Source organism: Canis lupus, chromosome 1 (genome assembly GCF_003254725.2).
Source record: "Canis lupus dingo isolate Sandy chromosome 1, ASM325472v2, whole genome shotgun sequence".
In the NCBI taxonomy this organism is placed as follows: Eukaryota; Metazoa; Chordata; class Mammalia; order Carnivora; family Canidae; genus Canis; species Canis lupus.
In genome coordinates, this window is record NC_064243.1 from 101,474,405 (window position 1) to 101,762,762 (window position 288,358).

General features: G+C 43.8%; 11 protein-coding genes, 4 long non-coding RNA genes and 2 pseudogenes across 41 annotated transcripts in view; 6 read left to right on the plus strand and 11 right to left on the minus strand.

Annotated features, from left to right (window-relative positions):
* Positions 1-15,128: 15,128 nt before the first annotated feature.
* Positions 15,129-16,105, plus strand: LOC112644952 (olfactory receptor 5-like). The gene has a single exon (XM_025423804.2). The coding sequence runs from the start codon at positions 15,129-15,131 to the stop codon at positions 16,071-16,073; it is 945 nt and encodes a 314-aa protein (XP_025279589.1). The 3' UTR covers positions 16,074-16,105.
* A 7,874-nt stretch (positions 16,106-23,979) lies between these two features.
* Positions 23,980-25,227, minus strand: LOC112644951 (olfactory receptor 5-like). The gene has a single exon (XM_025423803.2). It carries the CDS (start codon positions 25,225-25,227, stop codon positions 24,253-24,255), a length of 975 nt encoding a protein of 324 aa, XP_025279588.1. The 3' UTR covers positions 23,980-24,252.
* Positions 25,228-46,581: 21,354 nt separating this feature from the next.
* Positions 46,582-84,237, minus strand: LOC112644961 (olfactory receptor 5-like). Of its 2 annotated transcripts, none has more exons than XM_049100257.1 (2): positions 84,054-84,237; positions 46,582-48,101 (listed from the first exon to the last, which is right to left on the minus strand). In XM_049100257.1, the coding sequence occupies exon 2, from the start codon at positions 48,099-48,101 to the stop codon at positions 47,163-47,165; it is 939 nt and encodes a 312-aa protein (XP_048956214.1). In that variant the 5' UTR covers positions 84,054-84,237; the 3' UTR covers positions 46,582-47,162. The 2 variants fall into 2 exon arrangements, 1 of the variants encoding a protein (XP_048956214.1); XR_003126907.3 differs by lacking the exon at positions 46,582-48,101 and adding an exon at positions 83,224-83,624.
* LOC112643668 (olfactory receptor 10A7-like) lies at positions 57,341-62,458 on the minus strand. The gene is made up of 2 exons (XM_025421825.3): positions 62,362-62,458; positions 57,341-59,362 (listed from the first exon to the last, which is right to left on the minus strand). Exons 1-2 carry the CDS (start codon positions 62,456-62,458, stop codon positions 58,341-58,343), a joined length of 1,119 nt encoding a protein of 372 aa, XP_025277610.2. The 3' UTR covers positions 57,341-58,340.
* LOC125752116 (olfactory receptor 13H1-like) lies at positions 74,067-74,833 on the minus strand (annotated as a pseudogene).
* A 4,575-nt stretch (positions 84,238-88,812) lies between the features above and the next one.
* LOC112645672 (U6 spliceosomal RNA) lies at positions 88,813-88,926 on the plus strand (annotated as a pseudogene).
* Positions 88,927-92,288: 3,362 nt separating this feature from the next.
* Positions 92,289-97,939, plus strand: ZNF835 (zinc finger protein 835). Of its 3 annotated transcripts, none has more exons than XM_025423762.3 (3): positions 92,289-92,526; positions 93,635-93,725; positions 95,914-97,939. In XM_025423762.3, the coding sequence occupies exon 3, from the start codon at positions 95,961-95,963 to the stop codon at positions 97,596-97,598; it is 1,638 nt and encodes a 545-aa protein (XP_025279547.1). In that variant the 5' UTR covers positions 92,289-92,526; positions 93,635-93,725; positions 95,914-95,960; the 3' UTR covers positions 97,599-97,939. The 3 variants fall into 3 exon arrangements, with proteins under 3 accessions (XP_025279547.1, XP_025279549.1, XP_025279548.1); XM_025423764.3 differs by having other exon boundaries at positions 92,290-92,549; XM_025423763.3 differs by lacking the exon at positions 92,289-92,526 and adding an exon at positions 92,542-92,675.
* A 4,580-nt stretch (positions 97,940-102,519) lies between these two features.
* On the minus strand, positions 102,520-115,672 carry SMIM17 (small integral membrane protein 17). Of its 2 annotated transcripts, none has more exons than XM_025423810.3 (4): positions 115,605-115,672; positions 109,052-109,292; positions 107,853-107,929; positions 102,520-104,270 (listed from the first exon to the last, which is right to left on the minus strand). In XM_025423810.3, the coding sequence occupies exons 2-4, from the start codon at positions 109,212-109,214 to the stop codon at positions 104,160-104,162; spliced, it is 351 nt and encodes a 116-aa protein (XP_025279595.1). In that variant the 5' UTR covers positions 109,215-109,292; positions 115,605-115,672; the 3' UTR covers positions 102,520-104,159. The 2 variants fall into 2 exon arrangements, with proteins under 2 accessions (XP_025279595.1, XP_025279594.1); XM_025423809.3 differs by having other exon boundaries at positions 109,052-109,299; positions 115,605-115,659.
* LOC125753549 (uncharacterized) lies at positions 114,824-120,222 on the plus strand. Its single transcript, XR_007405643.1, has 2 exons — positions 114,824-115,172; positions 119,507-120,222. It is a non-coding gene; the product is annotated as an uncharacterized LOC125753549 (long non-coding RNA).
* An 8,769-nt stretch (positions 120,223-128,991) lies between these two features.
* Positions 128,992-134,564, plus strand: LOC112644956 (zinc finger protein 26-like). Its single transcript, XM_025423807.3, has 5 exons — positions 128,992-129,184; positions 131,977-132,077; positions 133,069-133,148; positions 133,524-133,650; positions 134,008-134,564. Exons 2-5 carry the CDS (start codon positions 132,056-132,058, stop codon positions 134,412-134,414), a joined length of 636 nt encoding a protein of 211 aa, XP_025279592.3. The 5' UTR covers positions 128,992-129,184; positions 131,977-132,055; the 3' UTR covers positions 134,415-134,564.
* Positions 134,565-142,394: 7,830 nt separating this feature from the next.
* Positions 142,395-184,932, minus strand: ZNF470 (zinc finger protein 470). Of its 18 annotated transcripts, none has more exons than XM_049098963.1 (7): positions 184,357-184,509; positions 183,562-183,691; positions 182,528-182,618; positions 177,066-177,192; positions 176,613-176,708; positions 172,442-174,263; positions 142,395-144,178 (listed from the first exon to the last, which is right to left on the minus strand). In XM_049098963.1, the coding sequence occupies exons 3-7, from the start codon at positions 182,585-182,587 to the stop codon at positions 143,062-143,064; spliced, it is 3,222 nt and encodes a 1,073-aa protein (XP_048954920.1). In that variant the 5' UTR covers positions 182,588-182,618; positions 183,562-183,691; positions 184,357-184,509; the 3' UTR covers positions 142,395-143,061. The 18 variants fall into 18 exon arrangements, 17 of the variants coding, with proteins under 17 accessions (XP_048954920.1, XP_048954686.1, XP_048954615.1 ...); XR_007404441.1 differs by lacking the exon at positions 142,395-144,178 and adding an exon at positions 168,880-169,267 and having other exon boundaries at positions 170,078-174,263; XM_049098644.1 differs by lacking the exons at positions 142,395-144,178; positions 184,357-184,509 and adding an exon at positions 184,787-184,932 and having other exon boundaries at positions 168,880-174,263.
* Positions 184,933-191,334: 6,402 nt separating this feature from the next.
* On the minus strand, positions 191,335-211,965 carry ZFP28 (ZFP28 zinc finger protein). 2 transcript variants are annotated; one of them, XM_049098560.1, is made up of 9 exons: positions 211,732-211,746; positions 211,167-211,255; positions 211,033-211,086; positions 202,648-202,774; positions 202,375-202,470; positions 200,638-200,801; positions 199,941-200,055; positions 199,056-199,151; positions 191,335-195,319 (listed from the first exon to the last, which is right to left on the minus strand). In XM_049098560.1, exons 4-9 carry the CDS (start codon positions 202,679-202,681, stop codon positions 193,620-193,622), a joined length of 2,205 nt encoding a protein of 734 aa, XP_048954517.1. In that variant the 5' UTR covers positions 202,682-202,774; positions 211,033-211,086; positions 211,167-211,255; positions 211,732-211,746; the 3' UTR covers positions 191,335-193,619. The 2 variants fall into 2 exon arrangements, with proteins under 2 accessions (XP_048954517.1, XP_025279517.1); XM_025423732.3 differs by lacking the exon at positions 211,033-211,086 and having other exon boundaries at positions 211,732-211,965.
* Positions 211,966-212,473: 508 nt separating this feature from the next.
* Positions 212,474-217,949, plus strand: LOC112644963 (uncharacterized). Its single transcript, XR_003126909.3, has 2 exons — positions 212,474-213,128; positions 217,765-217,949. It is a non-coding gene; the product is annotated as an uncharacterized LOC112644963 (long non-coding RNA).
* Positions 217,950-221,920: 3,971 nt separating this feature from the next.
* Positions 221,921-235,417, minus strand: ZNF471 (zinc finger protein 471). Its single transcript, XM_035712614.2, is given in 6 exon segments — positions 221,921-222,172; positions 222,174-223,954; positions 226,513-226,608; positions 229,591-229,717; positions 232,288-232,365; positions 235,154-235,417. Coding segments are annotated over 6 exon segments (2,394 nt in total). The 5' UTR covers positions 235,382-235,417; the 3' UTR covers positions 221,921-222,088.
* Positions 235,418-252,064: 16,647 nt separating this feature from the next.
* LOC112644962 (uncharacterized) lies at positions 252,065-256,306 on the minus strand. Its single transcript, XR_003126908.3, has 3 exons — positions 256,082-256,306; positions 255,356-255,509; positions 252,065-253,031 (listed from the first exon to the last, which is right to left on the minus strand). It is a non-coding gene; the product is annotated as an uncharacterized LOC112644962 (long non-coding RNA).
* A 1,517-nt stretch (positions 256,307-257,823) lies between these two features.
* LOC125753555 (uncharacterized) lies at positions 257,824-268,491 on the minus strand. The gene is made up of 4 exons (XR_007405676.1): positions 267,645-268,491; positions 267,066-267,139; positions 266,172-266,266; positions 257,824-265,681 (listed from the first exon to the last, which is right to left on the minus strand). It is a non-coding gene; the product is annotated as an uncharacterized LOC125753555 (long non-coding RNA).
* Positions 268,492-271,470: 2,979 nt separating this feature from the next.
* The window catches only part of ZNF582 (zinc finger protein 582), a 17,068-nt gene continuing 180 nt past the window's right edge, over positions 271,471-288,358 (minus strand). The window contains exons 2-7 of one of the 5 annotated variants that reach the window (XM_049099403.1): positions 285,816-286,298; positions 285,594-285,682; positions 284,221-284,347; positions 283,867-283,962; positions 278,678-278,731; positions 271,471-274,525 (exon numbers count right to left, since the gene is read on the minus strand). In XM_049099403.1, the coding sequence (XP_048955360.1) occupies positions 273,204-274,525; positions 278,678-278,731; positions 283,867-283,962; positions 284,221-284,347; positions 285,594-285,602 (1,608 nt within the window). In that variant the 5' untranslated portion in view covers positions 285,603-285,682; positions 285,816-286,298 and the 3' untranslated portion in view covers positions 271,471-273,203. Of the gene's footprint in view, positions 274,526-278,677; positions 278,732-283,866; positions 283,963-284,220; positions 284,348-285,593; positions 285,683-285,815; positions 286,299-288,156; positions 288,345-288,358 lie in introns of those variants that run through there. The other 4 variants (XM_035712624.2, XM_035712625.2, XM_025423758.3 and 1 more) reach the window with 4 other exon arrangements.

Here is a 288,358-nt window from a genome sequence, read left to right on the forward strand (position 1 = left end):
ACTAAATAAAAGGAAATAGATTTATGTCTTTGACATGGCAATATGGCATATATATAATTAAGATAGGGCTTTTATCTCAATCTTTTCCCCATTCGTTTGTACTAGCTATTACCCATCTATACTATTTTTAAGGTTTTAATTAATTAATTAATTAATTAATTAATTAATTAATTAATTTGAGAGAGGGAGAAGGCACATGTGTGCATGAGCAGGCGGAGGGACAGAGGGAAAGAGAGAGAATCTCGAACAGACTCTGTGCTGATCATGGAACTGAGCCTCGGGACCTTGAGATCATGACCTGAGTGGAAATCAAGAGTTGGATACTTAACCAAATTAGCCACCCAGGCACCTGCCCTACCTATATTCATTTTTTAAAAGATTTTATTTATTTGATAGAGAAATAGTGAGAGAGAGCATGAGCAGTGGGTAGGTGGAGAGGGAGAAGTAGACTCCCCACTGAGCAGGAAGCCCAATGCAGGGCTCGATCCCAGGCTCCTGGGATCATGATCTGAGCTGAAGGCTGATGCTTGACCGACTGAGCCACCCAGGCACCCCAATAGTGCCTTTTCATAAATAGAAGCTTCCAATTTTGGTGAAATATAAATTATCAGTACTTAAATTTATACCTCTTACTTTTTTTAAGATTTTATTTATTTATTCATAAGAGACAGAGACAGAGACAGAGACAGAGAGAGAGAGAGAGAGAGAGGCAGAGACACAGGCAGAGAGAGAAAGAGGCTCCATGCAGGAAGCCTGATGCGGGACTTGATCTCGGGTATCCAGGATCACACCCTGGGCTGAAGGCGGCGCTAAACCTCTGAGACGCCTGGGCTGCCCTATAGTTATTACTTTTGACAGCTTAATAAAATTTACCTATTTCCCTGTCACATAAAACCATTTCCTACATGGTTTATAACTTTAGCTTTCTAATTTGTGTGTATAATGCCACTCAAAAAATGTGTGTGTGCATGTGCATGTGTGAGGTGTGAGTTGAACTTTACTTTTTCCGCACATAATCCAGTTTTACGAAAATGGTTGTTGGAAAGACTCTCCCATTAAATTGCATTGCATCTTTGTCAAAAATCAGATTGAGTAGGGACGCCTGGGTGGCTCAGTGGTTGAGCGTCTGCCTGTGGTTCAGGTCGTGATCCCAGGGTCCTGGGATCGAGTCCTGCATCGGGCTTCTTGCAGGGAGCCTGCTCCTCCCTCTTCCTGTGCCTCTGCCTCTGTCCGCATCTCTCATGCATAAATAAATAAAATCTTTTTAAAAAAATCAGATTGAGTATAAGAATGTGGCTCTATTTCAAGACTCTGTTTTATTCTCTATCAATCTATTTTTCTGTTAGCTCACCAATATGAGCTTGTCTGGATTACTGGGATGTAATTGTATGAATTAACATCAGGAATTCTAAGTCCTCCCACTTTGTTCTTTTTCAAGATAGCGGTGGCTTTTCTAGGCTCTTTACATTACCATATAAATTTTAGATTCAGCTATGCATTTTTATAAAAATTACCTTTGAGATCATAATTATGATTGCACTGAATCTAGAGATAATTTTTGGGGGAATTGATATTTTCCACAATGCTGAGTCTTTCAAATCATAAATACAGTATACTTTTCCCTTTATTTGGCACTTAAAATCTTTTGGGGTGTAGTTGACCCATGTTACACTAGTTTCAGGTGCATAACACAGTGAATCCACAAATTCAAACATTTTGCTGTGCTCACCACAAGTGTAGCTGCCATCTGTCACTATGCAACATATTCCAATACCATTGGCCATATTCCCTGTGCTGTACCTTTCATCCCCATGACTTATCCATCCATAACTGGAAGCCTGCGCCTCCTGCACCCCTTCACCAATTTACCCCACCCCACCCCCACCTCCCCTCTGGTAACCATCCATTTGTTCTCTGTGTTTGCAGGTCTGATTCTGCTTTTTGTTTGTTTATTCCTTTTCATTTTTTAGATTCCTCACAGGGGTGAAATCGAGTGGTATTTTGTCTTCCTCTGTCTGACTCATTTCACTGAGCATAATCCCCTCCAGGTCCATCTATGTTGCCTCAAATAACATGATCTCATCTTCTTTTTCTTTTAATGTCTGCATAATATTCGAGTGAGTATGTATGTGTGCACACCCAGGTGTGTATACTTACACACCACACCTATCCTTACTCATTCACGTATGGATGGACTCTTAGAGTGCTCCAGTAGTTAGCACTTTAATCTTTAACCTTCCTGCCAGCAGTGTTTCAGACCATTTACTGTGGAGGGCGTGTGTATCGTTTGTTAAATTTATTTCCATGTATTTAGTGTTTTCAATACTTTTGTATGTTTAATTGTAAATTTTACTTTCCAATTGCCACATGTAGTATTCAGAAACAAAATTGGTTTCTGTGCATTTGTCCTGTATCCTACAATCTTCACAATCTCATATATTAGCTACAAATCCTTTGTACTGGATTTTCAGTATAAATACTCAGTATAGGATTTTCAGTATAAATACTCATGCTATCTGCAAATAACAATAATTTTTCTTCTTTTCTTTTTCCAACCTGTGTCCCTTTTATTTCTCTCTTCCAGCATCATGTGTATTTTATTCACTCAGCCCTATGAGCTGCAGATCCATGAGTGCTGAGTGGGTTCCTGTGGGTCTTCTGCCGGTCCTGTTGAAACAAACACTGGGCATAGACTGGACATGGTGTACTCTCCAGTTACCTTCTGTATAGCTCATCTATAAAGCCTGTAACAGTGGCTGGAGTAAGGGGTGAGTCTAAGAGGATTGTAAAGGACAGCACAATGCAATCTGCTGCTGTTACAGACGCCCCAAATCTCTGCACCTCAACATGCTGAGATTTATTTCTCACCAGCGCCTTAATTTGGTGCAGCTTGCCAAGGGGTGCTCTCCTTCCTGCAGTTGCCCAGGGACCTAGGGTCTTTCCTGATAACACCTGTTATCCTCCAGAGCCTTGGGGCTCACCACTTAAAATTTTATTTGTAGACAAGCAGGGAAAGAGAGAAGGAGAGGAAGTGAGAACCATCATCCAAGGTTTGAAGGGCCAGGTCTGGCATTTATATGCATCACTGCTGTCCACATGTCACGATTTAGTCAGATGGTCATACCAAGATTTAGTCACATGGTCATACCAGGGTGCAAAGGATGCTGGGAGATGTAGTTTAGCAGCATGCTCCTGATTCAGCCGCATCACTGATAAGCACACAAATATGCATGGTAACTGTAGTGTCACTTTTCAGCTATGGGCTCTTAAAAAAAGGAGACAATTTAAGCAAATGAGTATAATTAAAGGGGTATAAAACAAGCATTCTCAGATATCTTTGATGGGAATGTAAATCCATGCAATATTTTTAGATGGTAGTTTTGTAATATGTATAAAAATTTTAAATGTATGTTGACCGATAATTCTACTTCCTTACATGTGTCGTATGGATATATTTCTATACATGGGCAAAAATAAGCATGCCAGTATATCTATGGAAGCAATGTTTGCACTAGCAAAAACTGGACAACTATAAAAATATCCATCAATAAAGGGCTTATAAATCACATTATGGTCCATTACAGGCCAACCCCATCCCAGACTTTTCTTCCTTCCTCTACCACTTCCCTCTTACCAGTTATCCTTATATAGTCCACGATCAAGTATTCCAAAGTTAAAACAATTTGCATTAAAGAAAACCTTTGTCCAGGTCAGAGTCCAGGTATTAATTAGGCTTTTCCTCACAAAATCAACGAACATTTCATTGCAAAGAATACAGACATAAATGACAGAGTACCATCTCTGAATGAAGTCCCAGTTTAGTGGTGCAAGAAAAAAGTAAAGAGGGACTCATAATAAAGTTAATAAGAACTATATTAGTGTCAGAGCTAAGCAGTTTTTACTCTCAAGGGAAAGAATTGACATTCATTGATTGCTGTGTGTCCACTACTATGCTAGATCTGTACACATCTCTGTTAATTTATATTTACATCAGCTCCGAGAAGTGTATTTGGTCTCCATTTCACAGGTTTCAATAATAGCGATCAATAGCTACCACTTACTGAGCTCCTAGTAAGTACCGGGGATTGGAGTAAGTGCTTTACATGCATTGATTAGCATGTAGTCTTCATGAGAACTCGTGTGGGTGAGTATGATCGTCACCATTTTGCCTATGGGCAATCCGTAGCCTAGAGGCGAAAAGACGTGTTTTATGCATAGGATGCTTAATGTTAAATGCTAAATCAGAGGGGGCGGGGCAATATGGCGGAGGAGTAGGGCCCCCAAGTCACCTGTCCCCACCAACTTACCTAGATAACTTTCAAGTCATCCTGAACACCTGCGAATTCGACGTGAGCTCTAAAGAGAGAACAGCTGGAACGCTGCAGAGAGAAGAGTTTGCGCTTCTAACAAGGTAGGAAGATGGAAAAACAAATAAATAAAAAAGAATCAAGTGGGGGAGGGGCCCCGCGAGGAGCCGGGCTAAGGCCCCGCACGGCAAAAGCCCCCTGGGACAGGAAAGCCCGTCCCGGAGAAGCAGGAACTTTAAAAATCCGCACCGGATTCTACCCGGACAGAAAGGCGCTTAGCAGGGAACTTGGGCAGAACCGCAGGAGGGGCAGTGGAGCCTCCAGGTTCCCGGGGTCACTACCAGAGGAAGTGCGCCCGGGGGAGAGCGCGCCACAGACCGCGGGCCGAGCTCGGTAAAGGGCTGGAGCGCGCGTCCGGCGGGGCCTCGGGAAAAGCTCAGCTGGCGGCTCCGGACAGGGGGGGCTGCGCCCTGCTGCCTTCGGGAGCCACGGCCGCGGGAGCACGATTCCAGCAGCACAGGCCCTGATCCCAGGGCGCCAGGGGACACAGCCCAGGATCCTGCGTTTGCTCGGGACAGATGGAAGCGGGGAGGGCACCGGACAAGCAAGGAGGCTCCAGCCGCCGGGCATCCCCCGCCCCCCGGGAGCATCCAGGCCAGTGCGGACTGGGAGACTGCGGTAGTTACTGCGGGAGCTGACTCCAGAGCTGGAGAGCTGGCCGAGGCCAGTGTTGTTGTCCCTCCTGGTGTCACCCTGTGCCTGGGGCGGAGCGGGGCCGCCAGGGAACAGGGACCTCACAGGATAAACAGCTCCCACTGAGCCGTGCACCTGGCAGGGGGTGGGGCAACGCCCCCAGGTGCACACACCTGAGAATCAGCACAGCAGGTCCCTCCCCCAGAAGACCAGGTGGAAGGACAGGGGAAGAGCACGTTCTTGACCAAGCAGCACTGGAAAGCTCCAGGGGAAGTCGAGGGATTTACAGTATGTAGAACGAGAGGATTCCCCTCCTTATTTTGTCTTTGTTTTTTCTTCCTTTTTCCAGTACAACTTGTTTTTAGTCACTCTGCACTGAGCAAAATGACTAGAAAGAAGAACTCACCACAAAGAAAGATTCAGAAACGGTATTCTCTGCCACGGAGTTTCAGAATTTGGATTACAATTTGATGTCAGAAAGCCAATTCAGAAGCACAATTATAAAGCTACTGGTGGCTCTGGAGAAAAGCATATAAAGGATTCAAGAGACTTCATGACTGCAGACTTTAGATCTAATCAGGCCGAAATTAAAAATCAACTAAATGAGATGCAATCCAAACTGGAGGTCCTAACGGTGAGGGTTAAAGAGGTAGAAGAAAGAGTGAGTGACATAGAAGACAAGTTGATGGCAAGGAAGGAAGCTGAGGAAAAAAAGAGAAAAACAATTAAAAGACCACAAGGAAAGGCTAAGGGAATTAAATGACAGCCTCAGAAGGAAAAATCTAATTTTCCTTTAATTGGGGTTCCAGAGAGCACCAAAAGGGACAGAGGACCAGAAAGCATATTTGAACAAATCATAGCTGAGAACTTCCCTAACTTGGGGAGGGAAATAGGCATTCGGATCCAGGAGATAGAGAGATCCCCCCCCCAAAAAAAATCAATAAAAACCACTCAACCCCTTGACATTTAATAGTGAAACTTGCAAATTCCAAAGATAAAGAGAAGATCCTTAAAGCAGCAAGAAACAAGAGATCCCTAAACTTTATGGGGAGAAATATTAGGTTAACAGCAGACCTCTCCACAGGGACCTGGCAGGCCAGAAAGGGCTGGCAGGATATATTCAGGGTCCTAAATGAGAAGAACCTGCAGCCAAGAATACTCTATCCAGCAAGGCTCTCATTCAGAATAGAAGGAGAGATAAAGAGCTTCCAAGATAGGCAGAAGCTGAAAGAATATATGACCACCAAGCCGGTTCTGCAAGAAATATTAAGGGGGACTCTGTAAAAGAAAGAGGAAGTCCAAGGAAACAATCCACAAAAACAGGGACTGAATAGGTATCATGATGACACTAAATTCATATCTTTCAATAGTAACTCTGAACGTGAATGGGCTTAATGACCCCATCAAAAGGTGCAGGGTTTCAGACTGGATAAAAAAGAAAGACCCATCTATTTGCTGTCTACAAGAGACTCATTTTAGACCTAAGGACACCTACAGCCTGAAAATAAAAGGTTGGAGAACCATGTACCATTCAAATGGTCCTCAAAAGAAAGCAGGGGTAGCCATCCTCATATCAGATTAATTAAGTTTATCCCAAAGACTGTAGTAAGAGATGAAGAGGGACACTATATCATACTTAAAGGATCTATCCAACAAGAGGACCTAACAATCATGAATATTTATGCCCCTCATGCGGGAGCTGCCAAGTATATCAATCAGTTAATAACCAAAGTAAAGACATACTTAGATAATAATACACTTATACTGGGAGACTTCAACACGGTGCTTTCTGCAAATGACAGATCTTCTAAGCACACATCTCCAAAGAAACAAGGGCTTTAGATGATACACTGGACCAGATGGATTTCACAGATATTTACAGAACTTTACATCGAAACGCACTGAATACACATTCTTCTCAAGTGCGCATGGAACTTTCTCCAGAATAGACCACATACTGGGTCACAGATCAGGCCTTGACGGATACCAAAAGATTGGGATTGTCCCCTGCGTATTTTCAGACCATAATGCTTTGAAACTTGAACTCAATCACAAGAAGAAATTTGGAAGAAATTCAAACACGTGGAGGTTAAAGACCATCCTGCTAAAAGATGAAAGGGTCAACCAGGAAATTAGACAAGACTTAAAAAGATTCATGGAGACTAATGAGAATGAAGATACAACCGTTCAAAATCTTTGGGATACAGCAAAAGCAGTCCTGAGAGGGGAAATACATCGCAATATTCGCATCCCTAAAAAAACTGGAAAAAAGTCTTGGTGTCCATCGAAAGATGAATGGATAAAGAAGATGTGATTTATGTATACAATGGAATATTACTCAGCCATTAGAAATGACAAATACCCACCATTTGCTTCCACGTGGATGGAACTGGAGGGTATTATGCTGAGTGAAATAAGTCAATCGGAGAAGGACAAACATTATATGGTCTCATTCATTTGAGGAATAAAAAAAATAGTGAAAGGGAATAAAGGGGAAAGGAAAAAAAAAAGAGTGGGAAATATCAGAAAGGGAGACAGAACATGAGAGACTCCTAACTCTGGGAAACGAACTAGGGGTGGTGGAAGGGGAGGTGGGGGTGGTGGGGGTGACTGGGTGAAGGGCACTGAGGGGGGCACTTGATGGGATGAGCACTGGGTGTTATTCTATATGTTGGCAAATTGTACACCAATAAAATATAAATTTATAAAAAATAAATCGAAAAAAATAAAATTATGTCATATGTTACACAAGTTACCTATCAATAAAAACTACATTTTGCCTGGTTCAAAAAAAAAAAAAACTGGAAAAAACTCAAATACACAAGCTAGCCTTGCACCTAAAGGAACTGGAGAAAGAACAACAATTAAAACCTACACCCAGCAGATGAAGAGAGTTAATAAAGGTTTGAGCAGAACTCAATGAAATAGAGACCGGAAGAACTGTAGAACAGATCAACAAAACCAGGAGTTGGTTCTTTGAAAGAATTAATAAGATAGATTAAACCATTAGCCAGCTTTATTAAAAACAAAAGAGAAAAGACTCCAATTAATAAAATCATGAATGAAAAAGGAGAGATCACAACCAATACCAAGGAAATACAAATGATTTTAAAAACATTATGAGCAGCTATATGCCAATAAATTAGGCAATCTAGAAGAAACGGATGCATTTCTGGAAAACCACAAACTACCAAAACTGGAACAGGAAGAAATAGAAAACCTGAACAGGCCAATAACCAGGGAGGAAATTGAAGCAGTCATCAAAAATCTCCCAAAACACAAAAGTCCAGGGCTAGATGGCTTCCCACGGGAATTCTATCAGACGTTTAAAGAAGAAACAATACCTATTCTACTAACACTGTTCAGAAAGATAGAAAGGGATGAAATACTTCCAAACTCGTTTTATGAGGCCAGCATCACCTTAATTCCAAAACCAGACAAAGGCCCCACCCAAAAGGAGAATTATAGACCAATATCCGTGATGAACACAGATGCAAAAATTCTCAACAAGATAGTAGCTAATAGGATCCAACAGTACATGAAGAAGATTATTCACCATGACCAAGTGGGATTTATTCCCGGGATGCAAGGCTGGTTCAACACTCATAAAGCAATCAACGTGATAGATCATATCAACAAGAGAATAAAACAAGAACCATATGACTCTCTCAGCAGATGCAGAGAAAGCATTTGACAAAATACAGCATCCATTCCTGATCAAAACTCTTCAGAGCGTAGGGATAGAGGAAACATTCCCCAGCATCTTAAAAGCCACCTACAGAAAGCCCACAGCAAATATCATTCTCAATGGGGAAACACCGGGAGCCTTTCCCCTAAGATCAGGAACACCACAGGGATGTCCACTCTCACCACTGCTATTCAACATAGTACTAGAAGTCCTAGCCTCAGCAATCAGGCAACACAAAGAAATAAAAGGCATTCAAATTGGCAAAGAAGAAGCCAAACTCTCCCTCTTTGCAGGTGACATGATACTGTAGATAGAAAACTCAAAAGACTCCACCCCAAGATTGCTAGAACTCATACAGCAATTTGGCAGTGTGGCAGGATACAAAATCAATGCCCAGAAATCAGTGGCATTTCTATACACTGACAAAGAGGCTGAAGAAAGAGAAATTAAGGAGTCAATGCCATTTACAATTGCACCCAAAAGCATAAGACACCTAGGAATAAAGAACTTTTGAAACTCAACAGCAAAGAAACAAACAATCCAATCATGAAATGGGCAAAAGACTTGAACAGAAATCTCACAGAGGAAGACATAGACATGGCCAACAGGCACATGAGAAAATGCTCCGCATCACTGACCATCAGAGAAATACAAATCAAAACCACAATGAGATACCACCTCACACCAGTGAGAATGGGGAAAATTAACAAGACAGGAACCAAGAAATGTTGGAGAGGATGTGGAGAAAGGGGAGCCCTCTTGCACCGTTGGTGGGAATGTGAACTGGTGCAGCCACTCTGGAAAACTGTGAAGGTTCCTCAAAGAGTTAAAAATAGAGCTACCCTATGAGCAATTGGGTAGCAATTGCACTGCTGGGGATTTACCCCAAAGATACAGATGCAGTGAAATGCCAGGATACCTTCACCCTGATGTTTAAAGCAGCAACATCGACAATAGCCACACTGTGGGAGGAGCCTCGGTGTCCATCGAAAGATGAATGGATAAAGAAGATGTGGTATATGTACACAATGGAGTATTCCTCAGCCATTAGAAATGACAAATACCCACCATTTGCTTCGACGTGGATAGAACTGGAGGGTATTATACGGAGTGAAGTAAGTCAATCTGAGAAGGACAAACATGTGGTCTCATTCATTCGGGGAATATAAAAAATAGTGAAAGGGAATAAAGGGGAAAGGAGAGAACATGAGTGGGAAATATCAGAGAGGGTGACAGAACATGAGAGACACCTAACTCTGAGAAACAAACAAGGGGTAGTGGAAAGGGAGGCGGGCGGGGGGTTGGGGTGACTGGGTGATGGGCACTGAGGGGGGCACTTGACGGGATGAGCACTGGGTGTTATACTATATGTTGGCAAATTGAACTCCGATAAGAAATATACCAAAAAAAAAAAAAAAGAAAAGAAAAAAGAAAAAAGCTAAATCAGGCAGCTTACATATCCAGCAGGCAGCAGGGAAAGGATATTTACATTTTATCTATGCCCTGGAATGATGTTATATCTACCTGTTTCTTGTCTCATTTCAAGTAGAGGTGATCTTGTAACACTTATGAGATACCCAGCTCAGACATCCCTCGTGCAATGTATTCTCAAATCTCCCCTTCTCTGAACACCCACGGGTTGCTCATCTCTCACCATAATATGTGTAAATGTCTATTTCAGGGTCAATGTCCCTAAGACTCCTGGGAGCAACTTGAGAGCAGGAATTATGTGTCCTTCACTGTTGCAATGCCAACGTCCCACACCAATCCTCACAGCTATTATGGCTCCAAACTGCATAAGAATGGAACCATAGCATCGAGTCGCTTTCCAAGCCCCAGTACAATTCATGAAAAAATTTTTTAAGATTCATTTATTTATTCATCACACACACACACACACACACACACAGGCAGAGACACAGGCAGAGGGAAAAGCAGGCTCCCCACAGGGAGCCAGATGTGGGACTGATCCCGGATCCTGGGATCTCACCCCGAGCCAAAGGCAGATGCTCAAATGCTGAGCCACCCAGGCATCCCAATGAAAAGTTTTTACTTCAACCCTTCCTCTAAATCCACAGAGATTGGGACAGCCCCCTAAGGTCCATCTCTTGGATTTAAGCAGCACCTCTCTTGGCAGCTCCGGGAACACAGTGGTGCTGAAATGAAGAGAGGCAGGTGAACCCACTGCTCAGGACAAAGACAGCTTCTTCCAAACATCTGTGACATCCTTGAATTGACTGTCAAACTATCCCAGTCACTGGCATCTTCAGTCGTGTCCAGGAGCAGAAGCTGAATATTTTTGGCCCCCAGAGTCTCCCTTAGAAAAGCAAAGCAGGACCTGCATCACTTTCGCTGAGAGGTAAGAAAACAAGATCATTTGATTTGGGAAGGGTAGAAAGAGAAGACCAAAACGTTCTTTCTCCTACAAGTCACCTGTGGGATGCCAGACACTACCTGGGTGCCATGGAGACTACATGGGATTTAATCCCCATGGCAGGCTGAGAGCATGAGGGCTCATCTCCCTACTGTAGGTGAAGACATGAGGGTCAGAAAACCAGAGCCCTGGTCTGGGTCAGGGGCAGAGCCTGGGCTAGAACCAGTTTCTGTTTGATTACAAAGCCCTTCTTCTCTTAACCTGAATGACAGTATATTTTAAATTGAAGCTTATAAAATAAATGTACTAGATCAATACTAGCATTAAAATTCCCACGTCATAGGGGCAGGTGGCTGGCTCAGTCAGTCCAGGGTGAACTCCTGGTTTCAGAGATATGAGTTCAAGCCCCATGATGGGTGCAGAGATGCCTTGAAAAAAAGAATATCTTTAAAAAAACCCATGGCACAGAACATGAGAGAAGATATCAAAGGGAATCCCATAGAATAAAAGTAAGTGTTTTTTGTTAGATTTCTGTTTTATTTGTGTATGTGCTCTGTGTGTGTGTGTGTGTGCGTGTGTGTGTTCTATTGTGTTGGGTAATAGTGTGAATGTATTTCTTACTTGGGGCAATGGTAAAAATGCTTAAGAGCTACTGCACTCTATATTCCTGCATCTAGATTGTCTGTACATAGAAAGCAGGCAAAAAATGAAAGCCACCTTACCAAATATCCCCTTCATTCTTGATGGAAATATTGATACCATCTTCCTTAATAATTAACTCAAGTTTTTAGAGATAAAGAATCTTGCTCATGGGGACACTTGGATGGCTCAGCGGTTGAGTGTCTGCCTTCCGCTCAGTGATCCTGTGGTCTGGGATCGAGTCCTGCATTGGGCTCCTTGTGAGGAGCCTGCTTCTGTCTCTGCCTATGTGTCCGCCTCTCTCATGAATAAATAAATAAAATCGCTAAAAGAAAAAGAATCGGGCAGCCCGAGTGGCTCAGCGGTTTAGCGCCGCCTTCAGCCCAGGGCCTGATCCTGGAGACCCGGGATCGAGTCCCGCGTCGGGCTCCTTGCATGGAGCCTGCTTCTCCCTCTGCCTGTGTGTGTGTGTGTGTGTGTGTGTGTGTGTGTGTGATGAATAAATAAATAAAATCTTTTAAAAGTTAAAAAAAAACAAGAATCTTGCTCATGGTTACAGAGCGAGCAAGTTGCTGGTCATAACCGTCTCTGCAGGGGTGAAAAACAAGTCAACTATAACGGCATCTCAAGCTCTTGGTGCAATTGAGGTGTGAGAATTGTTTGTGCAATGGGCTTGAGATGTCTGAATCATCCCCAGAGAGTCCTGTACCTTTTCAGGTACACTTCTGAGTTCTTCAGCAGATTAAAGAAGGACATTCTGGAGCACCTAACGTTATCATAGAGGCAAGATCACCTCAAGAAGCCTTCATGAAGAAGTGAAGACAAGAAGAGGGGCAGCTAGAAGGGAGAGGAGGTGAAATGCAGGACCAGGGGTAGATGAGAGCAGAGACAGAAAGAAGTCCATCTGAAAAGAGGATGTGCATGGCAAGAGGTTGTGGCAGCAATTCATTTTTAGAACCAAGGACAGGACCCTGCCAGCCCTATTAGCAGCTGAGCCCTCGTTCAGGACCAAGAACAGCCCAACAGGCCAGTTGGCTTTGTTCAGAGCTAAGAACATCACTCCATCAGAAGTTGGCATGGAAAGAGTGTCAAGCACCAACTTCGAGCCTCCTTGTGCTCATCTGAAAAAAGAGGTTTATGCCAAAATACCAAGTGGAATTTTCCACCAAAAGCGTATCTGCCTTCCTGTGCAAAACTGTGTCCCCATAATTATAAAATAACATCAACAGTGACAACAGATAATTTATTGCGTTCATATTATTCAACAGTTTTTCTTCTGTTACTCTAAGGGAAATATCTTAGTGATCTCATCTATCTTTGCCTAAACCAACAGTTTTGGAAGGAATTCTCCTTTTTCCTTAATTCGGACATGTTAAGAATTAAGCATTTTCAGGGGGGAAATTTTTACTAAAATTGAGGGAGAAGCCATTTAAAGAATTGGAGTAAGAATATGATATTTAGGTTCAAAGGAAGATTAGTACTCACACTTGATGTGCGATGTTGGTCCTGTTTTAAAGTGGGGGGAGAGTGCATTTGTACATTAAGTGCAAGAATATGCCATCAATATTTCTGAAAGGACCCTCAAGAAACTGGTGACTGTTGTTTCCTCAGAGAACGAAATGGAAGCACAAAATTTTATTTTTTTATTAAAATTTTACTTAAAAAATTCACATACATAAAATTGACTTTTTGGTGTGCATTTATATTAATTTTTAACACATGTAGAAGCTATTTCTATAAATGGCTTTTATAAATACTGAGCAGATGCAAAAAAAAAAGCAACCCAGAAATATGTATAAAAATAATGATGCATTTGTCTTTCTCTGACAGACTTATTTCACATACCATTATGCCCTCTAGCTCCATCCATGTCATTGCAAATGGCAAGATTTCATTCTTTTTATGGCTGCATAATATTATATTGTGCTGGATAATATTTTATACCACATCTCCCTTATCCCATTCATCTGTTGATGGACACTGGGCTGCTTCCATAAATCACTGCATTGGACACCTGAAAGTAATATAACACTGTATGTTAACTATACTGGAATGAACACAAAAGATAAAATAACAAAGTAAGATAAAGATGCAATGAGTCTCTTATATTCATTAGCTATTTTAAAAACTTGATTATCTTTGAAGTCCCTGTATACTCTTCTTATACAACTCTTCACTGGTAAGAAGTATCCTTGAATTTGGGGCTCATTATTATCCTATTTTGCCACATAACTTTGTATCCCTAAACAATGTATTTCTTCAAACTTTTTGCACAGTGTGACTTTTAGATAAATGGAATTATAACTGCACACATACGTAACTTTTCTCTTTTGTTCAATATAACGTTTCTGAGGTTGATTTATTCAGAACGTTAGATGTGGTCCTGATTCATTCATTTATTTGAAGAATAGTATTCCACTATATAAAGAGATCACAATTTATTTATCAGTTCTACGACTGGACACTTGGGATGTTTGCAGGGTTTTTTTTTTTTTTTCCTTTTTTTGCTAGTAAAACAGTGCCGCTTTGAACAGTACTTAATCCGGATATATACTTACACATAGAATTTCTGGGGCATAGTGACATCTTAAAACTTAGTACATAATGCCAAATTGTTTTCTGAAGTCAGCATACAATTCAGACTCCCAGCAACTGTGTATAAAAGTTCTTATTATTAGACTTAATATTTTCAGACATTTATACTTGCCAATTCCATGCGTGTGAAATGGTATCTAATTTTGGTTTTAATTTCCATCTCCTTGGTTCCCAATATCTCCCAAAATAGCAAATTTCCTATGTTTCAAGTGATGTATTATTCTTTGGTGAGGTATACTTTCAGGCCTCCTCTGCAATTTTCTATGGAAAAAATTATTTTTCATATTAATTGGACAATTTCTTTGTATAGCCTACATAGGCTGCCCTTGTCACTCATATGTTTTGCAGGAATATTTTTCATTTGTGACTTTTAAATTTTTTTGTGGTGATCAGATTTCCTTTTGATGATTATAGTTTTTACATTTTATTTTTTAAAGTTTTTAAAAGTTTATTTATTTATTGAAGTAATCTCTATACCCATAATGGGGCTCAAAAGAAAGGAATCCAACCTAGGTATGACCACTTAAAGTCAACAAAAGAAAAGAAAGTACAATCATAGCTCTTACTTCCATTCTACAGGCAAGATAACAGGCTTGTAAAGGCTGTCTTGCCAAAGATCACAGATTTGCTAACTACCGGTGGAAGCTTCTTGTTTCCAGGTTTGTGACTTTCTGGCTCACTGGTCCTCCTGACAGTAGTCAATCTATAGCACTTACGGTGGCTCTCAGGGCCCTGATGCTCTTCCTCTTTTTTTTTTTTTTTTCTCTTCCTCTTTTACCGTTTTACTCCTGCCTGGATCATGGTCTCCACTAACATTTCTTTCTTCACTCAGATGGAGAGGTCCCTGGAGTTGGGCAACATGACCAGAGTCCAGGAGTTTGTCTTGCTGGGTTTGTCCACCAGGCCGGGCATAAGGAATGCCCTGTTTGCTGTCTTCCTGACCCTCTACCTGCTGACCCTCCTGGAAAACACCCTCATCATCTACCTCATCTGCAGTCACAGCGAGCTCCACAAGCCCATGTACTTCTTCTTGGGTAACCTGAGCTGCCTAGAGATGTGCTATGTGTCAGTGACCATGCCCAGCCTGCTCCTGGGGCTTTGGACTGGACCCTGCCATGTACCCTTCACAGCCTGCATGACCCAGCTCTTCTTCTTCATCTCTCTCATCTGCATGGAGTGCACTCTCCTGGCCTCCATGGCTTATGATCGCTATGTGGCCATCTGCCACCCACTCCACTACCCACTGCTTATGAGGCCCCAGGTCTGCCTGGGCTTGGCTTTGTCCTCATGGCTTGGGGGGCTGCTGGTCTCAGTGGTAAAGACATCTTGCATTGCCAGCCTGTCCTACTGTGGCCCCAATGTCCTCAACCACTTCTTCTGTGACGTCTCCCCTCTGCTTAACCTGTCTTGCACCCACGTGGCTCTGACAGAGCTGGTGGACTTCATCTCTGCCATCATCATTCTCTGGGGTTCTCTCCTTGTGGCTATAGCGTCCTATGTAGCCATCGGGAGGGCTGTGCTCTGCATGTCATCAGCTGTTGCCCGTCGCAAAGCTCTCTCCACCTGTGCCTCACACCTGGTGGTGGTCGGCATCTTCTATGCAGCCACTCTCTTCATCTACGCCCGTCCCAGCCGCATAGAAGCCATGGACCTCAACAAGGTGCTGTCAGTCATCTATACAGTGGTCACTCCCATGTGCAACCCCATCATCTACTGCCTGCGTAACAGGGAGGTCCAGGCAGCATTCCACAGAACCCTACACTGTTCCCGAAGCTGACCACTTTAGTACAGCATTGAGGGGACCTCAAGATATTAACAGTTTTCAATTTTACTGAGATATAAATCACATGCCGTACACTTTGCCCTTTAAAATTTGCAATTCAGGGATCCCTGGGTGGCGCAGCGGTTTAGCGCCTGCCTATGGCCCAGGTCGCGATCCTGGAGACTCGGGATTGAATCCCACGTCGGGCTCCTGGTGCATGGAGCCTGCTTCTCCCTCTGCCTGTGTCTCTGCCTCTCTCTCTCTCTCTCTCTCTCTCTCTCTGTGACTATCATAAATAAAAATTAAAATTAAAAAAATTAAAATTTGCAATTCAGTGGATTTTCGTATATTCACAAAGCTGTGCATCCATTACCACCATCTTCTTCCAGAATGTTTTCATCACTACCAAGAAAACTCCATGCACATTAGAAGTCACTCCCCAAACCCGTCCTGCCAGCCCTAAAAAACTGTAAATCTTCTTTGTCTCTATAGATTTGCCTGTTGTGGGCATTTTGTATAAATGAAATCATGTAATATGTGGCCTTTTGTACGACTTATTTCACTTAGTGTAGTATTTTTGAGGCTTATATATGATGTAGCATATATTAGTACTTCATTCATTTTTATAGCCAAATAATATTCCATTTGTAGATATATCATTTATTATTTACCCATTAATCAATTGATGGATATCTAGGTTGTTTTCATCTTTTGATTATTAAGAATAATGTTGCTGTAAACATTTGTGTACAACTTTTTGTGTGGACATATGTTTTTATTTTTCTTGAGTGTTTGGGGGTGGGGGACTGCTGAGTCATATGGTAACTCTTTGTTTAACTTTAGTCATACGTGTATGCCAGGGCAGGGATAGCAATTGTAAAGGCAATTTATATGTGAGATAAGGCAAATGATGAATGAATCTAAAAACATCCTTGGTATTCAACAAAAATGCTGATTGCAATAAACTATAACATCACTATATCCAGTCAGGAAAAATTTACATGATTTGTTACACCTAGAGCTGAGGTAGTCTTGGGGAGGTAGGTATTCTCTGTCACATATTGCTGGTGGTGACATAAATTGTTAGAACCTTCTTGAAGAGAAACCTGGTATTATCTATTAAAATTTTAATTGTGCCTGCACTTTGACTCAGCATTTCCACTTTTATAAATACCTCATAGGTAAATCAAAGGTTTATAACAATAAATAAATAAGGGGGCACTGAGTGGCTCAGTGATTGAGTGTCTGTCTTTGGCTCAGGGCATGATCCCAGGATCCTGGGATGGAGCCCCACATCAAGCTCACCACAGGGAGGCTGCTTCTCTCTCTGCCTATGTCTCTGCCTCTCTGTTAGCCTTTCATGAATAAATAAATAAAATCTTTACAAAGTACATGAATAATGATTTTTAAAAGATTTTTATTTATTTATTTATTCACAAGAGACACAGAGAGAGAGAGAGAGGCAGAGACATAGGCAGAGGGAGAAGCAGGCTCCATGCAGGGATCCTGATGTGGGACTCCATCCCAGGACTCCAGGATCATGCCCTGAACCAAAGGCAGATGCTCAACACCTGAGCCACCCAGGCATCCCAATAAGGATGTTTATTGTATTCTTGTTTTATGTGACCCAACTGGAAAGAATGTGAATATTCATCAATAAGATAAAGACTGAATATGTCATAGTGACTGCATATTATGAAATCTTATGAAACAATTTTTTTAAACAGAATTAATTATATCTCTTTACATTGACATGGAGCCCTGACATATTTGTATATAAAGGGTAAAATTTTGGAGTAAACTTTTAAATAAATCTTTACATTTTTAAAAAAAAATTTTTTTTATTTATTTATGATAGTCACAGAGAGAGAGAGAGAGAGAGAGAGAGAGGCAGAGACACAGGCAGAGGAAGAAGCAAGCTCCATGCACCGGAAGCCGACGTGGGATTCGATCCCGGGCCTCCAGGATCGCGCCCTGGGCCAAAGGCAGGCGCTAAACCGCTGTGCCACCCAGGGATCCCTACATTTTTTTAAGTATTTTTTTTTTTATTAGTAGGCTCTACTACACCCAACGTGGGGCTTGAACTCAAAACCAATCAATCAAGAGTTGCACGCTCTGCTGATGAGCCAGCCAGGTGCCCCAATAAATATTTAAATTTTTAAAATTTAAAAACAAAAATTCTGGAAGAGTAAAAACATTTTTTTTGCAAACTTCAAGATTAATAAAAGTTATTAACTGAAATTGGTACAATGCTTCTGGAGGGCAATTTGGCAATATGTGTAAAAAAACCCTGAATGTATGTGGGCTTTGGCAGCATACCAGTTACAATCTTTTGCCAAGAAAATAAGTTAGGATGTTTTCAGCAATAAATTTTGTGCTTTTATTTTTCATTTTATTTTATTTTTAAGTAGGCTTCATGCCTAGCGTGGAGCCTGTGAGACTCACGACCCTGAGATCAAGACCTGAGCTGAGATCAAGAGTCAGATCAGACGCTCAACTGACTGAGCCACCAAAGCACCCCTTCTGTTTGTAATTGATAAATATTGGGATAAAATTATATTTGACAAGGCAGGAGTAGTCAAAATAAACTCCAGCACAGCCACACAATGGAATCCTAAGGTGTCGTGAAAAATAACTCCTATAAGTCCATTTATTGCCATGAGAGATGTCAATTGTACATTGTGATGTGGAAAATGTGTTATAAAATGACATGTACAGCATAACTACATCTTAATGTTCAAATGCAGCATAGTGCAGTGTGTATATATATGTATATAGGAAAGAATTGAAAATCACTTTTATAAAATGTTTCTGGTAATTGCCATTATATGGAAGATCTTGGGAGGTCTTTGCTTTCATTTTCATTTTGTTGTATTTTGTCTTTTTTGTTGTTGTAAGTGTGCATTGCCTTTGTAATAAATATGTATTTTTCAGTTAAAAAAATCACTTTAATCTGTCTTTTGTGTCCTTGAGACAGAACTGAATCTTCTTAACTAGGAATTCACGATTCCGTTCTGTTCTGATTTTGGCCACACTACACCCAACATTACGGAGATATGTCAGGTCCATTACATCTGGTGTCTTTGCAAAAGCTGGTCTGTCTGAATGCTGGTATGTTCCCTGTCATCTCTGCACATGCAGACACCTTCAAGGTCTGGCTTCTGGGTCCCTTTGTTATGGAGCTTTCCCTAATTGCCCTGATACGAAGGCTTAACACAGCACCCCTCTTTCCATTTCTTCTGTGGCTTCCATTTCACACAAGTGAGACTATACAGACCGAAGCAGTAGAGCTGCAGAAGCATGGACTCCATCACTCTTAGGCAGTGATGCCACTGCTCAGGACAACACCTGGTACATGTTAGCTGCTCAGTGAATTTGGTTGAATAAACAAGTGAACAATCCATTGAAGAAAGGTAAAGTCTTAACGATCTCCATATTTCCAAAGATTCATGACTCTTATAAGACCTGCTGCCTATAGAGAATTTGCTGAATTCCAGACCCTATGCAAAGCACTTTATATGGATTTTTTGCACTTTTTTGCTTTAAAATTCCATTGTTTATTCAAAGAACCTTCCTAGAAAGGTTAATGAGGATTTTATTTATTTTTTAGTTTCCTGTTGGCTATTTATTTTATTTTATTTTTTATTGGTGTTCAATTTCCCAACATGTAGCATAACACCCAGTGCTCACCCCATCAAGTGCCCCCCTCAGTGCCTGTCCATCGAAAGATGAATGGATAAAGAAGATGAATGGATAAATATTTGTCACATTTTAAGCCTTACAGCCACCCTGTGAGGGAGATGCATGTAACAACGAGTGTTGTCCTTCCTTCTTCCTTTAGTAATAGATCCACCAGATTTCAGCTGGAAACATAGCCACCCAGAAAAAAAATGTTTGTCAGCTCTTCTCTTTCCCCTGCATAGGGCCATATGACACTCAGAAAACAATATTTGGAACTCTTCTCTTGTCCCTACATAGGGTCATATGAGTATGTGCTGGACAGACGTCAATGGCAAAGTTTCAGGTTATGCTTTTTAGGGGAAAGACACTTTCCTGTACATCCTTTGCTACTCTTCCATCTCTTATGGTTGGAATAAAGACATGATGGCTAGAACTGGAGCAGCTATCTTGGACTCTGATCTGGAAGCTTCATGTTGAGAATGGTGGAACAAGATAGGGGCTTGGGTCCTTTGACACTTTGGATTGTCTTGTCAACCCCAAATCAATGATGCTACATTGGTGGGAAATTATTTCCATCCTGTTTAAGCAACTATTTTTGGCTGAACCCATAACCTAATCATTATGATGCTATATGTAGCTATTGCTACACTACTGCTATGTAACAAGTAATCAAAAATTGTTTTCAGTGACTTCAATAGCACAAATTTCCCCCCTGCCTGGTGGATCTATGGCTGAGTGGTGGTGTTCTGCTTCTGGCTGCAGATCAGGTTTAGGTCTGTTCCCCTTGTTTCTTATCCCAGAACCAGGATATGCTCTTATCAAGCCAAATAGCAAGAGGGCAGTAGAAAAAGTTAGTGCTTCTTTTTCTTTTTAATATATTTTTCAAAAAAATTATTTATTTATCTTAGAGAGTGAGCATGAGAGAGAGCATGAGAGCAGGGGGAGGGGCAGAGCAAGAGGGAGAGGGAGAATCCACAAACAGACCCCTTGCCAAATTCAGAGCCCCATGCAGGGCTGGATCCCAGGACCCTGAGATCATGACCCGAGCAGAAACCAAGAGTCAGCCACTTAACTGACTGAACTACCCAGGTGCTCCTAGTTAGTGCTTCTTTTGGCATCAGCTCAGAACTCTCAATCTGATCCATATTCCACTAGCCACAGTGAATTATATGGTCAATCAAAAGTCAGTGGGCACAGCAAAGTGTATTTTATCCAAATTAAAGTCATAAGGACAGTGAGTAGAGGAATTGTGAGCAAATAATACAATATACCTGAAATAATTCTTTTTATTTTATATAAGTAAACTAGGGTCAAGAGATTTTCAAAACCATTTTATTGAGGTATAATTGATATATGAAAAGCTGTACCCATTTAATGTACACAACTTTAATCTAGGATCTTGAAGAGAAATCTCCATTCCCCTGTTCATTGCAGCATTATTCGCAGTAGCCAAATATAGAAACAACTAAATGTCCATTAACAGATGAACTATAAAGAAAATGTGACATATATATTTCACAAATATATGTCAGACAAAACAAGACAAGACAAATGTCAGACAGACACAGAAAGACACCAAATGGTATCCTTTTAGGGAGCAGAGATCTGGTGCCCATCTCTAGCTAAGGAGGCTCAAATGAGCATCCAGGAGCACAACATACCTAAGTCAGATGGCCGCAAAAGAAGTTGTGGTATTAGAGCTGCTGCCTGTGTGACCTTGAGCAACTTACCATACTTCTCTGAATGTCAACTTCCTCATCTCTAATTTGGAATAGTCATCTACCTAACCCTACACTGACTGATTTATCATCTGACGTAAAATTTACAGGGTGGTTTGCACATAGCTAAAGGGAGGGAGGGAGATGTATCAACTGATGGACATATTTTTCCAAACTATTTGAACTAAATCGCTCATTTCTCCGATCATATGACTTGATGCACTACTGTCATTTAGCAATGCCTGTGTGAAACTGGCATATAGAGAATTTCTATGGCCATCGTAAAGGTTCATAAAGGCATAGTACTCATAACAGATTCATCCATTTATCTATGGATAAATATAGATAATTTTTAGTTTATGATTATTGCAAGAAATATTACAATAAACTCTTTGGTTAGCTACTTTTTGTCCACGTGTCCAAATAGTTTTGTATTTTGCTAGGAAGGCTGGTTACTGCTATAACAATAATAACCCTGAAATCTTAGTGACTTCGTTTAGTAAATGTTTGTCAATTGCTCCTGTTCTGTGTCCACTGAAGGTTGGCAGGTAAGGATCTGCTAACCATGGTCCAGACCTCAAGTGGGAGAAGCAGCCACTACTTTGAACCTTGCCAGTCACCATGCAAGACAGAAGAGATGAGGGGGTCCCACACCAGGAATTCAATGCTTTGGCCTGTAAGTGACATAATTGCTTGTAGGCCAGAACCATTCATAGGACTTCACCCACCCATGTAACTCTACTCACCCACAAAGAGCCCAGAAAATGCAATCCTACATGTGCCTAGCAGGTAGGGGTCTGGAATCATTGATGAAGAATATAAATGATTATCTCAACATCTATAACACAAAGATAAAATGGCAGTTGCTGTATCAAAGTAATATGTAAACTTTGATTAATATCAGCAGATGGTTTTACAAAAACACTGCCTCAACCCGCATTCCCACAGCATCTGAGAGTGCCTCTTCCCACCCCACTCCTTGCCACATCAACACTGGGTATTCTCAAATAATTTCTTTTTTTAAAAAAATTTGCTCTGTGAGAGGCACCTGGGGGCTCAGTGGTTGAGCATCTGCCTTTGACTCAGGTTGTGATCCCAGGGTCCTGCGATTGAGTCCCGCATCAGGCTCCCCACAGGGAGCCTGCTCTCTCTCTGTCTATGTCTCTGCCTCTCTCTGTCTCTTATGAGTAACTAAATAAAATCTTTTAAAAAATAAAAAATAAATAAAATTTGCTATGTGGAAGTGCATCCTATTACTTTGGTTTTCATGTCTCTAGTAGTGGTGAAGGCTGAGCATCATTCCATAGGTTTATTGGCCATTCCTATTACTTAAAAAAATAAACTCTTAGATTACTTGTCCTTGTGAAAATAGTCCTGAGTGGGTATCTTTGTAGCTCAGCTTTTGCTCATTTCTTTCATTTTTAGCTTCAAGTTAAATTCTCAAAGTAGAATTGCTGGATGTAAAGGCATTCAGATTCTCAAGACTTTTTGTATTAACAAACTTCCCTCCTAAAATGCACCAGTCTATAATGTAACAAAAAACACCTGAACATGCTCATTACCCTTGAGTTATTGTCAACATGAATTTTATTTTATTAATTAAAATAAAAATTAAAAGTATGCACAATATATAAATGAATCAAATCAACACATCGTACACCTTAAATTTACACAATGTTATATGCCAATTATATCTCATTAAAGCTGGAAAAAATTTAAAAAATAAATTTAAAATGTGCTAGTGTGATAAGTAAATCATCCCATAGAAGGTCATTCTTTGAATTTGCTTTCTCCTATAATACATTTATTTATTCATTTATGAAGGTCAAATAACCTTATTGCTAAATATTCAAACATATAAAATGGAAAATATGAGTTTCCAAGTTGAGTTGTCTTTTGGCAAGACAGCCTGTGGTCTCACACCTAAAAACTGTTCAATATATATCCTTTCTGATTCATTTCTAGGTGTGAACAAACATGAATAATTATTGCAATTAGCATCTTTATCATTACTGTTTCACAAAACGTTGACATATTCATGTACTGTTTCTTTCATCTTTAACTCAACAACAGACCACATCCCCACAACAGTATCTAGTAGATACCAGTGGTCTAGTTTAATCTCTTCAATGGATGGATATTATTTCATAGTATGGATACAATACAATATATTTAAATAATATGTTTTCAATGGGCATTTGAGTTATTTCCAATAATTACCAATAAAATAACGTTTATTCCAAATTTCACAATTTTGCAATAAACATTCTTGTTTGATAGTATTCTTCAAAATATCTTTCAGGAGGCATGGAGTAAATTGCTATCTTCAGATTCAACTTATATATCTTGGGTTACTAGAGAGGTTGCACATTTTTTTGGTAGGCCATCAGCCATATATTTTCCCTTCATTAACCTGCCTGTCCATGATCATTTTTCTTTGCTTTTGTCTTAGAGTATTCCTATTTCTCTCATTTATTTTAAGAATGTCTTTATACATTATGTTGCTAATATTTTCCTCCTAGTTTCCACTTACCTTTGATCCTGTGTGTGTGTGTGTGTGTGTGTGTGTGTGCGCGCGCACGCGCGTTTGGCCATGATAGTTTTACTTTATTATTTTTTAGGTTTTTATTTAATTTTCACTTAGCTAACATGCAGTGTAATATTATTTTCAGGTGTATAATATAGTGATTCAACACTTCCATACATCACCTGGTGCTGATCGCGACAAGTGCACTCCTTCATTCCATTCACCTCACTCATCTATCCATGGTGACCATCAGTTTGTTCTCTTAAATTCAAGAGTGGGCAAGGTCAGTTCTAACTGAAGAGACCCAGCACAAGTGGAGAGTTTTCTGCAGCGCGACGTGGACCTCTCTGTTCCGCAGGCAGTAGATGATAGGGCTGCACATGGGTGTGACCATCGTATAGATGACTGACAGCACCTTGCTGAGCCCTGTAGAATTGATGTGTCTGGGGTGGGAATATATGAAGAGGACTGCTGCGTAGAACATGCCCACCACCAACAGGTGTGAGGCACAGGTGGAGAGGGCTTTGCGACGGGTGGCTGCCGATGGCATGTGGAGCACAGTGTTCCCAATGGCTACATAGGAGGCCAAAGCAACTAGTAATGACCCACAGAAGATAATGATGGCAGAGATGAAGTCCACCAGCTCCGTCAGGGCCACATGGGTGCAAGACAGGTTGAGCAGAGGGGAGACGTCACAGAAGAAGTGGTTGAGGACATTGGGGCCACAGTAGGACAGGCTGGCAATGCAAGATGTCTTTACCACTGAGACCAGCAGCCCCCCAAGCCATGAGGACAAAGCCAAGCCCAGGCAGACCTGGGGCCTCATAAGCAGTGGGTAGTGGAGTGGGTGGCAGATGGCCACATAGCGATCATAAGCCATGGAGGCCAGGAGGGTGCACTTGGTACTAATGAAAGCTATGAATAAAAAAAGCTGAATTATGCAGGCTGTGAAGGGTACATGGCAGGGTCCAGTCCAAAGCCCCAGGAGCAGGCTGGGCATGGTCACTGACACATAGCACATCTCTAGGCAGCTCAGGTTACCCAAGAAGAAGTACATGGGCTTGTGGAGCTCGCTGTGACTGCAGATGAGGTAGATGATGAGGGTGTTTTCCAGGAGGGTCAGCAGGTAGAGGGTCAGGAAGACAGCAAACAGGGCATTCCTTATGCCCGGCCTGGTGGACAAACCCAGCAAGACAAACTCCTGGACTCTGGTCATGTTGCCCAACTCCAGGGACCTCTCCATCTGAGTGAAGAAAGAAATGTTAGTGGAGACCATGATCCAGGCAGGAGTAAAACGGTAAAAGAGGAAGAGAAAAAAAAAAAAAAAAAAGAGGAAGAGCATCAGGGCCCTGAGAGCCACCGTAAGTGCTATAGATTGACTACTGTCAGGAGGACCAGTGAGCCAGAAAGTCACAAACCTGGAAACAAGAAGCTTCCACCGGTAGTTAGCAAATCTGTGATCTTTGGCAAGACAGCCTTTACAAGCCTGTTATCTTGCCTGTAGAATGGAAGTAAGAGCTATGATTGTACTTTCTTTTCTTTTGTTGACTTTAAGTGGTCATACCTAGGTTGGATTCCTTTCTTTTGAGCCCCATTATGGGTATAGAGATTACTTCAATAAATAAATAAACTTTTAAAAACTTTAAAAAATAAAATGTAAAAACTATAATCATCAAAAGGAAATCTGATCACCACAAAAAAATTTAAAAGTCACAAATGAAAAATATTCCTGCAAAACATGTGAGTGACAAGGGCAGCCTATGTAGGCTATACAAAGAAATTGTCCAATTAATATGAAAAATAATTTTTTCCATAGAAAATTGCAGAGGAGGCCTGAAAGTATACCTCACCAAAGAATAATACATCACTTGAAACATAGGAAATTTGCTATTTTGGGAGATATTGGGAACCAAGGAGATGGAAATTAAAACCAAAATTAGATACCATTTCACACGCATGGAATTGGCAAGTATAAATGTCTGAAAATATTAAGTCTAATAATAAGAACTTTTATACACAGTTGCTGGGAGTCTGAATTGTATGCTGACTTCAGAAAACAATTTGGCATTATGTACTAAGTTTTAAGATGTCACTATGCCCCAGAAATTCTATGTGTAAGTATATATCCGGATTAAGTACTGTTCAAAGCGGCACTGTTTTACTAGCAAAAAAAGGAAAAAAAAAAAAAAAACCCTGCAAACATCCCAAGTGTCCAGTCGTAGAACTGATAAATAAATTGTGATCTCTTTATATAGTGGAATACTATTCTTCAAATAAATGAATGAATCAGGACCACATCTAACGTTCTGAATAAATCAACCTCAGAAACGTTATATTGAACAAAAGAGAAAAGTTACGTATGTGTGCAGTTATAATTCCATTTATCTAAAAGTCACACTGTGCAAAAAGTTTGAAGAAATACATTGTTTAGGGATACAAAGTTATGTGGCAAAATAGGATAATAATGAGCCCCAAATTCAAGGATACTTCTTACCAGTGAAGAGTGGTATAAGAAGAGTATACAGGGACTTCAAAGATAATCAAGTTTTTAAAATAGCTAATGAATATAAGAGACTCATTGCATCTTTATCTTACTTTGTTATTTTATCTTTTGTGTTCATTCCAGTATAGTTAACATACAGTGTTATATTACTTTCAGGTGTCCAATGCAGTGATTTATGGAAGCAGCCCAGTGTCCATCAACAGATGAATGGGATAAGGGAGATGTGGTATAAAATATTATCCAGCACAATATAATATTATGCAGCCATAAAAAGAATGAAATCTTGCCATTTGCAATGACATGGATGGAGCTAGAGGGCATAATGGTATGTGAAATAAGTCTGTCAGAGAAAGACAAATGCATCATTATTTTTATACATATTTCTGGGTTGCTTTTTTTTTTGCATCTGCTCAGTATTTATAAAAGCCATTTATAGAAATAGCTTCTACATGTGTTAAAAATTAATATAAATGCACACCAAAAAGTCAATTTTATGTATGTGAATTTTTTAAGTAAAATTTTAATAAAAAAATAAAATTTTGTGCTTCCATTTCGTTCTCTGAGGAAACAACAGTCACCAGTTTCTTGAGGGTCCTTTCAGAAATATTGATGGCATATTCTTGCACTTAATGTACAAATGCACTCTCCCCCCACTTTAAAACAGGACCAACATCGCACATCAAGTGTGAGTACTAATCTTCCTTTGAACCTAAATATCATATTCTTACTCCAATTCTTTAAATGGCTTCTCCCTCAATTTTAGTAAAAATTTCCCCCCTGAAAATGCTTAATTCTTAACATGTCCGAATTAAGGAAAAAGGAGAATTCCTTCCAAAACTGTTGGTTTAGGCAAAGATAGATGAGATCACTAAGATATTTCCCTTAGAGTAACAGAAGAAAAACTGTTGAATAATATGAACGCAATAAATTATCTGTTGTCACTGTTGATGTTATTTTATAATTATGGGGACACAGTTTTGCACAGGAAGGCAGATACGCTTTTGGTGGAAAATTCCACTTGGTATTTTGGCATAAACCTCTTTTTTCAGATGAGCACAAGGAGGCTCGAAGTTGGTGCTTGACACTCTTTCCATGCCAACTTCTGATGGAGTGATGTTCTTAGCTCTGAACAAAGCCAACTGGCCTGTTGGGCTGTTCTTGGTCCTGAACGAGGGCTCAGCTGCTAATAGGGCTGGCAGGGTCCTGTCCTTGGTTCTAAAAATGAATTGCTGCCACAACCTCTTGCCATGCACATCCTCTTTTCAGATGGACTTCTTTCTGTCTCTGCTCTCATCTACCCCTGGTCCTGCATTTCACCTCCTCTCCCTTCTAGCTGCCCCTCTTCTTGTCTTCACTTCTTCATGAAGGCTTCTTGAGGTGATCTTGCCTCTATGATAACGTTAGGTGCTCCAGAATGTCCTTCTTTAATCTGCTGAAGAACTCAGAAGTGTACCTGAAAAGGTACAGGACTCTCTGGGGATGATTCAGACATCTCAAGCCCATTGCACAAACAATTCTCACACCTCAATTGCACCAAGAGCTTGAGATGTCGTTATAGTTGACTTGTTTTTCACCCCTGCAGAGACGGTTATGACCAGCAACTTGCTCGCTCTGTAACCATGAGCAAGATTCTTGTTTTTTTTTAACTTTTAAAAGATTTTATTTATTTATTCATCACACACACACACACACACACACACACACACACACACAGGCAGAGGGAGAAGCAGGCTCCATGCAAGGAGCCCGACGCGGGACTCGATCCCGGGTCTCCAGGATCAGGCCCTGGGCTGAAGGCGGCGCTAAACCGCTGAGCCACTCGGGCTGCCCGATTCTTTTTCTTTTAGCGATTTTATTTATTTATTCATGAGAGAGGCGGACACATAGGCAGAGACAGAAGCAGGCTCCTCACCAGGAGCCCAATGCAGGACTCGATCCCAGACCACAGGATCACTGAGCGGAAGGCAGACACTCAACCGCTGAGCCACCCAAGTGTCCACATGAGCAAGATTCTTTATCTCTAAAAACTTGAGTTAATTATTAAGGAAGATGGTATCAATATTTCCATCAAGAATGAAGGGGATATTTGGTAAGGTGGCTTTCATTTTTTGCCTGCTTTCTATGTACAGACAATCTAGATGCAGGAATATAGAGTGCAGTAGCTCTTAAGCATTTTTACCATTGCCCCAAGTAAGAAATACATTCACACTATTATCCAACACAATAGAACACACACACGCACACACACACACACACAGAGCACATACACAAATAAAACAGAAATCTAACAAAAAACACTTACTTTTATTCTATGGGATTCCCTTTGATATCTCCTCTCATGTTCTGTGCCATGGGTTTTTTTAAAGATATTCTTTTTTTCAAGGCATCTCTGCACCCATCATGGGGCTTGAACTCATATCTCTGAAACCAGGAGTTCACCCTGGACTGACTGAGCCAGCCACCTGCCCCTATGACGTGGGAATTTTAATGCTAGTATTGATCTAGTACATTTATTTTATAAGCTTCAATTTAAAATATACTGTCATTCAGGTTAAGAGAAGAAGGGCTTTGTAATCAAACAGAAACTGGTTCTAGCCCAGGCTCTGCCCCTGACCCAGACCAGGGCTCTGGTTTTCTGACCCTCATGTCTTCACCTACAGTAGGGAGATGAGCCCTCATGCTCTCAGCCTGCCATGGGGATTAAATCCCATGTAGTCTCCATGGCACCCAGGTAGTGTCTGGCATCCCACAGGTGACTTGTAGGAGAAAGAACGTTTTGGTCTTCTCTTTCTACCCTTCCCAAATCAAATGATCTTGTTTTCTTACCTCTCAGCGAAAGTGATGCAGGTCCTGCTTTGCTTTTCTAAGGGAGACTCTGGGGGCCAAAAATATTCAGCTTCTGCTCCTGGACACGACTGAAGATGCCAGTGACTGGGATAGTTTGACAGTCAATTCAAGGATGTCACAGATGTTTGGAAGAAGCTGTCTTTGTCCTGAGCAGTGGGTTCACCTGCCTCTCTTCATTTCAGCACCACTGTGTTCCCGGAGCTGCCAAGAGAGGTGCTGCTTAAATCCAAGAGATGGACCTTAGGGGGCTGTCCCAATCTCTGTGGATTTAGAGGAAGGGTTGAAGTAAAAACTTTTCATTGGGATGCCTGGGTGGCTCAGCATTTGAGCATCTGCCTTTGGCTCGGGGTGAGATCCCAGGATCCGGGATCAGTCCCACATCTGGCTCCCTGTGGGGAGCCTGCTTTTCCCTCTGCCTGTGTCTCTGCCTGTGTGTGTGTGTGTGTGTGTGTGTGATGAATAAATAAATGAATCTTAAAAAATTTTTTCATGAATTGTACTGGGGCTTGGAAAGCGACTCGATGCTATGGTTCCATTCTTATGCAGTTTGGAGCCATAATAGCTGTGAGGATTGGTGTGGGACGTTGGCATTGCAACAGTGAAGGACACATAATTCCTGCTCTCAAGTTGCTCCCAGGAGTCTTAGGGACATTGACCCTGAAATAGACATTTACACATATTATGGTGAGAGATGAGCAACCCGTGGGTGTTCAGAGAAGGGGAGATTTGAGAATACATTGCACGAGGGATGTCTGAGCTGGGTATCTCATAAGTGTTACAAGATCACCTCTACTTGAAATGAGACAAGAAACAGGTAGATATAACATCATTCCAGGGCATAGATAAAATGTAAATATCCTTTCCCTGCTGCCTGCTGGATATGTAAGCTGCCTGATTTAGCTTTTTTCTTTTTTCTTTTCTTTTTTTTTTTTTTTTGGTATATTTCTTATCGGAGTTCAATTTGCCAACATATAGTATAACACCCAGTGCTCATCCCGTCAAGTGCCCCCCTCAGTGCCCATCACCCAGTCACCCCAACCCCCCGCCCGCCTCCCTTTCCACTACCCCTTGTTTGTTTCTCAGAGTTAGGTGTCTCTCATGTTCTGTCACCCTCTCTGATATTTCCCACTCATGTTCTCTCCTTTCCCCTTTATTCCCTTTCACTATTTTTTATATTCCCCGAATGAATGAGACCACATGTTTGTCCTTCTCAGATTGACTTACTTCACTCCGTATAATACCCTCCAGTTCTATCCACGTCGAAGCAAATGGTGGGTATTTGTCATTTCTAATGGCTGAGGAATACTCCATTGTGTACATATACCACATCTTCTTTATCCATTCATCTTTCGATGGACACCGAGGCTCCTCCCACAGTGTGGCTATTGTCGATGTTGCTGCTTTAAACATCAGGGTGAAGGTATCCTGGCATTTCACTGCATCTGTATCTTTGGGGTAAATCCCCAGCAGTGCAATTGCTACCCAATTGCTCATAGGGTAGCTCTATTTTTAACTCTTTGAGGAACCTTCACAGTTTTCCAGAGTGGCTGCACCAGTTCACATTCCCACCAACGGTGCAAGAGGGCTCCCCTTTCTCCACATCCTCTCCAACATTTCTTGGTTCCTGTCTTGTTAATTTTCCCCATTCTCACTGGTGTGAGGTGGTATCTCATTGTGGTTTTGATTTGTATTTCTCTGATGGTCAGTGATGCGGAGCATTTTCTCATGTGCCTGTTGGCCATGTCTATGTCTTCCTCTGTGAGATTTCTGTTCAAGTCTTTTGCCCATTTCATGATTGGATTGTTTGTTTCTTTGCTGTTGAGTTTCAAAAGTTCTTTATTCCTAGGTGTCTTATGCTTTTGGGTGCAATTGTAAATGGCATTGACTCCTTAATTTCTCTTTCTTCAGCCTCTTTGTCAGTGTATAGAAATGCCACTGATTTCTGGGCATTGATTTTGTATCCTGCCACACTGCCAAATTGCTGTATGAGTTCTAGCAATCTTGGGGTGGAGTCTTTTGAGTTTTCTATCTACAGTATCATGTCACCTGCAAAGAGGGAGAGTTTGGCTTCTTCTTTGCCAATTTGAATGCCTTTTATTTCTTTGTGTTGCCTGATTGCTGAGGCTAGGACTTCTAGTACTATGTTGAATAGCAGTGGTGAGAGTGGACATCCCTGTGGTGTTCCTGATCTTAGGGGAAAGGCTCCCGGTGTTTCCCCATTGAGAATGATATTTGCTGTGGGCTTTCTGTAGGTGGCTTTTAAGATGCTGGGGAATGTTTCCTCTATCCCTACGCTCTGAAGAGTTTTGATCAGGAATGGATGCTGTATTTTGTCAAATGCTTTCTCTGCATCTGCTGAGAGAGTCATATGGTTCTTGTTTTATTCTCTTGTTGATATGATCTATCACGTTGATTGCTTTATGAGTGTTGAACCAGCCTTGCATCCCGGGAATAAATCCCACTTGGTCATGGTGAATAATCTTCTTCATGTACTGTTGGATCCTATTAGCTACTATCTTGTTGAGAATTTTTGCATCTGTGTTCATCACGGATATTGGTCTATAATTCTCCTTTTGGGTGGGGCCTTTGTCTGGTTTTGGAATTAAGGTGATGCTGGCCTCATAAAACGAGTTTGGAAGTATTTCATCCCTTTCTATCTTTCTGAACAGTGTTAGTAGAATAGGTATTGTTTCTTCTTTAAACGTCTGATAGAATTCCCGTGGGAAGCCATCTAGCCCTGGACTTTTGTGTTTTGGGAGATTTTTGATGACTGCTTCAATTTCCTCCCTGGTTATTGGCCTGTTCAGGTTTTCTATTTCTTCCTGTTCCAGTTTTGGTAGTTTGTGGTTTTCCAGAAATGCATCCGTTTCTTCTAGATTGCCTAATTTATTGGCATATAGCTGCTCATAATGTTTTTAAAATCATTTGTATTTCCTTGGTATTGGTTGTGATCTCTCCTTTTTCATTCGTTATTTTATTAATTGGAGTCTTTTCTCTTTTGTTTTTAATAAAGCTGGCTAATGGTTTAATCTATCTTATTAATTCTTTCAAAGAACCAACTCCTGGTTTTGTTGATCTGTTCTACAGTTCTTCCGGTCTCTATTTCATTGAGTTCTGCTCAAACCTTTATTAACTCTCTTCATCTGCTGGGTGTAGGTTTTAATTGTTGTTCTTTCTCCAGTTCCTTTAGGTGCAAGGCTAGCTTGTGTATTTGAGTTTTTTCCAGTTTTTTTTTTTTGAACCAGGCAAAATGTAGTTTTTATTGATAGGTAACTTGTGTAACATATGACATAATTTTATTTTTTTCGATTTATTTTTTATAAATTTATATTTTATTGGTGTACAATTTGCCAACATATAGAATAACACCCAGTGCTCATCCCATCAAGTGCCCCCCTCAGTGCCCTTCACCCAGTCACCCCCACCACCCCCACCTCCCCTTCCACCACCCCTAGTTCGTTTCCCAGAGTTAGGAGTCTCTCATGTTCTGTCTCCCTTTCTGATATTTCCCACTCTTTTTTTTTTTCCTTTCCCCTTTATTCCCTTTCACTATTTTTTTTTATTCCTCAAATGAATGAGACCATATAATGTTTGTCCTTCTCCGATTGACTTATTTCACTCAGCATAATACCCTCCAGTTCCATCCACGTGGAAGCAAATGGTGGGTATTTGTCATTTCTAATGGCTGAGTAATATTCCATTGTATACATAAATCACATCTTCTTTATCCATTCATCTTTCGATGGACACCAAGGCTTTTTTCCAGTTTTTTTAGGGATGCGTGTATTGCGATGTATTTCCCCTCTCAGGACTGCTTTTGCTGTATCCCAAAGATTTTGAACGGTTGTATCTTCATTCTCATTAGTCTCCATGAATCTTTTTAAGTCTTGTCTAATTTCCTGGTTGACCCTTTCATCTTTTAGCAGGATGGTCTTTAACCTCCACGTGTTTGAATTTCTTCCAAATTTCTTCTTGTGATTGAGTTCAAGTTTCAAAGCATTATGGTCTGAAAATACGCAGGGGACAATCCCAATCTTTTGGTATCCGTCAAGGCCTGATCTGTGACCCAGTATGTGGTCTATTCTGGAGAAAGTTCCATGCGCACTTGAGAAGAATGTGTATTCAGTGCGTTTCGATGTAAAGTTCTGTAAATATCTGTGAAATCCATCTGGTCCAGTGTATCATCTAAAGCCCTTGTTTCTTTGGAGATGTGTGCTTAGAAGATCTGTCATTTGCAGAAAGCACCGTGTTGAAGTCTCCCAGTATAAGTGTATTATTATCTAAGTATGTCTTTACTTTGGTTATTAACTGATTGATATACTTGGCAGCTCCCGCATGAGGGGCATAAATATTCATGATTGTTAGGTCCTCTTGTTGGATAGATCCTTTAAGTATGATATAGTGTCCCTCTTCATCTCTTACTACAGTCTTTGGGATAAACTTAATTAATCTGATATGAGGATGGCTACCCCTGCTTTCTTTTGAGGACCATTTGAATGGTACATGGTTCTCCAACCTTTTATTTTCAGGCTGTAGGTGTCCTTAGGTCTAAAATGAGTCTCTTGTAGACAGCAAATAGATGGGTCTTTCTTTTTTATCCAGTCTGAAACCCTGCACCTTTTGATGGGGTCATTAAGCCCATTCACGTTCAGAGTTACTATTGAAAGATATGAATTTAGTGTCATCATGATACCTATTCAGTCCCTGTTTTTGTGGATTGTTTCCTTGGACTTCCTCTTTCTTTTACAGAGTCCCCCTTAATATTTCTTGCAGAACCGGCTTGGTGGTCATATATTCTTTCAGCTTCTGCCTATCTTGGAAGCTCTTTATCTCTCCTTCTATTCTGAATGAGAGCCTTGCTGGATAGAGTATTCTTGGCTGCAGGTTCTTCTCATTTAGGACCCTGAATATATCCTGCCAGCCCTTTCTGGCCTGCCAGGTCCCTGTGGAGAGGTCTGCTGTTAACCTAATATTTCTCCCCATAAAGTTTAGGGATCTCTTGTTTCTTGCTGCTTTAAGGATCTTCTCTTTATCTTTGGAATTTGCAAGTTTCACTATTAAATGTCAAGGGGTTGAGTGGTTTTTATTGATTTTTTTTGGGGGGGGGATCTCTCTATCTCCTGGATCCGAATGCCTATTTCCCTCCCCAAGTTAGGGAAGTTCTCAGCTATGATTTGTTCAAATATGCTTTCTGGTCCTCTGTCCCTTTTGGTGCTCTCTGGAACCCCAATTAAAGGAAAATTAGATTTTTCCTTCTGAGGCTGTCATTTAATTCCCTTAGCCTTTCCTTGTGGTCTTTTAATTGTTTTTCTCTTTTTTTCCTCAGCTTCCTTCCTTGCCATCAACTTGTCTTCTATGTCACTCACTCTTTCTTCTACCTCTTTAACCCTCACCGTTAGGACCTCCAGTTTGGATTGCATCTCATTTAGTTGATTTTTAATTTCGGCCTGATTAGATCTAAAGTCTGCAGTCATGAAGTCTCTTGAATCCTTTATATGCTTTTCTCCAGAGCCACCAGTAGCTTTATAATTGTGCTTCTGAATTGGCTTTCTGACATCAAATTGTAATCCAAATTCTGAAACTCCGTGGCAGAGAATACCGTTTCTGAATCTTTCTTTGTGGTGAGTTCTTCTTTCTAGTCATTTTGCTCAGTGCAGAGTGACTAAAAACAAGTTGTACTGGAAAAAGGAAGAAAAAACAAAGACAAAATAAGGAGGGGAATCCTCTCGTTCTACATACTGTAAATCCCTCGACTTCCCCTGGAGCTTTCCAGTGCTGCTTGGTCAAGAACGTGCTCTTCCCCTGTCCTTCCACCTGGTCTTCTGGGGGAGGGACCTGCTGTGCTGATTCTCAGGTGTGTGCACCTGGGGGCGTTGCCCCACCCCCTGCCAGGTGCACGGCTCAGTGGGAGCTGTTTATCCTGTGAGGTCCCTGTTCCCTGGCGGCCCCGCTCCGCCCCAGGCACAGGGTGACACCAGGAGGGACAACAACACTGGCCTCGGCCAGCTCTCCAGCTCTGGAGTCAGCTCCCGCAGTAACTACCGCAGTCTCCCAGTCCGCACTGGCCTGGATGCTCCCGGGGGGCGGGGGATGCCCGGCGGCTGGAGCCTCCTTGCTTGTCCGGTGCCCTCCCCGCTTCCATCTGTCCCGAGCAAACGCAGGATCCTGGGCTGTGTCCCCTGGCGCCCTGGGATCAGGGCCTGTGCTGCTGGAATCGTGCTCCCGCGGCCGTGGCTCCCGAAGGCAGCAGGGCGCAGCCCCCCCTGTCCGGAGCCGCCAGCTGAGCTTTTCCCGAGGCCCCGCCGGACGCGCGCTCCAGCCCTTTACCGAGCTCGGCCCGCGGTCTGTGGCGCGCTCTCCCCCGGGCGCACTTCCTCTGGTAGTGACCCCGGGAACCTGGAGGCTCCACTGCCCCTCCTGCGGTTCTGCCCAAGTTCCCTGCTAAGCGCCTTTCTGTCCGGGTAGAATCCGGTGCGGATTTTTAAAGTTCCTGCTTCTCCGGGACGGGCTTTCCTGTCCCAGGGGGCTTTTGCCGTGCGGGGCCTTAGCCCGGCTCCTCGCGGGGCCCCTCCCCCACTTGATTCTTTTTTATTTATTTGTTTTTCCATCTTCCTACCTTGTTAGAAGCGCAAACTCTTCTCTCTGCAGCGTTCCAGCTGTTCTCTCTTTAGAGCTCACGTCGAATTCGCAGGTGTTCAGGATGACTTGAAAGTTATCTAGGTAAGTTGGTGGGGACAGGTGACTTGGGGGCCCTACTCCTCCGCCATATTGCCCCGCCCCCTCTGATTTAGCATTTAACATTAAGCATCCTATGCATAAAACACGTCTTGACAGGAGGAGCAAGATGGCGGAAGAGTAGGGTCTCCAAATCACCTGTCTCCACCAAACTACCTAGAAAACCTTCAAATTATCCTGAAAATCTATGAATTCGGCCTGAGATTTAAAGAGAGAACACCTGGAATGCTACAGTGAGAAGAGTTCGCGCATCTATCAAGGTAGGAAGACGGGGAAAAAGAAATAAAGGAACAAAGGCCTCCAAGGGGGAGGGGCCCCGCGAGGAGCCGGGCTGAGGCCGGGGCGAGTGTCCCCAGGACAGGAGAGCCCCGTCCCGGAGGAGCAGGAGCTGCACCGACCTTCCCGGGGGAAAGGGGCTCGCGGGGAGGTGGAGCAGGACCCAGGAGGGAGGGGATGCCCTCGGGCTCCCGGGGACAGTAACAGCAACTGCGCACCCAGGAGAGTGCGCCGAGGGCCCTAAGGGCTGCAGCGCGCACGGCGGGACCCGGCGGGACCCGGAGCAGCTGAAGGGGCTCGGGCGGCGGCTCCGCGGAGGGGGCTGCGCGGCCCCGGGAGCAGCTCGGAGGGGCTTGGGCAGAGGAAGAGGCTCCGTGCAGAGGGGGCTGCGCGGTTCCAGGAGCAGCTCGGAGGGGCTTGGGCGGCAGCTCCGCGGAGGGGGCTGCGCGGCCCGGGAGCGCGAATCCAACAGCGCAGGCTCCGGAGCACAGGGCGCCGGGACACAGCCCAGGATCCGGCCTCCCCCGGGACAGACAGAGGCCGGGAGGGCCCAGGACAGCAAGGACGCTCCTGCCCCAGCTGAGCAGATCAGCGGCCCCGCCCCGGAGCCTCCAGGCCCTGCAGACGGAGTTCCTGCCGGAGCTGAATCCAGGTTTCCAGAGCTGCCCGGCCACTGGGGCTGTTCCTCCTGCGGCCTCACGGGGTAAACAACCCCCACTGAGCCCTGCACCAGGCAGGGGCACAGCAGCTCCCCCAACTGCTAACACCTGAAAATCAGCACAACAGGCCCCTCCCCCAGAACACCAGCTAGACGGACAACTTCCAGGAGAAGCCAAGGGACTTAAAGAACACAGAATCAGAAGATACTCCCCGGTGATTCTTTTTTTTGTTTGTTTGTTTTTGTTTTTGTTTTTGTTTTTGTTTTGTTCTGCTTTTTGATTTGTTTCCTTCCCCCACCCCCTTTTTTTCTCCTTTCTTTTTCTTTCTCTTTTTCTTCTTTTTTTTTTTTCTTTTTCTTCCCTTTTTTTTCTCTTTCTCTTTTCTTTCCTTCTTTCTCTCCTCTCTTTTTCTCTTTTTCCCAATACAACTTGCTTTTGGCCACTCTGCACTGAGCAAAATGACTAGAAGGAAAACCTCACCTCAAAAGAAAGAATCAGAAACAGTCCTCTCTCCCACAGAGTTACAAAATCTGGATTACAATTCAATGTCAGAAAGCCAATTCAGAAGCACTATTATACAGCTACTGGTGGCTCTAGAAAAAAGTATAAAGGACTCAAGAGACTTCATGACTGCAGAATTTAGAGATAATCAGGCAGAAATTAAAAATCAATTGAATGAGATGCAATCCAAACTAGAAGTCCTAACGACGAGGGTTAACGAGGTGGAAGAACGAGTGAGTGACCTAGAAGACAAGTTGATAGCAAAGAGGGAAACTGAGGAAAAAAGAGACAAACAATTAAAAGACCATGAAGATAGATTAAGGGAAATAAACGACAGCCTGAGGAAGAAAAACCTACGTTTAATTGGGGTTCCCGAGGGCGCCGAAAGGGACAGAGGGCCAGAATATGTATTTGAACAAATTCTAGCTGAAAACTTTCCTAATCTGGGAAGGGAAACAGGCATTCAGATCCAGGAAATAGAGAGATCCCCCCCTAAAATCAATAAAAACCGTTCAACACCTCGACATTTAATTGTGAAGCTTGCAAATTCCAAAGATAAGGAGAAGATCCTTAAAGCAGCAAGAGACAAGAAATCCCTGACTTTTATGGGGAGGAGTATTAGGGTAACAGCAGACCTCTCCACAGAGACCTGGCAGGCCAGAAAGGGCTGGCAGGATATATTCAGGGTCCTAAATGAGAAGAACATGCAACCAAGAATACTTTATCCAGCAAGGCTCTCATTCAAAATGGAAGGAGAGATAAAGAGCTTCCAAGACAGGCAGGAACTGAAAGAATATGTGACCTCCAAACCAGCTCTGCAAGAAATTTTAAGGGGGCCTCTTAAAATTCCCCTTTAAGAAGAAGTTCAGTGGAACAGTCCACAAAAACAAAGACTGAATAGATATCATGATGACACTAAACTCATATCTCTCAATAGTAACTCTGAATGTGAACGGGCTTAATGACCCCATCAAAAGGCGCAGGGTCTCAGACTGGATAAAAAAGCAGGACCCATCTATTTGCTGTCTACAAGAGACTCATTTTAGACAGAAGGACACCTACAGCCTGAAAATAAAAGGTTGGAGAACCATTTACCATTCGAATGGTCCTCAAAAGAAAGCAGGGGTAGCCATCCTTATATCAGATAAACTAAAATTTACCCCAAAGACTGTAGTGAGAGATGAAGAGGGACACTATATCATACTTAAAGGATCTATTCAACAAGAGGACTTAACAATCCTCAATATATATGCTCCGAATGTGGGAGCTGCCAAATATATAAATCAATTATTAACCAAAGTGAAGAAATACTTAGATAATAATACACTTATACTTGGTGACTTCAATCTAGCTCTTTCTATACTCGATAGGTCTTCTAAGCAAAACATCTCCAAAGAAACGAGAGCTTTAAATGATACACTGGACCAGATGGATTTCACAGATATCTGCAGAACTTTACATCCAAACTCAACTGAATACACATTCTTCTCAAGCGCACATGGAACTTTCTCCAGAATAGACCACATATTGGGTCACAAATCGGGTCTGAACCGATACCAAAAGATTCGGATTGTCCCCTGCATATTCTCGGACCATAATGCCTTGAAATTAGAACTAAATCACAACAAGAAGTTTGGAAGGGCCTCAAACACATGGAGGTTAAGGACCATCCTGCTAAAAGATAAAAGGGTCAACCAGGAAATTAAGGAAGAATTAAAAAGATTCATGGAAACTAATGAGAATGAAGATACAACCGTTCAAAATCTTTGGGATGCAGCAAAAGCAGTCCTAAGGGGGAAATACATCGCAATACAAGCATCCATTCAAAAACTGGAAAGAACTCAAATACAAAAGCTAACCTTACACATAAAGGAGCTAGAGAAAAAACAGCAAATAGATCCTACACCCAAGAGAAGAAGGGAGTTAATAAAGATTCGAGCAGAACTCAACGAAATCGAGACCAGAAGAACTGTGGAACAGATCAACAGAACCAGGAGTTGGTTCTTTGAAAGAATTAATAAGATAGATAAACCATTAGCCAGCCTTATTAAAAAGAAGAGAGAGAAGACTCAAATTAATAAAATCATGAATGAGAAAGGAGAGATCACTACCAACACCAAGGAAATACAAACGATTTTAAAAACATATTATGAACAGCTATACGCCAATAAATTAGGCAATCTAGAAGAAATGGACGCATTCCTGGAAAGCCACAAACTACCAAAACTGGAACAGGAAGAAATAGAAAACCTGAACAGGCCAATAACCAGGGAGGAAATTGAAGCAGTCATCAAAAACCTCCCAAGACACAAGAGTCCAGGGCCAGATGGCTTCCCAGGAGAATTTTATCAAACGTTTAAAGAAGAAATCATACCTATTCTCCTAAAGCTGTTTGGAAAGATAGAAAGAGATGGAGTACTTCCAAATTCGTTCTATGAAGCCAGCATCACCTTAATTCCAAAGCCAGACAAAGACCCCGCCAAAAAGGAGAATTACAGACCAATATCCCTGATGAACATGGATGCAAAAATTCTCAACAAGATACTGGCCAATAGGATCCAACAGTACATTAAGAAAATTATTCACCATGACCAAGTAGGATTTATCCCTGGGACACAAGGCTGGTTCAACACCCGTAAAACAATCAATGTGATTCATCATATCAACAAGAGAAAAACCAAGAACCATATGATCCTCTCATTGGATGCAGAGAAAGCATTTGACAAAATACAGCATCCATTCCTGATCAAAACTCTTCAGAGTGTAGGGATAGAGGGAACATTCCTCGACATCTTAAAAGCCATCTATGAAAAGCCCACAGCAAATATCATTCTCAATGGGGAAGCACTGGGAGCCTTTCCCCTAAGATCAGGAACAAGACAGGGATGTCCACTCTCACCACTGCTATTCAACATAGTACTGGAAGTCCTAGCCTCAGCAATCAGACAACAAAAAGACATTAAAGGCATTCAAATTGGCAAAGAAGAAGTCAAACTCTCCCTCTTCGCCGATGACATGATACTCTACATAGAAAACCCAAAAGTCTCCACCCCAAGATTGCTAGAACTCATACAGCAATTTGGTAGCGTGGCAGGATACAAAATCAATGCCCAGAAGTCAGTGGCATTTCTATACACAAACAATGAGACTGAAGAAAGAGAAATTAAGGAGTCAATCCCATTTACAATTGCACCCAAAAGCATAAGATACCTAGGAATAAACCTCACCAAAGATGTAAAGGATCTATACCCTCAAAACTATAGAACACTTCTGAAAGAAATTGAGGAAGACACAAAGAGATGGAAAAATATTCCATGCTCATGGATTGGCAGAATTAATATTGTGAAAATGTCAATGTTACCCAGGGCAATATACACGTTTAATGCAATCCCTATCAAAATACCATGGACTTTCTTCAGAGAGTTAGAACAAATTATTTTAAGATTTGTGTGGAATCAGAAAAGACCCCGAATAGCCAGGGGAATTTTAAAAAAGAAAACCATATCTGGGGGCATCACAATGCCAGATTTCAGGTTGTACTACAAAGCTGTGGTCATCAAGACAGTGTGGTACTGGCACAAAAACAGACACATAGATCAGTGGAACAGAATAGAGAATCCAGAAGTGGACCCTGAACTTTATGGGCAACTAATATTCGATAAAGGAGGAAAGACTATCCATTGGAAGAAAGACAGTCTCTTCAATAAATGGTGCTGGGAAAATTGGACATCCACATGCAGAAGAATGAAACTAGACCACTCTCTTTCACCATACACAAAGATAAACTCAAAATGGATGAAAGATCTAAATGTGAGACAAGATTCCATCAAAATCCTAGAGAAGAACACAGGCAACACCCTTTTTGAACTCGGCCATAGTAACTTCTTGCAAGATACATCCACGAAGGCAAAAGAAACAAAAGCAAAAATGAACTATTGGGACTTCATCAAGATAAGAAGCTTTTGCACAGCAAAGGATACAGTCAACAAAACTCAAAGACAACCTACAGAATGGGAGAAGATATTTGCAAATGACATATCAGATAAAGGGCTAGTTTCCAAGATCTATAAAGAACTTATTAAACTCAACACCAAAGAAACAAACAATCCAATCATGAAATGGGCAAAAGACATGAACAGAAATCTCACAGAGGAAGACATAGACATGGCCAACATGCATATGAGAAAATGCTCTGCATCACTTGCCATCAGGGAAATACAAATCAAAACTACAATGAGATACCACCTCACACCAGTGAGAATGGGGAAAATTAACAAGGCAGGAAACAACAAATGTTGGAGAGGATGCGGAGAAAAGGGAACCCTCTTACACTGTTGGTGGGAATGTGAACTGGTGCAGCCACTCTGGAAAACTGTGTGGAGGTTCCTCAAACAGTTAAAAATATACCTGCCCTACGACCCAGCAATTGCACTGTTGGGGATTTACCCCAAAGATACAAATGCAATGAAACGCCGGGACACCTGCACCCCGATGTTTCTAGCAGCAATGGCCACTATAGCCAAACTGTGGAAGGAGCCTCGGTGTCCAACGAAAGATGAATGGATAAAGAAGATGTGGTTTATGTATACAATGGAATATTACTCAGCTATTAGAAATGACAAATACCCACCATTTGCTTCAACGTGGATGGAACTGGAGGGTATTATGCTGAGTGAAGTAAGTCAGTCGGAGAAGGACAAACATTATATGTTCTCATTCATTTGGGGAATATAAATAATAGTGAAAGGGAAAATAAGGGAAGGGAGAAGAAATGTGTGGGAAATATCAGAAAGGGAGACAGAATGTAAAGACTGCTAACTCTGGGAAACGAACTAGGGGTGGTAGAAGGGGAGGAGGGCGGGGGGTGGGAGTGAATGGGTGACGGGCACTGGGTGTTATTCTGTATGTTAGTAAATTGAACACCAATAAAAATAAATAAATAAATAAATAAAAAAAATAAATAAATAAATAAATAAATAAAACACGTCTTTTCGCCTCTAGGCTACGGATTGCCCATAGGCAAAATGGTGACGATCATACTCACCCACACGAGTTCTCATGAAGACTACATGCTAATCAATGCATGTAAAGCACTTACTCCAATCCCCGGTACTTACTAGGAGCTCAGTAAGTGGTAGCTATTGATCGCTATTATTGAAACCTGTGAAATGGAGACCAAATACACTTCTCGGAGCTGATGTAAATATAAATTAACAGAGATGTGTACAGATCTAGCATAGTAGTGGACACACAGCAATCAATGAATGTCAATTCTTTCCCTTGAGAGTAAAAACTGCTTAGTTCTGACACTAATATAGTTCTTATTAACTTTATTATGAGTCCCTCTTTACTTTTTTCTTGCACCACTAAACTGGGACTTCATTCAGAGATGGTACTCTGTCATTTATGTCTGTATTCTTTGCAATGAAATGTTCGTTGATTTTGTGAGGAAAAGCCTAATTAATACCTGGACTCTGACCTGGACAAAGGTTTTCTTTAATGCAAATTGTTTTAACTTTGGAATACTTGATCGTGGACTATATAAGGATAACTGGTAAGAGGGAAGTGGTAGAGGAAGGAAGAAAAGTCTGGGATGGGGTTGGCCTGTAATGGACCATAATGTGATTTATAAGCCCTTTATTGATGGATATTTTTATAGTTGTCCAGTTTTTGCTAGTGCAAACATTGCTTCCATAGATATACTGGCATGCTTATTTTTGCCCATGTATAGAAATATATCCATACGACACATGTAAGGAAGTAGAATTATCGGTCAACATACATTTAAAATTTTTATACATATTACAAAACTACCATCTAAAAATATTGCATGGATTTACATTCCCATCAAAGATATCTGAGAATGCTTGTTTTATACCCCTTTAATTATACTCATTTGCTTAAATTGTCTCCTTTTTTTAAGAGCCCATAGCTGAAAAGTGACACTACAGTTACCATGCATATTTGTGTGCTTATCAGTGATGCGGCTGAATCAGGAGCATGCTGCTAAACTACATCTCCCAGCATCCTTTGCACCCTGGTATGACCATGTGACTAAATCTTGGTATGACCATCTGACTAAATCGTGACATGTGGACAGCAGTGATGCATATAAATGCCAGACCTGGCCCTTCAAACCTTGGATGATGGTTCTCACTTCCTCTCCTTCTCTCTTTCCCTGCTTGTCTACAAATAAAATTTTAAGTGGTGAGCCCCAAGGCTCTGGAGGATAACAGGTGTTATCAGGAAAGACCCTAGGTCCCTGGGCAACTGCAGGAAGGAGAGCACCCCTTGGCAAGCTGCACCAAATTAAGGCGCTGGTGAGAAATAAATCTCAGCATGTTGAGGTGCAGAGATTTGGGGCGTCTGTAACAGCAGCAGATTGCATTGTGCTGTCCTTTACAATCCTCTTAGACTCACCCCTTACTCCAGCCACTGTTACAGGCTTTATAGATGAGCTATACAGAAGGTAACTGGAGAGTACACCATGTCCAGTCTATGCCCAGTGTTTGTTTCAACAGGACCGGCAGAAGACCCACAGGAACCCACTCAGCACTCATGGATCTGCAGCTCATAGGGCTGAGTGAATAAAATACACATGATGCTGGAAGAGAGAAATAAAAGGGACACAGGTTGGAAAAAGAAAAGAAGAAAAATTATTGTTATTTGCAGATAGCATGAGTATTTATACTGAAAATCCTATACTGAGTATTTATACTGAAAATCCAGTACAAAGGATTTGTAGCTAATATATGAGATTGTGAAGATTGTAGGATACAGGACAAATGCACAGAAACCAATTTTGTTTCTGAATACTACATGTGGCAATTGGAAAGTAAAATTTACAATTAAACATACAAAAGTATTGAAAACACTAAATACATGGAAATAAATTTAACAAACGATACACACGCCCTCCACAGTAAATGGTCTGAAACACTGCTGGCAGGAAGGTTAAAGATTAAAGTGCTAACTACTGGAGCACTCTAAGAGTCCATCCATACGTGAATGAGTAAGGATAGGTGTGGTGTGTAAGTATACACACCTGGGTGTGCACACATACATACTCACTCGAATATTATGCAGACATTAAAAGAAAAAGAAGATGAGATCATGTTATTTGAGGCAACATAGATGGACCTGGAGGGGATTATGCTCAGTGAAATGAGTCAGACAGAGGAAGACAAAATACCACTCGATTTCACCCCTGTGAGGAATCTAAAAAATGAAAAGGAATAAACAAACAAAAAGCAGAATCAGACCTGCAAACACAGAGAACAAATGGATGGTTACCAGAGGGGAGGTGGGGGTGGGGTGGGGTAAATTGGTGAAGGGGTGCAGGAGGCGCAGGCTTCCAGTTATGGATGGATAAGTCATGGGGATGAAAGGTACAGCACAGGGAATATGGCCAATGGTATTGGAATATGTTGCATAGTGACAGATGGCAGCTACACTTGTGGTGAGCACAGCAAAATGTTTGAATTTGTGGATTCACTGTGTTATGCACCTGAAACTAGTGTAACATGGGTCAACTACACCCCAAAAGATTTTAAGTGCCAAATAAAGGGAAAAGTATACTGTATTTATGATTTGAAAGACTCAGCATTGTGGAAAATATCAATTCCCCCAAAAATTATCTCTAGATTCAGTGCAATCATAATTATGATCTCAAAGGTAATTTTTATAAAAATGCATAGCTGAATCTAAAATTTATATGGTAATGTAAAGAGCCTAGAAAAGCCACCGCTATCTTGAAAAAGAACAAAGTGGGAGGACTTAGAATTCCTGATGTTAATTCATACAATTACATCCCAGTAATCCAGACAAGCTCATATTGGTGAGCTAACAGAAAAATAGATTGATAGAGAATAAAACAGAGTCTTGAAATAGAGCCACATTCTTATACTCAATCTGATTTTTTAAAAAAGATTTTATTTATTTATGCATGAGAGACACGGACAGAGGCAGAGGCACAGGAAGAGGGAGGAGCAGGCTCCCTGCAAGAAGCCCGATGCAGGACTCGATCCCAGGACCCTGGGATCACGACCTGAACCACAGGCAGACGCTCAACCACTGAGCCACCCAGGCGTCCCTACTCAATCTGATTTTTGACAAAGATGCAATGCAATTTAATGGGAGAGTCTTTCCAACAACCATTTTCGTAAAACTGGATTATGTGCGGAAAAAGTAAAGTTCAACTCACACCTCACACATGCACATGCACACACACATTTTTTGAGTGGCATTATACACACAAATTAGAAAGCTAAAGTTATAAACCATGTAGGAAATGGTTTTATGTGACAGGGAAATAGGTAAATTTTATTAAGCTGTCAAAAGTAATAACTATAGGGCAGCCCAGGCGTCTCAGAGGTTTAGCGCCGCCTTCAGCCCAGGGTGTGATCCTGGATACCCGAGATCAAGTCCCGCATCAGGCTTCCTGCGTGGAGCCTCTTTCTCTCTCTGCCTGTGTCTCTGCCTCTCTCTCTCTCTCTCTCTCTCTCTGTCTCTGTCTCTGTCTCTGTCTCTTATGAATAAATAAATAAAATCTTAAAAAAAGTAAGAGGTATAAATTTAAGTACTGATAATTTATATTTCACCAAAATTGGAAGCTTCTATTTATGAAAAGGCACTATTGGGGTGCCTGGGTGGCTCAGTCGGTCAAGCATCAGCCTTCAGCTCAGATCATGATCCCAGGAGCCTGGGATCGAGCCCTGCATTGGGCTTCCTGCTCAGTGGGGAGTCTACTTCTCCCTCTCCACCTACCCACTGCTCATGCTCTCTCTCACTATTTCTCTATCAAATAAATAAAATCTTTTAAAAAATGAATATAGGTAGGGCAGGTGCCTGGGTGGCTCATTTGGTTAAGTATCCAACTCTTGATTTCCACTCAGGTCATGATCTCAAGGTCCCGAGGCTCAGTTCCATGATCAGCACAGAGTCTGTTCGAGATTCTCTCTCTTTCCCTCTGTCCCTCCGCCTGCTCATGCACACATGTGCCTTCTCCCTCTCTCAAATTAATTAATTAATTAATTAATTAATTAAAACCTTAAAAATAGTATAGATGGGTAATAGCTAGTACAAACGAATGGGGAAAAGATTGAGATAAAAGCCCTATCTTAATTATATATATGCCATATTGCCATGTCAAAGACATAAATCTATTTCCTTTTATTTAGTCACCCCAGTGTTTACCTCAGAATGAATAAAATGTACCTAATCCATCCACTTGGTGGATATTAGGTTGTTTCTGATTTTTTTCAATACAAAGATGCTGTGAAGATCCTCCTATATATCATCTATCTCTACTTGTGGGAACCATATAGAAACATTTGTTAAGTATTTGTCATTCTAAGAATAAAATGATGGGGTTGTTAAATTTGGATTTCTAGGTTTACTAATAAAGTTGACCATCTTGTCATGTGAGTTACCAGTCACTCATCATTCATCAGCGATGACTTGCTTTCTCATAGACATTGTTCACTTCTTCCATGGGTAATTCAGATTTTATTACTGATTGAAATGAACTCATTGTTTGTGAGATGGGAAACATATTCCTGCAGTTTTTCTTTGGCCTGTCAGTATTATGTTTGGAATTGCGTGGCCATAGAAGTTTTTCAATCAGGAGATGAGAGGTCCAATTATTCAAGACCATGTTCAAGGCCAGTGGAGAGTTTTCCGAAGCACCACATGGACCTCTTTGTTCCTCAGGCAGTAGATGATGGGGTTGCACATGGGCGTGACTACCGTGTAGATGACTGACAGCACCTTGTTGAGGTCCATGGATTTGATACGGCTGGGACGGCAGTAGATGAAGAGGGCTGCTGAGTAGAAGATGCCCACCACAATCAGGTGGGAGGCACAGGTGGAAAAGGCCTTGCGTCGGGCAGCGGCTGATGGCATGAGGAGCACAGCCACCACGATGGCTGAGTAGGAGGCTAATGCTGCCAACAGTGTTCCACAGAAGATGACGATGGCAGAGATGAAGTCCACCAGCTCCGTCAGGGCCACGTGGGTGCAAGACAGGTTGAGCAGAGGGGAGACATCACAGAAAAATTGGTTGAGGACATTGGGGCCACAGCAGGACAGGCTGGCAATGCAAGATGTCTTGACCACTGAGACCAGCAGCCCCCCAATCCATGAAGACAAGGCCAAGCCCAGGCAGACCTGGGGCCTCATGAGCAGTGGGTAGTGGAGTGGGCGGCAGATGGCCACGTAGCGGTCATAGGCCATGGAGGCCAGGAGGGTGCACTCCGTGCAGATGAGGACTATAAAGAAGAATAGCTGGGTCATGCAGGCTGTGAAGGGTACATGGCAGGGTCCAGTCCAAAGCCCCAGGAGCAGACTGGGCATGGTCACTGACACATAGCACATCTCTAGGCAGCTCAGGTTACCCAAGAAGAAGTACATGGGCTTGTGGAGCTCGCTGTGACTGCAGATGAGGTAGATGATGAGGGTGTTTTCCAGGAGGGTCAGCAGGTAGAGGGTCAGGAAGACAGCAAACAGGGCATTCCTTATGCCCGGCCTGGTGGACAAACCCAGCAAGACAAACTCCTGGACTCTGGTCATGTTGCCCAACTCCAGAGAACTCTCCATCTGCAGAGAGACAAATAAAGTGTATTGACGTTCTGGTCTCTTCAAAGACACTTAGTTAGAAAAAAAAATAGGGAGTATGTTCACAGTGAGTGAAACCCTAGGACTGGGCTAGCCCAGCTTCTGTTGGAAATTGACTTTTACAGACAAACGCTGAATAGACTTTGGAGAATAGACAAACTCTGAGCATGAGATCACCGTCATTACTCTGATTGGTCTTCCTAAGTCTGAATCTTTATATAATCAGACTGCCTGAAAATTGGGAGAAAATCACTGGCCTCCGATAAGGTTGTTACAATAAATAAGGCAGTAGATGAGAATTGGTATAGCAAATAAGAAATTAGGATTGTTATTTCTGTTCCAAAAAAAGTTCTTTTTTCCCCTCTTTGTATACTTTGCATAGGAATTTGGGAGTATTTTTAAAAATCTGGAGTAGAGCAAGACTGCCAGCTCCCTTGTTTGAAAAGGTTCCTCTTCTCAATGTAAACTTATTTTGATAATTGTATTGTAGGTCACCAATGATGGTGTTCAAGAAGAGCACAGAGGGAGGAATCCCCCAAAAGACTGACATGTCTTTCAGCAGAAGGTCGCAAATAACACTCATTGTATCAATGTGAGGGACTGCAAATACACATAGGTGTTATTTTCACACTGATACATTTCAGAAAATCGAAGCTGACAGGAAAAAAAATTGTTAAGACACAAGAGGATATATGATCTCATAATTGATACTTCCACAACTCATTGAGTGCCTTGTATGCATTATTTACTTGCCATCAATCCTACTTATATACATTGGTTTTATGCCATAAGACAGGTATGGAGCCCAAACAGATACATTCACTTGCCCAAGACCACACTGCCAGGACATAACACAAAGAAGGTAACACAGCTGGGCAGACATTTATGCTGTCTAGTCCCATTCCATTTCATCTTTACAGTCAAGCCTGAAAAGTCTGCACCTGGGACATGGGAAGTAAAGAGCCGACAAGTGATCCAGCTGGAGAATTCTGACTATAAGGCTATCTATCATTCACAGAATTCATTCAATGGCATTCAATGAACCTCCCTTTGTATGCTAGCTATTGGGAATGCATGGGTAAAGAAGATAGTCCAGGTCTATGGCCACTGACTTCCTTTGAGAAAGAGTCGATGAACACACAAACCACCACCACCACCACCACCACCAAAAACAATTCCAAGTTACAGGGGGCCCTTAGATAGCAGTTCACGGCTACATAAGCAGAAATAATTGAGGATAAACTAATGACAGAGGTCAGTATCTGCCAAATGTTCATAAGAAAGATGTTTACCCTGCACAGCAACGTTAGGGATGGAAGGTGACCTGAGAGCCTCTCAAATTATGTTAGCAGAGACCTGTAAGACTCAGAGCATCAGAGCCTTCCAAGAGGCCGGATTTGTAGATCCTAAGGTTCTGTGCAAAGGCATGAGGATCATAGGATAATTTCGCCCTGAGGACATACATGTGTATATTACTGCATGAATGTAGGTGGGCAGCCAAGGATCAGGGGTGTGACTCCACCGACTCGCTTTAGAGCTGTCAAGCAGAACTTGCACCCCAGTAAACACTTCCTGGATTGGAGTCCACTCACCTTTCATTTCCCATTCCATCCCAGTCCTTCCCCCCAACTGAGATTTCTTGCTCCCCCTCTTTTTGGCTCTGCGTCTGATCTTCATTATCCTCTTATCCGTATCCACTCAATACATACCTCCTCCAAAGATCCTTTTCTGAGTTGCCTTTCCTAACTTAGGACTTCAGATGAACTAAGAGATCCCTGGATAACCTGCAGCAAAACCAGTGAGTGCACCCCTGAAGGCACATTAGCATCCCAAATCCCAAAACTAGATATTCAAAAATATCTAGATATACCATCTCAAAGATAGTTGTTATCCAGGAATTCTTTGCTAAGACTGTGTGTGCTAGGTTCGAAGGAGATATGGTGGTCAGTAAGAGAACATTCCTGGTCCCCACAGCAATCTGGGCCATGGAGCTTTCTCTATCTGGCTCCTTGAGCGTTCTACTTAATTTCTGTTGTGTGTTACTTAAAAATATAGATAACCATCTCCCTCCTGAGCTATTTAATTTCCTCACTGTCAAAAGAGAGACAACATAATGTTGTGGCTGAAGCTTGAGCTCAAAGTTATACAGAAGTGGGTTTCAATCTGTTGTTCTAAATGAAACTCAGAATTCCTCTCATGAGAAGACAGACCCTTGGCTGGTAAAGTGTTTAACGGTAGTTATTTATTAAGTAAGGGGCTTTGTGCAAAGAAGCAATACACCAAAAGTGATGGCTATATGGGCATGAACCAACCTGGTATTAGCCTCAAAGTGTTCAAGAACTTCCAAGCAAGAAAGTCACTCAATCTGTTTAAATCTGCCTCATAAATTAATACACAATTATGGATAAGTACTAATTGGGGGTTACATCAGTTAAAAGTAACTGAATACTTTTCTAAAGCATTCAAAGTCAGTGCCTGGTATACTTTGGATATTCTATAAAAGAAAGTTTCTTTCTGCTGTTCCTTGTCCTCACCGCCAAAGAATAACATTTGGTCTCCCCATATGATGGTCAAAGGACAGCAGCTTCAGATCCGTTCTTGCTGATGCTGCCCCTGGAAGAGGCTCAGATGCTCAGGTGCATTCAGCTCCTACCTGGAGGAGGAGATGTTGAAGAATAGAGTCACTTTTCAGTCCACATTGGAAAGCTGTTGTTGGTCCTGAATGAGGCATCCACTTCCCCACCCTTGTTTCACCTTCTTCGTAGTTCTGAATGCTCTAAGTTGCTGAGTTGACTCTCCTCATGGTGAAAAGGAAGCAGGGATGCCAGCTTAAATTGGAGCTCTGGACCTCAGAGACCTCCTCTGGTCTCTGCAGACTTGGAGAATAGTTGATGGGAAAAGCACTTATGGGCAGCCCGGGTGGCTCAGTGGTTTGACGCCTGCCTTTGGCCCAGGGCATGATCCTGGAGACCCGGGGTTGAGTCCCACGTAAGGCTCCCTGCATGGAGCCTGCTTCTCCCTCTGCCTGTGTCTCTGCCTCTCTCTCTCTCTCTGTGTGTGTGTGTGTGTGTGTGTCTTTCATGAATGGATGAATAAAATCTTTAAAAAGAAGAAGAAGAAAAACACTTCTACTGACACTCTTTGGAGGCTTAAGGGGAGGAGGAGCCTCAGAGCCACTCTCAGTTCAGGCCATCATACATTGATTTCTTCCCAAATGCCCTGTCTTGTGTTTTGGTCCTGGGGCATAAAGATAAGTGGTAAATTGTTCCTGCCTTTGGTTGATAAGTTTGGTTATGGAAACACATGTTCATAACTTGTTCTGAGAAGAGCTAATGCATCTGAGGACTACAGGAGAAGACTTTCCAGTAGAAATTGGAGGCTAAGACAATGCTGCCCATTGAAAGTAATGGCAGGAATGGGTATCTGCATCTCTGTGTTCATAGCAGTATACTCACAATAGCCAAAAGATGGAAACAATCCAAGTGTACATGGATGGAGGCAATGATAAGCAAAATGTAATATATACAGAGAATGGAATTCAACTATCCATAAAAAGGAAGGAAATTCTGACACATGCTGCTACTACACAGATGAATCTTGAAGACTATGCTAAGTGAAATAAGCCAGTCACAAAAGGACAGATGTTGTGTGATGTCACTTATATGAGGTGCCTAGAGGAGTCAAATTCCTAGAAAAAGAGAGTAGAATGGTGGATTCCAGGGGCCAGAGGAGAGAGAAATGGGGAGTTAGTGTACAATGGCTACAGAGCTCCCATTTTCCCAGATGAAGTGTTCTGGAGATGGGTTGCAGTGATGGTTGCACAAGAGGTGAATGTGCTTAATGCCAGAGAACTGTACACCTAAAGATGGTTAACAAGGTCAAATTTTATGTTATATACATCTTTCCACAATTAGAATCACTATAACCTTTATATCCACCCTTAAGATATTTGTGTGACTCTTTCCACACCTTTATCCTTGCTCACACAAATATCCAGAGATCCAAAGTACATTGACTCCTGAGGAACTTTGCCCAAACTATTCTTTCTGACAAGAGATTACCTTTTCTCACAATGAAATTCAATTCAACCCTTTAAATTTCACATGAAACTTCAGTCTTTGAAAAATATTAACCTTCTCTCGTCTCTAGCCACATAGAATTAGTTCCCTTCTCTGATAAAACAGGATGGTGTGATGTAATCACTTCTGGGACCACGTGGGTGATCGGTCAGTGTTGGTTAAACACCCTCCAAATGAGGTTGTGGAAATGTTCTGTAGAGTTGAAGCCTGACAGATGATATTTAGTTCTTGACTCAAATCTCATAGCTGCAGGACTTTCATGATTTACTCCCATTCTGAATCTCCCTATAAGATAACCCTTCCTTCTTCCCAGGGTCATTGAGAGGATAAAATTATTTAAGGCATATAAGTCTCTGAGCTCAGTGCAAATTAAATACCCCACATTTGGAAGCAATATTATTATTATTGCCACGAGACAGGTATTTTTTTTATTTTTTATTTTTTATAAATTTATTTTTTATTGGTGTTCAATTTGCCAACATATAGAATAACACCCGGTGCTCATACCATGAGACAGGTATTAAACCAAAACATCTTTTGGAAAATTATATTAGCAAATATGCATCACATGTCCAGTGTGGTGATTGACACTTAGTAGATATTCAATACATACTAGTTCATCTCCATCCCAATGCTCAAAATAATGACTTAGTGCATTGCTACTACAACGTCCTTCACACTAAATTGTGACTTTTTTATCTTATGTGTCCTCAAGGAGTTATTTCAAAAGAAGAAATTTGCCTTTTCTTTCTGTGTCCACAGAGGCAAGCACAGGTCTTAACTCAGTGCATACTCCAGGGATGTTTGATGATGGGGAGGGGGTAGGATAAAACTAGAGGTCTGCTTTCCACTTCCTAGAAAGTTCTGGGTCTCATTCTTGACTTCAGAAGGCTTTCTCATGATACATCCAGGGATGGAGGAAACAGGAGGTAAGAGGAGGGATCTGGGAGAATGGTGGCCTGGAACCAAGTGTCCCAAAAGTTTTTTGTGCTCTTTGGTTGTTGGAGGGTCTTAGTTGGAGACTAGAACTCAAAAGTCAGGGTTTATGAAGCCATGAGGTTCTTAAATCTAGTACCAATTGGGTCATGTTTTCTTTTCTTTTTTAATTTTTTATTTATTATTTATGATAGTCACACACACAGAGAGAGAGAGAGAGAGAGAGAGAGAGAGGCAGAGACACAGGCAGAGGGAGAAGCAGGCTCCATGCACTGGGAGCCCGACATGGGATTTGATCCCGGGTCTCCAGGATCGCGCCCTGGGCCAAAGGCAGGCGCCACCCAGGGATCCCTGGGTCATGTTTTCTTTCTTTAAGATTTTATTTATTTATTTGAAAGAAAGAAAGAAAGAGCATGAGCAGAGGGGCATTGGGAGAGGGAGAAGCAGACTCCCCGCTGAGCAGGAAGCCCAATGTGGGGCTTGATCCCAAGACCCTGAGATCATGACCTGAGCTGAAGGCAGATGCCCAACCAACTCAACTATGCAATTGCCCCTGGGTCATGTTTTCAGGAAGAACCTGAAACATTGGTGAGAAGGACAAAAAACCCAAGAACATCTTGAGAAGAGTGGGGGGGGGGTTGTATATATTTTTTTATTGGAGTTCGATTTGCCTACATATAATGTAACACTCAGTGCTCATCCCGTCAAGTGCCCCCCTCAGTGCCCTTCACCCAGTCACTCCATCATCCCACCCACCTCCCCTTCCACTACCTCTTGTTCGTTTCCCAGATTTAGGAGTCTCTCATGTTCTGTCACCCTCTCTGATATTTCCCACTCATTTTCTCTCCTTTCCCCTTTATTCCCTTTCACTATTTTTTATATTCCCCGAATGAATGAGACCATATAATGTTTGTCCTTCTCCGATTGACTTACTTCACTCCGTATAATACCCTCCAGTTCTATCCACGTTGAAACAAATGGTGGGTATTTGTCGTTTCTAATGGCTGACTAATATTCCATTGTATACATAGACCACATCTTCTTTATCCATTCATCTTTCAATGGACACCGAGGCTTCTTCCACAGTGTGGCTATTGTGGACATTTCTGCTATAAACATCGGGGTGCAGGTGCTCCGGCATTTCACTGCATCTGTATCTTTGGGGTAAATCCCCAGCAGTGCAATTGCTGGGTCATAGGGGAGCTCTATTTTTAACTCTTTGAGGAACTTCCACACAGTTTTCCAGAGTGGCTGCACCAGTTCACATTCCCCACCAACAGTGCAAGAGGGTTCCCCTTTCTCCACATCCTTGAGAAGAATGTTTTAAAGATTTGTAAAAATTTATTCATGAGAGACACAGAGAGAGGCAGAGACATAGGCAGAGGGAGAAGCAAGCTCCCTTTGGGGAGCTCGATGCGGAACTCGATCCTAGGACCCCAGGATCATAACCTGAGCAGAAGGCAGATGCTCACCACTGAGCCACCCAGGCATCCCTTGAGAAGAGCTTTTTAAAGTGACTTTGGCAACCATTGGGTCCAGGCCAAACCCAGAACTGCAGTGTCAGGCAGGGAAACAGCCCGATGCTGTATCATTTTAAGTCCTTTGGTTGCTAAAAAGAGAAGCTAACTGGATCACTTAAGCCAAGAAAGTGGTTGGATACTGCAGGGTTGATGAAGAACCATATTTTTCCAGGATCATGGACCAGGAGAGTTTTGGTAAACCAGATAAGAAGTACTAGGCCACCATAGAGAAAAGTCAGTTCCATATTCTGTGCTTGTTTCACTCAGTAATCCAATTCCAGGGAGAAAGTGCTGGAATGGTTTAGTTTAGGGATACCAAATCAACACCCTGTATACGGTGAGGGCAGAGGGAAGCACTTTGGGTCTTTGTTGTTGTTGTTGTTGTTGTTGTTGAGGGAAGTACTTTGATCAAACTGCCAAAGACAAAAGACTGTAGGGAATATGGTCCATATAGTTTCCCAAAGACAAATCCACATACAGTTATCAGGAAGGGGGAATGAGTACACAGCAGGAGAATCAACGGATCTCATGAGAGATGCCCTATGGCTGAGGAAAGTGGTGGCTTATCGGATGCCAGGAGGCTCAGCCTTTTACCTCTTCCTCTCCACAACTGCACTGGGGACGGGGTTGATGGTTCAATGACTGTGGAGGCCGAGAAAATTTTAAGGCCATTCCACTTTAAGTTCAGCGTTAGCACAAGTACAGCCATCCCAGGCCCCTGTGAATAAGAGCTGAAATTTACATTACCTCAGTTCCAGGAAGAAAACAGCTTATGCTGAGTGAAGTAAGTCAGTCGGAGAAGGACAAACATTATATGTTCTCATTCATTTGGGGAATATAAATAATAGGAAAGGGAAAATAAGGGAAGGGAGAAGAAATGTGTGGGAAATATCAGAAAGGGAGACAGAACGTAAAGACTGCTAACTCTGGGAAACGAACTAGGGGTGGTAGAAGGGGAGGAGGGCGGGGGGTGGGAGTGAATGGGTGACGGGCACTGGGTGTTATTCTGTATGTTAGTAAATTGAACACCAATAAAAAAAAATAAAAATAAAAATAAAAAATAAAAAAAAAGAAAACAGCTTACAGCTTAACGCCCTAGAAAGCCTCATATTAGAATAAGAACAGAGCCCAAGCCAAGGGCAAGAAGCCCCATATTATAATGAGAACAGAGCCCAATGCCCTGGAAGGCCCCATATCAGAATGTAAACAGAACTTGAGAAATTCCTCCACCCCTTCTGGAGGTCCCCTAGACCAGCCCTTAAAACTAAGCTGAAACCCACCTTGGGGTCCAAGTCCCTGCTCCGCTGTGTCGGGTATACTTGGACCCAAGCTCGAGCTTGTAAATAAACCCTCGTGTGTTTGCATCGGTGTCAGCTCCTTGGTGGTTTCCCGGATTCGCAATCTTGGGCACAACATGACCACTTCTATATTTCAAAGGATAGTAGTACTGAAGTTCCTAGTCTTGGTCACAATTGTCCAAAGAAGTAGGTCAAGCAGATTTCAGCGGTGAAGACTCAGAGTTTCAAAGTAGGAAAAAGAGTTTGGTTAGATTGTAGACCACTTTCCCTTTAGTATTTGCATTGGGGTTGATGTGTTGGCCTTCTTTGCCCTCTCCCTTCTAATAGGGATCTGCTAAACTAGTAGATCCATATCCTTATATTGGAATCACCCAGGACTTATGTTTGCATGAATACATATTCCTGGACTGTGAGCACAAAGTTTCTGATTTGATAGATTGGGTGGGGCCCAGCCTGGGTTTGACATCTCCATGCTGAACGACCACCCCAGGTGTTTCTGAACCACATCTTTAAAAAATGCTGTGCATTCCTGAAAGGTCATGAGGGCACAGACTATATTACATTATTCACCACAGTGTCCTGAGAGCCTCGAGAAGTGCCTGACTTGTTTGTTGTTTGATGCCAAATTAAGGAGAAGACACCTGGGAAGATGAAAGCATTGGCAGAACTGGTCTGATGACAAAGAACAGAAACTCATTCAGTCTGGTGCAGTAGTTGTATTTTTATACTGTTTGTCATATTAGATTACCACCGTAATCCTGAGTGGTGGCAGGGCAGGGGTTATTCCTCACACCCTTTCCTGTTTATACAGGGTGAAACTGAGCCTCAGAGAGACTAGTCCAACAACCCACATTGAAGGGTTTTAGTCCATCCAACTCCAAGTCCCTTAACACCAAATCCAGCATCCTGGGAGTACTATAGTACATTACCTTCCAAGGGTGGAGCTTCTGGGTTTCTAATCTATGAGGATAGCTATGTGAATAATGAATGGAGACCATTAACTGAGCACCAACTGTGTTCCAAGCACTGTGCTAGATGCTTCCATACATCTCTTTGTTTAATGGTAACAACTCAGTGTAGGAAGTATGGCTACTATTCCCGCTTCACAGATGAGAAGACTGAGGCTCAGGAAAGTCAAATCCTAGTTTGTACAACCAAGAAAATAAAGAGAGACAATTCAGATCCAGGTTTGTCTTCTAGAAAAACTAGATCCCTTCAAAAGTAGCCCATAAACTGAAGGGAAGAAACTTCTCCTCTGATGTATTTACCCATATTCAAAAAAATATTCTTACTGAGCTTTAGAGAAGAAATAACGTAATTCGTGTACCAGGCTAGTTATTAGAGATCAGTAAATCAGGGCACTGAGAAGGATAGGACATCAACCCAAATTGGCTTAAATAAAAGACAAATTTACTCGTTCACCTAAGAGGAATTCCTAAGGGCAAGACACACTTTGGGCATGGCTGGATCCAGAAACTCGACAAAATCAGAACCACATCTTTCCCCCCACCCACCACCATTGGTTCTGATTTTCTTTGCAATGACTCCATTATCAAGCAGGAACTCCTCTGTTAAAGACCAGAAGACCAGATAGCTGATTGCCTCTACAAGCTTACATCCTTAACAGCTATGAACAAAGAGAAGTTTGAACAAAAATCTCAGTGTCTGGCTCTCCAAAGTTAAGATCTAAAGCCCCTAACTACTTAGTCCTCCCTTTATCGATAGCGTTTGTCTTATAATCTTAGAGTTCCTCCCACAAAGACACAGAGTGTATTTCCTTACCCCATGACTTTGGATATGGCCATGTGACTTGCATTGACTAATGGTATCTTATTGGGTGGCACATGACCATAGCTTTGAAAATCATTTGAACAAGGGAGCCTTCTCATTCAGCTATTGTAATGAGAAAAACCATGCCAGAGCTCTGTTCCCAGGAGAAAAATGGGAAATGTGTGGACCAGAGGGTCTTCTAGCTAAACCAAGCCTATGATGGTGAGCACTCATGGGCATGAGCCAAGATCAGAAGAACCACCCAGATGACACCAACCCAAATTAGCTAACCCTCAGCTGATTGACGATTAACAGCAATATGTGACATGTTTTAATACAGTACATTCTAGGATGGTTTTCCATGCAGTACTCTTGTGGCACTTACTAATAATACACTCTAGTTGGCCCAATTAGGTTCATTTATCCACCACTACCAAATAATAGTAATCAGGGATTGAATGCTCTGCCACGAGCCTTTTCTTGGACAGGAAGGTGGAACCAGCACCACCATGACCGGAAGAGGAAAACAATAGAGTTTTCCAGAAAAAAGTCAGAGCACTGTATGATATATTTGCACATAGATCCGTGTCAAACATCCATCAACAATTCCTGAAGAAGTCATTCATGGGGTCCAGATTCCTGGCCATGGCAACACACGCGTCCCAGGGCAGCCCTCACCTCCTTGTTTCGAAGGCTGTAGATGAGGGGGTTGAGCATGGGGGTTACCAGGGTGTAGGACAAGGACACCACCTGCTTGCTCTCCGGGGAGTAGCTGGCCTTGGGTCGCAAGTGGATGACCCCCGTGGTGCCATAAAACAGAAGCACCACGACGAAGTGAGAGGCGCACGTGGACAGGGCCTTGTGGCGCCCCCTGGCAGATGGCATCCGCAGCACGGTGGCCAGAATCTTGGTGTAGGACGCGGCTATCAGACAGAAGGGAACCATGATAACCAGCACCGTGGCCGCCAACACGTTGGCCTCGAAGACTCTGGTGTCTGCACACACCAGGCTCAGCAGAGGCGCGATGTCACAGAAGAAGTGGCGGATGCCTCGGGGCCCGCAGAAGGGGAAGCGGAACAGCCAGATGGTGAAGACCAGAGACACAGGGACGCCAGCCAGCCAGCACGTGGCGGCCAGCAGGTGGCAGAGCCGCGGGCTCACGATGGCGCCATAGCGCAGAGGCCTGCAGATGGCCACGTAGCGGTCCCAGGCCATGGTCGTCAGGAGGAAGCACTCGGACGTGACGCAGGACAACACCAGCAGCAGCTGCAGGGCGCAGCCGGCGGGAGACACGCCCCGCCCGGGCCGCAGCAGGGTCAGAAGCAGCTGCGGCACGATGTCCAGCGAGAAGCACATCTCCACCAGGGCCAGGTGGCGCAGGAACAGGTACATGGGCGCGCGCAGGGCCGGGTCCAGGGCGGTCAGCAGCACGATGAGCGCGTTGCCCAGCAGCGTGAGCAGGAACATGGCCAGGAAGAGCGTGGCGAGCAGCGGCCGCAGCGCGGGCACGTGCGCGAAGCCCAGCAGGACCAGCTCCCTGGGGACGCAGCTCTGGTTGGCGCAGGGGGGGGCTTCGGGGGCGCCCGGGGGGGCCCAGGCGGTCGGCATGGCCCCGGGCGGGGGCGTGGCGGGCAGGAAGCCTGCGGGAGGGGACGGGTTGAGCTGAGGCTATGGAGAGCAGAGCTGCACCTGCCGGGGCTCTGTCTCCTCAGTGGGTGCTGCCCAGAGCAGATAAGCTCATGCCATGTGCAGGGCCCTCCCTGAGGGCCCCCATGAGCCTGGTAGGAGATCCCGGGGCTTACAAGGCTCACAAAGCCCTGACTGGCCTGGCCCACCCACCTTCTGACCTCTCCTCCATGGAGTTGCATCCACCATGCCTGATCCTGCCTCAGGGCCTTTGCACTTGCTGTTCCCTCTGCTTGAGATATTTTTCTCTTGAATGTTTGTGCTCCTGTTTACTTCTCTTCTTAAAAATATGAACTAAGGTGCCCCTCCTTCACAGAGATCTCTTCCTCTATGACCTGGTTTCAAGTATCTTCTCCACAACATGTACGCACACTAGCCCCTCTCTATGACTTCATTTCATTTCTAAAACACATCTGAAGTAACTTGGTTTATTTGCTTACTTTTCTGTCGTCTGTCTGCCCCACTTAGAGGGTCACATCTGTCAGTACTTTTCTGCCTGCTTTGGAGTGGTGTCTGGCATGGGAAAGAGTGGCTAAAACATAGTAGGTGCTCCATAATATTCAGTCCATTTAATGATTGAGTCTCTTTTCTGTAGATGACAGATAAAAGAATGTACTTTCTCCACACAAAATATTTTTTGTTCTGTTTGTCCTGAGCCTATTTTATCTCATTTTTTTTAAATGTTGGTTTTGACAACCAAATCAGTGGTTCTCCACTGGAGATGATTTAGCACCTCCATCCCCCACTGGGGGACTGTGTATGGTAACATTTTGAGTTGTTATATTTGAGGTTCTATTGGCATCTACTTGGTAGAAGACAAGGGCACTGTTAAACATCATACAGTGGTGCCTGGATGGCCCAGTGGTTGAGCATCCACCATTGGCTCAGGTCGTGATCCGGGGTCCTGGGATTGAGTCCCCCATCGGGCTCCCTGCAGAGAGTGTGCTTCTCCCTCTGCCTATGTCTCTGCCTCTCTCTCTGTGTCTCTCATGAATAAATAAAATCTTTTTTTAAGAACTTTATTTAAAAAAGAACATTACGAAAAGTAACAAAACTCTGGCAGGTGCACAAAATCTCTGGCAGCCCCTAATTGTATCAGTCTGTATAAGAGACTCAGGAGTTTACCAGATTCCTGTCTGAGGAGTTACTTTTTCTGGTCTATGGAAAGCTCCTAGAGGAACAGAAGGGCAATGCCATTGGTTCCTCATCCTGCCCGTGTGGGCTTCTGATTTTTTTTTTTTGTAATTTTTTTTTATGATAGTCACAGAGAGAGAGAGAGAGAGAGAGAGGCAGAGACACAGGCAGAGGGAGAAGCAGGCTCCATGCACCGGGAGTCCGACGTGGGATTCGATCCCGGGTCTCCAGGATCGTGCCCTGGGCCAAAGGCAGGCGCTAAACCGCTGCGCCACCCAGGGATCCCTGATTTTATTTTTAATACAGTCTTGTCTGACAGTTTTGGTTTCACCTTCACACAGTTTTTGGGAGATTCTCTTCCTCATGCAATCACGTGGACCATGGCCACAGCCTCATCAGTCTTCCCATCTCCCCTCACTCCTCAACATTCATGGTATCCACACTCAGCAAAATCTACTCCCTCTCCTGTGGAATTTTTATCATTTCCTTTGCCCTCCTGGGAAAGACATAGATACACCTTCAGGTCAGCAGTTATGCCCAAGGAGGGAAAGAGAGAGACTAATCATGTACATGCCAAGCATTCACACAGGACTCACTGTGTACTGAGTCTCAAGCACATTACTAGTGCATGCACACAACAGTCCTATACACTAGGTACTGTCATGCCCAAATAACCATGAACTAACAGCCTATGTCCCCACAACTCATAGAGGGAACATAGCAGCCAGTGTCTGAGCTTGGCCAGAATGATTCACCCTGGCTTCCCCAGGAGAGTGTCCACACTCATCAGGGGAGGAGGTCTCACTTGCAAACAATGGCTACCAGTCATAATGTGTTAAACACAGCAAGACAGACAGAAACAGAGACAGAGAGAGACACACAGAGAGAGAAATCAGTAAAAACCTGGTGAATCTTGGAGAATGTCTGGGGGTTTTTTAGGCCACACAGAGGATTTTGACCATTGGTCTCTTACAACAATAAGAATGCTTTTAATCCTGTAAAGGGCTCTCAAATTCTCCAGCGAAGTCCACAGAATAAGCAAAGTTCACACAAAACCTCTTGATGACCCTCTTGGAGGGCAGGGACCTTCTCTGGCATGGTCCCTGATGAACCCCCAGTGACTGACCCAGTACCTGGCACACGAAGGTGAGTCCTCTATGTGAGGACACCCTCTCTGGATAATTCCTCCTGCGATACAATTCCCAGTCAATGGCTGTTAATGTCCCTCAGAAGCCCGCCAACCCCCACCACTGGCCACATCCAGGATGATCCACGCAGAGGGTGCAGAATGACAATTGCCTCCTTCCATGCAGCTTCAGGTCACCTAGTATGCTCACCTCTAGATAGGAAAGGAACCATCGGCCATGAAAAAATTCCCTTAAATGATAGGTTTCATGCAAACAGCACTACTGGTGCTAACAGCACTAGCTTGCTATAGGAGACTAAGGTTAGAGCTGAGCTACCCCACCAAATACAAAGGTGAAAGCAGCCTTGAGTGAGAGCTCGGGGCAATAGCTTAGCTGGGATGAGTGGAGGAGACTCCCTCATCTATAAAGGGAGGTGATGGTACCTCTGGCTCAGGGATGGTGGGAGGAAAAAGGCCCAGTAAGCACTTCCAACTGTTTCAGGGAACTGACTCTAAAGCCAGCTAGATGGAGACTTAAACCCAAGTTCTGCCATTTGCTAGCTGTGAGTTCCAAAATCTCTCTGAGCCTGTTTCCTTGCCTGCAGACTGATGGTGTCTACCCCCATAAGACTGCTGAGAATTCGCTGAGATCATGCAGAAGGCTTAGGACACAATGAGCATTCAATAACTGACAGAAGTGATCATCTGCCTCATCACCACCATTATTATCATCATCCTCTTCATCGCCAACTTTCATTGCCATCATCAACATCACCATCATCATCACCATCACCATCATCATGATCACCATCACCATTATCATCATCATCATTGTCATCATCACCATCAATATCATCATCATCATCACCATTACCATCGTCATATCATCATCACCATGACCACCACCATCATCATCACCATCGCCATCAAAGAATGATGGTCATGGGGAACCCCAGCCCTTTCTTCCCCTTGCAGCCTGGAGCCCTTACCTTCACGGAGGACCCACTTACCTTCTGCTTCTTGGTCTGTCTGAAAGTGAGGACAAAGTTCTGACTGTCCCCCTTGATCCAGGAGTTTCCAGGGCTGACTGAGATTACAGGAGCCAGAGATTTCAATCTTTGGCTCTGGCCACACAATGAGAGCCCTAAGGACCTAACCCACAGAGAATTCTGCTCATTACCAAATTGGTGCTTGTGTGTTCCATGTGAAGGCAGAGGGAATTGGGGAGTGAGGAGCCTCTGCTTCTCTGAAGACTCTAGTCTCCACTACATTCCCTCCTCCTGGGCTTCTCCATCTTGTGTTCCTACTGACCTCTTGCTTCCAGAATGTTGCAGAAGGGCTGTATACTGTCTGCTCCTATCACCCATATAAGAAATCCATTCTTTTCATCTTGGCATTCAAGGTCCCCAGAAATCTGCCCCTGCCCACCTCCCCATCTTTATGTCTTAACATGTCCTTGCTATGATTCCCCCACTGCCCCATAACTCTTGGTTACATCAAGGGAGCTGAGATAATCACTGTGCTTATGATTTATGTTTTTTCATGTGTGTCTGCCATGCTTCAATAGCAGAAGTAAAAATAGCCATTTGAAGGACTTATTTTAGGCAGTGGCAGTAGTAGCTATTGAGGGATTGGGTGTTGGGCTTTGCAATCAGAATTCCACCCCTGAGTGCTTGGGTGAAGGGTGTGAGCCCTGTGACCCACAGTTTCCCCTTCTGGAAAAGCACCTGCCTTCCAATATTTCATGCATATGTGATGACCAAGGATCAACATAAATCCTGCTTCTAAGTAACTAGCACAGTGCCTTGTTCTTCCTGTGCCATCAATAGCCGAGCTCTGGTGCTAGCATCACTTCACGCCTAACCACATCACTGCACCTCCAGGGCCCGCATTACATTCGAATCACATTGTGAGCACTTAATAAGTGTTTGGAGAGTGAGTGAGTGAGTGATTGAGTGATGACTGCTGTCATCTGCTGAATGCTTACTTTGCTGTGAGTCAGTTTAGTAAGTCACAGACAGCATTAAGAATGGGATAGAGTGGAGAATATTGGCATCTCTGGATGTAAGGATTAGGGAAGTTCCAGATATATTTCTGTCTATGTCCCTTTCTACTTCAATACGTCCATTTCCATAGACATATCTATGTCACGTCTGTGTTGGAATCAATGTTGCTGTATCTGCATGTCTATCTCTTTGTCCATATTTGTGTCTATATTAATTTTAGATGCTACAGATAGGTGATATCATAAAGCATTTGTCTTTGTTTGGCTTATCTGATTTATCACAATGGCCTCTAGGTCCACCCATGTTGTCACAAATGGCTTAGGTCTGACCACCTGTGTGTGACTGCCATGCATTTCCTACTGGCTGTCTGTAACCTGTTTGTGCCTCCATTTTGTGATTGTAATGTGTAGAGTAAGGATCACAGTACCATCTGCCTGATAAGGATATTCTGCAGCTTGAGTTTCAACATGTAAAGCCCTTCTGAAAATGCTTGGCACATAATAAACTCTATATAAAAGTGTTAGCTATTGTATCTGGCTGACAATGAATGTTTTACACCGATTGGAATTCAAAACCAAACCCAAAAAACAAAACATGAAAGTCCATGCCTGACATACCTATCTTAACAATGATTGTATTGGATTAGCCTTTTGCCCTGTATCAGAGGTTAGTGGCCAACTATGGCTCTGTGCCCATTGTCTACAGCCAGAAAGAAAGAAAAGGAAAGAAAGAAAGAAAGAAAGAAAGAAAGAAAGAAAGAAAGAAAGAAAGAAAGAAAGAAACAGAGGAGGTTTTTACATGATTAAATAAATGGTTGGGAAGAACTGTTATTCAAAATAGTACTAGAAGTCCTAGCCTCATCAATCAGACAAAAAAAAAAAAAAGAAAGAAAGAAAAGGTATTCAAATTGGCAAAGAAGTCAAACTCTCTCTCTTCACAGATGACATAATACTATATATATAAGACCCAAAAGATTCAACCCCAAGATTGCTAGAACTCACACAGCAATTTAGCAATGTGGCAGGATACAAAATCAATGCACAGAAATCAGTGGCATTACTGTACACTAACAATGAGATGAAAGAAAGATAAATTAAGGAGTCAATCCCATTTACAATTGCACCCAAAACCATAAGATACCTAGGAAAAAACCTAACTGAAGAAGTAAAGGATCTATACTCTAAAAACTACAGAACCCTTAGAAAAGAGATCAAGGAAGACACAAAAGAGATGGAAAAACATTCCATGCTCATGGACTGAAAGAATAAATATTGTGAAAATGTCTGTGCTGCCCAGAGCAATTTACACATTCAGGCAATCTCTATCAAAATACCATGGACTTTCTTCACAGAGTTGGAACAAATAATCTTAAGCTTGTATGGAACCAGAAAAGGGCCTGAATAGCCAGAGAAATGTTGAAAAAATAAAACCAAAGCTGGGGGGATCACAATGCCAGATTTCAAGCTGTATTTCAAAGCTGTTATCATCAAGACAGATACATAGATCAATGGAACAGAATAGATAACCCAGAAATTTACCCTCAATTCTATGGCCAACTCATCTTCGACAAAGCAGGAAAGAATATCCAATGGAAAGAAAGATCATCTCTTCAATAAATAGTGTTGGGAAAACTGGAAAGCCATGGCAGAATAATGAAACTGGACCATTCTCTTACACCATACACAAAGATAAACTCAAAATGGTTGAAAGATTTAAAGTGAGACAAGAATCTATCAAAATCCAAGAAGAGTATACAAGCAACAACCTTTTTGAACTTGGCCACAGCAACTTCTTGCTAGACACATCTATGAAGGCAAGGGAAACAAAAGCAAAAATGAACTATTGGGACCCCTTCAAGATAAAAAGCTTCTGCACAGCAAAGGAAACAGTCAACAAAACTAAAAGACAACCTACAGAATGGGAGAAGATATTTGCAAATGACATATCAGATAAAGGGCTACTATCCAAGATTTATAAAGAATTTATCGGGATCCCTGGGTGGCGCAGCGGTTTAGCACCTGCCTTTGGCCCAGGGCGCAATCCTGGAGACCCGGGATCGAATCCCACGTCAGGCTCCCGGTGCATGGAGCCTGCTTCTCCTTCTGCCTGTGTCTCTGCCTCTCTCTCTCTCTCTCTCTCTCTCTCTCTCTCTGTGACTATCATAAATTAAAAAAAAAAAAGAATTTATCACACTCAACACCCAAGCAACAAACAATCCAGTCATGAAGTGGGCATAAGACATGAACAGACATCTCTCCAAAGAAGACATACACATGGCCAACAGGCAAAAGAAAAAATGCTCCACATCACTTGCCATCAAGTAAATACAAATCAAAACCACAATGAGATACCACTTTACACCAATGAGAATGGCTAAAGTTAACAAGACAGGAAACAACAAATATTGGAGAGGATGTGAAGAAAGGGGAACCCTCTTGCTCTATTGGTGGGAATGCAAACTGGTACAGCCACTCTGGAAAACAGTGTGGACGTTCCTCAAGAAGCTAAAAATAGAGTGACCCTATGACCCATCAATTGCACTACTGGGTATTTACCCCAAAGATACTGATGTAGTGAAACGACAGGACACCTGCACCCCAATGTTTATAGCAGCAATGTCCACAATAGCCAAACTGTGGAAGGAGCCACATGTCCTTTGACAGATGAATGGATAAGGAAGATGTGGTCTATGTATACAAAGGAATGTTATTCAGGCATCAGAAGAGACAAATACCCACCATTTGTTTCAACGTGGATGGAACTGGAGGGTATTATACTGAGTGAAATAAGTCAATTGGAGAAGGATAATCATCATAGGGTTCCAATCATATGTGGAATATAAGAAATAGTGAAAGGGATTATAAGGGAAAGGAGGGAAACTGAGTGGGGAAAAATTAGAGAGGAAGACAAACCATGAGAGACTCCTAACTCTGGGAAACAAAAAAAGGGTTGAAGAAGGGAAGGTAGGCGGAGGGATGGGGTAACTGGGTGGTGGGCACTAAGGAGGGCACTTGATGGGATGAGCACTGGGTGTTACACTATATGTTGCAAATTGAACTCCAATAAAAAATAAATAAATAAATAAATAAATAAATAAATAAATAAATAAATAAAATCTATTTAAAACTCTATTATTCTCTGTTCTTTTAAATAAAAAGAAAAACAAAAATGGTTGGAAAGAAAATCAAAAGAATAATACTTTGGGATACATGAGCATTATATATAATTCAAATCTCAGTGTCTCTAAAAAAGGATGTTTGGGGACACAGCCTGGCTCCCTCATTTGTGCACTGTCTCTGGCTGCCATCAGGCTACAATGGCAAACCTGAGAGGTTACAACAGAAAGTACAGAGCTGGCAAAGCTGAGAATATTTACTATCTGGCCCTTTGCAGAAAATGTGGTAGGACCTCTGACCTATGCACAGAAATTCATAGAGACAGAATGCACCTAAGGTGCATGGAAGGTCAGAGAGAGGGAGCCACATGTGCAAGATCGCAGAGCTAGGTGTCCAGCCCTGTGTTTCCAGCCCCTCTGGGTCAGCCCAGTGCAGAGCCCGACCCCTAGAGCCAAGCGAGGGCCCAGCAGGCTGCGGGGCACACCTGGGGATTTTGCAGGCTATACATGAGTGGGTTCAGGACCAAAGTGATGATGAATAGCTTGTGGTGTTCGGTGGGGAGGCGCTAGAGTCTCAGGGGCGCAGGTACCTGGTGGCCACGCCACCATCTAAAAGAGCCGATCCAGCCAGCCAGGTGGGAGCTGCAGGTGGGCTGGACTGAGAGGGGGCTCTTAGCTGGCCCTGGCCACCAGAATCCAGGTGTGGGATGTGAGAATGAAGGCCAAAGGCACAGAGAGAATGGTGTGCCCAAGCCAGAGACCACAGTTGGCTGCGGTGTGGACACACGCTGTCCTCAGCACCTCAGCTGCTGGCACAAGTGGTCACTGCCCTCCAACCTCACCCCCACCAGAAGGTGCATCGTGCACCTGGGGCAGCAGGCCCCATGCCAGGGGCCACCAGGAGCCAAGTGATGCCAGGTAGATCCAGGCCCCGTGGAGGTCAGGGCTATGCCAGGTGCAACCAGGACCCCATGGACGTCGGGGCGATGCTGGGTGGAGCCAGGTCCCAGTGGAGGTTGGGGCAATGTCAGGTGCAGCCAGGACCCCACGGAGGCCGAGATGATGCCAGGTGGAGCCAGGTCCCCGCGGAGGTCAGGGTGATGCCGGGTGGAGCCGGGTCCTGGCGGATGTGGGAATGATGCCAAGTAGTCAGTCAGAGTCATGTGAGGTGGAGCCAGGCTCGCACAGAGGTCAGGGGGGCCAGTGCAGCCAGGTCCCCTCAGAAGTCAGCGCGATGCCAGGTGAGCAGGCAGGGCATCCCAGGGAGGGTGGTGGGCAGCCGGCCTGTGAGCCAGTGCTGCAGGAGCCTAGTTGTCTCTACATGTTTTCTTCCTTCTTTTCCCTCTGCCTAAAGCTTATTTTCATGCACTTGATTTCCTTTCTTCTCCCTTGTCTCTCCCTCCATCCCTACAACTCCTGGCTCCTCACAGTTCTGACCTCCTCTCTCCCTGCAGACTTCTCTGCCCAGACCCTCGCCACCTTCCGTCTGCTGGATTCTTTCCCTCATGGGCCTTTTCTTCTGTTGCCTCATCTTTCATCAACCCTCCCCTCCTTCTCCCTCCTCAGTTCCAGCCCTTGTGTGGGGGCAGGGGACAGTGGGGCAGTGGGGCAGTGTGGTAGCCATCCCACCTCCGCCCTGGAATGGGCAAACACAGGGCAGGCCCAGACAGATGAGAAATCTGACATGTTCCTCCCAAGGGAAGATCCTCCCCAGGAAGTCTCTGCAGGACACCCACCCTCCAACAGTCCCAGAACTTTCCTGGCCTTGCTCCCAGCCAGCCACACCCCTAGAGTTGACCCCAGAGCCCAGCACTGAAGAGGTGCCTGTATGTATTTGTTGGAAGAATGGAGGCTAGTCGCTGAGGGTGAAGGTGTCCCCAATGCATTGGTTCTGTAAAAAGTCTGCCTGTGTCATAGAATAAGGATATGGAATGTGCCTCAGTTTCGTCATTTGTAAGATGCAGACAATTACTATATCTAACCTACAAATTATTTGAAGAGTATAAGAGTTAAGTAAACAGTGTTTTATTTATTTTTTTAAAGATTTTATTTATGTACTCATGAGAGACACAGAGAGAGAGGCAGAGACATAGGCAGAGAGAGAAGCAGGAAGTTAGCTCATCATTGTATCTGCAGCAGCTAACCCCAAATCTATCCCATGCAGTGTACACAAAATGTATTTTTGAATAAAGAGAAAAACACACATGAGTACAGACATGCACATCGACTTCATATGATTCTAATTCCTCTCTTTTTTTTTAAGATTTTATTTTTAAGTAATTTCTACGCCCACCATGGGGCTTGAAGTCATGACCCTGAGATCAAGAGCCTCATGCTCCACCTATCAAGGCAGCCAGACACCCCATAATTCTCTTTCTACAAAGTTGTAGCAAGCACCTCCCACTGGCCTCTACATTATTTTCAGCAGATCTGACCATGCTTCCATTTAGATTCTAAATGTCTCATTGGTCCTCACCCAGCAATTTCGACTTTCACAGTAGAGACAACTCAACAGACCCGTCCCCAATAGGAATGGGAACTCATTATCCATAGATCAATAATCATGTCTGGGAGTATAATGCTGTTATAATAGTGTTTACTGGGATGCCTGGGTGGCTCAGTGGTTAAGTTTGGGGGTGACTGGATGGCTCAGTTGAGCGAATCACTCTGGATCTCAGGGTGGTGAGTGAGTTCAAGCCCCACATTGGGTGTAGAAACTACTTTTAAAAAATCCTAGGGCACCTGGGTGGCTCAGTGGTTGAGCGTCTGCTTTTGGCTCAGGCTGTGATTCCAAGGTCCTCGGATCGAGTCCCACATCAGGCTCCCCTCAGGGAGCCTGCTTCTCCCTTTGCCTATATCTTGCCTCTCTCTCTGTGTCTCTGATGAATAAAAAAATAAAATCTTTTTTAAAAATAAAATTAAATAATTTTAATTCCAGTACAGCTAACCCAGTGTTATTTAGTTTCAAGTGTACTATATAGTGATTAGAAAACAAATTTGTTTAAAAACTTAATTACTGTAAAGATTTATTTTTTTTTAATTTTTTATTTATTTATGATAGTCACACAGAGAGAGAGAGAGGCAGAGACATAGGCAGAGGGAGAAGCAGGCTCCATGCACCGGGAGCCCGACATGGGATTCGATCCCAGGTCTCCAGGATCACGCCCTGGGCCAAAGGCAGGCGCTAAACCACTGCGCCACCCAGGGATCCCTGTAAAGATTTATTAATACAGTATTTGGCAAAGTTAAAGAAGAAATTTCAAAAAATTAAAAAGGAGATTTTTTTGAAACCAGTATTACACTACATGCTAACTGACTAGAATTTAAATTAAAACTTTTTAAAATGCACATAAATAAAGGCATACCTTGAAAATAGAAAAATAAATAAACAAAAAGGATATTTTTTTAAAAGATTTTATTTATTTATTCATGAGAGACACACAGAGAGAAGCAGACACATAAGCAGAGGGAGAAGCAGGCTCCCTGCAGGGGAGCCCAATGTGGGACTCGATCCCAGGACCTCGAGATCACAACCTGAGCCAAAGGCAGATGCTCAACCACTGAGACACCCAGGTGTCCCTTACTTAGGATCTCTTATTGGGCTCTATCTTGGCATGTGATTGAGAGCCAACCCTCAGGCAGCAGCTTTTCAATTATGCAAGTATGTACAGTCCAGGGGGTTCATAAGCATTTGTGCCAGGTGATCTAGAGGTACCTGGGTGGCAGAACTCGGGTCCCCAGACGGGTGTGTGAGCTCCTGTCTGGGAGATGCTGGCCAGCTGTCCTGAGGCAGAGGGACAGTGTCAACACTGCCAGGCACCTGCCCCCAACCCCAGAGAGTGCAGGGTAGGATGCTAGGGGCAAGGCAAGCCAGAAGCCTGCCCCTCCAGCCAAAGCTCTGGGAAAAGCAAACAGGCCTTTTTCACTGAAAAACCAGGGCTGTGTTTCCATCTGCTGTGTGTGCCGTGCCCTGGGGGTGACAGCCTGCTAAGAACTGTCTCTCTGATTGTTACAGTCTCATGGGATCCAGGAAGGATCCCCCAGGACAGCAAGCAAGGGGTGACTCCCCTGGGCAGCTGCCACAAAGTAACATCAGTATCTTCAAGTCTGTGAGATGGTGGGTTTTAGTGTGGAGGAGTTCTCTTAGGGGAGACCTGGGTGGCTCAGTTGGTGAAGCACCTGCCTTTGGCTCAGGTCATAATCTCAGGGTCCTGGGATCGAGTCCCAGGTTGGGCTCCCTGCTCAGTGGGGAGGCTGCTTCTCCCTCTGCCTGCAGCTCCTCCTACTTGTGTTCATGCTCTCTCTCTGTCAAATAAATAAAGTCGAAAAAAATATTGGAGTTCTCTTAGTACAATGTTCTTGAAAGTCAATAAAATCCCTGAAAATCAGTAAGTCTGTTGGATTAAAAAAGAAAGAAAGAAATCCTTTTTACAATATTTTTATTTATAAGTTAAAAAAATTTCCCTGAAATATGTTAATGCACATCATTCTCTGAGAAAATGGCCTGTGGCAGAGAAAGTGCCCTGTAAGCATACAGCTGTGATAACCCTTGCTGTGATTATTACTAGCATCATCTGTGGCTATAATCCATATTGTTATCTCCCTCTATCCCAAGCTCCAGCCACCATAGTTCATTGTTCTTAAGCCCTTTTGTATCAGGGCTCATTTTTTTTTTTTAAACTTTATTTACTTACATCATCTTTATAACCCTGTGGGGCTTGAACTCATGACCCTGAGATCAAGAGTCGCCTTCAGAGAAAAGTTGTAGATAGTGGTCTCAGAGTGAACACAAGTCTTGCGCAGGCAGCATGTGCACAGCTGTGCCGACAATGTGGTGAATGTAATGAACCTGATGTTAAGAATCCTTGCTTTCCAAATACTCCCACATTTTGGAAAGGAATTTGATTTCTTGGACTTAAGGTTTTTTAGGGATTTGAGAGGTCAAAAAACTCCAATGAGCAAGTGTGTACATGACTCGGGCTCAGGAGAGGAAGGATGGCTGGCGGCAGATGTTTGAGACAATTGAACACCCTCAGCCACGAAGCGTCTGAGAGCCTACTGAAGTCCTGGGGGCAGGTGAGGACATGCAGGAGAGGTGACAGCAGAAGCAGCGTGAACCTTGTGGGCCATGACTGTTCTTGACAAGGGGGAATGGTTTCCCAGGAAATTGCTCTCAGAAACATGCTCATGCACAAATAGTTTGCACAGTGGGGTCTCTGAGGTACAAACACCTTGCTGGTGTGGGTCCCCTGGGAATCCACAGAAATCTGCTCCCTCCTTTATGATGAGGCTGCTTGGCAATTCCACATCCTCAGAGCAGGGTGGTCAGATGGTTCCCCAATACCATCTGGGGGGCAGTGTGTCCAAGATCCCTGGGCCTGGGGCTCAGAGGCTGGGATGGGGGTAGGATCCACCCTGGCCTCATCATAGGCAGAGTTCAAGCCTTCTAAACTGGTCCTCGGGGAACCTCATCACAAGCTACCACCAGACACCCCGCCCAACCATGTGCCCCAGGTCGGGCACTGGGTACCAGAATGGGCCCCACTGGGAACCCAGAGGGGCAGTCACTAGGAAGGCTTTGGTGGGGAGCCCTTGACACAGAAGCACAGACTCCCCTGCCTTCCTCTCTGCATGTGGGGATTGAGGGCAGACTGCCAAGAAAGCTTCACTTGCCCCTTTGTCTTTGTCATTCCATTGTCTGTCTGTCCCCTGTCCGTCTGTTGCTATGTTTTTTCTCCAGGTCTCTCCAAGTAATGCTCTCTCTCTCAAGTCTCCCTGACCCCCTTCCCAGGAGCCTATCCCTCCCTATCACCATATTTCTGCCTTTTACACTTGCTTTCCTGTTCCCAGAGTCCTTCTGGACACCTCTGTCTGTCCCCTGGCACCGCATTTCTGATTCGTTTCTCACTGCCTCTCTGGCTCCCTTGGTCAGCATCTGCACATCCGCAGCCTCCTGCTTCCCAAATCCTTTGGGCTTCCTCTGTGTGACCTTCCATTCCTTCCCGAGAATCTGCCTCCACTGGAAGGTCTTGATCTCGGTCTCCTACCCCATGTCCTTTTTTTTCTTTCCTCCTACCCAGCCTGGCTCCTGTCACACGGCAGGTACCACGTGACCTGAGTGACGAAAGAAACACACAAGCCGACTTGATATGCGGCTGTAGGCACATCCCACCCCACAGTTGGGGCTTCTCTTCTTCTTTATAAAACAATGGGGCTCCTCGACCTCACCTCATTCTGTACATATGCCTGAGGTCACCCCTGTGTGTATGAGCATCACCTGCCTCCCTTAGCTGTCGCTGAACCCATAATCTGTGACTCTAGGTGCTTCTGTGCTCCCTTTTGCCCAACAGGACCACACTGGAGCATTCCACATGCCTGCTGGATATGCCAGCAGTGCAAACCTGACTACTCCACCCCACCCAGCCACTTGTCAGGGCTGTGTTTGCTGTGCGAAACCTTGCAGTGTGAGAGGTATCTCCTACACAAAGAGCAGACACTTCCACCAACCATACAAGAGTAAACCCTGCAAACCCAGGGTCCCTGTCCTGCAGCACAACCCATGCACAGGCAGCTCTCCACCACAAGCCCTTTGCTCTTGCCCCTGGGGGACACAGAGGATGTGGAGAACCAAAGCAAATGAACATAAATCGTTGGCACCTACAATTTCAGCCATGAGTCCTATCATTCTCTGTCTCTGATCCCAAAGCCCCACGTCTTTTCCAGCATCTATTTAATCCATGAGGTTGTAAGTAGGTATAATCCCAGCCCTTTCACAATGCTGGCCAGAAAGACACAGCCCAGGCTAGAAAGTATAGTGGCAGGGCCCCAAGGCAGTAGCACTGCACCCCTGGAACAAGCCCATGGTGTGCAGCTTCCTGGAGGAGCTCCTAAGGCCACAGAAGCTGCTAGACGCAGCTCTTGTTGGAGGCTGGCCATCGTGTCCTGAACCAGCCCCAAGAGTCAGACAACAGCCACCCATCCCTCTTCCCCTTCAGCTATTGAGAATTTATGGGACAATCTCTTTTGTGTCCACATCTATCTATCTCTCTCTCTCTCTCTCTCTCTCTCTCACACACACACACACACACACACACTCATTCACACTCACACACACACACTGATCCTAATTGGCTCTTCCTTCACTTCCTCAGATGAAATATTTTTTTAAAATATGAGTTCGTGTGTGTGTTTGTGTGTGTGTGTGTGTGTGTAGTACACACAGAATGATTGCAAAGAAGTAACTCAAAGTTTACAGCCCCAACAAGGCAATCCAGAATACCAATTTATTTCTTCCCTCCTCAGCCCCACATCTTAGAAGTCAGCCTTTTCCCCCAAGAGCCTCCTGAAGGCACCTTCCATGTCCTTGTTACACAGGCTGTAGAGGAGGTGGTTCATCATGGGGGGTGAGGACGCCATAGGACATGGAGATTATCTTATCTCAGTCATGGATGATCTTGTCCTGAGGCATCATATACATGAAGATGGCCGTGCCATAGAAGAGGGCCACCACTGTGAGGTGAGACCCACATGTGGAAAAGGCCTTGGCATGGCCCCCTGCAGACCGCAGCCGCAGCACAGACACTAAGATCCTTCTGTAGGAGGCCACGATGAAGGCAAAAGGAGCCAGCAGGGTCAGGGCACTGGTGCCCACCATGAGTGACTCATAGAACTGCAGGTGAGAGCAGGCAAGCTTGAGCAGGGCCAGGAGCTCGCACGATAAGTGATTGATGACCTGGTGAACACAGAACTCCAAGGGCATGGTCAGCACAGGGACCGTGGTCAGCAGGAACACCACAGACCATGAGGTCCCAGCCAACAGACTGCAAAGCCAGGGCCCCATATGCCTGGAATAGCACAGGGGGTCAACAATGGCCACACAGTGATCATAGGCCACGGTGGCCATCAGGAGACACTCCACTACACCCAGATAAAGTCCCACAGCCATCCGGGCCAAGCATCAACCTAGCGAGATGATGTGAATGGTCACCAGGCATTTGATGAGGATCTGGGGCATGCTGGATATGGTGTAGCACACGTCCAGGAAGGAAGTACATGGAAGAGGAAGAAGTTGAAGAGGAAGAAGTACATGGGCGTGTGGAGCCGGGGATCAATCATAGCAGATCAGGAGCAGGATGAGGCTGTTCCCGAAAAGATTGATGATATAGGACAGGAAGATCAGGCAGAGGAAGATGGTTTGAGCCCATGGGTACTGGGAGAGCCCAAGCAGAATGAAGTAGACCTCCTCTGTGCTGTTTTGGCTGCCCATGCCCTTCCGAAACTCCAGCTGGGTGGGAAAATATGGATAATCTTGAGAGGTTGTTGAGAAACTGGCAGCTTTTTATAAATAATGTTGGACTCTTTCAAGGCACCAACACTCCTGTGTTCCTGGGCACTGCTGCACAAACTCTTACCCCTTCATCCCTGTATCTCTATGGCCCTTGCTGAAGAATGGTTGCTTGATGCATGGTACCATTCAGAAGCACTCATGGACCCATCCAGATAGAATAGCCATCCATTTGTTATATTTGCGGATTGATGGATCAGGGAAAGGATTGGGTCTTTCATTCACTGATTCTCTACCTTTGTTTATTAGGTTCTTTCATTCGTTCATTTATAACTGAGTCATTGACTCATGAATCCACTTATGAATGGGTTCACTCGTTGTTTCTTTAATGCATCTGTTCATCAGTTCAACAAACACATCAGAGCAGCTTCTAACTGGTCCAGACTCTATCCCAGGCAATGAAATTACAGTGGGGAATGAAAATACAACAACAACAAAAAACAATGCCCATGCTCAAGGAGTTGGTAGACTAAAGAAAAATTTGAAAAGTAACACTAGTACACTAAATGCTAACACCCTGTTCCCACTGTGCTCCTGTCCCTGAAATTATATCTGCCTGTACCCTTTTCCAAGATCTGCAACTTCTGGGAGTTTATTGTGCCAGTGGGTCACATGTGCAAACTGAGATCAAAAGGATTATTTTCCAACACATTAATTTTTTTTAATTTATTCATTTATTTACTTAAGCCATCTGTACACCCAACATGGGGCTCAAACTCACAACCCTGAAATCAAGAATCACAGGCTCCTCTGACTGAGCCAGGCAGGTGCCCCTCAAACATTTTTTAAAGATTTTATTTATTTATTCATGAAAGACAGAGAGGCAGAAACATAAGCAGCGAGAGAAGCAGGCTCCCCACAAGGAGCCCAGTGTGAGACTCGATCTCAGACCCAGGGATCACACCCTGAGCTGAAGGCAGATGCTCAATGCTGAGCCACCCAGGTGTCCCCCTCAAATGCATTTTTAAAAACATAAATGCTGGGTTGTATTCCAGAAGATGGAAAACTATCTCCAGATCTAAAAATACGGGACCAGGGATCCCTGGGTGGCGCAGCGGTTTGGCGCCTGCCTTTGGCCCAGGGCGCGATCCTGGAGACCCGGGATCGAATCCCACGTCGGGCTCCCGGTGCATGGAGCCTGCTTCTCCCTCTGCCTGTGTCTCTGCCTCTCTCTCTCTCTCTCTGTGACTATCATAAATAAATAAACATTTAAAAAAAATAAAAATAAAAATACGGGACCAGGTAAAGAAATTGTGGCCCATCCATGACAAGAACACTCTGCAGAAGCAAAAAGAATAAGGAAACTATACTGATATACATATATATACACATATTTCTAATATATTGTTAGACTAGAAGTGTGGAAGTGAGTTTGATTGAGGTAGTAATTATATGGGAATATTTAGGTATGTGTCCGTGAAGGAGAGAACAGTGGCTACCATTTTTTTTTAATGGGGAAGAAAATATGTTGTATACCTTCATCTCCTTCTTCAACCTGACACCCAAATTGAACACTGCCATTTGAAGGCATGAGAGAGGACATGTCTGAAACTAGGATAAAGCACAGTAGGAATGATATAGTATCTGCCTAGCACTTGTAGGAATTTGAGTTTCTGACATGAGGAGATTAAAATGCTTCCTAAGGAAATGAGGGAAGAGCGTTGGGAGGAAAAGTGACCTGATTAGCATGGCCAAGAGGAAGAGGGAAGAGCATGCCAGGCAGAGGTAATAGGATGGATGGATGGATGGATGGATGGATGGACAGATGGATGGGTGGATAGATGGAAGGAAGGAAGGAAGGAAGGAAGGGTAGATGGAAGGGTGGATAGGTAGATGAAGCTGTATCAGGTTACACATCCTCTTCTCCCATATCCAGCCACACACCAGGTTCCAGCAGAGTCTGATCCAGGAACTCCACCCCTTCTTTCCATGAAGAGACCACACACAGGCAGGAATCCAGCTGCCCTCACACTTTGGGGAGAACAAAAAAAATCATTCCAAGGAGCCCATGTACCACATCTTGGTCCCTAGCACCTACCCAAGCAGTTTCCCTGAGAATACACACATCTTGTCTCCCTCTGTCTGTATCTTTTTCTTCAGTCTCCCACAGAGTTTCTGGAAAGCTCGGTGGGGATCAGTGGAGCCAAGGCAGGGGGAGAACTGAAGAAGCAGAGAAAGGTGAGTAATTGGGAGCTCCTTCCCCCGTGGTCTCTGGAGGCTACTGGGCACCACCTGGGGATGCTCATTAGCAAAGGTTGGACTGCAATTCTGGAAAAACAAACTTTACAGATCTCTCAGAGCCATTAGAGGAAAAGTTTGGTGTAAAGGGATGGCTCCCTCCCCCTAGAATCTGGGCTGCTCAGGGCAGGCAGATTATTGCAGGTGGAGATTCAGGGTCTGGGTGTGTGAAGATGGTCCAACTACATGATGGACCAGCTCTGGAGCCTTCCTGAGAATCATGTTTCCCGTTTGTGGAGTGGACAGAGGAGTCCCAGCTGTGGTGGTCCAGAAAGAGCTCAAGGATGTGAAGGAGGAAGCCCACAGTGACTGGACAGGCTTGATACTCTCCCGTGGGACACCTGCAATTTCCTGGAGTGGGGACCTCAGATAAGGCCATTCTGCGACCATGAAATGGTGAGGCAGAAATAAAACCACCCTGTAATCATGCGTGAACACAGACAAAAATAAGCATTGGCCACACAAAGACAGGGCCCCTCCAAGTTGTCAGTGACCAGCCCATCCCAGCTTTCCCAAGACTGTCCCGATTTTAGGACTGGAAATCCTGCATCCCAGAAACTTATCAGTGCCAGGCAGACCAGGAGAGTTAGTCAGGCCTGCTTTTGACCTTGAGACATATGACCTTGAGACAGCACATGGTTACCCTTTGGCCTTCGGTCTGTCCAAAGACAATGAGGGGAGTGGAGTCTATCAGTGATGTTCAAAAGCCCTTTCTATAGAAAGTACCTTTTTTGATTGGTGAGTTGGCCCCAAAGAAATGAAGGCAAAGCTTTCTCAAAAAAGATTGTGTAATCTCAGTCCAGTACTTAGAAGCAGAGAGTGGAACGGTGATTGCCAGGGGTGGGGATGGGGAGAGGCTGGTCAGCGGGGACAAAGCTGCACTTATATGAGGTAGAAAAGTCTGGAGATCTCCTGAAGAGTGGGCTACACTTGTAATACTGTATCCAGTGCTGGAAGTTTGCTTAAATATATACATTTTTATTAAAAATTAAATGAAAAAGAAGCATGAAAGAAGAATGACACAGACAGGAGCATGGTATAAATTTGAGTGGTCAATAATTTTAAGTTTCCCTTTTTTAAAAAAAGATTGTATTTATTTATTTGAGAGAGAGAGAGAGCATGAGCAAGGTGAGGAGCAGAGGGAGAAGCAGACTCCACTTAGAGCAGGGAGCCTGATGTGGGACTCAATCCCAGGACCCCGGGATCATGATCTGAGCCCAAGGCAGATGCTTCACCAACAGAGCACCAAGGCATATACACGTTTGTTTAACTTATAGGGAAAAAAGGACATTGGCAGAAAAATGAAGAAAGAATAGTGTTTTCAGTAAATGGCTCTAGTCCAATTCACAACGATGAAGAGGGAAAAAAAAGAATTTTTCTCAGTCCCACACTATTCCTTTTTTTAATATATGAAATTCATTTACTTTTTTAAGTAAACTGACTAACATACTTTTCTTCCTGAAAACAAAAAACATTTTCCTTGAAGAAAACTGGAAAAATACAATCACAAAGCAAAAAACAAAAATGACATTTACTTCAAATGTGCTGCAATCTCCCCTATTTGCAGTCTGGCATGTTTTCCTCGAGTCTTTTTCTTTTTTAGTTGAAGTGTAGTTAACACACAATATTATATTACTTTCAGGTGTACAATGTAGTGTTTCAACAGTTCTGTACATTATGCAGTGCTCACCAAGGTAAGTGTAGTCACCATCCATCAGCACACGTTATTACATTATTAACCTTTATTCTCTTCTCTATGCCGTATTTCTAATCCTTGAGACTTATATCTTTTATAACTGTACCTCTTAATCCCCTTCACCTATTTCACGCTCACCACCCGCCTTTCCTCTGGTAACCACCACTTTATTCTGTTTAAGTGTGTTTGCTTTTTATTTTTTGTTTTTTTTTCAGATTCCACATATAAGTGAAATCATATGGTATTTGTTTTTCTCTATATGACTTATTTCACCAACATAATGCCCCCTAGTTCCATCCATGTTTTCACAAATGGCAAGAAATTCCTTTTTATGGCCAAAGAATATTTCATTGTGTACACACACCACATCTTCTTTATTATCTACCAATAGACCTCAGTTCCATATATTGGCTACTGTAAATAATGCTGCAATAAACAAAGGGGTGTGTGTGTCTTTTTGAATTAGTGTTTTCATTTTCTTCCAGTCAATACCCAACAAAGGAATTACCAGGTCATATGGTAGCTCTGTTTTTAACTTTTTGAGGAATCTCCATACTGTTTTCCACAGTGGCTGCACCAGCTTGCATTCCCACCAACACTGCGCAAATGTTCCTATTTCTCCATCTGTTGTTTCTTGTCTTTTTTTTTAAGGATTTTATTTATTTATTCATGAGAGACACAGAGAGAGGCAGAGACATAGGCAGAGGGAGAAGCAGGTTCCCTGTGGGGATCTCGATATGGGACTCAATCCCAGGACCCCGGGATCATGACCTGAGCCAAAGGCGGATGCTCAACCATTGAGCTATCCAGGTGCCCCTGTCTCTTGCCTTTGGATTAAACCATTCTGACAGGGGTGAGGTGACATCTCATTGTGGTCTCAAACTTAAGTTTCCTCTAAAGGAAAGAGTAAAGGTGAGGTAATAACAAAAAAACAACTCTTGGAGGACCATACAAGATCCATGCTCTGGGCTATATGTAAACCTCTAACCCAGTGCAATTGGTAAATTTTGCCACATTAACACTAAGTACTCTAACCAAAAAGGAGAAATGAAAATTTAAGGTATGGCATGGGAAATTATTTGCAATGCATACATTTGAAAAATAGCTCCTATCCTGAGTACAGAAGTAATTTGTATAAAGCAAGGAGAGGAAAAAAATTTTTCAGTAGAAAACACTAGGAAAGAAATTGAAACTAGCACATCAGAAAAGGGATATTGAGCAGACATTCCATATATGAAAAACCCAAATTTGTTAACACTCAGGAAAATGCAAAAGAAAAATCATGAGAAATTACCACAAACCCTCACTTGCAGTGAACATCAAAATGACACTTCCAGCCACATTTTGGAATGAAGGATATATGGCAATGTTCATTCACTGATGCAGGGAATGTAAATTAGTCACCCATAGCAATAAATTTGGCAGGATCTACGTTTAACTTATACAGATGCTATGACAAAGCACTTCTACTCCTATGTGTGTTTAGTGGTAACACGTGGATGTGAACTCCGTGACACACATCAGGCTCACAGCAGCGACAAAACATAAACCACACAGATGTCCTTTAACATAGGAATACAAGAAAAATTCACCCAAAAAAAGCAGTAAAAATGACCATGTGACACTTGCATACAACACAATTAAATCTCACAAATTTGGTGAATAAGACATCCAAGAACATCTAATGTATGAATCCATGTATAGAAAGTCCAAAAACGGGGGTGCCTGGGTGGCTCAGTCAGTGAAACATCTGTCTTCTGCTCAGGTCATGATCTCAGGGTCCTGGGATCAAGCCCCAAATCGGGCTCCTGCACAGCGAAGAGTGGCCTTCTCCCTCTGCCTCTGCTCCTCCACCCCTTCCATGCTCTCTCTTTCTCTCAAATAAATAAATTAAATATTTAAAAAGAAAGAAAGTCCAGAAACAGTAAAACAAAATTCTATGGGAAGGTTGGGTGGCTTGGGGTTGACTTTCTGCCTTCCGCTCAGGGTGTGATCCCCTGTCCCAGATCGAGTCCCACATCAGGCTTCCTGCAAGGGGCCTGCTTCTCCTTCTGCCTGTGTCTCTCTGCCTCTCTCTCCTGTGTGTCTCTCATGAGTAAATAAATAAAATCTTTTAAAAAAAATTCTACTGTTGGACGCCTGGATTATGTCTATCTTCTGGGGGAAGAGAGAGGGTGGTGGTTGAAAGCATGAACGTGTCTTTGGAGATACCAAAATATGTTAATGTACTAGACTTGGGTATGGTTATACGTGACAACTGTTGAATAATTCATTGCATTGTTAAATTTTGCCCTGTGTACTTTCTCTATATTCTGTTTCACAATGAAAAAGTTTGGGGGTGCCTGGTTGGCTCAGTTGGAGGAATGAGCCACTCTGGATCTCAGCATTGTTGTGTTCAAGCCCCACCATGAGTGTAGATTGCTTAAAAAATAAAATCCTGGGACGCCTGGTTGGCTCAATCAGTTGAGCATCTGCCTTTGGCTCAGGTCATGATCCTAGGGTCCTGGGATCAAGTCCCGCATCGGGCTCCCCACAGGGAGCCTGCTTGTGTCTCTGCCTCTCTCTCTCTGTGTCTTTCATGAATAAATAAATAAAATCTTTTTAAAAATTAATTTTAAGGGATCCCTGGGTGGCGCAGCGGTTTGGCGCCTGCCTTTGGCCCAGGGCGCGATCCTGGAGACCTGGGATCGAATCCCACATCAGGCTCCTGGTGCATGGAGCCTGCTTCTCCCTCTGCCTATGTCTCTGCCTCTCTCTCTCTCTCTCTCTGTGACTATCATAAATAAATAAATAAATTTTAAAAAATTAATTTTAAAAAGATCCTAAAGGGGTGCCTAAGTGGCTCAGTTGGTTCAGCCAGGGACTTAGATTTCAGCTCCGTTCCTGATCTCAGGGTCAGAGGATAGAGACCCAGCCTCATCTACCTGCCCCCACCACCCCTCCCTCACCCTGCCTCCCCTGGGCCTCAGGCTCCCTCCTCCACCTCCCTCCCCCACTTTCCACCCTGCCTCCCTCTGCCCTGCTGCCTGCTTCTGTGCTGAGCCTGGAGTCTGATCTTCCATCTCTCCCTTTGTCCCTCTGCCACTCCTACACCCCATCACTCTCTCTCAAATAAATAAAACCCTAAGAAAATCTTTTCTGTGACTCAAGAGTGCCATCTACTGACTGCGTGGGTACTCGATGAACTCTGAAGCATTCCACCACAATAAAGCAGAGAAAATAAATGAGATCCTTTTATAACAAACAGGTTTATATCTATTTGGGGTTTTGCTGTAGTTTAATAAGGCTGTTTCCTGAGTGACAATGATGGAGCACATTCAGGGTTCGGGCCCGTCACAGGGCTCAGGTAGGATTCCTGCAGCCCCAGGTGGACTGAGCTGGGTGAATCCATGCACACTGGACCTCACACTCACTCATCTCCTGGGCCGTTCGCCTACAGGCAGAGCCAGGCCAGGAACCCTGGCTGGAGCGAGGGCCTAGGAGGATCTGCATCTGACAGATGGCAATGCCAGGCTCAGAGAGCAGTTCTCTGGCCTGCATGGCCCTGATCATAGGTCTCCCACATCCACATCCCATCCTGTCTGAGCATCCAGGACTGGGCATTCCAGACTTGGCGAGGCGGGTAAGGAAGGGGTGAGGCAGAGTGAGCAGGCCTAGGATTGGCCGCTCTGAATCATTTCTGGGGGTTCACGAGCCTCGGGACTGCCCTGAGGTGCCCCGTTCCCGCCCTGGAGGGTGAGGGCCATGGATATCAGCCCACCCAGGACAGCCTGACAGAGCACGTGGTGGGTGTGGGCTCTGCACTGGCTCATACGCATGCAGACATGCTCCCTGCCAGCTGTTCACTATCCGTAGGCCTGGGTTGGCCCTGGGAGGGATCCTCCCCAGGTGAAAACACATCAGAAATACAGAAACATACACCATCAGGAAATCCCTCTCTTCCTCGTAGGTGTGGGGGGTGGGGGATCACCCTCACCAACACCACTTCCCCCCTGAATTCCAGCTGATTTAAATATTCACGTAGATGAATAAAAAAGCCACGCACTCCTATTCTCCTATTCTCAAACCTCTGACAGTCTCCCTCTCATCAGTCCCCATGATTCCCATTTCCCTGACAAAAAGAGAAAAACAAACAGAATATGCTATTGTGGTTTTTTTTGACAAGAAATCACTTATGGCTATTTTTGTTCTCTGGGCCTTCACACTCCCTGGTGACAAGCCTGGTACCAGCAGAAAACCAGAACTTTAGCTCCGTTCTTTCTACCACAGGCCAAGGAATTTCCATTCCAGTGGTGGGAGAAGCAATAAACAAGTGTGGGAATGAAGGAAGCATCAGCATCATAATGGGAATAAGGCGGGTGTGTGGTGTGAGGTGTGTGGAGGTTCTCTGGGGATGGTAATGGGGAGTGGGATTTTCCTTGAGGAGGACCTCTTATCTGAGCCCTGAATGGAGACATGATGGAGCCCCATGAAGACCCAGGTGAGGAGAGGTAGAAGGAACAGCAGGTGGAAAGGTCCTGTGGTTGGAGGCTCAGGCAGAGGCCAGTGTGGCTGCAACTGAGGAGGAGATAAAATCAGTAGGACCATGAGGATCCCAGCAGGGCCAAGTAGGCCATGGAAAAATTTGGCTTTCATTCTGAGGGAACAGTGAACCCCTGGGGGGACTATTTGGGGAGTGCTGTCACTAATTCACTCTTCTGGTTGCCCAGCAGAAATTCAAAGGGGAATAAAGGGTAGTGGAGGGGCAGGAGACTAGGGGAGAGGGTCTGTGGCCATGCAGGTGGGGGTGGAAGCACCTGGATGAGGTGACATTGGAAAGGGAAGTCCCCATCTGAGGACACCTGTAGCCTCTAAGCCCTGCTTCAGGTGTCTGTGCAGAGAGATTATGGATGTAGAGAGAGCTTAGTCTGTGGAGTCTCAGGCAGCAGCAGCTACCCTGGGAGTCAGTGAGGAGGGGGCCTAGGAGCTGTCTGCGGGGGAGCTCACCTCACACTCTCCGATGCCAGTCTCTGATGAAGAGTCAGGAATCCATGCCAGGAGCCCCGGGGATGGGGGTCTACCTCTACTCAAGAAATCACCCTGAAGCTTCCTTTTCTCAAATACTGAATTCCATTTTCAGCCAGAGTCAGGCTTTCTGCTGCAGGTCTCCATGACAACGGGCCCTCCCCTTCCTGACACTCCATCCTGATTTTCTGCAAAAGGAGAAGCTGCAGGCATGGCAACCAGACTGGTGGCAGATTGCGAAAGTAGTGGGGTGAAGCCTGTGACCCTGTTAACATTTGGAGGGCTATGCAAGACAAAGCCAGTGTTTTCATAAAGCTCCATTTCTTTCAGCATCAGCCAGTCACTGAATACTGTGGTAGGAAACTTAATGACAAAAACAAATGGTCCTTTGGATATTTTACACGTGAGGGATGCACAGCAATTATCAATATCTTTCTGAAACCCCATGAACTGCCACTCCGGTGGTTCACATTTTCAACATTTGGTCTCTCTACATTCCTTCCTCTGATGGCAGATCTTCTCCAGCTGGCTTGTCAGTGGTGGCTGATTAAAATGTAAAGTAATCATGAGTGAAAGTTAAGGTAGAACAGGAGATGATAGTGGAATTGTCCTAATTCCCATGTTGGAGAAGTTGCGTGGTGCCTAAGCACACACATGCTGTTATTAGGTAGTTGTCATTGTTTAAGATTGAAAGAAAATCATCATAAGTGATGCCTCAAATACCCTGATTTTCCTGAGTCTTGACTTCCTCCTTCCAGTAACCTTTTCCTGTAAACTACCTCAGTGGCTCCTTCCCAGGTCGCTGCCTACACTGAGGTGAGCTCCCCTCTCTACAACTTGATCTCAGTAATGCCTTAACCCCACTGGTGCCTAAAATGCCTTGGTACTTCTGCTCTTTCATCATTCCTCATTGCCCTCATCTCTCACTTCCTCTCGCCATTGGTGTAAATCCACCACCAAGCAACACAACACATTCCCAGGGCCTATCCCTTCATACCTTCTCTCTCTTCTCCTGGAAAGTCCACCCATGCCTGAGCAGCTGCCTGCCTTCCCTGTGCTCACATTCCCGCAGCTGAACGTGGCTGGGTGAAGCCCTTCCTCACTGCTCTGGGTTGACTCGTGTCCACCTCTCCCACATGTTGAAATGCTAATTCACAGTCCCTATATAGGTGACCCTATGTAAGTGTAGAGTCTTTTCAGGTTGTCAAATTAAGGTGAGAACGTGGGGCGCCTGGTGGTACAGTAGGTTGAGCCACCAGCTTAGGCTCGAGTCATAATTCCAGGGTCCTGGGATGGAGTCCTTGTCAGGCTCCCTGCTCAGCGGGGAGCCAGCTTCTCTGTCTCCCTCTCCCACTCCCCCTACTTGTGCTTTCTCTCTCTCTCCTGTCAAATGAATAAATAAAACCGTTTATAAATATTTTTTAAAGATTTTATTTATCCATTCATGAGAGACACAGAAAGAGAGAGAGAGAGAGGCAGAGACATAGGCAGAGGGAGAAGCAGACTCCACGCAGGAAACCTGATGCAGGACTCCATCCCAGGACCCCTGGATCATGCCCTGAGTCAAAGAAGGACACTCAACCACTGAGCCACCCAGGTGACCCTAAAATTTTTTTAAAAAATAAGATGAGAACATTAGGGTATGCTTTGAGCACTAATGGTATCCTCACAAAAAGAGAAAATTTGTACACACATGCACATGAAGATGAGCCACAAGTCCAGGGAGCACCAGAAGCTAGAACAGAGGCCTCCCCATGCACCTGCAGAGGGAGCACGGCCCTCCCACACCAGCCTCCCCAACTGTGGGACAACACATTTCTGTTTTGTAAGCCACTCAGTTTATGAGACCTGGAATGACAGTCCTAGGAAATGAATAGTTTCAAAAATACATATGTTCCTGAGCCCCTTTCTCTGCTCTTCCCTATTTCTATCTTTAAAGTGAAATGTTCTTTTAAAAATGGCTTTGACCTCTTTTAAAAAGAGAAATTAAACATTTTTAAAGATTTTATTTATTAATTGAGAGAGAGAAAGAGCGAGTACCGAAGGAGAGGGAAAAGCAGACTCCCCACTGAGCAGAGAGCCCCCAACTCGGGACTTGATCCCAGGACCCTGAGATCATCACCTGAGCAAAAGGCAGATGCTTAACTGACTGAGCCACCCAGGCTCCCCAAAAAAGCAAGATCAAAATTAATGAACATTTAGTCAAAGGTCTACAGAATATAGCATTATACCAGCTAGATAATTTCAACTCAATTCGATAAATTTTGAAGTGGAATCCGATGCATTTTAACGGGAGACAGGGGCATCTTCCAGGAGGTGTGTCTGGGGCCTGAGGATTCGTTTTACCATTTCCTATTGTTTCAGATTCTCTACTGTGAGCATGTACTGTAAGAAGAAGAAAAAAATTCAGGGAATATTTGAAGAAGCATATTAGTAAAAAATATTAGTAAAGATCTGGAATGAAAAATGAAGGCTTGTGGCCTGTCTATAAAAATTTAATTTTTAAAAAGTGAAAGTTTTCTATACAACTAGAATTGGTAGATGAACACTGTTCTTACCATGGTCTTAAGCAAACTGTAGACCCCTGGGGAAATCATGCAGATGCCTCACCTTCCATCTAAATACTTCTTGTTTTTCAGAACACTGCATTCCTCAAGTCACAGCTATTGCAATCCTCCCCCATGAAGCTGACTCCCTCATTTAACCACCTTCTGGGATGTGGTTTATGTATACAATGGAATATTACTCAGCCATTAGAAACGACAAATACCCACCATTTGCTTCCACATGGATGGAACTGGAGGGTATTATGCTGAGTGAAATAAGTCAATCAGAGAAGGACAAACATTATATGGTCTCATTCATTTGGGGAATATAAAAAATAGTGAAAGGGAATAAAGGGGAAAGGAGAGAAAATGAGTGGGAAACATCAGAAAGGGAGACAGAACATGAGAGACTCCTAACTCTGGGAAACGAACTAGGGGTGGTGGAAGAGGAGGTGGGTGGGGGGTGGGGATGACTGGGTGAAGGGCACTGAGGGGGGCACTTGATGGGATGAGCACTGGGTGTTATTCTATATGTTGGCAAATTGAACACCAATAAAAAATAAATTTATTAAGAAAAAAAAAAACACCTTCTGGAAGCTTCCAGCTAATGCCTGAAAGAGAACTGAAGAGAGCCATTGTAGAGATCCTAAGGAGAGCCACCCTACCTGCTTCTACCACAATTTCCAGCATTTCAATTAATAGTAACTTGGTGGTTTGTTACTTGATATTGAAAACTTTGGTGTCATGCTTACCATAGTTTTGTATGTATAAATTATAAGCCAATCCTGTTGGTTTTCTCTTCCAATATGGTGGACATCAGAACACCTCTTACGATCCCCATCACTGTCTTCCTTGTCTAAATCGCCATCATCCATACAAGGTTTACTCTCCCCTCCCCCATGCTTGTCACTTGCTACTCTTATACCATTACTGTCATCTCAACAAAGTCATTCTATTAAAAGGTCAATCGTATAATGGCTACTCTTCTGCTTAAAATCCTCTACTGGCTCCACATCACACTCAGGATGAAAGCCAAGATTTTAGAGTGATCTGGGAAGCCCTACATGGCCCAGATCCCGTTATATCTCCTATAAGACACCCTGTCCACTCCACCTGGAGCACATTGTAGACTCTGTGCCAGTGCTCCAAGGATTGGATGTTCCCAGCTCACCTATTTTGCCCCTGCCATACCTTCTCTCAAAAACATGTTTCTCCTTCACCTCCCTGTATCTTTGCCTAATTAACACCTCCTCAGTGTGGCAGTCCCTGAAGAAAGTGTTAACCAAAATATATAACCAAAATATCCTTCCAATGTCATTCCCTCCTACTGCTGGGCTCTATTTTCATTCACAACATTTTTTTTAAAGATTTTTTTATTCATTCATGAAAGACACACAGAGAGAGAGGCAGAGACATAGGCAGAGGGAGAACCAGGCTCCTCTCAGGGAGCCCGATGTAGGACTCGGTCTCAGATCCCGGGATCGCACCCTGAGCCGAAGGCAGGTACTCAACCACTGAGCCACCCAGGTGCCTCTCGTTCACGGCATTTATCAATTTCTAGAATACTAGATAATTAACTTATTCACTGGATAAGAGTCTTTCTTCTTCCAGCAGAATGGAAGACCCAGGAGGGACAGGCATTTAAAAAAAAGAAAAGATTTTTTTTAAATTTATTCATGAGACACATAGAGAGAAAGAGGCAGAGACAAGGCAGAGGGAGAAGCAGGCTCCATGCAGGGAGCCCAATGGGGGACTCAACCCCAGGTCTCCAGAATCACACCCTGAGCCAAAGGCAGACATTCAACCGCTGAGCAACCCAAGCATCCCAAACAGGCATTTTAATTTTGTTAGTAGGTGTATCACCGAGATTAGAGCAGTTCTGGCACACAGTAGATACTAAAAAAAAAAAAAAAAAGGTGATAGAAAGATAGATATGTGGATGGATGGCTGAGTGGATGGGTGTGTGTGGGTGAGTGGATGGATGGATGGAGGGTTGAGTGGATGGGTGTGTGGATGTGTGTGTAGATAGATGGATAGGTAGATGAAAAATAGATTTGTTGAATGATTGGATCATCTCCATAATTCTCACCATACCCTTATGAAGGAAGTACATTTTTTTTGTCTTCACTTCGCCAATGAAGAAATTGAGTCCTAAGGCATCAGTAGTTTTTAAACATTAAATATTGTATTCCTGGGTACTCGCTTTGGCAGCACATATACTAAAATTGGAATGATACAGAGAAGATTAGCATGGCCCTTGTGCAAGGATGTGCACTTCACTTCAAATTCGTGAAGTGTTCCATATTTTTTCTCCCTCTGCCTATATCTCTGCCTCCCTCTGTGTCTCTCATGAATAAGTAAATAAAATCTTTAAGAAATAAATAAAAGTAAATAAATATTGTATTCCTTGGTATCAAAACTGATCTGGCCAATCTGGTTAGGTACCATCATCCTCATCATCATACTTCTGAGTCTTTTAAGGGAATTATCGTGGGTCAGACACTATTCTGTATACTTTCAACTGCACCACGCAGAAGAGGTGGGTGCCATTCCCAGTATCATCCCCATTTTACATGTAGGAAGAACTAAGAGCTGACATGCCTTCACCAAAGTCACACCACTGTTATGGCTTAGCCAGGGACCAAGGTATAAAAGTCTAGCTCCTGTATGGGTGTTTTTAACAGCAGAGTTTTTCAGCTGTCTCCAGAGGAGGTGGTCTATATGAGGGATGGTGTAATCAATCCCATTTATCATGCATGACCAGCATATTTTTAATGAAATAAAATAGGATAGACTGGAATTTTTTAAAACAGTTGTGTGAATTGCTATGGAGGACTTCATCCCTGGGGCACCACCCTGGGGTTAGGAGCAGGGGAAGCAAATCACTGGCTGGGCTGGGGGCACCCAGCAGAAGCTGGGACCTGGAGTCTGCACAGAGCAAGCCAGGGAGCCCTGGGGCTTTCTGATTGCCTCTCACATCAGTGCTGCTAGGGTCAAAGACAAAGTCACACCAGTGACACTCATAAACCTCACCTGCACTGCCATGGTGATATCTTTGTGTCACCGACCCTCCTGCCCACCAACCCAGGCCCTAGAGAGGTGAGGGGGCAGGAACATACCACACCTCTTCTTGCTCTAACAAAATTACATTCAAGAAAACGTGTCCATTTCAAGTGCATTCCTTGCACTTCTAGGAGCATGTGTGCAAGGAGTTTTTCTGGGGAAAGGTACCTAAAAGTGTCTTTCCTGGGCAGAATGGACAGAGGACCCCCACCCGGCTTGAGGGACCTTTTGGCCTCCCCCTGGCACTCAGCAACCCCCATGGAATCCTATTTTCCCCTATTTTTTGAGGGAAAGTCTTTGTTTGAGCAGATTTTATCCTTCCTTCTGTGGGGCAACAGTGCCCCCAAGTGATCAGCACACTAGTTTAAGGAAAGAGTAGGGGTCTTTGGAGGTAACTGAAGAGCATAATTATAAGCACTGTGGTGTACATTCTTATGGCCTCTTTTATCTTTTTGGAAATAAGACTTATTGGTGATTTCTCTAATTACACTTAGAGCTAACATTTATCTCTGTCCCCTCTCTGCACACCGCTGTCCGACCTATGTCCCCTTGAGACTCCTATGATGCTGTGTCACGAGTGGGCTTGGCCAGTCTCCCCTGATTGAATCAGATGTGATGAGGGAACAGAAGGCTAGCTGAGATTTGCTCATTTCACTTAACATAATACAAAATTAGAGAGGAAGACAGACCATGAGAGAGACTCCTAACTCTGAGAAACAGAGGGTTGCAGAAGGGGAGGAGAGTGAGGGGATGGGGTGACTGGATGACTGGCACTAAAGAGGGCACATGATGAGATAAGCACTGGGAGCTATACTGTATATCAGAAAATTGAATTTAAATGAGATGTTTTTTAAAAGAAGGCTAGCTGAGGACAAACCACAAGCTGACACCCCGCAGAGGAGCCGCCCCCACCAGGTGGGATACCTGTGACCTTCCTCAGCACTCCTGGCTGCCCTAAAGCTAAGGGAAAGGAAAAACAGTTAACCGATAAAGATCACAATCCTGCAAGACATGAATTTCCCTTGGTTTACAAATGTCTTACTAATTTACAAGAACAAAACATTTTTGACAATAACCTAACTTCCAGAAGGAAACTCCCTACTAAAAAAAAAAAAAAAGAAACTCCCTACTATCTTTTTTTTTTAAGATTTTATTTATAAAATATGTGAGACATGAGACACAGACACAGGCAAAGACACAGGCAGAGAGAGAAGCAGGCTCCCTGCAGGGAGCCCGATGCGGGGACTTGATCCCAGGAACCCAGGATCCCAACCTGAGGCGAAGGCTGGTGCTCAACCACTGAGCCACCCAGGTACCCCAAAAACTCCCAACCATCTTAGTGTTAATGCTTTACTAGATGGAAAAACAATCTTAACTTGATAATGGCAAAGCCTCCAGTATCTCGTAGGTCCTCTTTAGCATACAAAAATTCTTTTGAACACCTTCCTTTTTTCCTTACCTCCCCCAACTCCCAAGTATATAATCAGTTACCCCTCACAACCCCAGGGGCAGCAGCTCTTTCTGTCCATGGGTCCTGTCCCCGTGCATTAAGAAAACCACTATTTTGCACTAAAGACATCTCACAAATTCTTTCTTGGTAGTCGGCTCTAGACCTCACCCCAGCAAAGTTCACCTACATTCCAAAACTACATAGAGATGCTGATTCAGGTCTTTCTGTGCAGGCATCAGGTGTATGTGGCTCACCCCTGCAATGTGTACCTCTTCTGTGTGTCTGCCTCTGTATTAGGGGACACCAGTCATGTTGCATTAGGACCCGCCCTAAGGACTTCATTTTAACTTGATTACCTCTGTAAAGACCCCGTGTCCAAATAAGATCACATCCTGAGATACTGGGGGTTCAGATTCATGTGCATCTTCCTTTTCTTGGAGGATGGGGCACAATTCAGCCCATAGCAGTTAAATATAGCTTTCTAAAGAAAACGGCTTTAAAAATCGTATTTTAAGGAAAAGAATGTTTGAGCTGTCTCCATGGTCCATTCTTTGAAGATGTTCCCTTTCGGAGCACCTGGTGGCTCAGTGGTTGAGCACCTGCCTTGGGCTCAGGTCATGATCCCAGGGTCCTGGGATCGAGTCCTGCATCAGGCTCTACGCAGGGAGAATGCTTCTCCCTCTGCCTATGTCTGCCTCTCTCTTTCTCATGAATGAATAAATAAAATCTTTTAAAAATTAAATTAAAAAATAAATAAAAGACTGGCTGGCCAGGAGTCCCGTAGATGTACATGTTTGCTATTACAACCATTGGCCCACATCTATGGATTTGCCACCAGCTCTGCTGTGGAAGGGAATTAGAGCAAACGCTGAGACAAATGCTTTCCACGACTTCACCTCGAGCTGTGGGTTGGAACCGCCAGCTCCTGCCGGCTGTGCGGCGCCGCCTGCGGTAAGTGCCTTAGCAGCTCTGATCCAGTTCTAAGCCTGTCGACTCCGCCCCTCCCCTCCTCTGAGGAAGAAGAGTCCCGCCCCCTATTACTGGCCCCGCCCACCACTCGGAGCCCTCCTGCGGCCCCCCTGCGCGCACGGGGCCGAGAACTTCCGGGCCCCCAGGGCGGCGGCGCAATGCCTTCCGGGAGTCGTAGTTCTCGGGAGCTGTCCGCGGGCTCTCGCTGTCCCGGCACGCACGCGCAGTCCGCACCGGCCTGGCGCTCAGGCCCACCCGGGTGGTCGTAGCGGTGACCGGTGCTGCCGGCTCGTCCGCGCCCCCGCGGGACCAGGGGCTTCTGGGGTCCGCACCGGCCGGGCAGGGCCAGAGACCCAGGAGAACCTGACCGACCTCGGGGGATGCTGCCCGAGGCCTTCAGAGCTGGTGTCGGGAAGCGAAGGCAGCGGTGTGTGGTGTGCGCGTGCGCGAGTGAGTGTGCGCGGGGGTGCGTGTCGGTGTACGTCCGTGACTCGGGCGCCGTGTGCGTGTGAACCCCGCCCCGCGTGTCTTCGTGTGTCTGCACGTGCGCGATTGCACAACTTTGCTCCCATGCAGGTGTGTGACCATGTGCGTGTCCCCGTGCGTTTGTGTCCCACCCGCCTGTCTCCATGTGTCTGCACGTGTGTGACTGCACAACTTTGTGCCGGTGTAGCTATGCCTGTAACACCATCCGTCCCCGCATGTCATCGTGTGTTTGCACCTGTGTGCCCATGCAGGTGTGAGCCATGCATGTGATTCTGTCCCTGTGTGTTTGCGTGAAGGTGGCTACCTCAGTTTGTGCCCTGTGTGTGCAACTCTGCATGTGAGGCCATCCCTCCTAAGTCACTGTGTGTTTACACATGACTGACATACAGGCATGTACCTGTAAAGGGGAAGCAGCATGCAGAATTGAGCAGATGTCTGCACTTGGAGACCTGTGCCACGTGTGCTGGTGTGTGGAACATGTTCTCTTGGGTGTGGAGTGTGGGACTCTGTATGTCTGGGTGTGCCACTGAACACAGTGTTTTGATGGGTGTGTCTGCTATCCTGGAGCTGGTCAGCCTGAGCATGCCTGTGTCATTCTGCGTGTCTGAACACAACCGCTTGTGGAGATCTCGTCAGATGTCACAGGATGTGTATGAGACCCTGTGCAAACCTGGGGTTGCTGTATTTCCACACTTAGGGGAGACCCTGTGTGTGTGTGACTTTGTGCACATGTGAAGCTCTGCCTGCTGCATAGGACTGTGCACGTGTCTGGGTGTGTCCCTGTGGGTGCTGTCTGTGTGGGGCGGGACAGCATGTGTGATTTTGTGTGACTCCATGCATATCTGTGTAACAGGATATGTGTGTCTGCCTCTGAGTGTGTCCGTGTCTCCCCTTTGGTTGCCTGTTTCTTTGCATGACCCTGCCCGGCTCACCCCGCCCTGAATCTGCATACCCTCCCACACACACACAGAAAACGCCGTGTTTGGTTCTGACCGCCTGCCTTTGCCCCAGCATCTTCCCTTCATGGCTGCCATTTCTTTCTCTCACAGATGCTGACTGAACCCCCTGGTACATGGTGGTCAGAGCAGGGGCTACTACCTGAGTGACATGGACAGGACCCAGTGCTCTCAAGACTACAAGGTGGGTACCACTGTCCAGCTCTCTGGGGACACAGCTGGGCTAACTCTAGCCTGAGGACTGCCTGAAGATGGTACCAGAACTGGGCATAGCCCAGCCTGCCTCCCACCAGCAGAGTTCTTACCGCTGCACACAAGACCCTGCTTGGTCTGACCCTTGCCGCCACCATACCTAGTCTCCCCCTGCTACCTGCCTTGGTTGTTCTGTTCCACCCCCTCCTCCACTGCTCAGCACCTTTGCATTTCCTCTGTCACCCAAGCTGTGGTCCTGGCTCAGAACCTTTGCCCCTGCTGCACTCATGGCCCAGAACACTCACTCCTTCACCTCTGGGTCTATGCTCAGAAGTCTTTTCCCTCAGGCCTGGGCTCAAGGGAAGAACATTCCAGGCAAATGGAACAGCCAGTGCAAAGGTCCTGAGGCAGGAGCACGCCTGGAATATTTGTGGAACAGGGTGTGGCCCATGGTTGGAGCAGTATGAGCTAGGGGTAGACAAGGGCATTGTGGAGGGTAAGCTCTGGAGCCAGGTACCCAGGTGTGGGACCTAGCTTGTCACTTCTGGGAACATTATTCCTCAATAATGTGAGGAATAGTGAGCTAACACATGCCAAAGCTTCAAGGATGCCAGGCATATAGCTCTGTGTTCAACAGGTGCTAGTTATTGCCACTGTAACAGTACACCCAAGGTGGCTGTGGAGTGGCCAAGACCAGCACCTCTCAGACACTCCTGTGCCTACAAATCGCCTAAGCCTCTTGTTAAAAAAGCATATTCCAAGTTGCCAGGCCTGCAGAAGGGCCAAGCCCTGCATTTGCCACAGGCTACCGGTCCACAGTGGAGCAGTGAACCTTTGCCACATGATCATAATCCCTAAAATATAGATTGAGTTTGACTATTTTTACCTAAAATGCATCATACCTGATAAATTCTTTGCATCTTGCTTTGTTTGCCAACACTGTGTGTCTGAGGTTCTGAGCCGGTATGGCAGCTGATCAGCATTCGTGTTTATGCTGTGAGATACTCCATTGTATGACCCTGTTTATCTGACTGCTCCCTTGTTAATGGGCAGTTGGATTCTTTTCTGGTGTTGGACTGTTACAATCTTGGCCAGGCCTCCGGGTACACACGTATGCATGCTTCTCTTGCTCACGTTCCAGAAAATGTAATTACTGGGCTATAGGGGTTGTGTGTCTACAGCTTTCCTAGAAGATGCCAGTGGGTCTTCTAGTGCCTGCTCCCACCAGCAGTATATTATGTGTGGAGTTGGGAGCCCCCTGTTCCTCTGTGTATGATTTTCAGAAAACAAAACTCTCTTCTCAGACTGGCATAACAAAGTACTAGAGACTTGGTGTGTTCAACAACAGTTTATTTCCTCACACTTCTGGAGACTGAAATCCAGGATTAGGGCATCAGCATGGTTGGGGTTCTGGTGAGCACCCTCTTCACGGCTTGCAGTCTCCTCCTCACTGTGTCCTCACATGCTGGAGAGGGAGCTCTGGCCTGTTTTCCTCTTATGAGAACACTAGTCCCATCATGGGGGGCCTCATTATCTCCCAAAGCCCTCACCTCCAGACACCATCACTTCAGGCTTTGATCTATGAACTTCAAGGGAGGGGGACACATTTTGGCCTGTAGTACCAGGTTGCAAGGGTATATCTAAGAGCTGTCAGATTCATGGTTTTGCAAGGATCTTTTAAAATTGTTTTCAGTAGGGGTCCCTAGGTGACTTAGTGGTTGAACATCTGCCTTCAGCTCAGGTCCGTGATCCCAGGGTCTTGGGATCAAGCCCCACATGGGGCTCCCTGCTCCACGGGGAGTCTGCTTCTCCCTCTCCCTCTGCCCCTCCCCCTGCTCATGCTCTCACTCTCTCTTTCAAATAAATAAATAAAATCTTTAAATAAACTTGTTTTCAGTTCTGTTAAATCAGTGATTCTCAATGAGGGATCATTTTGCCCCCCAGGGGACCCTTGGAAATGTCTAGAGACACTTCTGGTGGTTACACCTTGTCAGGGATGCTACCTGCAATCAATGGGTAGAAGTAGGGGCACTGCTAAACATCCTGAAGGGCACAGACCACCCTACAACAAAGAACATCTGAGCCGAACTGCCAGTGGTATGGCGGTTGGGACTCTGCAGGACATCTTCTCCAGCCCGGGACAGATGACCAACCTATTTGGTTTTTCCCTTTCCTTTCAGATCCAGTAACGAAGATGTGAAAACAGACAGTGGCCCAGGAAGCACAGATGAAAGAAGGTCTCTTGGCCATGGCTGCCCCCCAGGGCTCTGAGGTGGGAGCATCCCAGGAACAAGAAGGTCAGTTCAAGGACCTGCAGGGAAAGCTGGAAAGCTGTCCCAAGGCAGAGGCCACCACCCGCGGAGAGGACACTGCCGGGGCCACTGTGCAGGCACAGGATGAACCCAGCGAGGTCCCAGGCACTAGCCCGAGCCTGCCCCTTCCCCCAGCCGACAGCAGGCCCCACGGGCGCAGTGCACCTAGAAGGCCCCCGAAGCAGAAGAAGGCCGCCTGCGAGGAGGGAGAGGATGGCCCCAGAAAGCCGTGGAAGTGTGGCGACTGCGGCAAGGCCTTCAGCTACTGCTCGGCATTCACGCTGCACCAAAGAACCCACACGGGCGAGAAGCCGTTCACGTGCACCGAGTGCGGCAAGGCCTTCAGCCAGAGCGTGCACCTGACCCTGCACCAGCGCACGCACACGGGCGAGCGGCCCTACGCGTGCCCCGAGTGTGGCAAGGCCTTCAGCCAGGGCTCCTACCTGGCGTCACACTGGCGCACGCACACGGGTGAGCGGCCGCACCACTGCACCGACTGCGGCAAGGCCTTCGCGCGTCCCACGCACCTGGCCCAGCACCGGCGCGTGCACACGGGCGAGCGGCCTTACGCATGCGGTCAGTGCGCCAAGGCCTTCCGCAACCGCTCATCCCTGCTGGAGCACCAGCGCATCCACACTGGCGAGAAGCCATATGCCTGTGGCCAGTGCGCTAAGGCCTTCCGCTTTTCGTCAGCACTCATCCGCCACCAGCGCACACACACGGCCGAGCGGCCCTACGCCTGCAGCCAGTGCGCCAAGGCCTTCACACAAATCGCGCATCTGACGCAACACCGGCGTGTGCACACTGGTGAGAAGCCCTACACGTGCCCCGAGTGTGGCGCGCCCTTTAGCCAGAGCGCCTCACTCACGGAGCATCGGCGTATCCACACAGGCGAGAAGCCATATGCATGCACACAGTGTGGGAAGGCCTTCACGCAGGTGTCACACCTGAGCCAACACCAGCGCGTGCACACAGGTGAGCGGCCCTATGCGTGCCAGGACTGCGGCCGCGCCTTCAGCAACCGCTCCCACCTGGTGCAGCACCACCTGGTGCATACAGGCGCCAAGCCCTATAAGTGCCTAGAGTGCGGGGTGGCCTTCAGCCACGTGTCCTCCCTCATTGAGCACCAGAAGATCCACACGGGTGAGAAGCCCTACAGGTGCACAGAGTGTGGCAAGGCCTTCAGCCAGGGCTCCTCACTTACTCTGCACCAGCGGACGCACACGGGTGAGCGGCCCTACACGTGCCACGAGTGCGGCAAGGCCTTCAGCAACCGTTCCTACCTGATCCAGCACCACATCGTGCACACCGGGGAGAAGCCCTACGAGTGCAGCAGCTGTGGCAAGGCCTTCAGCTTCTCATCTGCCCTCATCCGACACCAGAGAACGCACACTGACAAGAAAGCCTACCCACGCACCCAGTGTGGCGACACCTTCACGCAGCTGCCACACCTAACTCGACCTCTGAGCTCCCGGAGGGAGGAGAAGCCTGTGAGCAGCAGCGACTCTTCAGACACTGCCGCAGACCAGCGGGAAGATGAGATCCTCCCCTAGCCAGGCATTGCACCGAGCACTTTCACACCTCACTTCTGACCTCACAGCCGAGGGGAGAGACCCTAGCCTCCCCATGAGAAAACCGAGGCTCAGAGAAGCTCAGTGACTTGCCCAGGGTCACACAGGGAGGAAGCCGCAGGGCCGGGCCTCCCCTCCGCATCTGCCAGACAGCCCCCATCTCCACCACACAAAGACCCACTGCCTCCTGGTTCAGAATGATAAACGTCCACAACAGTGGACCCAAAGTACTGTCTGTGCATCTTTAGCTAGCCTGTTAGTGGTTGAAGTTTTTATGATCGAGTAGGCATTTGTTCAATAAAATTAATTGGATAAAAGTTTCAGCCCCTTTGGTGAAGTTGGCGTATTAACGAAGGGAGAGGGTCTGGAGGAGAGCTGTGGGTTCTTGGCACTGACCCGGTGCTTCCCAGATTAGAACAACCAGAGAAATCCAAAGAAGGAAGAGTTCTAGAAGAGACTTACCTCTCCCCTGACAGACCTGCAAAGGGAGATTTTTAGAGTGGAGCCCAGCCTTTTCCAGTGTGAGGACACACTTTCCCCTGCCCCAGCTCAATATCCTGCCTTCAGTGATTGTGTCAGCTAGCTGTTGCTGTGTAACAAATCAGTACAGTTGTCCATTTATTATTTCCTATCCTGGGGGTTTCTCTGATTCTGGACCAGGCTCAGTTGATGTTGGCTAGACTCATTTACACATCTGCAGTCAGCTGAGGGCTGGACAGGAGCTGGCTGTCCCAGGACGGCCCAGCCAGGCCAACTTTGCAGTTTAGAGCTTTGGATTATGTCAAGTTTGCTTCTAGACCTGTCAGCCAAAGCAAACATCATAGCCAAGACCAGGGGCAGAATAGGAAGGGCCTTCCCAATGATGTGGGGAGACAGTAGTCCCCTATTATGCCAGTGAGGTAAGTTCTACTCCTACAGCATGATCTCTGCAGAATTATTTTAGGGGTAACACATTTGTTTGGTCCATAATTAACACAACAAAAAAACCTTATCCTTATCCATCCCCATTCCCTCTACCCACCGAATCTCTCTCCCTCGAAGCAACCATTCTTGAGTTTCCTGGTATCTATCCAGCTTGTTCTATGCATATATAAGCAAATATTTATGTGGATATTCATTTATATGTGTAAAAATGCTAAAAAGATGTATGGTATACCTTTCTACACAATAGTAGTGTATGGCACACAGTTTCCCACCTTTTATTGATTATTTACCTTATATCAATAGATGAAAATGGACATGACCAGTCATTTCACAGAATTAGGGCATCAGATTTCATAGGTATAGAATCATTTATGATTGTTTTGATCTCATTGTGATTTGTTCAGCTCCAGAAAAGGAAAAGTCACAGAAAAATATTTTTCTGTTAGAAATGCCTTTTTTCAAGGTTGCCCAACACTTTCCTGTGTAATGGGACGATGTAAAAAAACCCACATTAAAAAAATGTTGTGAGATTTTTCAGTTCTACAAAAAAATATAAAGTATAATAGATGTTTGTCCGCCCATCTAGTTTGAATGCCTTAAAGAAAACGATTTTAATAGGAACACAATACCTAAAAATGGTTTCATAACAAAATTTACCATAGTTTATGATACATATTTGCTTTTAAAATAGGTCATGAAAATATGTCTATTTTTTCCCCTGGTCAATTTTAAAGTAAATTACAGACATGACCTCACTTTATTGTTAAATACCTTAGTTTGCATCCCTAAAAAAAGTATCTTCTACACAACCACAATATTATACACCCACTGAAACATTAATTTCTTGATATCATCCAGTCAATATTTAGATTTCCTTAGTCCCTGAAAAAGTTTGAAAAGGTGATGTAATTTGAAAATAAACATCAATGATCTTTAATGTGTGTAAGGGGGAGGGAAGCTAAGCCAGGACACAGATACATAAACACAAAGACACCTGTCTCCCTGCCCACCAGCTTCCCTGTCTCTTGGTCCTACCAAGGGAGCTGTGAGGGGCCAAGGAGGACAGGATGTGTGCCTTCACTTTTGCCCTGGCATTACCAGCACAGGCTTTGGCACACAGTAGGTCCTCAGGAAATCTCACACAAATAGACGGATGAGTGACAAATCCCTCTTTCTGTCTTACAGAGTCATGACTCATGGTGCCTGAGTCAAGACTCAGGCCTCAGCACAGAGTAGGTCCTCAGGATCCCAGCATCCCATCATCAGCCCTGACGCCATTCAGGGTCAGAGACCACAGGGTTGGTTCCTACCTGTACCCCGCACATCACCCAACCCAAGCATTAGCACACAGTAGGTCCTTAGGAGATATAAATTAATAGATCAGGTAAATTAATAAGTGAACATCCTTAACACCAGCCCTGGATCAGAGAGCATGGCATTTTGGTTCCTTCCTACGACCCAAGCTGGCCCAAGGCTCTGCACATAGTAGGTCCTTAAGAAGCTCAAGGTGACTGAATACATAGTTGTCCCTCCCAGCATAGACCCTGGAGTTATTCAGGGTCAGGGATGACACAGTTCATCCCAATGCCCCAGACTTCTCTCAGCTTGTGCCTCAGCACACAGTAAGTCCTCAAGAAATACTGAGTGAATGAATAGTTGAACAAGCCCATCTCCAATCCTAGAGCCATTCAGGGTCATGGACCACAGAGTCTGACTCCTCCTTCTGACTTTCGCCCAGCCCAGGTGCTCTCACACAGTAGGTGCTCAGGGAGTGCTGGGTGAATGAATGAATGTGTAGTATGGGGCGGGGCCTTGGGCGGGGCTGGCGTCAGGCGTTGGAGCCCAACCCGAAACCTCAAGGAGACCCGTCCAGGTCCAGTGCACCTGCACAGCAGGGCCTCACTTGGATTTTGGCCTCGCTGGGGCAGGCGCTGCTGCGTCTCCATCTCCGGGGGCGGCCAAGCGGCCGACAGTGCAGCCCACAAACCCCGGAGGGTGGGCGTGTGCGTGATGAGCGTCGCAGCAGCCCCAGAGGACAGGGCTGCCTGGGGTCCCTCCTGCTGCGGAAAGTGACGCACAGCCGCACAACCGTGAAGAAGCGGGTGGGGGTGAATGGGTGACGGGTACTGAGGGGGGCACTTGACGGGATGAGCACTGGGTGTTATTCTGTATGTTGGTAAATTGAACACCAATAAAAAATAAATTTATTAAAAAAAAAAAAAAAACGTGAAGAAGCTGAGCACCAGGAGGTCAGCTGCCAAAGAGACCTGTTTCAGAGCTTTCGAAATGACGGATGAGGTGAGGGGGCAAAGGAATTGGAACACCGCCACGCAGCCTTCCATCAACCTCACACCAGGCAAGCCAGTTTCTCCTTTAGGATTTTAGCCCACTTATTTGACATCCCTTCCCCCATCCGCTGCACTATGTTCCCCAGATACTATATATAGATACCACCCTGGTCCAGCATGTCCTGTTCCCAGAGGGGACAGAGAAACCTCAGGCACATGGTGGAGTCAGAAAGGATTGGGGTCCCACAAACTGGCATGGGGAGAGTCCCTGGGAAGTGCAGGCTCAACTCTGCAGCCCCCACCCCCACCCCCAACTCAACCTTCCCAGGACTCAGCTCCTCCGGGGAGACCAAGCAGAGGAGGACAGACCAGAACCTCATGAATCCATAATTGTCAGGTGGTGGTACAGACTATGAAGACAGAGTGACCAAGGATGGAGGTGCTTTGGGGACGGTGAAGGAGGCCTCTCAGAGGAGACACTGAAGCAGAGCATTGCAGGAGGTGAGGGAGCCATGGCAGCTTTCGGGGCAAGAGCATTCCAGGCAGAGTCCATTCCGGAGTCAGTGTGAAGGCCCCGAGGCACATGCATGATGGGCTTGTTCAAACAACAGAAGGCCAGTGCAGATGGAATGGAGGGAGAGGTACAAACACAGGCCAATTCCGGCAGAGATGGACGACCACTGTGAGGACTTTGGCTTTTACCTGCGGAAGCAATTCGGTTAGGAATGGTCTTTTTTTTTTTTTTTTAATGGTCTTAATTATGGTTTCAAGGGATCTGTCTGGCTGTTGAATGGAGAATAGAACACTAGGGCTGGGCAGTCCCAGTGGTGCAGCGGTTTAGCACCACCTGTAGCCCAGGGCGTGATCCTGGAGACCCTGGATCGAGTCCCACGTCAGGCTCTCTGCATGGAGCCTGCTTCTCCCTCTGCCTGTGTCTCTGCCTCTCTCTCTGTCTGTGTGTCTCTATGAATAAATAAAATATTAAAAAAAAAAACATTAGGGGTGTGGGTGGATACTTCCATCATCAATGAAATGAGGCTTCTGGCATGTGAGAGATCCCAAATAAATGACCACGACTTACATGACTTACACTATTATCATGATTATTTTCTTTTTTTTCTTTTTAAAAATTTATTTATTTATTCATGAGAAACACACACACACAGAGAGGCAGAGACATAGGCAGAGGGAGAAGCAGACTCCGTGCAAGGAGCCTGATGTGAGACTTAATCCCAGGGCCCTGGGATCACGCCCTGAGCAATAAGGCAGATGCTCAACTGCTGAGCCACCCAGGCGTCCCTCATGATTATTTTCTTTAAGATTTTGTTTATTTGAGAAAGAGAGAGAGAGAGCACAAGCAGGGGGAGGGGCAGAGGGAGAGGGAGAAGCAGACCCCCACGGAGTAGGGAGCCTAATGTGGGGCTCCACCTGGGACCCCGAGATCATGACCTGAGCCATAGGCAGACACTTAACCGACTGAGCCACCCAGGCACCCATCATGATTATTTTCAATATCCTACAAATTTGACTAAGATGTGTGGCATGGGCCAGACTAATTGTAGCCCACAGCCCCCACAGCAGCTGCTCTGGCTGGGACATCTGGGACAGTCCCCACAGGCATCTTCCCATTTCCACTCTTGCAGGATGGAAATACCAACCACTATCAGACAAGGTAAAATTTAAGCCAAGGATTAAATTGGTTTAAAGATAATCATTTTATTTTTCACAAAGGATTCAGAATCAGGTTTTAACTAACATTTATTGCATGGCTATGATATGCCTGGCATTGTGCTTGGTGTTTTACATGTATTCTTTAATTGGCAAAGATGTTAACAGTGCTGTAACTTATATGCATCAGGGAACACAGTGGCTGAATTCATAAAGCAAAGAATGCAAAAAGATATTGACAAACATGATTGTACTAACAGATTTTCATGTAACCTTATTGGTTTTTGACACAATAAAAGACTTTTAAAAAGGTATTGAAAGCAGATATGTTTGAGGCCACATTCTTTTTTCACAGTGCAGTAAATCATTAAAATAAAACTATTTTTAAATAACTGATCACTGAGTTTCAAAGCACTCTTTAGAAAAAAACACTACAATAGAACATTTAGACAAGGACACATATTACCAAACTTTAAGATGTGGCCAAGGCTATATAATCAGAAATACATTTATTCTTAAGTATGCTATTTTAGCAAGTAATTTCATAAAAAGACATAAATGAGTTAATTATTCAACGTAAAAACAGACAAGGAATAAAAATAGTAATAAAATAAACCCCATACGTCTCCATGGAAAACAAATCACAAACTAGCAAAACATGGATATAAATAAATCCCAATTCTAGTTCTTTGGAAAAGAAATCATAGACAAGGTAAAACTTTGACAAATCTAATAATGGGTAAACCACAAACAGAAGTCGAAAGGAAGAAAGTGGTTAGAACAAAATAAAGAGAAGCTTTTTGGTTAATTATAGAATAGTATTCATAATTAAATTAAAATCTGAAAATTCCAATGGAATAAAGAATTTCCTAGGGCATAAAAACCACTACAGATCATCAAAATGAATGAAGTATAAAAGTATTCATAAACTGATAACATGGGAAGAAACTGAAAAAGTCACCCAAGAATTTAGCTGAAACTTTCGCCCTGTAGCTCTAGGTCCTGATTCCTTTATTAGCGAATTCTTTCAAAAATGTCAAGGAAGTGTTAATTCTTAAGCTACAGAAACTATTCTAAAGTTTAGACAACAGTAAATGTCATGTCCTTCTATGATGCAAGCCTCACTTACCATGTTACCAAAACTTGACAAAGATAGCACCAATCTTACGTATGAAGATAGAGGCAAGAATCATACATAAAATATCAAGACATATAATCCAGGGTCAGAATTGCACCACAATCCCAAGGGCCAGGATTGCACCACAATCCCAAGGGCCAGGACTGCACCACAATCCCAAGTCTACAAAGATGATTTGATATTAAGAAATCCACAGATTTCATCAATCCCAAATTGCTCATTTTTCCATAATCTCTAAAGTCAGGAGGCATCTTCCAGTTGGTGGCATCTGACAATGACGTGGCATGTTTTCCTTTTTCAGTAGTATATAAAATAATATGCATTTTACAATCAACAATGTTTTAAGTTCAATGAAATACAGTAATGCAAAACCTCACACCAGAAGATTAAATATCAAAAAAAATCATCTTGATGAATGTTTGAAAGGCATTTGCTAATATCCAATACCTATTCCTGATTTTGAACCAAGACATTTCCTTAACAAGAAACAGGACATCTATTTCAGGACAATTGCCACCACTATAGCTAAATGTGGAACATCATAGGCATCCCCGTTAAAACCAGGAACAAAAACAGGACACACACTACCAAGACTATTGTCGTTTGTTGCGGAGCTTTCGACCACTCCAAAAAGCCCTGAAACAGAGAAAAAAAAATTTTTTAAAAAGGAAAAGTTAGAAATGGAAGGGCCACCATTGTTTCTTACCTGATGCAGAGTATGTATGAGCTCTGTAAATACCTGTCAAATGAACACATAAATGGAAAAACATACCATGATGAAGGATGGAAAGACAAAATGGTTAATGATGACAATTCTTCTCCTAATTAGTGATTAGTATAGTGTGACTGGTATTAAAATATCAGGGAGGTTCAGGGAATGGATATGACATAGTGAGTTATCTAGAAAGCCAGGCAGTGGCAATATGAAAAAAAAATCCTTAAAAAGAAGAGAAATGGATGTAGCATATCCTATGAAATGTTAAAGCATATGATAAATTGTTGATGGGGTTCACATCTCTAATCTTTGAAAAAGGACTAAGTCCTCCTTCTGGCCTGCTGTCCACTGCTGGACACCATCTCATTTCAAAGCTCCCCTTTACAATCTGGAGAAAATAACCCACGTAAGCAGCTCCACCACAGAAAAATTTGGAAGGGGGCAGCCCCGGTGGCACAGCGGTTTAGCACCGCCACCTGCAGCCCAGGGTGTGATCCTGGAGACTTGGGATCGAGTCCCACGTTGGGCTCCCTGCATGGAGCCTGCTTCTCCCTCTGCCTGTGTCTCTGCCTCTCTCTCTCTCTGTCTCTCATGAATAAATAAATAAAGTCTTAAAAGAAAAAAAAGAAAAACTTGGAAGATTTTTCAAATATCAGGGCTCTGCCCTTGGATTTTTGGATGCAGTACACCTTGGATAGGACCAGAAAATAACGTATTTTTACAAAGTTCCTCATAATTTGTGCTATTGAAAAAGAGGACAGATGTTTATTTTTCTGTGGCAACAACACTGAAAATCTGACAATTCATCAGCTGAGGAAATGGGTATGACCGAGAATACTACAGAATATTTTGGCAGCTGTAAAAAAGTGATTTTAAAAAAGAACAAAGGTAATCAATATATATCAACATGGAAAACTATCCAGAATATTGTGGTTACACGGGCATATACACATGTACACACTCACTGACCTGTGCATTTTATTGGAAATCCTTATCATTTTTTAAGGCAGAGTATAAAGTTAAGAAGAAAAATGTAATAAATACAGGTCATCTGACATGCAGACATTTGATGTATATGCACACACACAACTTCTACCACTAATAATGGCCTCATCAGCCCCTTACCTTGTTCCCCTTTGTTGCTCTTCCAACTGCTGTGCATATTGGCCATGAACTATGGTTTATCTCTTCTGTTTATGATTGCCCCCTTCTGAGAAATGCCCTTTGCTAATGAAAGCCATTCCACCCCCACCTCAGGGAATCATGTGGGAGGTCAGCCGTCCATACCAGGGATGGGGCATAATACACTCCCCCTGGCTCACAGGAGGGCGAGGGCTATGGATGCTCCAGAGCTCCTCATGGGATCAGGCCCAGGCTGGACCCCAGTTAAACCCATATATTTGCCTCCTTCCCACTGGCTCTTTCAAGCTCCCCTCACTATCTGCAGGTTCCTCCCAAGAGCATGCTCCCTCACTAAATCTTTCACACAATACATCCCAGCTAGTCTCAGTTTCCAAGGAGAAAAACATCTATAAGGATTCATGGCAACTTTTCGAAAACATTCTCTTGGGGACACCTGGGCGGCTCAGTGGTTGAGCATCTGCCTTTGGCTCAGGTCGTGATCCCAAGACCCGCATCGGGCTCCCACAGGGAGCCTATTTCTCCCTCTGCCTGTGTCTCTCATGAATGAATGAATGAATAAATAAATAAATAAATAAATAAATAAATAAATAAATAAATCCTTCAAAAAATAAATTTAAAAACATTGTGTTGGAGTGTAATATGCAAAAAGAAACTTGCACACATTCTAATTACCACCTGATGGATCTTCAGCAAGTGAGCGCCCATGTCCCCAGAGCCCAGAATAAGAAGCACCTCATCATCTGTACTCCAAATCCTCCTTCATTTAGGTCTCCTCAAAGGGAAAGCTATTTCAATCTCGGATGTTGTAGACAGGTTTTGTCAGCAACTTTTGCCCACCAGGGGTTATCTCTGGGCGTTAGTGTTTCTCTTTTAACCTCATGCACTTAGATGAGGCTTGCATTTATGACATGAGAGGTGAGTGACGTCTGATTCGTGGGATGAGCACAGGCCCTTATGCCTTATCCCAAGTCCTCTCTTGGGAGAGGATAAAATCCCAGACCAGCAGAATACCAGAATGCTCAAGAGATGTACTGGATTCAAATCCCAGCTCTATCACTCACAAGCTGAGTCATCTAGGGAAAATTACCTAATGCCTCTGTGCCTTAGTTTCACTATATTTAAAATCGGACCATAACAAATCCTATCTCAAGAAACTGTTAAAAGAATCAAATAAATTGAAGAAACTGCATGGTGAGGTCTGTGGAGGCTGGCAATTATTATTATTCATGGTCTCTGGTCCCACACGGGCTCATCCTCTTTGGTTTTGGGAAGGAGACCACCAGGAGGAAGGAGGCTCTGTGGATGCCAGAAGCTCAGCTGGGTCAGGACCCATAGCCGGCCAGTGAGAGGTGCACCCTGCCCCAGCATGCACTCTGTCAGTGCTGGCTGAACAAGTCAGAGCTCAGTGAATAGATGAATGAATGAATGTTGTTGCAGAGCCTCTAGGCACCTCCCCTTGGTTAATAAATGAATTGGTTAATAAATGAATTAATAAAGAGAAGCACTGAGAATCGCATCAGCCTCATGAGGTGAGTGGCAGCTCCTACCTATGTCATTCCCATCTATTTTTGTTTCCTACCTGGAGGTCCTAACTGGCTCCTACACCCATTCCTCCACCTCATCCAACCCCCTTCCTTCCACATGGGCTACCAGCGTGACTTCTCTGCATCTGCAAATCCCTTGAATGGCTCCCCACTGCCCATAAGACACACCCAACCCTCTGGCATGGAACCTGGCAGCAAGAGGGGTCCTGTTAAAACAGAAGTTGGAACTGTTCCCACCTCTGTCCAGAGCTCTCCTACAGCTCCCATCTTTACTCAGGGTAAAAGCCAAATTCTTACCATGGTCAACAGATATTACATCATCCATCACCTCCATGACCTTGTCTCCTCCTACTCCCCCACCACCACTCTTCTCCAGGCAACTGACTCCTATGGCTGTTCCTCACATGTGCAGAGCACACTCCTACCTCAGGGCCTTTCCACTTGCTGTGCCTTCTGCCTAGAACCTCTTCCCACTTAGACATCTGCCAGGCTCACTCCCCCACATCCTTCTTGCCTCTACTCCAACCTCTCCCTCTCAGTAGAGACTTCCCTGGATACTACCCCTACCCTGTACTTCTGAACCCCCTTCCTGGCTTAGTTTTCTCCATAGCACTTATTACCATCCAGCATGATTTGTAATTTAGCTACTTATTTTGCTTGTCTGTCCACGTTAGTGACTGTAAATCCAACAGAGGGAGGCACCATTTCTATCCCATTCACTGTCGTACTTCAGTGCCTTGAACACTGCCTGGCACATAGTAAGTGCTCCATAAATGGCTGTGGAATGAGCAAATGAGGAGGAAATCCCCAACTCACCTGCGAGTCCTCAGATTCTTCATCTCCCTCCACCGGGTTCCACTCCTGGGCCAGTCCAGGCTCTTGAGAAGAAAGACCTGAGTACAGGGAAAAGGAGCCATGAGCCAGTGATCAGGCCAGCTGGCGGTGGGTGGGGATGGGGGGTTGGGGAGCTTTCCCTGCTCTTCCACCTGGCATCCTACCCCTGTCTTCCTCATTCCTGCATAACCCGCCAGCTTGCACACATTCTGGCCCACGTGGCCCAGGTGGTTACAGTGAATAGGAGACTTGAATGTGATAGGAGACCTGAGCCTCAGTTCCTTCAAATGCAGGAAGAGAAGTGTTTCTTCTCTGTTTACCACAGCCTCCTGCAACACGGTAAGCTTGTCACCACTGCGGGGTCACTGCATGTGCGGCTCCAGCTGCCCACACGCAACCACCAGCTCTTTGAGTAAACGACCCCTTCTCCTGCCTCTCTCGCCCTCCCTGAGCACCCTTGGGTCCCTCTCCATCAATCATCCCATTTTACTGTCTTCAGAGCTCTCATCAGACATTACTTTCCTTTTTATTTCATTAGTTGTTTATTGTCTGTTTCTCCACTAAAATCTAAACTCTCCTGGGGCCATCTCATTAACTGCTTGATCTAGAGCGTCCAGCACATAGTAGGTGCTTGTGGTAATTTTTTGTCTCAAATGGCCTTCCACCCCTTCACTGATCCCTGTGTCCAGCCCTTTCCCTTGATGATGCTGCACTTGACCACATAGCTTATTTTGACCAATGGCGTGTGAGCAATTGGGTGCCAGTACAGCTTACAAAGTGCTTGTGAATTGAGGCTTTCCCTCTCTTGCCATGCAACCACCCCCATGAGAAAAAGCCTGGGCTGGCCTATGGGAGACAAGTAGCCCAAAGTCAGTGCCATCAAACCACTCAGACATGTAAGTGAGGTGATTGCACGTCAACCAGCTGGCTTGCCAGCTCAAATGCAGGCATGGGCATTGGGAGAACTGTCCCCCGAGGCCACATCATACACTGACCTGCAGCATTGTGAGCAGAGAAATGGCTATTGCTTTAAGCCACTAAGTTTTGGGGCGACCTGCCACACAGCAAAGGCTGGGGGACACATATCTGTCCAATGAATGAGTGAAGGAATGAGTGTGTCTCTCTCCCCAAGGCTCTGCCACAACCTTCCCCCCACCTCCCATGGGACACCTGCCCCTCACCTTTCTCGTCACTGTCACAGCTGGCAGCCTCAACCTCCACAGCCACCCAGTCTTTGGTGGAGGTGATGCGCTTCTCCCAGGTCCTGCTCTCCCGGGGCAGCAGCATCTTGGTCCTCTCCGGCTCCAGCAGCCCCCGAATCTGCTCAGGCCTGAGGCTCTGCATCTTCCAAGGACGTAGGGTCTCTGAGACAAGTCTCTCTTCGGACAATCTGTCAGGTTCCTCAGGCACAGAGTTCAGAACCTGAAGGCTGACAAACATTTAGTCAATCCACAAGTATTTACGTCTGTGTGCCACACACTATTTCTAGGGGCCAGAGACACAGCAGTGCCAGAGGCCCAGCTTACTGCCCTTGTGCAGCTTGTATTCTAGCAGGGCCCAGTGGGGAGAGACAGTGCACCGAACGGTGCCCTAGAGGCAAATAAGGAAACAAAGGGAATAGGAGTTTCAAGGTAGGAGCCAGAGAGCAGCACATTCACGTGCATGTTCATTCCGCAGCCCAAAGCACACAGCCAGAAGGTTTTAGGGAGACTCACCCCCAGAATCCCTCTGGCTGCAAAGATAAGGGCCATGGTCTTCCTGCCAGCCCCCAACAGCCCCAACCTTCTCCTTTGCTGGCATAAAGGAAAACCTAGAAGCATTCCCCAGGTGGAGGTTAAAGGTCTAATTTAAAAAGAAAAGCTCTTGGGACGCCTGAGTGGCTCAGTGGTTGAGCATCTGCCTTCAGCTCAGGTTGTGATCCCGGGGTCCTGGGATCGAGTCCCTCATTGGGCTCCACCAAGGGAGCCTGCTTCTCTCTCTGCCTGTGTCTCTGCCTTTCTCTCTGTGTCTCTCACAGATAGCAAATCTTTTTAAAAAATAAATAAATAAAATCTTTAAAAAAATAAAAGGAAAATCTCTTTAGTATTCTCATTCTCTATCCTGTCAACCCAAAATTCAAGAAATTGTTTGCAAGGAGCTGAGTGACACTGTGTAATCCTTTACCTTAGGACTCTACAGCTGGTTTAGCTCCTTATTCTAGGGAGCTGTCTGTATTATCAGCCTTGCATCACTTTAACCTACAGACTGCTCTGGCAAAGAGTAATTTTTTTAAAGTAGTAAATCCTCTTGGTGTAGGGGGGAAAAGCTTTAAAGCATTTTCTTCTTTACTTAGGTGTACACAAATAAAAATCGTTATAGCAAATTTAGAAACCACAGGGCACATAGTCTAGATCCAAAGAGATATTAGTGACTAAACAATCAAATGCAGAACACACACACAATCAATTGCATGTGGGGACCATGTTTGGAGTCAGAGTCAAAGAAACCTGGTGTGAAAAAAAAAACATTTTTAAAACAATCAAGGAAATTGACGATGCATTGGGATTTTCGATGATGTCAGGGCAGTCTCATCGTTTCTGCTGGGTGTGGAAATGGTCCTATGGACAGGTCAGAAAATATCCATTTTATTATTTTTTTTAGAGATCTTTTTGTAGTGTGTAAAAGCCAATTAACACGATGGCTGAGATTTGCTCTAAAATACTTCTGGGGGAGCACCTGGCTGGCTCAGTCAGTAGAGCAGCCAACTCTGTCTCAGGGTTGTAAGTTCAAGCCCTACATTGGGTGTAGAAACTACTTAATACGTACATACATACATACATACTTCTACAGCAAAGGAAAAAGACAGATCAAAGGAAGTCAGAGTAAGCAAACAAATGATGATTTCTGAACCTGCAAAGTGGGGAGATGTGGCTTTTAGGGCTATCCCTGTACCTGTGAGTAGATCTGAAATGTTTTCATGTCAGAAACTAAGACGCTAAGAGCAGATATGCAGAATATGTTCTTTGCTTCAACTTTATTAATCATCATGTTGGCTTTCCTTTCAGACAGGGACAACTCCCAAACCCTGGAAACCCAGCCCCTGGCACAGCCTGCCTCCCGGGCTCCACCCTTTTCCCTCCACCATCCACCTGTCTCCTCACTGCACATCCAACTGGTGCTAAGCGCACCTGCTTCTGTCATAGAAAATATGGTCCCGGTCCCAGCCTTAGCTCTGCTCTGGTCCTACCCCTCTGGTCCACTCCACCATGGACCCCACCCCGTCCTCCAGCCGCTGGAACCACCATCCCACTCCGTCTCTATGAATTTGACTACCCAACTTCCCATGTAAGTGGAATCATACAGTATTTGTCCTTTTGTGCCTTGTTATGTCACACAGCATAATGTTCTTCCTCAAGGTTCATCCAGGTTGCAGCACAGAAATTCCCTCCTTTTTAAGGCTGAACAACACATTTTGCTTGTCCGATCAATGCTGCAGCTATTGTGAATAATGCTTCTATGAATATGACTGTGCAAATATCTCTTTGAGACCCTCCTTTCATTTCTTTGGGGAATAAGCCCTGATGTGGAATTGCTGGGTCATGGGGCAATTCTCTCTCTAGTTTTTCCAGGAGCTCCATACTGTTTTCTACAGCAGCCACACCAATACACATTCCTAATGGTGCACAAGGGTCCCTTTTCTCCATATCCCCAACAACACTGGTTGTTCTCTGGGGTTTTTAATGGTAGCCGAATAGGGGTGAGGTAGTTCCACTGCCTGGATGAGAAAGTCTGGATTTGATGCTAACATGCCTTCCTACCTTCCCACCCCTGTCCCCTCTCTGAGAGAGAGATGCTTCCTGCTCAGGCAAAGTATCCAGCCAGAAGGTGGTGCTTTCCTGTGCATACTTTTATGATTACTCTACATACTGTAAACAAAGGGAGAGGGGAAGGGGGAGATACTGATTTTCCATTTATAACAAAGCTTCCCTTTGTTATAGACTTTAAAAGTGCAATGACTTTAAAAGTGTTATAGACTTTAAAAGTGCAATGAGTCCTGGTGAGAGTGTATGTTGGCTCAACCACTTGGAAAACTATTTGACAAACATCTACTAACTGAACATTCAATTTCACTCCTAGACACTCACTCAAGAGAAAGGAAAATCGGGATCCCTGGGTGGCACAGTGGTTTGGCGCCTGCCTTTGGCCCAGGGCGCGATCCTGGAGACCCGGGATCGAGTCCCACATCGGGCTCCCGGTGCATGGAGCCTGCTTCTCCCTCTGTCTGTGTCTCTGCCTCTCTCTTTCTCTCTGTGACTATCATAAATAAATTTTAAAAAATTTTAAAAAAAAGAGAAAGGAAAATCATGTCCACACAGACACTTGTCCTCAAATGTTGCTATCAGCCGTATTTGTAGAATACAGATGTTCATATTTGCAGACAACCCGCGTGTCTCTCAGAGAATAGACAAGTAAGCCACAGTTTATTCATATAATGGAGGGTTATTCAGAAATAAAGGGTACAAACAGAAAGGATACACACAATAACACACATGAATCTAAAAGTATACATAGTAAACTGAACGAGAAAAGCCAGACATAAAGGAGAACATTCATGTGATTTTATTAATTGTTTAAAAGTGTGGAATAGGCAAAGAAATGGATGTTGCTTGGTAACATTCATTTGGGTTGGGTTGGGTTAGGTTGGATTGGGAACAGAGGAGGAGCAAGGGAACTTTCTTGGGGTGCTGGAGATCTTCTATATCTTGATCTGAGTAGTGGTCCTACAGGTAAAGACACTTGTGCAAATTCACTCAGCTTTCCCTTCATTGCACTGCACACTTCATGCCCTTTGCTCTGTGTGTTTTAGACCTCACAGAAAACGAAACTTAAATACAAATTGTTTAAATTTTGTGGAACTTTATTTTTGGTTTCCTTGCACATTTCTGTTTCAATATGTAGGTAAACAAATGTTGGTTTTGAGACTTGCACATTGCATGTATTTTGTTGTGTTTTTTGAACCTCATTCTGCAGTATTTCCAACATCAATGTTTGTAACATTCAGACATTAAAAGGACGCTTTAGATAGTGTTGGTTTCCTATGGCTGCTGCAGGAAATTACCATGAATTGGGGGGCTTAAGACAATGCAAACTTATCACCTTATAGTTCTGCAACTCAGAAGTCTGAAATGGGTCTCACTGGGTTAAGATCAAGGTGTCTCAGGGCTGTGTTCCTTCTGGAGGTTCTGGGAGATAATCAATTTCCTTGTCTTTTCCAATATCTTAAACCACCTGCATTGCCTGGCTCCATGGCCCCTTCCTCCATCACTAAAGCCAGCATTGGCCACTTGAGTCTTTCTAATGGTGTGTCACTGTGATTCTGACTCCTCCACCTCCCTCTTCCACCTTGTAGGATCCTTGTGGTTGCTTTGCTCCTGCATGAAGAATCCAGTTTCACCACTTCCCCCATCTCCACATCAGCTGATTAGCAACCATAATTGGCCCTCACCCTATAACCAATGTATTCATAGGTTCTGGGCATAAGGATGTAGACATCTTTGGGGAACCATCTTCCTGCCTACCACAAGGATTAAATACAAATGCTAGAAGAGAAACAGAGGAAGGGGTGTAAAGGAAAAAGAATAGGGGAATGGTAGTGTTGGCGCCCATGCAACAGAAAATAGTTGAAGGTAGGAAAGAATGGATAGTGCTAATGGGATGCTCACAGCTGCCAGCATGGCGAGATGAGAACTTTCAGCTCCACCACGGATTCACTATGTGGCACTAGGCAAGTGACTTAAATCCTCCACATTTCAATGTGCTCATCTGTAAAGTGGGGGTGTCGACAGTAACGGCGGCTACCTCACAGAGTCGTTGTGAGTTTTATGCGAGACTGAAGGAGACTTTTATACAAAGTGAGTGCCTGACGAGTGGAGGAACAAACAGGCTTTTCCTCTGCTTGGCTCACCCTTGCCCTTCTGTGTTGGCCTTTGTGCTCACACCTCAAGGCTGAGCAGAGACATCACATCCCATGGGACCCCGTTAACCTTTGCCACCCACGTGTGCTTGAATGTAAATGACTTTCTCAAAGCATTTCTCAGCCAGAATTACGTGAAAGACCTGTGCTGAGTACTGGGGACTTGGGGATGAATGCAACATGCTCAGAGGCTCACATTCTCCTGCACCAAGAGGATAGCAAGCAAAGACCAATGAGCAGAGCAGGAGACCTGGTGTCACAGCAGACAGAACACCAGCTGCAAGGCTCAACCTTCATGAGTTGGGCAGATAACACAAATGCAATAGACCTAAAAAAATAAAGATGTCTGTCCCTCCCTTTTACTTCACTATTTGAAAGTGAAAATGAAATTCGGGTCCAGAGAAATACTTCTCTATTGTAAGGAGAATGTGAGTAAATACCAACAGATGCCTGGTATGGGCAGCGGTGATAGGGAGTAGTGGCGAGTGCGGCAAAGGAAAAATCTGGTTCCTGTCAGAAGCCCAACCAATATTTGCCCAATTAAAACGTGCACCCAATGTCTCCTATCTTCTGATTCCTCAAGAGAACACCGGAGATTTATAGTTTCAGATGACATCTTCCCCATTCTAAAGTACTTTCAGATGTTTAAAAGGAAGATATTATGCCAGCGAGCCAAATAGGGCAGGTTGTCGGGCTGCCAATTTGCAACCTCGGTGTGCGCTGGGAAGTATGAGAGGGTGAGGAAAGGAGGCTGTAAGCATAAACAATACTTTCCGAGTACTGTTGGAAAAGTTTGTGAGAGAGCATGAGTGTGGGTCCTGTTTAGATTTTAATGTCAGCTATAATCATGTGTTTAAGCTGAGGGGAAGAGGGATGACGGAGGGAGAAGACAAGAGCCTGGAGTCCGGGTTACAAGAGCCTGGATCTAGCTGGATGGAGGGTGGGGAGGAACAGAGAGAAATATGGGGGGGGGGGTGGCGGGGGTGTGCACGTGAAGGAATTCACACTTCACAGTCTCCGTGTTCTCAGCGAATCACCAAACTGGTCATTCCCGAGAAAAAAGGAGGGAGATGAGGTAGCCACAACTGACCCCCACAACCGTATCGGTAACGCTGCAGCCACGGTTCCCAGGAGCGCGCCACACCTTCCTAACGTAATCATCGCCATCATTCCCTGCGGCAGATACTGTTCCACGCATCTTACAGACGGAGACGGTCCTCGGTCAAAGCCACACAGCTCATCCGAGCTGGGCGGGGAGGCAAGCGCGTCCGACCACCGCGCCTGTACTCCCGGCCACTACAGAGCGGTACGCGCGCACTCAGACACACAACGGATGCACACACACGCAGGTGTGTACGGGGTGGGCACACGGACCCGACGTGCTACACGCACCGGGACGGCGGATGCAGACGCCGAGACCCCTGCGAGCCCGGGGCGCACGTGCGCCCAGCGACCCACGAGGTTGCGGGATGCAGGGTTGATCCCTTCCTGGTGGGAAATCGGAATTCAGCTGCGGTGCACCGGCCGCCGGCCGGGCGGTCAATGCTCGGGGGAGGAACAAATCCGACCCAGCCCCAGTCCAGCCCTCTCCCCGCGGACTGTGCGGAGGGAGCGAGAGACCCCCTCCCCGGACCCTCATCCTAGGACTGCCTCCGATCCCGCCCCCAAGCACAAACGGGCTCGCACAAATTCACAGGCGCGCTTCCCGGGTGGCTGCCCCCGCCCCCAGCCCCGTCTCGCAGCCCCACCTCCCGCCCGCGGGGGTCCCTCCAAGGACTCACCCTCCCCAACCAGACCCAGTCCCGGCACTGCAGAGCTGGAGTGGCGGCGACTGCGGCTGCGCAGACTCGGAGGCTGAGGGGGCGGGGGTGGAGGGGGGCATGTGGGGAGTTGGGAAGGGTGGGAGGCCTTGCAGGGGAGCCGGCACCTGCTGTGGGGTAAGGAAGGGAGTGGAGGGGCCATGGAGACAATGTGACTGCAGTGAGGTTGCTCGAGGTATGGTGCTGTGCCCGCCGTGGGTCGGCCACAGTGGAACGAGCTCTGCATCCCCCGCTGATGGGCACAGAGGTTATGCTTAACTTCCCAGCTGCAGATCCGCACCAAGGCCAACAACTTTCTCAGGCCCCTGAATGGCTCTCTCTTCTGCAAACCCTGACCGGGTGAGAGGGAGGAGGGAGGAGGGGCAGGGGTGTGGCAGGCCCGGGGACCCTGAGGCCAGATCGCCTGGGGTCAGAGGCTGGCTCCGCCATTTGCTAACAGTGTGTCCATGGGTGTGTCGCTTAGCATTTCTGTGCCTCGGTTTCCCATTCTGCTTACCACCTCTCAGGATTGCTGTTAAGGTAAAAAATAAGCCAGGCTTGTATGGTTTTTAGAACAGTGCCTAATTGTTGCTACTATTATCACTGTTCAAGTTTTACAATGTAATCACTACCTGCCAAAATGCTCTGATGGAAGCTACATCAAAGTTTTAGATTTTTGATAAAGCCATAGATGGGGGAAAAAAGTCTTTCTTTGTGGTCTTATTTTCATTTCATTTCATTACGTGTTTGTTAACCAGGTTTATTTTCTGCTTGTGAATTGCTTGTTTATACTCTCCCTGCTTTATTCTATTTTTATAGCTTTTGCTTCTTGATTTATAGACATTCTTTATATATTCTGATACTGTTCCTTAGCTTGTCCCTCTATCTGTGGCAGATATTTTCTCCTGGCCTTTCATTTATCTTTTCACTTTGCTTACACAGAGCCTAAAGTTTTGGATTTTGATAAAGTTCAATCTATCCATTTTTTCTACTCTCATAAATACACTTCCCTCCACAACCTCATACTTTAGTCTTGTTTTATGTTTAGTTTGTCTGGAATTTTTTGAATAGTGCAAAGATCCAACTTTCTTTTCCAAATGTTTAGATAATTGAAGAATCCTGATTTCCCAGAAAAAACACTCAAAATAACTGTCATTTATCCAAGTGATTCGATGAGCAAAGGTATCACATGTACATTATTTTATTCAATGACCCAGAGTGGTAGGATGTTATTGTCCTCATTTAATAGAGAACTAAGGCCTGAAGGATTTACATGATTTGTCTAGAGGACAGATGGCAAGAACATGGGAGGATTAAGATTGGAGACTAGTTTTCTTAGGCATTTCCATGTATGTCACATAATGGAGGGAGCTTTTTAAAAATTTTTTTCATTTATTTATTTGAAACAGAGAGAGTACACATGAGCAGAAGTTGGGGAAGAAGGAGAATAAGAAGCAGACTCCCCTCTGAGCAGGGAGCCCAACAGGGGGCTTGATCTTAGGACTTTGAGATCATGACCTGAGCTGAAAGATGCTTAACTGACTGAGCCACCCAGGCATCCTGGAAGCTTTTTTTCTTTAGAAGTTTAGAAGATGAGCTTCCAGCCATTCTGAGCACAGTTCAGTATGAATAAATGAGAGACAGATTTATCTAGAGTATGGTTCCTCATTCACCCCTCACCATTTCCTCTGATAACAAGATATTTAGTCAGGACACTAGGGAGCTACCTCATTCATGGAGCCTTTGAGGGAGTTTTAAAGGCTGGCCTCCAGACCCAGATCTACCATGCACCAGCTATGTAACTTTGGGAAGTGAATTAACTGGGTCTCAGTTTCCTTATCTGTAAAATAAGGACAGTAACAGATCCTACCTCATAGTGTTATCAGCCACCCAGGCTGCCCAAGAGTTGTTCTTAAACCAGACTCAAGGGGGCAGCCCGGGTGGCTCAGTGGTTTAGGGCCGTCTTCAGTCCAGGGCGTGATCCTGGAGACCCAAGATTGAGTCCCACGTCGTGCTCCCTGCAAGGAGCCTGCTTCTCCCTCTGCCTGTATCAGCCTCTCTCTGTGTGTGTCTCTCATGAATAAACAAATAAAATCACAAACAAAGAAACTCAAGTTTGAGGGGTTTCCCTAGGGTCAGAGGTAGAGGTGGGAATGGGATCGTGGGGAGTGGGGTGGAGGGGAGTGGAGGGGAGTGAGGAGGCTACAGAATGACTTCTTAGGAAATGACTCCTTCCCAGAGCAGAAAGAGTTTCTGGAATCTTATTCTATGTCTTCCTTTGACCTCTCTTCAGTCTTTCACATTTCCTTTTCTGTCTTTGCCACGTCTCTGCATAAATGGAAACCACCTCATGACTGATTCCATTTCCATGTAATATTCATATATTAGTAAGTAGTCATTTCATTTTAAATAAATGCACTTTCCATATTTTTAAATGCCTCTTAAAAGGAAACTTTGCAGTACTTTATAAGTGGAAAGCCAGTTTCATGCTTTATAACAAAAAAATAGAAGTAAAATAAATTCTAATAATTCATAGCTAGAAGCTGCCACTTGATGTGGTAGATTGAATTACCCCAATTCACCATCACTCTAACTGTGATACATCTTCACTCTTCATGGCAAGTCAAGGGGTGAAGAAGTAAATTCTGATTACCATGAGGCCATGGGAAAGGTGAAGATGTGTTATGCTCATGAGCTTTTTTCCCTCTGCTGACTGCACTTTATACCCTCCGCCATAATAAATCATCATTATGAGTATGACTGTATGAAGAGTTCTGTGAGTTCTGCTAGTGAATCATCAAGCCTGGGAATGGTCTTGGGGACTTGCAACACAGCCGTCAAACCTTGGACAGTACCTATGGCTACTCTTCTACCAGGAGTTGAGTACTGTTGACATCTTTTTAGAGGCTCCAAGAGTAACTGGAAAAAACACAAACTAATGCTAGTTGTTCATTCCTACACTCACTCACTAATTTAGTAATTCAACAAATATTTATTAAACAGCTGTTATGTTGCAGATGCTGTTTTGGGTGGCAAGACAGTTGAAGTCTGTGGCTTAATGGAGTTTACATTGTATTGAAACAAACAAGTAAACCAATCAATATAGAAAAATAGAGTTTGTGTTAATTCTATGAATTACATGAAACTGATCAACGAAAAAAAAAGAAATTGATCAATGTGATAATAACTGCGAGGCCACTTTAGATGGGAATGGTCAGGAGAGGTCTTTCTGAAAGGGTGGCATTTTGAAATAAGACCCAGAAGGTGAAAAGGAACTGGTGATGCAAGAATTCATGGCAGAATGAATAGCAGGTACAAAGGCCCTGAGGAAAAAGAAGGAAGCCAGTGTGAGCAGAGTGGTCGGGCAAGGGAAAAACTAATGGGAGATAGGATTAGAGAAGCCTTCTAGGGTCTTAAAAGCCACAGCAACATCTTTGAATGTTATTGTAGGTGCATTGGGAAACTATGGAAGGGCATTGAGGAAGGGTGTGATATAATCAATTTACATTTTCAAAGCATAACTGACACTGTTGTATGGGGAAAACTCTAGAAGGGGGTACAGGTAAAATGGAGAGATCAGTTAGGAGGCTCTTACAATAAACCAGGCAAAACATGATGGTGGCAGCAGTTGGGGTGAAGAGCAGGGGGACAGATTCAGAATACACTCTAGAGATGGAGCTGAGAGGACTCACTGATGGGCAGTATGTGAGAGGCAGGGGAAAGGAAGGAATTAAGGAAGACTTTTGGACTTTGAGCCCCAGCAACTAAGTGCCCTACAGTGAATGCAGTGAGGAGGACTCACTTTTTTTTTTGTCTGTGAGAAAATCCAGAATTCCCTCTTTGGGGCATGTAAAGTATTATATGCCTGTGTTTTTTTTTTTTAGGTTAACGCCAAGAGAGCCTGGTTACCCAGATATCAGCATTCAGACACTCTGGGGATGACGGTTGTGGAGTGAGCCCAGGAATGCTCAGATCAGCACATCTAGCGGAGACAGCGGCGGAAGTGGGCTCCTGGCGCCGTTCGCGGTGCTGAACCGGTCAGGCCTGAGCTGTCCGTGGTGCTGAATTGCTAGGCGGGCCGGCTGGAGAGGGCTCTAGCTCTCTCTACCCCCCTGCCTCTCTATGCCTCTCTCTGTGTCTCTCCCCACGCCTGCCCATTTCCTCCTCTTGCCACCCTCACCCTTTCTCCCCCTCTTTTTCAAAGAACCCATCTGCCTGTGGAAAGTCCTGCTGTTGCCTGGAAACAAAGCTCTCTGGGCTTTGGGGAGCACGGGATGAAAGCAGATGAGGGTGAAAACAGCAGAATCATTTTTAGGAGGAAGCTTTGGCTCTTAGAACAGCAGGGCCTGATTACAACCTGACTGGAATTACTAACGCAGAGTTTCCAAAGCATCTCTGAGAGGAAAATGTACAAAAAGGAAAACAGGGAATCCCTGGGTGGCTCAGCGGTTTAGCGCCTGCCTTTGGCCCAGGGCGCGATCCTGGAGTCCTGGGATCGAGTCCCGTGTCGGGCTCCCGGCATGGAGCCTGCTTCTCCCTCCTCCTGTGTCTCTGCCTCTCTCTCTCTCTGTCTATCATAAATAAATAAATAAAAAAATTTTTTTTTAAAAAAAAAGGAAAACAAAGAAAAGGTGCCCAGGATTCAGGATGATGGTTATCTTGGGCTGGGTGGAAACAAGGGAGTGTTATATATAAGTATATGTGAGTTATTGGCAAGAATCTAGTTTTTATGTTGTGAGGTGGGGTCACAAGAAGGATATTATTGTAGATTAATATAAATACAGCATGGTTATATTTTATGCTAACTTGAATTATAAACATTTGAAATCATGAGCATTGGGGGCATTTTTGAAATGAGAAGACTTATAATTTAAAATCTTTAAAAATTCATACTTTTGAATGTGACCAATTATGTCCATTGTAAACTCTGCTTGTTATTATGTTATCACTTTAGCTAGTACAGATACATGGCAACCACTTTCATGAGAATTAGTCTTAAATTATGTGAGTTTTGAATTGTCCAAGGTCTTCAAGAATGAGTCCCTGGCATAAAATCTAACCACTGTGGGATTAATGACTGAATGAATGAATGTTTGTTTTTCCCAAAGATCTGGTCAACAGGGAAGCCATATATGCTTCTATCACTCAAGAGACAGACATTCATAAAGCACCCACTATGTGCTGGCCATTGCAGGGGACATCCAGGATACCTGAGGCATATCCTCTTCCCCTAAGAGAATGATTTCCACACCTTTTCAAGAGGCAGGAAGGTTTGAGCCTCTGATATGAGCTCTTTGATCAGCTAGAGTCACTGATGTCTGACTCTTACCTACTCTTCTCTCTCTCGTGAAGGTGTTGGCCTGATGGGTTTTGATATTCCAAATTCTCTAAAGAAGCTGGCGCTCATTACATTATATACATATTTTTCTTACTTAAAGTCTGCCTCACCTTCTAAAATATAGACTCCTGGATAGTAGGGACTGTGTGTTTCTAATTCATCCTTGAGCCTCTAGCCTTTAGAACATTGTTTGACACATACTGGATGTTCTATGAATGGCTTTTTTTAAGGGTTGAATGAATGAAAAGTGATGTTTGTAAACACAAAATATCCCAATATCTCAATTATGGTAACTCATTAAGTGAAAAAGAAGATGAGTGAACTGAACCAACACACCAGTAGGCTCAATGCAGCCTATGGTCTGCCCAGGTGAGTCATCTAAGATCATGGAGCCCTTATTGACCAAAACGTGGCTGTGGCCCAGAAGACAGGGCTGTGGCATTAAGCAACGAATCCTGTTTGCAAGGATCATCCCACAAGGGAAAGAATCTACTTATTCTTTTAAACAACCAGAAGGAATTAATCCCACTATGTGGCTGCATTTAATTATGGTGGTCCTTCCCCCAACTAGCAGATATGAAGGTTTTTTCCAGAGAGTGATCATTTGGGAGCCTCAGATCTCTTGGAAAAGACACAAATTCCACTTGTAAACAGCCAGGATTTAACCCAGAGCAATCTGTCGCCAAAGATCTTATTTTGCTACTACTGAAAATTTCTCAGTTTATGCTACAGGGGAGCAGGGGAAAAGATGGATGATTGAAGTGAGAGAATTCACCTAGTCACCTAAAACCCTGAAGTAGTCACTTGGGGGGTATGGAGAGAAACAGAAAAATGGCAGAATTGCCAAGTCTGCTTAGAGAAATATGTGCCCTCCTCCATGCTATCAGTTGGGTAATGTTGTTATCCTCGTTTTAAAGAACAAAATAGATCTTTGTGGACTGATATGGAAAGATCTTAAAGACACATTACTGCATAGAAAAAAGTCAGTTGCAAAACCAGATGCAGTCTGACATCACTCATAAGAAAACCCACCAACATATAAAACAATGTCAGATATTTTCTATGGATGCATAGATGTGTATATAAAGGTATGCCAAATTTAAAACATGACTGGTGTTAAGAAAAGGCACACAAGATTACCAGTTATCAAGGTTTCATTTGTTCATTCATGATGAAAAACCAGTAATTTTGTTAAATGACTATCACAGCCAGAAGACATATCTTCGGGATCCCTGGGTGGCGCAGCGGTTTGGCGCCAGCCTTGGGCCCAGGGCGCGATCCTGGAGACCCGGGATCGAATTCCACGTCGGGCTCCCGGTGCATGGAGCCTGCTTCTCCCTCTGCCTATGTCTCTGCCTCTCTTTCTCTCTCTCTCTCTCTCTCTCTCTCTCTCTCTCTGTGACTATCATAAATAAATAAAAATTTTTTAAAAATTAAAAAAAAAAGAAGACATATCTTCAAGTCTCAGCATGGCAGAACTTGGGAATTAAGGTTTTTTTTTACCCTGGATTATAGGGTTTCAGGAAGTGTTTTATTATGTGGGGATCAGGACTAGACAGGGAGGCCGGGTTCTATTTGGTTAATCTTAGAGTGCAAACTAATTTCTCTTACTGACTAGGATATGCAATGAATGTGACAGTTTTGTTTCTACATGTATAGCTTATAAAATAAAAAGTTAAAATCCTAAAATCCAAAGATATTGACAATATAAAGGCATACTTCATGTCAGAGATGTTAGAATGTTAAAAAAATTAAAAGTGCATCTTAGCATCAAAGAAATATGATACATAGATATAATTACAACTTGTTCAGTAATAATAGTGTATATATCATAGTAAAAGGTTTATATACATTTGGCATTGTAATTATGACATGAGTAATATTAGCCCAGCTTGTTCTATGGATAAGGAAAGTGAGGCTCAGAATCAATGCATTCCTAGATATGCACATAAAAGCTGCATCTATTTCTATGGGCACAGACACATATGTACTTGAGAAGGAAAAGCACCCTCCAGTGCACCCCAAATCTGCAAGTTACTCACCTCTAGAGCAGAGGGCTGGGATTGATGAAGTGAGATCAGCAGGAAGTCTTGCTCTATCAGTTTGTTTTGACCTTTAACAAAGAAAATGTTTTTATTTATTAACTGTCCAGAAATGAAATAAAATAATACTATTTAAAAAGGGATTCAGAGAAGGTGAGTCTCCCTCCAACAGATGGAATTTGAATGGCCTTGCTCACCCCTGATTCTCAACACCTTCTGATAGCTATTCAACTGAGTCACCTGGCTCACACAGCCAGTAAATCGCAGACTTGTGATTCAGACCTGAGAGCCTGGCTCTAAAACCCACCCCTGTCCTGCTCCATGGGGCAGACTATTTTTGGAGTTCTTCAACACCAGGGGAGATCTCTCTCCTCCTCAGTTTCACCCTCAGGATTGCACATTCCCGAGAGGAGGGGGGAACAGGGCATGGCTGACTGTATCTACTGTGTTCAGTCTTTGTCCGGGTCTTCACAGCAGTCCTCTTCCCCCAGAGAGGATCCCGGATCCATTCTTGGGCAGCCAATCTGTCTTTTCTTTCCATCTAGGAGAGATGATTGATTGCCACAGGGGACCCTCTCTCAGATGCAGACCACCAGCTAAGGGAAAGAAAGTCCTAGCATTTGATTCCCTTCTTTGCTGGCCCCGTTAGAATCTGAAGAGATGAGAGGTGTGTGTGTATATGCACATGAAAAACAGCTCATGAAGGCTCCCAAGTAATGGTTGCCAGAAGAGAACCCAGGGTTGGAAGGCAGGGAGAAACTTGCTTTCTTGTCATATATTCTTTTTTTTTTCTTGTCATATATTCTTTTGCCCCTTTGAGTTTTGTATCAAATAAGCTCTTCAGTGAATAATGAGAAATAAAGTACAGAAGTAGGTAAATTGTTAAAGGATTAGGATAAAATGAAAAAAAGAATTGAAGGCAATGTCAACATGAGATGTATGGTGGCTTAAAATTATTTTTTAAAGATTTTATTTGTTTATTCATGAGAGACAGAGAAAGAGGCAGAGACACAGGCAGAGGGAAAAGCAGGCTCTCTACAGGGAGCCCAATGTGGGACTTGATCCCAGGACCCTGGGATCATGACCTGAACCGAAGGCAGACGCTCAACCACTGAGCCACGCAAGCATCCCTTAAAATTACTTTTTAAGTCAGGCTTGGTGCTCGGCATGGAGTCTGCTTAGGACACTCTCTCCCCTGCCTCCCCCTGCCCCCCAACTGCTTGCTTGGTCTCTCTCTAAAAATAAATAAATAAATCTTTTAAAAACCTACTTTTTAAAATCAAAACCATGTACCTACATAATGAAAAAAAACATCTGAGTGGTAAATACCTAGGAGGCACACTCTTAGTTCCTATGCTACCCTGTAGGCTTATATAATTTCATCATCACTCTTTTGAAAGGAACCATGAGGGTCCCAGTTTCAGATAAGATAGGGTAGGGACCTCTGTTCTGTCTCTCTCACTGAAGAATTTCAATAAATCAGCAATCTTCACAGCAGTAGGAGCTAGTGTAAGTATTTTTTAAATTTTTATTTATTTATGATAGTCACAGAGAGAGAGAGAGAGAGGCAGAGACACAGGCAGAGGGAGAAGCAGGCTCCATGCACCGGGAGCCCGACGTGGGATTCGATCCCGTGTCTCCAGGATCTCGCCCTGGGCCAAAGGCCAAACCGCTGCGCCACCCAGGGTTCCCTAGTGTAAGTATTTTAATCACTGATAGCTAGCACCCTTTTGGTGATCTGTAGGACAGGACAAGGCAGCAGGGTCAGAGACTTCCCATCAACTAGTTACCAACTTCTGCAGAAGCATCTCAAGAGATTAATAACCTGTACAGAAATGGTACTATTTACTATTATGTATATTTGCTAATCAGAGCTCTGCTGTAATGTCACCTTCTTAGAGAGATCCTCCCTGACTCCAAAGCTGAAGCAGCCTCCCCTCCTCTCCACCTCATTACCTCTGTTCACACTCAGAAATTAGCACACTAGTGGCTCCCTAAGACAAGGGGCTTTGGTTTGCTCCCTGCTGGACTCCCAGGTCCTAGAACAGTGTCTGGTACAGAGGAGGTGCTCAGATATTTGCCGATGAATGACTCCCTGCTCACCCTGAAGCTTCTTGTTCCTTGAGATTTCTGCTTATGAGCAGATGTAGGAGATCTAAGTATTTTTCTATATTAGGTATCCACTTTCTTATTTCTTAGATGACCTCTCTCCCGCTGCTAAGGGGAAAAGAAGAGAAAAACATCTCAGGCTCCTTCTTGACTCAATTATCTCCTCCCCCTTTCCATACACTTCCACTCACACCAACCACTCTGTGCTACATTAAATTCAGCAGTGAAAAAATGCCAGCTTCACACCTGCCTTCACACCTGCCTCTCCTTCTCCTCCACATCTTCACTACCTCTCACCCTCTCTGTGAAGCAGGTGATCATCTATAAATAAACATCCACATCCTGGTAGGCTCTTTAAAGAAACTTGGGCAAAAGAAAGATTCCTCTGTGGAGACTGAGAAAATTAGGGCCATTCAAGTTTAACATTGGCACAAGTACAGCCATTGTAGCTTTGGTAGGCATCTCAGGCCACTGTGACCAGGCCACTGTGACCAGGTACTGAACTCTACCTTACCCCGGCTACAGGCAAAATCACAAAGCACGCCCTTATCAGAATAAGGAAGCAAGAGCTTGTGAGACCTCTTTACTGGAGATTCTCACACCCCCACCCTTACTGAAAAACCCCACCTTACCCCTAGACCAGCCCATAAAAACCCAGCTGTAACCCACCTCAGGGTCCAAGTCCCTGCTCTGCTGTGTCGGGTATACTTGGACCCAAGCTCAAGCTTGTTAATAAACCCTCGTGTACTTGCATCAGTGTCAGCTCCTTGGTGGTTTTCTCATATTCGCAATCTTGGGCACAACATCCTCCTACGAATGTTCATGCTTTGGGAAGTATCTACAGGGCGAATGAGTGTCCATGATGAAATCCATTGATCTATCCTAGTGGTGGTGCTGGTAGGGGTAAGTGGGGGTAGGCAGATGGATATAATTCCCTCCTAATATTTCTCCTTGGTCTTGGGAGACCAATAAACACTAGGGAGGCTTGTCCTGGTAATAGGCATAGAGGAGGGTTGCACTCAAACCTCATGTCAGTCTTAGGAGGTGATAATAAAATTATTATAATGATAATGACCACATGGAAGAGAGCCTATGTGCCAAGATCTGCTCTAAATGCTTCACTGTACAACTCCGTTTGTCCTTCACAACACCACTCTAAGGTAGATACTATTCCCTACCTCACTGTACAGATGAGGAAACTAAGCTGTACAGAAATTAAGTCACTTTCCCAAGGTTCCTTAACAAGGGAGTGACAAACCCAGAATGTGAATGCACCTGTGCACTGCCTGGAAGCTCTCACCTGGGGCTGCCAGAGGCACCTGTCAGAATAGTCACAAGGCCACGCCTAACTGTAGGGGAGTCTGGGAAACTCAGCTAAAACGTAGGGGGTCTAGCACCTGGAAGAAGTGGAGACAAGATATTGGGGAACAATGAGCAGTCTTCACATCCCCCAAACACATTTAAACCTTATTCCATGTAGTTAAGATCCCAAATTTCAGGAGCTCATGGCAACTGCCCATGATGGGTGGGGCAGTAACTAAGACAGGCATTCTAATACATTGGCAGTGGGAGTGACAACAGAGAAATTACTTTGGGAAGGTGTACCAGTTAGCTATTTCAAAATGATACTATCTCCAGGTAGATAGGGTCTCCAACAGCCAGCTAGCTAGTCAGAGAATTGCTTGCTGGTGTGTGTGTGGGGGGGAACATGTACTGGAATTGGTGACAGAATCAGAAGATCTAACTTGCAAAATCCTATAGCATCATTTCTGCCATATTCTACTGGTCAAGGCAAGCCACACGTACAGCACAGATTCAAGGAATGGGAAAACAGAGTCCAATTCTTGATAGCAGGTGCTACCAAAAAAAAAAGTGTGTCATTTTTAATATCCAAAAAGAAAAAACTTAAAAAGAAAATGGAAAGGCAGGCAGGGGGCAGAGAAGAGAAACGAACAATGAAAAACAAAACAAAGTAGAACAAAGCAATTCTTAGGAAGAGGTAGTGTAGGACCACTCAGGTGCCCCTTGGGCAGTGGGTGGAGCCTCCAGGGCAGGTGAATTCTGCTCTGCCCATCCCTTCTCTGCAAGCTCCAGGATTTTATTAATTTATTTACTTAATACTTATTTTAAAGATTTTATTTATTTATTCATGAGAGACACACACACACACACAGAGGCAGAGGAAGAAGCAGGCAGGCTCCATGCAGGGAGTCTGATGTGGGACTTGATCCCGGGACTCCAGGATCACGCTCTGAGCCAAAGGCAGACACTTAACCGCTGAGCTATCCAGGCATCCCTAGTTCCAGCATTTTCTAGCTTAGATCCAAGTAGAGACAAAAACACAACCACACGCTATCTACATCTTGCTGACCCTGTCCTGTGGCCTTTCCCAAATTCATTACATCTAAGCCTTCTCCTCCTCCTCCTCCTCCTGCAGTTAAATGACATTATATGGGTATCGAAAGTCTCTCAGGGGGCCTGGCACATAGTACACACTCAGTAAGTGATGGTGGTAGTAATCTAGATAAACCGTAAGAAGGCACACCTCAGAGATAAATGGTGAGGCTCCAAAGAGTTAATCCATGCTGAGTGCTTAGAACAACAGTCCCTGGCACTTAATAAATACCAAGAAGTAAATAAATAAATAAATAAATAAACACCAAGAAGTGCAATATTGCTATTGTTACTGTTATAAAATGCAAGAGAAGCTTAGTACATATAATAAAAATAATAAGGCTTTAGAGCTGCACTGTTGAATGCAGCAACCAGGAGCCACATAGAACCATGAAACTTTATATTAATTAAAATACAGTGCAGCTAAAAATCTAGTGCTGCGGCCACACTGGCCACATGTCAAGTGCCCATCTGCAGCTAGGGGCCACCTGCTCCGACAGCGTGGGTAGAGAACATTTCCACCAGCACAGGAAGGTCCTCAGGACAGCGCTGTGCTAGCGGGTCCTCTCGAAGAACTCAGTGGGAATTACTTCGTGTAACCCATAGGGCAACCCTACAGGCTAGGTTTCCCTCCTCACAACCTCCTTACAGGTGAGAAATCCGAGGCTGAGAGGTCCTAGGACACCTGGCTGAGACCTGAACCAGGCGGACCTGGGGCCAGAGACCCTGCTCCTACCCAGTTCTCACCCATCACCTTCTAGTTCTTTCCAGTGTTGTTGAGGCTATCCCCTTCCTTCATTTCTTCATGCCCTCATCTTCCTCGTACCCCTTTTCCCCCCTCCTCCCCCGCTTCTCTACACCTCTCACTCCTCCTCCTTGCTCCTCCCCAGGCCCCTTTTCTGCTGTCCCGCCATCACCTCCTCCCCACTCTGCTCCCATTCCTCTACTACCCCGTGCCCCTCCCCTCACTCTTCCTCCTTCCTACCCCACCTCCCCTCCTCTCTGCTTTCCTACAGCTGTCCTCCTACCCTGTCCTTCCTGCTACCCCTTCCTTCCTCATCCTGTCTTCCTATGCTCCCTTCCCTCCTCTCTTCCTTCCCTCCATCCTAAGTCCCTTCCTCCCCACTTCAAGCTCTCCGCACCTCCCCTCCTCCCACTCCTCCAAGTCCCAAGCCCCACCCCGCCTCCCATCCCTATCTTCCCTTCTACCCCCTCCCTCCATCGAAGCCCCTCCCCATCCTCTCCCCACTCCTCCATCCAGTCCCCCCACTGCCTCCCCGCTTCTTTCTTCCCCCTCCCCGCCTCCCTCCAATTCCTCCCCTCCTTCCTCCAAGCCTCTCCCCCTCCCTCCAAGCCCCTCCCTCCCTTCCTCCATCCAAATCCCTCCCTATTTCCCTCCTCCCTCCTCCTCCCCCATCCTCTCCTTCCCCTCCTCCATCCAAGCCCCTACCCATCATCCCTCCCTTTCCTCCTTCCCTTTCCCCTCCTCCCTCCAAGCTCCTCCCCCAACCCCATCTCCGCCCTCCTCCTCTCCTAGGTCCCGTTGCCAGCGGAGCTTGTGGGAGCGCGGAGGGGGCGTGGTGCCGCGGGGCGCGAGCGGGAGTGGCGAGGCGCGCAGGCGCAGACCGAGCAGGACCGACTGTGGCCGGAGCTCGGCTGCCGAGGCTACGTGACCGCCGGTGAGTGGGTGCCGCCCGCCGGGTTCGATGGTCCTCCAGGCTTTCGTCGTGGGGGGAGGACTACGCACCCTGGGCCGCCAGAGGGGCGCGGAAGGGGCTGTGAATCCCGCCGCCCCTGCATGCCTCACTTTTCCCGCCCGGACAGTGGGTCTGCGGATACCCTTGTGCCCGGGCGGCGCGCTGGACTCCAGCCGCCGGACCTGCTCTTGTTGTCGCTGTTGTTTAGGTAATAGTAACGGCAGCGCCGCCGCCGGCAGTTTCGGGGCGTCCACTTGCTTCGTGCGGGGGTCAGCGCCCCACCGAGCGGGATCCTCCTCCTGCTTTACTGGCGGCGCCCTGCGCTCATCGGGGGTGCAGCCGCCCGGGGAAGACCGGCTCGGATCCGGGGCGGGGCGTCTGGAGCTCCGGGCGGTGCTGGTGCGGACGCTGCGAAACCCCAGCAGACCCCGCAGGACTTCGCTGAAGCCTCCGGGAGCCGGTTCCCTCCGCACTAGAACATCCCCGGGTTTGCGGATGTGGAAACTGAGGCACAAGGGGCACCTGGGTGGCTCAGTGGTGGAGTGTCTGCCTTTGGGTCAGGTCGTGATCCCGGGGTCTGAGATCGAGTCCCGCATAGGGCTCCGCGCAGGGAGCCTGCTTCTCCCTCTACCTGATGCTCTCACTTTGATACTAAGAATAGGACAGTAACATCCAGTATTGCTGCTACAGATTAACATGGTACTGGAGGTCCAGGTATCCTCTAAGGAAAGAAGGATTAAGAGAAGTACTGGTAGGGGGGCGTCTGGGTGGCTCAGTGGTTGAGTGTTTGCCTTTGGCTGGGATTGTGATCCTGGCGGTGCTAGGATCGAGTCCCACATTGGGCTCCCCGCAGAGAGCCTGCTTTTCCCTCTGCCTATGTCTCTGCTTCTCTCTGTCCCTCATGAATAAATAAATAAAATAAAAAGAAACTGAGGCACAAAAGTGAAAAGAGCCCCCCCCCCCCCAGTGGTGGGAGGGTTAGTGCAATTTAAACCACACTTAGGAAGCCCTATGTGGGTACAAGCTCACAACAGCCCTACAAAGTAGGGGTCTTGGGTCCCGCACCTTCCAGATGAGCAAACAGGTTAAGTGACCCTCCCTGGCACACAGCTAGGGAGCGACAGGCAGGGAGTCCAGCCCAGGCAGCCTGGACCTGCGGCCTGCACTGTGTCAGGACAGTGGTCTCCATCCGACATGGGCTGTGCCAGGCGACGCAGTGGGATGAAGCCAGAATGTGGTACAGCTTGTGTTCACAGCTCGTTTCACTATGAGCAGGAAGAGCATTTCAACTTTAAGATGCATTTTTTCACATTTCCCCCCTATTTTATACATTTCCAAAATTAGGGTGTGTTTTTACCACTGATGGTATGTTGTGGTTTAATTGGCAGATTTTTTTCCTTAGATAAGGAGTTCTTGAAATACAGTATGTATGTATGTATGTATTTATAGATCTTATTTATTTATTCATGAGAGATAGAGAGGCAGAGATCATGACCTGGGCCACAGGCAGACGCTCAACCACTGAGCCACCCAGGTGCCCCCAAATTCGGTATTTAGTGGCATACCCAAATATACAGTATTGGTGTAGTTACATGTATTAGTGTAATTATGGTATTTAATGTGTGTGTACATATGCACCTTATATAAATGTATATGCAGTATTTAGTATATGCACCTTATTTACAAGTATATATGGTAGTATTTATACACCTTATATACACGTTTATGTGGTATTTGTTGTATGTTAACCTGTTTATATGCCTATGCGTATGGTATTCAGAACAATGATACATGTATAATCTTTATATATAAACATCTATAAGATAGTTTACATCTATCTTATACATGTGTATATAATGGTTTTTGTGCTTGATTACATGCCACATACAGGTATATATGGTATTTGGTACCATAGCACACAGAATAATAAGGTCACATATATAGGTATATGTGGTATTTAGTGTGTGATTGGACTACATATAATGTATATATGCTATTTATTACCTATACTTCTTATATACATGTCATGTATATCAGTTCACATATACCTCATATATGTGCATATATGGGATTTACTGTGTGATTATGTCTCAGGGATACCTATAGTAATATTGTCTTTAGAGTATGTGCGCACCTTATATACTTGTAAATATCATATATTTGTGTGTGTGTACCTTATACACCTGTATATTTGGTATTTAATATTATACATATAAAGTATATTTTATACACATTTTATACACAGATACAGTCTCTATTTTGTTTCATAATATACCATGTTTTATGCTGTGGTACTTGTATATCATTTAGAAATAAACACCCAGGGGTGCCTGGGTGGCTCAGTAGGTTAAGTGTCTGCCTTTGGCTCAGGTCATGGTCCTGGGGTTCTGGGATTGAGTCAGGCTCAATCAGGCTCCCTGCTCAGTGGGGAGTCTCCTTCTCCCTCTGCCCCTCCCCCACCAATCTCTCTCCTTTTCTCTCTCTCTCAAATAAATAAATAAAATTTTAAAAAGAAAAAGAAAGAAAAGAAAGGAAGGGAAGACCCAGACTTTGCTTCCTGGGCTCAGTTTTTTTCGTTGTTTTTTGTTTGTTTGTTTGTTTGTTTTGTTTTGTTTTACAGATTGGGGTTTGTGATCACAAGAGTTTGAAGAGAGAGCGGGAGCCATATCAGGGTCCCTGGTAATGGAAGAGGACCAGTTAAAAATGCAGGTTCTGAGACCCTGTAGCCCCAGAGGACCTAAAAGACCCTGGTCTCCTCCACTTTCATTTTCCAGAGTTTCTTCTAATTTGAAGCCGATTGCTGTGGAAAATCAGTTTGGTGGTTCTTTGATAAGTCAAACCCAGAATTTCCACATGACCCAGCAATTCTACTCAGGTATACACCCCAGTGAATTGAAAACAAGGACTGAAATAAACACTTGACCGTGCATATTCACAGCAGCATTACTCCCAATGGCCAAACGGGGGAAATAACCCAAGTGTCCACCAGCAGATGAATGGATAACAGTCTGCTCACACAGTGATAAACTTTATGTTATGTGTATTTGAGCAGAATAAAACAGGGAGGCTTGTTGTAGACCAAATCCTATGCAGAGTCCTGGGAGAGAGGCTAATAACAGGAATCTGTTTAGTGGGGTAAGGGGGTGTTATATATGCAGATGGTGATAATAAAATAAAATTAAAACGGGTTCCTGGCTGGCTCAGCCAGTAGAGCATGTGACTCTTGGTCCTAGGGTTGTTGAGTTCAATGCCCATGTTGGGTGTAGAGATTACTTAAAAATATATATTTTTAAAAAATTAAAACATTTCTATATTCTTACCACATGGCACATGAGATTTTAAGGGATTTACTTATACTCACCTGCTGAAATCTTGTAACGACCCTGTGAGATGGGTACCTTATCCTCAGTTTCCAGATGACAGAACTGAGGCACAGAGAAGTTAAGTCACTTGCCCAAAGATACACAGTGGGTAAGTGGCAGAGCTGAGATCTGAACCAGGTATCTGGCTCCAGTAGTCTCATAATTCAGCCCAGGGTGACAGATGTCAAAGGAGTTGTGTAGAAGGTCTGGGTTCTCTCCAGAGCCCCACGAGCTGGGTCAGAGATGGTGGGGATGCCTGGGCAGAGTGGGGCTGGTCTGATCCTGCCTAGGAGAGATATCTCCACTGCCCACTTCTGCCACTCTGCCAATGTCTGGGTAGTGTGAGCCCACATACTGTGGCTGCTGTGTCTGTGTGCTTCTGTGGATGAGAAGGGGGTGGGAGGTGTACACGTGGGTGTGTATGTGCACATCCCAGAGGCAGAGCAAGGCTTGGTCCCTCACTGTCCTTCTCTTTCTGTCTCTGGCTCCACCTCACCCCATCAGCCCCCATACTCAGCCACCAGGCCCCTATCACCTTGGACAGTGAAGGAATGGCCACCCAGCTGCTGGCTGACGAGGCCCTGGTGAGTAGTGACATCCCCTTGCCCTCCTCATGGATACTCAGGCTGGGTGGCCAGAGAGTCAAATGAGCCCTTGGCTGCCTGAGTCCCCTCCAGGGCCCATCTCTCCATCACCTGGGGAGGGCAGCTACAAGTATGATTTTATGTTGAGTCCGTGTGTCCTCATAAAGAATCATCAAACCCAGGGATGGCCTCAGGGACTCTAACCCACCCTCAAACTCCAGCCCTGTAATAATAATAATAGTCATCATCATCTCAGCTGATGTTTTTTGAGTACCTACTATGTGCCCTGTGCTGTGCTGGTATGTAGACAGTCTTCCCTGCGATGACCCACTGAAGCCAGCTCCCTGGATGGACCAGATGACTTTGTGGTTGCAGGGCCTAGTGACCTTCAAAGATGTGGCTGTGGACTTCACCCAGGAGGAGTGGCAGCAGCTGGAGCCAACTCAGAGAGATCTGTACCGTGACGTCATGCTGGAGAACTTCCAGAACCTGAGCTCACTGAGTAAGACCAACCATTCTGGGGAGGGCCCTCTTTCTGGCTCAGGGCCAGTACCTTCTCCATGTGTCCTGCATGGAGGCAAGGTCAAAGGACCTTTCTGGGGTCCCTTTTATGAAGGCACTAATCTCATCTAGGAGGGCTCTACCTACCTTCTAATCTCATCATCTGGGGGTTAAGATTTCACCATATGAATGGGGGGAGGAGACATGCAGTCCACAGTGGGTCCACCAGGCCTTACCCTAGGACTCTTGGGAAGTGCTTGAGGGGGCTTCTGTTTGCTTTTCCAGCTCCCCAACCCCAGCTCTCCCAACTCTGGGAGCAGCCTACCTGGATGACTTTTGTGTTTTGGGTCTCTTTCAGATTTGGAATCCTGGCCTGACAGGGACATCCCAGAGGCAGCCGTGCCTGCAGGAGAGCCTCCTGGATTGGCCCTGGCCGAGATGGGAGAGGCCGAGAGGGCAGCAGGAAGGGCCACTACAGAACAGTCCCGAGAATCCCAGCCGGGAATTTCAGAAGGGGGTGCCTTCCGCAGTGGCGACTGGACTGGGAGCCAGGTCCCCGCGGAGCCCCTGGCGGTGTGGAGCCCTGTGTGTGCAGCGAGTGCAGGGAGACCATCGCGCAGCGGGCCGACCTGGCACAGCACCAGCACACGCACGCCCGAACAAGCCATTTGTGTGCAGCCAGTGTGGGAGGCGCTTCGACGGGAATGCCAGGCTCAGCGTGCACCCACGCATGCACTTGGGGGAGAAGCGATTTACATGCGCTGAGTGTGGCAAGGCTTTTAGCCAGCGTGCCAACTTCGCAGTGCACCAGTGCATCCACACGGGCAAGCACCCCTACCACTACGCCCAGTGTGGCTGGGCCTTCATGCAGAACATGCAGCTGGTCCAGTGCACACACACCAGCAAGCGGCCCTACAGGTGCGGCGACTGCAGCAGGGTCTTCAGCTCTGTCACCAACCTGGTGGACCACCAGCATATCCACACTGGGGAGAAGCCCTTGGCGTGCGATGTGTGTGACAAGCACTTCAGCAAAAGCTCGTCCCTGCTTGGGCACCAGCGGGCCCCCATGGGCACCCAGCCCCATGTGTGCCGGGTGTGTGGGAAGGCCTTCCGAAAGAAATCCGACCTGGTCAACCACCACCGCACGCACGCTGGCAAGGGTCCTTCAAGTGAACGCGGCAAGGCGTTCACACAGAGCATGACCCTGGTGGAGCACCAGAAGACACGCACCAGTGAGCGCGCGTACCTGTGCCCACAGCGTGGGAAGCGCTTCAGCAAGCCCAGCAAGCTGATCCTGCACAAGAGGATCCACAGCAGCGAGAGACCCTTCCGCTGTCTCGACTGTGGCAAGGCCTTCAGTCAGAACGTGCAGCTCGTGGTGCACCAGCGCAGCCACATGAGCGAGCGGCCATTCTGGAGCAGTGCCTGCAGCAAGGCCTACAGCCAAAAGGGCTACCTGACGGTGCACCGGTGGATGTACACCGAAGAGAGGCCCTTTCGCTGCCAGGACTGCAGCAAGGCCTTCAGCTAGAAGGCGCACCTATCCACCTGCAGATCCACACAGGTGAGAAGCCCTACCGCTGCAGTGAGTGCAGGCGCAGCTTCTGGAGGGTGTATTTCTTTTTCCAGCATCAAGTCATCCGCAGTGATGAGAGGCCCTTCCATTGTGGCGTGGGCGGCAAGGCCTTTATGCGCAAGGCCACGCTGGTGCAGCATGGCTGCATCCACACCGGCGACAAGCCCTATTCGTGCGGCAGTGCAGCAAGGCCTTCTGGCACCAGCCCACGCTGGCAGCACACCAGAGAATCCACACCAGGCCTGCAGCAAGACCTTTGGGCACATCACGAACCTCACGTGCCACCAGAAGACCCATGTGGCCGGGCAGCTGGGGAGAAGGCCTTCCCCTTAGGTACCCAGCAGCTGCGCCCAGGTGATAGGCCTCATGACCAAGTGCCAGCCTTCTTTCTCTTTAGACTTGACTTAGGGATCTTAAGGGATGCCTCTGAGGCTGATGCCACATTCCTGAGAACCTGGAGAGGATACGTGACAGCAAGGCCTGCCTTATTGGTGCATAACCCATGCAACCACATAGGATGACCATGTGTTTCATGCTCTGCTGTACCACCTTGAATTGGCTAATCCAAGGGAAGAGATCAGACCAGGAGTTGAGAAGCCACAACCCACAGAGCCAGAAGACCTGCCTTTGCATGACCTACAAGACAAGAATGGATTTTACCTTTTGGAACTGTTGTTAAGATCAAATGAAAAGAGCATGAGACAGAGAGCTCCTCTGGCCCACAAAGGGTAAAATATTGACCATTGAGGCCTTCACAGAAATTTTACCAACCACTGGACATCAACCAAGAGTAACCTGTAGGAACTCTGAACTCTCTTTCACCATACTATGGCAGGGTCCCTGCTTGGTCTCACCGTCTCCTTCCCTGGTCCTCTCTGGGTGGGCTCCTCCACATCAAGTGGCGGGATTCTGAGATGGGATGGCTTTGCTTCTTTATCTCTATGCCCTCCTGTGGGCCAGACCAACTGCTGCCATTGGTCCTGATTCCCACCAGCTGTCTGTGTACCTGGCACTTAATCGAGAATAGAATAAATGTGATTCTCTGTTAGTGGCTGCTTGTGTGCAGCAGGACCTGGGTGTCTCATGCAAGGAAAGTTTCCCAATGGGAGCTTTTTGTAGATCCCTGGGTTCACTGTACTGGTTTGCTCTCACTGCTCTTGCAAAACACCACAGACTGAGGGACTTAACCAATAGCAATCTGTTCTCCTACAGCTCTGGAGGCTAGAATTCTGAGATCGAGGTATCCACAGGATTGGTTTCTCCTGAGGCTTCTCTCCTTGGCTTATAGATGGCAGCCCTCCCAGTGCTGCTTTGCATGATGGGGTCCCTCCGTGCCCATGTGAGCCCTTGGTGCTTTCTCTCCTTATGAGGACACCAGCCATAGGATTAAGGTCTGTGTCTCTCATAAATAAATAAATAAAATCTAAAAAAATAATAATAGAGCACCATTATATTTACTATTTACTGTTGACAAAATAGAGTATAATATCAATAAAATATTAAGGTTGTGGGTGAGGTATATACTGGATAATGCACATGCATAACTCATAGCACTTTATGTTTGCATGAATTCCATCCAGGGCATTGGGGTTTGTGATGGGTTGGGTGGGTATAGTGATTAGTCTGTGAATCATGAGAGAGGTCTGTCTTTCCAAAGATTCCAAGAGATTCCTGGCTTTGCCTGGGAAGGTAAAGGTTTCTGCAGGACCAGCCTCTTTTCCACTGTCTCTGAGGCTGTCAGTGGGGGCCCAGCTTCCTGGTCTGACCATTGCCAGACCAGGAATCCAAGGCTGTGAGGGGGAACTGGCTGACCCAGGAGACCCCTTCCTCATATTCTGGGGCAGGTGTGTTGGGTCCCTGAGGTTCGGTGGGGCAGTGTGTAGGTAGAGCAGAAGGGCCACCTCCCATAGGCCACCAGGTGGCCTTGTCCAGCCACCCCTGCTGAGGCTGAGGGAGCCTGGAGGGACTGCCCTCTCAGAGCTAGCTAATTCCTAGAGACAGGAAACAACTCATCTCTAAATATGCTTTTCAAATGCCAAGGCCTCCAGAGCCGACATCCCAAGAACCTTCCCTGAGAGGCTCTCACACTCCAGCCTCTGTTGGCCTGCCCTCAGCCCTCCAGGGCAGGTGCCAGACAACTCTGGCAGCCCCCATGCACCCCACAGACCCTCAACCCACTCACCCTTCCTCCCTCCACCACACCTATTCCTTTCTGTGGGCCGAAGTGACACAAGCCACATCCAGGTCTCCGGGGACTGTATTAGGTCTGGAGCGGAATGTGCTCGGGAAGACCTGCTTGCTTATTCCTAATCCAGCTGGCTAGCATTTATGGAGTGCTATCCTTGACTCATTCGTCCAGCAAACAAGTTCCAAGGGCCTGCTGTGTACTAGGCACTGTTCTAAGTCCTGGGGAGACAAGTGAGCAAGACTGAACTGACCACACCCACAGCTCTGCCCTCCCTCTAGCGGAGAAGACGGATGACAAATTAGTGGTAAGACAGGCTGTGGTCTGTCCCATGGAGGACTATGAGGCAGGGGCCGAAGCTATAATTTCAGAGGGAAATGAGGAAGATCATGTTTAAGGAGGGACCTTTGTCATTCAGGGATCTCCAGAAAAGCCATATTTCATTAGACGTGTATGTCTTATTATATATATCTCATATATCATGTATTTTATTGTATATCATATGCTATCATATAGCTCATTGTATATATCATATATATACCCCAAATTATTTTACATATAGTGTACATGTATTACATAAAATATATAATGGATGTTGCATTATATAATTATATAATTTATTGTATAATTATGATGCAATGTATGTGTTATATACGTATATTATATATATTATGTGTTATTTTATATTTAAGTACACATATATACATATATAGAGAGAGTAGAAAAGCAACCCATTTTTCCTGAACACCAGATGTGTGGGGCTTCCTCCACCCAATCCAGCTCTCAGACATCAGCTGGATGTCCTGCAGTTCACCTCAACTGGAGGTAGCATTGATTCCACAGGTCGAGGGCTCACCAGTCGAGGACCCAGTCCTATGGGACAGTCCCCGACCCTGCGCACCGTTTCAGATGCCACTCACAAGTTCAGACTGTCACACTGTCACCTGTCCCTCCGAGTGACTGCCACCTATCAGAGGTTCCCAGTCTCCATCCTTGGGTTTAATTTGTTAGTGGGGCTCACAGAACTCAGACACATTTTTCTCACTAGGTTACTGGTTTATTATAAAAGGATCTGATAGAGGACACAGCGGAACAGCCAGACGAGGAGGTACACAGGGCGAGGTCTGGAAAGTTCGCCGAGGGCAGGAGCTTCTGTCTCTGTGGAGCTGGTGTTCACCAGCTGGAAGCTCTCTGAATACTGTGCTTTCTGGGATTTTATGAAGGCTTCCTCACCTGGGCACAATCATTAAATTCATTTCCAGCCCTCTCCCCTTGCTAGAGAAGAGGTGGGTGGGAAGCTGAGAATCCCAAGCTTCAAATCACGGCTTGGTCTCCGGTGACCAGCCCGCCCAGTCACCTCATCGGAACAGAAGACACTGCTATCACCCAGGAAATTCCAAGTGATGGAGGAGGAACTGGGGGCAGAGATGAATATATTTAACATGTTCCTGTTATCTTTCAAGGAGACCCAAACCATTCCATCTACAACACTGTTTTCTGCAGCGTACATACACCATCTCATTTATTCCCCACAACCAATGCATAAGGCAAGGACTAGTATCACCTCCATTTTACAAATGAGGAAATGGGTTCAGAGAGGTGAAGAAACTTGCCCAGAGTCACACAGCAGAAGTAAAGTCTGGATTTAAATCCAGGCAGTATGGCTTCAGGGCTTCTGTTCATGTTGGCTCCATTATTCCACTCCTTTTCCATCATTTATTGAGTGAGGGCCTCGTTTCTCATCGAGTGGTGGCAATGACAGCAGGTACTTGCTAGGAGTATGGAGTACCATGTGCCAGGTTCCATTCTACATTTTCACGAGTACTAACTCATTCCGATGACTCTAGACATTTACACAACATGATGAAAATACTATATGTCTTCCTCTAGGGCATCTGGTGAAGGCTGGTAAGCATGGGGCAGCCTGCAGTGGGGTCGGGGCAAAGGCTCAGGGTGATGCAGCCCCACATGCCACCCCCAGCACCCCTCACATCCACGCTCTGCGATCTCACTCGAGCCTCCGAGCCTCCCTGAGCCTCAGCTTCCCCATCTGCACACTGGATGACGTGGCGAGAACACCAGTGTTTGTGACAAGTCTGGAGCACATGCCACGTGCTTAACAAATGTCAACTATAGTGACAAGGTGCTGCCACCACTGCCTTATGGGGAATGGTGTTGAACTCAGATCCCCTCTTCTGGGCCGTTCCGGGGGAGGGAAATCTCATTCCACCTCACTAAAACTCCCCTGGTGTCTTCGGGTTTGTGTCAGATGTCCACTCCTGGGCAGACTTGCTGACTGCCCAGTGTGCCCCCGCCTCAGGCCTCAGCTGGCTCCCGGTTCTCCTGCTGCCCTGTTCTCCACCGTGGCCTAACTCCGTGTCTCATGCTTCTCTGGCCCACTCACTGCTGCCTGACACCACCAGAATGTAAGCTCAGCACTTGGGGAGCGCATCCCTGTTGGTGCTGCACCCCCATCCTCGGCTCCAGGCAACTGTGCCCAGGTGCACCAGGACTGCTGTAGAGCGAGGGGCCGCCGGGCCCTGTCCCAGGCCTGTTTCCCACACCCTGTCCCACTTTCTGGGACCAGGTGGCCATGTGTGAAATGGGAGCTGGCACTCCTCGCTTCACCCCTCCACTCTCTGCCCTGTGCCTTTCACGAGCGCACTGTGCAGGACAAGGGAACCTGAAGAGACAGCCTCATCCCACCAGGACGAAGATGCCAGGAGCTGGCGGAACCGGGACGATGCAGGGGACGCACAGGGGCCTGGAGACAGTGGCTGCTGGTCTCTCAGTTCCCAGATGGGCCAGAGGCAACAAGCTTCCCCGTGCCGCTTCCTGACCACACTGACTTGGGTCTGCCAGAGTGGCTGGTCTTGGCTGCCTCCTCTGGAACCTGCAGCAGATGCCCCCCAGCCTGCACACAGATCTGAGGGGAGCCAGCTGCCAGTGGAATCCCAGCAGGCGCCACATGGGCCACTTCTGCTGCAGATCCTAAGGCACCAGACTTGCCTCTTCTGGGCGCTGTCCCTGGGGCCGCTGGCTGCGGCATGCGTGCACCTGCAGCCCAGCTCTGACCAGCCCTGGATGGGAGTCCCCGGGGATGGGGGTGGGGGGCCCAAAATGTCTGCTTTCTTTGTTCGAGAAGGAGAGGGAGGAAGCAGGAGACACAGAAACAGAAGGCCAATAGGATGGTGGGCTTTGTTCTCAAAGGCTGGGTCCACTTGTGAGGTAGTAGGACTTCCACTGGAACAAGAACCCCCCGTTGAAATACTCACTGCCCCATTTCAGGCTGAGGCGCCTGTGGAGGGGGTAAACTTGCTCAGGCTCACATGGCCGGACTTGCGGTCCTTCCCAGCCACCTTCCACACTGGTCAGGGCTCACCACAAAGGCCTCCGCATGTGCAGTTGCAGATTTCATTCCCCACCAACCCCCGTCTCTCCCAGTGCCCCCCACCCAGTGGCCTGAGCGATAGTTCGTGCAGATGACGGGAAGGGATGTGTGGGGACAGAGGTGTGCCAGGCACATTGAGACAAGCAGGCATGAGGCTGCAACTCTTAGCTCCTGGGGGCACCCCTGGCCAGCCCCCTGCCACAGAGGGGACTGAGGGCTCTCCTGGTGACCATGGCAGTGACAGCACTTCCCAAAGGAAATGCCACATGCAGCAAGACTTCAGTCTGATGATTAAGGCCAGAGCAGCCATGCGATTTTAAGCCCATTCACTTGATGCCACAGGCCACCTCCCTAGATCCTCCCTCCTTCCCCTGGACTGGGATCTGGATGGAATGACCAGATGGGAACGTCAGGGCATGAACAGCTTCAGCCTGGGGCCACTACCACTATTTCAAGAATGAGGGAGAGACCCAGACGTAGGCCCTTCCACACTCAGCACTTCTCAGGTCACAGCAATCAGCTGGCGGGTAAGTCCACAGAATGAAGCTTTGGGTTCTTGTGCCACTGACTGCAAGAGGTCTGTCTCTACATGGACATGACCACAAAATGAAGAGGGAAGCCAGCCTGAGGATGAGGCCGGCACAGGAAGGGAAAGCCAGAGAACCAGGGCACCAGAGCTGTGTTCCCGATGCTACGTCTAGAACAGACCTAGCCTGATGCCCACATGGCTGCCAGACATCCGAAAGCCCGTCTGCCTGGTCATGCACTCCCGAGTAGTTGTGTTTCCTACTCACAACACTAAGTGCTCAATAATATAAATGATTTCTTAAAATGAGCTGTCCACTCTGTGGGCACCAGTGTCCAGATGCATGGGACATTCGGAAACACTGGGACACTGGCGACAAGTAGCATCAAATGTTAAACAGGAAGGGCAGCGTCAGGGATCCCTGGGTGGCACAGCAGTTAGTGCCTGCCTTTGGCCCAGGGCGCGATCCTGGAGACCCGGGATTGAATCCCCACGTCGGGCTCCCGGCGCATGGAGCCTGCTTCTCCCTCTGCCTATGTCTCTGCCTCTCTCTCTCTCTCTGTGTGTGTGACTATCATAAATAAATTAAAAAAAAAAAAAAAAAAAAAGGAAGGGCAGCGTCAGAGGCCCTCAATGTACACAGTGTCAGGTCAGCCTTAGAAGGCTCACTTGGAGCTGCCTTCAAGTTTAGCTGCAAAGGGACGCTTGGATGGCTCAGTGGTTGAGCATCTGCCTTTGGCTCAGGTCAGTATCTCAGGGTCCTGGGATCGAGTCCCACATTGGGCTCCCTACAGGGAGCCTGCTTCTCCCTCTGCCTTTGTCTCTGCCTTTCTCTGTGTCTCTCGTGAATAAATAAAATCTTTTTAAAAAATTTAGCTGCAAAAATCAGTATAAAAATGGACAGTGTGTCCTCAGATACACACACTCAACCTAGTATTTAAATCTGAATATCAGGCCTGCTGGTGTTCGCCTGCCCTCCCCACTCCCGCAGGCACTGAGGCGGATTTTGACAGGACCACTGGGCCTGTATCTTCTGCACCTGACAACAGTCTAAAATTACACTGGTGTCTCTTAATTAAAAGTTTTATTTAAAAAAAATTGAACAGACTCTGAGAAACTTCGGCATCTGCATTGCTTACTGTTATCTGCTAACTCTGAAAACCACCTTCCCCCCTCTCCCTGCCCCGCTTACAGCCTGCCAGTCTTAGGCTTTGTGGCCTGGGGATGGCTGGACAGAGAGGGGGATGGCCGGATGCAGGAGGGGGGATGGCCAGACAGAGGGACAGAGAGAGGGCCCCTCTGGCTTCCACCCCAGCAGGGAACCACGGAGGGTGACCACCTGACATCTGGACTAAAGCTAGGGTCCAGAAATGTCCCCATGTTCACATCTTGAATCCATCTCCCTGCCAGCCCCATCTTGCACTTTACAACTGACTGTTGCCCCAAAGACACTGGATGCCTCATCCCAGGTCCTGCAACTCACTGCCACGTCCTGGAACCCTGATGCCCAGGTTCCTGGCACTCCTGGAAGCTTCAGCCACATTGACCCTGACTATGGTCCCCAGGGCATCAGATGAAGAGGAATGTGCAGGTGCCTCGTAGGGAGACACCCCTCTAGCCCACGCTACCCTGGGCAACCACGTCAGAGCTGTCGCACTGACGGTGGGCATGAGGGTTCCACCCATCTGCTGCAGGAAAGCCCCCACACAAGAAGACCCCCAGCCTAGGCCTCCCCTATGTGTGGATCCTCAGATGGCGTGTGAGGTTGGTGTTCCGGCTGAAGGTTTTCCCACACTCGCCACACTTGTAGGGCTTCTCCCCTGTGTGAATTCTCTGGTGCACGGTGAGCGAGGAGTTCTTGATGAAGGCCTTCCCGCACTGGCCGCACTTGTAGGGCTTCTCGCCAGTGTGGATGCGCTGGTGCTCGATGAGGTATGCGCTCTGACTGAAGGCCTTGCCGCACTCGCCACAGGCGTACGGCTTCTCACCCGTGTGCCCCATCTGGTGCACAAGGAGGGACGAGCGGCCCGTGAAGTGCTTCTTGCAGATGTAGCACTCGTAGGGCTTCTCTCCAGTGTGGATGCGCTGGTGCTGGGTGAGGGACGAGTTCTTGCTGAAGGCCTTGCCGCATGCATTACACTCGAAGGGCTTCACACCAATGTGGAAGCGCTGGTGCTGGATGAGGTAGGAACTCTGACTGAAGGCCTTGCCACACTCACCACATGCATACGGCTTCTCGCCTGTGTGGTTTCTGTGGTGCAGTGTGAGGGACGAGCTCTTGTTAAATGCTTTGCCGCACTCCTTGCAAGCGTATGGCTTCTCGCCCGTGTGTGTCCTCTGGTGCTCGGTCAGGTGCATGTTCTGGCTGAAGGCACGGCCACACACATCGCACACATATGGCTTCTCCCCCGTGTGTGTCCGCTGGTGCACGATGAGGTGCATGTTCTGGCTGAAGGCCTTGCCGCAGTCCCCACAGGCATACGGCTTCTCACCTGTGTGCACCCGCTCGTGCTGTGCCAGGGACGAGGTCTTGCGGAAGGCCTTCCTGCACACGTCGCACACATATGGCTTCTCACCCGTGTGCGTGCGCTGGTGCACAATCAGGTTCATGCGCTGGCTGAAGGCCTTGCCGCAGTCCCCACATGCATATGGCTTCTCCCCAGTGTGCACGCGCTGGTGGATGGTGAGGGATGACCGCTCAATGAAGTGCTTCCCGCACACGTCGCACTCATAGGGCTTCTCGCCGGTGTGGATCCGCTGGTGCTTCATGAGGGACGAGCTGCGGCTGAAAGCCTTACCACATGCGCTGCAGTCATAAGACTTCTTCTCTGCATCTCGTCTGAACGGCTGGCTGAGATCCAGGTCACCCGAGAAGGCCTCACCACGCAGGACAAACGGCAGGGAGCCCTCTTCCCTCAGTGGGGCCGTGCGGGTGCTCCGCGGTGCCAATGCCTTACATTCCTCATGCTCCAGCCAGGTCCGCGCTTCTCCCTGCTGCCTCTCCCCCAGGTCCCGCATCCACATGCCTTCATACGCCATGCCGCGGGCACCATGCCTTGCAGGGCCTTCCCCAAGCACCCCGACAGGCGGGCGGTGTTCCACGTTGTCCTCTGTTGGCCGGGATTGCTTCATTTCCACTCTAGTCTCCAAGTCTGGGGGAGGAGAAGGAGAAGGGAAAGGCAGGTGGTTATCAATGCTGGGCCTGAGAGATGGAGCAGGATGGGAAAAGAGACACAGCAGGGCAGGAATGGAGATACCAGCAGGTGACCTGGTCAGAGGGGAAGCAACGAGCTGGCCACAAAGGCGGTTTAAGGAGGCTGAGTGAGCAGGAAGTGTCCCCTCAAGAGGGCGAGAGGGCAGTGAAGGACAGCCAGCAGGCAGCCAGCAGGCAGGAGCTCCCATGGAGGGATGGCTGAAGAGAAACAACGGGTGGTGAGCTGGCTTGGATGGGGCGGACTAGATGCTCTTGCCGACCCCAGCAAGGAGTTACCACAATGGGTTCCTCCTGAACATCCCCAACCTCTTGAGCTTCCCAAAGCATTAATTTTTCTTAGAAATGGTGAGAGGACAGCTGACATTCATGTGGCACATGCTGCCGACCTTCTGGCTCCCCTCCTGCCCCCCTCCTGCCAGCCAAGCTCGCTCCCCCTCCACCGCTGCCTGGTTCCGAAGCAGCAGGTGTCCCCAGAAGCTGGTTCCAGGCCCCTCTGCCTCTGCAGACTCCTATCTCCTTGGAGCTCACAGCCATGCGGCAGCTCCAACCCCTGCCTATGTATAGCCTATTCATTTCTAAATCTGTTTCCAGTCTAGGGAAACTCTCCTGAGTTCTGGACTCCGTGTGTAGATCAACAACTTCATGTAAAAACCATGAGATCTATGGGGCACCTGGGTGGCTCAGCAATTGAGTGTCTGCCTTTGGCTCAGGGACCAGGGTTCTGGGATCGAGTCCCACCTCATCCTACTTCTCCCTCTGCCTATGTCTCTGCCTCTCTCTCTGTGTCTCTCATAAATAAATATATTAAAAAATCTTTTTGAAAAAGTAAAAAATAAAAATGTAAAGATAGGGCCACATGGAGTGCTTCTTCCAAGGAGGCCACAGGAAGCAGGTGTAGACTGGCATCTGCTCCTGCTGGCCCATTTAAACCCCAGCCTAGCCCAGCACCACTGATCTCTGAGGCCTCTCTCCTAAATCATGCAGGGCCATGCCAGGGGCGGTGGGGGTGGGGTGGGACGGAGGGAGTCTGGACCTCCAGCCCTGACCTCCTCTAGGCTCTGCTGACAAACATTCAAAAGTCTACCTGGTGTCCCTCTGGGATCCTGCAGGCCTGTTCTGCATGTCTGAGATGGAACCTGTAGGTTTGGAACCCCCGCCCCTCCAAAATCAACGGCAAAGAGACTTAGCAAAGTCAATGAGACACAGAAGGATTGATAGTGTATGACTCCAGTCATGTGAGGTTCTTGTCATTATCACATTCACAGAGAGAGAGAGAGAGAGAGAGAGAGAGAGAGATCGTGGCACCAGGGGCTGGGGGAGGGCATGGGGGGATGGCCTTTCATGGCAACAGAGTCTGAGTTTTGTGAGATGAAAATACTTCTGTTAGTGGATGGTGGGGGCTGCGCATCAGTATGAATGTACTCAGTACCACTGAACTGTACACCTAAAAATGGTTAAAATGATAAATTTTATGTATTACCTTACTACTTAAAAATTAAGGTAAAAAAAAAAAAAAGACTCAGCAGCATCCCTGACTCAGCAGGCATCCCTGATTCACCCCCTTTCTCCTGCCATCCAGAATGCTAACAAGAGTCACTGGACCATCTCGCCATCACCCCTGCCAACAATCCTGTCGGCCACTCCAGATTTCCTGCCTGTAACAAAGCAAACCCGGCACCCTCACCCTGCTACAATGCATTTTCCACTGAGCAGCAAGAGGATCTTCTTAAGAGTCAGACCAAACCCTCCAGCGTCCTCCCCGTGTGCTGCTGAGAGTCAAAGCCAGCACCGTCCCTGGCCTGCAGGGTCCTTAGGACGGAGCCAGGCCCCATCTCCTAACCTGCCTCCCATCATCCATCCCTGCTCACTTGATGTCAGCCACACTTGCCCTGAGTTTCCCTTTTTATTCCCTGACACATTGTCCACACCAAGTTCTTCCTGCCTTGGGGCATTTGCACCTGCCATGGCCCCACTCAGCTTCCCACTGATGCTCGTTCTTCAGCCCTCTCTGTTAACATCCTCCACGGGGAGGCCTTCCCCATCCATCCCACAGTGGGAAGGCATACCCCTTCTGCTCATCTCTTGCCTGTTTCACTGTGAGCACTCATTGCAGTCTATGGTGATTCTCTCTATCCTTGGCTCTGTTTATTGCCAGGCTCCCTGTGGAAAGTGAGCTCCGTGAGGGCACCTTGTCCAGGCCCTGCTCCTACAGCAGTGCCTGGCACACGGACGCTGTCAGATGAACACGCAATGGGTGCCTGCCACATGCCTGGCGTGGCGCTGAGCGATCTGCACGGTCCCTCCACGTAGCCCTGACAATCACACGCAAGTCACGTACTCTTACGATTGTGCGCATTTTACAGATGAGGGAACGGAAGGTCCAAGAAGCAAGCCACAAACTCAAGGTCACGGCACATTCGAGGCGGAGCTGGGATTCTCGCGGTCGGATCCCAGAGCCATGGGCCCTGATGACTCACTGCTTTGCCGTGGGTTGCTTTCCTATCACAGAGGAAGAGATATTAGAGATACTCAAGGCAGGAGAATGATGGTGGCTTAGTCACCTGGGGCATGATGCTCAGATGTCAGGGCAGATGGCATGGGACATGAAGGCCCTGGGGTCAGGGCAGGAAGGGATGGCGACCCTCTGGGGGGACCAATGGGGTCTGAGACCCACTGGGAGATAAACTGGCCATCGCTGCCGAGATCAAAGTAGGCAGAGTCTCAGCTGTGAAAACAGTTCTAAGTCTTTTGGAGCAAATGCTGAGAAGTCAGGAGCTGGGAGGCACAATGCCAGCACAACACAGTCAGTCTATGGGGCTGGGTGAGGAGGAGCTTCCTTTCATGGATCAAAACCCATCAGGAGAGGGATGCCTGGGTGGCTCAGTGGTTGAACATCTGCCTTTGGCTCAGGTCGTGATCCCAGGATCCTGGGATCGAGTCCCCTATCAGGCTCCCCACAGGAAGCCTGCTTCTCCCTCTGCCTGTGTGTCTTCCTCTGTCTGTGTCTCTCATGAATAAATAAATAAATTCTTTAATAAAAATGTAAAATGTGTCCTGCCATCTGATCTGTCTGTGTTAGCTGTTTGGTGTGAATTTTTAGAACTTCCTTCCCTACAGCACACCTTTAAAAAAAAAAATACATATAACACACCTGGGCACACACACACATATGAATGCACACTTTTTTCTTCCCTCAAATGGGGCTTCTGTCCCAGAAAGAGTAAAAACGGTAAGATTTCTGTTCAGTCCACAGTGGAGGGGGAGAGGACAAAATATATAAAACAAAGGTTTTAAGACACTGGACATCAGCCAGTAAAGGGCAACATTACCTGAGAGGTGGGATCACAGAAGCAGGTCTTATGACCACCCAGTTTACTACTCATGGGAAAGGCTACAGGCTGTGGCATGGTGGGGGGCAGGGCAGGGAAACTGAGGCATTACCTAGCAGACTCCCCTGAGCATAGAGAGTGCTCTGGAGATCTGCGATGTCCCATCACTGGATCCCTGATCAGAGCGTGTGTACTATGAAACTACCCAAACTTGGGAAAAATCACCCAAAAGGATTTGAGAATGTACCCAGAGCCAATCAAGCCTGGGAACAGTGAGTGCCCTGTCACAGCAGCCAGCCACATAACTCATACCATTTAATTCACTGGCACCAGGTGGGCCACTCAGATGGTCATGGGGAAAGCAATCTGTCTAGACTGAGCATGGGTCATAGAGCCAGAAACTGAGAGCAGACCAATGTCAGTGTTGGCATCACAACAGACCCATATGGAGGAGACAGAAGAGCCCAGAACTAGACCCCCATACACATACACGGACAGCTGATTTTTGACAAATGTGCAAAGGCAATTCAGCAGAGGAAATTCAGTGGAAATGCTCAGCCTTTTCAACAAACAGTGCTGGAACATCTAGAAAGTCACTCGATGAAAAAAAAGAGCTTCAGTTAACACTTTTGCAGAATTACAAAAATTAACTCTAAAGAGATCGCAGAACAAAACACAAAACCTAAAACTATCCAACTTAGAGAAGAACACCTTTGTGGCCTTGAGAGAGCAAAGATTTCCCCAATATGGTATCAAAAGCATGATCCCTAAGGAAAATGGCTCATAACTCGGACAACATCAAATTAAAACCATCTGCTCTTCAGCAATTAGTGCTGGGGTACTTGGATACCCACATTCGAGAGTGACATTAGACCCCTTCTCTACATAATTCACAAAAATTAACTCAAAATGGACCAAAGACCTAAATGAAGAACCTAAACTACAGAAGTCTTAGAAGAAAACAGAGGAGTGGATCTGCATGACCTTGGGTTGGGCACTGGTCTGTCGGACAGGTTAGCTAAAGCATGCATAACGCGCACCCCCAAGAATAGCTAATGTGACTACGATCGCACGCACCAAGTCTGGACAAGCACACGGAGCAACTGGGACTCCCAAGCACTGATGGCAGAGATGTAAAACCATCCCACCACCCTGGAAAAATGTCTGGCAATCTCCTGAAAGGTTAACATACACATACCATGTGATTCAACCATTCAACTCCCTGGGGTTTGCTCAAAAGGAAGGAAAGCAAAGGTCCATAGTGGACATTGCACACACGGCTTCATAGCAGCTTTATTTGTGGCAGCTCAGAACTGCAGATGGCCCAAATGTGCATCAAGGGAACAGATAGGGGACGTGGATGGCTCAGCAGTTGAACATCTATCTGCCTTTGGCTCAGGTCATGATCCCAGGACCAAGTCCCACATTGGGCTCCCTATAGGGAGCCTGCTTCTCCCTCTGCCTATGTCTCTGCCTCTCTCTGTATCTCTCATGAATAAATAAAATCTTTATTTTTTAAAAAGATTTTATTTATTCATAACAGAGAGAGAGAGAGAGAGGCAGAGACACAGGCAGAGAGAGAAGCAGGATCCATGCAGGGAACCCGACGTGGAACTCGATCCCGGGTCTCCAGAATCACACCCTGGGCCGAAGGTGGCGCTAAACCGCTGAGCCACTGGGGCTGCCCAATAAAATCTTTAAAAAAAACAAAAAAAAAACAAAAAAAAACAAACAAACCCAAGTGAATGGATAAATAAATCATGGTCTATCCATAAAGTAGGATATTACTCAGCAATAAAGAGGAGTGAACTAATGATACTATCATACAACATGGGTAAACCTCAAAATAATTATGCCGAGTCAAAGAAATCAGACGCAAAAAAAAAAAAAAAAAAAAAAAAAGCACACACGCTGTATGAGTGTATATATGTAAAATTCCAAAATATGCAAATTAAACCACAGCGCTGCTGCAGTAAAGCATTTGCACATAACGTGGTTGCCTGGGGAATGGAGGGTGGGTGCAGGAAGCACAGGGAGATGTTACAGAGGGGAATCAGATATGTTCATTATCTGGATCATGGTGATGGTTTCCTGCTGGGTGTACACAGATGTCAAAATCCATCAGACTATTTGCTTTAAATATGCAGTTAATTGTAGGTCATTTACACTCCCATGAAAGCTCTTAAGAAAATGGGAACATATTCTTGTTCTGGAAGTTAGTGATTTTGACCTAACACTGAATCAAGGGACATCTTTCCATGTCAGCATCTACAAAGAATGCTCCTCTTTGAAGAGCTACACGGTCTCCATCATACTGATACGATTTGATGTGTTTACTCACTCTTGAATAATTTTGGTCACTTCTTTTCTTCCAATGTAAAAGTCTGCACACTTATGGAAGATATCTAAAGGACAGACCTCTAAAAATGGAACGGTTCAAAATGTACTTGATAATGCCAAACTGTCCTCCAAAATTGCTGTCCCAAATTTATATTCCTAAAACAGGAAAGTTCTTTTCCTTACACCCTCACATATATGCCATCATCATTCCTCACTGGCAAAAACTATATTTCTTTGACTTGATTTGTTTTTCTTTGACTCTGGTAAGGTTTATAAATCTTTGATAAAGTGTAATTTTGTGTATCTCTACATTTATGAACTGCCAGCTCATGTTTGGTCTTTCTATCATTCTGTTTCTTGTTTCATTCTTGTTTATTCCTAGGAGCTCTTTATATAATTATAATCCTTTGACTGTTATACATGTGGTAAATATTACTCCCCCATTTCATTACCTATCAATTTTATTTTTATCTTTTAACTTTCTATATAGTCAAATATGTCCATCCTTTTTCTTACTTCTTTGTAGTCCTCAAGTGACAGGTCGATGGTAATTCAGCGAAGCTGCCCCCTTACCCAGAGACACCAGGTTCCTGTAGTTCTCCAGCATCACATCTCTGTACAGGTCCTTCTGGGCAGGCTCCAGCTGCTGCCACTCCTCCTGGGTGAAGTCCACTGTCACATCCCTGAACGTCACTGATTCCTGTAAGAGGAAACCCACAACCACTCACCACAGGGCCCTGCTCACACAGATCTGGAGAAATAGCCAGAAAAGCCAAGGAGATTTAGGGGAGGCAGACAGGATGTATCTGAATTGATTTCAATAAGGTGTGCAGTTCTGAAGGGACCAACCACTCAGTGTTCTTCATGTCTGCTTATACTGGGATGGTCCCCTGACAGAAGTAAAACAAACGTAAGACTGTTTAGAACAGAAAGTCACACACTTTAGAAACAGAGAAGGAATCAAAGGTACAGTGACTGTAACCCCATGATTGGACAGGTGTGTTAGCTTCCCCGTAAAGGCAGACTTCTAGATGGGATCCAATAGTTCAGCACACTGTCCAGAGACCATACAGGGCTGTAAGCACTGAGCCAGGTGCTTACATAGAAGTTCAAGAACGAGCACCTCATGGACGAGGCATATGAACATGTACATGAATCTGGTCAATACGCTGTGAAGGTATGAATGAAATCCTGGGATCCCTGGGTGGCGCAGCGGTTTGGCGCCTGCCTTTGGCCCAGGGCGCAATCCTGGAGACCCGAGATCGAATCCCACATCGGGCTCCCGGTGCATGGAGCCTGCTTCTCCCTCTGCCTGTGTCTCTGCCTCTCTCTCTCTCTCTCTCTGTGACTATCATGAATAAATAAATAAAATCTTTAAAAAAAAAGAAAAGAAAAGAAATCCTCTAGGTGCCTGAACAATGGCAGCTTTAGGAGGTGTCCAGGAAGACTTCAGAAAGGTGATACCGAATATGGTCTGAGGGCGGTCGGAGCAGTTGGGGCTGTGGGAGAGGTTGGATCAAGACCCAAGGCATAAGAGGCAGATGAGGCCATGAGGAATGGTGGGCACTTCCTGCAGTGGAAGCCTCCGTGCTTTCCCAGCTGATGCTGTAAACCCAGTGCATAAAGTGAATACCCTGTAGCATGGTAGGGAATGATAGTAGTAATGATGTCAACCACACAGTGACAAGACCTGTCACCATGCAGTTGCTGGGGCCCGGGTCCTGTCCAAAGTGCTTGTTATACATTGAATCATGCCCACCCGCAAGTCCCATGTGCAAGTTCGAACCCCCAGCACCTCAGAATGGGATGTTATTTGGAAACAGGGACCCTGCAAATCTCATTAGCCAAGATGAAATCATACTGGAGCAAGGTAGGTCCTTAATCCTACATGACTGGCATCCTCATAAAAGAGACATTTAGACACAGACATTCACATGGAGAGAACACTGTGTGCAGACTGGCGCTATGCTGCCACAAGCCAAGAACTCCCAGAAGCTTGAAGGGAGGCCTGGAACAGCTCCTCCTCCATGGCCCTCAGAGGAAGCACGCCCCCACCAACACCCTAACCTTAGGGACTTCGTCCTCCAGAACTGGGAGAAGACAGATTTACACTGGGGGTCCCCCAGTCCATGGTGCTTTATTACAGCAGCCTTAGCAAACCAGTATACCCGTCCTGCTCACTATCCTATACCCAGTGCTTCACACAATGCCTGGCATCTAGTAGGCACTCAATAAATAGTTCCTGAGTGAATAAATGGATCAATGAGGAAGGATGGCGTGAGAATTAAGTTAATCCATGTTTGCTGCTCAGAAAAGTACATCCATACAATAGGTGCTCAATAACCGTCAGCTACTGTTACTGCCACCCACAGGTCCTTGACTCCCTCCTGGGCACTAAACACCCCTCTCCCCAACCCCAAACCATGGCTCATCATCCCTGGGAGGAGGCCTCATCTGTTGGCCAGTTCTTTCATTGTCCCAGAGCCTGCCCAGTATCCTGGCCTCACGCTGGCCTCCCTGTCTCAGGGGCCACCACCACTCAATGCAGAAGCAGCATGTGGTAGTGGTTAAGGCTTTGAACTTGGAAGTTTGGGAGCCTGCAGTAAAATCCTGGTTCTGTCCCTCCTGGGCTGTGTTTCCTTGGGCAACTGTCTCAACCCTTCTGGGCCTCATTTGGTCAATGGGCTTCATAACAACAATGTCCTCCCTCCATGGTTGTCATGGGCCTTAAGTGAGGTAATGCATATATGCCTTCTAGCACGGTGTCTGGTACAGCTGACGTAAGCTCTTAATGAATGCCAACTTTTGCTATTGTAATTTGATTAATTTGACATTTCATATATATCTTATATATACTTTTTATTAATAATAATAATTATCATATGATATTATTTGATTCTTTGACCTAATACATCCTTTGGTCAGTCCTGCTAATAATTTTTTATTTTTTAAAAAAAGATTTTATTTACTTATTCATGAGAGACACAGAGAGAGAGGAAGAGACATAGGCAGAGGGAGAAGCAGACTCCCTGTGGGGAGCCCTATATGGAACTTGATCCCAAGGACCCCAGGATTATGACCTGAGCCAAAGGCAGATGCTCAGCCAATAAGCCACCCAGACATCCCTAATAATCCCTTCTTTTTTTTTTTTAAGATTTTATTTATTTATTCACAAGAGAAACACAGAGAGAGAGAGAGAGGCAGAGGGAGAAGCAGGCTCCATGCAGGGAGCCCGACGCGGGACCCGATCCCAGGACTCCAGGATCACACCCTGGGCCGAAGGCAAGTGCTAAACCGCTGAGCCACTCAGGGATCTCCATAAAGCGGTTTTTTAAAGAAGGGATTAGGGGATCCCTGGGTGGCGCAGCGGTTTGGCGCCTGCCTTTGGCCCAGGGCACGATCCTGGAGACCTGGGATCGAGTCCCACATTGGGCTCCCGGTGCATGGAGCCTGCTTCTCCCTCTGCCTATGTCTCTGCCTCTCTCTCTCTCTCTCTCTCTCTCTGTGACTATCATAAATAAATAAAAATTAAAAAAAAATAAAGAAGGGATTATTAGGGGATCCCTGGGTGGCTAGCGATTTAGCGCCTGCCTTCGGCCCAGGGTGTGATCCTGGAGTCCTGGGATCGGGTCCCGCATCGGGCTCCCTGCATGGAGCCTGCTTCTCCCTCTGCCTCTCTCTCTCTCTCTCTGTGTCTCTTGTGAATAAATAAATAAAATCTTTAAAAAATGGGGATCCCTGGGTGGCGCAGCGGTTTGGCGCCTGCCTTTGGCCCAGGGCGTGATCCTGGAGACCCGGGATCGAATCCCACGTCGGGCTCCCGGTGCATGGAGCCTGCTTCTCCCTCTGCCTGTGTCTCTGCCTCTCTCTCTCTCTCTGTGACTATCATAAATAAATAAAAAAATTTTTTTTAAAAAGCCACTTTATTGAAGTATGGTTGCCATACAAAAAGCTGTGAACATTAATTAATACAATTAGATAAGCTTGAAAAGTACATACCCATGTAATCACCATCACAATCAAGGCCATAAACTTATCCGTCGGGCAGCTCAGGTGGCTCAGGGGTTTTAGTGCTGCCTTCAGCCCAGGGCCTGATCCCGGGGATCCAGGATCGAGTCCCACATCAGGCTCCCTGCATGGAGCCTGCTTCTCCCTCTGCCTGTGTCTCTGCCTCTTTCTCTCTGTCTCTCATGAATAAATAAATAAAATCTTTAAAAAAATACAGAATACGTGATTCTTGGGTGGCTCAGTAATTGAGTGTCTACCTTTGGCTCAGGTCGTGATCCTGGGGTACTGGGATTGAGCTCTGCATCGGGCTCCCCACAGGGAGCTTGCTTCTTCCTCTGCCTGTGTCTCTGCTTCTCTCTGTGAGTCTCTCGTGAATAAATAAAAATCTTTAAGAATATGTATAGAATAAATGAAGAAACAAAGAGCAAGCCTGGGAAAATATCTGCCGTGACAACTCACACACACACACACACACACACACACACACACACGTTTAAAATTTCAAGAAGACAGAGTCCCGTAAACTGGTAAGGCGCCACACAATCTACCCACCCACAAAAGTGGCTAACATTTTCTGAAAATAAACCCTCACTAATCATAATACAGGCAACACTACTCAGAAAGAGATAGTGTGACACTGTTTGTCACCCATCACACCCAAGGTCTATTCCATGTGTCACTTATACCCCACGTGCAGAAGGAATCTCAGCCATGGCCGGTGCAGACCTCTCTTCTAGCCTGGCTGGAAGGCATACCACCGCCACTGGCTGGGAAGGTGCTAGAAGCCTCGTGGAAGGCCTCAGAAACACCCAACTCAGGGTTCCTCCTCAAGGAATACCCCCTAAGAAATCATACGAAATGCACAGAAAGACTTATGCGCCAGCCACGTCCTTCCTGACATTCACAACCATCAGTTAACTCGAAACCAATAAACATCCTACAACAGGGGAGCCATGAGAGAAGTCAGCTATGGCCCTTAGTGGAATTCTACAGTTATTGACATGGATGTGACAGGGAGCTTTTAAACACGTGGAGAAACACTTAGGATAAAATCTTCGACAGAGAAAAACCAAGATATAAAAACTGCTCAACCAGGGTGATTCTCATTTTTGCAAAACAACATGCATCCAAGGGAGAGAAAGACACACAGACATTCGAGTAGTTATCTCCTGGGGTGAGATCACAGGTCACTCTGATTCTCTTCTCTGTGTTCTTCTGGATTTTTCTAGACTCTTCATCATGATCATGCATTTCCTTTTCTACCAGGTATTTTCTTTTCTGGGCAGCCTGGGTGGCTCAGCGGTTTAGCGCCGCCGTCAGCCCAGGGCATGATCCTGGAGACCCTGGATTGAGTCCCATGTTTGGCTTCCTGCATGGAGTCTGCTTCTCCCTCTGCCTGTGTCTCTGCCTCTGTGTGTGTGTGTGTGTGTGTGTGTGTGTGTGTGTCTTGTGAATAAATAAATAAAATCTTTAAAAAAAAAAGGAATTCTTTCTTCCTTTTATGATTGGTTATGTACAGCATAAAAAATTTATTTTTTTTAAGAAAGTCAAAGTTACCAGATCAACATTTAGGTACATTGACCACACAGCCAAGCAAGTGATGTCTGTAAAGTTTATAATATTTCAAAACAAGGGAAATCCTTATTGATTAAAGTTGGATGCAGGGAGGGAAAAACAATATTAAAATGGCAGAGCTAATACTTGGTCAGTTTTTTAAAATAATAATCAGAGAAGGAAGAAAATAAGTGAATACACAAATACCGACATGATTTATATATGGGGAGAGGGACCATGGGTAAATTATATTGTCCTACCTGCAGCTTACTGGGTTTTCTCTGTTTTCTATAAAGAGTGTTTTATAGGTTACTTTTTTATTATTAAATATTCCTGGCATAAAAGGAGGTTTAGAGAAAAACACAACACACAGCCATACGGGTACAGGTACCACCCAATAAAGCAGAGAACCTACTGGTGAGAGCCACAGACACCCAGGTGCACTGTCCCTGGGTGTCCTCCTGCTTCTCCCCAGAGGCAACTGCTCATTCCAGCCCCGGTTTTGCACCTTTACATGCATGTGGATGTTCACAGTGACTCTCATGAAGCTGGTACAACACTGCCCAGGAGCCTCTGAGGGGCGTTTCTCATGCTTGCTATGAGGTGTTTAAACCATCAGCTCCCAGGTGCCCATTTGTCTCCTGGAAGTCCTGAGCACAGGGCTGGTCCCTCCCAAGCTGCCTTATCCCCCTTGGCTGAGCCAAGGCAGCATCACAGGCAGGCAAGGGGCTGACGGACCTGGAAAGGGCAGAGCAGAGGACAGCAGCACCCATGCATGCCACCATCCCCCCTCTGCAGACAGGGCCAAGAATGTGAGACCCTAAGGGGGCTGGGGGCACAGAGGGTCATCCCTGGGTAGAAGCCTCTGGAAGGGAGCATGACAGGGGGGGCAGGACTCACCAGAGCCTCAGCCATCAGCAGCTGGGTGGCCATCCCTCCAGGGCTCAGGTCACCGGGATGGGCGGACTATGGTTGGGAGAGAAGAGAGAGAGAGAGAGAGAGGAGACACACTGTGAGAGACCAGGCCTGGGCCTGCTTCACAGAACAGACTCAAACTCACCAGGAAGACAGGCAAGGAGAAGTACACACATTAGTAATAAACTCTAAGTGGCCCCCCTCCCACACGCACACCCCAACACCTGCACACCCCCTGCACGCACACACTGACACACACACCTCCCCGCAGAAAGCACATGCCGACACCCGCGCATCCATTCCCATAAGCTTCTGGGGCCCCCTGCCTGCTCCTAGCCACCTGCTCAGATGTCCTTCCCAGGTCTAAGTGTGGGTCTGCAGCCCCACACCCCAGCCCTGTAGGCACCCCTACACCTCAGGATTCAACCAACAGACAAGAGGAACCTGGTGCCTGAGAGCGCACAGTAGGAGATCAACACACAGCAGCTGTTATTCCTGCCAATGGCTAAGTATATTCTGAAGGGTGGGATGCAGTCAGCTTCCTACTCAAGGGTCTTCTTTCTCACAGCACTGCCCCACTGCTGTTTATGATGGTTACACAGAATGTCCTTCATGCTCCTAAGCTGATTTAGGGGTGCCTGGGTGGCATGGCTGGTAGAGTGTCCAAATCTTGGTTTCAGCTCACTTAGTGAACCTGGGGGTCCTGGGTTCGAGCCTCACATCAGGCTCTGCACTCAGTGTGCGGTCTGCTTGAGATTTTCCCTCTCCCTCTCCCCCTTCCACTCATGCTTGCTCGCACTCTAAACTAAATAAAATCTTTTTAAAAAATATTAAAAATAAACTCAGTTGATTTAACCAAAATAAATAATTTTAAAAGTCAGTGAGCCAATTTAAATTAAGACAAATTACTGGACAGGCGGCACAGGTTGGGCAAATTCTTAGGAGTGTGAAGCCAAAGGGCCGCCCACTTTAACAAGCAAAAAGTTGCAATTTTAACTTGCACATAAGGACAGGTTGGCAGAAGCCTTTAGAACACCAGTTCTCTGCCAGGGGGTGATTTGGGGCCCAGGAGACATCTGGTAACATCTGAAGACATCGGCAGGTGCCACAACTTGGAGCAGTGTGTGCTATGGGCATTTGGTGGGCAGAAACCAAGCATGCTGCCCAGTATCCTCTGCTGCACGAGGCAGCCCCCGCAGCAAAGACTCCCAATAGCACGGAAGCTAAGACACCTAGGCACAGATTGCAAAGACATGGGCTCAGGTATCTTAGTACTCAAGTCTGTAGACTCCACGGCACCACGTCTGGCCTGCAGATAGCCCTCAATAACCATTTTCCTGTAGCTTCCCACAGCATTAGAAATCATCCACAATTGTCCCAGCTGCCCAGGTGGCCCTCATCATGGTCTGCCCCTGCTGACCATCCCCCTCCATCCCACTCCACTATCCCCTCCAGCACAGGCCCCCAGGCACTCTGGCCTTCACAGCTGCTCCCTCTTCAGGGATGCTCTTCCCATGACTAGCTCTTCTCATGGCCTACTTGGAGAAGCAGATCCTCTACCTCCAGACCCCTGAGCTCAACTGGCAACACCCTCCACCCCTTCTGCCATCTTCCTATAGCACACATGATCATTGACAGCTGACACTTTTTAATGAAGTGTTCTCAGATTTCTCATGTCTTCCCTCCACTGGAATGCAACCCCCTAGGAAGCAGAGATGATCATTTCTGGACGGGCTCTTTAGCATCTAGGACAACGTCCGGCACAAAGGAAGCACCGAAACATAGAGAGGAATGAACAGAGGAGCAAACTTGAGTGTTGGCAGAGAGACAGAGAAACGAGACCTCTCACACACAGCTAAAGGAAATAGAGTCCCTCATCTTTCCAGAAAGTTAGGCAGCAATATATGAACCCCATAAACCATCAACCCTGTCTGAGACGCTACCCAAGGCAGAGTTCTACATAGAAAACAGACATTTATTGTAGTGCCATTCCTAGAGGCAAACGACCAACCAACCAACTAACCAACAAAAAGTCCTGGAAACAATATAAGGAATTGGGAGGGGAGAAGCTGTGTTATGAAGGATCATGTCATCTCTACAGAAGAGGAGTCCGTTCTGCATTTACTCACATCTGTAATGTCACTAAATGAGAAATGCAATTCATATAAGAGTTTTATACTGAACTTTAATAACCTCTCTGTGTAAAAACAAGCCAGCACACGGGGGGGGGGGGGGGGGGTTGCGGTGTGCTTCTGTGCAGCATTTCTGAGCCTGGGGAAGGGAAAAAGTAGGGATGAGAAGTAGGCGTTATCCATTGTTTTCTGGTTCTGTTTCCTGGATGCAGTCATTTCACATTACTGTCCTGATGTTTGAAACAACATTTAACTTTTAAAAAGATATTTTTAGGGCACCTGGGTGGCTCAGTGGCTAAGCATCTGCCTTCAGTTCAGGTCATGATCCCAAGGGTCCTAGGATCGAGTTCTACATCGGGCTCCCCGCAGGAAGCCTGCTTCTCCCTCTGCCTGTGTCTCTGCCTATCTTTCTGTGTCTCTCATGAATAAATAAAATCTTAAGAAAAAAATTTGTTTAAACGAAGCCCATGAACTCATAGTGACTGGCCCTGTGAGGTGACATGTGCATGGGCCTGGTAACTGTCGAACCGGGTGTGGCATTTCCTTCCTTCCTTCCATTGTTTCTAGGGGAGAATCCCATGGGGAAAAATCCTGGAACTGTCTCAGACAAGTTGAAAGGAAAATAGAATTTCCCTTTTGTTTGGTAGTTTAGCATGGGGGCTCTGGAACTGGATGCCTGGGTATAGGGCCAGGTGACTCATTAGTCTCTGTGCTCAGTTTCCCCATTTGTAAAATGAGGGTGATAAGGGCTCCCGCCTGAGTTACCAGAAGGCTTCTAAATGAGGTAGTCCCAGTGAAGTGCCAGAATGGCACTCTGAGTGCCCAATACACATTCCCTGAACACATAAACCTCTGGTCAGGATGGGGCAGGGATCATGACTCCCTTTTAAGGAGGACACTGTGGGAGAAAGCAGGGAAAGAAGGATCACCTCCCCTCGGCCCCACATGCTGTCACCCACACACTGCCTTGCAGCAGATTCCTAGCCCCTCCAGAGCTTTCTATGGGCCAGACAAGTCTGTGAGGGCATGGAAGGAGCTGGGGAGTCTGGGAGCCCCAGGCCAGGCCCACCTATCCAGATATGCCAGGTCTTTCACATCTACTTTTGGGAGAGGCACACCCAGATGCACTCACGTGTGCACGCGCAAACACACACACACACACACACACACACACTGAGCAATGGCCAAAGATAGAGACACGGATGGATGCACTGATAGAGAAACACACCCCACATCCAGGGACAGAGACAAATCCAGAGGCCAGGAGCAGGCACAGGTATGCACAGAGGGACACCCTCAGAGACACTCTGGCCCTGCTGATAAAGGCAGACAGGTGCAAGGCCATGCACAGGCAGGACCAGACAGGTGTGCCATTGGATGGCACCTTCAAGGACACTCTGGCCCTGCTGACAAAGGCAGACAGGTGCACAGGCATGGACAGGCAGGGCCAGACAGGTGCGCCCCAGGACGGCACCCTCACAGACACTCTGGTCCTGCTGATAAAGGCAGACAGGTGCAGAGACACGAACTGACAGGACCAGACAGGTGCGCCCAGAGACACCACGATAGGCAGGCGTGCAGGCACAGCGAGGCAAGCCCACAGGAGAACGCCCGGACTCACACTGACTCACACACTGGTACGATTGCAGGGCCGGCGCACACGCGGTCAGGCACACGGATCCGCCTCCTTCCGACGGGAGCCCAGTCTCCGCTGCCCCTCTCAGGTCCGCGCCCCTCCCCTGATCCACCCCGCCCGCAGTCCGCACGCCACTCACCTGCGCCCGCACGCCCCCTCCCCCAGGCCAGGATCGGTCCGCGCTGGGGGAGCGGAATGAGGGACCCCGCCCCTCCCCCCCTTCCCGCCCCGCCCGCTGCCGTCTCACCCGCGCGGCTCAGCCAGGACAATGACCCGCGCCCGCTGGGCCCGCCCGGCCGCACTGCGCCTGCGCGGACGGGCGGACTACACTACCCAAAGACCCGCGCGCGACCGTCTCCGCTCTAGTGTTCGTCAAAGGAACGGAACGAAACCGAGCAGAGCCGAGCCCAACCGAGCGGAACCGAGCCCACCTGAGACCGGATTGTGCCCTTCCATCTCCCAGACGTCCCAGCAGCACCGCTGCCAAGGAGATGGCCTGTGGGTGGGGAGGAGGGAGGAAGGGGGCGGGGCGAGAGCGAGGAGAAGAGGGAGGAGGAAAGAGAAGGAAGAGGGAGGAGGAGGAAAGGGAGAAGTGGAGGAGAGAGAGAGAGAAGGGAGAGGGAAAGGAGAAGGGCCGGGGAGGGGAAGGGATGAGAGGGGAAGCCAGGGAAGGAGGAGGAGGGGCCAAGGAGGAGGGAGGAAGATGGGGAAGGGCATGAAAGAAGGAAGAAGAAACAGTGGAACGAGGGGGAGGGTGGATCTCTAAGGAGGAGGCACAGGGCGGGAGGAGAGAAGATCGGAGAGGAGGAAGATCCGGAGGAGAGAAGATCGGATCGGAAAGAAGTGGGTAGGGAACTCCAGCAAAGGTGGGGCCGTAGAGCATCTTCTGCAGTCGTCCTGGTCCTGCAGCCCGGCCTGTGAACTGCACAAGGACCAAAGTGGCAGGAATACTGATGGGGGAACAGGGGACTAGCTGAGGACAAGGCAAGAGCTTGGGGCAGCACATTGACAATTCCTTGAAACAAGGAAAGGGACATTCCTCTATGGACTCAACTGCCTCGATGTTCATACTTTGCTAAGGGCAGAAGGCAATCTTAGCCTGACCCCCAGGAGCCTCCAAGCCTACTTTAACATATAAAAATTCCTTTTGAAATTTCCTTTAATTCTAAACCCTCAAGGTACGTGTTGGTAATCATCCCCCAAGCATATGGCCCACTGATACACATCTGAAAGGTCTCATGACTCAGGTTTTATTAGATGGTAATAAGTGACCTTTTCCCAACAATAGCTAGCCCCCTCAAGGTCCTGGAAACCTTGCTTCCAAAATTCCTCAGAGACTAGGCTATCTTCAAACCCCTCCCAACTCCCAGGTATATAATCAACCACCCCTCACAGGCCAGGGGCAGCAGCTCTTCCTGCCCATGGGTCCTGTCCCTGTGCTTTAATAAAACCACCATTTCGCACCAAAGATGTCTCAAGAATTCTTTATTGTTCATCAGCTCTGGAACTCACCTATATTTCAAAACTTCATCAATACAGGACAGCTTTCTAGAACCAAGGATCACGCCAACTGGCAGAGATGCAAAGAAGGGGTCATAATAGGAAAAAATGTTGACCCTTTTAATTATATTTCCTATGTGCCAGCTTCTGTTCTTGGGATTTTATGACTTAGGAACTCATGTAATCCCCACAACCAAGCTACTTTCTGCATAAGGAAAGTGGTGCAGGAAAGAGAGGTCACACAAGAGCAAAGTGGGGCTGCTGGGGGAGGAACCAGGCCTCCTGGGTGGGATGCTCTTACCTCATAAACCAGGAAGCCAGGTACAAAAGCATTTGGTGGATGAATGACCATAAAAATAGAAAAATTAGCTAACCTTAGGTGATGACTCATTTTTTTTTAAGATTTTCTATTTATTCATGAGAGACACAGAGAGGTAGAGACATAGGCAGACAGAGAAGCAGACTCCCTGCAGGGATCCCCCTGTGGGACTCAATCCCAGGACCCCAGGATCACAACCTGAGCCAAAGGCAGATCCTCAACCACTGAGCCACCCAGGCGCCCCTTATCATTTCTTAGGTATTTTGAGATAAATGTAGATTCACATGCAGTTGCAAAAAAATAGAACAGAAACCATAAAGACCCCCTGTATCCTTTGGTACCTCCCAACGGTGACATCTTGCACTATCAGAACTAGGATGTTAATGTGGATATTGTCAAGATACAGAATATTTCCATCACCACTAGGTCCCTCCATGTGGCTCGTTCATAACTACACCCATTTTTCCTCCAGATCCCATTTGTCCTTAACTCCATGACTAATTTGTTCTCTACATCCATAATTTTGTTTTCAAAAATGTTATACTATAGGCTTCACCCCACCCATCAGCACAATTCTCTGGAGATTTATCCAGGTTGTTATATGTATCAATAGTTTATTATTTATTGCCAAGTTCTATTCCATGTTATTGACATAACTTGGGTATCACATCTGGGATATTTCCAGCTTGGGGCTATTCCAAATGGTTTTTTTTTTCTTCTCATTGTGGTAAAAACACATATATTTTGGATATTAAAACATCAGATATTTGGTTTGCAAAATTTTCCCATTCCACAGACTGCCCTTTCACTGTTGTTTCCTTATGACAGGTTTTGTGTGAACATAAATCTTCACTTCTCTGCAATAAATGCCCAGGAGTCATATGGTATTTGCATTTTTAGTTTTTTCTTGTTTAAACAAACTGCCACGCTGTTTCACAGAAGAGTTGTACCATTTTACATCCTTACCAGCAATTTACGAGATACACAGTTTCTCCAAATCCTTCTAATATTTGATGTTGCCATATTTTAAAAACTGTAGCCATTCTGGTGTGTACTGATATTGCATTGTGGTTTTGTTGTGTGGTTTTGTTTTTGTTGTTGTTTGGTTTTTACTCAGACTTTTTCAGAACAATTTTAAATTTACAGAAAAATTGAGCAGATAGTACAGTGAGTTCTCATATACCCACACAATTTCTATTAAACTCCTGCATTCATGCAGCATATTTGTTACAGTTAATGAACCTCTATTGATATATTACTAATTAAACTCCATCATCAAGGTTACTCTTTTTGTCCTACACTTTGGTGGATTTTGGAAAATGCATAATACATATCCACCATAACGGTCCCACACAAAATAGTTTCGCTGCCCTAGAAATGCCCTGTGCTCCACCTGTTCATCACCTTCCATCTTCAGGGACCCTCTTGCAACACAGATATTTTTTCTGTCTCCATAGTTTTGCCTTTTCTAGAATGTCATATAGTGGGAATCAGACAATAGATAGCATTTTTAGACTGGCTTCTTTCACTTAGCATTTTATACGCATTTAAGTTCCTTTTTAATTTTTTGCTTAATAGCTCATTTGTGTTTATCACTGAACAATAATCTAAGTACCACAGTCTGCTTATCCATTCACCTTAAAGGATATCTTGTTTGCTTCCATAAAACTGCTATAAACATCCACGCTCAGCTTTTTGTGTGGACATGCTTTCAACTCATTTGAGTAAATACCTAGGAGTGTGATTGCTGGAAGTTATCATACAACTAGGTTTAGCCTCAAAGACATTGCCAAACTCTCTTCCAAAGTGCATTCCCGTCAGCAATGAATGAGAGCTCCTGTCACTCCACAGCCTTGCCAACTGAGTTCCTTTTGGATTTTTGCCATTTTAATAGGTGTGTAGTGGCATCTTGTTAATCTGTGGTTTCCTGGGGCACCTAGGTGGCTCAGTGGGTTGAGCATTCAGCTCAGGTCATGATCTCATAGCTCCTCAGATCAAGCCCTTCATAGAGCTTGGAGGTGCTCAGCCTGGAGTCAGCTTGAGGATTTTCTCCTCTGCTCCTCCTCTACTCAGTCGGTCTCTCACCCTCTTTCTAAAATATATATATTTATTTTAATCTGTGGTGTACAAATTACATGATGGTGATCATATCCTATGCTTACTTGCCATCTGTGTATCTTTGGTAACCTGTCTCTCCAGTTTTCAATTGGCTTTTCGGTTGTTTTAGGAGTTCACTGTAGATTTTGGATAAAAGTCCTTTTGTGTTACATCTCTCATTTGCCTACAAAACTTGGAGGATTCAAATGAGAACTGAGTCCCTGGGGGATGAAGGAGCCACAGGTGGGTGAGGTCTGCACCCTTGAGACCAAGTAGAGCAGAGCCCCCAACCCTCACCGGCTGTGATAAACTAACATTTACTGGGATAAGAAACTACTGTTATACTGTTTCTGAACTTACATCAAAAACATTTCAAGAGACTTTGAATACTGGTATTAAGGGCTAGCTTACAATCTTACAAAATTCATATGTTGAAGCCCTCACCCCCAGTACCTCAGAATGTAACCATGTTTGCAGATAAGGTATTTAAAGGCATGACTGAGTTACAAAGGCCTTTAGGGTAGGCCCTAATGCAATCAGACTGGTGTCCTGGTAAGTTTAGATCACAGACAGCACAGGGGAATGACCACATGAAGACACAGTGAGAATGTGGCCATTGACAAGCCAGAGAGAGGCCTCAGCCCCTCAACCCTGAGTCCAACCTCTACAGCACTGTGGGAAAACACACTTCTACGGTTAAGTCACCCAGTCTGTATTTCAGTCTGTATTGCCTTAGTGTAGGACAGCCCTCCTACACTAAGGCACCTGGGGAGGTGGCACTAGAGGCTCTTGAATTCAGAGCTGCCCAAGCCCTAAGGCCCTGAGGGTCTGAAGCTCCTCTTCTGGGTACAACCTCACCCAGAGACTAATAGCTGGGGGCTAACCCTCTCTGCCTTTATTCTTCCCGGAAGGAGCTTCTCCAGATGGTACCAAGGCAGGTACCTAGCTCTTTAATGCAGATACCACTGCTGTTGCCGCCTTTGTGTGTGTGTGTGAAGGGTAAATGGACGCACACAGGGCAAGCCTGGGAGGGAGTGTGGGGACTGCAGGCTGAACCCATTTCTTCCAGAGCACCTGAATCAGGATCCATGATTCCATCCAGTAAGTGGGAGTTCAGTGATGCTGTAGGCAGGTCTGTGGGCCCGATGTCCTGCTCCTCTCCGCCCATCCCTTAGGCTGTCTTATGCATTCCCAGATCATGAGTACTGGTTCCATAATGAGGTTCATTTTTATTTGAATAATCCACAAATGACTCAGCCCAAAAAATGCAATTTGCCTGATCAGGGATGCCCTGAATATCAGATGCCCAGATAGGGGACATCATTTCAGGGAGAGGGAGAGGAGAAAAGGAGAGAGGCAGAGAGAGGGAGAGAGGAAGAGGAGAGAGGGAGAGGACCTGTCAGACAGCATTACCAATATTACAGGCTCTTAGCACATGTGTTAGGTGAGAAGTTGGTTTTGAGGATACAAGGGATGATAGTGCGTGGCCCCTTCTACTCCATGAGCTGACCTGGCATCCCATTCATGAGGACTCTCTGCCCTCATGACCTAGCCACTTTCCAAAGACCCCACCTCCTAATACCATCACCTTAGGGTTTCAACTAAGAATTTGGGAGAGGCACATTCAGTCTGTAGCACTGTCCCTGTGGAATAGGGGAAGCTCTGGCCCCAGGGCCTCACCCTGGTCAGAGGGTTAGCTTCCTAATTACCTATGGCCCCAAGTGGGTCTTCTACAGCAGTAAAGCAAACCCTACCCCTTCTAGGACTCTTTCCAGAACCTTTCAAATCCTAGAGCTGGGGTCTATGTTCCTGAATTCAGCAACTGTAGTCTCTCACTTAAGAACTGTGTGACTTACCAGAGGCAGAGGTCCTCTAGTGAGATCTGGTGGCCAGGCTAAGCTGTCCCTCCCACCCTCAGAACCAGGAACACAGGAGAGTCTAAGAGATACCTAATGTTTATACGCAGTCTTTTCTTCTTTTTAAAATTAGATTATTTTTTTTTCCCTTGTCATTTTCTGGAAGTTTAGAATGGCAACTTTTTGTGTATGTAGCCATTTACAAAATATTCATGCTTGCTTTTTTTTTTTTAAGATTTTATTTACTCTGCTTCTCCCTCTGCCTGTGTCTCTGCCTCATTCTCTCTCTCTCTGTGACTATCACAAATAAATAAAAATTAAAAAAATTTAAAAAAAAAAAAAAAAAAAGGGATCCCTGGGTGGCACAGCAGTTTGGCGCCTGCCTTTGGCCCAGGGCACGATCCTGGAGACCCGGGATCGAATCCCACGTCGGGCTCCCGGTGCATGGAGCCTGCTTCTCCCTCTGCCTGTGTCTCTGCCTCATTCTCTCTCTCTCTCTGTGACTATCACAAATAAATAAAAATTAAAAAATTAAAAAAAAATTTTTATTTACTCATGAGAGACAGAGAGAGAGAGAGACAGAGAGACAGAGAGACAGAGAGAGACGCAGAGACACAGGCAGAGGGAGAAGCAGGCTCCATGCAAGGAGCCCAATGCGGCACTGGATCCTAGATCTCCAGGATCACGACCTGGGCCAAAGGCAGATGCTCAACCACTGAGCCACTGAGGCACCCCAATATTCATACATCTTAAAAGATTACTTCGTCTACTTTAAAAGGTCACTTCATCTTTAGACTCGTTTTCTCAAGACCCTGTTCTTGTTCTACTTATTGAAGCAACATTTTTAGGCTATCTAAAATTTTGTTTCTCAAAGAAGAAAATACTGAGATTTTTAAAAAATAAATTTTCAACTGATAAGTTTACATAATTGACTGACTTTATAGACCCCCAAGAAAAACTTTTGTTTCATGTTTTCAAAACAATGTGTGCTTTCTAAATTATTTTGATTTTTCATTCATTTTAAGCCACTTATGTCTACTTAATTTGCTGAGGCACATTTTCTCTCCTTTGATCATTTTTCCTTTAAAATTATTTGTAATTTGGTTAAAGTCCATTACTTCCTCTGAAAACACTATATTTTAATTCCAATAATGATATTAAATAAAATCTCAGGAATATTGGGTGGAAAGAAATCCTTGAGGTTGTCAGTCCCAATCTGAGCTACTCTGGATTGTTTCTAAATCAGACTATCCTCTTTTGAAAACCATATTAATAATGTCTAGACTCAAGAACAGCAGCCCAGAGATAACGACATATTGCCCTTATGAGGAGTTTCCAGAATGCCCATGAGGTACATGTACTTGGGAGTTGCAGGCTCCTCGGATACAAGAAACACACTTCGTATGAAGGCCACAACTGGAGTTAAGCATCGGAGTTTTCCATGCTACAATCTAGAAATGTTGATTCCTTCAATTTATCACATAGCCCCAGTGTTACCTTCAGACCAACTTCCTGGAAAGGTCAAGATCAGTCCATTCGGAGTAAACTGTCAGAAGCATCTCTCAGTTGTTGCCATAACTTCTCTTTAGTAGCTCTGGTGTCTCTTCCTCTTCTTATAAGGATACTAGTCCTATCAGATTAGGGGCCCACCCTCGTCACATCATCTACTCTTAATTTAAAGGGCTCCTTAATTTGAAGCCCTCCTTTAAAGGGCTTCAACAAATGAATTTGGGGCGGGGAGGGGGGAGATACAATTCATTCCATAACAACCACTCTACAATAAAATATGGAATTTAACAGCATCCCACTTTAGCAAACCATAAAAGGAGACTCTTAATTTCATTGAGTAATCTTATTCGTATGCTATTTGAGTCACATGGCCTGACTTCAAATAGCATACATCTTTCAACAATATAATACAAAGACCCCCTCCAAAAAAATATAATACAAAGACCCCTAGTTGAAATTTTTTGCCTTGATGCCAGAAGTTCCAGATCTGAGTTTTAAACTACACAAAGCAATTAGATACCAGCATCATACACATTTTTGGACTTAGAATTCCTCTTTCTGTTTAAACTGCCATTATCCAGGTCTAAACTGCCATTATCCAGGTTCCCTGACTTCTATTCATCTTAGGTAACTACAAATAATAATTCAGTTGGATATTTACCCAGTGCACACCGCAAGCTCTTCACTTTCTTAGGCTAGAAAAGAAATGGGAGTTTTACTTGTCCCATCTCACCTAAAAACAGATCCCTAACACTTTCAATTTTCCAAAGATTCTATGGCCTCACCTAATCTTCATACCAAATTCCATATTGGTTAAGCTTCTTTATTGCAAGCAGATGAGCAATGTAGGTAAAAAACGAAGTAGTAGAAGAATAGTAGGTAGTTTGAGGAATTATAGGCTTAGAAAGCACAAAAACTAGAGTGACCCCCAAAGATCTCAGCCATAAGAACACCAGCATCATCCTTTTAGAGAGCTGCCATTGGATGACACAGACCAACTACCTTTCAAACTCCAGAGAGAATTTGATTAGCCAAGACCATCGAAGCCATTATGATACAGTTTGGTCAGTTGCTCAAAGGAAAAGAAGAGATGGTAGTGTCAAAAGAAGGAAGCATGGAAAACTGGGCAGACAAAAACAAAAATACATATTTTAAGTTTTATTTTTGATATTACAATTATGAGGTTTATATTAGAACACAGGTCTAAAAATTTTTTTCATTTAGTATAACTATACTTCTATGGCTATTATTCACATTTATAGTTCTTTTTTCAACAGCTGCATGTAATTCTATTGAATGCCTACACCATAATTGACTTACCCACTTACCCAGTACTCTAATAGTTTCTAATAGAGTTCACCATTAAAAATTATTTTTGTCATTATACATTTACCTACCTTTGTACACTTTGGTTTCTGAGGAATGATTCCAATGGCATATACACACATAAATTTATATAACTGACAATGGAATTGTCTTGTTTTTGACAGTCACTAGATATAATCACACTTTTCTAGGATTTAAAACCAACCTAGGGATCCCTGGGTGGCACAGTGGTTTGGCGCCTGCCTTTGGCCCAGGGCGCGATCCTGGAGACCCGGGATCGAATCCCATGTCGGGCTCCCGGTGCATGGAGCCTGCTTCTCCCTCTGCCTGTGTCTCTGCCTCTCTCTCTCTCTCTGTGTGACTATCATAAATAAATAAAAATTAAAAAAAAAAATAAAACCAACCAACCTATTGGGGGAAAAAAGTAGAGATATAACAACACTTTATATTGCATTTCATTTCCTTCATCACTGTGATACTTAGCTATTTTTCCCTCTTTGAACTGGCCACTAGCTTTGTCCATTTTTCTTTTTTTTAAAGATTTTGTTTATTCATGAGAGACACACAGAGAGAGGCAGAGACACAGGCAGAGGGCGAAGCAGGCTCCATGCAGGAAACCCAACATGGGACTCGACCCTGGGCCTCCAGGATCACACCCTGGGCCAAAGGCGGCACCAAACCGCTGAGCCACCAGAGCTGCTCACTTTGGCCATTTTTCTACTGAATTGCAGATGTTACTATTATTGATTTGTAATAATGCTTTGACTATTAGGGACTATTATCCTTTGTTATATTTGTTTGCAAATATTTTCTTTCAATCTCATATCTGTATGACTTTATTTGTTTTGGGTTTTTTTTTTTAATTTTTTTTTTTTTTAATTTATGAGAGAAAGAGACAGAGACATAGGCAGAGGGAGAAGCAGGCCCCATGCACCAGGAGCCCGACGTGGGATTCAATCCCGGGTCTCCAGGATCGCGCCCTGGGCCAAAGGCAGGCGCTAAACCGCTGCGCCACCCAGGGATCCCTGTTTTGGTTTTTAAAAAGATTTTATTTATTTACTCATGGGAGACAGAGAGAGAGAGAGAGAGGCAGAGACACAGGGAGAGGGAGAGAAGCAGGCTCTATGCAAGGAGCTCAACATGGGACTTGATCCTGGGACTCCAGGATCACACCCTGGGCCAAAGGCAGGTGCTAAACCACTGAGCCACCCAGGGATGCCCTGACTTAATTATTTGTATGACTGATATTTTCCACACATAAATGTTATCTTAATGTCAGCTCTTGGGTTATGTGTAATAAATACCTAAGAAGGTCTACCTCAAAGTTATAGAAATATTTTCTTGTACTTAGATTTTTGATCTTTAGAGCTTCATTAGTGTACAAAGTATAAATATAGGTCTTTCCAGAGAGCAAAGTGTCCCCCCACCATTTGATTAATCCATCTTCCCCCACTGCAATGAAAAATTATTTTTATCATACATAGTGGGAGTCTAATAAGACCACCCATCCCCTAGTCTCTATCCCAAAGTAAAGAGAACACCAAAGCTCCACTTTCATACTCATGCCCTCTGGAGCCACAAGCTCCCTTCACATGGCCTTCTATGCTGCCATAGGACAGTCAAGAGGGAATCCAAAAGCACAGTGTGGTCCAAGTAAGGGTACTCCTCTAGGGGTGGGGGTATTCTTTTTTAGGTAATGAAATGTGGTAATGATGGCATAACTGAAATAGTAAGTCATTGAATTGTATACTCTAAATGGGTGAATTGGATGATACGTGGATTGTATCTCAATAAAGCTGTTACCAAAAAAAACAAACAAAAAAACAAAACAAAACAAAAAAACAGAAACAGACAAAACAAACAAACAAAAAGAACAACCTCCACCAGTCCTGAAATCACTATTAGTAAAGAGTAAAGAGAACTCTCATGATCTTTCTTAAACCATCAATTCTCTCCTCCTGCAATACTGAAAGCATAATTATCTACCTTTGGACCAAAATGACTACTCTCATTATGCCGGTTGTGTCTGAGTTACCTGCTTCTAATGCCCACATGTCCTGCGAATACTAAGGCACTACTTCCACCATTACTCCCTAGCTTTCAGTGATTTCTCATCATGGTACATATTACATACTTATCACATGGTATATACTTCAACTTTGTCTTCTCCCACTAGGTCTGTAAGGGCAAAAACTTGCATATTTTACACTCTGCTGTATCCCCAGAACCTAAAACAGGACCTGGCACATTAGCTAATGCTCAGTTAATGTTAAGTGAGTACTATATTCCTTCTCATACCATAATTCTATACATGATCAGAATCCGCATATCAACTTAAAAATATATTGGGAGTTTTACTGGATTATCATTTACATATTTAACACAGAAATATCTTTGCCAGACTCCTTCTATACAAAGATGTGTCTAGCTCTCCATTTACTCTACCTTTTAATATTTAAAAAGTTCAAGTTTTAACATCTACATTTATAAGCTAATTGCAGCATATGTTTTTGTTTTGGTACCAGTCTTGTCAATCTCATAGAATAAGATGGGCAGCTTTACTTTATTTTATGCTCTAGAACATTTCAAACACCACAGGAATTGTCTGTGCTTTTCTAGAGGTCAAAGTGTTAAACTAAAAACAAACAAACAAACAAACAAAGTGTTAAACTACTTTCTTCAGCTTATTTCATAGCTATTAATCTACTCAAGTTTTCGTAGCTTACTGAGACTTTAGTTTGTTTTAAATATCTGGCTAGTCCTACATTCTATCAAATGTCTTTGTTCTAACTGGCCTATTCTCACTTCTAAGTGCCAGGCAAAGTGAGAGTTTCTCATCAGCAATTCTATCAGTCCTTGTGTTTATTCATATAGAGGGAGTGGTGAGCCACCACATTACCCTTGTTCATCACAGAATCTTTCAATTCTGAATGTGTTCAGTTTTCTACCTCCTGGGAAAGTAGAGTCCTCTGTCTGCTCTAAAATCTTTAGGTTTCTTAGTCTTGACCTACTGCAGATTTACTTGCAGCTGAACATGACAGCAAGGAAACCTTTACCTTAATGGCACTAACTAATTGTATGTCAAGAATGGTGTGCTAAGCCTTTTAAATGGACTAACATACTCTTAAAGACAAATGTTTTAAATGGGAAAGCAACATAAGTATGGATTTTTATTTTTAAAAGATTAAGCTGCCACAGTGTTAAAAATGCACTTGAGAGGAGAAGGGAAAATGGTTATAATACTATAAAAATCAAAATGAGGTGACTCCATATTGTACTATGATGATGGAAAAAACTGGATGGATCCTAAAGGCATTTAGAAGATTGAATCTAGAGGACTTGGTGGTATGGGGATGGGGAAGAGGGAATAATTGAGGACTCCCCAGTATGAATTCGCTGATGATGAGCAAGATGTACACTTTGCCTGAAGGCTTTCCCACATTCTTTACATTCATAGGGCCTTTCTCCAGTATGAATTCTTTTATGAAGTGTAAGATGGGCAAACTGGCTGAAGGCTTTGCTACATTCCTTACACTCGTAAGGTTTCTCTCCTGTATGAATTCTTTGATGTAGAGTAAGGGATTTACGATGGCTAAAGGCTTTCCCACAAACATTACATTCATAAGGTTTCTCACCTGTATGACACCTCTGGTGACAAATCAGGGATGCCCTCTGTCTGAAGGCCTTTCCACATTCAAGACATACATATGGTCTTTTGCCAGTGTGGAGTCTCTGATGTTGAACAAGATAGGAGCCATCACTAAAGGCCTTCCCACATTCAATACACTCATAAGGCTTCTCACCAGTATGAACTCTCTGGTGTTGAACAAGGTGTGCAATTTGACTGAAAGCCTTACCACATTCCTTACATTCATAAGGTTTCTCTCCAGTGTGTATTTTCTGATGTTGTGCAAGGTGCGCATTCTGGCTGAAAGTTTTGCTGCATTCCTTACATTCATAAGGTTTCTCTCCAGTATGAATTCTCTGATGATGAGCAAGGTGTGTGCTCTGCCGAAAAGCTTTCCCACATTCCTTACATTCATAAGGTTTCTCACCAGTATGAACTCTTTGATGAAGGGTAAGTGAACCACGATGGCTAAAGGCTTTCTCACATATATTACACTCATAAGGTTTCTCTCCTGTATGAATTCTTTGATGTACAGTCAAGGACGAGCCATGGCTAAAAGCCTTCCCACACACATTACATTTGTAAGGTCTCTCTCCAGTATGAATTCTCTTATGCTGAATAAGTCCTATGTGATCAGTGAAAGCCTTCCCACAATCAATACAATCAAATGGTTTCTCTCCAGTGTGATAATACCTCCGATGACGTATAAGAGAAGCGTTCTGCCTGAAAGCTTTCCCACAGTCAATACATTCATATGGTCTTTTCCCAGTGTGAATCCTTCGATGATGAGCTAGGGATGAACAATCACTAAAAGCCTTCCCACATTCAATACATTCATAGGGTTTCTCTCCAGTATGAACTCTCTGATGTTGAGCAAGATGTGCAAGCTGGTTGAAGGCTTTATTACACTGCTTACATTGATAAGGTTTTTCTCCAGTATGAACTCTCTGATGTTGAATAAGGTGAGCATTTTGACTGAAGGCTTTCCCACATTCAGTACATTCAAAAGGTTTTTCTCCTGTGTGTATTCTCTGATGTTGAGCAAGGTGGGCACTCTGGCTAAAGGCTTTCCCACATTCAATACATTCATAGGGTTTCTCTCCGGTATGAATTCTTTGATGAAGAGTAAGGGTTGATATTTTGCTGAACGTTTTCTCACAGTCATTACATTTCAAAAGTTTCTTTTCTCCATAGACTTGCTTGTGTTTTTTTACAAATGAATGTGTTTTTAAACTTTTCTGATCTGTGTCAAAACTATATATTCTCTCTTCAATGGGAAATACCTGCTTTAGATAAGACAATCTATTCAGATGAAAAACTGTCCCAGACTTGTTAAAGCAGTCTCTTTTCTCAATAAGGTTATCTATATGAGTGACTGTCTCTTGACTAAAGTGTGTCTTCTCACTTACCAGCTCCCACTTAAATAGGTCTTCACATTTCCAGCTTACCCCTAATGTGGAACATTTAAGGTTGTAGCTTGGAAGTCTTTCCATTATCATTGCCTGGGATAATTTTTCTTCATAAATGTCCTGGTTTGGAGGTAATTCCCTGGTCATCCAAACATACTTCAAGTCTGAAAAATATTGAGAAAGCAAATGTCTCCTTTACTTAATGTTAGAAGAATGGAAACTTCCAAAATGAAACCATGGGACTCAAATAGTTACTGAAGACCACAGAGGTCTTTGACAATTCTTATATAAAGTTAGGCAATGCAACCATCCTTGCAGTTCTGAAATAAACCCTCCCAGACTCTGGTATATGATTTCAATATGAATTTTTATTAAAAATTATGTACCAATGTTCATAATTGAGATTTGTCTGTATTTTCCTTTTTTGATGCTATTTTGGTGAGATTTGGGCATCAAATGCTGTCTTCATAAACACAATTTTTTAAAGTTCTCTTTTTTATTCTCTGTTGTAGAAAATTTTAAACAATGTCGATATTTTTCCTTACAGGTTTTACAGAATTTATTTGTGAAATTATTGGAGGTTGTTGCTTCTGTTCTTGGGGAGGCAGTTTTGAAATAACTTCCTACATTTCTTTTTTTTTTTTAAGATTTTATTTATTTATCCATTAGAGACACACAGAGAGAGAGGCAGAGACACAGGAAGAGGGAGAAGCAGGCTCCATGCAGGGAGCCCAACACAGGACTCGATCCCCGGGGCTCCAGGATCATGCCCTGCGCTGAAGGCAGGTGCCAAACTGCTGAGCCACCCAGGGATCCCCTTTCTACATTTCTTGAATGGTAATCAGTCTGTTGAAATTTTCTCTCTCCTGGTGTCAGTGGTGGTAATTTATATTCTCCTAAAATACTGTCCATCTCATCCAGGTTTTCAAATTACTTACAGAAAATTGAGGAAAATAGGTTCACATGATTCTTTTTTTTATATATTATTCTTCTAAGTACTTATACATCAATGGTTACTTACTATTATTTTTCTTATTTTCTCTCATTTGATAGTTTATATGCTCTATTGGTTTTCTAAAGCACCAATTTGATTTATTTTCATTAAATACACTATTTTCTAGTTCATTTATTCCTACTTGTATTCCCAGCAGTGTAAGTCACTATTCATAACTTATTTTAAGTGTTCCTTAGACTCATTTTCTCTTTTCTACTATCTTGAATTGCATGCTTATTTATTTTTTATTTCTTATTTACTAATGTACACCATTAAGTGTACATTATAAGTGTACCTATAGGTATCCTACCAACATCATCTTCTTGAACCTATGAGAACTGGAAGCCTGAAAAAGCCATACTACAAGCTACAGAATAAACTGTAAACATCCCACATGAGGTGGATTCCACTGTAATATATAATCTATAAACTCTTATCTAGCTTTCATACCAGAAATACAGCTTTCAAGCAAGGCAGGGAAAAAATAAATTTTAAAAAATAAACTGGGCCAAAAATCCCAGTGAGTACAACAAAAGTGGGGTGATGATGGACAAAGAAAAAGTAGGTAATACTTGTTACCTAATTTATTCTTTTATACAAGTGTCAAATGATGATGCTTTGAATCTCAAGTGATTGGATTTTAAAACACAGGTTTAAAAATATAAGGGGGACGCCTGAGTGGCTCAGTGGTTGAGCGTCTGCCTTTGGCCCAGGGCGTGATCCTGGACACCCGGGATCGAGTCCCACATCGGGTTCCCTGCGTGGAGCCTACCTCTCCCTCTGCCCATGTCTCTCATGAATAAATAAAATCTTAAAAAATATATATACAGGGCAGCCCGGGTGGCTCAGCGGTTTAGTGCCGCCTTCAGCCCAAGGCATGATCCTGGAGACCTAGGATCGAGTCCCACGTCAGGCTCCCTGCATGGAGCTTGCTTCTCCCTCTGCCTGTGTCTCTGCCTCTCTCTCTCCTCTCTGTGTATTCTCATGAATAAATAAATAAAAAATCTTAAAAAAATATATATATAAGGGTAACAATTTGTAGAACTTTCAATTCAAGGAGTGGGATGGCATGGTGGGGGGGAAGACATAAAGCAAAAATAAATAGCAAAACAGAAACATCATCAAAGACAAAAATAATTAAAAGCAAAAGGAAGAGCATAGCTATAACAATTGTAAACCTGATAAGCTTATATTTTAAAGAAAATATTTAAACTAGTTAAAAAAACTAAACATAAATTTGTCTAAAGAATTCTGAAATGCTGACCATCAGAGATTATTAAGAACTATGTAAGCATCATAGAATATATGAGTTCACAGATTGTGGTATTTGCAGGAAATCAGTAAAGGTAAAAATGGTATGTCACATAGTGGAGAAGATCCATTTAAATATGGTGTTAGAAAAAAAAGTTCAATTTGAGAGGGATTTTGAGAGGTGTTTTCCAAGAAGTATCAGAAACTTTTTTTTTTTAAAGAAACATCTTGAGAATAGTACCTCAACTCTATAGTTATTTGCACTTACCTGGGTAGAGATCTCTTGTCATCTCTCCCTTCATCATCCAAGGCTCTTTATCTTGCTCCAATAAGGAGATTATGTCTGGTTTAGAAATGCAGAGACCTGCATATAAGAAAAGATAAGAGGGACACCTGGGTGGCTCAGCAGTTGAGCATCTGCCTTCAGCTCTAGACATGATCCCAGGGTCCTGGAATTGAGTCCCGCATTGAGCTCCCTGCAGGGAGCCTGCTTCTCCCTCTGCCTATGTCTCTGCACCTTTCTGTCTCTAATGAATAAATAAATAAAATCTTTAAAAAAAAAAAAGAAAATTGGCTATGTTATGGATATTGCTGAGCTATGACCCAATCCAAACGGTATTGAGAGAAAAGGGATATTGTAGGAAAATGCGGATACAGACATGAAAGACTACTGAGGTGGAAAGACTCCAATGGGGAGGTAGAAGGAGGAAGATACCCTTACCCAATGAAACCAGGTTCCTGTAGTTCTCCAACATCACTCTCTTGTACAAAATTCTTTGAGCAAGATTCAACCATTCCCATTCATCTTGGGAGAAGTCTATGGCCACATCTGTGAAAGTCATCGAATCCTAAAATGACACAAAAATAATCTTGCTCAATGTTCATGCCATTTCTTAGCTGGCTCTAGGGGTAAAGGGCTATGCTGTTCACATGATGGGGGGAAAAAACAAACTCTGTGCATAAGTAATTATACCAAGGTCTAAATCATCTAGGTCATATAGTTAGCTACTGGACAACCTTTCTGTCTAGTTATATTATACATATTAGTAAAAAAGAAAAAATATGAAAGACACTCTCTGCTCTTCAAACATTTACAATTTTATAGTGGTGAGAAGATATTCTCATGAAAAATGTTGACTGCATTTACAACAGACTATCAAGTACTAAATTGCAGTTGACTCCTGGACAACACAGGTTTGAACTTCACAAGTCCACTTACATGTGAATTTTTTTCAGTAAGTACAGTAGTGTATTTTCCCTTCCATATGACTTTAACAATTCTTCTCTAGCTCACTTTATTGTAATATAATGTATGATACACATAACATACAAAATATCTATTGATCAACGGTTTTTATTATCAGTAAGGCTTCTAGTTAACAGTAGGTAATTAGTAGTTATGTTTGGGGGAAACAAAGTTCTATGCAGATTTCCAACTATGCGAGGATCAAAGCCCCCAACCCCCATGGTGTTCAAAGGTCAACTGTGTATCTATGTTAGGAGCTAGATCACTTTTCTACATGGAAAAATTAAAGAGCTCTGGGACTGTGGGGGGAAGATTCAAGGAAAGATGCTGACCTGATGAACATGTTTTCAACCTCCACAACATATTCTAAGAAATCTTAGTGTTCTGAGATATTAAAGAGGTGTGTCTACAAAAATAAAAGAAAAAAATACCTAGCAATATTTTTTCCTTTTGACATAAAAATATATTTGCATTAGGAAAACACATTTAAGGGATACCTGGGTGGGTCAACAGTTGAGCGCCTGACTTTGGCTCAGGGCCGGATCCCGGGTTCCCAGGATCGAGTCTAGTATCAGGCTCCTTGCATGGAGCCTGCTTCTCTTCCCTCTGCCTGTGTCTCTGCCTCTCTTTCTGTGTCCCTCATGAATAAATAAACAAAATCTCAAAAAAAAAAAAAAAGGGAAACACATTTGTAAAGTTGTTTTTGATAATCTGCTGAGATGTATCAAAAGAATCATATGAGATGAGTACAACCTGTTTTATTACATGGGCTGAATTTCCTAACCAACCAGCAAGAGGTATCAGTCACCCATTTGTGGTTGCTGGCAGATTTTCCATTTCTTACTTTGTGATTTCACCTATATCAACATTTAAGAATGAGTTTTGAATAAACACCTGTTGTGAATAAAACCAGAGGAAAAAAATCAGATCATTCCAAAGAATTCATGCTCTGGCACTAACTAACTAGGTGATCTTGGCAAAGTTAATTAACTGCTGTTAATTAAAAAACTGTAAAAAACTGTTGATTTTGGAACCCAGCTCATAGCTGCATCTTGAGAATTAAATGAAGTAACAGTCGTAGGACCTGGCTAAGTGCTCAAGAATTGCAACCTATGATGATGATGGAGGGATAGGAAAGAAGGAATAGGAGGAGGCAGCCAAGAACAGGTGAAAACATTTGGTTTAAGACTTCAACAAAAGTTTTACTTATTATTTTATCTAATTTCAATATACTATAGTAATAAAGAACATGGTCTCTGAAGCCAGACTATGCTCAAATCCTGTTCTGTTCAGTAAGTTGAAGACAACAGTTTTGCTTTTAACCTTTGAAGATATTTTAAATAACTCAGAACAGTCTATTGTATTTACACATATATATTTACCATTTCTGTTGTACTTTCTTCATTCCTGATGTTCCAGTTCCCTTCTTATAATCTCTATCTGAAGAACTTCCTTTTGCAATTCTTTTAGAAATCTGTCAATGAATTTTCTTAGTTTTCCTTCATGTGAGAAACTACTTCACCAATTCTGAAGGTTATTTTTGCTGGACATATAATGGTGGGTTGATAGTTCTTTCCTTTGAGTACTTTTTAAGTTGTTCTACTGTCTTCTGACTTCCATAATTTCTGATGGAACAATCCACAGAACTGAAATTGCTGCTGCCCTATATGTTAAGCATCATTTTTCTCTGGCTGTAGTGTCCAGCAGTCTCATTATGAAGCTCCCACACAAGGATTTCTTTCGAGTTTATCTATGCTGGAATTTGCTGAGCTTCATGGATTCACAAGTTTATGTCCTTCACTAAAATTGGGAATTTTTCAGTCATTATTTCTTCAAATATTTTTTCTACACTTCACGTTTTGGGATTTGAATGATACAAGTGTTGAACATTTTGGTATTGTCCCACAGGGCTCTGAGGCTCTGTTCAATCTTTTATCTATTGTTCAGATCAGTTTCTATTTACCTTTAAGTTCACTAACTCTTTCCACTGTCATCTCCATATTGCCACTAAGCCCATCCATTGAACTTATTCTGGTAATTATATTTTTCAATTCTTATTGATATTTTCTATTTCTTTGCTGAGACAACCTCCTTGCTCTAGGAGTGTTCACTTTACTTGTTGGAGCATTTTTATAACAGCTGCTTTAAAATTGTTTATCAGATCATTCCAACATCTACGTCACATAAATGTTAGCATCTGGTGATTAACTTTTCCGCTGTGAATTGAAATTTTCCTAATTTTTCATTAGCTGAGTAATTTTAGGTTGTATCCTTGACATTTTGGATATTATGAAACTCTATATCCTGTTTAAAATATATAGAGAATGTTGATACTTTGTTCAGGCTCCATTTCCAAAGCCTATGAAGTGATATTTGCCTCTGTACTACAGATGCACCACTTGGTGGCCAATGGTCTATCCTGGAGTCCACTTCTCATAGGCTATGGTATGCTCTTCAGGGCCCGATACATGCATAAGCAACTTAGAGGAAGCCCAGGAATTCATAAACAACTTTTTATGGTTGATTTCCAAAGCTCCTCCTTCTCTGGTCTCTCCAGTGTCTTCTATTTCCTAGGGGGTTCCTCTTTTCAGTCCTCTGGGCAGATAACTGGGGCTTATTTATTCCACTCTACCGTGAGGCTCAGCTACCCTGACTGTACCCACCCCTGGGGCCAAGCAAGGAAAGAACAGAAACAGGGGTGGGAAAAGAGGCAAAAAGTTTACTCCACCCTCTAGGGAACATAGCTTCTTCAATAACAGAAAATTCTCCTTCAGAATTTTTCTGCAGACCCCACTGCAACTGTCTCAGGGCACAAAAAAAGAGAATTTTTTTTGAAGGAAGATTTCCATTCACCCTCTCTGATTATTAGATCCCCTTCCTATTTCTTGAGCCTGAACTAAGTTTTCTCGCAGTTCTTTTTATCCATGCCAAAACCCCCTTCTCAGTTTTGTGCTTTGTTGAATCCATGCTAGGAGATACTGGGAGGAAAAAAAAAAAAAAAAGGTACACACATCACATCTTGGGTTTCTTCCCTAATCACCCTACTACAATTTACTTTTTTAGAGACTTCAAATTGCTACTTCATGCATGCTGTTCTGATTCTATAGCAACTTTCAGTGGGAAAGACAGGGTAGTGTCAGCCCAAAACAAGGACTTTCATATTCAGTGTAAATTATTATTAGTTTTAAAATTAATATTCCATTGGAAATAAAAAGCCTCCTGATCTTTAGGGCTTCCTGTGCATCAAACATCATACTGTAGGTTTTTCACATTTCTGTTATAGTATGTATATAATGTATATATTGTATGAAGAACTACATGGGCACAAAAGCTAATAGTAGCATATAAAGCTAATGTTTATATAGTGCTTATTATGTGCCAAGTATTTTCTAAACACAAAATACATTAACTCCTTAATGTTCACAACAGTACTATAAATTAGGTATTGGTATTATTCCCATTTTATGGTTGAGGAAACTGAAATTAAGGTAATATATCCAGGATGTATTAGAGCTACAATTTGTACCCAGGCAGTCTGGTGCCACAGTCATGTTATTAATCTTTATGCCATGCTCTGTGCTCTTAAGATATTTTCCTCACAAATAACACTGCTATCGTCTAAAATATTTAAATGCTTAGGAAACAAGTTCCATTGATAGTATGTTTTGTGGCATTATATCTAATCAGAAAAGGGGTTTTGCTTTGATATAAGTTGCTCATGGCCTTTTATACAGAAGTAGACAAATTCTACTATCATGTTATTTTTTGATAGGCTTTTTAAGCTTAATAAAACTTTATAATTTCTTATAAAATTTGCTGATGACACTCATTTAGTAGTTTACTTTAATTACAACATGAATTACAGTGCTTAATTCTATTATTGGTCATAAAAATATTAAAATTAAAAATGTTCTAAAGTTTGAGAAGCTCTAATCCAAAAGAAATGAAAAATTAGTAATTTAGTCCAAGAAAATAATCAGTGATGAGGGCAAAAATTCAACAACAAAGATGATTACTGCAATAATCTCTATTAAATAATAAAACATGGGACACCTGGGCGGCTCAGTGGTTAAGTGTCTGCCTTTGGTTCAGGGTGTGATCCTGGAGTCCCAGGATCAAATCCCACATCAGGCTCTCTGCATGGAGCCTATTTCTCCCTCTGCCTATGTCTCTGCCTCTTTCTCTGTATCTCTAATGACTAAATAAGTAAAATCTTTAAAAATAAAAATTAATTAATTAAAAAGATACAACTCAGGAATTGTACCTTCCAACCCCTCCTCTCTCCAACAGTGACTATGATTATGCAGGCTATATGCCATCAAGGATCTCTCACCAAAAGGCAAAAAGAAGGTAAAAACAAAGTAATTTCCTCTTACTAGATTGTGGCCTGTTACAGAGCTTCACCAGTCCAGAGGAAGGGACACCTTTTTCTAACTCACTGGAAGGTATTCATATGGCCCATGAATGGTCCTTTCTCACTATTCTGGAGGAAGTCTAATCTATACCTACAGCACTGATCACACTGTATAAATAAATGTTCACTGCCTTTTCGTTTCTCCAACATATTATAAGCTCTCTGAAAGCCAGGATGGCTACTAAGGAAGTAGGCAAATCATGACTCTCAAATTTTCTCTAAGGACTGTCCTTCTGCGTTATCATATACTCATAAAAAACCTGAGCATATGGAAGAGCTCAGAGTGGGTCATTTTTTGAACAAAGATTAAACAGCTCCAGGAAGAAGAGGAAGCTCTGAGACGGCTCTGGGTTATCTGAGTCTCTCTCTATGGACCCACCACTCATCAGAAAGGGAAAAAAAAAATAGGAAACAGGCCCCACCTAGTATGGAACTCTTAAGCAAATAATCTTCAGAAGGAAACAAACATTACCAAATCCTGTAAGGCAAGACTGTATTTTAAGGAGAGGGAATACTAACTCACCAGAGATGTGGCTTTAAGAAGTTCAACTCCTATCACCTCCTCCTCTTCCTGGCTCCTCATTAGGAGAAGGGCTTTACCCTGAGAGGTAGAGCTGGGAAAGGAGAAAAGAGTACTGAGAAGCTTAGTAGCTCGAATAATCACTGCCTAGAAACTCTTTCCTCCCTTCAACTCCAACTGTTCTCACTCCCCAACTCCCATCCCAAACTCCACTCAGGCACTCACTGGGAGACCTATAATTTACAGCTGGGGTTCTTCTCTGCTCTAGGTTTTTCAGGCTGAGTACAATCTCCTTCTCTCTCACAGCCACCTACTTGTTAACACTTGGAAAAAGCCATCTGCCCCAGAGGGAAGTACTACCTCTGTCAGAAAGAATTCATGTGGCTTACAGAGACTGAACCAAAAAACAAAACAAAACAAAACAAAACCATCAAGAGACCCATTTTGCTCTGTGACAAACTATAGTTTTAAAAAAGTCCCCTCCCACTCTGAGCCAAGTTTCTTCAATCAGAAAGAGGATTAAAGTATCTGACTTGGGCAGCCCGGGTGGCTCAGCGGTTTAGCGCCGCCTGGGGTCCAGGGCGTGATCCTGGAGACCAGGGATCGAGTCCCACTTCAGGCTCTCTCCATGGAGCCTGCTTCTCCCTCTGCCTGTGTCTCTGCCTCTCTCTCTCTGTGTCTCTCATGAATAAATAAATAAACTCTTAAAAAAAAAAAGAAATTTAAAAAAATATAAAGTATCTGATTGATTCTGGTTTTTTCCTCTAAACTCCACTTTCCTCAAAGCTTTATTATAATGATGATAATAAGAATGAACACTATTGAGCACTTGTTACAGGGCAGGACCTACAGGTGCTTTATGGAGCTCATTTAATCCTTATGACAGTCCTATGAGGTTCACATTCTCATCTCCATCTTACCTAAGAGAAACTGGGTCAGAAAGTTTGAGAAACAAAAACTTTCTTGGTGGAGGTTTGAGATTATTTACCCTCTCAGAGTCACTTTTGCAACTATCCCAAGTGGTTCAGGATACTGACCTCAAGCAGTTGTAGAGGGGATTACATGAGATGAGTACAGAAGGGACTCCACAGTCAGCCAGTCCTGCATCTGAATCCTGGTCCCTCCACTCACTAGCAATTACTTGTCCTCCACATGCTTACATCCTCTCTGTAAAAAGGAGGAAGTTTCCACTTTGTGATGTGATATATGTATATGCTACCTGGTGTTACTCAGCAAAACCAGCAAAGAACAGTATGGCTGTGAGCAGTGCTTCCTCCTACTGTCTCTCTCTCCTCGCTCTGGTGGTGGGGAAAGGGGTGCAACAGAGAAGTGCCAAGCAGGAATGGGAAGAGTTCTGTGACCTCGCTCTGGAAAGGAGGGGGTCACTCTCCATTTCCAGACGAGGCTTCCAACATCACTTCCCCTGCAAGCCCCACCCCACAATGACCTGGGGGCTAGGGCCTTAGACCAGATCAGGTGACTCTGTACAGGTCAGCCTCACACTGCAGCCCCAGGCACTCGCAGACTCTGTGGACAACTCACCCTCACTCTCTGGGCACAGGGACCCCCCACACACGACTCTGTGGGCAGGTTAGCCTCACTCTCCACCCCAGGGGGCCCCCCAACTCTGTGAACAGCTCAGCCTCACTCTGGGCACAGGGACCCACCGACCCTGTGGACAGGTCAGCCTCACACTCTTGCACCGGGAACCTCCGACTCTGTGGAAAAGTCAGCCGCACACTCCGGCCCCGGGGACCCCCCGACTCTGGGACTCCTGGGGCCGCCCTGGTCCGGGACCCGCACCACCGAGCCCCAGCTCCTGTCACCCTTACCTGTGCACTCAGCCCTGGTCCGCCACTCAGGTCTCACGGATCCCACAGGGCCCGCACCAGGCTCCCCCAGGAAGCTGTCCCGAGCCCGGCCTCCGCCGCCACCGGTCCCCGCACGCCCCGCCGCCCTCGGGCTGCCAGACGCGGGCAGCCGCCCCCCCGTCCCCCCGCACCAGTCAGGCAGTCAGCCGCCGGCTCCCGAGACGCCCCGCTCTCTCCTAAGCAGCTGCCCACCCTCTGGCTCCAGCAAGCCGGGTCCCCGCCGGAAGCGGGCGCATCCTCCGCCGCAAGGGCCCCTGGGGAGGGTAGTCGAGATCCGGCGGGGCGCTGCCGGTCTGGTTCCCCCCACCGCGGCCTAGGGACTGCAACCCTCAGCTCCTGTAGAGGCCCCTGGTGCAGAACAGAAACGACCTGTCGGCCCGGCTTTGGGTACCTGAAGTATAGGACGCCCCTTGAAGCGAGCGGAGCCCAGGGAATTCTGGGAGTCCCCCTCCCCGCCTCCGCCAAGCTCGGAATGCGCAGGCGCCTCCCAGAGGCACCCCACGCGGAGGCCTGGGTCACCGCCCCTGTGCACAGAGGATCACAGGCGTCCTGCGGTGCTCAGGCGGGAGAGGGAGTGGGCGGGGCTCAGGGCTCAGAGGCGGAGCCTTGGGAATAGGAGGTGAGTGAAGGTTTGGGCTTTGCGTGTTTTGTGCACTTCTGTGATTTGTGACTTTCTGAGTGTGTGTGTGTGTGTAGCCTGTCTTAGTTCATGTCTAGTCCTCTCTCTGGTGAATCTAAGCCCCCAGCCCATTTTCTGTAGCCCTGTGAGAATGAGAGCCCCATGAAGACGCTGCTTGTAGGTCCTGGTTAGGGTTCTGTTCCAGGCACATAGTAAGTGCTCAGGAAGAAATAAAATTACAGGGGCACCTGGGTTGCTGGATGAGCATTTGCCTTTGGCTTAGGGCATGATGCCGGGGTCCTGGAAACGAGTTCCACATCCGGCTCCCTGCAGGAGGATCCTGCTTCTCCCTCTGCCTATGTCTCTGCCTCTCTCTCTCTGTGTCTCTGATGAATAAGTAAAATCTTTTTAAAAATAAAATAAAGTTACAGAGTGTGTAGATACTGGCCCACCAGATATGGCAAGCCGCACAACACCATCTGGAGCTGGATTCCCAGGTTCCAGTCTCCCTGACTCCGTTGACCCCAACAGGATGTGAATTCTAGCCCAGAGAGTGCCATTTCTAAGAACTGCAAATGGAATCTCAGTGTTTGTGATGGTGTGTGGTTGGAATGGGTTAAAAGCTATATTGATACTTTCCGTTTTAGAAATAATGTATAAAGAGCTTGGAAACCTTCACTCTTATCTTTACAAGAAAAACATTCAACAAACTGAAAATCAACCACATTTTTAAAACACCATCAGAGAATTGAAGTCACAAAGGAAACAACACCCCAAAATTTGGAAAGATAGGCGAATACAGAAAATCATAGCAAGGATGAGCTTACCTGAAGCAAAAGGTGCCGGAGCCATTATCTGGTGCAAACATTTAACTGATACTTTGGGTGAACTGGAGGCTTGGTGTGGACTAGCTTGTGAGTTCAAAACTCCTGAGGGCTTCATCTTAGATGGGCCCCCACACTTTCATGATCTTACCGCCAGAAACTCCACCAAGTTCTAACACTAAGATTGGGGTTGGGGAAACTCCTTCAGTTTGTGGCAGGGAGGGGGAGAAGAGTAAACATTTTAGAACACTCAGAACATGCTCTAAAACAAAGTCCGGCATTCTTAGGAAAACTATATACCAGAGCCTTTTTGGACCTGGAGGAGGGGCAATAGCTCCAACCCCTTCCTCTCTCAGTCAGGGCTAAGAAGCACTTCTGAAGATCACAGCCTAAGGATTCAAGCTCATCGAAAAGCTGAGATTGAGTCATAAGATTATACAATATTTCCCCTTCCCAATACTTGACTACCACACCAACAGGGCTCCAGTGTAATATCAGCAGATTACAACAAGCTGCACAATACGTAAGAAGGATTTTTGGGGAGCACCCGGGTGGCTCAGGGGTTGAGCATCTGCCTTTGGCTCGGGTCATGATCCGGGGATCCTGGGATTGAATCCTGTATCAGGCTCCCCATGGGGAGCCTGCTTCTCCCTCTGCCTGCATCTCTGCCTCTCTGTGTGTCTCTTATGAATAAATAAATAAAATCCTTTTTTTTTTTTAAGAAGGACTTCTTGGGAAACCCAAAGACAGCAAGGAAGTAAAAAATTAAAGTAAACCAAACCCTCTGGCACCAGCAATACAGGAAACATTAGACAAGAGCCTAGCCAAACTAACATAAAACCTAACACTAAAAGCCTCATTACCTTAGTTACTATTACCTAGTACATCATGTCCAGCTTTCAACAAAAAATTACCAGTCATGCACAAAAAAAAAAAAAAAAAAACAGTCTGTTTTGTGCAGCGGTTTGGCGCCTGCCTTTGGCCCAGGGCGCGATCCTGGAGACCTGGGATCGAATCCCATGTTGGGCCCGGGTGGCTCAGCAGTTGAGTGCTGCCTTCAGCCCAGGGCCTGATCCTGGAGACCCGGGATTGAGTCCCACGTTGGGCTCCCTGCATGGAGGCTGCTTCTCCCTCTGCCTATGTCTCTGCCTCTCTCTCTGTGTCTCTCATGAATAAATAAATAAAATCTTTTAAAAAAATAAATAAAAATAAAACCAAAGATGGCATAAAGAAAAGGGGAAACAAAATATTATGTGAGTTGACTGACAATCTAGAATTCTTGCTAATACTCTTACAGGCTCTAGTTGGCTTTTACAGGTAGATCCTCATATCTACCACTAATAACAGTTATATCTACTCTCTTCCTACCAGTACATCTTTTTTTTTAAGATTTTATTTATTTATTCATGAGAGACAGAGAGGCAGAGACATAGGCAGAGGAAGAAGCAGGCTCCCTGCGGGGAGCCCAATGTGGGACTTGATCCCAGGACCCAGGGATCATGACCCAAGCCAAAGGCAAATGCTCAAACACTGAGCCACCCAAGTGCCCCCTACCAGTACATCTCTTAACCCTTCTTTCCTTAGAGGATACCTGGACCTCCAGTACCATGTAAATCAGTAGCAGCAATACAGGAATGTTACTGTCCTATTCTTAGTATCAAGTGAGAGCATCAGGTACTATTGTGTATAATGTACATTATGCTGTTATGTATAATGTTTTGTTGTGGTCTATTTGACAGTTTTCTACATTAAGGTTCCCAAAGAAATTGTAAGATAATAAACATATGTTTGTTTTAAGCTACTATGCTTTAGGGTAATTTGTTACACAACAGCTAACTTACCACAAAACTCTTACTCTATGATACAATGAGTTAAAGTGAAGATCCTGGGGCACCTAGGTGCCTCAGCCAGTTAAGTGTCTGCCTTTGGCTCAGGTCATGATCTCAGGGCCCAGGGATTGAGCTCCACATTGGGCTCCCTCCTCAGCGGGGAGTCTGCTTTTCCCTCTCCTTCTGTCCCTCTCTCTCCTTATTCACTCTCTCTCACTCTTCACTCTCTCAAGTAAAAAAAATCTTAAAAAAAAAATAAAGTAAGGATCCTATCAGTAGTCAAAGATACCACAGGGATTAGAATTACAGTAGCTACTACAAACAAAATCCAAGTTTCATTACCTTAACACATATATTTATTTCCTACTCACACAGTAATCCACTGCTGGTGTTCCTGGGTAACTGATGGCTTTCCTCCAAATAGTGGTGTAGGGACCCAGAATTCCTTCTTGCAGTTTTGCCATTCCATATTATCAAGATTCTCCTTCTTCCAGCTGGACAGTACGTCCTTTTTGTTTTTTAAGATATTATTTATTCATTCATGAGAAACAGAAAGAGAGAAGCAGACACAGGCAGAGGGAGAAGCAGGCTCCATGCCGGAAGCCCAACATTGGACTCGATCCCGGGTCTCTAGGTTCACACCCTGGGCCAAAGGCAGGGCTAAACCGCTGAGCCACCTGGCCTGCCTGATCATCTTAACAAAGCCCCAACTGACATACTCCTATTCAAAACACACTGAAGAAAATTAGTCTAATAGCCATAACTAGAAGCAATAATGGCTGAGTAACGTAGGCACAACAGAAAAAGAGGCACAAACTTTCAGTGGTCATCTACTCATAACACAGATATTAACAAATACCCATGACCTTGGCAAATAATCACATAATGGGTTTTTGGTCATTGAACCTGCTATAAACTACACTAGATAATAATTCCCCTCTAAGCATTCACTTGAATAAATGCAAGTCTTTTAGGAACTCCATTGAAGTGTTCATAGTGATTTGAATTACAATCATTCAGGAGTACTGGATCCCTTTTCTATTGACACTTATCAATATGTGACTTGGTAGCCAAGCCATGAAATGTCATTAATTAAAACAAAACCCTAATGTAGTTTCAACCCTGGGGACCAATTGTTAAACACACTGGAAATATCAGGTATCATAACATTCTTGGAGTTCTGTGGTTTATCACAACCATTTCACTTTCTTCCTGTGGTTAACCATTACTCTAATGCAGCTACCACACATGCCATAGTTCAGTAACACTTTTTTTTTTTTTTAAGATTTATCTATTTGAGAGAGGGAGAGCACAAAAGGAGGAGGGGCAGGAGGAGTGAGATTCTCAAGCAGACTCACTTCTGTGGGTGGAGCCTGATGTAGGACTTGACCTCAAGACTCCTGAGATCAGGACCTGAGCCAAAAATGAGTTGGATGTTTAACTGACTACACCACCCAGGTGCCCCTTCAATAACCCTTTCAAATGCAATCTCTCACGAGAAGTCCCAGTACCTAAAGGAGATTTGAGGAAAAATTTTAAGATGCTAGCATTTCATGTCAAAAGAACATGGAAATGCTACTGGGCCCAGACAGGAAATCTTGCAAAAGATGAGTAAGGGGCATGGACATAAATGGTCCAAGCCAGCATTATAAACTCTTGAATTATCTCACTTCCTTATGTATTATGCAAGTAATTTCTAACTGTCAAAATACACTCCCAAAAATATTGCCTAGATTTTTGATGGTATAATTAGCAAAGAATATTAAATATTCAGGGTGGGGTTAAACTCCTATCTTTATTTCAAACCATAGGTCACAGTAAACTCAGATTTTGCTTACCAACCAAGCAATAATGGTGGAACTAGAAGAGCAGACTCAATTTTAAGAGTTTTCTGTCACAAGGGAGATATAGGGAGGTTTCTTAATGTTTGAGAGAGTAGGTTTTCTAAGATGACTGAATCTCTCATGATAGCCCCATTTCAGTAATGCAGATTCAGATCTTTCCTAAGACTTAAATTTCATGTAAAAGAAGTGGCAAGGTTGGGAATTCAGGAAATATGCTAGCTTAGCAACTAACTGATCTACTGTTGCATTTGGCTTTCAGCATCTGCAGCCCCATGGTTAGAAAGAGTAAGATTTCTCAACACAATCATTAAGAGACCTTGATTTCAATTTTTGCTTAAGGTCAGAATTTCAAGCAGGCTTTTAATTATCTAATTTAATTATAAACAAGCATCACACATGCTTTTGGAACTAGGAATCCTCATCACCTGTAGTTGTTGGTAGGAGCTATCTAGTCCCTAATGTGCTATGAGCTCATAATCCTGCTGTATCAAGAATAGCCTTTTCTAGGGATATATGCATCCCTATTTTTACAGCAACATTACTTACAACAGCCAATTTAGGGAAGCAGTGTAACTGTCCATTGACAGACAAATGGATAAAGATGACATGGTATATATATACAATGAACTGTGAAATCTTGCCGTTTGCAATGACATGATAGAGCTAGAGTATTATGCTAGGTGAAATAAGTCAGTCAGAGAGACACCATATTATTCCATATGTGGAACTTAAGAAACAAAGCAAATGAGTGGGGGGGGGGGGGAAGAAGCCAAGAAACAGACTCTTAACCACTGAGAAATTTGATGGTTACCAGAGTGGAGTTGGGCAGGGGGCTGGGGGAAATAGGTGATAAGAATTAAGGAGGGATCCCTGGGTGGCACAGCGGTTTAGCGCCTGCCTTTGGCCCGGGGCGCGATCCTGGAGACCCGGGATCGAATCCCACGTTGGGCTCCTGGTGCATGGAGCCTGCTTCTCCCTCTGCCTGGGTCTCTGCCTCTCTCTCTGTGTGTGTGACTATCATAAATAAATAAAAATTAAAAAAAAAAAGAATTAAGGAGTGTACTTGTGATGAGCACTGGGTGATGTACAGAAGTGTTGAATCATTATATTGAACACCTAAAATTAAATTACACTGTATGTGAATTATACTGGAATTAAAATTTTTAAAAAGAGAATAGCCTTTCCTAATACAAAATAGAATTACAAGTTTTTCTTTTGATCTATCTCATTCAATAATCCTTAATACTCCACTTCTCTATCCTTTGATAATCATTCTCTAGTATCAGCTGCCATGGTGGCTAGCATTGCTTGGTTGAGAACAAAAGCAGACTTTAACTTCAAATCAGAAGTTATATATTGGAAGAATATCAAGTACCTCACAGATATAAAGAACTGAACTAAGATGTGAGAAGCAGGAAAGATCCATTTAATGGATCAGAGTGGTACAGAGGGATGCAGAAATCTTTAGACTGCTGCCAAAGGATGACTCAACTACCTCAACTCAACTGCAATACTTCAGCCTAGGAGTGATACTTCATGCTCTTAACAGTTGGTTACAAGAGGGCCCCAACCAATCACAATGAAAAGAAAACATCCATTGTGCCACATATATGGCTGAATATTGATTGGCCCCGCTCCTGTCCCTGTGTCTCCAACCAAAATAAAAAGAATGAAAAATCTGTTTGGCTTAATTGGATCCATGTGTGACTGTAGATTATTACAGAATGAAGAAAGTCAAGTGCCAACAAAGAGCTAGGATAAGTGTGTGTGTCAAAGACAAAACTAGATTTCACCATATATACTGAAAAAAATATGCACATAGATACACGCACACACATATATATATTCAATATTAATTTTGATGCTATGACATGATTTTACACTTTAGGTTTTGCAAGTTGCACATATCTCATTTAATATATTGTGGACAGACAATTCTCCATAGAAGCATACATAGGATTTAACCTCTTTCTACTAACCAGACAATACAGTATTGAATAATCACAATTTAATGAACCTGCTTGGCAGGACAGTGAAATCTTATTTTATCATAATTACAATTTTGCAATAAACATTATTTACAGAAATTTCTTCCACTGGGACAAAATTCCTAGATCTAGAATTACTATTTCAAAAGGAATGCATATTTATAATGTTGATAGGTCATACTATGTTGCCATCCAAAAAGACAATTTTACACTACTAATGATCAGGTATCTGTCTTCGTGCTGATGCCAGTACTGGACATTATCTAAATTTTAGATTTTAATCCATCTGAAAGCCAGGAAAGCTTGTTTTAGTTATTTTCTGATTAGTGAGGCTAAGAAATTTACAGACTTTGTTTAATCATTTGAATTCTTCAACCAACATACCTATTTGGTATACATCACCAATTTTTTCCCACTGTTTTGTAGGTGTAATGGCACTTTGTTCCTACATGACATATTTTTCATATGACTTGTATTATTTGTCAATTGTCTTTTACATCTTTTTGGTGCCTTCCACCATGCTTACCTTTTTATTCTTTGTACAGGCCAACTTATTCTCTTGCCCAGGTCTTCTAGGACCCCATGTCCTATTTAGTAAAGCCTTCCTCCTTTCTGTTTGCTTCTTACATATCATTTCATAATTAGAAATGTTAAATACAATTGCATATTTCTCTATAAGGTATGTGTGTTTTTTTGAAAGAGGGTGGATTACCAACTGTCAACATATTTCCCCACTAATGAAAAACCAGCCTTATGATATAGCAAAATCTGAAATGCAGAGGAACCTATTTCAAAAATGTCCTGCTATGCTTGTCAAATTATCTTTCCTTGTGTTGTTTCCACTGAAACTGTCAAAGTAAATATATCCTACTAGGACTCTGTTGTGAATGACAATTTACAAACATTTTAACAGTATTGAGTATTTCATCTAGAAAAAGTACTTCTCCTCTATTGACATATTTTTGTATTTCAATAGTTTAATAATTCCTTTTCAACTCTATTCATAAGTTGCCTTAGAATTTTGTCTTGTTTTTGAAGTGGGAGTTGTATTACACTCTTAGAAATAATTAGAACCTTTTGTATACTCTCCTCTGTACCAGAGCAGGGGTTGGCAAACTTCTGTAAAAGGATAGAATAAATATTTGAGGCACTGCAGGCCATATTGGCTCTGTTGTGGCTCCTCAGCTCTGCCACTGTGGTGTGAAAGCAGCCACAGAAAACTGTAAACAAATGAGTGTGGTTGTATGCCAATAAAACTTTCTTTGCAGACACTGACATTTAAACTTAATATAATTCTTATGTTGTCACAAAATATTCTTTTCACTTGTTCAATCATTTAAAACCTTTTTTTTTTTTTTTTTAATTTAGATCATGGGCCATACAAAACTAGAGACTTTGGTCAATTTGGACTGGTTTACTTTAAGGTTGACAGTTCCTTAAAAGTTTAATAGAATTGATTCATAAGCCCAAGTGATTTTAAATCAAATCTTTCCAAATTTTCTAATTTTTTAGTAACATGTCATAGTTTTAACTTTAGGCAAATAAATCTTGCATTTTTTTCTGATCATTTCAGTTCTTTTGTTCCAAGAGGCCTACTCATCCATGTTCTCCACATACTTTCTAAGACTGATGTTAGACATACAGGAAAGCTGAATTCTCTCACCAATAAAGTCACATCACCTTACATTTATGCAGATGAGATGGAAAGCCACAATTCAAACTCAACGTGATGAAATCAAATTTTAAACCACCATTGGCAAAACCTCATTGACTACTTTGAAACTTCTGTTCCTGATCTAAACTGGTTTCTCCTGGCCTCCTTCTATGCATCATTTTTATTCAAGAGATGACTGTGATAACCCTTAATGTCCCAAAATAATGTTTTACTCAATATTTGATCTGCACCAGGCACTGTGCTAATGAATAAGCACATGTTATGTATTAACCAATTTAAAGGATCTCAACACAAGTTTTTACATAAGAAGTGAATGAACTATAGTTACACTTAAGAAAAAAATCTGCAATGGGAAGACCAAACTCAAGGACAACAAAACTAAACCAAACAGAGGGAACAGTTTTTAAACTAATGGAGTTGTCCAGGTGAAACAACAATGCTGAGACTATGCTGATGGGAGGGAGGACGGACCCCAGAGAAATCTGGGAAGCAGATCCACAGGATTTGACGTGGAAGGCAAAGAGGGGTGTGCTGCTGACTCTCCACTATGAATTCTCTGATGAGCAAGGTGTGCAGTCTGCCGGAAGACTTTTCTACTTTTCTTATAGTTATAGGATCTCTCTCCAGTGTGGACTCTTTTATGTTGATTGAGGTGTCCAATTTGGATGAAGGTTTTCCTACATTCTTTGCATTCATATGGTTTCTTTCCAGAATGAATTCTCTGATGTACACTAAGGGACTGACGATGGCTAAAGGCTTTGCCACATGCACTACATTCATAAGGTTTCTCTCCAGTATGACTTCTGCGATGACAAATAAGTGATGACTTTGTCTTGAATGCCTTCCCACATTCAATACATTCATAAGGTCTTTGGCCAGTGTGAAGCCTCTGATGTTGAGTACAGGATGAGTTATCACCAAAGGCCTTCCCACATTCAACACATTTATAGGGTTTCTCTCCAGTATGAACCCTCTGATGCTGAATAAGGTGTGTGGTTTGGCTAAAGGCTTTACCACATTCCTTACACTCATATGGTTTCTCTCCTGTATGTGTTTTCTGATGCTGGGCAAGGTGAGCCTTCTGGGTGAATGCTTTACTACAAATTTTACATTCATAGGGCTTCTCTCCAGTATGAATTCTCTGATGAGTAGCCAGCTGTGAACTTATGCTGAAGGATTTACCACATTCCCCACATTCAAAGGGTTTCTCTCCAGTATGAATCCTCAAATGACTAGCAAGGTGTATATTCTGCCTAAAAGCTTTCCCACATTCTTTACATTTAAAAGGCTTTTCTCCAGAATGCACTCTTTGATGTTGAGTGAGTGATGCATGATGACTGAAGGCTTTTCTGCAAACATCACATTCATATGGTTTTTCTCCAGTATGAATCCTTTGATGTACAGTAAGAGATGAGCCATATCTAAAGGATTTGTCACATACATCACATTTGTAGGGTTTCTCTCCAGTATGAATTCTCCTATGTTGATTAAGTCCTATGTGATCACTAAAGGCTTTTCCACAGTCGATGCAATCAAAGGGTTTCTCTCCAGTGTGGTAATATCTCCAGTGACGAATAAGAGATGTGTTCTGTATGAAAGCTTTCCCACATTCAATACATTCATAAGGCTTCTTGCCAGTGTGACATCTTTGATGTCTAGCAAAGGATGAGCCATCACTGAAGGCCTTTCCACATTCATTACATTTATAGGGTTTCTCTCCAGTATGAATTCTCTGATGAACAGTAAGGGATGAACTCTGGGTAAAAGTTTTCTTACATTCATTACATTTGAAAAGTTTTTTTCCCGCATAAATTCCCGTATGTTTTATTACCACTGAATTTTTGGGGAAATTTTTAACTGAATCACGATTATGAACTCTCTCTTCGGAAATGTCCAAATGAAACCATCTTCCAGATTTATTAAAATTACGTTCTCTTTCCTTAGAGAGGCTTTTATTATGAGTGATTGCCTCTTGCCTGAATTGTGTCTCCTGACCTACCAGCTTTCTTTCAAACACACTCTCAGAATCCCAATTTTCTCTGAAAGTGGAACACTCCAAATTAGTGTTTGAAGTTCTATCTGTTACTTCAGCAAATGTATCTTGCTTTGGAAATAATTCCTGGGTCTCATGTATAGACTGTTGGCCTGAAAGATAACAAGAAAACAAGTATTTCTTTATTGTGTGCTAGAAAAAAAAGAATTTGCTATGAGTTTTTGAAAACTATGAATGAATTCATTAATTGGTGAAATAAACCCTAATTAAGCTACATAAACTATGTGCCTCTAAAACATGTAAATATGCAGTATACAATGTATGTAAGCAAGCTCCAGCATAATTTATATAGGAGCCTACAAGAGGTGAGCAGAAAAGAATTAAATACATGTGGAATCAGTTACATATTAGAAGAAAGGAACTGGGAAATTTTTCTGCAATCACACCACCTAGAAATTCTGACATTCATTGCCTTTAATCTCTCTCCCACTCTGTCTTGCTTCAATGCCAGAGCAGTCATCACATCATGAAAGCTGTTCCAAGAAGCACACCAAAGCACAAAAAAAGACAAAGTACTCATTAGCATTTATTAGGATTATCTGAAAGCTGGTCTTTCCCCTCAAATGAGAAAATAAGGTTTCTGCTAACCACATCTTATTTAATTTCAACAAAAACCTACATTACCAACTGATACATTTAGCAACATAATATCATTTTTACATTTACCTGCATGCTTTCATAGGCCTGACACTTTTTTGGTCTTTTATTAATTCTTCACATCTCTGGCCATATATTAATGAATAGGACCTGCCATTTACTGTCTTAGTTCAAAACTGTTTTTCTAAAAATAGTGAGTGCTGCCATTATATTTAATCACATCATACACACTACTGAGCAAGCATGTGTCTTATCTCAGATTCTAATGCTTACAGGGAAGAGTGTACATGCCTAAAGTCCTCCTGCTAAATCACTTAGCATGCACCAAAAATTTGTGCATGTGTAGTTAATCTCAATAAATACATACAGATGAAAGTGGTTTTGGTGAGATGATGCAGAGAATCAAAAGTTATCAAAAAGATGATCTTAAAAAAAGGGAAAATAGTTTTTTCTCACGAAATCTAAACACTTAGTTTTCCTTCTTAGATTAGTAATAAGACAAGGATGCCTGCTTTTTCAACTTCTACTCAACACTGTACTAGAGGTTCTAGCCAGAGCAATCAGAAACAGAAATAAAAGACATTCAAGTTAGAAAGGAAGAAGTAAACTGTTATTTGCAGATAACATGATCCCATGTTTTTTATATAGAAAACCCCAGAGAATCCACAAGAAAAGTACTAGAGCTAATAAATCAATTCATCAAAATTACAAGACACAAGATCACAACACACAAAAATCAGTTTTGGTTCTATACCCTAGAAATGAACAATCTGAAAAGGAAATTATGAAAACAATTCTATGAGGGATAACATTAAAAGAATAAATTACTTAAGAATAAATTTACCTAAGGAGGTACGACATTGTACACTGAAAACTACAAAACACTGCTGAATGAAATTAAGAAGATATAAATAAATGGAAAGACATCCTGTGTTCATGGACAGGAAGAGAGTAAGAAAGAATTAAATAAGTAATGGAAACAAGACCAAATTTGTGAAGTGATACAAATGGGAATGATGCCTCTATTAATAAAAAGAAAAAACTGTAAGTGAAACAAAAGGTCAACAAAGTAAAGGCTTCTATAAAGATACCACCCAACTTAAACTACACCTTATAGTGCAAAGAAACAGCCATGTGCAAACTTACAGGCTACATGAAAGTGGGAACAAAATGTATCACATTTTTCAGATAGGATTTATATTCATACAATATAAAGGCAAGGAAATATGATCCATAGGAAATGTGGGTGATAAGTATATTGACACCATTAACAGAATATGAACTCTAAATGGATTTAAAGTGCACTATTTCTCAAAATTATAAGTACTGCAGGAAATGCAAATTAAACACCCCTTTTCACCCAAGAGCTTGGCAAAAATTGAAAAAAAAATACTCACTATTGGTAAAGATGTCTAGAAATAGGTATTGTTCACATAAAAATGTTAAAATCTTTACACATCACAATTTAAAAAGGTCTAATTTTTTTTTAATTTTTATTTATTTATGATAGTCACAGAGAGAGAGAGAAGCAGAGACACAGGCAGAGGGAGAAGCAGGCTCCATGCACCGGGAGCCCGACATGGGACTCAATCCTGGGTCTCCAGGATCACGCCCTGGGCCAAAGGCAGGCGCCAAACCACTGCGCCACCCAGGGATCCCTAAAAAGGTCTAATTAAACAGAAACTCCTATTACCATATGTGAGAAAGTATGTTGATATTTAAAAACAAAAAAATCACTGGAACAGTTAAGAAAGCTTTTAACACACAAATAGAGAAATGAATATATGAGATATATTTTACAAAAAGATAAAGAGGATAAACATGTAGAAACAGTATTCAATCTCTTTCATAATAAAAAAAAAATAACTTTAGGGCATAATCTTTCACCAAAAAATAAGCAACTATTTTCATCAAAATACCCACTGCTAGGAAGATACAATTAATCCTATACATTAAGTCATCTAATCACTGCAGCAGTTGCTGAAAGCAAACAAAACTTTCAGAGCCTAACAGATGTTCACATCCAGGGATATAACAATCCCAAAATAGTGGTTTTCATGTACATAAAGATACCTGTTGCAAGTATATTTTTAATACCAAAAAATGTGAAGCATCCTAATTGAGCAATGAGATATAGGGCACAGAATGCATGTGAAAAAACATCTCTGTGCATGTGGGAATACACACTATAATTCCAATTACATGAAAAAATATGTGTTTTTTCACAACTTGAAGAAGTCTACACTTGCTCTGTTAACATATTGGGATTATCAGTCATGGTTTCACATTCTGCTTCCAAATAGGTGATAGGATTACATTTTCTATAAACCATTGTTTTCTAAAGAAATTCTTCTTTCCCTTATGTATCAAAAGAGGAATAGAACTCCCCGCCTCGGGATCCCTGGGTGGCGCAGCAGTTTGGCGCCTGCCTTTGGCCCAGGGCGCGATCCTGGAGACCCGGGATCGAATCCCACATCAGGCTCCCGGTGCATGGAGCCTGCTTCTCCCTCTGTCTGTGTCTCTGCCTCTCTCTCTCTCTCTCTGTGACTATCATAAATAAATAAAAAAAAAAATTAAAAAAAAAAAAAAAAAAAAAGAACTCCCCGCCTCAAAAAAAGAAGAGACCTTCCACTTCTATCTTCTTGCAATGCAACTTCTATCCACCCTGACTCAAACAAGGAAGCTACTGGAAATTAATCCTCTCCTTTGTCTCTGCAATGCCCTATTGGAAATTCTGCAAACTCTACTTCATCCAGTTCATCCATAAACATGTTTCATCCTTTCCACTGGAGTGACCATTTACAATCACAACATATGTGTAAATTCCCTTTTTCTCCAAGTACCTGCCGATGCCAAGCACAATGGCTCCCTCAAATAACTTTCCATTCATGGTTCTTACAGGAATGGATGCAGAATGAAATGAGTGGGCCATGTGATCACGAAAAATAGCTCAAAAGTACATGGGGTCAGGACAGAATCGTGTAAGGAGCTGAGCAAATATGAGTGGCCAAAGGAGAAACGTTACAGGGAATGAGCAATCACTCAAGAGAAGGTAGCAAAGGAGGAAAGAGAATAATTTTGAAATCTGAGACCTCTATTTTCTCTCTAGACCTGGAGGACTTTGTGAAGTCCTGTGCATCTTCTCCTATACGTTAGTGAGGACTCAGCCTCTTTGGCGAAAGTTCTGCTCTAACCTGCAGTGGCACTTCCATCCAGGCCTGCTGCACTCACCTGAGAACAGGCTCCTTGTCAGCTCTCTTTCCACCATCCAGGGCTCTTTCCCGTGCTCCAGCAGAGAGACCAAATCTGGCTTAGAGACACAGGGTCCTGCATATGGGCAGATATGGGGTTCTGTCATACACTGGACATTCTTAATCAAGAACCAGTTCTGTGGTTTTGATAGAAAAGTGTTTTATTACAGGAAGAAGCAGAAAGAAAAGTGAGCAGTATCTGAAAGACATTAAAAATGATGCTTCAAGCATAATGAACATACCAACTTTCAACTCTACAAATGTCAAATTCTCATCTTAGGAATCACAACAAAAATTCAGCTCAAAACTTCAGAAGACCCCTCCTCCACCTCTAAATTCAAAACTGACATTTGAATAAAGGCACCTGGGTGGCTCAGTCAATTAAGTGCCTGCTTTCAGCTCAGGTCACGATCTCAGGGTCCTGGGGTCAAGTCCCATATCAGGCTCCCTGCTCAGTGGAGAGCCTACTTCTCCCTCTACCTCTGCCCCTTCCCCCATTTATGCTCTCTCTCATTCTTTTTTCTTTTTTTTTAAGATTTTATTTATTTCTTCATGAAAGACACAGAGAGAAAGACAGAGAAAGAGAGAGAGAGAGAGAGAGAGAGAAAGGGAGAGGGGTGGCGGGGGCAGAGACACAGGCAGAGGGAGAAGCAGGCTCCATGCAGGGAGCCTGACATGGGACTCGATCCTGAGTCTCTAGGATCATGACCTGGGCCAAAGGAGGCGCTAAACCGCTGAGCCACCTGGGCTGCCCTCTCTCTCATTCTCAAATAAATAAATAAATAAATAAATAAATAAAACCCCTGAGAAATGAAAGTGGCAGTTGCTGAAGACAGGTTCAGATTTAGGAGAGGGACATCCTTACCTACTGACCCCAGGTCACTACGGTTCTCCCATATCACATTCTTACAGAAACTCTTCTGAGCAGGGTCCAGCTGCTGGGAGAAGTCTACGGCCATATTTGTGATAGTCACTAAGCCCTGAAATGGTACAACACACTTTTTGGTCAAATGTGCCCACAAACCTGCAGAGGCTGTGGGGAAGGGTGTGAAAGACGCAACCTATGCAAGAATTCTCACTCAGGTTCTGAGCAACGCAGGTCACATAATGACCAGGTCTAGGCATAATGTCTATGTTTGGGGGGGAAAAAAAGAATTTGTAATTTTGCAGAGGAGAACAAACTTACAGTATGAATCTCCTAATGCTGACTGAGGCTTTCCCCACCTTCAAGACTCAAGTCTGCCAGGTGTCCCTCTCATTATGTAAGCTTTGATGACAGAGCAGGGCTGAGGTCCTGCTCAAAGCCTTCTCATGTCATCACATGTTGAGTGTTTTTGATTAAGACAGACTTGTTTGTGACTCATTACAACTGAATTGCAGCCCCTCTTCTAGTGGGCATCATGACTGCACACTCTTCCTTCTGGCAGGATACTCTGTCTACAGAAGCACCGTATTCAAAGGAAACCTTCTCCCAAACTCACTGTGGTCATGATATCTCCCCTCAAGACAGGTTTCTTTTGGAAGGATACTGTGTCTTGACTAGAACTGATCTCCTGACTTACCGGCTGCCTCTCAAACAGAGCACCATAATCCCAATGTTCCTCCAATATGGAGCATTCCAGGCTGTAATTTGTGAGTCTCTCCACTATCACTGCCTGGGATAACGTTTCTTTAGAGATGTCCTTCTTTGCAGGTAACTCCTTGGTCTCCAGCACAGCCTTCAAATCTGAAAGATAGGAAAAAAGCAAGCTTTCTCCGTTATGTATCAGTATAAAGAAAACTTCCAAAACATAATCAGAGAAATTAAAGTTCTCAAAGAAACATATCATATCAAAAGCTTTTTTTATATGACTAACCAACCATATATTCCCATATTTGTGTAGCTTTCATCCTAAAGGATACAACATGAGCTTTATTACCTAAATCTAAGATAAAATGTGGCTAACAAAAAGAGAGGGGAGGCTAAGGAAGAAAACTGCTATATGATCCTTATCTCAACATTATTAAGTAAAATTCACTTTGAATCTTTCTCCAGTTTTTCAGAAAAAATTATTTTCTCTTTTTAAGAGTGCCTCTTTTATTACAATGTTAACTAACAAAAGTTCAAATCCCAGCCTGAAAAGTGCAAGTCTTCAATAATCAACTAGAATCTCCACAAGAGACAAAGGACTGCCAGAAGAAAAAAGCTATTTTGTTTTATTAAACTCATTCAGAGAATGTGATCTAATATGTGAAATGGAAAGGTTTCACAGATACACCCTGCTAGTTCTCCTGTACCCTTTAACAACCCATGAATCTTGCCAGAAGTGGTATCTTTGAGCAGCCTGTCCAGTTCTGTCAATACAAAGTCTTCCCTTGTATGATTTAAACAAAGAGGTTTTACAAGATTCTCAATTCTTTAGAAATCGTTGCCATTTCCTCTTGTAGTAACCCCTGAGAGAAGTCTGTAATTCTGACCCCTTGTCTTACTTGGTCAATTTGTTGTTCCACAGATAATGCTGTAGTTGAAACCACTGTATTCCCAAGTGATAGAAATATCATCACAAGATCTGTAAGATTTCTCTGTCAAATCAGAATCAGTGTTCTTTCCTTCTGAGAGCCAGTCACTCCACTGTCCTGTCCGGTCCTGTCTGCACTGGGAGGCCCACCTGCCCAAATCAATGACGGCCCCGCCCAGACCCAGCTGATCTCTTTCTTGTCATTCTAACATTTCTGCTAAAGACTCTACTCTCATTCTTGTTTCTCTGGCTTGAAACTGGGAGTGATTTTTCTTCTTCCTCTTAGGTCCCTATTTATACTCACCATACATAGGACAGCAGTTTCTACTTCACATAAGCTATGTACGGATATGTCCTATTTCCCCAGAGACAGGGTTAATTCTTCAATAGCTTACACTCATCCACCAATCAGCACGACGGCCTTACTCAAAAGTCACAATAAAAGTCAGTGAAAGACGTCTATACACAGAACAGTCATTTAATCAAAGAGAAATAAGATAATAAAGACAATGGAATCAGCCAAGGATTTTTTAAAGTACAGGAATGTAAGCTTGCATGACAAAGGGTCTAAGAAGGAGCTAGGAAAAATGGAATCCAGAGCAGAGGAAAGAAGTCATGTTCAGAGGGAGGGGAGCAGAGGTGGAGAGATCAGGTAGGATGAACATCTTGGGCAGCCTGGCTCAAGAGCCCTCAATTCTCCCTTCAGGCCTGGAGGCTCAGGAAGTCTGCTGATCCCATATGCCTGGGGTCCTGAGCCGTGACCCACAGGGCCTTCACCCCAGCCAGGCCTCCCACGCTCACCTGGGCACCGGCCTCTTGTCAACTTTCTCTTCACCATCCAGGGCTCCTTCCTCTGTTCCAATGAGGAGATCATGTCGGGCTTGGAAACGCAAAGTCCTAAGTACACAAGAAGAGGGAGGAGGTGGTCATGCTGTGGGTCTGTGCAGACTGAAGATGCTGGCTCCCTGGCCTGATGAAAGAGTGCAGGGCAGGGCATGGTGCTGAAGGAGTAAAGGGCTCCGAGTTACAGAAGCCACCAGGGCAGGTTGGAGAATGAGCAGGGAACATCCTCACCTAGTGAAACCAGGTTCCTGTAGTTCTCCAACATCACACTCCTGTACAGATTCCTCTGAGCAGAGTTCAGCCACTCCCACTCCTCTTGGGAGAAATTGACGGCCACATCCCCAAATGTCACCAAGCTCTGAAAGGACAAAACCACACTCTTGTTTAATCAGTGCTCATGCCCCATCAATGGGGGTGGGGAGGTGGTTGTTATGGACTCAACTGTGTTCCCCAAACTCATACACTGAAGTCTAACACCCAGAAACTCAGAATATGATTCATTTGGCAGTGGAACCTTAAAAGAGGCGATTAAAAGTTAAATGAAGTCCTGTGGTTGGACCCTAATCCAATGTTACTGGCGTCCTTATAGTAAGAGGAAGAGACACCAGGGATGCTACCACACAGAGAAAAGCATGTGCAAAGACATGGTGACAGGGTGACCATCCGCAAGTCGAAGAGAAGCCTCAGGGAAAACCAAGCCTGCCAGCACTGTGATCTCCAACCCCCAGCCTCCAGAACAGACTGGGAAGATAAATGTTGTTCAAGATCCCCATCCACGGTGTGTTGTACAGCAGCCTGAGCAGACTCAGATAGGGGTCTCAGGACTACTTTTCTCCTCAGTTTGAGTGAGAGACTATATGTATAAGGAATAATATCTAAAGAGAGAAAAATACACAAACAGCCCCTGCCCTCAGAGAGCTGGCAATTTTGTGCAGGTGTACACACAGCAATTCAGACCATAAATAATGGAGGCTCAACTGCTCCAGGCACAACATATAAGAGCATTTTTCAACATGACGACACACGAGTGGCCTGGATCAGCACAAGAATGTGGAAATCAATGTGAAGATGAGCCTCAAAAGGCAGAGAAGACTAACCCTCAAAGCAGGTTCTAGGGATTTCTATTTCACTTTCAGTGTTCATTAGATGTTGAGCATTCGTGTTAATAAGAAAAAAAAATACACTAAACAAAATCCTCTTTTTTCTGACATAAAGATGTTTAAGAAAAACACTACAAAAAAAAAAAAAAGGAAAAACACTACAGAACACTTTCAAGAATCAAGGTGCCATCTCAGAGAAGCAGAAGTGTCGAAAGGTACCATGAATCCATGTGTGATGGTGAGCATGCAGCTCATCTCGTCCTCTCCTGGCCAATTTTTATGTAGCATATTTTTAGGATTTCAGTGTGTAATTCTGATACATTCCAATGTATTTTAAATATTTACTTAATTCAAACTCTCACCCTGGGAATCCTATGAGTGGCTGCCCTCTAGATTTAAATGACCAGCAGCCCTAGGATTTTAAAAGTATATAGTGAGAGGCCCCTGGGTGGCTCAATGGTTGAGCATCTGCCTTTGGCTCAGGTCATCATCCTAGGGTCCTGGGATCAAGTCCTGCATCAGGCCCCCCGCAGGGAGCCTGCTTCTCCCTCTGCCTATGTCTCTGCCTCTCTGTGTCTCTCATGGATAAATAAATAAAATCTTTAAAAAAAAAAGTAAATAGTGAAATCAATAAGCAGCAGAGCCCAAAACCTGAATGCAGACTGTAGCACACACTAGCTCTGCAATCTCACCTACTCACTTAACCTGTCTCACCTCCCCATCTGCAAAATGGAAAAAAAATCAACAAAATCTCACAAATCATGGATCAAACATAACACGGGCACAGCACTAGGGACTGGCACAGGTTCCACAAAAGTTCTAAATAAATGTTGGCTACCACACTGCTGACCAACAACCCAACTTTCCTGTTTTCAGCTCCACATAATTCTAGATTTAAATGACCAGCAGCCCTAGGATTTTAAAATCCTAGTGGCAACAAAAGTCCCTGTGAGGGGATATGCTATCACATGCTCTTTAGCCTGCACCAATTCTGAAAGTATTTTCAACCAAACCATGTAAAGACAAGTCAAAAGGGTTTTATAAGTGATATCTTTGATTTGTGCAGACAGTAAACTTTTGATAGCATAAATCTCCTAAATGGGAGACTGAAAGGTGCCAGGTCATAGAAAACTGCTGGTAATACTTGCAGGAAACAGCCAAGAACTGCATATTGTAAGCCGTGAGCCAAGAACATGCTCGTATGTTGACCTGAACAAGCAAGTCTCAGATGGTGCTGGCTGCTCTCAGTAATGCTGTCAACTTGGAGCATCTGGTCATGAGAGCAAAGGAACTGATCTGCTGGCCGAATAAGTAGCAGGAGTGCTCATTTTGCTGTGAAGGTTCAGCTCTGGTTCCCTGGGTTGTTTATATTCATCTGTACCAGCAGTTAAATGCCTTCAAATTCACTGTGCAAGACTCAGTGGAAATCTTCAAGCATCCTGAAACTCAACCGTTTCAATGCAGATGATAAATGAAATAAGCCAGACACAGAAAAACAAACATTGCATGATCTTGCTTATATGTGAAAGCTGAAATAGTCCAACTTACAGAAGCAGAGGGTAGAATGGCAGTTGCCAGGGGCTGGGTAAGAAGGAAATGTGGAGGTGATGGGCAAAGGGAACAAAGTTTCAGTTATGAAGGATGACTAGTTTTGGAGATGTAATGTATAACATTATGCCTATAGCTAACAATATTCTGTTATTTCCTTAAAATTTACTAAGAGGGTAGATTTTTTTTTTAAGAAGGTAGATCTTATGTTAAGTGTTCTTGCTAAGAAAAAATAATAATAAGAGTAGGAGGAACATTTGGAAGATGATAAGTTTATGGCCTTGATGTTAGTGATGGTTTTACCAGTATATACCCATCCTCAAACTCACTGAGTTATACACATTAAAAACATGCAGCTTCCTACATGTCAATCATACCTCCATAAAGTGGCTTAAAAAAAACACACAAACATTTCTTCTTTTTTTAATATTTATTTAAGTAATCTCTACACCCAGTGTGGGCCTTAAACCCACAAACCCAAAATCAAGAGTTGCATGCTCTTCTGACTGGGCCCAGGCCCCCCCAAAAAAACATTTCAATGCAAATATTTCCAAAGATATAGATGTTCAGACACATGCTACTTCTATGCTTTTATTCTGACCTGATTCTAAAAGCCGGCTTTTCACAGATTCCAGCCCTATATTTCTTCTTCTTCTTTTTTTTTTAAAGATTTTATTTATTTTATTTTATTTATTCATAGAGACACAGAGAGACAGAGGCAGAGACACAGGCAGAGGGAGAAGCAGGCTCCACACAGGGAGCCCAACGTAGGACTCGATCCCGGGTCTCCAGGATCACGCCCTGGGCTGCAGGTGGCGCTAAACCGCTGCACCACCGGGGCTGCCCTAGCCCTATAGTTTTAAATACATGCTCCTTGCCTGGCGAGTCTTACACTTATTTTTTTCAGACATTCAAAAATCTTTCACATATTGTTTACTAAATGAAACATTATATACAGTATATATAATGTATACAGTATTATATACAGTATACAGTACATATACTGTATGCAAATTACAATACCTTTTTAAAATCTACAATATAATTACAGCATCTTTACAATGATGTTAGAAGTCTGTTGGTGCAAGAGAAAATGATGCCCACATTTCTAGCCCTTGTTATTACTTTGTCATTGATGGGGAAACTGGAATTTGAGGCTCTTGCTACAAAGAAGAGTATAAGTTCCAATATTTTTTTATACCTGGGCAACTGAGTTTTGGGGGGCCTGGTTTTTTGCTTAATAAGAATGTCCCCTTCTATCTCTACTTCTATGTTCCAGAGGGACCCAGCATTAATGGTGTATGTGCCTCCAGGTAAGACATTTTATCAGTTATATAGACTGCCTTTTATGTATAGAATCAGTAACTCTGGGGGCTCCTGGGTGGCTCAGTTGGTTAAGTGTCTGCCTTTGGCTCAGGTCATGATCCCAGGAACAAGTCCCATACTGTGTCTGGATCCTTGGAGTCTACTTCTCCCTCTGTTCCTCCCCTCTTCCCCACTTGTGTGCACTCTCTCAAATAAACAAAAAATCTATAAAAAAAAAAAAAAAAAAAAAAAGAAAAGAAAAGAAATGCAACTGATCAAAAAAGAATCAATGACTTCTGTTAGTGTTATGGTCTGAATACTTTATGTACCCCCAAAACCTATACATTTGAATCCTAACGCCCAGTGTGATGGCATTTGAAGGTAGGGCCTTTTGGGAGGTGCTTCAGTCATGAGGGCGAACCCTCTTTAATGGTCTTAGTGTCCTTATAAAAGAGACCCCTGAGAGCTCCCTAGCCCCTTCTTCCATATGAGGACACGGAGAGAGGGTGCCAGCTATGAAACAGGAAGCGGGTCTGCATCAGTCACTACATATAATTTGCCAACACCACAATCTTGGTTCTTCCCAGCCTCCAGTTGTGTATGGTTGTCTGTGATAGCAGACCGGACAGACTAAAAGAGCTAGCAAATGTCTTTTACTCTAAACAGTAACAATTATTGCTCACAGGACTTAGGTTATTCCAGACAGAAGTCTATATACTTACATAGAAGCTTATTCAACCCCCATGACCCTGGGAGTTGGTACTATCACCATTCCCATTCTATAGATGAGGAAAACAGAGAGCTGTAACTTGCCCAAGATCACACAGTCAACTGCAGAGCCAAGATTCTGAACCCAGTAGTCTGGCTTCATTGTCTACACCCTTAACATCTACATCAGGGGTCAGCAAAGTCTCTCTGTAAAGGGCCAGAGGACAAATATTTTAGGCTTTGTAGGCCAGAGAGCCTCTGTCACAATGACTCATCTCCGCTCTTGCAGCATAAAAGCTGCCACAGACAACAGCTAAACTATGTTTGCCATGCTCCAAGAAGATATCATTTATGGGCACCAAAATATAAACTTAGGTGATTTTCACATTGTTTTTCATTCTTTTTCAATCACTGAAAAATGTTAATACCATTTGTGGCTCATGAGCTATACAAAAAGAGGTGGCAGGCCAGATTAGGCTAGTTTGCCAACTCCTGTCCAACATCATATATTGTGTTACTGCGTGTCACCTAAAGGGCTGGTCTGTAAATTTCTAAATGACAGTGACATGAGGATGCTGACAGCTAACACTGAGATCTCACTATGTGCCAGGAACCTTTACGTTTTTCTAGACATTGTACATGCATTAACTTAATTAATCCTTCTAAGAACCATATTAAGCCAGTACCATTATCATCCCCATTTTTACAGATGAAGAAAATGTGGCCATTTAAGTTGCCTTGAGGTTAAATTATACAGTGATCAAATGCTAGAGCTAGCATCTGAACCCAGGCAGCCTGACTCCTTAGTCCACACCTGTACCATGACCCTATCATATCTCAATTAAAATGTTCCACTCAGGGACACCTGGTTGGCTCAATGGTTGAGCTTCTGCCTTCGGCTCAGAGAATGATCCCCGGGTCCTGGGATTGAGTCCTGCATTGGGCTCCCTGCAGGGAGCCTGCTTCTCCCTCTGCCTATGTCTCTGCCTCTCTCTGTCTCTCATGAATAAAATCTTTAAAAAAATAAATAAAAGTTTCTACTCAGACGGCAGCCATAACGCCCGATATCCATTCACACTGATGATGAAACAAGATGGACTAGGCAACATGACTTTCAGATAAAACAAATTTTCTCCAACTCATGTCCAGATCAACCTGCTTCATTCAAGGGTATGCAAAATACTCTCATATGTGCACGTCCTATACTCATTCCCATTGTTAGCATGGACATGTGCAGATTTCCAAAAGGGTTCCAAACGTTACACTATACTGGAGAGAAAACATAATGGTACACTCAATATAAGAATTTGTTCTGGTGGTCTCACTCTTAATCTTAAAGATGAGAGAGATTATAAAAGCAAACAGAAAACAAGTCTATCCTTACACAAAGATACTCAGTATTAATACTCTATAGGAAAAAAAATGAAAGTCTTTTGTAAGAAAAAATATCTTAAAGAAGGTTTTTTTGGTCCAATTCAATTAATTTTTAAGGCACGTGAATGAAAAATCAGTAATTTTTTTTTTGGTAAAGTCTACTTTTTTTACACCAAAAATTCTAGCTTTTGAGGCTCTATTATTGTTCCATCCAATACAACTTTTAAAGTATTCTCATTTCAGGGCAGTCCAGGTGGCTCAGTGGTTTAGTGCTACCTTCAGTCCAGGGCGTCATCCTGGAAACCCAGGATTGAGTCCCACGTCGGGCTCCCTGCATGGAGCCTGCATCTCCCTCTGCCTGTATCTCTGCCTTTCTCTCTGTCTCTCATGAATAAATAAATTTTTAAAAATCTTTAAAAAAATAAAATAAAAATAAAGTATTTGGATTTCATATAAATTTAATAAACTTTAACCCACGAAGTTAAGAAAAACTTCTAGGAATGTATTCATGGGAAATAATCAGGGATAAAGGACATTTCCAGGTATAAAAATGATTACCATAATACTATTAAATAGCAAAACACTGGCTATAAGAGAGGTTTACACATTCTTCTACCGAATATTTTCTGAATCAGGCATCAGAGTGTTCCAAATCCATGCCTGTGTTAGGTGTACTTGAAGCAAAAAAACAGATATATTAAGTAGATATACAGTATGCTGAAATGTGCTAAGAGTTAAAAAAAAAAAAAAAGAGTAAAGCAGAGAAGATGTGAAGAATTTGGGTGGGAGTCTTTGAAAGTACAGAGAGCGCAATCAGGAAAATGAGAAGGCAATTTTTGAGGAAGCAAAGTGAGTGATGGAGGAGGATGGTAAAACAAAGGGCCAGGTAGGGTCAGTAAGGGTGCTGTCAGCACATCAAGGATGTGTCCTTCATTCGGGGATGCCCTGGGAGGGTTCTGAACAGAGAGTGACATGGCAGTTAGAACAGACCCTGCCTGGCTGCAGTGCTGGGATGTGACTGCAGGGAGTACATGTAGAAGCAGGAAGTCACAGAAGCAGAGCCCAGGGGCCAATAGTAAGATAACAAGCAGCGATGGTCGCTGTGGGTGTGATGATCATCGACAAGTTCCTAATATAAAGTGAAAATGGCACTGACAGGATTTGCAATGAGGTAAACACAAGGAGTGGGGAAAGAGGGGACAATGATGCAAAGGTTTCTGGCCTAGTAACTGACAGCATGAAACTGCCATGGTCTGAAACAGAGACAACTGTGGGAGCAGCCAGTTTGGGGGGAACCTTAGAATTCAAATGTGAATGTGTTAGGTATGAGTTACCTATTCAATATTCAATATTCCTCAAGGAGAAGTCACGTTGGACACTCAGGCATGGAACTCAGAGCAGAGGTTCGAGCTGGAAAGGCGAATTTGGAAGAAGCCTTCCTGTGGCCAGTTTCTACAGATGAGAAAAAACTGACCTCCTCAGGGGAACAAGTGCACACAGACAAGAAAGGAGAGCCAAGAACACAACCTGGAGGCACACCGACAGCTGTAGGTCAGGGGAGGAACCAGCAGTGAAAACTGAGAAGTCAGGAAGGTGGGAAAAAGGCCAGTTGAGTGTTGTGTCCTAGAGGCCAAGGGAAAAAAGGGCCCTGTGGATAGCAAGGGATGAGCTATGTCAAGGGTTGGCAGTCCCCCATTTTTGTAAATAAAGTTTTATTGTAACACAACCCTGCCCATTCATTTACCTATTGTCTATGGTTGTTTCAGTTATAGAAGGCAGAGTTGGGCAGCTGCAACATAGACCTTATGGCCTGTAGAGCCTAAAATATTTACTATCTACCTTTTAGAGTGAAAGTTTGCCAACCCCTGAGCTGCTTCAAATGCCAACGATAGTCAAAAAAGACTGAGGACTGGGCAGTGCATCTGGTAATGTGAGATTACTGGTAATTTGGTTAAAAGTACTTTGGGTGGTACAACTGGAACCTAGTCCACATATTTATGAGCCCGTGATCATATTTATGAGGCATAGAAAACAGAAACAAACAAAACTATTTGATGGTATTTTAAGAAGCCACATAATTGAGTAAGAAAAAGACAGCTTCTCATATTGCACCGGTGCTGCCCTTTCCTCTTCTGCCTGCCAAAGATCCCCTCTCCTTTCAAAACATGGCTCAAAAATCACCTTCTGGGGAGAGAGCCCCTCCCTTCCCCCACAGGCAGCCAGAAGCCAAGAGGTCCTCTAGGCAGCTCTCACCTGCCCTCAAGAACCTTGTTTGCTTGCTTCCATGACTTTCCACCAACAGACTGTGAGCAACTTGGGAGCAGGGACTGGGCTTGACCATCTGTTTCTCCAGGGACAGACACCAAGTGGATACCAAATAAAACAGGTATAGCACACGCAGCTGTGGTGCTTGCCCCAAGGAGAACCTCTTGGCTCCATCAGAGTCCCCTCTCAGAGTCTGTCTCAGAACATTGGCACAGCGCAGTGCTGAATCACTTCACCAATGAAGAATGAACACTGAATGGGATGAAGAGGAAGCAGGGAAGGAAGCCCTGGGCTACCCCTGTAGCCCATCACTCACCAGAATGTAAGGAAATGGGAAACAGCTCCCAGGACAGCTCTCTTAAACGGAAAACTTTTAAAAGAAAATAAACATTATTAAGTCCTGAAAAGCACGGCTGCGTTTCAGACAAGAAAGTGGAAATGCCAACTCACCTGAGACATGGCTTTCAGTTCAGTTCTCGCCCCTGCTGCCTCCTGCTTGTGCCTCCTCTCCCGAAGGGCAGTGGCCCTAGAGGGCATAACTGGGGGGAGAGAGAGGAGCTGGAGAAGGAGTCTACACCGCGCTCCTCATCACCTGCCTGAAATCGGCCCCTTCTTGCAGAGCCTTAAACTACAGCCATACATCGGGAAGCGCTTCAACAAGTGAAGAATGAAATGCTCTCGGGCATGAGCAGATGGGACCAGTTTTGCAGGAACGGACCTGTACACGACCATCGTTCCACCTAGGGGCTTCCAAGGAGGGAGAGGGGTTTCCTCTGTCGGGAGCATGGACTAGAATGGTGTCCGGCTAGGCCGCCCTCCCTCCCTGCACCGCTGCTCGATGCTCGGACTCAGGGTAAACTTCCATACCTTCGAGGGATGATTCCTCCATATACCAGCCCCAGAGCCGAGGGACCCCCATTCAGCAGCACGTGGGCCCGAGAGGCCTCTGCCCCAGACCTCAGCCTCCCCACACTCTGAGGGGGTGACTCCGTCCCCGACCACCTGTCACCCTCACCTCGGTTCTCCGGCCCCATGGTCACCGCTGCTCGCGGGCCCCTGCAGGACAGGCCGTTCCTCGCGCGCAGCCTTCCCCGAGCAGGGCGGGCGAAGGCGGCCGGGGTCCCCGCAGTCCGGCCTCGGCCTGACCCGGGCTTTGTGCGGGGAGAGCCTCGGCGGGGCGGGGACCCCCGCCCGCGGGCCCCCGCGCTCGCCGCTCCCTGCATGTCGTAGAGGCGCGCGCGCTCGCTGCCCCCACCCACCGCGGGCACGCCCGGAGTCCAGCGGGCCCCGCCCCGCCCCTCCCCTCCCCGCGCCCCTGCGGCCGCCGAGCCCCCCGACCCGGCCGGCCGCACGAACCCCGGCCGCCGACCGCCGCCGGAAGTGGCCGTAGGCGGCCACCGCAACGCTCTCTGGGAAACGTAGTCCCGGCCAGGGCGGAGGCAAAACTGAGCGAAGCGCAAGCCGCAATGCGTCGGCCCTCCCTGGGCCGACCCAGCGTCTGTCGTCTCCTCTCCGGGCCGGCCGCTTCTGGCTCTTCCTGAGCGCGGCCCCCGGTGGTTGTGGACACCCGACACAGGCCTGGCCGGAAGTAAAGGCCTCCCCGATGTTTCGACGACGCCCCACGGGCTTCTGGGAATCGGCGCTGGGTTCGGATTCGCGCAGGCGCGGTTCCCTGGGGAGCGGAGCTGGCGTGAGGGGCGGGGCTGGCGGTGAGGGGCGGAGCCGCGGGGCTGACGTGGTGGCTGCGGGAGGTGGAGGTGGCGCGGTCCTCAGACGCGCGCCCCGCAGGTGTCCCGGTGGACCGAGTGTGGGCGCAGGGCAGCGCTGGGCCTTGGCGGCATCTGCAGTGTGATTCTGCTGGGGCCATGTGAGCACAGCGTGCCTTCCCGTCCGACTCGCGGCGCGCCTTTGACCCCAGGTGGCGCCCCTGTCCTGGACACTCGGGCCCCCGGCCCCTACACCCACCCTCGCATGTGCCACTCCCCTCTGCTTGTGGCCTTCCCCCACACTGTCGTTGGGGCTCGTTCCCAACTGTCACTCGCAGTCACGAATGCCGGTCGCCTCGTGACCTTCTGAAATCTGCTGCAGTACCTTCATTGTTACCTGAATTAATTGATGTTTTTATTCATTCACGCGGTTGGGCCAGTCCTAACCCTGGAGCTGAGAGCCTCGTTCGGCTCAGTGCATAACCTCACTTAGCACTGGCATAATGCGGTTGTGACACTCAGCATCACACACCCAAGAGGCGTCCTGTTACATTTATAGGGCATTTTGTAATGTCATTTAAGACAGGAAAGAGATGAGGGGTAGCCAGGGGCTGGGGGCAAGAGGAGGAGACTCAAAACAAAGGTCTTATATATCTTGATCGGAGCCGTTACACAGCTATGAATTTGTCAAAATTCTACACCTAAGGTGAGTACATTTTACTGCACTAGCTTTTAAAAACTCATTAAATTTTATACTTAATATCTGTGTGTAAATATTTTCTCATTAAAAATAAAGTTGGAAAAAAAAATAAAGTTGGAGTGGCTTAGATGGTTAAGTGTCTGCCTTCAGCTCACATCCTCATCTCCCGTTCCGGGATCCAGGCCCATGTTGGCTCCAGGCTCAGCGCAGAGCTTGCTTCTTCTTTTTTTTTTTTATTGGAGTTCAATTTGCCAACATTTAGCATAACACCCAGTGCTCATCCCGCCAAGCGCCCCCCTCAGTGCCCATCACCTAGTCACCCCAACCCCCCACCTACCTCCCTTTCTACTACCCCTTGTTCATTTCCCAGAGTTAGGGGTCTCTCATGTTTTGTCACCCTCACTGATATTTTCACTCATTTTCTCTCCTTTCCCTTTATTCCCTTTCACTAATTTTTATATTCTCCAAATGAATGAGACCATATAATGTTTGTCCTTTTCCGATTGACTTTTTTCACTCAGCATAATACCCTCCAGTTCCATCCAGTCGAAGCAAATGGTGGGTATTTGTCGTTTCTAATGGCTAATATTCCATTGTATGCATATGCCACATCTTCTATATCCATTCTTCTTTCGATGGACACTGAGGGTCCTTCCACAGTTTTGCTATTGTGGACATTGCTGCTATAAACATTGGGGTGCAGGTGTTCCAGTCTTTCACTGCATCTGTATCTTTGGGGTAAATCACCAGCAGTGCAATTGCTGGGTCATAGGGCAGTTTTATTTTTAACTCTTTGAGGAACCTCCACACAGTTTTCCAGAGTAGCTGCACCAGGAGGAGCTTGCTCCTCCCTCTCCCTCTGCCTCTCCCCTGCTATCTTTGTCTCAAATGAATAAATAAAATTTTTTTTTTTTTAAAGTCATAAAGCCCTCATTGACATAATAGAACTGAGTTTAAATCACTGTAACTGGGCAGCCCTGGTGGCTCAGCGATTTAGCACCACCTTCAGTCCAGGGCCTGATCCTGGAGACCCAGGATCGAGTCCCACGTCAGGCTCCCTGCATGGAGCCTGCTTCTCCCTCTGCCTGTGTCTCTGCCTCTCTCTCTGTGTGTGTCTATCATGAATAAATAAATAAAATCTTTAAAAAAAATAAATCACTTTAAAAGACTTTCTTTAAATTAATGAAATGACCCTGGGGAGGGAGCTCAATTATGAACCAGCAAATAGAAAACCATGGGTAGAGAATATAGCCTGTCCCTTTTCTTTCTGGAATTGGCCTTGGGGTTATAACTGGTGTGTACAACTTCTACTTTATATAATGCCATGCTTCTCTGAGGCTTGACCAACCTCTTTGTCAGGGATAACCAGACCCAAACCATCAATGGCCTGGGTGGTATTGCAAGTGTTTTCCATTTCCATTTACTATTGTGCATGATAGTTCAAGGAAGTGAACCATCGTAATCCTCCCAAGCCCCATTAGTCAGCGTCAGCTCTCTTTATTCTTGCCTGTCAGGATCAACCACTGGCTTATCTATCCCTCTAGTGGCATGAGACGTATGGAATGGACAGAGGTCATTACTGTACCCATTGTCATTCCTGATTGAAGATTTCCTCCCAGGATTAAAATTTTAGCACAACCATAATTCAGAATTGGGAAAGAGAAACTAACAATTTTGAACATAGGACATTATACTCAGACATGGCAATTAGTACAAGTAAATGCCCCAACCATAATGTCTTTCCAGTATTATAAATATATATTTTTCAATATATATTTTTTCAGATTTCCAGTATATAAAGAATCCCCACCCCCACCTTTTTAACTTTATAAAACCAAATGCTATATTTTCCCCTTCTTTAAAAAAAATCTGCTCTCCTAATGGCAGGAGCTTAAAATGGCCAGGTGGCGTGCAGCTTCTGATTTAATATCATTACCATTTGCCCTAATGGAAGAATTCCTCTGTTTGGTGCTAAAAACAAACCTCCGTATCACCAGAATCCAGAAGCATGAGATAAAGAACCAAAAGTTTTAGTGCGAGTCATTCAGCATACACCTACCCATTCCTTAGGATTTTTAATGCATTCCTGATAAAAGTGCCACTAAGTGAAAAGCTAAGAAAAGATTTCCAATACATTTAATATAAAAATGATGAAGCTTTTACAACCCAACCCTAAATACTCAATTTTTACAGATAGAAAAATAGATTAACTGCACAATGAACACAGGTCTATAAGAGTAAAAAAATATTGAGAGCAAAAATACAGTTCACACATAAAATGTAATGTAATGAAGATTCATTTACTTGCTAAAGTGGAAACAGAAGGGCAGCCCGGGTGGCTCAGTGGTTTAGCGCCGCCTTTAGCCCAGGGCCTGATCCTGGAGACCTGGGATTGAGTCCCACATCTGGCTCCCAGCATGGGGCCTGCTTCTCCCTCTGCCTGTGTCTATGCCTCTCTCTCTCTGTCTCTCATGAATAAATAAAATCTTAAAAAAAAAAAAAAAAGTGGAAACAGAAGACTTGGTAGGTGGTGGTGCAAAGGAGTCATTTTTTTCAGGAAGAATATTCCTCTTTCTGTTCCTCCCCCCCCCCCCCCAGTGTTTCAACCTTTTGGGGGACTTAAGATTATCTCACTTGTTTCTGCTTCAGAGTAGTCATGTCACAGAAAAAAGCAAAATATAGGGACCCCTGGGTGGTCCAGTGGTTGAGCGTCTGCCTTCAGCTTGGGGCGTGATCCCAAGGTCCTGGGATCAAGTCTTACATTGGGCTCCCCACAGGGGAGCCTATGTCTCTGCCTCTCTCTGTATATCTCTCATAAGCAAATTTTAAAAATCTTTTTTAAAAAAAGCAAAAAATAGTCTAAATGAAGTGATACAAAACATACCTCTTGCCAGTATGCATTAAAAAGCACAATATTTGTGATCATGTACATATGGCATGCAATTCAAATTTGTTCCACATGATAGCCTCTGACTAGAAACTGTTATGCTGCATAAACTGGTGAGTGTGCTTTGTCTGATAGCCTAATGTTGAAATACTATTCTTTATAGTATACTTAGTGTATCTGCTTCTCAGTGATGGGGGTGCAAGGAGTAGCAACTAACTCTTCAATATTCCTCCAACCACAGAGCACACAGGGACATCACTAAGGTGGCAGCTCCCAGTGTTGTCTTAGGATTTGATTCAGACTAGCATGAATGTTACCAAACCAAGTAGGAATAACTAGTTTTGAGTTTATTTACCAGGCTTTAGTCAGGAAACACATACACCATGGGGCTCAGTAGAGGGAATTTAATGCAGGGAACTAATGACAAAGCTGCTGGGAAAAGTGAGAGAAGAACAGGGAGGCCACTCAGATCAGTAATGGGAGAGCAGTTACCAACACTAGAGCTTGAAGGCCAAAGGGTAGAGGGGTTATTATCATAGCCATGAATCAGGGCCACCTGAAGAGCTAGACCAATCCACAGGGAATTCCCTAGCGGGAACTGGGACTGTAAGAAGAGGTGACTGGACGGAAGTAGAGGCAATGTAGCTATCATCATTGTGACCACCCGAAGCAGATTAAGTGAGAGAGAAATACCGATTTCTCCCCAACTCTCACCTTTCCATATATTGCTAGTGCCTCCAACTTAGTAAACTAGACAGAAAACCAGTGGCAAAGGACTCTAGGAAATGTCACCTGCAGAGCTTAAACACATGCAATAGAGTGTAGAACAGGGGATAAGGCAGAAAATGGATCTTACATAGAACAGGCAAACGACTGTCACAGGATTCCACAGGCCTACTCAAGAATTGCTCCATAGTCCTCCAGAATGACTGCAGTACATGTCCCTATAGCTCAGAATTCTTCCAAAAATGCTGGCTATTTCCTTTTCCTTAGTATGCACTTACCTTGGTAAATGGCTGCAATTCTTTTGCAAATCCTAAGAGTAAAGGTCATAGTGGTGTTATAGGAAGGCTTTCCTCAGGGGTACCAAGCCTCCTGTCCATAAACCCAGATCTGGGAACAGGATGACAGACAGTTTCTAGTGTGGGTGATAACTGGACTGAGTGAGGCTTTTAGACAACAGAAATGAAGTGCTAAATAGGCAAATAAAGTAAACTTTCAGTGGTTGACTACTGATTTGTAGACTTGCTAGTAATCACAGCCAGCAATCTGTCAGACCATCAGTGGTATGCTGGTAAAGTTTGACACGAGGCTCCCCAAGGGAAAGAGGTGTGTGTATACTATATGCAATAAATTTATTGTAATTTTACAGATGTGTAGCACACATTTAGAAATGATAGCAAAATGCAATACTCTTGGATTGTCAATTCTGTATAGCAATTGATTCTCTTAGAATGCTTCTGTTGACTTTAGCTAATGTAAGCTTAAAACTGACAAATGGGTAGAATTCTGACAATGTTGGCTGATATTTTTGTTTACTTTAAAGAGTAAGATCAAAGTGAAACAAGAGGAGGACATAGGTCAGCACTTCACTTGTTATGTCAATGATAGGACTATTATTATCTTTGCTAAATAATAGCTTTTGAATACTGGAAGAATATTTCCTCTACTGTTTGTGCAGTTCACAATGTACAGACATGACACATTTTTAAGTTTAACCTGAATTCCTAACATTTTCTCTGTCAACTTTTAAAGTCGACCAGCCTTGAATTGGAGTGTATGCTGTTAAATACTCCCATCATACTTGAGTTAAAGTTACCAGCATGTTGTCACTGAATGCAGAGTTGGAAAGACGCACAGCAGCAACTATTATGTGATATGTCTCTTCTACAAATTTTAGTCATATAAATAAAATATGGTAAATAAATGCTCAAAACTCAGATTCCAAACTATTGTCTGTTTTTAATATAACTTGCTGGTTATAGTATAAATTTAGACTATAAACATATATATACAATATGTTATACATTACCTAGTACAAACATGTATTTACATGTATATATGTCTACACACATATAAACACACATACACATTTAACTTTTAACAACCAGTTCACAAAAACTCCTAAAAATATAACAATTAGCTCTTGCGAGCCAGAATAAGTCTGCCCAAGTGTGCCACCAAATCAACTGCTCTGCTTCTGATGAGTTGCTGCTAGGGCTCAGCATTCCCTGGGCTGCTCCACTTGCTAGAGATCAGAAATCCCTTTCTAAAAGCAAACTCCCTTCCCAGCATGCCAGACATCATAAGGTTGGAGAGTAAAGTACTCTCTAAAGATAGTAATGCTTTCTTTTCTCGTGGCACAGGTTCAAGGAAAGGCATTTTGGCCCTGTCTCAGGGAGCCTAATGACAAGGTAAGAGAAACTCAGGCATGAGAAAACAAGGTTAGCATCCCAAATTTTTCAGTTCCTTCCTGCGTATCAGGCAAGGTCATTTCTGCAATTTAAATCATTTAGTTTCAGTTAGGACTTAAGAGATTTGTATTTAATCTACCCAGAAAACTATGAGAAGAGCATAAACTGCATAAATTACCACATCAAATATGTAATACCCTGTGTGTATACCGTAAATTCAGCCCAGTTCAAAATTTTGTTTAATATCTGAGGCCAAGCACCATTAAAACCCATTTTTCCAGCCATTTTCTAGACTTTGATATAAATGTTGATACTTTGGGGAGTCTCTCAACCTTTCCCTAATCTCTTTTATCTACCTCTAGGTCACTTTAGAATCAGATTTTTTTTCCCTTTCTTTTTTAAATCATGGAGCCACAGTAAGCTAAAAGGGAAATAGGCTAACCTTTAACCTTCATCCACAGCTATCTCAGGCAACAGATAATTAGTTGGTATGGTTTCTTAAGGTTTCTTACGGTCTTAAGAGTTTTAATCCCCAAATTCTTCCACAAATCATCATTCCAATAACCAGGATACCAACAGCCCCTTAATGTCAAACATTTTACTTACGAAATCTGCCACAATTGTGAATTCACTTCGCATTGTAGCTAATTCTTTGATAGCAATCATAGACAAAGAACTACAACTAAGAGTCTTTTAACTATGTTACAAAAATGGCTGGTGTCCTAGTCCATGCTTTAAGCAAAGATTTTAAAAAGTCATTATTGCTTTTGCTTTATAATCTCCAATTCCATGATGAACAAGCATCATACAAACCCCTCAGACGCATTTTTTGTCCTTTTAAGTGATCTAAAAATGATCTCAACCATAGCTGATTAACTGTTTTACTGCTGCTATCAAAGCATGCTATTTGCATGGCACAAAATATGAATAGGAGCCTTATAATCCTTTGCTCCATTTCATCCTATAATCAATCTTTAATAATAACGCACATTTTCTCAGGATGTTTTGCCTGAAATCCATTCAAGGATACCAACTTCTGTATTGATTAGGTTTCTTTGGTTGATAGCAAAAGACCTTAATCTAATTTTAAAACGAAAACAACATAACTAGTAGGCTACAACTTGGAAAGAACATGAAACAGGTCAGCTCTAGTGAGCAGAGCAGCAGGAACATAATATCTTTAAGTTGTGGCCAAAGGATGACTCATTTTCAACTTTCTCCTGTGTCCCAAGGAGTTTCTGATTGGATTAAAATGAACCAGGTGCAACTGGCAACACAAAACCTCACCTAATGACATCAGGGAAAAAATTATGTGTGTTTCTGTGTGCATGGGTTTAATTTGTATCATAGACAAAAACAAATAACTGATGTGTATGTATTTTCATAAGTTTAACTTTATAAATATTTGATATAACCATGCAATCATAATTATGAAAATTACACCCTCAATTAGTAAATTATGTCTTTCTGTGAGTAGAAAAATCTACCTCAGTCTTTTTAGTGACTGAGTAATCTACTGAATTTTCTGTAATTTAACTAGTTTACTAGTGCTAGACATTTAAGCTGCTCCAAATTTCTTGCAATTCTATAATAAATGTGCTTATACATCTATATTTCTGTACTTGTACTTTGCAAGAAGATAAATTCCTAGATTTAAAATCTCAGCAAAGTGATTAGTTACATTTAAAATGTTGACAGGTAATACATTAGCTTCTAAAATGGCTTTTAACTAATTTATCCTCCCAACGTATAAAAATAGATTTCTCACATCTGCAACAGTACTGGATATTATCCATAAAGTTTGTGCTGGGTTATAATGGTGGCAAAGGCTTTTTGAAATTTTAATTTATCTGATCATTATTAAAGTTAGGAACTTCCTCTATTTTATTTGACGATTTCATGTTCTGCAACTGTGAGTAGCTTGTTGGTGGTGTGCTTTGTCAGACTATATCTTATCCTTGCTGTTTTTCAACAGCATTTTTTATAAGGGCTATATCCTTCACAATACATATACATTTAAAATATCTCATAGCCTGTCATGTGCCTTTTAACTTTGCATAGCCTTATACCATGGAAAAGATCTAAATCTTTTACATGCCCCTTCCTGTCACTCTCTCTTCATGGCTTCTGGACTCTGTGTCCAGCTTACCAAGTCTTCTTGAACTCAAAGAGAAATATTCTATATCCTCTTCTAAAACTTTGTGTTTCCTATTACATCTTTAATCCATATTCAGGGAACTTCTCCTTAAGGAGTAAATGTGGCTCTGATTTTACTTCCAGTTGGTTAACTGTTGAACACCATTTAAATAATCCATCTCCCCCACTGATAATCAAAAATACCACTTTTGTGGGGTGCCTAGCTGGCTCAGTCAGAGGAGCATGTGACTCTTGATCTCAGGATTGTAAATTCAAGCCCCACATTGGGTATAGAGATTACTTAAAACTAAGTAAGTAGAAACTTAAAAAATTACTATTTTTACAATAAGTTGAATTCATGGGTATATGATCTTTTCCAAAAATTTCCTATGATGCTTGCCTATTTACCTCTCTACAGGATCTTCAGAACAAAAGTGTCGATGTAAACATATCCTACAGTTATCATGACTGAAACTGAATGAATGTAGACATCTTTATAGCATTGAAACTTCCATCTAGATCTAGAAACAGATACGGATCTCCATTTATTCAGAACTTCCGTTTTCCTTCAGTACAGATTATAATTTCCTTTCTATATAGAACCATAAGTAAATTAATCTATCATTTCATTTGGGAGGGGTTGATAACAGAACTGAATTAGCCTCATGAAAAAAATATCCAAATACTTCAAATTATTACATTTTAAGTATTTTTTCTATACTCTACAACACTTTAATTAGTAGTTCCTTGAAAGTTTAGATTAAGTCTGTGAGCCTGGGTGTTTTAAAATAAGGCTAAACTATTCAAGTTCTCTATTGTTTCAGTTTTAAATACTAAGGAATTTTCAGTTTTTTTTGCCTTTATTAACTATAGTCTTATCTTCTTCCCAATAAATTCTAATTCTATTGTTTCAGTCGTATCCAGAGCTTTAGATACTTCCTAAAACATATTCTATGTACCAGGTCACACTGAATTTCTGACCAACAAGGGAACACAGCCTTGGAGTCATGAGAGAGCCACTGTTATTCTAGTAGCAAACTTTAAAAAATACTACATGTTAATCCTCATTATCCACCTTAAGATGTTTCAGTTACAAAATTATTATAATCTCCCAGTACTGATATACTGCTTTCCAGAATTCACTCTTCAAAAGTAATTTTGAAGCAGGCTCTGAATGATACTGCCTTAACATTTACCAAGCACTTAGTCTGGGTCAGGCACCATGCTAAGCACTTCATGCGCATCAGATAGTTTAAATTTTCATAATCAAGGTTTTAAGAGGCGAGTAGTTTGATTACATTTACGTGTTTAAAAAGACCACCATGACAGTAGTGTGAAGAATGAACTTGAAGGGAATGAAACAGGATGTAAGACAAGTTTTTATATTGGAACAGTACAGGTGAAATGACTGTGTTTTGGAGTAGGACAATGAGGATTAAAAGTGGATGAATTCCAATATATCCTAGCAGATATATTCATGGGGCTTGGTGACATATGAGGTGAGGAAGAGCTGGATGCCTGAGATGACTCTACGGCATGAACTTTCTGATGATGAGTAAGGTGTACACTTTGTCTAAAGACTTTTCCACATTCCTTACATTCATAAGATCTCTCTCCAGTATGAATTCTTCTATGCAGATTCAGGTGTCCAATTTGACTAAAGGTTTTCCCACATTCATGACATTCATATGGTTTTTCTCCAGAATGAATTCTCTGATGAACAGTAAGGGATTGACGATGGCTAAAGGCTTTACCACATACACTACATTCATAAGGTTTCTCCCCAGTATGACATCTTTGATGACAAATAAGGGATGATTTTGTTCTAAATGCCTTCTCACATTCAACACATTCATAGGGCCTTTGGCCGGTATGGAGTCTCCGATGCTGAGAACGGGATGAGCTATCACTAAAAGCCTTTCCACATTCACTACATTTATAGGGTTTTTCTCCAGTATGAACTCTCTGATGTTGAATAAGGCGAGTAGTCTGGCTGAAGGCTTTACCACATTCATTACACTCATAAGGTTTCTCTCCTGTATGAATTTTATGATGTTGGGCAAGGTGTGCCCTCTGGTTGAAAGCTTTACCACATTCATTACATTCATAAGGTTTCTCTCCAGTATGAATTCTCTGATGAGTAGCCAGCTGTGAACTGATGCTAAAAGCTTTTCCACATTCTTTACATTCATAGGGTTTTTCACCAGTATGAATTCTCAAGTGACTAGCAAGGTGTATACTCTGTCTAAAAGCTTTCCCACATTCCTTGCATTCATAAGGTTTCTCTCCAGAATGCACTCTTTGATGTTGTGTGAGTGATGCATGATGGCTGAAGGCTTTCCCACAGACAACACATTCATATGGTTTCTCTCCTGTGTGAATCCTCTGATGGACAGTAAGGGAGGAGCCATAACTGAAGGTTTTTCCACACACTTGACATTTATATGGTTTTTCTCCAGTATGAATTCTCCTATGCTGAATAAGGCCTATGTGATCACTGAAAGCTTTCCCACAATCAATGCAATCAAAAGGTTTCTCCCCAGTGTGATAATACCTCCAGTGACGAATAAGGGATGTGTTCTGCCTGAAGGCTTTCTCACATTCAATACATTCATAGGGTCTTTTGCCAGTGTGACATCTCTGATGTCGGGCAAAGGATGAACCATCACTGAAGGCTTTCCCACATTCCTTACATTCATAGGGCTTCTCCCCCGTATGAATTCTCTGGTGCTGAGCAAGATGTGCAGGTTGGCTGAAGGCTTTTCTACATTCCATACATTTATACGGTTTTTCTCCAGTATGAATTCTTTGATGTTGAATAAGGTGTACGTTTTGGCTGAAGGCTTTCTTACATTCTTTACATTCAAAGAGTTTTTCTCCAGTATGTATCCTGTGATGTTGAACAAGGTGTTGACTCTGGTTAAAGGCTTTCCCACATTCTTTACATTCATATGGTTTTTCACCAGTATGAATTCTCTGATGAACAGTAAGGGAGGAGCTGTGGGTAAAAGTTTTCTCACATTCATTACATTTAAAAAGTTTCTTTCCTGAATAGACTCTCTTGTGTTTTACTACCACAGAATTTTGGGAAAAGCTTTTTTTATCTAACTTATGATTATAAACATTTTCTTCTACGTTGTCTAGATAGACAAATTTCCCAGATTTGTTGTATTTGCGATCTAATTCCTTAGTAAGGGTCTTGTTATGAGTGATTACTTCTTGCCTGATAAACGTCTCTTGACTTACCAACTGCCTGTCAAAAATATCTTCACATTTCCAATTTTTTCTGAAACTAGAACACTCAAGTCCATAGCGTGTAATTCTCTCCATTAACACATCATCATACATAAAGTGCTTCAGAGGTAATTCTTGTGTCTCATATGTAGATCCCAAATCTGAAAAATATCAAAAAAGCAAATGCTTCCTTTATCATGGGATATAACAAAAGAAATATTTAATGTGGACAAAAATAGTGAATCCACAAAATCTATTATGTAACGGCACATCAACTGAAAACTATGCAAGTGGATTTCAGAGCTCAGGGAAACATGGAAAAACTGATTAAGAGAATTAAATGTAGGATAATGAGGTCTCAGAAAAGTAGGCTGCAATAATAATATTTTATTTTTTACTGTATTAACATAGCAGACTATAAATTAAACATCCCTCTGTTCTTTTTTTTCCTAAGAGTTTATTTATTTGACAGCACAAGCAGGGGGAGTGGCAGAGGGAGAGGAATAAGCAGGCTCCCTGCTGAACAGGGAGCCCAACACATGACCTGAGCTGAAGGTAGATCCTTAACTGAAGCAGACGAGCCATTCAGGTGCCCCATTCTTCTATTCTTTCTCATTTCTAGTTGACTTACACATATGGGTAGGTTAATGTTGCTCAAATATCAGTATCATCACATAATTTCTGCTGATCAAAAATCTCCACAGATTCCCAGCAACCATAAACACCTTAAGCTTCATGACTTCCCTTGGGGTTTAGGTAAACTCCTAGACTAATCTTTTCATAACTAGAAAATAGTGTTTGTATGTATCATTGCTATATGTTTCAATACAGTGAACTCTTCATTTCTCAGAGATCCTTGAACTTCAGGCTGCATGGTAAGGCATTTTTCCATTCACCTTCTCATTTTCACCAGCTTACTAAGAGCGTCACTTCCCAGGCCACATCTTTTTTTTTAATATTTATTTATTTATTTATTTATTTATTTATTTATTTATTTATTCATTCATGAGAGACAGAGAGAGAGAGGCAAGACACAGGCAAAGGGAGAAGCATGCTCCCTGCAGGGAGCCTGATGCAGGACTCAATCCCAGGACCCTGGGATCAGGACCTGAGCCACCCAGGCACCCTTCCCAGGCCACATCTTTATTTTTTAAAAAGATTTTATTTATTTATTCATGCGAGACACACACAGAGAGAGAGGCACAGACACAGGCAGAGGGAGAAAAGCAGGCTCCACACAGGGAGCCCAACATGGGACTCAATCCCGGGACTCCAGGATCACACCCTAGGCCAAAGGCGGTGCCAAACTGCTGAGCCACCCAGGCTGCCCCCCCAGACCACATCTTAATGGAGTTTTGCCATAAGTCTTTTTGAATAAACTACTTTCATAATGGTATGTAGGTGGGTATTACTATTATTAAGTTCTTTTTATGGCCACTTAAAATACCTTTCTTGCCTTGTGAGCTAGAATATAAGCTTCAGGGAAGAAATAAAAAAATGCTTTAAACACTGCTACTAAGTCACTTAACGTAGATCACAGAAACTCAGGCATATATAAATTCTCAATAAATATATAATGAAGAAATTTGTTTGTTTTTATTTAAAGATTTTTATTTATTTATTCATAGAGACACACAGAGAGAGAGGCAGAGACACAGGCAGAGGGAGAAGCAGGCCCCATGCAGAGAGCCTGATGTGAGACTCGATCCAGGGTCTCCAGGATCACGTCCTGGGCTGCAGGCGGCGCTAAACGGCTGCACCACTGGGGCTGCCCATAATGAAGAAATTTGTATTGAAGACATGATACTAAGAGAAAACTTCAGGGAAAAAGTTGCTATCGAGAAACGCAAAAGAGAAAGTGCTTTCTTTTCCTATCTTATCCATAACAAATTACTGACTAATCCAATGCTCCCTAAAGCAGTTTTCTACTATGTGTCAAGCATTATGGACATTAACATAATAAAAGGCCAACTGTTCTTGAGGAACATAGAAATGAAAACATGAAATATCAAGTGTGAGCCCATGTGGTAAAAAGTAAAGCTCGTATAAAAGTTCAGATATAGAAGAGATCAAATGTACTAAAGCAGTTAAGAAGGACTTTGAGATGTTAACAAGCTTCCTACCCCTTCCTACTTGTTTCTTTCCTTCCTAACACTCAGCCTTCAGTAATTCTAGAATTGAGGACACAAAAGTTCAATGAATCAATCACCTATGGTTTATATTAAATAGACAACTGAGAGGAGAAATACTGGACAGAAAAACAGAAAGCTGGATACATCATGGATTCCTCCCATGAAGGTAGTCTTCAATACCACAACCTCCCAGAAAGGCTCAACCACTGAGCCACCGAGGTGCCTCACAAATAAAGATTTAAAGCAGTAGGACAGGTTATGATTTTCAAGCACCTATTTTAGGAGTTAAGATTTAAGAAACAGAGAAGCTTATATAAGTCTATATGGCAAAAGGAAAGAGAAGATGGGAGAGACCAGATAAAGATTTTTACAAATTGAGTTAGCTATTAGAGAGAAGACATTTGGGGAGCTATGGTACATAGTAAAGTTTCGGTTTTCTCCTCAGGATTCAAAGGCGTGAGAAGAGTTTCCAAATACAATAAGAAGGGAGAATGTATCATCTTCGAAAATAGTTGAGCCAAAAAAAAAAGAAAATAGTTGAGCCATTATCTAGAAAGGATTCCCCTATCTGGTTCTCCCATACTCACCTGGGAATGGGCTTCTTGTCATCTCAGTCTTCATCTCCCAAGGTTCTTTCCCTTGCTCCAATAAAGAGATCACATATGGCTTGGAGATGCAAAGACCTGCATACAAAAAAAAAAAAAAAAAAAAAGACAGAAAATTGGCCATGTTTTGGGTATTTCAGAACTATAAGCCAGTTCCTTAATACCAATGGAATGACATAACATGAATGATTAGATCAAAGGGTAAAATACATTCTATTTTTTTTTAAAGATTGTATTTATTTATTCATGAGAGACACACAAAGAGACACACAGGATCATGCCCTGAGCCGAAGGCAGAGATGCTCAACCGCTGAGCCACCCAGGCATTTACCAAGGGGTAAAATACATGTTAGACACAGATTACATAAAGCTTTTGGCATAGTCTAGTGGGACTGCCAACAGTCAACTCTATAAGTTAAATGATTTTCTAAGAGGCTAGGGGCAGAAATTCTGTCCAGTATTTTCACAGGATCATTAGGCAGCCAGTAAGTGATGTATTGTAAAGAACCCCTAGGGATCCCTGGGTGGCGCAGCGGTTTGGCGCCTGCCTTTGGCCCGGGGCGCGATCCTGGAGACCCGGGATCGAGTCCCACGTCGGGCTTCCGGTGCATGGAGCCTGCTTCTTCCTCTGCCTGTGTCTCTGCCTCTCTGTCTCTCTCTGTGACTATCATGAATAAATAAATAAAATCTTTAAAAAAAAAAAAAAAGAACCCCTAGAGACAGAGTTTGGAGTCTGAGTCAAGTTAACTGCCTGCTTTTAAGGGATCCCTGGGTGGCGCAGCGGTTTAGCGCCTGCCTTTGGCCCAGGGCGCGATCCTGGAGACCCGGGATCGAATCCCACGTCAGGCTCCCGGTGCATGGAGCCTGCTTCTCCCTCTGCCTGTGTCTCTGCCTCTCTCTCTCTCTCTCTGTGACTATCATAAATAAATAAAAATTTTAAAAAAACAAAACAAAACAAAACAAAACTCTTCAGGGGCATATAATAGAATCTACAGCCTCTACAATGTATTATTTACAATGTCTGAGATAAACAATAGCCAAACTGTGGAAGGAGTCGGTGTCCATCGAAAGATGAATGGATAAAGAAGATGTGGTTTATGTATACAATGGAATATTAATCAGCCATTAGAAACGACAAATACCCACCATTTGCTTCAACGTGGATGGAACTGGAGGGTATTATGCTGAGTGAAGTAAGTCAATCGGAGAAGGACAAACATTATATGTTCTCATTCATTTGGGGAATATAAATAATAGTGAAAGGGAATATAAGGGCAGGGAGAAGAAATGTGTGGGAAATATCAGAAAGGGAGACAGAACATAAAGACTCCTAACTGGGAAACGAACTAGGGGTGGTGGAAGGGGAGGAGGGCGGGGGGTGGGGGTGAATGGGTGACGGGCACTGGGGGGGCACTTGACGGGATGAGCACTGGGTGTTATTCTGTATGTTGGTAAATTGAACACCAATAAAAAATAAATTTATTAAAATTAAAAAAAAAAACAATGTCTGAGATAAAATCCAAAATTATTACAACTAAGTAGAAAGAGGAAAAAGTGAATCACATTTAGGAAAATAAGCAATTGGGATCCCTGGGTGGCGCAGCGGTTTAGCGCCTGCCTTTGGCCCAGGGCACGATCCTGGAGACCCGGGATCGAATCCCATGTCGGGCTTCCGGTGCATGGAGCCTGCTTCTCCCTCTGCCTATGTTTCTGCCTCTCTCTCTCTCTATCTGTGACTATCATAAAAAATTTTTAAAAAGGGGATCCCTGAGTGGTGCGGCGGTTTGGCACCTGCCTTTGGCCCAGGGCGCGATCCTGGAGACCCGGGATCGAGTCCCACGTCGGGTTCCCGGTGCATGGAGCCTGCTTCTCCCTCTGCCTGTGTCTCTGCCTCTCTCTCTCTCTCTCTGTGACTATCATAAATAAAAAACAACAACAACAACAACAAAACAAACAAAAATAAAAAAAAAAGAATTTCTCAGCAGAAAAATAGAAATTATAAAAGAGAACTAAGTGGAAAGTTTAGAATTGAAAAATCTAGTATCTGAAATTTAAAAATTCACTACTTTGGGGTCACCTCAGTGGTGCAGTCAGTTAAGCATCTAATTCTTGGTTTCAGCTCAGGTCCTGACCTCAGTGTTGTGTATCAAGCCCTGTTTTGGGCTCTGTGCTCAGTGCAGTCTGCTTGACATTCTCTCTGCCTCTCCCCTACCATTTGTGTTCGCACTCTCTCTCTTTCAAATAAATCTTTTAAAAAATTTACATTGGCTTAACAAGACATTGAAGACACAAAAAGAATAAGTAAGGGACACCTGGGTGGCTCAGCAGTTGAGCGTCTGCCTTTGGCTTAGGGCGTGATCCCAGGGCACAGGGTCCAGTCCCTCACTGGGCTTCCTGCATGGAGCCTGCTTCTCCCACTGCCTGTGTCTCTGCCATTCTCTCTGTCTCACATGAATAAATAAAATCTTTATAAAAAAAAAAGAGTAAGTAAATTTGAAGTTAAGTCAATAGAAACTATCTAATCTGACGTTCAAAGAAAAAAGATTTTAAATAATGAACAGATCCTCAGTTACCTAGGGCATAATATCAAAGGTTCTAACATACTTGTAATTGAAATAGTAGGAGGGACAACAGAAAAAATTATTTGAAAAAATAAAAGTAAAAATTACTCAAATTTGATGAAAGGCATACATTTAGTTACAAGATCAGTGAACCACAAGCAGAATAAAAGGGTTCTCTTAATAGCCAGTGAGGTGGCCCAGTGCCGAGAAGGGTCCAAGTAAGTTTCCTAAGAATATCTGAAGCCATTTTTATAGTTTGTGTCTCACCAGTTCAAGGACCTGAGCTGAAGACAGACGCCCATGATCTCTGGCCCTGGGATCAAGCCCTGTGTCAGGCACCCAGCTCAGCAGGGAGTCTGCTTCTCCCTCTCTCTCTGCCCCTCCACCTCACTCGTGCTCTGTCACTCTCACTCAAATAAATAAATCTTTTTTAAAAATGTTTTAATAATAAGAGTCCCTAACATAATTCTAAATTATGCAGAGAGGAAAATATTCTTACCCAGTGATACCAGGTTCTGATAGTTCTCCAACATCATATTCTTGTACAAATTCCTCTGAACAGGGTTCAACCATTCCCATTCATCCTGGGAAAAGTCTATTGCCACATCTTTGAATGTCACCAAGTCCTAAAATAACATAAATACACTTTTGATCAACCAATGCCCATTTTCATGCATAACTCCCAAGTTGAACCTTTAAATTGTTTCTTCTTTATGTAAGAAATAGCCCTTGGAAGAGAAAAAAAATTAAACCATTATAATATGAAGTTCCAACCTAAAATAATGGTTCTTGAAGTGTTAAATTGCACTGTATGCAAGGCTGCTAACCCATTTCTCAGCATGTGGAAATATGACGGACAGGTGGCCACAGGGCAGTAAATACTAGTCTCAAGGAATAACTTCTACCTGTGATTGAACCTTTAAAAACAAAAAAGATGGGACATCTGGGTGGCTCAATGGTTGAACGTCTGCCTTTGGCTCAGGGTATGATCCCAGGGTCCTGGGACTGAGTCCCACATTGGGCTCCCTGCAGGGAGCTTGCTTCTCCCTCTGCCTATGTCTCTGCATCTCTCTGTGTCATTCATGAATAAATTAAAAAAAAAAAAAACTTTTACAAAAACAAAAAAGATTATCTAAGTTGATATTTTGCAAATGGTCCTCTAGGAGATCCCAGTGTTTCAGAAGGGAAGGGGCACTGAACTAATAGGGCTGATTTTATTTTTTCTTACACAATAAGAATAATGAGTATAATTAGAATGCAATTTTCTCATGCTATGCCATTAAGAACTAGCATGACAGGGATCCCTGGGTGGCGCAGTGGTTTGGAGCCTGCCTTTGGCCGGGGGCGCAGTCCTGGAGACCCGGGATCGAGTCCCACGTCAGGCTCCCGGTGCATGGAGCCTGCTTCTCCCTCTGCCTGTGTCTCTGCCTCTCTCTCTCTCTCTGACTATCATAAATAAATAAAGAAAAAAATATTTATAAAAAAAAGAACTAGCATGACATGGGGCACCTGGGTGGCTCAATGGTTGAGCATCTGCCTGTGGCTCAGGTCATGGTCCCAGGGTCCTGAGATTGAGTTCTGCATCAGATCCCTATAGGGAGCCTGTTTCTCCCTCTGCCTATGTCTCTGCCTCTCTCTCTGTGTCTCTCATGAATAAATAAATAAAATCTAAAAAAAAAAGATTCTCTCTCCATCTGCACCTCCCTGCCCATGTGCTCTCTAAAATTAAAAAATATAATTAAAAAAGAAAATAGAAATACAAATAAAACTGAATTTAATCCAGGGCTCCTGGGTAGCTCAGTCTGTTGAGCCTCCAATACTTGATTTCGGCTTAGGTAATGATCTGGAGGTCTTGGGATCGAGCCCATAGATGGACTCCATGCTCAGTGCAGTCTCTTGTCCCTCTCCCTCTGTTCCTCTCTTGGCTCCCTTGTGCTAATTAATTAAATAATTAATTAAATCTTTAAAAAAAAAAAAACTGAATGTTGTCCAGCAACAGAATCAAGTTAAGAAATCAGTTAAGAAAGAGATGAATTAAAAAAAAAAAAAAAAAAAAAAAAAAGGAAAGAAAGAAAGAAAGATGAATTAGGGATGCCTGGGTGTCTCAGTGGTTAAGAGTTTGCCTTTGGCTCAGGGTGTGATCCTGGAGTCTTGGGATTGAGTCCCACATCAGGCTCCCTGCATGGAGCCTGCTTCTTCCTCTGCCTGTGTCTCTGCCTCTCTCTCTCTCTGTGTGTCTCTCATGAATAAATAAATAAAATCTTTAAAAAAAAAAAGAGAGAGATGAATTATTCAATAAATGTCACTGGGTCAAATGGAGAGACAAGTGGGTGAAATAAATGAACCCTTGCCTCACTTATCATAGGTAAACATTTAATGTAACAATTTAAATTTAATGTAATTTTGAACCTTACTCTCACAGGAAAAAAAAAAATCACAAAAATCAAATCTAAACTTAATCTACATACTTGGGATGGACAAGGGTTTTTTAAACAGAACCCCAAAACACAGAAGCTGTGAAGGGAAAAAACTAACTATATATGAACAGAATAACCCTGAAAGATGTATCTGTCTCCTAAGAACTGAAAAGCAAAGGACAGTTTTAGGTCTTAAATTTCATTCTATCTATCTATCTCACCTATTTAAATTTTTTTAATTTGTAAAAGTTGGGATGGCTGGGTGGCTCAGTGGTTGAGGTCTGCCTGTGGCTCAGATTGTGATCCCAGGGTCCTGGGATCAAGTTCCACATCGGGCTGCTGGCAGGGAGCCTGCTTCTCTCTCTGCCTATGTTTCTGCCTTTCTCCTCTGTGCCTCTCATGAATAAATAAGTAAAATCTTAAAAAAAAAAAGAAAAAAAAGAAGTGGGAGGAGGAGGCTCAGAGGAGGCTCTATGCCTCATCATTTTTTTAAAAAAAGATTTTATTTATTCATTCATGAGAGACACAGAGAGAAGGAGAGGCAGAGACACAGGCAGAGGGAGAAGTAGGCTCCAGGAAGGGAGCCCGACATCTATGCCTCATCATATTCAGTTTTACTTACCCATTAGGCAGTTTGAGTTAGATAGTGTGCTCTGGGAAAAGTGGGAACCAGGCCAGTTCAAGACGACTGTTACTTGAGGAATTTTCAAAAGAAAAAAGGCTTTACTAAGTCCTAAAGACTAAGACTGCCTTTCACGGATGAGAAAGGAATAACTGACCTGGGATATGGCTTTTACTAGTTCAACAGTCATTTCCACCTTCCCTTCCTGGCTTCTCTCTTGGAGAACAGCAGTGTCCTAGAGGACAGAGTGGAGGGAGAGAAAGGGGTGTGAGAAGATGATGCCTGCTCTCTACTCCCAGAATCATCAGCCTAAAAATCTGTCTTCCCCTTCTTCCTCCCAGCTTTCCTTGATGCCACTGCCCAAATAACTGGAAGATTCTAGGTCACTGATGGCTGCTGAGGACTGTAACTTAGAATTCTATTTCTCTTACGTTTGAGTTCCTAAATCTTTCTCCTAAAAGTTGCCTCCCCCTTCTTTGGTCTTATTTGTACAAGTAAAGGTGGGTCTTTCCCTTCCTGCATCTCTGCTTCATGCTTTGACACAGTCTACAATTTGGAAATCTGACTCTTCAGCACATCAGAGGCCAGGGTTATCACTCCACCCAAATATCCACAGGCCTCGCCTGCCTCTCACGCTGGAACAACGGACAACAGGACAATCTAGCATCCGATTCTGCCACCTTCACTCTCACCTTTGTCTTCAAGTCCCTTGGTTTCCCCTCCTTTTGTTACCTAGAACTGAAGGTGTCTCGTGTTCTAGTCAGGGGCTCCAGTCAGGCACCCCACCTACTGCTTTTTACTGGAATTCTTGAACTGGGAGCAGGGAACTCTACTCTTGGATTCTTAGTTCATTGACACAGTACCAAAACTCAACACACATCAAGAAGCTAGTGCTATCAATCTTCCAAGTAGTCTCCCCACACACATCAGCCACTCTGGGCCAGCTACAAGCATACAGCATGACACACAAACCCTGACACAAGATCTCACCTACTTCCTGACCACAGAGGACAGAATCCCAAGCACCCAAAGGCAGGCACATCGTAGGCAGTCACATACACCATGGTCTCAGAGACCTGGATACAAACATATATGGTGAAATACAAGCATCACATATACACCCCGCAATCTTATTCTCTCACACATAACACGGCTTACTGCCCTCCCATTTCTGTTTTGCTCACTCAAACACACTTCACAACCTAACAGAGGCTATATCTGCAAGCCTTCAGAGGCAATGGGCAGTTCACCTGGTCTCTCTCCTGCTCTCTGGTCTCACACACAACCATGTCACTAGCTTTCCTCTCTCTCACACACCAACTGATGGTCTCTCATACTCCACACTCACACACACAAACACATATGTTCTCAATGGACCCTTTCAAAGACACCTGGGTTTGTCACACAGAAATACTGTTCAAGAACAAAATTCAACTGAGGAAAATTTAAATATCCAATTGGCTCTGGGTGTTACACTATATGTTGGCAAACTGAATTTAAATAAAACATTTTTTAAAATAAATAAATCCCAAATTAAAAAATATATCTAATTGGTTCTATTCATCAATTCAAGAACAGGGCTACCTCCCATCCTGCAAGTAGAGGGGAGTGCCATGGAGTTGTACAAAACAGACATTTTTACAGGAAGGAGGGTGGCGCAAGAAGTTATGAGCAAAAGAAAAGAAAGGATTGTTTCAGGCAAGATAACTTTCTCTTAAGTAGATTACCTCATCTTCCTTTGGGGGTTAGGAGAGGGCCCCTGTGACATGTTACCTCATTGGTGCCACCCAGAAAATTCTTGGCTGGTCAGTTAAAACTCCATTTCTGGGGTAGGGTGAAACTGCAGTTAGGATGAGTAAAAACTGCCCATCTGAGGACTAAAAAGGGGGCCTAAAAAGTGCCAAACTGGACCTGTAGTTTTCTTTTTACCACTACAGAAACACATTGTGTAGCTGCTCCCTCTTCACACACACCAAATATAGTGCCCTCTCTCACACTCAGGCACCTCATAGAACAGACACATATACTGCAGTCTCACACACACCAACATGCTGGCAGCTCACACTTTCTCTCACATACACACTTCCCACATCTCTGGCATCTCACATTTTCTCACACCTTCTCACATGTCCCACATCTCTGGCATCTCACATTTTCTCACACCTTCTCACATGTCCCACCTCTCTGGCATCTCACACTTTCTCTCATACACATACCTCCCACATCTCTGGCATCTCACACTTTCTCTCATACACATACCTCCCACATCTCTGGCATCTTGCACTCACACACAGACACACCCCACGTCTATGGCAGCTCACACTCTCTCACACACATGTCCCACATCTCTGGCAGCTCACACTCTATGTCCCACATCTCTGGCAGCTCAGACTCTCACACACACACAAGTCCCACATCTCTGGCAGCTCACACTTTCTCACACACGTCCTACATCTCTGGCAGCTCAGACTGTCTCTCACACACACACACACACACACACACACGCCCCTCATCTTTAGCAGCTCACACTCTCACACACGTCCCACATCTCTAGCAGCTCACACTCTCTCTCACACACATATCCCACATATCTGGCAGCTCACACACACACCTTCCACTTCGTCTCTCCTGGAGCCTCGCACTCGAACTCACCTTCCACACACATGCACACCACTTCTCTCATTCTCGCTCTCACACTTCCCAGCATAACCTGGTCGCTCGCAGGCCTCTCGGGCCCAGCCTGCCTCACACGCTTACTCCGCGAGCTCGCCCCACCCACCTGTCCCCAGCCAGGCAGCAGCTGCGGCCTCCGCGCACCCGCCCCCCGCGGGCCGCAGAACCGCGCCGCGCGGGCCTCTGGGAAATGTAGTCCGCGCAGGAAGGCTCCGCAGCGCCGTCCCCGTTGGGGCTGCACCGCTGGGATCAGGGCGGCCCGCCTCGGCTGTCCGGCCCGGCCTCCGGGCTCCGACTTGCGACCCGCGGTAACAGCCCAACGGCCTCCGCCCGGAAACCACTACTCTCACCCGAAGGGCCGTAGGGGCCAACGCCCAGGCTCCGAGCGCGCAGGCGGTGAACCTCCCGAGGCGGGCGGAGTAAAGGGGGAGGAGCCCGAGGAGCTGGGGGCGGGGCCTAGGGGCAGGGGCGTGTCCTTGAGTTGTGGAGAAAGAGAGGAGGAACCCAAGCGCCGGAGCGTGCGTGCCTGCGATTGAAAGCCGCGGGACTCGGAGGCGTGGCCCAGGAGGTGGGGGCATTGCGGAGCCGGCGGGAGTGTGCGCAGGCGCGCAGAGAGCGCCCTCCACCTCCGCTCGCCTAGAGACCGGTAGCGTCCCTGGTTACCTGGTGGCAGGTTCTGCGAAGAGGCCCGCGCTGTCGCGGGCTCGCTGAGCGCGCTCAGGTGCGGTTTCTCCACGCCACGCTGTGTCTGCGGACCGTGGCGTGGCTCCGAGGGCGGTCCTCGTGCCTCCGTGGGAGCCTGGTTTTCTTCAGGAAAGAATAGGAAAAACAGCGGCCAGGAACCCCGAAGATGTCCTAGCCCCAAAGTGACGGCAGCAAATTAGGAAATCTCTCTCCTGCCAAATGGGAGCGTCATCATTATCCTTACTGCTGAGAGGCAGGAATGAGACGACGGCTCTGCAGCCAGCCTGCTGGGCTTGATTGAACTCTGTCCTGCCCCCTGCTATGGGGGGCTAAGAAAACTAGAATAAGGAAAACTCATGCAGAGAAAAAAAAAAAAGACAAAATTCCCTAGCCTCTTGAGTTCTGATATTAAGTGGATGGACAACACAAAGGAATGAGTAAAATAAAATAGTTTCCCAAATGATGGGAAAGGCTATGGAGAAACAGAAAGCAGGGTGGAGAAATAGAGAGTAGAGGAAATTAGAAGGTTTGCTTTGGAGAAATGAATAAAAGAGTAAAAATGGAGAGAAGATACCATCCACAATCCCACAATTCAGAACTGCTGCTAACACTATTAACATTTGTAGCATGTTGCATAAAACATATTTTCCTTTCACACCCTGGTTGCGATTTCCATACCTAAATAAACAGATAAGAAAAACGGGAGTATGTCGTAAACTCCATAACATTTTTCTACATCGTATGGTGAACATTGTTCCATACCAAAAGCATTCTTTAGTCCACTTTTAAATACTTGTCAAAATTATTGATTACCACAAGTAATTTGAACAAACCGCTGTTGTTGGGCTCAAAGTCCTCAATATTGAGCAAATTCTTTGTATACTTTCATCTCAAGTCTTGGCCGACTGACCCTCCTGTTGGTGTAGTGTGGATGCCTGGTAACTAAGTGTCATTCATTTCTGGGGTCAGAGATGCTCAGATTTGTGAGAATATACGAACCACGGAGGATTGTATACTGTATTTGTTATTGGAGAACTACAGAAATCATTTGGGTTGGAATACATTAGATTCTCCTACCCCGACATCTTGGTCTACCCTCCAGAGCTTCTAGCATCTTTCACTAGATCTAGGCCAATTCCACAGATAAAAATATAAACTCTGCACAAAATATGAAAAACAGTTATCTGAAAGCATCAGAGAGAGAGCAAAGGAGAAAAAAATGAAGAATAATGACTAAAATTTTCTCAATTTGATGAAAGCCATAAAATTACAGATTCAAAAAGTTGAGCCTGCTGAGGAATTTTAGGCAGAGAAGGGACCTAAACTTTTACAGTTGGGTTGGATTCAGAATCCCTCGTCCATGGCCCTCTGGCAGGAGACAGTTCTGGGTGCTGAAAATGGAGGGGGAAAAAAAGCCTCCTCATTGCTTCCACCATCCGGACTACCCTCTCTTACTCTTACTCCTTGCCCTTTTCAAGCTCCCATCAAAGAACAGTTAATCTCCTGGTAGCTGCTGCACCCCCGAGCATGTGTTAAATTCCTTGGTTCAAAAATAAATAAATAAATAAATAAATAAATAAATAAATAAATAAATAAACAAACAAACAAACAAACAAACTCACTCCTTGGGTCTACAATCTGTAGAAGTAAAATGCCCAAATTCAACTGATAGGATGTAAGCAATGTTTGCAATGGGGATTGAAAACAAAAGTGAGGGCAGCCTGGGTGGCTCTGCGGTTTAGCGCCGCCTTCAGCCCGGGGCAGGATCCTGGAGATCCAGGATCGAGTCCCACGTCAGGTTCCCTGCATGGAGCCTGCTTCTCCCTCTGCCTGTGTCTCTGCCTCTCTCTCTATGTCTCTCACGAATAAATAAATCGGGATCCCTGGGTGGCGCAGTGGTTTAGCGCCTGCCTTTGGCCCAGGGCGCGATCCTGGAGACCCGGGATCGAGTCCCACGTCGGGCTCCCGGTGCATGGAGCCTGCTTCTCCCTCTGCCTATGTCTCTGCCTCTCTCTCTCTCTCTCTCTCTCTCTCTCTCTCTCTGTGTGTGTGTGACTATCATAAATAAATAAAAATTAAAAAAAAAAAAGAAAAAACTGATTCGAAGGGGCACATGCACCCTGATGTTTATAGCAGCATTATCAACAATAGCCAGATTATGGAAAGAGCCCAAATGTTCATCAACTGAAGAATGGATAAAGAAGATGTGGTGTAGGGGATCCCTGGGTGGCTCAGCGGTTTAGCGCCTGCCTTTGGCCCAGGGCGTGATCCCTGGAGCCGCGGGATCGAGTCCCGCGTCCCGCGTCGGGCTCCTGGCATGGAGTCTGCTTCTCCCTCCTCCTGTGTCTAAAAGAAGATGTGGTGTATACATATATAGAATGGAATATTAACTCAGCCATCAAGAAGAATGAAATCTTGCCATTTGCAATGCCGTAGATGGAGCTAGGGTGTATTATGCTAAGTGAAACAAGTCAATCAGAGAAAGATAAATACCATGTGATTTCACTCATATGTGGAATTTAAGAAACAAAACAGATGAACATTGGGGAAAACAAATGGTGGGAGGGAGGGACTGTAAAACAAACTCTTTAACTATGGAGAACAGGGTTGTTGGCAGGGAGGTGGGCGGGGGATGGGCTAAATGGGTGATAGCTATTAGGATGAGCACTGGGTAATATTGGTTTCAGGAGTAGAAGAATCACTAACTTCTACTCCTGAAACCAATATTACACTTATGTTAACTGACTAAAATTTAAATAAAAACTTGAAACAAAAATAAATTAAAAAAAAACATTGAAAATTGATGTGTTCTATGCATATTCTCTGAATACTCACAAAGGACCAAAAGAGCTTGTCCCGTGCCAAGATGACCCCATGTAGAGATGATTCCTGTCCCCTCCCGGGTGATCTAAAGAATATAAAATAAAATCCCAGAATCAAAGAAAAAATGAACGCGCTAAGTGCTCAGAGGCTGTTTCACGGTACAACATCGCCGCCTGCCGGACACAGGCCCAAGTACAACAGCTCCGTCTAGAAAGTTTCTCGCAGATAGGCCTGGGGGTTCTCCACCCTGACATCCCAATTTGAAGTTAATTTAGACTGAATAATTAGCAAGCAAGGGACACAAAAGGCTTTGCTGGCCGAATGAAAATAGTCTATTTAGGGGTGTAGCCAACCTTGCCCTAGCGTCATCTCAGTTTTACCTGAAGGAGTGGCAGCCACCCTTGCAGGGAAATTTTATCCTTCTCTCTAAAGAGCCACTAGCTCAGTGAGGATTTTGAATTACAGAGGTTCCCCTGAAGTGCCTGGGTGCATTTCATTAATGTTTCAGGTAAGTGAAAGTGAATGGTATCTGTCAATGGCAGCAGCTACACAGACTAATGCAGTTGGGTCAGGTGGCAGAACAGGCTAAGAGAAAATACTCTAAGGACCAGACCCTATAAACACTAAGAATCTGGAAGAGCAGTGGCCTGCTTACTACTCAGACAAAAGACATAAGAAAGGGCAACTAATTTTATTAGTAATTTTACATAATTTAAAAATCACAGCAGTTGTGTAAAAGAGGGAAAGATGGGTCATAGCATTGCCCGATTTTAAGAGAGAAGATAGGCAAATCAATACCACACTAAACATATTTCTGTTAAAATAATACTGGGTTCATAGATGAGGCCTTTTCTCCCTAAGAACCAGAAAATATATTTTATATAAAACAATAGTTCCTACAAAGTCTCTATTGAAAATGTATCCAGTACAGATGGGGTCCTACTTAACACTCCAGGAAGATGAAATTTCATCGTTTTAAAGTACTGTCAATTTAACTCTAGTCAACAAATATTCTCTGGACAAATGTTGGATCCCATGTATGCAGAGGCCAATAAAATAGAATCCTTGCCCATAGGGAATTCATAATAAAGCTAGAAACACGGATAGGCATTTTAGTATTAGAGCTCTCCAGAAAAATAGAACCAATAGCATGTACATAGACATAGAAGGAGATTTATTATAAAGAATCGCCTCACATGATTATGGAGGCTGGAGAGTCCAAAATCTACCAGGTGGGATAGCCAACTTGAGATCCGGAAGAGCTGATATTCCAGACTAAAAGCGGTCTGCTGTAGAACCAGGAAGAGCTGATGTTGCAGATCAAGCCCAAAGGCCATCTGCTGGAAAATTCACTCTTGCTTGGAGAAGGCTGGTCTTTTTGTTCTACTCAAGCATTCAACTAACTGATTGGCTGAGGCCCACCCACATTAGTGAGAGCAATCTGCTTTCCACAAAGCCCACCAATTTAAAGATTTTTTAAAAATTTTATTTACTTGGGATGCCTGGGTGGCTCAGCGGTTGAGCGTCTGCCTTCAGCTTAGGTGATCCCTTGGTCCCGAGATTGAGTCCCACCCACATCAGGTTTCCTTGAGGAGCCTGCTTCTCCCTCTGCCTATGTCTCTGCCTCTCTGTGTCTCTCATAAATAAATGAATAAAATCTTTTTTTAAATAAATTTTACTTATTTGAGAGAGAGAGAGCAAGTGCGCACAAGCAAGTAGGAGAGGCAGAGGGAGAAGGAGAAGTAAACTTTTAGCTAAGCAGGGAGCCCAACCTGGGGCTCAATCCCTGGAACCCTGAGATCATGACCTGACCCAAAGGCAGCTGGTTAACTGACTGAGCCACCCCGGTGTCCTTAAAACCCATCAATTAAAAGAGTTAATCTCATCTGAGAACATCCTCACAGAAACACCCAGAATAATGTTTGACCAAATAGCTAGGCACCCTGTGGCCCAATCAGTTTGACACATAACATTAACCATCACACATTTGGGGGACAAATCCACCAACTTGTATGTACCAAGTGCAGGGAGGGCAGAAAATAATTCATTGAGAGGAGAGGTATCTGAGCTGGGCTTACCAAGCAATAAGATGAGGAATGTCTTTCCAGGTGAAGGAGACACCAGACTCAAAGGAACAGTCACACATTGTAGCATTACTGGAATTCTACAAGTAAGAAGGGCAAGGGGTAAATATATTTACAAGAGGTCAGATATCAAATCAAGGTCCTTGTGGGCCACATTCAGGGGCTTGAATCCTTTCCTGTAGTTATGAGGAGACACCAAAGGCTTCTGAGTCAGGCGCAGACATGATGACTTTTGCATTATCTTAGTGGCAGGATGGAGATGGGGGAAGAGGCAGGTGAGTGAGCCAGAGAGTCTGCTCATTTCCCGGCACTTGAAGGCCTATCTAGGGAAGACTGGCATCATTTCTCTACATTTGATTCCACCATACACCATCAAGTTCACAATCTAAAACCAATCTCATGGTACACATTTGTATGCAAGAAAATAAAAGATGAGGAACGCCTGGGGGGCTCAATCAGTTAAATGTCTGCCTTCGGCTCAGGATGTGATCCTGGAGTCCTGGGATGGAGCATCAGGCTCTCTGCTCAGCAGGGAGTATGCTTCTCCCTCTGCCCTTCCCCCCATTCATTCTCTCTCTCTCTCTCTCTCTCTCTCTCTCTCTAATACATAAATAAAATCCTTAAAAAAGAGAGAGAGAGAGAGTAAAAGGTGACACTATTCCTAAGAGAATGTTCAAAACTAGGCTACCTGGTATAAGGTCCCTACTCCTTGCTTACCTGGCTCTCCCATAATGTGAAGGAACATGTGCTCCTTTCTCCCTAACAGCTGGGTCTGCAGATTTTCCCTCAAGGAATGTGATTCTGTTTGACTTACTGAGGTAGCCAAATGCAGGTGTGATTGTTCTTCTTGGGGGGTAGGGGGCTTGGATTTTTTTTTAATTGTGGTAAAATGTACATAAAATTTATCATTTTAGCCATTTTTAGGTGTACAGTTTGGTAACATTAAGTACATACATATACAGCACAACCAAGTAAGGTTTCTCCAGGGAATGTAAGGTTGTTTTAGTATTTTAAAATCAAGCAACATAATTTACCATGTTAAAAAACTCAAAGAATTAAAAAACATATGATCATTTCAATAGATGCAGAAAAGCTTTTCACAAAATGTAACATCCAATCCAGATAAGGACTGAGCAAACTAAGAAAGAAAGGAACTTACTCATCCTGATAAAAAAATTTTTCAAAACCAGCTAATTTGATACATAATGACAAAAAAACTGCTTTCCCTGAAATCAGGAGCAAAGCAAAGATATCTGCCCTCACTTCTAATTACTACTGTACTAAAGGCTTCAGCTAGTGCAATAAGGCTAGGAAAGATAAATATGACACCCAGATGGGAAATAAAAAGTAAAATCGCCATTTTTGAAGAAGACTGGATCATCTTAGATTGAACAACATATACAAGGTACCAAAAACAAAACAAACGAGAATAACTGAATTTAGTACAGTTGTGAGATACAGATGGAATAAACATCCACTGTATTTCTATACCATAGCAATGAACAATCCAAAATTGAAATTTTAAAGACAAATAGAATTATTGATCTATGTGTCTGTGTTTGTGCCAGTACTATACTGTCTTGATGATCACAGCTTTGTAATACAGCTTAAAGTTTGGCATGGTGATGCCACCAGTTTGGGTTTTCTTTTTCAACATTCCTCTGGCTAAAAATAGGCTACCCTACAACCAAGCAACTGCGCTAGAGGGTATTAACCCCAAAGATACAGATGTAGTGATGTGAAGGAGCACCTGCACCCCAATGTTCATAGCAGCAATGTCCATAATAGTCAAACTGTGGAAAAAGCTGAGATGTCCAATGTGTATAGATACCACATCTTCTTTATCCATTCATCTGTCATTGTTTTATATATATATATATATATATATATATATATATATATATACACACACACACACACAATGGATTACAATGGATTATTACTCAGCAATCAGAAAGGGTGAATACTTACCATTTATATCAACATGGATGTAATTAGAGGGTATTATGCTGAGTGAAATAACGTCAATCAGAGAAAGACAATTATATGATTTCAGTCACATGTGGAATGTAAGAAACAGTACACAGAATCATAGGGGAAAGGAGGGAAAACTGAATGGGAAGTCATCAGAAAGGGAGAAAAAATGATGAGAGACTTTTTTTTTAAGATTTTATTTATTTATTCATGAGAGACACACAGAGAGAGGCAGAGACATAGGCAGAGGGAGAAGTAGGCTCCCTGTGGGGAGCCTGATGCAGGACTTGATCCCAGGACCTGAGCCAAAGACAGACGCTCAACCATTGAGCTACCCAGGTTCCCCGAGAGACTCTTTAACTCTAGGAAACAAACTGAGGGTTGCAGAGGAGGGTTGGTGGGGGGGGGGGGGGGGCAGATAATTGGATGTGATGAGCACTGGGTATTATATGCAACTGATGAATTATCGAACTCTACATCTGAAATTAATGATGTTCTATATGTTAGCTTATTGAATTTAATAAAAAAGAAGAATGAGCCTCAGGTGTAGTAGCAATATACTTTTAAAAAGGCTATTGCCGGGCAGCCCCGGTGGCGCAGCGGTTTGGCGCCGCCTGCAGCCCGGGGTGTGATTCTGGGGACCCAGGATCAAGTCCCACGTCGGGCTCCCGGCATGGAGCCTGCTTCTCCCTCTGCCTGTGTCTCTGCCTCTCTCTTCGCTCTCTCTGAATGAATAAATAAATAAATCTTAAAAAAAAAAAAAGGCTGTTGCCCTGTTTTCTGAAGGAAAAAAAAAAGACAAATAGAACTTAAAAATATGAAATATGTAAGGAATAATGTGAGAAAAGTTATGCAAGATCTATTAACTGAAAACTATAAAACGCTATTTAAAGAGATGAAAGGTTCCTTGCAGGTTCTGTTTTGCACTCTTGGAAGCTCTGATCTACCCTGTATGGAGTCCAGCTATTCTGTCCAGACCACATGAGACCAGTGAAGGGGTAAGGGCTTTGGGACTACATTAAGAGGACCAAAGCAGCAGCTGATGGTGGAAATAGAAGCTCCATAATTATAATCTCAACCACTCCTGCCTGGTGTCAGATGTGTGAATGAAGAAGCCATCTTGGATGTTCAGTCCTGGCAGGAATCACATAGACCAGAGGTTAGATACCCATCCCCCCAAGTACAATATGAATGCTTCACACACAGCATCATGAGAAATTTATTTTTAAAAACGGTTCCTGCTCTGGCTCCTATGGTTTGGAGTAGTCTGGCAAGCAGCAATAAATAAGACAACATAATTCTGAAAACCTCATCTGCCTCCATCGTGAATGCTTAGCAGACTCCAACACACCAAACACTTCTGCTGTGTCAACCCAATGAACATCAAGGTGCTCCATGGTAGCAGAAATACGTATTTTCACATTTTTCCAAATGTTAATTTAAAATCACTTTCTATTACTATTTTTTAAAATCTGGCTTATGGGGATCCCTGGGTGGCTCAGCGGTTTAGCACCGGCCTTCGGTCCAGGGTGTGATCCTGGAGTCCTGGGATCGGGTCCCTCATTGGGCTCCCTGCATGGAGCCTGCTTCTCCCTCTGCCTGTGTCTCTGCCTCTGTGTGTGTGTGTGTCTCTCATGAATAAATAAATATAATCCTTAAAAAAAAATCTGGCTTGGGATCCCTGGGTGGCGCAGCGGTTTAGTACCTGCCTTTGGCCCAGGGCGCGATTCTGGAGACCCAGGATCGAATCCCACATCGGGCTCCCGGTGCATGGAGCCTGCTTCTCCCTCTGCCTATGTCTCTGCCTCTCTCTCTCTCTCTCTGTGTGACTATCATAAATAAATAAAAAAAATTAAAAAAAAATCTGGCTTAAATGAGCATATATACACAGATTGCCAGTTTTGCAAATTCCATGCTCACACGTACTATGTGAAAGAGACATGGGGGTAAAAATGTATCTAAGTTTTATTGTTTTATTTATTTATTTTCAAATATTTTATTTTTTATTTATTCATAAGAGACACACCGAGAGAGGCAGAGACATAGGCAGAGGGAGAAGTAGGCTCCCTGTGGGGAGCCCTATGCGGGACTTGATCCTTAGACCCTGGGATCACAACCTGAGCCAAAGGTAGACGCTCAACCACTGAGCCACCCAGGTGTCCCTGTATCTAAGTTTTAAATCAAAATGTGAAAAGTAGCTCTTTGAGTTATGAGATTACAGATAACCTTTGTTTTCTTCTGTTATATACTTGTACTGTCAAAGTTCTTGCCAGTATATGGCATTTTATAGTTAGAGATGAAATTGGGACATGGAAGCTCCTTTCTCTTTCCTAGGGCAAAAACAGCAGAGATTTCCCATTTCTTACATTGGATCATGAGGCTTAATCTCAGATATTTAAGAAATCTTTATTTTTTTATTTTTATTTTTTTTAGATTTCTTTTTAATTTATTTATATTCCCCAAATGTATCCACTATCACCCTGGCTGGTTTTTGCACACACACACACCCCAGGGACATCTGGCAAGCTCTAGAGACATTGTGGTTGTCACACTTGAAGAAGAGGGTCTCCCTGGTATCTAGTGATTAGAACCTAGGATGCTGCTGAATATCCTACAATGCCCAGGGTGGCCCCCACCACCTCACCCCCTGGCCAATAAAGTACCATCTGTATTATCTGTCCAAAATTACAATGTGCCGGGATCCCTGGGTGGCGCAGCGGTTTGGCACCTGCCTTTGGCCCAGGGCGCGGTCCTGGAGACCCGGGATCGAATCCCACGTCGGGCTCCCGGTGCATGGAGCCTGCTTCTCCCTCTGCCTGTGTCTCTGCCTCTCTCTCTCTCTGTGTGACTATCATAAATAAATAAAAAAATTTTTTAAAAAATTACAATGTGCCAAAGCTGAGAAACCTCAATCTGCAGTATCTTCATTTTGTGTCCACAAAAGATCATCTAGAAGAATGTTTAGGGCATCTGGGTGGCTCAGTCGGTTAAGCATCTGCCTTCAGCTCAGGTCATGATATTGGGGTCCTAGGATCAGGCCCCATGTTGGGCTCCCGGCTCAGCGGGGAGTCTGCTTCTCCCTCTCTTCCCTCTGTTCCTTCCCTTGTTCATGCTCTCTCTCTTCCTCTCTCTCTCTCTCTCTCTCTCTCTCTCAAATAAATAAAATCTTTAAAAAATGTACACAAGAACTGTATAATTCAAACATCCAGAAACAACCCAAATGTCTATCAACAGGAGAATGGATAAACAAATTATAGTATATTAGAATAGAATACTGCTCAGCAAAGAATAAACACTGAAAGATACAACATCAATACCTCTCAAAATGTTAGTTCAGTGAGGGAAGCCAAACAAAATAAACAGTACAACCCCACAATGCTTGTTTCCATGTGGAAGAAGAAACAACAAAGTGGTCTTCTGTAAAGGTGGAGTTATGAGAGCGATGGGATTGTATTTGTTACATGGGCGAAATCCTATTGCCAACATGCATCAAACCTGTGTAGTAAAGTTACCCTACCTGAGGAGTTCCTGGGATCAGAGGTCCCATTTCAAGAATAGTGCCATTCTCTATGAAGATGCTTTTCTTAAAATATTTTATTTATTTATTCATGAGAGACACACACACAGAGAGAGAGAGACAGAGAGAGAGAGAGAGAGGCAGAGACACAAGCAGAGAGAGAAGCAGACTCCCTGCAAAGAGCCCGATGTGGGACTCGATCCCGGGACCCCAGGATCACACCCCAAGCCAAAGGCAGATGCTCAACCACTGAGCCACACAGTTATCCCTGAAAATGCTTTTCGTTATTTTTTTTTAAAGATTTTATTTATTTATTCATGAGAGACACAGAGAGAGAGGCAGAGACACAGGCAGAGGGAGAAGCAGGCTCCATGCAAGGAGCCCAACATGGGACTCGATCCCAGGACTCCAGGATCACACCCTGGGCCGAAGGCAGGCGCTAAACCACTGAGCCACCCAGAGATCCCTGAAAATGCTTTTTGAAGAGTCTCCTAGTGTTGCCTCATGCAAAGGTCCCAGAAATTTTAGTGGACCATCCACTTCAGCACTGCAATCCTTTCAAGTCCTGTCATGAGAGTATGGAATGGACTTGTCATGTCATTCAATATACCATATATTATCTACTACGTGTCTACATCAGTCACTCAGGAAACTGGAATGTAACTCTCCTGATTTAACCCATGTCAAAATATTTTGGTAAGCCAAAAGTTTGATCTACTTTGTTTAGATGAACACCTCCAAATTTATGTCCACAAACATTTCCTTGCTTGCTTAGGATGAGAAGTCCTAGTGAATGCTTTTAATGTTTCTTGAGTGTCACTCTTATCTTCAATATTATCCTTCCACAATTCAAACTCTGGGCAGCATTATAACTATACCCTGGATACTACTAGCCAGACAAACAATGAGATGGTCTAAGAGAGGTGGGGCTCCTCCATGAGGATCAGTTACACATTGTGGCTGAAAGCTCTCTAGGCCCTCTGAATCCTGACAGATTTACTTATTCCAATAATGATCTAATTCTTTTCCACTGAATGCTCTAAACATCACACAAGCTACCAAGCATAGATAATCTGAATTATTAGTGTAGCTAAGAAAACCATGGGACCATCGTCTGAATTTAGTTGACAGCAATGACAACCCTAAGGCTTGTGGCAATAGGAGATACTTTCAACAGATCTGCATAAAACCTGGAAATAAAGTCATTGAATTAAGGCTTTCCACTCATTTATTCATCTACTTGATAAATATCTATTAATAACCTACAACAGAACACCTAAGGTACCTTTCTAAGGACTGGGGAAAATTCTTGTCCTCATGGAGATTACATCCTGGCACTGGGAAATACACAAATATTAAATGGCTTAATGAGTAAAATAAGAGTTAGAGAGAAAAATAATGCAGGGAGGAAAGCAGGGCACACTGCTTGACAGGGTTGAATGTAACATCTAATTTTTACTGGGGGAGTAAAACTCAGGTCTTGACTTTCACAAGCCCAGTGAGTTTTGTAGGCCTTTCCCCCCTGACTTGAATGTATTTATTCAATTTGTCTTTGAAAACACCCGTTCATTTTTAAAAGTCTAGCCCATATAACAGTTCTCTGAGAAACTTTCTGGATTTCAAAACCAATTCAGGATTGATCTCATTCCCTTTTTGATGAACTCTAGACAAGGTTCATTTTCGTGTACCACTTTGCACACTATACCATTCTTTTTAAAGATTTTATTTATTAATTTGAGAGAGAGAGAGCACAAGTAGGCAGAGGGGAAGGCAGAGGAAAGGAAGAAGCAAGCTCCCCACTGAGCAGGGAGCCCAATGTGGGGCTCAATCCCAGGACTCTGGGATCATGATCTGAACTGAAGGTAGACGCTTAACCAGGCACCCCTATACTGAAAATTGTATATGCAATTTGAAATCTATAAAATCTAATTCTTTGTCCTTTGCACAAAATTTAAATGAGATGACCACTTGATATGTAGGGGGATGGGAGGGTTATTTTTTAAAGATTTTGAAAGTGAGAGTGAGCTAGCATGAAGGGGAGGGGCAGAGGGAGGTGAAGAGAGAAACCCAAGCAGACTCTGCACTGAACACAGAGCCCAAGGCAGGACTCGATCTCATGACCCTGCGATCAGACCTGAGCTGAAACACAGAGTCAGATGCTCAACCAACCGTGCCATCCAGGTGCCCCACTACTTGATATTTCAGAGTCTTGTCATTAAGTAAGATAGTGTCATGATACTGAAATCACAAAGCTGATGGTGTCATGCAGTAACTGCTTACCTATTTTAATGGCACCTGAGGCAATGTCTGAGAAAGATCTGAGGAGGAAAGTCAGCACAAGACCACAAGATGTGTTGGGTTTCACCTAAGCCTCACTTAGTGTCATCTGAGTACACATAGATTCATTAGAATGTATCCATCCCTGGGAACCATTTCCACTGCAAAATATTGCTATGAACTAATACAGCACGTACAGTAGTGCAAGGACTTAAAAAAACTTCTTACTGAATGTGTGCATAATCCAGAAGTCCCCTGTTAGAACTCTATCTTGGAGATAATCTTGTAAATGGGCCCAGAAGATACGGAGATCATTAGTGAATTTTTTGGAACAGCAAAAACTAAGAAGCAACCAACCCAGGTGTTCAGCAACAGAGGAATGGAGACAACTGCTGGTGCATTTGTATAGTGTGGCTATGCAGTGGAAAAGGGGAACCTCGTTTAATGTATATGTAAATCTCAAAATAAGATGCAAGTCATAGAAGAATGCAGAGTGTGATTCCCTTTCAAGTTCAAAACTAGAACATTTCATTTAGGATTACATCAGCAGGTAGTAAAACAATAATGAGAAGCCAGAGAACTGTAACTTAACTCTGTAAATTAGTTAGGTACTAATGAGGTACTGAGGATTAAAAAGAAATGGCATTTCAAGGGCACTCGGTGGATTCTGAGGTACTGGCAATATTCTCCCTATTAGCTTGGTTGGTGAATTCATGAATATTTACTCTTCTCTAAACTGGCACATGTAATTTACAAATGCTTTTATATATGCAGTTAAGAGAAATTCAAGGAAAAAATCCTGTGTGTTCAGTTTAGGAATATTTATCCCAAATATTTATCTAGGATACCTCTTACAGGTAGCCCTGGTGATCCCCCTCTGTATTGGTCTCTGCCTTCTATTCTTGTTCACAGTCAATAAAAAGTGACAAGATCAGGCAGCCCAGGTGGCTCAGCAGTTTAGCGCCGCCTTCCACCCAGGGCATGATCCTGGAGACCCAAGATTGAGTCCCAAGTCGGGGTCCCTGCATGGAGCCTGCTTCTCCCTCTGCCTATGTCTCTGCCTATGTCTCTGCCTCTCTCTCTCTCTCTGTCTCTCATGAATAAATAAAATCTTTTTTAAAAAGTGACAAAATCTTTAAAATGCAGCAATTGTAGGAAGTGTGGGAGAAAACTCAGGTGACACCATGGTCAGGTAATCCAAACCTACATTTGGAACCATATTTGGGCGCTATTATTAGGATGCAAAGCAAGTAGCAGCTGCTTGTTCTTTCATGTTGTGTGATGCCTAATGTTCTCCCATTTGAGGGGAACTCTCCATTGTGTGCTAATGTAGTAGGATACAATGTGTTTCTTGTTAGGATAGAAGCAAAAGCCAAGAGATGATCTCTTTGACTAGTTTCTGCTAGTTAGGACACAAGCACTGAGGTCTTGGTTTCAGAATACTTAATGTGACATGACAGAGACTGAGGACCTGTAAAGTTTCATTTGTAGAGCACTACCGCTCATTACTGATGGCACAGTGTAGGCCTCATGTGGGAGGAAGAGGCCAGAGCTGCCCATGTCACGGGGTAGTGGTTTCACTTTCTGCTTTTTTTTAAAGATTTTATTTATTTATTCATAAGAGACACAGAGAGAGGCAGAGACACAGGCAGAGGGAGAAGCAGGCTCCCTGCCAGAAGCCTGATGCAGGGCTCTTTCCAGGACCCCAGGATCATGACCTGAACCAAAGGCAGATGCTCAACCACTCTCTGCTCTTAAACCAAATGTACTTTGTTCCTCTCCATTTTCAGAAGTGGGTTCATTGCTATTCCATCCATATAATGAGAACTTAAGACACGGAATAAACTGCTTTTTAAGAGAATCAACATCATTTATGCTTGTTACCAAGTTCTTGACTCTTAAGTAACTAGAATATTAACATTCCCATGCCCAGTTAGCTTTCATTAACATTCCTCAACATGAATTTGCTGATGTCGAGTTAGCAGTGACCTGCATCTAAAGGGCCTCCCACATTCATGGCAATCAAAGGGCTTTTCACCAGTATGAATCCTTTTATGTAAACAAAGTGATGAGGAAGTATTAAAGGCTTTTCCACAGCCAAAGGCTTCACTCCACTATGTGTCCTATCATGCATGACAAGTGAGGAGTGGTTACTGTTGTTTTCCCGCAAACATGACATTCACAGGGTCTTTCCCCTGCATGACTCCCCTATGAATGACAAAATGGGGACCTATATGTAAAGGCTTTTCCACATTCCTTACATTCATAGGGTTTCTCGCCAGTACGAATTCTCCTGTGTAGGGTAAATTGCATAATATGGCAAAAGGTCTTTTTGCAATCCTTACATTAATACGGCTTTTCTCCAGTGTGAACTCTCTGATGTTCAATCAGGGAAGACAGACATATGAAGGACTTCTTACATTTACTACATTTGTAGGGTTTTTTCTCCAGAATGGATTTTCTGGTGTCTAATAAGCTGTGCACTTTGAGTGAAGGCTCTGCCACAGTTCTTACATTTGTAGGGCTTTTCCCGACTATCAATTCTCTGATGATCAATCAGAGCTGAGGAACAGCTGAAGGCCTTTCCACAGTCAAGGCATTCATGGGACTTTTCTCTAGTATGTGTGTTCTTTTTTTTTTTTTAAGATTTTATTTATTTATTCATGAGAGACACAGAGAGAGAGAGAGAGGCAGAGACACAGGCAGAGGGAAGAGCAGGCCCCATGCAGGGAGCCCGACTCAGGACTCAATCCCAGGACCCCAGGACCACACCCCGAGCCGAAGGAGGCGCTAAACAACTGAGCCAACCGGGCTGCCCTAGTATGTGTGTTCTGATGCTGAAGAAGATGTGTCATCTGGCTGAAGGTTTTCCTAAACTCCTTACACTCATAGGGCCTCTCCCCTGTGTGAATGCACTCGTGCTGGTTAAGGTATGCCCTCTGACTGAAAGTTTTACTACGCTCACTACATTTATAGGGTCTCTCTCCTGCGTGATTCTCTGATATTCGAGGGTTGATCGACAGCTAAAGGATTTCCCACACTCTTGGCAGCGGCAGCACTCCTCCTTGAGAATTTTCTGATTGACAAGAAGGCAAGTATTGGTACAGGAAGTTTCTGCATATTCTTTACACGTGTTGCCTATTCTTTTCATCACTATTTCACATTGGAATGTTTCTTCTTTTATAGTCTTCATTAGAGGCAATTCCTTGCTCTTCCCTATTGACTCACTCTCTAAAAATGAATATGTAAATATATTAAAATGAATAACCACACATACTCCCACTGTTGACAATCTAAGCTTAAAGACTCTAGTACTTAAAGATATACACGTACAAGGACATTTATTGTCCCACTATTTGGCAAAAAAGCTGGAACAACCATTAAAAGTATCTATTTGAGTTGATAATATGTCCAATAGTCTGGCTCATTCATGAATCTATTAAAAATAATGAGTTTCAGCTCTGTTGACTGAAAAAGAGAAAGGTGACAGAAAAGACCAGGTTGCAGAGTAACAACTAGAAAGATATCTCTTCTCTAAGAGCAAGAAATAGTAAGATGCTCCCTGGGGCTGGGTGTGTGTGTGCATGCACTATTTATTAGCATGGATAAAAACATGAATGTACACCTACTATATTACCAGCACTGGTCCTCTAGGGTAGTGAGAATGAAAACATACAAAGAGGTTATCATTTTTTTCTTTTTACAGCATGTCGCTGGATATTTAATAAAATAAACCCATCTTATTTTTATAAGTTTAGAAGATTTTTATCATCTCGTGCTGTAACTAGTCATTACTCACTCAATCCAATCATTTCCACAATGAAACACTGACAACACAAGAAGAGTACATATACAATTGGTATGGATAATGAGTGATACAAAATTTCAAAGACAGGCAGATCTTTGGAGATAGGACCTTTATTTTTTTTAAAGATTTTATTTATTTATTCATGAGAAACACACACAGAAAGGCACAGACATAGACAGAGGGAGAAGTAGGCTCCCTATGGGGACCCCAATGCGGGACTTGACCCCAGGACCCCAGGACCACACACTGAGCCACCCATGTGCCCTGAGACAGGACCTTTAAAAGAGATAAAATTAAGTCAGTAGGATGGACCCTAATACAGTATGACTGTATTCTTAGAATATATTACAACACTGACACACATTGAGGGAAGACCACAGAAGACACAGGAAAGAGATGGCCTATCTACAAATCAAGAAGAGAGGCCTCAGGAGAAACCAACACTGCTGACACTTTGATCTCAGACTTCCAGCCTGAGGAAATAAATATCTCTACTTACACCATCCAGTCTAGGGAGCTTTATTATGGCAGCCCAAACAGACTGATCCAAGGGTCTTGGCCCAGTAGTGAAGTCAATTCTCCTGCTCTCTATCACAGCATAATCTGAAGACTCTGGAGTATCTGATCATTCTGTAGAACATCACACTGGTCCACTATGTTGATGATATCATGTTCATGAGAACTGAACAACACAAAGTGGCAAGTAATCCAGATGACCTGGTAGGACACATCTGCTCTGGAAGGTGATAGAAAAACACTATGAAGACTCAGGGATCCAGCACACAGGAAAGATTTTAGGGGTCCTATGGTCCAAGGGATGGTGGACCACTGCTGCCAAGGTAAAGAATACATCTTTATACCTCACACCTTCTATCAAGAAAGAGGTACAGTACTTGAGAGGAGGTAGCATATTCCATCTTGCAAATACTGTTCTGATCCCCTTACAGGGTAATGCAGAAAGGACCAGTTTCCATTGAGACCCAGAACAAAGTCCAAGTTGTGTTATGAGCAGTCTTGCTGCCTGGGCCATCACTGGGCAGATCCCATGGGACTAGAGGTATCTGTGGTAGAAAAAGATGCCATATGGAATATCAACAGGAGTCATAGTTCACACCCTAGATTTATGCCACCTACAGCAGACAACTATACGCCGTTTTAAAAATATCTCTTAGCGTGATACCAGTACTAAGAGAGACCCTCTTCCTGAGGGATACTGTCATGAAGAGAATGTTTGTGTCCCTCACAAACTCTTATGTTGAAATCCTAACTCTCAATGGCACAGTATTTGGAGATGGGCCTTTGGGAAGTGATCAGGTCATCAGGGTGGATCCCTCCTAAATGAGATTAGTGCCCTTATAAGAGACCCTAAAGAGTTCCTTCTCCCTTTCCTTCATGTGAGGACACACTAAGAAGATCGACATCTATGAACCAGGAGGCAGACGCCCACCAGACAATGAATCTATACATGCCTTGATCTTGCACTTCCCAGCCTCTAGAACCATGAAAAGTAAATGCTTGTTGAGGCACCTGGGTGGCACAGTCAGTTAAGCATCCAACTTTTGTTTTGGTTCATGTGATCTCATGAAATCGAGCCCTGGGTAGGGTTTTGTGCTTAGTGGGGAGTCTGCCTAAGATTGTCTCTCTCTGCCCCTCCCCACTGCATACTCTCATGCATGGTCTCTCACTCTTTCTAAAATAAATAAATCTTCAAAAAAGAGAGAGAGAGAAGTAAATGCTTGTTTGTTTGTTCTTTTTTTTTTTTTAAGATTTATTTATTTATGATAGACATAGAGAGAGAGACAGAGAGGCAGAGACACAGGAGGAGGGAGAAGTAGGCTCCGTGCTGGGAGCCCAAGTGGGACTCAATCCCAGGACTCCAGGATCGCGTCCTGAGCCAAAGGCAGGCGCTAAACCGCTGAGCCACCCAGGGATCCCCTAAATGCTTGTTTTTAAGCCATATCATCTGTGTTTTTTCTGTTATAAAAGCTCAAACAGACTAAGACAGACATCAAATGCTTATATTTATGTGGCCAAAGCTGCCAACATACCATACCATACCACCAGCTCTCAGGTGGGTAGACCAGCAGCATCCTTTCATGAGATGTTAAGAGGTACATCCAGAAAAAAAAAAAAAAAGAGGTACATCCAGGATTGGGCTAGAACAGATCTAGAGGGTACAGGTAAGCGGTACACATTAAATATCCAGACTCCCATACCTTCTACCACTGATGTGCCAACCCTTGGCCATTCCAATGCCTGTACAGTCATCACTCTGTTTAATTTTGGCTTCTACTTTGATGAGGTACTTAAGAACATCTCGTCATTCCCTTTATTAAATAGTAAATTCCGGGATGCCTAGGTGGCTCAGTGGTTGGGAGTCTGCCTTCGGCTCGAGGTATAATCCTAGAGTCCTAGGATCAAGTCTCACATTGGGCTCCCTACATGGAGCCTGCTTCTCCCTCTGCCTGTGTCTCTGCCTCTGTGTGTGTGTGTGTCTTTCATGAATAAAAAAATAAATATCTTTAAAAAATAAATAAATAGTAAATTCCTTGGTGAGTTATACTCTCTTAGATAACCCCCATTCTAGTCCTGAATTAAAGATCAAATATGTTTGTTCATGGAATAACTCTTGATGGATACATTTATTTATTCAATTACTCAGAGGACAGAATGAGTATATTTCAGATAAAGAAGAGGAATATTTTCAAAAGAACAGCTGTATGAATGAAAGAATGAAGGAAGATGAGCTGGTGAAAAACCACCTGGAGAGTAAAGGTAGGAAGCTCATCATAAATGGGTGGAAGGAGGGAGGGGAAACACACTTCCATCTGGAGGCTGGAAAAAATTATTTAAAAAGATATGAGCAGAGAGTGATCAATGAGGATCAATGGAGTTGAACTAATAAAGGGCCCTATGAAGGGAGGTGTCCAAACACCTCCAAGCTGCTGTAAGTCAGAGCTGCTGGCCTTTTGCACCTGTCACCTCTCCTCTGATCTCATCTGCTCAAGGAGATTTTGCTTTCTTGCTCCTCATCCCCCAGAGCTGTTTCCCTTGCTCCACAGGAAAGCTACATCAGGCTTAGAGACAGAAATGCCTGAGCAAAGAAAAAGAGACACCAACTGGCCATGCCATTTTTACCCAAAAATTAAGCCAGTCTACCACAGCAATCAGGAATAAAAGCCCTAATGAAAATGGCCGGACAAAGTTTAAAGGTTTTCTGAAGGATCAGTATGAGAGAGCTATATACTACCAACAGTGTTCTTTATGAGACGTGGAACAAAAAAAAAATGAAGCAAAGGCCATAGTAATTCCCCCAGAGAATTCCACTAGAAGGAGGAAGTTACACCAGAGACCAGATGCTGAATTCAGGGCTCGGTGCACTTACCTAGCCAGACCACATTCTGATAATTCTCTGACATCACAGCTGTGTATAATTTTCTCTGAGCAGGATTCAGGAATCCCCATTCTTCTTGGGAGAAGTCAATGGCCACATCTTGGAATCTTATAGACCACTATAAACACTTTCTTATTCACAAGGCCTTGAAGAGAAGGACAAAGTCTTGGCTGAAAGAAAGCATGCATGGTATATAGGTGCTGTGGCATGTACTACAGGATCCAGATCTTTTTTGGCCAAGTATATGTACATATATCTAGACAGTGAAAACCAGCTCTTTGGATAGAAACAACTGTACTATATTATCCACCAAAATGTTAAAACTGGTTATGGGAGTATGGATTTCAATTTTAGTAAGCATATTTCACAATTTTCTAAAATACTGGGAAACAGACTTACCTAAATCTGTATGTGTGAAATGGAAGCTGTAACTAGTAAAAAAAAAAAAAAGAAAAGAAAAATCTCACTTCTTTTTGTCTTTGGACATGGAATTAAAGTTTGGGACACTTAAAAGTCTGTGCTATTTGGGAGGCTCTCCATTTCACTAAATGACTTTATTCTTTTCATTTCCCAGCATCTTTGCTAACTCTACCTCTTTCATGGCATGTAGCTGTGTTCTAGTCTGAACTATAAAGCATGGGGTCAGGTCAGTTGGACTATAGTTCACACTGGTAATAGTCTCATTGTGTGAAAGAAAAAAATGAAATCAAAACTCACTAGTGATGTGCCTTCTAGAAGTCCAGTGGTTATCCTCCCCTTCACGGAGCTGCTCTCTTGAAGAACAGAGTCCTGAAGGTACAGAGCTGAGAAGAAGGGAACAATTTTTAAAAATGGGGCATCTGAGTGGCTCAGTGGTTAAGGGTCTGCCTTCGGCTCAGGTCATAACCTCAGGATCCTAAGATAGAGCTCTATATCTGGCTCCCCACTAAGCAGCTCCTGGATGGATACATTTATTCTTCTCCCTCTCCCCACTGCTCGTGGTCTCGCTATTTCTCTCTCAAATAAATAAATAAAATCTAAAAAAAAAAAAAAAAAAAAAAAAAAGCCTAAACTCTGCTGCTATTTCCCCTTTAAAACATCCTAGTCAGAATCCCTGGGTGGCTTAAAGGTTTGGTGCCTGCCTTCGGCCCAAGGTGTGATCCTAGAGTCCCGGGATCGAGTCTCACTTTGGGCTCCCTACATGGAGCCTGCTTCTCCCTCTGCCTGTGTCTCTGCCTCTCTCTCTCTCTCTCTGGGTCTCTCAGGAATAAATAATTTTTTTTAATTTTTTTTTTTTATTTATTCATGATAGGCACACAGTGTGAGAGAGAGAGGCAGAGACACAGGCAGAGGGAGAAGCAGGCTCCATGCACCGGGAGCCTGACGTGGGACTCGATCCCGGATCTCCAGGATCGTGCCCTGGGCCAAAGGCAGGCGCCAAAGCGCTGCGCCACCCAGGGATCCCTATTTTTTTAAAAAAAACAAAAAAAACATCCTAACCTTAACCACCTGGGTGACTCAGCTGGTTAAGCATCTGCCTTCAGCTGAGGTCATGATCCCAGGGTTCTGGGATCAAGTCCTGCAGCGGGCTCCCTGCTCTGTAGGGAGCCTGCTTCTCCCTCTCCCTCTGCCTGCCGTTCCCCCTACTTGTGAGCTCTCTATCAAATAAGTAAGGGCAGCCCCGGTGGCGCAGCGGTTTAGCGCCACCTGCAGCCTGGGGTGTGATCCTAGAGATCCGGGATCGAGTCCCACATCAGGCTCCCTGCATGGAGCCTGCTTCTTCTTCTGCCTGTGTCTCTGCCTCTCTCTCTCTTTCTCTCTCTCTCTCTGCATCTCTCATGAATGAATAAATAAAATCTTAAAAAAAAAAAAAAAAGAAAGAAAGAAGGCTCCCATACTCCCCAGATAGGTTGTGTGTTAGCAATCCCAATACTCCGTGCAAATAAGTAATTCTGAGACTAAGCAAGTAAGTAATATGTTGTGGTTACCGGGGGTCTGTTTTCCTCCTATCACAGAAGAGGAATATAGAATAGAACAAAACAGAATTATAGAATGAACTCTGTGGAGTTATCTGTGAATGCACTGGTTTTAATAAATGTAATCAAGATATAAAAACAGATATATGAGGGATCCCTGGGTGGCGCAGCGGTTTGGCGCCTGCCTTTGGCCCAGGGCGCGATCCTGGAGACCCGGGATCGAATCCCACGTCGGGCTCCCGGTGCATGGAGCCTGCTTCTCCCTCTGCCTATGTCTCTGCCTCTCTCTCTTTCTCACTGTGTGCCTATCATAAATAAATAAAAAATTAAAAAAAAAAAATTTAAGAATTTCTATCCTTTGTAAACCACAACTAAGATAACAAAAAGACAACAGCTTAGAGAAAATTACATATCACATATGCAAATAGTACTTGTATCTGGAATATATACCAAACACTAAAAACTCAAAAGAAGGCAAAAAAAAAAAAAAAAAAAAAAAAAAAAGAAGGCAAACAAACCAGTTTATTAAAGGGTAACAGATTTGAGCAGATACTTCACCAAAGACCTAAGTAATGGCAAATAGGTGCATAAAAAGATGCTCAGTATCATTATTCATTGAGGAAATGCAGATTAAAATCATAATGAGATACCTTGATACACATTTGTATCAATAAAATTATAAGGAATGACTATATACCAACATTACACTATTGAATAAATACTGGAAAATACTAAATTAGTATATTGTTTGTAGACATGTTAAGATGTATGTTAATATAAAAATATGATATTGGAGGGATGCCAGTGAATTATTTTCCTTCCCATATTTATAGGAATTTTCTGTAGCATGAATTCCTTAAGGTTGACAAAGATTACAATATCTGAAGGCCTCTCACATTACTACATACATAAAGAGTGTTGTTGAGGAAAAAAAAATGTTGTTGAGGGACGCCCAGGTGGCTCAGTGGTTGAGCATCTGCCTTTGGCTCAGGGCGTGGTCCTGGTCCAGGGATCGAGTCCAAAATCAGGCTCCCTGCTGGGAACCTACTGCTCCCTCTGCCTATGTCTCTGCCTCTCTCTCTGTGTGTCTCTCATGAATAAGTAAATAAAATCTTTTTTTAAAATGTTGAATAAGTTGTGAACACTGACTAAAGACTTTCCCACATTCCTTACATTCATGGGCCTTTTCACCAGTATGAATTTTCTGACGTTGAATAACTAGTGTTAAGTGACTTTTCCACATTCAGTACATGGATATGGGTTCTCACCAGTATAGTTGCTCATATATTTGTTAAATTGTGAAATCCAATCAGAAGGTTTCATGATATTTATATGGCTTCTCACTAGGATGAATTTTCTGGTGATGAGAAAGCTATGAGCCCTGTTTAAGGCCTTCCCCCAAATCTCACATTTATTTATAAGTATCTCATCAGTATGAGTCCTCAGATTTGAGGAAGACATGAATGATGATTGAAGGCCTTTTCACATTCATTACATTTATATGGCTTCTCACTGTATGTATTATTCGATGTTCATTAAGTAGTGTGATACCCCTAAAGGCATTTCCATGTTCCTTATAGTCATAGAACTTTTCTCCAGTATGAATTCTCTCATCTTGAATAATTAGTGATAAGTGACTAAAAGCTTTTGCACATTCAGTACATTGATAGAATGAGTTCTATGATATACATTAAGTCTCCAGAACTGAATACAGCTTTTTTTTTTTAATCCTTACATTCATAGGTTTTCTCACCAGGAGGAAGTCTCTGATGTCAGATAAAGAGTAAAACAGAACCAAAGACCTTTCCCCATTCTTTACATTCATAGAGTCTTTCCCAGTTTGAATTGTATGATGTTGAGGAAGGTCAAAACAGTGATTGAGAATCTTCACATATTGCTTACATTCATAAGATTTGTCAGCAGTATAAATTTTCTGATGACTAAGATGAGATCTCTTCTGCCAAAACCCTTCTCTACATTCACTACACACAGGGTCTATTTCAAGCTAGAACTTTCTGATGTAGGTTACGAGATGTTTGCTGTCTCACAGTAAGTATTTCTTCATGGGTGATTATTACTTCACTGGAATTTCCTTCCTCTTTTCTTTGATGCTTCTTAAATGTGCCTTTATATTCCCAGTCATCTTGGAAAGTGAGTTCCTCAGGATCTTTGTTTCTGCATTTTTCCATTTTCTTCCACTGAGATACATGATCTGAATGATAGAACTTGATCTCAGAGAGATCTCCTTTAGTAGAAGTCATTTTTTTAAAAAATTTAGACTCAATCTGGGAATCCAGGATCATGCCCTGGGCCAGAGGCAGGTGCTAAACTGCTGAGCCACCCAGGGATCCCCAGTAGAAGTCATTTTTATTGTTTTTAAAGATTTAATTTATTTATTCATGAGAATACACAGAGAGGAGAGAGAGGAGAGAGGCAGAGACACAGGGAGAGGGAGAAGCAGGCTCCACGCAAGGAGCCCGACGTAGGACGTGATCCCAGGTCTCCAGGATCACACCCTGGGCCAAAGGTGGCACTAAACTGCCTGAGCCACCTGGTCTGCCCAAGTTAATATCTTCTAAAACATGACCAGCATGCACCCAGAACCAAATGGAATACCGTGCTAGTTTTTTGTGAGATTACAGTCTCTTTTCATTCCCATTCTGTCCCTCTCTTTTATCTCATTTATATTTTGGTGGTCAATGTTGGGGCTTTCTATCTACAAGTATTGCTGGTTTACATATATTTGGGACTGAGTATCTTCTAACATACAAAACTTAATACACTCAAAACCAAGAGGATCACCCTCTACGACCCCTCACATAGACTACATTCTCCCTCCACTACAACTTCTTCACCACCACAATCTCACAGTGCCCCACCTTTGTTTTCTTTTTTCTTCTCTTTTTTCTTTTTTCTTTTTTTGTCCTCTTTACTTTTGCTTTTTTTCTCTATTTTCTTTTAATTTTTTCTCTTTTTTCTTCTTATTTGGGAATCTTGGCCTTTCATTTTTTATTACTCTGTTTTAAAATTTGTTTTTCACTTTAGTGGTCCTTTTGTTTTATTTTGTTCTGATCTTTGTTTTCATTTTCTGGTCTCTGACCTCATCAGAATCATCTAGGGTGAAATTTACTTAGGTTGTGGTTGATATTCTTGACTCGGCCTACTCATACAGTCACTCTGCACTGAGCAAAATGACTAGGAGGAAGAACTCACCAGAAAGCAAAGATTCAGAACTGTACTCTCTGCCAGAGTTACAGAATATGGATTACAATTCGATGTCAGAAAGCCAATTCAGAAGCACAATCATAAAGCTATGGGTGTGTCTGGAAAAAAAGCATAAAGGATTCTAAAGACTTCATGACTGCAGAATTTAGATCGAATCAAGCCAAAATTAAAAATCAATTAAATGAGATGCAATCCAAACTGGATGTCCTAACGACGAGGGTTAGTGAGGTGGAAGAAAGAGTGAGTGACATAGAAGACAAGTTGATGCTATTAAAAAAAGAAGAAGAAGAAGAAGAAAAGTTGATGGCAAGGAAGGAAGCTGAGGAAAAAAGAGAAAATTAAGAGACGATGAGGAAAGGTTAAGGGAAATAAATGACAGATTCATAAGGAAGAATCTACGTATAGTTGGGGTTCCAGAAAATGCCAAGAGGGCCAGAGGGCCAGAAAGCATATTTGAACAAATCATAGATGAGAACTTCCTAATCTGGGGAGGGAAACAGGCATTCAGATCCAGGAGATAGAGAGATCCCACCCCCAAAAATCAATAGAAACCACTCAACACCTCGACACTTAATAGTGAAACTCGCAAATTCCAAAGATAAAGAGAAAAATCCTTAAAGCAGCAAGAGACAAGAGAAAATATTAGATTAACTTCAGACTGCTCCACAGACACCTGGCAGGCCAGAAAGTGTTGGAAGGATATATTAGGGTACTAAATGAGAAGAACATGCACCCAAGAATACTTTATCCAGCAAGGTTCTCATTCAGAACAGAAGGAGAGATAAAGCGCTTCCAAGATGGGCATAAACTGAAAGAATATGTGACCACCAAACAAGCTCTGTGAGAAATATTAAGGGGGACCCCATAAAAGAAAGAGGAAGCCTGGGACACCTGGGTGGCTCAGCAATTGAGCATCTGCCTTTGGCCCAGGGCATGATCCTGGGGTACCAGGATTGAGTCCCACATCGGGCTCCCTGCGAGGAGCCTGCTTCTCTCTCTGCCTGTGTCTCTGTCTCTCTCTGTAAGTGTCTCTCGTGAATAAATAAATAAAATCTTTTTTAAAAAGGAAGAGGGAAGCCCAAAGACATAATCCACAAAAACAGGGACTGAATACATATTTCGATAACATTAAATTCATATCTTTCAATAATTACTCTGAACGTGAATGGGCTAAATGATCCCATCAAAAGACACAGGGTATCAGACTGGATTAAAAAGCAAGACCAATCTATATGCTGTCTACGAGAGACTCATTTGAGACCTAAGGACACCTCCAGCCTGAAAATGAAAGGTTGGAGAACAATTTACCATTCAAATGGTCCTCAAAAGAAAGCTGAGGTAGCAATCCTCATATCAGATAAATTAAAGTTTATCCCAGAGACTGTAGTAAGAGATGAAGAGGGACAGTATATCACACTAAAATGGTCTATCCAACAAAAGACCTAACAATAAGGAATATTTATGTCCCTAATGTGGGAGCCACCAAGTATATCAATTAATAACCAAAGTAAAGACATACTTAGATAATAATACACCAACAGTAGGAGACTTCAACACAGCACTTTCTGTCAATGACAGATATTCTGAGCACATCACCAAAGAAACAGGGGCTTTAAATGATACACTGGACCAGATGGATTCCACAGATATATAGAGAACTTTCCATTCGAACGCAACTGAATACAAATTCTTCTCAAGTGCACGTAGAACTTTCTCCAGAATAGAACAAATACTGGGTCACAAATCAGGTCTCAACTGATACCAAAAGATTTAGATCGTCCCCTGCATATTTTCAGACCACAATGCTTTGAAACTAGAACTCAATCACAAGAAGAAATTTGCAAGAAACTCAAACATGTGGAGGTTAAAGAGCATCCTACTAAAAGATGAATGGGTCAACCAGTAAATTAGAGAAGAATTAAAAATATTCATGGAAACTAATGAAAATGAAGATATAACCATTCAGTATCTATAGCAAAAGCAGTTCTAAGAGGGAAATACATCGCAATACAAACCTCTCTCCAAAAATTGGAAAGAACTCAAATACAAAAGCTAGCCTCGCACTGAAAGAAACTGGAGAAAGGACAGCAAATAAAACCTATACCGAGCAGAAGAATAGAGATAACAAAGATTCAAGCAGAACTCAATGAAATAGACACCAGGAGAACTGTAGAACAGATAAACAAAACCAGCAGCTGGTTTTTGAAAGAATTAATAATATAGATAAACCATTAGCCAGCCTTATTAAAAAGAAAAAAGACTCAAATTAATAAAATCATGAATGAAAGAGGAAGGATCACAACCAATACCAAGGAAATACAAACGATTTTAAAAATGTATTATGAGCAGCTATACGCCAATAAATTAGAAAATCTAGAAGAAATGGATGCATTTCTGGGAAACCACAAATTACCAAAACTGGAACAGGAAGAAATAGAAAACCTGAACAGGCCAATAACCAGGGAGGAAATTGAAGCAGTCATCAAAAACCTTCCAAGACAGAAAAGTTCAGGGCTCGATGGTTTCCTAGGGGAATTCTATCAAACATTTAAAGAAGTAATAATACCTATTCTACTAAATGTAAGGTTGGGGATCCTTTCTACCAAATGAAAGGATAGAAAGGAACAGAATATTTCCAAACTCGTTTTATGAAGACTCCACCAAAAAGGAGAATGATAGACCAATATCCCTGATGAACACAAATGCAAAAATTCTCAACAGGATACTAGCCAATAGGATCCAACAGTACATTAAGAAGATTATTCACCATGACCAAGTGGGATTTATCCCTGGAATGCAAGTTTGGTTCAACATTCATAGAACAATCAACGTGATAGATCACATCAACAAGAGAAAAAACAAGAACCATATGATTCTCCTAATAGATGCACAGAAAGCATTGGACAAAATGCAGCATCCATTCCTGATTAAAACTCTTGAGGGTAGGGTTAGAGGGAACATTCCTCAGAATCTTAAAAGCCATCTATGAAAAGCCCACAGCAAATATCATTCTCTCTTTTTTTTTTTTTTTTAGATTTTATTTATTAATGAGACAGAGAGAGAGAGAGGCAGAGACACAGGCAGAGGGAAAAGCAGGTTCCCTGCAGGGAGCCCGACGTGGGACTCGATCCCTGGTCTCCAGGATCACGCCCTGGGCTGAAGGCGGAGCTAAACCACTGAGCCACCCGGGCTGCCCACAAATATCATTCTCAATGGGGAAACACTGGGAGCCTTTCCCTAAGATCAGGAACACAACAGGGATGTTCACTCTCACCACTGCTATTCAGCGTAGTACTAGAAGTCCTAGCCTCAGCAATCAGGCAACAGAAAGAAATAAAAGGCATTCAAATTGACAAAGAAGGAGTCAAACTCTCCCTCTTTGCAGATGACATGATATTGTACATAGAAAACCCAAAAGACTCCCCCCAAGATTGCTAGAACTCATACAGCAATTTAGCAATGTGGCAAGATACAAAATCAATGCCCAGAAACCAGTGGCATTTTTCTACACTAACAGTGAGACTGATGAAAGAGAAATTAAAGAATCAATCTCATTTACAATTGCACCCGAAAGCATAAGATACCTAGGAATAAACCTAACCAAAGAGGTAAAGGATCTATACCCTAAAAACTACAGAACACTTCTGAAATAAATTGAGGAAGACACAAAGAGATGGAAAAATATTCCATGCTCATGGACTGGAAGAATTAATAGAGTGAAAATATCTATGCTACCTAGGGCAATCAATTCATTGATTGATTGCATACCTATGCTACCCAGGGCAATTTCAATGCAATCCCTATCAAAATACCATGTACTTTCTTCACAGAGTTAGAATAAATAATCTTAAGATTTGTGTGGAATCAGGAAAGACCCTGAGTAGCCAGGAGAATATTGAAAAAGAAAACCAGAGCCAGGGGCATTACAATGCCGGATTTCAAGTTGTACTACAAAGCTGTGATAATCAAGACAGTGTGGTACTGGCACAAAAAACAGACACATAGATCAATGGAACAGAAGAGAGAACCCAGAAATGGGCCCTCAACTCTATGGTCAATTAATATTCGACAAAGCAGGAAAGACTATCCACTGGAAAAAGGACAGTCTCTTCAATAAATGGTGCTGGGAAGATTGAACAGCTATGTGCAGAAGAATGAAACTAGACCATTCTCTTACACCATACACAAAGATAAACTCAAAATGGATGAAAAACTAAATGTGAAACAAGAATCCATCAAAATCCTAGAGAATAACACAGGCAACACCCTTTTTTGAACTTGGCCACAGCAAATTCTTGCAAGATACATCCATGAAGGCAAGGGAAACAAAAGGAAAAATGAACTATTGGGACTTCATCAAGATAAAAACTTCTGCAGAGCAAAAGAAACATTCAACAAAACTGAAAGACAACCTACAGAATGGGAGAAGATATTTGCAAATGACATATCAGATAAAGGGCTAGTATCCAAGATCCATAAAGAACTTATTAAACTCAACAGCAAAGAAACAAACAATCCAGTCATGAAATGGACAGAAGACATGAACAGAAATTTCACCAAAGAAGACATACACTAGGCCAACAAGCACATGAGAAAATGCTCCACATAACTTGCCATCAAGTAAATACAAATCAAAACCACAATGAGATACCACCTCATACCAGTGAGAATGGTGAAAATCAATGACAGGAAATAACAAATGTTGGAGAGGATGTGGAGAAAGGGGAACCCTCTTGCACTGTTGGTGGGAATATGAACTGGTACAGCCACTCTGGAAAACTGTGTGGATGTTCCTCAAAAAGTTACAAATAGAGCTACCCTATGACCCAGCAATTGCATTATTGGGGATTTTCCCTAAAGATACAGATGCAGTGAAAAGCTGAGACACCTGAACCCCAATGTTTACAGCAGCATTGTCCACTGTATAGCCAAACTGGAAAGAGCCTCTGTATCCATCGAAAGATGAATGGATAAAGAAGATGTGATATATATATATATACACACACACACAATGGAATATTACTCAGCCATCAGAAACAACAAATACCCACAATTTGCTTTGACGTGGATGGAACTGGAGGGTATTACGCTGAGTGAAGTAAGTCAATTGGAGGACCATCATTATATGGTTTCACTCCTACGGAGAAAATAAAAAATAGTGAAAGGGATTATAAGGGAAGGAGAGAAAATGAGTGGGAAAAATCAGAGAGGGTGACAAAATATAAGAGACTCCTAACTCTGGGAAACAAACAAGGGGTAGTGGAAGGGGTGGTGGGTAGGGGGATGAGATGACTGGGTGACAGGCACTGAGGGGAGCACTTGACGGGATGAGTACTGGGTGTTATACTGTATGTTGGCAAATCAAACTCCAATTTAAAAATATACATTTAAAAAAAGAATGGAGGCAGGCACAGGGAGTGGTCCATGTGAGTACAAGAGAGGCCCCCCCAGGAGCTCACGCTGATGGGAGTAATGCTCTAATCTGAACACTAGGGATTGCTACAGGACCTTCCCAGGCATTGTCTCAAAGGAGCTCCAACTTGCTGACCTTCTTGACCATTACCTATAGGCCAATATTGTTCTTAATCATCCTAGGCCAATATTGTTCTTAATCATCCTTCACTTACCTGGCACACGCTTCCTGTTACATCTCTTTCTGTCAACCAGGATTCTTTCCCTTGTTCCTGTATGGAGCTCATATTTGGCTTGGCAATAGAAAAACCTGTGTACACAAGGAATGCAGCAGAGATTCATATCCATTTCATATCAAAAGTTCTGAAAAAGTGCTTTCTTTTTCAGAAAGCATTCTTATTACATCCTGAGGCTGAGACCTTTTGTCTTAGTCCCTTCTGGATGCTGTAACAAAGTATCACAGTCTGGGTGGCTTATTTACAACAGAAGTTTGTTTTTCACAGTTCTGGAGGCTGGCAGTCCAAGATCAGGGTGGCAGCATGAATGGGTTCTGGTGAAGGCCTTCTCATGGGTTGCAGATGGTCATCTTCACATTACATCCTCACATGGTGAAAGATGATCTCTCTAGAGCCTCTTTTATAGGGATACTAATCCTATTCACCCTGACCTAATCACTTAGTAAAGGTCTCATCTCCAAATACCATCACGTATGAACTGGGGGAACACATTTAGATCATAGTAGAAACCAAACACCACCACTGCCCACCTTGTCTAACTGGGAAACCTGGTCTGTAGATGACCATTAAAACATTATTATGTGTGGTTTCTTTAAACACTGATTAGTCCATTAAATTATATTTCACATAGGAATCTTTCATGTTTCCCTGAAACAATGCATATCTGGTCCATCAAGGCTCCTGCAAAACTGAGTCCATAGGAGATGTGAACATGTGAACTCAGGTCAAAGAGAGATGGATCATTAGTGAGAGTTTAGGGCTTTTGATCCTTTTGTGCATGGGTGAGTTTCAGGCAGGAAATCTCAGGAAAATTTTTGTACATATATATAACATGAGCACAGTTTGAGGAAGGAGAAAGAAAGTATGACTCACTCAGGCCACAGCTTTCTGAATAGCAAGGACCAATGAATCCTCCTCCAGTTTCCCTTCCTGGAGAAGAATGAGTCCTTAAAAGGCAGAAGCAAGGAGGGAGGAGAAAACATGAGAGGTCAGGTTTACCTCCCAGAAGGACATGTTGCAATTTTCTTCCTCATCTTGTGCCAACCTTCCAGTGTTCATGAAAACACTGAGCATTTTAGACAGACTTCTAAAATGTTCCCCACCCCCAAATTCTGTTCCTCCCATGTTACATGCCCTGCATGATTATAATTAAGCTACTAGTCAGTTGCCTTTGAGTTACCAAAAGGAAGATTATTTTTGAATGAGCCTGATCTAATCAGACAAGCTCTTTAAAAACAAGTCAGAAAGAGAGGTGTTCCTGCTGCCCCCAAGGAAGAAAACAGGTGTTCTGAACCGCTGATGGAGAGGTGTGGCCCCGGGAACTGAGAATGACCCTGGTGGATCCAGCAAGAAAAAGGGTACCCACGTCTGAAAGGCAATTAATTTTGCCAACAACCAGTAGCCTTGACAGAGAACCCTGTGCTCCAGGTAAAGTTGCAGTGTGGCAAATACCTTCATTGTAGCCTCGTGAAACCCCAAGCAAAGGACCCAGCTGAGCCATGCTGACTCCTATGGAAATTGGGAGATCATAAAGGATTATTGTTATAAGCCTCTGAGCTTGTGATAATTTATTACACAGCAATAGAAAACTAATATGTTGAGGTTGATGGGGAGACTGTGGACATATCTCAGCCATCCCCAATCCTGAGAAACTATCACCAGCCCCAGTGAGGAAACAGGGATGAGGTGGCCCACCCATTCCAGTTCTCCAAATCCCCAGAGTTCCTGCTTCACCAGGAAGGATCCAGCCAGGCGACCAATGCATGCCTGATATGTTAATGGAGATACTAGGTGGGACTCTCACCAGGCAGAGCTGTCCCCATGGGTCCAAGCACCGGACACAACCTCATCAGAGCAGCATGCAGGATGAAGCTGGCTGCCCCTGGCTAAGTTGTGCAAGCCCAAACCAGGAACAACAACAAGGAAACAGCATAAACAGAGAATATAAACTAAGCATGGCTTCAGCTATATGAAGAGCTCAAGGAAGAAACAAAAATCACACTGCTGAATGGAAACAAACCAACCCGGGACTCCTGGGTGGCTCAGCAGTTGAGCATCTGCCTTTGGCCTAGGGCATGATCCCAGATGTCCCTGGATCAAGTCCTGCATCAAGCTCCCTGCATGAGAGTCTCTCTCTGACTGTGTTTCTGCCTCTCTCTGTCTCTCATGAATTAATAAATAATTTTTTTAAAAAAAGGAAGCAAACCAACCCAACCAAAGGATGTTGAGAAAGAACTAAATAGAAATTCTAGAAAAAATAAGTTATTGTGCTTAATTTTATCAACTGGCACTCAATGTCCATTCCTACATCCTCCTGGTTGAACTTCCTCTACCTTTCCAGGTCTTTGCATGAAAGACTGGACAGAAATAAAAGTCCACCCTTTAGTTGCCCTTGTGTGAAATTTGGATGACAGAGGCAACATCTCCTGCTGCTTTGGCTACCAAAAGGCAGTGGCAGTGATGGCAGAGCTGGCCTCCAGACTCCAGTGTCCACGCATTTGTGACAATAGTGGGTAGTGGTTTCACCATCTTATCTGATCCCTGGATTGCAAGTAAAGGAATGTGTACTGGGAGCTGATGGTTCCTCTGGCAGCCTCCTGCACCTCTACCTCTTGACTGGCTGAGGTAACAGATGTTTTGAAGGTTCAGTTTTGCCACATTTTGGGAGACTAGAAAGAAGAATATTTTAAAAATCATAATATTTAAAAAAAAAAAAAAAAAATCATAATATTTGAGTTGCATCTAGTCAGAAAGAATTTGCAAAGATTACATTCAAATATGTTTTAAATGGGTGATTCTATGAATGTTAGATAATTTATAGCTAGTTTATATTATTGGACTCAATACATTAAGGCTGTCTGCAGTTTCTTTACAGTGGCCTCCTTCCGTTCACATACTTCTCCCCTCAGAGCCATGTCATTGCTCAGCTTTTTTTTTTTTTTTAATTATTTATTTATTTATGATAGTCTCACAGAGAGAGAGAGAGAGGCAGAGACACAGGCAGAGGGAGAAGCAGGCTCCATGCACCGGGAGCCCGACGTGGGATTCGATCCCGGGTCTCCAGGATCGCACCCTGGGCCAAAGGCAGGCGCCAAACCGCTGCGCCACCCAGGGATCCCTGCTCAGCTTTTAAAACTAAAAATGTTGGTTTTTCAGATCAGGATAGTACAGAGATGTGGCCATCCTTGAGCAGAGTGTGGTGGCTGGTCCCTGGCTCTCTCCTCCAACCCCACACATATCGATCCAGAGGGATGGAGAATGACAGGAGTCTCAATTGCTGGTTCAGATCGGTCTCTCAAAATTCATTGGCTCTCATTTGGAGCAACATAATTTCTCCATCATGACTCTCCGGGGAACTCCTAGTGTTTGAATATTGAAAGCATTCGTTTCTGATTTATATTGCTGGAAATAGACTGGGCTGAATATCTGAAATTTTACCTTCTTGATTCTTCCAGCCATTCTCTTTGCTTTTCTGCATCAATGTCTTCTCAAGGGACTGGACTTGAATTTTTGAATAGCAATAGTATGTAGGTCTGACTCATTTTCCTATATGCAGGGCTTAGCAGTTCTAAGCCAAATGTGATTGTTGGAGCAATGGAGCAGCCATTGCTGGTGAAGAGCAGCCTAGGTGAGCAAGGAGGGGAAAGGCATTGTGGGGGAAAAATGCTCATCCATTTGGCAGGTCAAGGCTTTTCAGGTTTTCCTCCTAAATTCTTTCCTGAGCTGAAAGCAGATGCTTAACCAACTGAGCCACCCAGGTACCCCGCAAATATAATGGTTTCTTTAAATTTTTTTTAAATTTTTTATTTATTTACGATAGTCACAAACAGATAGAGAGAGAGAGAGAGAGAGAGAGAGAGAGAGAGAGAGGCAGAGACACAGGCAGAGAGAGAAGCAGGCTCCATGCACCGGGAGCCCGATGTGGGATTCGATCCCGGGTCTCCAGGATCGCGCCCTGAGCCAAAGGCAGGCGCCAAACCGCTGCGCCACCCAGGGATCCCCAATATAATGGTTTCTTAAAAATACGTTCATAGTTATGAATGTTTACCATTAGATCATGGACATTTTTCCTTGTTCTGAAAAACCTTAAAGATATTCTTTTTAACTCATAGTATTCTACCACATGGACATAGGAGATCCTATGATTTGCCAAGTCATTGCTGATTGTAGGGCACTCCTCTCTGACAAGACCTTAAGGTCTTTCACAGACATCTGCTTCTAGACCATTTCCAAATTTTTCATTGGTGGCAGGTGGAGGTGGAGTCCAAACTTCAGTGAGACTGCCTGGGGTTGGAATGGAACCCCCAATATCTTTCACTTACCTATGCCTCAGTTCCCCAGTCTTTAAAATGAGATTGATGAGGGCGTGTGGGTGGCTCAGGTGGTGAAACACCTGCCTTCAGCTCAGGTCGTCATCCCAGGGTTCTGGAATTGAGTCCCTCATCAGGCCCCTTGCTCAGTGGGGAGTCCGCTTTTCCCTCTCCCTTTGCTCTTCCCCCTGCTCCTTCTCTAAATATTTTTTTAAAATATATTAAAAATAAAATGAGATTGATGACAGCATATACCTTGAAGGGTTGCTGTGAGGACTGCAGTTAAAACCATGCAAAGCACTTACTGCAGTGCTTGCTACAGTCATGATCCTCTCTGATCCCTGATGTTCATTTTCCATCCACTGAGCCTCACCATTGTCCTGGGCTACAAATCCACATTGTCCTTGTATTTGGGATGGAACCCCAAAATAAATTTGCCTTCAATTACTTTAACTTCTGTCCAGCTCTGGTTTTGTTAACAGACAGGGGGAGGGCAAAGATACCTCAGAGAATCGGTCCAACTACAGTCCTCTTCCCGGGGAAAATGCAAGTGCAAAGACAAAAGCAAAAGCAGATGGGCGCCTGGGTGGTTCAGTGGTTGTGCGTCTGCCTTTGGCTCAGGTCGGGTCCTGGGATTGAGCCCCATATTGGGCTCCTCATGGGGAGCCTACTTCTCCCTCTATATCTCTGCCTCTGTGTGTGTCTCTCATGAATAAATAAGCATTTTTAAAATGAAAGAAAAGTAACGGGTTGAAAATAAAGGGATGAGCAAAAATATACCAGGTAAACAAAGAAAAATCATTGTCAGTAGTGTTATCCAGTACGAAAATAAAATGTCAAAGGGGTTACATACACTAGCCCAGGGTTGGCAAGTCAACATAGGCTTTGCGACTACAGACTTTGTTGCAACCACTTAGTTCTGCTGTTGCAGCACAAAAGCAGTGGACGTGTAAATAAATGAGCATGGCTGTGTTCCAATAAAGCTTTATTTATAAAACAAGCAGCAGGCCAGATTTGGTTTCTCAACTCCTACACTTGGCAGAGTAGGATACTACAGAATGATAAAAAGTATGATTCATCAATAGGAGTTAAGTTGTAGGTCTTTGTAAATCAAGCAACATAAATTAAAAATCTAAAAATTCAAGATTTTGGCTTAAAAAAATCATTTTAGGAAATTCCGATCCAGTGTACCAAATTATATAAATCTGGAGAATTTTATCATTATAATCCACCAGCTTAAATGGAATCTTGTACCCAAGAAAAGTAGAATATATATTTTTCAACATTACAGAATATATACTAAAATCAATCCTGTATTTAACCAAAAGAAATGTTGAATTAAAAAAAGTAGATATTTTCAGGCCATATTTACCAATCTTAGTTAATTGTAAAATAAAATTTGGTGTTACATAATTAGGATGGTTTTGGATTCAAGTTTACAAAATATCCAACTAAAAGTAATTTCAGCAATAGAAGTTTATTTTTTCCTACACAAGGCTTCAGAGAGCTCCAGAATTGGCCTTGTGGCTCTGGGTCAGCTTCTCTGAGGTCCTTGGTTTTCTCCTTTTGGTTCCAACATGGCTGCAACAGCTCCAGGCATTATGTTCTCATAGGAGAATGTTTAAAAGCAGAGGAGAGGAAAAGAAGTCTTCCTAATAGATGTTTCTTCTAAATGAGAGAAATCTTTCTCAGAAGCCTCTACAGATCCCTGGAATATACTGGCCTTACCCTGGTACATATGAGCCATCCTGAGCTGTGGAAGAGGCTGGAAAGTTAGCATATGGTATCTTCAGAGACTAAGGCAAGACACAGATACTGCTAGTAGAAAGGGGAACTGGGCATGGCTATGTAAGCAACCAACTCCTTTTTGTGACAAAATTTATGAAAGATAACCTAAAACAAGATGGAAATTGAGTAATACTATCTTAAATTTTATTTTGGGGTCAGAAAGAAATAAAAACTGAGATTATAAGAATAACCACTTTCTAATTGCATTATTTTTTATTTTTATTTTGTACCAATTTGTCTTTCATCACCCTGATGTTTGGTATTGTCTTTTCTGGCTTCTTGAATAGTACATTTAATATACTCCAGAATAATCTTTCAGGTTTTCATGCTTTGCATGCATTTAAAAGCTAAAATTCTTCTCAGTAACTTTAGCCCACATCCTACAACTCCTGGAATGTAAATCTCTCGATTGTTATTTTTATTTCATTCATAAATCAAGCACGAAAATGTGCATGATTTATTTCCTTATTAGCCCAAGAGTAATGGAGTGCCTGGCTGGCTTAAGTCAGTAGAGCACTTGACTCTTGATCTCAGGGTCATGAGTTTGAGGCCCACATTGGGCATGGTGTCTACTTAAAAAAAAAAAAGAAAAAAGAAAAAAAGAAGTTGAGCCCAGAGTAATTTGGCTGGGTTTTTTTTTTTTCCCCTTTTTAATTGCTAAGAAAATTAAAACTTTTGGCTGTTGCTAAAATTATTACAGCATGGTTAGAAAATGTGATCCCATATTGTGTTAGAGACAAATTTTTTTCCAACTTTTCCTTGCTTTCATAATCATGGTCTCAACAATTTATATTCATAAAATGTTTCATTATGAATCTTAGAACTCAAGATAAAGGATAGCTTGAATGAAGGCATTTCCATTTGCATTACATTCTTCAAGTCTTTCCCCAAAACATAAGAAGTTGTGACTAGCCTAAGCTAATGGGCTCTCCCCATTACTTCCACTCATATGGTTGCTTGCTAACATCAATTCTCTAATGATTAATAAAGGATAAGTGCTGATGGAAGGCTTTTCTACATTTATGATATTCACTTGTGTTTCCCTATTATGCATTCTCTGATGCTGAAAAGTAGTTGAATCATGATGTAAAGTCCTCCCACGTTCCTTATAGCCACAGGGCTTTTCCTCAGTATGAATTACCTGATGTTGAATCAGCTGTGAGCAATGACCAAAGGCCTTACCACATTCCTTACATTCATATGGTTTCTCACCTGTATGAATTCTATAATGTACAGTAAGGTGTGAGACCCGTTTGAAAGCCCTACTGCATACCCTACATTGGTAGGGTTTCTCTCCAGTGTGAATTCTCTGATGTTGCTTAAGTTGTGAGCTCACCCTAAAGGCCTTCCCACATGCCTTACATTCATAGGGTTTCTCACCAGTATGGATTCTCTGATGTCTAATGAGAGTTGAGCCCTGATTAAAGGCCTTCCCACATTCCTTACATTCATAGAGTTTCTTGCCTGTATGAATAGTCTGATGTTGAATCAACTGAGACCGATGACCAAAGGTCTTCCCACATTCCTTGCATGCGTAGGGTTTTTCACCAGTATGAATTCTATAATGTACTTTAAGATGTGAGATCCTATTGAAGGCCTTGCCACATTCCTTACATTGATAGGGTTTCTCACCAGTATGAATTCGTTGATGTTCAATCAACTGGGAGCTTCGACTAAAAGCCTTTGCACAATCCTTACATTCATAAGGTTTTTCACCGGTATGAACTCTCTGATGTTGTATGAAATTTGAACCAGAATTGAAGGCCTTTCCACATTCATTACATTCATAGGGTTTCTTGCCAGAATGAATATTCTCATGTTGAATGAGTCGTGAGCCATATTTAAAGGCCTTACCACATTCCTTACATTTATAGGGTTTCTCATTAGTATGAATTCCTTGATGACTAATAAGGAAGTCCTCCTGCCAGAAGTCTTTTCTATATTCATTATATCCACAGAGTTTTTCTCCAGTATGAATTTTCTGGTAAAAAGGAAATGATGCTTGTTGGTTGAAAGTGGACATTTCTTCAGGATTGATCATCATTGGACTCAAATGTCCATCTGATTTTCCCTGTTGTCTGTCAAACTGGCTTATGCATTCCCAATCATCTTGGAACCTGGAGCACTCAAGACCATAATTTGTAAGGCTTTCCATTATCTCCCACTGTGGTGATTGTATTTCATAAAGGTGCTGCTCTGGAGATGATACTTTGGTATCACGCCTGGACTCCAATACTGAAAACAAAACAAAACAAAAAAGCAAGTACGTGTTTTTTCCTTTTCCAGAAAAAGGAACTTTTTTTTCTGGAAAATCAGAAAACTTATACTCATGATTATACCTATAAACTCTTGAATGTGGCTAAGCAATTGGAAAATGGGTAAGTAGAAGAGACAGAGGAAATACCATAAATTGAAATGAAGAGTCAGAGAGAGGTTATAAGAATAGTTCTAAAATGTTAGTGTAGATCAGGATCACCTCTGAACCATATTTATTTTATTTTATTTTTTTCATATTTTTTTAAATAAAGGTTTCTATGAACCCCCAAAAAACACAAATATAACCTAGAGTGACAGAAGAAATCACTGGTTGCCGGGGGTTGGGTATATGAGCAATTGTGTGGGAAAGGAGCACAAGGGAACTTTTCAGGATGGTGAAAATGTTCTCTAGTCTGTGGTGACAGTTATACAAGTGTGAACATTTGTCCATTCTCATCAAAACATTGTACTTAAAATGCATGCATTTTGTTGAATATAAATATACCTCAATAAAGCAGATTTAAAAAAAACAATGGTGAAGGGTGGCTGGCCAGAGGTACGGGTTGGTGCATCTGCTTGCCAGGGTATTCAGTAGGATGGGGTTGGGGTGTGTGTGTGTGTCTCTCACATGTCCACTGGAAGTTGTAACAACACAGCTGTGGTCCTCTGCCATGAAGACCACATGCTTCTATCTCTTCTGCTTTCTATCTCTGAAGTTTAGCTGAATACTATGGCTTAGACCTAGTGTCTACTAAACCAGTCTCTCCTGGACCTTTTCATTGCCTAAATGTGGCTATGGAAAAAGAAGGGCCTTGTTCCTTGTTTGGAGGATTAGGCCCCAATTTAATGGGGGTGGCTTCTTCCAGAGCAACATTCTTTGCTGCTTATTCAAACTGCAAGAAATAGCCAACTGAATTAGCCCAATCTTCAAAAGAACCTCCTGTTTCGATTGAATTACTGTAGTGACTTTGTCATAAATCAAATCATACATGTGTTTCTGATTCTGGATCTGTTCTTTTCCAGTGATCAATTTATTTTGGGATGCCTGAGTGGCTCAGAGGTTGAAAGTCTGCCTTTAGCTCAGGGTGTGATCCCAGAGTTCCGGGATCGAGTCCCACATCAGGCTCCCTGCATGAAGCCTGCTTCTTCTACCTGTGTCTCTGCCTCTCTGTCTCTCATGAATAAATAAATAAAATCTTTTAAAAAAATTATTTTGCCAATACCACATTTTCTGAATTTTGTGAATTACAAATTTTAATATTTATAATGTAAGGTTTCCAATTTTTCTTTTAATTCAAGATTATTTTGCAGATGTTTTTTCAGACACCATGTTTGGTTGTTCAGAAGGAAGGTTATGGTCTGATAATTCTAGTGAGACAGGTCCCAAATACAGCCACTATGAATTGGTGGTTGACCTACTCAAAAGTTACCAACACCTGACTGCCATCCCATATAGAACAACCATAAGACTGAAGGGGAACATGGAAAATTAAAGTCAACTTCACAGACAGAGAAGACTACTTTGTGAACATTTAACATGCCTAAATGGAAATCTAGTTTATAGAATTAAAGGCAGGCACATTACTTGCTTTTTGGGCAATGTGGAAAGAATCTGGGTTGCCTGTAAGGGCATGCCTTAAAAATAATTCCCTGGGGATGCCTGCATGGCTCAGTGGTTAAGCGTCTGCCTTTGACTCAGGTTGTGATCCTGGAGTCCTGGGATCAAGTCCCACATCAGGATCCCTGCAAGGAGCCTGCTTCTCCCTCTGCCTATGCCTCTGCCTCTCTCTCTCTCTCATGAATAAATAAAATCTTTAAAAAAAAAAAACAAAAAAACAATTCTCTGTCCAGACTGCCACTTTTTCTATTTTTCTATCATAGACCCTGACACAGTTTTGTTGATTGATGGCAGAGTACAGTGTTGTTTATTACATAACCCCTTTTACACTGATCTAAATTAAGCCATCTCTAATTATACACTGCACTGTAAGCATCCAAAGATAGCACTGACAGTCATAATAATTTTCTGACTTCTGTCCAACACTCTATGAAGTTGCAATATAGCAATAATAATAGTGAGGTCTTCTATACTAACTTGGTATTTTTCTGACAGGGACTGGCAGAGCATTTTAAAGTTAATTATTTAGCTTAGTAGTCACTGTTTTGGATAACCAAAGAAATACCTCTAAAAATCTTACATACAGTCTTAGCATTAAGATATTTTAGTATCCTCATATGAAGAAACCTCAAGGGATCCCAAAAGCCAAAATAATCTTGAAAAGGAGAACAAAGTTGGAAGTCTCACACTTCCTGATTTCAAAACACACTGCAAAGCCACCATAATCAAAACAGTGTTGTACTGGCATTAAGGCAGCCGTATAGATCAATGGAATAGAACAGAGAGAGAAACCCCCATGCACATGGTCAAATGATCTTTGATAGGGCACCAAGACAACACAATTAGGAAAGGACAGTCTCTTTAACAAATGGTTCTGAAGAAACTGGATATCCACATGCAAAGCAATGAAGCAGGACTATTACCCTACACATATACAAAAACTAACTAAAATATATGAAAGACCTAAATGTAAGACCAAAAAATGTTAAGTTCCTAGAAGAAAGCACAGGGGAAAAACCTCATGACATTGCATTTGGCAATGATTTCTTGGATATGGCACTCAAGGCCCAGGCAACAAAAGCAAAAATAACAAATGAGGGACGCCCGGGTGGCTCAGCGGTTGAGAGTCTGCCTTCCACCCAGGGTGTGATCCTGGAGTCCTGGGATTGAGTCCCACATCGGGCTCCCTGCATGGAGCCTGCTTCTCTTCGCCTATGTCTCTGCCTCTCCCCCTCTATGTCTCTCATGAATAAATAAATAAAATCTTAAAAAAAAAAAAAAAAAAGGGATCCCTGGGTGGCGCAGCAGTTTGGCGCCTGCCTTTGGCCCAGGGCGCGATCCTGGAGACCCGGGATCGAATCCCACGTCGGGCTCCCGGTGCATGGAGCCTGCTTCTCCCTCTGCCTATGTCTCTGCCTCTCTCTCTCTGTGTGTGTGACTATCATAAATAAATAAAAATTTTAAAAAAATAAAAAAATAAAAAAAAATTAATTAATTAAAAAAAAAAGAGACAATATCAAACTTAAAAGCTTTGATGCATTGGGGTACCTGGGTGGCCAGTGGTTGAGTGTCTGCCTTCGGCTCAGGTCATGATCCTGGGGTCCTGGGATTGAGTCCTGCTTCAGGCTCCCTACAGGGAGTCTGCTTCTCCCTCTGCCTATGTCTCTGCCCCCCCTCTGTATCTCTCATGAATAAACAAACAAAATCTTTAAAAAAAAAAAAAAAGAATAGGAAACAATATTTCCTAATCATATATCTAATAAGGATTTACTATTTAGGATATATAAAGTAGTACTACAATTCAACAACAAACTACCCTATTAAAAAATTGGGAAAGGACTTGAATAGACATTTCTCCAAAGAAGGTATACAGATGGCCAAGAAGCATATGAAAACATGCTCCACATCACTTAGAGAAATGCAAATCAAAACTATAATGAATCATACCTCAAAGCCATTAGGATGGCCTCTATCCAAACAAAACAAAACAAAACAAAACAAAACAGAAAATAACAGGTGTTGATGAGGATTGGGAGAAATTGGAACCACTGTGCCCTGATGGTAGGAATATAAAATGGTGCAATTACTACAGGAAATAGTATGGGGGGGGGTGCCTGGGGGGCTCAGTTAGTTAAGTGTCTGACTCTTGGTTTTGGCTCAGGTCATGACCTCATGGGTTGTGGGATTGAGCCCTGAGTCAGGCTCCTCACTCAGGAGGGAGTCTACTTGAAAGATTCTTTCCCTCTGCCCCTCCCCCTACTCATGCATGTGCTCTTTCTCTCAAAAGAAAGAAAGGAAAGAAGTAAACAAAGGAAGAAAGAAAGAAAAAAGGGAACAAACACAGGATAGAGGGACACCTGGCTGACTCAGTTGGAAGAGCATGCAACTCTTGACCACAGGGTCATGAGTTTGAGACCCATGTTGGGTGTAGATTATTTAAAAAAATAAAAAAATAAAAAAAATAACAACAAAAAACAACATGGAGAGTTCTAAAAAATTAAAAATATAATTACCATATGATACAGCAACTCCACTTCTGAGTATATATCCCAAAGAACTGAAAGAATCTGAAAGAGACACCTACACACCCATGTTTACTGCAACATTACCCACAATAGCCAAGAGGTGGAAGCCATCCAAATGTCCATTGACAAATGAATGGCTAAAAAATTGTGGTACATACATACAGCCTTAAAATGGAAAGAAATCCTGTCACATGTTAAAACACGGATTAACCTTAAGGACATCATGCTAAGTAAAAGAAGTCAGACTCAAAAGGCCCCATATTATATGACTCCATTTATGTGAATATCCAATAATAAGACATTCCAGAGATGGAGAGCAGATTACCTGTTGCCAGGCGTGCGCTGGGGGAGGGGGGAGAAGAGAGGGAGAGAGGGCATGAGGAGTGACTATTTAATGAGTATATATGGGGTTTCCTCTGAGGTGTGTTTAGGAAAAACACCCCTTTCAACACAACTCTACTATTCATACTGTTCTTCTGACCCTACTGATGACAAAATGTGTATGGATTTCTCCCTCATACCAGGTAATTCTCCAACTCTGGATACCAATTGGGTGTCCTACAGATTTAGGTCAATTTTCAAACTATCTTTCTGCAGATAGCATCAGATCCTACAGGTTAAGAGCTCAGGCCACAGACTACCTCTAGTCCCCTCACCTCCCACCCCAATAAACTGGAGGTTCCCACAACCCCTTCTGGGGTTCAATCATTTTATAGAATGGCTTACAGAATTCAGGAAAACAATTTACTTACTATATTACCAGTTTATTACAAAGGACATAACTCAGTATCAGTCACATTAAAGAAATGCAAAGGATAAGGTATAGAGGAAGAGGATGGAGATTCCTTTCCAAGTACACCACCTGCCAAGTACCTCCATGTGTTCACAACCCAGAAGCTCTCCAATCCTTGTACTTTAGAGATTTTTATGGAAGCTTCACTACATAGGCAGGATTGATTAAATCATTGCACTTTGGTGATTCAACCTTTAGGTCTCTCCAGAGTTTGAGAGATGGGGCTGAGTGTTCCAATTCTCTAATTACAAAATCCAAGCTCATCCTGAAGCTATCCAGGCACCCCCAAACACAGTCATCTCATTAGCATACAAGAAGACACTTAATACTTTAGAGATTCCAAGGGTTTTAAGAGCCATGTGCCAGAAAACAGGAGTGAAAACCACAGGGTGATAAAAATATTCTGAAACGAGATAATGGTGATATTGCACAACGCTGTCAATGTACTAGATGCCAATATACTATACACGTTAAAATGGTTAAAAGGTGAATTTTGTTACATATATTTTTGAATTTTTTTAAATTAAAAAGAGCATTTCCAATAATAGCAATAAATATACAATACCTAGGAATAAACATATAAAGAAATGTAGGGGATCCCTGGGTGGCTCAGTGGTTTGGCGCCTGCCTTCAGCCCAGGATGTGATTCTAGGGTCCCAGGATTGAGTCCCACATCGGGCTTCCTGCATGGAGCCTGCTTCTCCCTCTGCCTGTTTATCTGCCTCTCTCTCTGTCCCTCATGAATAATTAAATAAAATATTTTTTAAAAAATGTACAAGACTCATATAAATAAAACTTTAAAACCACCAGGGGATGGACATAAACGAAGAGAAAAGCCTACCATGTCCTTAAATAGATAAAATCAATAAAAAATAAGTTTTCTCCTCAATCTGTAAATTTGTGGTGATCTCACTAAGAATAATTACATGATTTTTTTAAACCAGATATTCTTTTTTAAAGACCAGATTGAAAAAAAAAAAAAAAGTCCAGATGGAAACTTGAATGATTATAGCCAGGAAAATTCTGAAAAAGAATGAGGAGGAACTAGTCTACCAGATATTTAAAACCTTTAATAATTAAAACAGTATGGTATTGGACACATAGTTGACAAAGAGATTGAGATAGAAACAAAAATTAAAAAAAAAAAAAAAAAAAAAAAAGTCCAGGGGTAAAAGAGTAGATGATAAAGGTGGCTATACAGATTAGTGGTGAAAAGATAAAATTAGTTAATGCTGTTTGAATAAATGGATAAGAACCTGGAAAATAGTGTGAAATCACATCCTCCACAGGTAAACTCCACAGGGATCATAAGCAGCACCATAAATATACTACTAGCAAAAAACCACAGGAGACTCATGTATAATGTCAAAGGGGGTAGTCCTCTTTGATTATGATGTAAACCCACATCATCTAAGAAGTAAATAAAACTCAGGACCTCAAACAATCAAACACACACATGCCTTCAAATGACAAAAACCAAAGCAAAAATGGTATCATGGGTGTGGCTGACAGAATAATGGCCTCCCACAGATGCCCACATCTAATCCCTAGAACCTGTGCAGATGTCAGGTAATGCAGCAGCATACATCTCCTCTCTGGATGCTCACTCTGCACCTGACCTCACTTACTTCTAGGGGCCAACTCCCAATTCAGTGTGGAAGAATCCACCACATCTGTAGTGTTAAGTCCTTACAGTACATTGTATATGGTGGAAACTCTTTTTATCAACACACACATTCTTGGTCTCACATCACACCTGGACTTTGGCTCTCATTCAGGGAAGATTCTGCCCCCTGGAGGACACCTGACCATATCTGGAACATTTTTGATTGTCACAACTAAGGAGAGGCAAGTATACTGGCAACCAGTTGAGTAGAAGCCAGGGAGGCTGCTGAACATCCTACAGTACATGTGATGCCTACCCAATGCCCCCACCCCCACCCTGTGTCAACACTGCTGAGCTTGAGGAACCCTTCACCCAGAGCAAGAAGCCCCAAGGCAGGAACATGCTTGCTGTACCAAGGCTAGGGTGGGTAAACTTGTACTGTCTGCTCTCATGCTACTACAGCATAGCTGGGTAGTTGTGACAGAGACCATATATGGCCCACAAAGCCTAAAATATTTATTGTCTGGCCCCTTTGAGAAAACATTTACCAATCCCTATGTTAAAGGAACAGCAAAGAGGCTTGTGCAGCTGTAGCCGAATGAACAAGAGTAGCAGGAGGGAAAATCAGAGAGGAAGCAGGAAGTGGATCATAGAACACAGTCCAACAGAACTTTCTATGATGCCAAAATGTTCTATTCTGCCCTAATATGGTAACCACTGGCTACATAAGTCTACTCAGCTTTTGAAATGTGGCTACAGGCTACCATGGAATGGAATGTCACATTTTATTTAATTTTAGTTAGGGAAGCCTGAGTGGCTCAGCCATTGAATGCCTGCCTTTGGCTCAGGGCGTGATCCCAGATCCCCAGGTTCAAGACCCACATCCTGCTTCTCCCTCTGCCTGTGTCTGCCTCTCTTTCTGTATGTCTCTCATGAATAAATAAAATCTTAAAAAAAAATTTAGATTTTTAAAAAATTTTTTTAAAGATTTTATCTATTTATTCATGAGATACACAGGAGAGGGAAAGAGAGGCAGAGACACAGGCAGAGGGAGAAGCAGGCTCCATGTAGGGAGCCCAACATGGGACTCGATCCCGGGTCTCCAGGATCACGCCCTGGGTGAAAGGCAGGCGCTAAACTGCTAAGCCACCCAGGGATCCCCTAAAGCTAAATTTTAAACAGCATGTGTGGCTGGTGGCTACTGTGTTGGATAGCATATAGAGGGTCCTAGGCTAGGGTATCGATTTTGGATTTTATCTTGAGATGGGAATGTGCTAGTAAGTCTTTTTTTTTTTTTTTTTTTTTTTTTTTTAATTTTTTTTTTAATCTTTATTTATTTATGATCGTCACAGAGAGAGAGAGAGAGAGGCAGAGACGCAGGCAGAGGGAGAAGCAGGCTCCATGCACCGGGAGCCTGATGTGGGATTCGATCCCGGGTCTCCAGGATCGCGCCCTGGGCCAAAGGCAGGCGCCAAACCGCTGCGCCACCCAGGGATCCCACGTGCTAGTAAGTCTTGAGCAGAGACAATACACCCTCACTGAAGTTTTAAGGTCCCTGTGGCTGCTGTGTGGACAATACACTGTAGTGGGCAATAGAAGCAGCGGAATGGGGGAGGAGGCTACTGCAATAGTCTAAGCCAAAGACAATGGTAGCGTGGATGGAATGGCAGCAGTGGTGCCAGTGAGAAATGGTTAAATTCTGGACATATTTCAAGGTAGAGCCAATAGGATTTGCTGACAGACTGAACAGGTATGTGAGAGAGAAAACTCAAGAATGAGTTTTTGACTTGAGGGACACCTGGGTGGCTCAGTGGTTGAGTGCCTTAGGCTCAGGTCAAGTTCTGGGATCGAGTCCCACATTGGGCTCCCTGTGGGAAGCCTGCTTTTCCCTCTGCCTGTGTCTCTGCCACTCTCTCTGTGTCTCTCATAAATAAAATAAAAAAATAAATAAAATAAATAAAATAAATAAAATAAAATAAAATAATAAAATAATAAAATAAATAAAATAAAAAAATAAAATAAAGTAAAATAAAATAAAATAAAATAAAATAAAATAAATAAAATAAAATAAAATAAAATAAAAGAGAGAGAAGAGCAAATTGTTAGGGAGGACCAAGGACTCCTTTCTGGACTTGTTAAGTTCAAAGTCCCCAATGAATGCTGAAGTGGATATAATGAAGGCAGTTAGATAGAAGTATCCAGAATTTAAAGGAAAAGCTGAAGATGATGGAAATATTCTGTATCTGTATTGTCCAACACGGTAGACACAAGCCACAAAGTGGCTACTGGACTTCTGAAATGTGGCAAGGGCAACCGAGGTACTGCTTTTTTAAATGTATTTAATTATAATTAATTTAAATTACAACAGACATGGGGCCAATGGCTCCACACTGGACAACACAGGTACAAATGGTATTTAAAGCATGGTAACGGAGAAGGTCCTAGTGAATGAAAATAAACAGAAAAGAAGAAACTCAAGTCTGAGCTCTGGGGTGCTCCAACATTTAAAGAAAGTGAGAAAATCCAATCAAAGGAGGCTGAAGATGGTTTAATGAGGGGGTAGTAATGACCCAAATACACAGAAATGTTTTGGGATGAAAGGAACATCCACTTTTGTGAAATGCTGTTGATAAGCTACAAAAGATGGTAACTGGGACCTGACCTCTAAGTTTGGTATCTTGGAGGGAAGATTTTCTAACTCAAAAATCCTGTTTCCTTGTCCACGTACCAGATGGCTATCTGTGGTGACTTCTCTCTTCCCCCACAGGCCTCACTCACCTGGGCACAGGCCGCCTGTAGCTGCTTTCTCTACCATCCAGGGCTCTTTGCCTTGCTCCAGGAAGGAGATCACATCAGGTTTGGAGATGGCAAGACCTGGGTGTGAGAAAAAACACACCACCCAGTTATGGCGCAGGTCCCCAGAATTCAGATCTAGGACCTTGGCATTGACCAGGAGAGGCAGTTGCAGAAGAAATCCAATGTGAAACCCAATGTGACAGTCACCTAAGGACTGAGGAAAATGTACTATCAGCCCATGGAGCTGCTCCTTGACTTCTCAAAAGGTACTCAGAAATGGATAAGGAACAGATATGCTGAGGGTAACATCCAAACTCATATACCAGGTCATCTTACCCAGTGAGACCAGGTTATTGTAGGTCTCCAACATCACGTCTCTGTACAAATCCCTCTGAGTGGGTACCAGCTGTTCCCATTCTTCTTGGGAGAAGACTACAGCCACATCCCTGAACAAGTCTGACTCCTGAAACAACAGGCAGGTATGTTATTTGCATATTTCAAGAAAATGTTTCTTGGTGGGATGAGAGGAGGTAGAGGAGGTCTTTGTAGGAGTGGAGTGTTTGGTAAAAGAGAAGGATGGGGCTGGACGCCTCCAATGTGAGCAGATGACAAGAGAGGGTGGGCATGAGTACAACAGTGCTGAAATGTTCTGGATCATTCCTTTTTACTACAAACCAAAGCTCTGTACAAAGATCTAGAAGGAAAATTAAAATTCAGCAAAGTGGACTTTTCCCAATTATGACAAGCAGTATAATAAAGTGTGTTGACTACTGTCCTTGGCATATAAAATTCTCAATGAGAGAACTATAATTTCTACTTTTGTACAATAACAACAAACCAAACCAACAATTTTTATTAGATTTACCCTCAAGTTTTATTAAAGAAACATTTTCTTAGAAAAGAGGATTTTCATATAAATTGAGAATTTGTTGAAGATGTCGGTTTATCATTTTGTCAGAACATATCAAAGCATATTTCCTTATGAGAAAAATCTTAAATTAAGATTACTTTTATTAAAAAAAAAAAAGATTACTTTTATTAGCTGTACAATTTTCTATCAAGTGAAAAAATGACTCAACCATTCTCTTATTTTGGATACAAACGTTGGATCAGATCTCTGAAGGCTCTTCCAAGTTCTGACTATACAGATTCTGAAAAATTCATCCACCTGCTCAGTTGCTTACAATCCTTTTACCTCTGTGCTCCTCTCACTCTCAAGCTAAAGAAGCTGCTATAGGATGATCCACATTCAAATGCTCTGTTTGACCTCAAACCAGACCTTAGTTCTGGCATCTAACCTCTCACATATACTCAGCTAAGCTTCAATTACACACCCAATCATTAATCCCTCCAAAAGCAGGAGATCGTGCCTGAGACCAAGACCAGTTCCCACGCTTTTCTATGTCATATCCCTCATAAGTATTCATCTCCATTTCATCAAACCTTGGTTGACAGTTTATACAAGGAGATGGATTTCTGCTCTGTCTAGGCTTCTGGAAGAATACCATACCATCAGAAGATAACGAATGCTATACAGAATGAACCCATGGGCACTGGTCCGAGTGGAGGGGGCAGTGAGAGAGGGTACCAGCTGCCTGGTCTTTTTAGTCCCTAAAGTGAGAACCTCTAAGAACCAGATTCTTGGCTGAAACCTAGGTGGGAGGCTTCAAGAAAAAGAAAGCAAATATTTACATGATTTGAAAACTCACAAGGGACATGACTTTTAGAACTTCATGGGCTGATGGGTCTTCTTCCTGGTTCCTCTCTTGAGGGAGGGCCGAGTCCTGAGATGACAAAGCTGGGAGAGGAAAGAGCAAACATGAAAGGCCAGGCTTGCCTTATAGCTCCCAGAATGCCATGGCTACAAGTCCCCACCGTTCTAGCCCCCACTCCCCACAAAAACTAGTGAATTGGAACATTGAGGCCCTTACCCAAGTCCAGGAAACACAGCTTTAGCTGCTGCAATGAGACAGGGAACCAGTGGCCCTTTCTCTCTCACTTCCCCTAAAAATCCAGAGAATCCCACCTTGTTACTGATGCAAATCTGTGATGGGGATGTCAGTCCTGGTTCAGTGACTAAGACCACGTGGTGTCCCAGGCCAGGGAGCACAGCCTGCTTCATCAGCATCAACCCAGCCCACAATGAAACCTTCCCAGAAACAGAGCATTTAACTCTTTCAAGTCCACAATGAAACACCTTCAGAGGTCTCCCGGGCTCTTTACTCAACTTCCAAATTCACCGAGAAACTTACAGCCCTACCTAAAGCCTGGTGGACACCACTTTGAGTGGACTCTGCTTTGAGTCAACAAATGGGATGTGGTTACAATGGGCAAATTAGTTGGCTCCATTATCATCACATAAATATGCCCATGGACAGATTTAACAGTGAGGAAAGCCGCATACACAAAGTTTACTGAAAAACAGAACAAAAATTAGTATGTAACAGTCCAGAAATAGGCAAGTGGTTGAATCATTTTTGGCCCAGTCATATGACAGAACACCAACCAACTATGAAAGCTAATGTGCAGGTGGAGCAACTGGGTGGCATAGTGGTTGAGCGTCTGCTTTCAGCTCAGGTCATGAGTCCCATATCAAGGTCACCATGGGGAGTCTGCTTCTCCCTCTGCCTATGTCTCTGCCTCTCTGTGTCTCTCATGAATAAATAAATCTTTAAAATAAAATGATGTGGGGCAACATTAACAGACAAAAAAAGATGGGGATCCCTGGGTGGCGCAGCGGTTTGGCGCCTGCCTTTGGCCCAGGGCGCGATCCTGGAGATCCGGGATCGAATCCCACATCGGGCTCCCGGTGCATGAAGCCTGCTTCTCCCTCTGTCTATGTCTCTGCCTCTCTCTCTCTCTCTGTGACTATCATTAAAAAAAAAAAAAAAAAGATACAAGTGCTCTCTTTATACAACATGAGAACATTCTGCAAAAGAGGGCAAACCTCCCACTATTGGCACTTGGGCTTAAAAAAAAAAAAAAAAAAAATGGAAACAAAAATCCAAGTATTAAGACTGATGTCATTTAACCACTTTGTGAGTTCATCATTAAACAAGTAGTATTTTATAAAGGAACTCAGAACAGGGGATCCCTGGGTGGCTCAGCATTTTGGTGCCTGCCTTCCACCCAGGGCATGATCCTGGAGGCCTGGGATCGAATCCCACATCAGGCTCACTGCATGGAGCCTGCTTCTCTTATGTCTATGTCTCTGCCTCTCTCTCTCTCCGTATCTCTCATTAATAAATAAATAAAGGGATCCCTGGGTGGCGCAGCGGTTTGGCGCCTGCCTTTGGCCCAGGGCGCGATCCTGGAGACCCGGGATCGAATCCCACGTCGGGCTCCCGGTGCATGGAGCCTGCTTCTCCCTCTGCCTGTGTCTCTGCCTCTCTCTCTCTCTCTGTGACTATCATAAATAAATAAAAATTAAAAAAAAATAAATAAATAAATAAATAAATAAATAAAATCCTTTAAAAAACAAAAAGGAACTCAGAACAACGCCAGACATATTGCAAATATTTAATTTTAAATAATGTGTATATAAAGTAATGAATCGTCCCTTAATAACATGTGATAGAAATTTTTTTCTTAGTATGACCACTGCTCTAGCATTATCTGTAATAGCTTTATGGTATCTTATTAACCGAATGGCCCATGATTTATTCAACCATTTCCCCATTGTTGGACACACATCTTTTACATGATCATCTAAAATGTTCTCAAGGGGGCAGCCCCAGTGGCTCAGTGGTTTAGCGCTGTCTGCAGCCCAGGGTGTGATCCTGGAGACCTGGGATCGAGTCCCGCATCAGGCTCCCTGCATGGAGTCTGCTTCTCCCTCTGCCTGTGTCTCTGCTTCTCTCTCTCCTCTCTGTGTATTCTCATGAATAAAGAAATAAAATCTTTAAAAAAAATAAAATGTTCTCAAGGGACGCCTGAGTGGCTCAGCGGTTGGGTGTCTGCCTTTGGTTCAGGGCGTGATCCCAGAGTCCTGGGATCGAGTCCCACATCGGGGTCCCTGCGAGGAGCCTGCTTCTCCCTCTGCCTATCTCTGCTTCTCTGTGTCTCTCATGAGTAAATAGATAAAATCTTTTAAAAAATAAATAAAAATAAAGTGTTCTCAAATTTGAGTCTCTGCTTCTAAAATAGTGGTGCTAAATCTTTTGAGGTTTTGAAAAAAGATTTCGTCCCAAATTAAAAAAAAAAAAAGGCATGCATAGGGAAGACTAAAACATCCACCTGCATTTTGGGGAGTCGGGACCCCTTCATACCCACCTAACGGGTCCATGGACCGGGGCTATGCGCCTGAGCGCGGAAAGGGGGGCGTTCGCGGACCGCGCGCCGCGGAGCCCGAAGGGAAATGTAGTCCAGAGCCCGGAAAGTCGCAGCCAGACGCCTGGGCGAAACGTTCCGGTTCTAGCCAGGCCCGAGAGCGGCTCGGGCGTGGCGCCCCTCCCGCACCGACCCCGGTGCGCCT

What these genes read in the sequence shown, in the direction of transcription:
- LOC112643668 (XM_025421825.3), bottom strand. Translation starts at nt 62,458, where the DNA reads ATGGTGATGATGATGGTGATGTTGATGATGGCAATGAAAGTTGGCGAT. An exon ending in TGAGGCAGATGATCACTTCT is followed by an intron (nt 59,363 to 62,361) that starts GTCAGTTATTGA and finishes CCCCTCCCGCAG; the next exon opens with GCTTCCTGCCCGCCACGCCC.
- ZNF835 (XM_025423762.3), top strand. Translation starts at nt 95,961, where the DNA reads ATGAAAGAAGGTCTCTTGGCCATGGCTGCCCCCCAGGGCTCTGAGGTG.
- LOC112644961 (XM_049100257.1), bottom strand. Translation starts at nt 48,101, where the DNA reads ATGGAGAGTTCTCTGGAGTTGGGCAACATGACCAGAGTCCAGGAGTTT.
- ZFP28 (XM_025423732.3), bottom strand. Translation starts at nt 211,939, where the DNA reads ATGCAGGGAGCGGCGAGCGCGGGGGCCCGCGGGCGGGGGTCCCCGCCC. An exon ending in AACTGAAAGCCATGTCTCAG is followed by an intron (nt 202,775 to 211,166) that starts GTGAGTTGGCAT and finishes TTGTCCTTTCAG; the next exon opens with AGCTTGGTGACATTTGGGGA. An exon ending in GACAAGAGGCCGGTGCCCAG is followed by an intron (nt 200,802 to 202,374) that starts GTGAGCGTGGGA and finishes CCTATCTTTCAG; the next exon opens with ATTTGAAGGCTGTGCTGGAG.
- LOC112644951 (XM_025423803.2), bottom strand. Translation starts at nt 25,227, where the DNA reads ATGGAGAGGTCCCTGGAGTTGGGCAACATGACCAGAGTCCAGGAGTTT.
- LOC112644952 (XM_025423804.2), top strand. Translation starts at nt 15,129, where the DNA reads ATGGAGAGGTCCCTGGAGTTGGGCAACATGACCAGAGTCCAGGAGTTT.
- ZNF470 (XM_049098963.1), bottom strand. Translation starts at nt 182,587, where the DNA reads ATGAGGAGCCAGGAAGAGGAGGAGGTGATAGGAGTTGAACTTCTTAAA. An exon ending in CAGGAACCTGGTTTCATTGG is followed by an intron (nt 176,709 to 177,065) that starts GTAAGGGTATCT and finishes TCTTATATGCAG; the next exon opens with GTCTCTGCATTTCTAAACCA. An exon ending in GACAAGAGATCTCTACCCAG is followed by an intron (nt 174,264 to 176,612) that starts GTAAGTGCAAAT and finishes AATATTTTTCAG; the next exon opens with ACTTGAAGTATGTTTGGATG.
- LOC112644956 (XM_025423807.3), top strand. Translation starts at nt 132,056, where the DNA reads ATGACCCAGCAATTCTACTCAG. An exon ending in GACCCAGCAATTCTACTCAG is followed by an intron (nt 132,078 to 133,068) that starts GTATACACCCCA and finishes TCACCCCATCAG; the next exon opens with CCCCCATACTCAGCCACCAG. An exon ending in CCAGAACCTGAGCTCACTGA is followed by an intron (nt 133,651 to 134,007) that starts GTAAGACCAACC and finishes GGTCTCTTTCAG; the next exon opens with ATTTGGAATCCTGGCCTGAC.
- SMIM17 (XM_025423810.3), bottom strand. Translation starts at nt 109,214, where the DNA reads ATGCAGAGCCTCAGGCCTGAGCAGATTCGGGGGCTGCTGGAGCCGGAG. An exon ending in CTGTGACAGTGACGAGAAAG is followed by an intron (nt 107,930 to 109,051) that starts GTGAGGGGCAGG and finishes CCCTGTACTCAG; the next exon opens with GTCTTTCTTCTCAAGAGCCT. An exon ending in AAGAATCTGAGGACTCGCAG is followed by an intron (nt 104,271 to 107,852) that starts GTGAGTTGGGGA and finishes TCTCTGTTTCAG; the next exon opens with GGCTTTTTGGAGTGGTCGAA.